General features: G+C 38.8%; 5 protein-coding genes and 1 long non-coding RNA gene across 6 annotated transcripts; 5 read left to right on the forward strand and 1 right to left on the reverse strand.

Annotated features, from left to right (window-relative positions):
* Positions 1–8,062: 8,062 nt before the first annotated feature.
* On the forward strand, positions 8,063–9,319 carry tlr9 (toll-like receptor 9). Its single transcript, XM_051903229.1, has one exon. The coding sequence runs from the start codon at positions 8,254–8,256 to the stop codon at positions 9,169–9,171; it is 918 nt and encodes a 305-aa protein (XP_051759189.1). The 5' UTR covers positions 8,063–8,253; the 3' UTR covers positions 9,172–9,319.
* A 4,587-nt stretch (positions 9,320–13,906) lies between these two features.
* Positions 13,907–49,532, forward strand: LOC127517489 (ERC protein 2). The gene is made up of 14 exons (XM_051903228.1): positions 13,907–14,381; positions 19,043–19,087; positions 20,964–21,119; positions 22,747–22,914; positions 24,130–24,297; positions 30,440–30,577; positions 30,956–31,042; positions 35,752–35,945; positions 38,418–38,496; positions 41,257–41,417; positions 42,470–42,617; positions 46,210–46,329; positions 46,605–46,660; positions 47,920–49,532. Exons 1-13 carry the CDS (start codon positions 14,268–14,270, stop codon positions 46,629–46,631), a joined length of 1,605 nt encoding a protein of 534 aa, XP_051759188.1. The 5' UTR covers positions 13,907–14,267; the 3' UTR covers positions 46,632–46,660; positions 47,920–49,532.
* A 22,611-nt stretch (positions 49,533–72,143) lies between these two features.
* Positions 72,144–82,293, forward strand: wnt5a (wingless-type MMTV integration site family, member 5a). The gene is made up of 5 exons (XM_051903653.1): positions 72,144–72,719; positions 73,795–73,913; positions 74,416–74,663; positions 78,691–78,983; positions 79,221–82,293. The coding sequence occupies exons 2-5, from the start codon at positions 73,801–73,803 to the stop codon at positions 79,677–79,679; spliced, it is 1,113 nt and encodes a 370-aa protein (XP_051759613.1). The 5' UTR covers positions 72,144–72,719; positions 73,795–73,800; the 3' UTR covers positions 79,680–82,293.
* A 140-nt stretch (positions 82,294–82,433) lies between these two features.
* cacna2d3a (calcium channel, voltage-dependent, alpha 2/delta subunit 3a) lies at positions 82,434–212,782 on the reverse strand. The gene is made up of 38 exons (XM_051903655.1): positions 212,020–212,782; positions 211,180–211,261; positions 186,412–186,528; positions 185,425–185,484; positions 165,558–165,720; positions 163,477–163,608; positions 159,924–159,984; positions 159,353–159,503; positions 158,091–158,165; positions 157,391–157,480; positions 156,273–156,386; positions 151,425–151,503; positions 150,802–150,935; positions 149,220–149,237; positions 144,339–144,410; positions 143,124–143,204; positions 141,750–141,824; positions 140,604–140,687; positions 140,091–140,162; positions 139,878–139,939; positions 136,153–136,220; positions 133,422–133,467; positions 133,225–133,319; positions 132,728–132,821; positions 131,578–131,673; positions 126,577–126,698; positions 120,920–120,997; positions 100,849–100,910; positions 98,580–98,624; positions 98,402–98,464; positions 97,990–98,060; positions 93,227–93,302; positions 88,594–88,646; positions 88,346–88,401; positions 87,829–87,943; positions 84,549–84,661; positions 83,919–84,001; positions 82,434–83,506 (listed from the first exon to the last, which is right to left on the reverse strand). The coding sequence occupies exons 1-38, from the start codon at positions 212,112–212,114 to the stop codon at positions 83,411–83,413; spliced, it is 3,249 nt and encodes a 1,082-aa protein (XP_051759615.1). The 5' UTR covers positions 212,115–212,782; the 3' UTR covers positions 82,434–83,410.
* On the forward strand, positions 106,554–120,913 carry LOC127517677 (leucine-rich repeat and transmembrane domain-containing protein 1). Its single transcript, XM_051903654.1, has 3 exons — positions 106,554–106,902; positions 113,530–114,123; positions 117,179–120,913. The coding sequence occupies exons 1-3, from the start codon at positions 106,896–106,898 to the stop codon at positions 117,655–117,657; spliced, it is 1,080 nt and encodes a 359-aa protein (XP_051759614.1). The 5' UTR covers positions 106,554–106,895; the 3' UTR covers positions 117,658–120,913.
* Positions 192,517–194,137, forward strand: LOC127517679 (uncharacterized). Its single transcript, XR_007931345.1, has 2 exons — positions 192,517–192,799; positions 192,876–194,137. It is a non-coding gene; the product is annotated as an uncharacterized LOC127517679 (long non-coding RNA).
* Positions 212,783–220,104: the final 7,322 nt, after the last annotated feature.

Below are 220,104 nucleotides of genomic sequence, written 5' to 3' on the forward strand. Positions count from 1 at the left end.
ATCTGCGTGTCCTGAACCGGTCACTTCACAGGCTGCCGTTCAAGATGCTTACGCAGAAGCGCATTTTCGAATGCGTCCGTCCCCAGGATTGGTTTGCAGCGATCGACCTGAAGGACGCGTACTTTCATGTCTCGATTCTGCCTCGTCACAGACCCTTCCTACGGTTTGCGTTCGAGGGTCGGGCATATCAGTACAAAGTCCTACCCTTCGGGCTGGCCCTGTCGCCCCGCGTCTTCACGAAGGTTGCGGAGGCGGGCATTGTTCCGCTCAAGGAACAGGGCGTTCGCATCCTCAACTACCTCGACGACTGGCTCATCCTGGCCAGCTCGCGGGAGCAGTTGCGTGAACACAGGGACATGGTGTTAGCTCACCTCAGTCGGTTGGGTCTTCGGGTCAACTGGGACAAGAGCAAACTCTCCCCCGGGCAGAGGATCTCTTATCTCGGTATGGAACTGGATTCGGTCGCCCGGACTGCGCGCCTCACCGAGGAGCGCGTCCAGTCAGTGTTGACCTGCCTGAGTACGCTCAAGCGCAGGACAGCGGCCCCACTGAAACTCTTTCAGAGGCTCCTGGGGCATATGGCATCCGCAGTCACGCCGCTCGGATTGCTTCATATGAGGCCGCTTCAACACTGGCTCCGCGGCCGGGTCCCGAGATGGGCGTGGCAGCGCGGTATGTTCCGTGTCCCCATGACACCGAACTGCCGTCGCACCCTCACCAAGTGGTCGGACCCTTCGTTCCTGCGGGCGGGAGTTCCCCTCGAACAAGTGTCCAGGCATGCTGTGGTCCACACAGATGCCTCCTCCACGGGGTGGGGAGCCAACGGGCATGCAGCCTCGGGTCTGTGGACGGGGCCCCAGCTGCACTGGCATATCAATTGCCTCGAGTTGCTAGCAGTACGTCTTGCACTGGGCTGCTTCCAGGAGCTGTTGACAGACAAGCACGTACTGGTCCGCTCGGACAGCACTGCGGCCGTTGCGTACATCAACCATCAGGGTGGTCTATGCTCCCGCCGTATGTCGCAACTCGCCCGCCATCTCTTGCTATGGAGTCAGAAGCATCTGAGGTCGCTTCGTGCCATTCACGTCCCAGGCGTGCTCAACCGTGCAGCCGATGAGCTCTCACGGCAGCCTCCGCTTCCGGGCGAATGGCGACTCCATCCCCAGGTGGTCCAGCTGATCTGGCAGCGCTTCGGAGAAGCACAGATAGATCTGTTCGCCTCCCCGGAGACTGCCCACTGCCAGTTGTTCTATTCCCTGACCGGCGGCACGCTCGGCACAGATGCCCTGGCAATCAGCTGGCCCCGGGGCCTACGCAAATATGCGTTTCCCCCAGTGAGCCTTCTCGCACAGCTCCTGTGCAAAGTCAGGGAGGATGAGGAGCAGGTCTTGTTAGTGGCTCCATACTGGCCCACTCGGACCTGGTTCTCGGACCTCACGCTCCTCGCAACAGCACCTCCCTGGCCCATTCCTCTGAGGAAGGACCTCCTGACTCAGAGACGGGGCACCCTCTGGCACCCGCGTCCCGACCTGTGGAAACTCCATGTGTGGTCCCTGGACGGGACGCGGAGGTTCTGAGTGATCTCCCGCAAGCGGTCGCAGACACTATCACTTCCGCTAGAGCTCCTTCTACGAGGAACCTCTATGCGCTGAAGTGGAACCTGTTCGTCGAATGGTGTTCCTCTCAACCAGAGCGAGAGGACCCCCGATCATGTTCGGTCAGAACCGTGCTTTCCTTTCTGCAAGAGGGCCTGGAGTGAAGGCTGTCTCAGTCCAACCTCAAGGTGTATGTTGCCGCTATCGCCGCACATCACTATGCAGTTGATGGTAAATCGCTAGGGAAGCACGATCTGATCATCAGGTTCTTGAGGGGGGCGAGGAGACTAAATCCTCCCCGGCCCCCCTCTGTACCCTCTTGGGATCTGACCCTGGTTCTTACATCTCTCCGGGGTCGTCCCTTCGAGCCTTTGCAATCAGTCGAGTTAAAAGTACTGTCCCTAAAGACCGTCCTCCTGGTTGCATTGGCCTCGCTCAAGAGGGTAGGGGACCTGCACACATTTTCGGTTGACGAATCGTGCCTGGAATTCGGGCCCGGTGACTCTCACGTTATCCTGAGACCCCGGCCTGGATTTGTGCCCAAGGTTCCTACCACTCCCTTTCGAGATCAGGTAGTGAACCTGCAAGCGCTGCCTTCGGAGGAGGCAGACCCAGCCCTAGCTTTGCTCTGTCCCGTCCGCGCTCTGCGCCTGTACGTGGACAGAACGCGAAGCTTCAGGACCTCAGATCAGCTCTTTGTCTGTTACGGAGGCCAGCAGAAGGGAAAGGCTGTCTCCAAGCAGAGGATGGCCCACTGGATAGTGGACACCATCGACCTGGCGTATGAGTCCCGGGGCGTGCCTTGCCCGCTCAGGTTGAGAGCCCACTCCACCAGAGGAGTGGCCTCTTCCTGGGCACTGGCGCACGGCGCCTCGCTGACAGATATCTGTAGAGCTGCGGGCTGGGCGACACCTAACACGTTCGCTAGATTCTATAGCCTTCGTGTAGAACCGGTATCTTCCCGTGTACTCGCTTCCACCAGCCAGTAGACGCGAAGAGCCCATTCTAGTGTCGGCTTGCAATGCCACTCCCGCCCCCTGGGCCGGATACGTGCATCCTTTTTACTCCAGTCGAGTTCCCCGCTTGGCGAACCCTGTCGAGTTCCTCCACCTCCCCCTTCGGCTCGGACATTGCAGAGTGTCTGATGCCAGGCCAAACCTCCGTCACCGACGTTGACGTTTGGCTGGGTTCCACATGTCGCGACCCCCTCCACGTGAGTGGTCCCATGTGTGTATTTGTCCACGGTCAACTCCCTAAGGCGAGCCCATGTCTTTCCCTAGCAGAGCCAGCTCTGCTGTCACCTGTCAGATGAGTCTCCCCCTACCCAGGTGGAGCCATCCCAGGGACTCCATATGCGTACTGCCCACGGCCAGTCCATATGTGTACTCTCCACGTAAATTCCTCCCCTACGGGTGGGTAGTGGTCTCCGCAGCGTCCCCTACGGGTTCACTTCCCCAGTGTAGTCTAGTTAATTAGTGGGTATATCGGAACAGCAGTAGACTCTCTCGGCGTAAGCTCGCCCCCTTCCCCGTCCCACTGGCGCGCCGGGTGGCTAGAGCTTGCGCTGGGCACTGGAAGGGGTTCATACTGTGGCGCTTTATTTGGGATCCCAATTCGTCGGTCACTACTGACGTACGTCGAACGTGACTGACTGAAAGGGAACGTCTCGGTTACGTATGTAACCCTCGTTCCCTGAAGGAGGGAACGGAGACGTACGTCCCGTCGCCACAGTTGCTGTACCCTCGCTGTAGTGCGGACTAGATTGTCTCCTCAGCGAAAAACAGAGTGCGATGGCATCTGCTCCCCTATTTATACCACCTGGCGGGGGCGGTGCGCATTATGCAAATATCGCACGCCAACTCCATTGGCCTGTTGTAGTTCACTCGAAGCTGATAGGGCTCTCTAGCGATATCCCAATTCGTCGGTCACTACTGACGTACGTCTCCGTTCCCTCCTTCAGGGAACGAGGGTTACATACGTAACCGAGACGTTTTTTATTTTTTAATTTATGCAAACAGCAACTATAAACTTACCAGTAACTTATGCGTGCAGCATCTTCATCTGATCGCATCTGATTGGTCAAATTGAATGTAGCTGCATTGAAAAAGACATCAAAAATACGACTGGCACAGAAAAGTAAAGTTAATTAAATACAAATCTTACCACACGCTGATTCATAACGCTCCGAAGCTTCCTGAAGCAGTGTTTTGAAATCGGCCATCAATATAAGTCGTTATTTGTTTTTTTTTGGCACACCAAAAATATTCTCGTGGCTTTATAATATTAATATTGAACCACTGTACTCACATGAACTGATTTAAATATGTTTTTAGTACATTAATGGATCTTGAGAGAGGAAATGTCATTGCTGGCTATGGAGGCCTACACATGGTTATTAATATATGTTTTCTGTAAATACACTAACTTCACTAAAAGTATACTTGTGTTTAGCATATTTTTTAAAAGTGCATCAAAGCATATATTTATTACCAATGTACTTCTAGTAAACTGTTTAGAAATGTATTAAAAGTATGCTTGTATTTAGCATATTCTTTAAAAATGTAACTAAATATATATTTATTACCAGAACACTTCTAGTATACTGTTTGGAAATATATTAAAAGTGTGCTTGTGTTTAGCATATTTCTTAAAAGTGTAACTAAGCATATATTTATTACCAAAGTACTTCTAGTTTACTTTTTAGAAATATATTGAAATGCAATTCAAAATATTTTTAATGCACTTCTAATAAGCATGTTGGGAATACAAATGTATTATTAACGACTTCCATTTCAAGTATATTTTTAATACATTTAATACTAGGCCTACGTCTTTTTCACCTGTAAATTTACTTGTAATTAATTCATTTTTACTGTTTTTTTTTCATGAAAATCTATTAAAATAGAACTTAGTGATAGTATACATAAAAACCCAGTAAAATTTTATGTAAAGCATTCATAGCACACTTTTAAGTAATGCACTTATAAAACACTGTATATTTGGTTTACTTTTTCTATATTTAAAATCATTTGAAGTGTTAGTGCTAATTAGTGCATTTATATTAAGGAAGTATAGTTAAGTACCACAGTTGGGAAAATGTACTTATAACTAGTACATTAGTAATCTATTTGTAAGAAAATCAATGTCATTTAAATTTAGGATTACTATGTAAAAGTCTACTAAGATTGAAACAATTTTTAAAGCATTTAAAGCAAACTTTTAACTAATACACTAATAAAACTCCTCTGTATATTTTTGTGGTAGTATACTTTATTTCATTGCACTAAAAATCAATTTAAGTAGTAGTGGTATTTAGTATACTTTTCCAAGTGCAGTGAAGTACTACTGAAGTACAAATATACTTTGAATTAGTATTTATAGTGTGTAACTTTGACACTTTTATTTAGCACCAAAATAAAGAATGTACTACAAATGTACTTGCTTGTATTTAAGTATTTTTTAATGCACTCAAGTATACTTTTTTATCACCTGGGTAGGATTAAGAATGTAGAATATGGACATGCAGAATAAGGCATTAATATGTACTTTATAAGTACTAATAAACAGCCAATATCTTAGTAATATGCATGCTAATAAGCAACTAGTTAATATTGGACCCTAAACTAGTGTTACCATATTATTTAGTTCTAAAATGTGGTATGTGTGCTCCATCAATATAATTATCACAATGAGTACTAGCTAGAGCTAGATAACAACTCAAATGCTATAATAATGCAATAAGAGAAAAAAAATGTATAGCCCTGACAGCCCAGTATCATCTACTCCCCGACTTAGCCTTTCATTTATTAGGAAATCCGTCTCTTATATTCAGTAACTATTTTTAAACCAAGAATAACGAATATTACTACTCCTCCTTCCATCACATGCCCCACCACTTCTGAACATCTGTTCCCAGACTCTGTGTGTGTGGTTGACTTTCAGTTACAGCAGACTTCTTTCACTTCCATGAAAAGGTGAACACTGTTAATATTATTACTTAGACCCAGCATTTTTGGTTACTTTGCTTCTCTGGGTGAATGTAAAAGATACACAGTGTTGTGGAACTGTAAGATTTGGATTGCAAACCTTCGGTAAGTGATTTTCTGTGTTTTCAAATGTTGGGGAAGGTAGCAAATAATTTATAGCATGACATATTCAATACTGTATAAAGGAAATCCTGCATAATACAATGAAAACATATTGTAAATTAGTTTATTTGCAATAAAATGCATGAATGTGCGTATGCTTTTATCTTTTTACTTCACATAGTAACTGTAACAAATAACAGCCCATGTACTGTACTTCGTAGTTCTAGTGAATAAAACATAGTAAAAAGTAAATGCACCTTAACCTGCATTGCAGTTTTTTCTAATGCTTTTGTTCTCGTGTGTCTAGGACATGTTTGGACACGTGTATCTGATTCTCATACTGAATCAGTTTCATCTTTTTGCTACTAAGCATCCTGAATTCTATCCATGTGAAAGTCGCACTTCCAAGGATGGACACATAAATATCGACTGCCAGCACAGACGTCTCTCTAAAATCCCCAAGTTCATATCCCTATCTGTTGTATCACTCAACCTAAATCAAAACCATATACACTACATTAAAGGTGATGCATTTTCTGGTTTACCCAATCTCAAGCATCTCAGCTTGATGTGGAACTGTGTACCAGATCCTCTTAAGGAGCAGAGATGGCCTTCATGCAACCTGAATGTTGATCCAGAAGCATTTGTCGGACTTAAAAACCTAACTTCCCTCCAGTTAGCAGGGAATAGCCTGAAGACCATTCCTCCTCTACCAAAGCAGCTTTTAGTCTTGGGACTGGAATTTAACAATATTTTTCATATTGTCAAACCACTCGGTACACCGCTACTAAAACAACTACTGCTAAACAAGAATTGTTTCTACGCCAACCCATGTTATCGGCCTTACTTTATCGACCCACGTGTGTTTCAAGAACTTCCTGAGCTTTTGAACCTTACCCTTAGTTACAACAATGTGACCAATGTTCCCTTACACCTTCCACCTTCACTAGAAAGTCTAGACTTGGGAGAGAACAAGATCACAGGTATTACTAAAGAGTCCTTTGCGAATCTTACACGTCTGCGACACCTTAACCTGGGGTGGAATTGCCAAAGATGCGATCATGCTTCTGAACCCTGTTTCCCATGCCCAAACAACCAATCTCTGCGTCTGCATCAGGATGCATTTTTGGATCAGAGAGACTCTCTAACTAGTCTAAGTTTACGAGGCAACTCTCTTCGTAAACTTCCTCAGTATCTCTTTATGCACCTGCACAATCTCAAAGAGCTAGATCTATCTGACAACTTTTTAGCCTACACCATACAAAATGGCACCTTTTATGAAGAGCTCCAGAATGTCGTGTCCCTCAGTCTGCTCTACAACTATGAACCCCTGAAGTCCTTTCCTGAATTGATTCTGTCACCTGCCATAGAGAAGATGACGGCTCTAAGAGAGTTGTACCTGAGCGGATTTTTCTTCAAAGAACTGTCGAACCACAGCCTCGCACCTCTGATCAAACTGCCAAGACTTGAGTCCCTAGAGCTACGCATGAACTTCATCTGCTTCATTAGCATTGATTCTATTAGCCAGCTGAGGACATTAAAGAGGGTGGGTCTTTCCCAAAACATGCTTGCTTTCAGTCCATGCTATTCAACCTGCAATTCTGAAGCCATACTGCAATACCAAACCCTTGAAAAACGTCATGACTATGAACAAATGCATGAAGTCCCCGCTCCAAACTCAAAGCTGAACAATATGCAGAGCTCTGAAGGAGATTACTGTCCGTTTTATTATTCTATGTGGCATTTCAAAAAGCAGATCTGCTCTAAAAGCCTGTTTTTTGACCTGTCTCAAAACAGCATCCCATGGCTGAATGCAAGTACTTTTAGAGGCATGGAAAACGTGGTGTGCATAGATCTGTCCTACAACTACATCAGTCAATCTTTAAATGGCCGGCAGTTTTCACATCTAAGCAAACTAGCTTTCCTTAATATGGCGCACAACCGCATTGACCTGTACTCTGAAAAGGCCTTCCATGAGGTTAGTGGAACCCTGAAAGCTCTTGACCTCAGCAACAACGAATTCCACTTTGTAATGAAGGGTATGGGACATCGCTTCACATTCCTTTCACACTTGACGTCTCTTAAAGTACTGAGTCTAGCAAACAATCACATTGGTCTTCGAATCTCTAACACTCTTAATAGTACTTCTCTGAAATATCTTGCGTTCTCTGGAAATCGCTTGGACATAATGTGGGACTCTAGGCGTAACCAATACATACATTTCTTTCAGGGTCTTACTAACCTTACACACTTAGACATTTCTGAAAACCAGCTCAAATCGTTTCCCCCAGAGGTAATAGTAAACTTGCCTCCAAGCCTCCAGGTGCTCAGAGTCGACTCCAACATGTTGAGTTATTTCCCCTGGGCCAACATCTCAGTTCTCAGACAGCTCTGCTACCTGAACCTTAGTTCAAACATGCTTTCATTTTTACCTAATATCCATTTTGAGCTCCACCTCGTAAGCCTGGACTTAAGTCACAATCGACTAGTTACAATCCCAAAGGCTTTCCTTAGTCAGGCAGTACACCTTAAAAACCTAATGCTTAACCACAACCAGCTGAAGATCCTTGATGTACAAGCTCTTCCCTTGTTATTCCATAAAGGTCATACTTTCTGTCCAGCTGGGCAGAATAAAAATAGGTCCTCCTGCAAACTTGTGCTGCATTCCAATCCTTTTATTTGCAGTTGCGTTATCTCAGGGGTTTGCTAAATTTCTCAGAGAAACTGAATTGGATATCCCACATCTCACCACACAGGTTCACTGTGCTTACCCAGAGTCATTGTCTGGTGTGAACGTTCTCTCGATTGACCTTCGCTCATGCCAGGAGATATTTGGGGGATTCGCTTTACTCTGTACTTTATTGTTGACATTGGCAGCAACCATCATTCCCCTCCTGAAGCATCTCTACGGTTGGGACCTGTGGTATTGCATCCAGATTCTGTGGACTGGACACAGAGGACACACTCCAGCTAATGGTAACATGACCGATGACCAGTATGATGCATTTGTGGTCTTTGATACAAGTAACAAGGCAGTCAGAGATTGGATCTACAAGGAAATGATTGTGAGATTGGAGAACAGGGGGAGATGGCGCTTTCGACTTTGTCTAGAGGAACGTGACTGGTTGCCTGGAGTATCGTGCATAGAGAATCTCCACAAGGCAGTTTACAGCAGCAGAAAGACGGTGTTCGTATTGACTAGCCCTAGTGGCTATTCTCAATCAAGTGGGGTGGTCCGACAAGCCTTCCTCCTGGTTCAGCAGCGGCTTCTTGATGAGAAAGTGGATGTTGCAGTTCTTGTTTTGCTAGACTTCCTATTCCCCAAGTTCAAATACCTTCAGATGAGGAAACGGCTCTGCAAAAAGTCAGTCTTATCCTGGCCCAAGAACCCACGAGTGCAGCCGCTCTTCTGGAATAACTTGCGTGTCGCTCTTGTCTCCGACAATGTCAAAGCCTACAACAAAAATGTCACAGAGAGCTTCTTCTAACAAGGCTAAAATGTAATGAGGATATGTTTTATGAAGTCCTATTGTTTTGTTTTTCACATTTTTGCCAAATGGGTTGTGGCTAAACAGAATGTAATTTTTCTAACACATTTTAAATGGTGAATAAAAAATGTAGTTTTGATTTCTAGTAGGCTATTGCATCCATATTTGCGTTTAGTCTAAATGTAGGCTACTGTAAGATTGGAAATGTATTTTACTGCCCCTGAAATACATTTTGAAATATATTTTGGTATATGAAGAAAATATATTTTTAATTTGAAAAACATATTTCATTGAGCTTCACTGTCTGCAACACATATTTAGCATATATTTAAAATATATTTTGGCCAAAAAAAACAAATACAACACGACCAAATACAGAAACACGCTGCAAATACTCACAACACAACCAAATACAAAAATGCGCCGCAAATACTCACAATGCAACCAAATACAGAAATGCATTGCAAACACTCACAATGCAACCAAATACAGAAACGTGGAGCAAATACTCACGACGCAACCAAATACAGAAACGCGCCGCAAATACTCACGATGCAACCAAATACAGAAACGCGCCGCAAACACCCACATCGCAACCAAATACAGAAACGCGCTGCAAATACTAACAACGCAACTGAATACAGAAACGCGCCGCAAATACTCACAATGCAGGCAAATACAGAAATGCATTGCAAACACTCACAACACAACCGAATACAGAAACGCGCCGCAAATACTCACAATGCAACCAAATACAGAAACACGGAGAAAATACTCACGACGCAACCAAATACAGAAACGCGCTGCAAATACTCACAATGCAACTGAATACAGAAACGTGCTGCAAATACTCACAATACAACTGAATACAGAAACACGCTGCAAATACTCACGACGCAACCAAACACAGAAACGCGCTGCAAATACTCACAATGCAACTGAATACAGAAACGTGCTGCAAATACTCACGACGCAACCAAATACAGAAACGCGCTGCAAACACTTGCATCATAGGCTTGCTACGGTAGTCGTGTTACCGGTGTTCAGTCACAACACCGGTTTCATCATTAGCCCACCGCGGCACCGAGGTTAATTTTTTTTCGCACTTTAACGCGGTAAAAATATTTGCATTTAATGCAATTAACGTAGTATCCGTTTTCTGCGTTATATGATCAAGCTCTTATTCATGCTAATGCTTTTAAACCATTCAAGCGCGACGAGGCAAAAGAGAACGCGCTGTCTTGTGAACGTTCTGCCTATGTGACACGCACACACACACACAACGCGCGCGCGCCAGTATCGAGTTCTCTTCTGCTCTTAACGAACCATAACGCACACAAATTATGCCAAAATGTCTGTTTTGTCGAGTGTTTTTCAGTAAGAGTAACCCACCATTCAAGAAATTGCTGTTAATTTGAAAGTGAAAGTCGGCCTTTTCGTAACAAAACATCGAAAGCTCAGCCGAACAGTTGATCATAGCTGTACAGGGCGGGTTTTTATTTTTCATGTCAAAAACATTCCTCGTCGCGGAGATTGCAGTTCATGCAAAGACTATAGTCTTAAAGGGACTTTGGTTCATGGTTGCATAGCAATGATAGGCGCCACGGGAGCGCAAGCGCTTTGGAAACAAGGAGAAAGCGGCGTGGCCGCACTTTCCACACGTTTTTAGACGCGACATGTGAACGGCCCCATAAAAAAAAAAAAAAAAAGAGGTAGAGGCCCCGCCCCCCCCCAGTGACACCAGTATTACCGGTGTTGTCACATGTCGATTAACAGGTGGGAAAATTTTCTCACCGTCACATCCCTACCGCATCGCAACTGAATACAGAAACGCGCTGCAAATACTCACGACGCAACCAAATACAGAAACACACTGCAAATACTCACAATGCAACTGAATACAGAAACGCGCCGCAAATACTCACAATGCAGGCAAATACAGAAATGCATTGCAAACACTCACAACACAACCAAATACAGAAATGCGCCGCAAATACTCACAATGCAGGCAAATACAGAAATGCATTGCAAACACTCACAACACAACCAAATACAGAAACGAGGAGCAAATACTCACGATGCAACGAAATACAGAAACGTGGCGCAAATACTAACCAAATACAGAAATGCATTGCAAACACTCACAACGCAACCAAATACAGAAACGCGCTGCAAATACAATGCAACCAAATACAGAAACGCGCAAATACATGAAACCAAATACAGAATGCACTGCAAATACTCACAACGCAACAAAATACAGAAAAGCGCTGCAAACTGCACAGACCACAACAGAAAGGATTCAAGGGGACCCCATCAAGTGATGAACCTGGCTGGGACATGCTTATTATTCAATGTTTACTCATCAGTGGTGTTGTCGATGACCTGAAAGGTGAGTTTTTTGTTTATTTTAACATCCTGATCATATGTGCGTTGTGAATATTTGCAGTGTGTTTCTGTATTTGTTTGCATTGTGAGTATTTGCAGCACACGTGTTGTCCAACTGATGAAGATGTTTTCTTAATTTGCTGGTGTTTTTTCTATTTGCATGTGTTTTCTTCATTTGCACCGTGTTGCTCTCTCGGTCACCATGTCGTGAGTCAATTTGACCCGCAATTTCATGATTTACCGCAGCTGCACAGACCTAAAAAAAAAAAAAAAAAAAAGATGTATTTTTTTGTGTTTCTCATCTACACTCTGAGGGTATTTAAATTTACATTAAAGCATTTGGCAGACACTTTCATCCAAAGAAATTTACACTGAGTTGAAGGCATATATTTTTTTCAGTTCAAGAATGTTAATTTCACTGGGAATCAAATGCATGATTTTGGCGTTGCTCTACTGTTTGAGCTTCAGGAAAACAAAAATATAACAAAAACAATTAAAAAAGTTACAATACTGTTTATAATATTCATATATTTTTTTAAACAAATTGTTAAATTGTTGTTAAATTACAAGTTTTAAAAATAATTTGTTCTGATGTTTATTTTTGTTGTATTAATATTAAAGGTTGACTGTTTTTACCTGATTTTTTTTTTCATGAATTGTATTGAATCCATTTAGGGTCAATTTGATCTGCAGCATAAAAAATGTACCCAGAATTCGAACATAATACAAGGGCTAAACAAGTACAGATTATTTTACAGAAACATATCACTCACAGAGATTAAGCTATTTATAATATGTTGTTTTCTGCAGACTGAATCAATTATGTAAGTAGTTTGGTCACTTATAGGTTATGTGCTATTGACTTTTCATTTTACATTTTCATTCATTCTAAACATTATAGTAATGGAAAATCAGAGACGTGTGAGGGGAATGGAAGTTGTAACTTTTTTCCTTATGAGGAACTGATGCACCTGTTGGACCACATAACAGACTTTATTCTGAATTTTAGGCATTTATACACTTTTCAGTTTCATGCAGTTTCATCAAAAATAGCTCTGCAGTTTCTAGAGCTTAGCAATTCATTACACTTAATGTTTTAATAAATTAAAACATATGGCTGTACGAGTCTTTGCATTTTCATTATATTGTATTGTCACAAGTTAAGCAATTAAAATAAAATGGAATGAAGTAATTTAAAAAGTGGCAGTGAAACAAGGTGCTCAAACTCAGCTGGAAGATCAAATTTAGTCTGAATTTAACATTAAGACCGAACACAAACTAGCACATTTTCATCTTCAGTGTGTTAAAATCTCCAGCTGTTGCACACGTCTGGAAATAAAAGTGAAAATAACCTTATGCTACAGTCTTGAGACTTATTGTTTGAAAAAGAGTTTTTATATTTCATAGCCTCTGCTGAATGATAATAATAATAATGTTTTATGTTTATTATACACACTAATAATATTTATTGATATAGCTCCTTTCTTGAATCCAATTACATATTTACTCCAAGTTTGACACTATTAGTGCAGTCATATTTGCACATTATAAAGGTTCGTTGTTGTTTAATATTGGATATATTATTAATAAAATTATTTTAGGGCAGTAGGAATGTCCATTCATAGACAGTACAGACACATTAAGGCAATAAATGAATAATTAGAAACAGAAAAATAGTGTGAAACTCTTGCAAAATACGTCATTTTGTCAAAAAAGGGAAGTGGTAATGACCATATTCTTTTTCTGAAGCAAAAAGAAAGAATAAGGTGCTTTCCTTCAATATTTAATAAGTCATGCATTAGAGGTGAGTCTTAATGCTTTTCTATTAGTTTGAACCCATAACATGCATTGTAATTTGGAACTTTTTCTTTTTCAAAAAAAAAAAAAAAAACTGCTAAGCTCAAACATACAGAAAAAATTAATTGCAGCATTTTTGATTCATAAATGTTACATATGCTGGAAGGCTAGACATCGGTGCAGTATATTCTTGAGTTATGGCTCTGCGTTGATTGCATCCATGTCAATGCTCTATGGTCTGTTTGAGGTATGAATTTCCATCCAGGCTGATAGTGATTGAGTGAGTCAACAGCCCATTTAATATCTTTTTCAAAGAGGTCTTTGTCTCAAAAACACAGACAATGAAACCTCTCAGTGAAGTTGAAATTGGATGTTTACTGAACTCTTCACTAGTAACCATTATCATTGAACATACTGATTTAGGTTACATTTATGTAACTAAGAACAGTAACACTTTAATTTGGACCACTTTAGACATTCTACTAACCATAAGTAACTTGGCAACTACATGTCAATGTGTTCTACTAACCCAAACCCTAACCTAACAGTCTACTAAGTTGACCTGTACTTGCAAAGTTACTTACAGGAAAACACTGCGCATGAATTATTGATAACGGCTGCCTGAGAGCGTTTACCAGCTGACTGTGCCATTGTGAGAGCCAGATCACATTTTAGAGGGAAGGAAGCCATAAAAGGAAAAGAAAATTCAATGAATAATAGATAGAGGCAGAAACCTGTAGTACAATTGCTCAGCGATGACATGCAAGGAAACCTAGGCAGAAAGAAACGAAGAACAAACACGTACATGCAGCTTAGCTATTAAAACATCACAAAAAGGAAACAAGTACTGTTATAAACACAAGAGGACGTCATCTTCAGGTCAGTGTAAGAAAGCCATAGAAAAACAGAGAATGACGAGCCGACATCCCTGTTTCTATCGAGTTCCTCCGCAGGAGTTACACGGGAGAAACCATCTAACGGAAGCCACCCAGACTAAAGTCCTGAACACCGTCATCAGCGTGAAGGTGAGATCTGTATCACCTACACTTGCCTATTCATACTGTATATAACATGCAAAATGCCCAGATCGGGGAACAAGGTAAGGTAAAGTAGCACAATAAAGACAGTTGAATTTTAATTAAAGAAATTAAAATTTGAATCTGAAGTCACTTTTGCTATTCACGCTTTAACCAATGATTGTAATGTATTTCTTTGTACACAATATGTCTAAACCTGTTAATTGTAATCCAAACTTAAATGGTTGTAATTCATTAATGCTTTGGAATACAGAACTGAGACCCTTTTTAAGACACCCAGCAGATTATTGCTGAACTGAAAGCAATTCAAAAAATGAAAATGTAAAACAGAAGTTTAAGTTTACTGTAAAGCAGTTGTACTGAACTAAACATTTATATTTTATTCAAAATATATATTTTATAAAATAATTTTGACTCTAAAAAAGCTCTATGTCTAACCAAGTTGTGTTCCAATTTTGAAGTTGATATCACAAAAATTGGGGTTTGTGTGAGATTTTGTTTTAGGCTCTGTACCAAAAACAGCCACCGGTTGACACACACTCCATCGATTGATTGATTGATTGATTTTACTGATTGATTGATTGATTGATTTATTTTTATGCTTTCTCCTGTCACAAATTAATACATTTCTGTCACAATATCAATTCTATCAGAAAGCAGACACCAAATATGAAACCTGAAGTCTTAAACCTTTCCAACCATATGTGTTTTCTCAAGTTTAGAAAAAGATTTGATTATAAAACAGTACAGTAAACGATTTTCACAGGATGAGTTTTGAGGGTTTAAGCTTTCGAGTGATATCTAATTTGTGATGATTCCTAAAATATGTGAGTAAAAAAAAATTGTAAAGAACTCATTGATCCATTTGGAAACTTTCCAGGAATTTATGCATGCCAAATCTTAAAAACACATACTCTCCGAACTACACTGAAAAATTCAACACTGATCCTATAGAAAGCTCACTAGGAAATAATAATAATAGCCGAGTCCAGTGGTGACCACCAGGGGGCGCCAAAAATACTGTGATGAGAAAGCTCCAGTAGTTCCCACCAGCCTCTCCTAACCAGGGCTGAGAGAGAATGATTAAAAATGAATCCCTTTGGATAACATGGAATTCGTCAACATCAAACTATGTCATTGATTGAAATTCCATGATCACTTATATAAACTGGAATTCATCCTGGGGGAGCCATTAATCGCTTTACACTCTAAATGATAACATACTGTATATTTAAAAAATATATAATGGCAAAGAACTTTGGACAATACATGCATCAAGACATTCCAGTCAAACATTGCCTACATCTGCAACCCTTCAAACACAGAACTAAATATGAAAACAAGACAAGGAGAACAAGCTGCCATTACACCAGTCCCTAAGAAGCCTGGTTGTGATGTTTCTGACTTGTCCAACTATAGGCTTATTTCAAACCTTCCATTTCCGGCTAAGGTCCTGGAGCGTGCTGTGGCTACTAAGTTGGTTGGCTGGGTCTCTCTGGGGCAGTATTCAATTGGTTTCATTCTTACTTAACCAATCGTGCCCAGTTTGTTAGCCTGGGAAATCACAAATCTGATACAGTGCCTGTTCAACAGGGAGTTCCTCAGGGTTCAGTGTTGGGCCCAACTTTATTTAGTATATATATGCTTCCACTTGGGCAGATTATCAGGAAGCATGGCCTTGAGTATCTCTGCTATGCCAATGATAATCAAATCTACATCACCTCTAGCCCTGATGTCCACAGTATGTTAACTATTTTGAATAAGTGTCTAGAAGAGATAAGAATCTGCAGAATTATTTCCTGAAACTGAACGGCTCAAAAACTGAGCTGATGTTTATTGGCATGATGGCGGCTACTCGTAAGGCCAATCATATTAACTTGGTTGTTGACTCTAAAATGGTACTTCTCACTTCACAGGTGCAGAATCTTGGTGTCATTTTTGATCCTCAGCTAACATTTGATGCACATATAAAACATCTTAAAAATCGTCTTCATCTAGGTTAGATTACTGTAATGCCTTGTTCTCTGGTCTCCCAGCTAAATCTTTAAGGAGGCTACAGTATATTCAAAATTCTGCTGCTTGTGTGCTAACTTATACCTCTCCTCAGGAACACCGGTGCTTTCACAGTTGCACTGGCTTCCTATCAATGCTAGAACTGATGTTAAAATTCTAATTTTAACATATAAAGCATTACATGGGACAGCAGTGTATCTTTGTGATTTTAGTCCATATACTTCTTCACGTTGTCTCCGTTCTGCCAACACTCTTTTACTTCATCAGCCTTCATGTAAACTTAAGACCATGGGGGAAGAGCTTTTTCATTTAAAGCCCCCAAGTTATAGAATGTGCTTCCCTTCAATATCAGAAATGCTTCAACTTTGGAACAAGTTGATTAAAACGCAGTTATTCAAGGTTGTTTTTAATTAATTTATTGTTTTGTTATTTACTTGTTGTTGTGTTCGTTTTATTTCACTGTAGCCCTTTTTGGTGTAAAAAAGAAAACAGCCTGTGACGTCAGCAAATCTTCAACCATACTGATCATCAACTTAAGGCAACTACTTACAGACTGACAGAACAATCAGCAAATGAGTGCATCAGCAGAGAAATGTGCCTGATTAATCCCCATTATGTTCTTTATTAACAATAATATTAAGAAATGATGAAGCAACATGGCCGCAGATGGGCGCTTTACGAAAGACATCAAGTCACTTTAATAGAGCAGCATGATTAATTCTGAGAGAAAACTCTATTGCAGGGATATTTAACTATATATTAAAAATGTACTTTTAACAGCATTAAAAATAATGTCAGTCCAGCTGTTGATGATAAATAACAGTGGTGACATTTTACAGCGCACCTACAGGTGCTGGTCATATAATTAGAATATCATCAAAAAGTTGATTTATTTCACTAATTCCATTCAAAAAGTGAAACTTGTATATTATATTCATTCATTACACAGAGACTGATATATTTCAAATGTTTATTTCTTTTAATTTTGATGATTATAACTGACAACTAAGGAAAATCCCAAATTCAGTATCTCAGAAAATTAGAATATTACTTAAGACCAATACAAATAAAGGATTTTTAGAAATCTTGGCCAACTGAAAAGTATGAACATGAAAAGTATGAGCATGTACAGCACTCAGTACTTAGTTGGGGCTCCTTTTGCCTGAATTACTGCAGCAATGCGGCGTGGCATGGAGTCGATCAGTCCGTGGCACTGCTCAGGTGTTATAAGAGCCCAGGTTGCTCTGATAGTGGGCCTTCAGCTCTTCTGCATTGTTGGGTCTGGCATATCGCATCTTCCTCTTCACAATACCCCATAGATTTTCTATGGGGTTAAGGTCAGGCGAGTTTGCTGGCCAATTAAGAACAGGGATACCATGGTCCTTAAACCAGGTACTGGTAGCTTTGGCACTGTGTGCAGGTGCCAAGTCCTGTTGGAAAATGAAATCTGCATCTCCGTAAAGTTGGTCAGCAGCAGGAAGCATGAAGTGCTCTAAAACTTCCTGGTATACGGCTGCTTTGACCTTGGACCTCAGAAAACACAGTGGACCAACACCAGCAGATGACATGGCACCCCAAACCATCACTGACTGTGGAAACTTTACACTGAACCTCAAGCAACGTGGATTGTGTGCCTCTCCTCTCTTCCTCCAGACTCTGGGACCCTGATTTCCAAAGGAAATGCAAAATTTACTTTCATCAGAGAACATAACTTTGGACCACTCAGCAGCAGTCCAGTCCTTTTTGTCTTTAGCCCAGGCGAGACGCTTCTGACGCTGTCTGTTGTTCAAGAGTGGCTTGACACAAGTAATGCGACAGCTGAAAGCCATGTCTTGCATACGTCTGTGCGTAGTGGTTCTTGAAGCACTGACTCCAGCTGCAGTCCACTCTTTGTGAATCTCCATTTTTGAATGGGTTTTGTTTCACAATCCTCTCCAGGGTGCGGTTATCCCTATTGCTTGTACACTTTTTTCTACCACATCTTTTCCTTCCCTTCGCCTCTCTATTAATGTGCTTGGACACAGAGCTCTGTGAACAGCCAGCCTCTTTTGCAATGACCTTTTGTGTCTTGCCCTCCTTGTGCAAGGTGTCAGTGGTCGTCTTTTGGACAACTGTCAAGTCAGCAGTCTTCCCCATGATTGTGTAGCCTACAGAACTAGACTGAGAGACCATTTAAAGGCCTTTGCAGGTGTTTTGAGTTAATTAGCTGATTAGAGTGTGGCACCAGGTGTCTTCAATATTGAACCTTTTCACAGAGTCAACAGTGTCCCAATGTGTAGCGAGTCAGTGTCCTTACAAGTATCTGAATTTGTGTACATGATATAGTGATTCATGGCCTAGGGAATGGATTGAGACGCTCCCTGTGAGAACACAAACATGCTCGCCACTGTCCAGTCCATTGGATGCACCGACTACTTTTCTGCACAGTTTGCTCCACTATGGATGTCCCATAACCAACGATTACAGGAATTTCTTCAAAGTCAAACAAGATACTGATTTAAGAATTTGTATTCATTCCATGGTAGTTTTAACTTTAGTTATTTATACTAATGTCATCTTTTTATGATTGTCCCTGTGTATGTTACTTCATATGCATTCTTATTAAAGTGTGCTGATATGTATGTCATGTGTTTCAGAGAACATCGCCAGCTTTGTGTTATGAGCCTGATTTCATATGGAAGGTACAGTACACACACGTCAGACTGAACATTTTCATCTTTCAAGATTATCGTCATGTACATCATATTCATCCACTTTGAAAAGTAATCCAACCTGAAATAAAAACAAACGATCTAGACAACTGTACAGCTCAAATAACACACATCCTGGACACGTGCTTAGAAAAAAATATGAGCTGCACGTATGCTTTACACATTCCTGTACATGTTGTCCTATTGTACTCATACCAAACCTCATTTTTTTATGATCTTTACAAACTGAGGGATGAGCTGAATATGTCGTCTGTGGTAATCAACATCATGTTGTGGATAGAGCTTAAAGGGTTAGTTCACCCAAAAATAAAAATTATCCCATTATTTACTCACCCTCAAGCCATCCTTGGTGTATATGACTTTCTTCTTTCAGTGAAACACAACCTGAGTTATATTAAAAAAATATCCTGGCTCTTCCAAGCTGTCACAGTTCCCCTCTGTTCCGGACTCCAACTCCCATCATCCTCCTTGTCTGTCACCTGCACGCACTTCCCAATCAGCACTCCATCACGGATTCCCCACATCTCTCCTTTATAATGCACTCACTCACTGCACTCCCTTGTCGGTTATATTGTTTATCTTATGTTGTGTTGTAACCTTTCTTCTATGATTAAAACCCCGTTGTTATGTTGAAGTCCGTGCCTCTCCATTACACACTACTGTGACACAAGCTTTATAATGGTAGTGAATGGAGATTTTGAAGCCCAAAAAAAGCACATCCATCCATCATAAAAGTAATCCATACGACTCCATGGGGTTAATAAAGGCCTTCTGAAGAGAAGCAATGCATTTTTGTAAGAAAAATATCCATATTTATAACTTAATAAACTATAATAAATAGCTTCCGGTAACAGCTGTACATAAGCCTAGTTCTGGCGGAAGAGTGACCTCTGACCCGACGCATGACGCAGGATGTAGGAGTATCGTAAGCTTAGACGCCTCTCACGGTTCAAACAAATATGGCTGTGCAACAAACTCAAGCTCCTCTTCTCTAATATCGAAATCCTCCGACATTTCTCTTTAAAAATTTTCGTTTTACTCTTCTAATTCGTGACCTGTGTTTTGTTTTGCTCTATCCGCTGAGCTTCCTCGTTCATCATTACGTCATGTGACGGGTCAGAGGTCACTCTTCAGCCGGAACTAGACTCACGTATGGCCGTTACCAAATGCTAGTGATTATAGTTTATAAAGTTTTAAATATGGATATTTTTCTTCTCATCAGAAGGCCTTTATTAACCCCCTGGAGTCGTATGGATTATATTTATGATGGATGGATGGATGTGCTTTTGGGCTTCAAAATCGTGAGTGCCATTCACTCCCATTATAAAGCTTGGAAGAGCCAGGATATTTTTTAATATACCCCCGGTTTCACAGACAAGGCTTAAGCTAGTCCTAGACTAAAATGCATGTTTGAGCTTTTTTTTTTTTTTTTTAACTGAAAGCAACTTGCTCTGACATATCTTAAAATATGTCAGAGCCATTGTTTTGTCTCAAGATGCACACCAGTAATGTTTTTTTCTAGGGTATGTTTGTAAAAGCTACTTAAATATCTTAATTGAACTAAGGCCAAATCCTGGCTTAGTCTAAGCCCTGTCTGTGAAACCGGGCCATATTGTGTTTGGCTGAGAGAAGAAAGTCATCTACACCTAGGATGGCTTGAGGGTGAGTAAATTATGGAATAATTATCATTTTTGGGTGAACTAAACCTTCAAGTTCATTGAACCTAGAACAGATACTAATAACAAAAACATAAAGTCTTCAAGTTGGAAGATTCAAGGCCTTACAGACCCAGATAGATGGATAACATCACATACTTGTGTTTTTGTGCATTACATCTCCCACACAGGACACCAAACTTGCATCACTGGAGCGCAATATTCGAGACCTGGAGGACGAGATCCAAACGATGAAGACAAATGGCCTTTTGCACACAGATGGCCGGGGTGAAGAATTCAAACAGATGGAAGTCTATAAGAACCACTCAAAGTTCATGAAGAACAAGGTTAGAATGGACTGATGGAGAGATTGGTACTTTCACTTAAAGGATTAGTTCACTTTTAAATAAACTTTTGCTGATAATTTACTCACCCCCCATGTCATCCAAGATGTCCATGTCTTTCTTTCTTCAGTCGAAAAGAAATTAAGGTTTTTGATGAAAACATTCCAGGATTATTCTCCATATAATGGACTTCAATGGACACCAAACGGTTCAAGGTCCAAATGAGTTTCAGTGCAGCTTCAAAGGGCTTTAAACGATAACAGACGAAGAATAAGGGTCTTATCTAGCGAAACGATCGGCCATTTTCGAAAAAAAATGTAAATGTATATGCTTTATATAAACAAATGTTCGCCTTCTAAGTGCTTCCGCCAAAACCGCATTTCCGTATTCTCCAAAAAGTTTACGCTGTATGTCCTACGCCTTCCCTATTCAACTTACGGAAAACATGTAACCGGCGCTGCGTTCGTTCCGTAAGTAGAATAGGGAAGGCGTAGGACATACAGCGTAAACTTTTTGGAGAATACGGAAATGCGGTTTTGGCGGAAGCACTTAGAAGGCGAACATTTGTTTATATAAAGCATATACATTTACATTTTTTTCGAAAATAACCGATCGTTTCGCTAGATAAGACCCTTATTCCTCGTCTGGTATCGTTTAAAGCCCTTTGAAGCTGCACTGAAACTGTAATTTTGACCTTCAACCATTTGGAGGCCATTGAAGTCCACTATAAGGAGAATAATCCTGGAATGTTTTCATCAAAAACCTTCATTTCTTTTCGACTGAAGAAAGAAAGACATGAACATCTTGGATGACATGGGGGTGAGTAAATTATCAGGAAAAGTTTATTTAAAAGTGGACTAATCCTTTAAGCTGCTTGGTTTTTCACTGAATAGTAGTGCTGGTGAATAACTAACACTACTGTAGTAGTTCCTCACATGGGGCACCATGTTGTGGTTCTCACAGGTGGCACCAAATTAATTTGGACATAATATTGATCACACATCACTTAAGGTGAGTGTAAGAATGTATGAAAAGGTCATTAGCGGACTACATCAACTACATCAAGGAGCTGTGAGCAAGTCACCCAGACAACATGTCCTCAAAAGAATGAGGAAATTATTGTTTACCTGGAAAACCAACTTTATTTATCATTTCTGTATGAGATTTTTTTAAAGGGGTCAAAACAATTCTGGAAATTCAGTGACATTACCAATGATCTTCTCCTCAATGTTTTCAATAAAATGGTCTATGATCGACCTGCATGTCTTCTCATTTAAAATAAAATCCAAGAAGTATTTGGCTACAGAGTACAGCCATTTTTGTTCCCTTTGTTGGTGATGGATGGATGCAGAAACAGAATGGGATTTAATTTATTTATATGGTGAAGTCATATACAAAAACTATGAGTCTGATATATTTTTAAACACTGCAGGACATGACAACAAGTATTTCATGACAATTACTCATTACAGATGTCTTCTTATTTTAATGGCTATGACAACAACCTGCAGAACACAATTCAGCATTTCATCTCTCTAGTTAATTAGTGATTTTTTTTCTCTCATTTGAAATGTTTTTTACTAATCATTGCGCTGTTTGCTGTATCTGTTTATCTGTCTCAATGTCTCAGATTGATCTGCTGAAACAGGAAGTAGTAAAGAAAGAGTCTGAGTCGATGACACTGCAAACGAAGCTTGACGCACTGACCAATCAAAACTCAGACTGCAAACAGCACATAGAGGTCCTGAAGGAGTCTCTCACAGCCAAAGAACACCGAGCTTCTGTCCTTCAGACAGAGGTCAGTTAAAATTCAACACGTTATGCATTTAAGTGTGATGTTACCTTGTTATTTTGATGTCAAAATCTTCAACTTGCCCTTTAGCTGCATGTCATCTTTACAGCTCATATGAAATATATTTATTCATTGGACACTAAATATGCTTTTTCTGGTGTGTTTTGTTTGTAGCAGCTATGTTCATAGAATCAAACTCTGTACCTCTCAGGTGAAGAGTAACCCAATCCTCAGTTCTCACATCTCACTGCATTTTTAATAGTCTGAAATGCTGTAACCTGCACACCCTGCCTACATATCAGACTTAAATATGTGTCTTTTATGATTACAAAATAACCAGTAAACATCTTAAAGTGCCCCTATTATGCTATTTTATGTTGTTGTTGCTCCTAATGTAGAATATATAATAAGAATGCTTATTGATTGCTGATTGGCTGCTGCTTTTGATAAGCCTAGTTACCAAGTTAAGTTTTAATATCTAATTTCTAAACATTGCATTTGTTTAATACTTATAAATATAATTTCTATTCATGTTTTTTTTTTTTTTTTTTGCTTTTTGGGAGACCAATGATGTTATGTCCCCATTCCAACTGTCTAGTCAAATCAAATTTGTTATTTGCATTCAATGACTTGCTTTTTTAATGATATAATAATAATAGTCATAAGAATCAACATTAAAATTCAGGGAAGACAATTTTATTTGACGTTTGGGGCGATAAGGGTTCTGGATAATGGATAGTGTTTCTGTTCTTATTTTACAAGCTTCACGAAACTGGGAACGAGAAAGTTAGATGCCTTTTTTTAATAACACATAAGTATACAGTAATAAAGTACTTACAAAACATTAACAAATTATTAGTTTATTGTTAATTCATAGTTAATATTTTGTAGTCTCTACATTGTTAATATATTAATACGCTATATACAAATAGTTAGTTCTTTATTCATTGTCACTGCAATTAACTCAATTATTATTGTTTAATTGTCTTGTAGTAAAGGAATTGTTATTTGCTTATTAGGACTAAATAGTTCTCACTTTAGATTAAGTCACGGAAAATGGGTTTGAATCTTAGTTTTGTGTTTCCACTCGCTTCCTCTTTCTCTCCCCATGATTTCCTGTTGACTTTTTTAAAATAGTGACAAATAAAGAAGCAGCAAAAAGCCCAATCATAAAAGCCAGCTTTGAGGATTACCATAGTTAGTTTTGAATTGTCTCTGAAGGTGGATGCTCTCCGTCTGCGTCTGGAGGAGAGAGAGTTGTTCCTAAACAAGAAAAGCAAACAGATCCAGGATCTCATAGAAGAGAAGGGAACACTGAACAGTGAGATATGTGACCTGAAGGACATGTTGGAGGTCAAGGAGAAGAAGATCAAGATCCTGCAGAAAAAGGTACACAAGACAGTCAGACGATGATAAGGACAAAAGATTTTTCCCCTACAAAAGCAGTTTTACATGGTTCATTCAAGACAGAAACCAAAGTGTGTAAACAGCCACACTCTATACAGCTGTTGGCAATATGTCTGACCTTCTAGTGCAGTGTTCCTCAAAAAGTTTAGCTCAAACCTTGATCAAACTTGTCTAACTCTGAAGACCTTGCTTAGCTTGTTCAGTTTGTTGGGGTTGGAGCAGTGGCCATGGTTTTTACAAATCATATATTTATCAAATCACTTACACTTGGACAGCATCAGCTGGGTTTATCTCTCAAACCGTCCTTTTCCCCTGCAGCATCACCTGACCATTTATGAATGTCTATCTGTGCACCCATGGCAGTATGTTTCACGCACTTTCTTCAGCACATCTGTCGCAGGTTTACATGCTCTGCAGCAGCAGGACCAATCCTACTAACCTGGCATAATCATTAACATGCTAAAAGTTTATCCCGGAGTTGTCATGACGTAAAGGGGACCTATTACGCTCCTTTTTACAACATGTAATATAAGTCTCTGGTGTCCCAGAATGTGTCTGTGAAGTTTCAGCTCAAAATACCCCACAGATCATTTATTATACCATGTTGTAAATGTCCATTTTTGAGTGGAAAATATGTAGTTTTCGTGCATGTATCTTTAAATGCAAATGAGCTGCTGCTCTCCGCCCCTCTTTTCAGAAGAGGGCAGAGCCTGTACCGCTCGTACTTCTGATACTCTGCCAAAAACTAAAACATCTGTTTGATTTTGATTATAATCGCTATCACGGTCACGCTCATGTCACATTGCATTTCTTAATCATCATGAAAGTTTATTATCTGCATGCATTTTAAGGCCATAACAGTTCAACTTTATGGTTTTCTGAGTGCACACATCTGAAGCACGCGCACAGAAAGCTGTCTATCAGACGGGACCTGTGAGTGTTATACTAAGCTCTCTTTCACGTCTTATTGAGCTTAAACTGTCAAATACACACAAGGTTATGTCAAAAACACACACAGTTCACATAAACACATTAGGTTATGTCTGTGAACATAAACAACAAGTAAAGAAATCGCATGTGTATATTAGATCTGTGTATTAAAGTGACAGCAGTGTAATATACAGTACCTACTGCTGTATCTGCTGTTAATATGAACCAAACAACAAAAGAAAAACAGAAAATCACTCACTGCTCTTGACTGAATAACTTTAGTAGCTTTAATAAGAATACATTTCTTACATGAATGCTGCTGTTAAATGATCTGGGATGAGATAAACATGGTGGTCAGTGTACAGCTCACTGAGGGGAGGGGCTAAGCTAATAGGGCAGATTTCGTAGCCAGTCATGGGCGGGGCTTCTGGAAACGCTTGTTTGGAGAGACTTTATGATTTATGGGGATTATAAAAAAGGAGTGGGTGGTTTTTTACCATTATAGGCTGGTTGTTTACACACGTCTGTGTTCAAACACCTATAAAAGTGAATTTTGCATAATAGGTCTCCTTTAAGTATGTTTATGAGAGACCTGATTTCTTTTGTATTCACTGAATGGTGTAACAGATATCAGGATGCCAAGATGGAAAGCTAGACGAGTTGACACATGCTTTTTGAGCTGTGTTGAGACTCGCTCCCTCACATGTGTTAACCCTACATGCAGGACTAACTATGTATCAGTGATATATCAGGCAGATAAATGGCATTGCAGCATATCTAATGCTATTGTTGATCTGCTGTCTTCAGAGTATATTAAAATGTGTACTTGTGTCCTTACAATATCCCAAATGTTTCCAACAATGTTTAAATACAGAGAAATTAGCATTTTTAACCAGTGTAATGGCCCGTGTCATTGGTTTGCCTGTCATTGATGTCATTTCTGTGTTACCCTTGATTTCCGGTTTAACTTCAGTAGAAACCATGGAAACACCACAGACGCTTTAATATTTTGTGTTTTATTAGACAGGTGAGCAACTGTTTGGATACTTTTATCGACAGAAATCTAATCATTGTTATATATCTCAACACAGTAAAGTCTTATTTTTTGAATCTCCTGTTTTCTTTATTTAATTCAGCACTTGCGGCTGTTTCATTAGAATGAAATAAAATAATGTGAATTTAATTGATCAAACGTAACCATAACAGTTCAGGGCAGAAGGAGGCGAATGTCAAACGTAACTTTAATCATAAAATATACATAAACAACAAAGCAAAAGGAGCGGCAGAGGCCGACTGCGGCATATAAGCATAATAAAAACAGCAGGTAAGATGTCCCAGGCTCTCGCCCTGGTTGCCAGAAATTGCCCGCTCTCATTGAAAATGAACGATATCCAGTTGCTGTGTACAAATCGCTGCCAATATGAACACGCCTTGAGACATTGAACTGATAAAGGCCAGTTTCTGTGTAGACCTGCAACAGCTGCATATCTGTGCCTGGTTTCTTATGTCTCCATCTCTCTTGTTCTTCCTTTACTTTGTCAGTGCTTTGGCAAGAAAAAAAAAAGAAAAAGGGAGTGTTGCTGATAATAGCGTCAGCAATCAGAGGGGAATTCCAGATAATGTGATAAAAACACATAAACATACAGCCTCAAACTGTTGGAGTAACAGATCGTCTTTAAAAAGGTTTAGAAAAACATTTTTCTATGTTGATTTTAAGATGAAACTGACTATAGTGAGGGCCATTTCTGTTCCAAAGTGACTGTGCACAAATTGAGATCTATAAAGATTAAATGGTTTACTGAGTCTTGTGTAGATGAAACTGACTGTCTGTCCTGCATAAATCCCAGACCTGAAACACTATTTGGGACATCTTTGAGATGAACTGTCCTCAATGCTGAACTTCACTTATGAAAGGACCCTCCAAAGAATGACCTGAACTGACAAACCTGTTAATAAGACAGAGGAGTCCACAAAATATTCACCTTATAGTGCACGTTGGTGACAATGTGGTTTGTCACAGATATGATGTTAAATATTTACACAATCATTTTTGGCAGACTAAATCTACATTGCCTTTTATTTGTAGAGTGATCTCAATAATGCTTCAAGCTTCTGAATGTGACTTTAAGAGGATGCGGTACAAATTGAGGCAGCTTAGACCGGTCATAATCTTGACTCCTTTGGCTGTTTCAGTGGTGTATCTGCATATGTAATTGGAGCCAAACAGTCTCAATTTAGAACACAAATGTTCTCAGTTTAGAGGCGTACAGAGAAAGTCTTGTTTAAACACACATATACGCAGCTACGCACTCCCAATCCAACAGACGTTCTCAATTACAACCAAATTCACATGTAAATCTGGACCATATCTTGCCCAGAGACAGTCTGCAATGGACACATGTAGATCAGAACTCGACGAACGTTTGATCTGAATACATGCTGTACATGCTGTACATCGTCTGAGCTGTAAACTTATCTGGGCATGATAAGAGAAATGCTTAGGAGCGCCTCTTTCACTCTTTATTTTCCAATCCACTGTAAAAAAAAAAAAAAAAAAAAAGAAAAAAAAAAAAAAAAACCCTCTCAACTCATTATATTTTCTTACTTTTTTGAGTTTTACTAACTCCCCAAAGTTTTTTCTTCCAAATTATCATTTGTTAATTGTAAATTAAGTTTAGTTTTCTCAAATCAAAATTCAAAAGATCCCACTCCTAATTGATATTAGATATGGTTTGGATTATTTTCTTCAATGTAAAAAAAAAAAAAAAAAGATCAAAAACCTTGGTCTGTTCACATCAAACAGTAATAGCACACCTCTCCTGCTGCAGCTTTCGGGAAGCCGAGGGTTTCTTCTGCGTTGAGCTCCAACCCTAATGAAACACACTTGCCTGTAATTTTCAAGTAATCCTGAAAACTTTGGTTCGATTTCTCAGGTGTGTTTGATTAGAGTTGGAGCTAAATTCTGCAGGAGAATGATCAGAGTGACAGAGTTGCCAACCAAAATGTAAAGTAAAATGAAAAGCATTAAATATGCTTAAAAATGATCCAAAATCAATTTTGAGTACATAACCAGCCAGTGTTCAAAACTATCTCCTTACCTTAGCCTGATTCACAACAGTAAACTTGTAATAATGTTTTCTAATAAGAGCGGTACTGGTGGGTTTACACAGGAAATTCAAGCATACAGCCGTTCGTCTTTGCGTCATTACGTCACATATGTTTACATGAAGAAGGAGTCCCAGCTAGTAGGTTAAATCATGTGAGGATGCTGCAGGTGATGGATCATTTATAGTCTTTTCTCACAGCAGCTGCAATAATTAAACTTATCATTCTGATGGTGGATTGTAATCCAGAAAGGTCCAAATGACAATCATCAGTGACAAATGGAGTTTCACTCGTAATCAAAAGCAAAAGACTTCGGACTGCGGAATGGCTACAGAAATTAAAATCTACAGGTATCACTGATACACACTAAATACACAGTCATGCAATGCTGATGTTGTTAACATTAACAATTTGAGAACAAAGTATAACAATAATAATAATTTGCACGGTTTGATGTGATCCAAGCTAAACGATCGTTAGATTTAATCACCATTGTCAGCGCGATTTATTGTAATGCTTTTTTTCTCAGTTGGTCAGAACAAAAGTGGCAGACATGTTACTTGTTCAGATGACATTTTCTGGTGAAAATTCTTATTTTGGTCATACTTCCAACAATCTGTGATTCAGAAGTACAGTATCCACACCGATGTGGTGACTGACAGCAAACATTAGATTCATCCGCTGAGGAGTCGTGCTGATGCACAACCCACGTAAAGATGATAATTTCACAAATAACTGCAATTGCAGGTTTCAAACAGAGATGGCGACAAAGAGGCAAAACTTACAGACTGCAGCTTTAATTAAAGCCAGCAATGTATTTCTTTCTTTCTATCTTTCTTTCTCCACTTCACTAAATTTAAAGCTTATAAAACCTACAAACTTTCCTACAAACTTTTCAACATCAGAGTTTGTCTACAAACTTTTCAATCTAGTTTCCATTGTAAATTTTCTGAAATGGAAAAATGGAAAAAATCAAAGCAAGCTGAAGAAGGCCACAAGCATATCTATCATGTTCAAAGCACATACCAAGGTTGTTCTAGGTCAAGAAAATTGTGTAAGTGCTTCAGTCTTTTCTCCTTATCAGAAACACAGGTGGTTTGGGGAGGCTAAGAGGGCTTGGCAGTCTGATGGTTGGGCCAGTGGACTGTATGATGACATCACACCCTCACAGGGAGTTAAACCTGCTCTACTAAATGACTTTTGTAGATTATTCCTAATGTGTTATGGGTTAATGACTGTAATGCAGGCTAGGGTAAAGTAAGAGAATGTGTTTTGTCTTTTGCAGTAGCATGTTCAAAATGAGATAGGCTGCATCCAAAATCGCATACTCTCTGACCAGGTACTTATTTTCAATAAGTACTTACTTTGCGACTACTAAAAAAGTACATTCTATGTATAAGAATGTGTGTAGTATGAATGTAATCTGGACGTACTACATCCTCCATGTTGTCATGATCATGTGACCTACCAGCCTCAGTTGCATCTCTTTGCTGGCATTCACAAATCCTCTCCCGTGGCCTCATGGGATAGTAAAGTGCACACTTCAGAATCTCGCTGGAAGTAGTAGGTCATCCAGGGACTTTTCGCCTACACTTTTATGAGTACTGTGAATTCAGACATACTTCTTTTGTCACATACTGTTTTTCACCCACTATATAGTAGGGAAGTATGCAATTTCGGACGCAGCCAAAGTCTTGTGTTTTATTGCAACAGTGCAATTATTCCATGTCTATCTGCTATGTTTCAATTGTTGTAATATAAATAAAACTAAATATTGTGCCAACTGTGTTGCAGTTTTTCAGCTTTTTGAACCTTTTCAGAGGGTCACATGGTTCTTTTAAATATATGAAGTGAGTAAAACATCAAGGAAGATGATGAACCATTAGTTGCAGAAACATACAAACTGCATCTGTGCTGAAGTTGTAACTAAAGTGATGTAAGCAAATCCTGGAAATGCATTATTATTAGTAGTAGTATACTTTTTTTTTTTTTTTTTTTTTAATTCAGCCCTGTAAGGTCCATGTTATGTATTTAGCCTCAGAATTGTGATGAATTGTTAACAGTGATTAAATCTCACTGTGTCTCTCAGGCTGAGAACCTGCAGGAACAGTTAAAGGACAGGGACAAACAGTTGGACAGTTTGGGGGACAGAATGACGTCTCTGCAGGCCGACTCCAGCAACACGGACACCGCTCTCATTACACTGGAAGAGGCTCTCTCTGAGAAGGTGCCGAATATATGTGAGAGTACAAGGAAAGAGCATTAGCATGCTCATGTATTTAATGTCAGTTGTAACCGTATACAATTAAACATCAGCTGCTCCCAGAGGGACACTTACCTGAAGAGTTTAGCTCCAACAAACCTGCCTGGAAGTTTCCAGAGATCCTGAAGGCCTTGATTAGCTGTTTCAGTTGTTTAATTATAAGGCTGGAGCTAAACCTTGTTGGAAGGTGTCCCTCCAGGAGAAGGATTGGACACCTGCAATTGCAATTTGTCCTTCAATGAAACGAAAGTGCACCATCTTTGTTCTTAACTATAAGTGAACCAAAAAACAAAACATCCACTGTATGCAAATGACTAACCATTACTTTATCTTTTGTGACAGATAGAAGAGGCAGAAATGCATAAGAATGAAAATAAGGAACTGAAAAGCAAACTTGCCTCCCTACAAGAGCGTCTCTCAGAAAAAGAGGTATGTGAGTAGAAATGTCAGAGAAAAACCTCCTCTGGTTCACAGCAGGTTTATTTGCAGCTTTCTGAATGTCATTGTTAGAATGTCTGTGTTTGACACAATCAGACACTCACAAACATAAGGTTTCAGGTCCTGGTTGTAATTATGTACGTGTTTGTCGTTTCATGTGACATGAAGAGACTAAAGAGTTGCATCATGTTTGCTCTCAGAATTTCAGTCCAAAAACCTGCATTGCATTGGCTAAGCACCTGCAAACCAGTTAAATCACACACAGTTTTTGGTCATGGAGGCAGAGAAGAACTGAAACACAGGGCTAGAAATACACAGAGAAAATGAGAAACTAAACAAGACACAGGTGAACATAATCAGAAACCATGTAAATGAAACCTAGTAACGTAAAAAAAAAAAGGGAAAAAAAGGAAAGGTTGATGGGAGCCATTCAAGCCATTCGCCTTATTAGAAGTCAGTGTACCATCAGAATGATTCTGAAACTGATATTTCAGGGTAAAAAAAAACTACATATGTGACCCGTGCTGGCTAATTTCGAGCTACAGGCAAAACAAGTGAAAAATGTCAATTTTGGTCGAAATTGAGGTTTTCACAAAAATGAGTTTATTAAGCCCTCGTCTAACGATCCCAATGCTCCAAATAGCAATTAAACATCTAAAAGCATCTTTATTTGTACGTTTCCAGAGAGGAGTACCTTTCCTTTGACCATGAAAAATGGGATTTTTCTCTGTTCGCTTCTGGACAACTGGCGCTTCCTCTCAGCACAAGTTTGGCATCGTTTTAAAGCGCAGAATTTCAACTTTGTGAATATTCATAGCGAATTCTCGATGGCATGAGTCTAAACCAATGAAATGTGACTTTCAAACTCATGCTGATGTAAACAAAACAATCTTACTCGAGCTGACTGACAGATCTGAAGCGCACACACAAAGACGCTTCAGACAGTGCACGATCCTGATATACACATATACACAGAATTACAGTATTTAAAAAAATCTGTCTTGGTGAGTATTCACGCAAACATTATCTGTTATGTCTTAAATGAACATTTGGTTAACTGTTGGGGAAAAACATCTGATGTGTAACATTATATTAGATCCGTGTGGTACAGTAGGTCTTAATATATAGGCTGTCTGTTTCATTAATGTTAATCAAACAATTGTGGAATCATAGAAAAAAAGTTATATATATATATATATATGCTAGATAATTTTGTTTTGGAACCCTCAGAAAAGATTTTTCTCAAAATTGACTTTGCTGACTCTATTGACTTCAAACAGGTGTAACTCAGACGTAATTTTAACGGATTCCAACAAATCATACATCATTTTGAAGGTTTTTTAATAGAGAATGTGTGACAGAAAATAACATTATCCCTCTACCGCATGGTGTTGCCATATGGCAACATACTCTTTGCGTTCATTTTCTTGCCACTGTCTCTTGAAGAGAACATTCTTGTTTTTTTTTGTTGGTAAGAGAAGACCTTAGTTTAGCCAATGATGTGCTTTGGTTAAGTCACATGACATGCAATTTTTTTCTGTGGCGCGATTTCTGACAGACTGCCGTCTCTTGTCGGTAGTTGCTGAAAGCAAACTAAAACGTCAGTAACAAACAAGGACCCGCCCATGTCACATTCACAAAAAAATTGGTAACATCATCTCAGGTAAGTTATGATGACATATTCACCACTCAAAAAAGTTTTTATGAAAATGGTTTTTGGTAAATCGATAAAATGTCTGTGTTGCCATATGGCAACACTGTGCAATAATGGAATGACATTATTGTAATAGATTAGCTAGCTAGCGAAGGTCAGCTGCAGTCTGTTAAGCTGTAACAATAACAGCATTAACGCTAGTGATATAATGTTGATTAGTCGTATGTTAAGGACTGCCATGGCATTTGTATTATGGATTAAATCAACATCGGAGACCAGCCTGCCCACTGCCACCACAGCCAGTACTACTGGCCCAGACCTTCCACTGGCCTACCATGGTGTCTCAAAAAGGCAGATGCAAGTGGCTGTAAGTGTATTGTTAGGGTGAAGTGCACCAAATGTGATGTGTACCTGTGCCTCACCTCTAAAAAAATGCTTTTTGAAGTTTTGTACAGAAAAAAAGGTGAGGTTTCAAGGATTATGGGGGGTTCATGTTCATAATCTTCCTCTCATAAGATTGCGTAATGTTGAATTTTCATGAACTGCAATGTTTTTGGTTTTATGTCAATGTTTTATGATACATGATGAACAGTATTATATTTGTTTTTAACTGTCTAAATTTGCTATTTAAGTAATGTTCATGAAAAACGTAATGAAATTCAAAGAATATAAAGCATTATCCAGCAAAAGAGAATGGAATAAATAAAAGCACAAGATGTTGGAAAATATGTATAAGGTGTTGTTTATAATTACTGCTAAAGCTTATAATAGCACCAATTGATTCAATACAAAAAACATTTCTGAGGAAAAATATTAACTATATACACTTACACTTATTCTAAGTTATTTCCACTATTGTACGTTGTTGCCATATGGCAACATATAATAAAGTACCTTAAAATAATATTTTTTTCCATTTTTTTTATTTATTTTTTTTACAGCACTTCAAGTTAAGCCATTATAAGAAAAGAAAAAGAGTCAAATATTTTTTTCTTTAGATTTATCATAATGCGTGCGGTAGAGGGTTAACTTGAAAATTGAAAATGTGCTCATTGCGACTCATTTTGCCAGCACGGGTCACATATAGTTGCTTTAACTTAGAACAGTCAACGATGACCCTTTCTGCTCACATATTCCATCTTTCAGTTCCTGGCAGGCCGTGGCTCATAAGTATTAATCATGTCATATGCGTTGATGAAATCTAAACAGCGGTGAAAAGTGAACACTAGCCAATGGGATTACCACATGCAGGCTAGTCTAAATATCCTGCCTTATATCCAAGATATTATCTGATATTAAGAGATTATTTTCACGTTTTTTGCCATAACTTTTCAGGCTTTTTTCTCCTTCTGCAAAAAGGTGGCCATGCAAAACTTTGGCCAAAGGTGGCCAAAGTTTAGGTGCATTCTAGATCCACACCCAATTTTTGGGCCTAATTTGCATAATTACTTTTGTGAATTGGGTTCTAAAACATGTATATGTACAATTAATTAATACTGTCCATGGGTGCAATTCATTCTTAGTGACCCCTCAGTATCACAGTCCCTTGGTGAACTTAATATTTCCTTCAGTAATAATTAGCGTTGCTTCAATACTGTATTCCAAAAGTCCTCATCTCCCATGTATCCCTTATTGTTTATCATGCTGAGGCAATCAAAGTTTATGAGAATGTTTCTTTTATATTCTCTTGAGTATACAGACATCAATCTAGGAAAATTATACCTTCTTGCTTTTTGACACTGTGCCACATGTAGTGGCAGTTTCACAAGAGGAGCAGTCATAAACATCCTGAGACTTTACAGCGCTAATAACAGTTTCAGCACACTTGAAGCACTGATCAACAAAAGCCAATGAAAATAATCACATATAGCCCACAGGCTTCTGTGCATATTTACTGTTCTCTACAGTGAAGGGATTTATTGCTTTGTCGCAGTTATGAGTAACATCATGTTCAAACTAAGAACAAAGAAAGTCACTATTGGCAAAAACAAAAGTCTTTGACACCTGTTAAATTTTGATTGGCGTCTGTGTTTGTTCTACAGCTAAAGCCTTTTTTTTTATAGATATTGGTAGCCAACCCACTCATAACTCATATTTTTTTATTATGTGAACCAACAACATTACAATTTAGCCTTTTGTACTTTATGATAGAATATCTAAACAAGCATACATTCATAACCGGAAACAGCATTGTTCAGAGATTGACATTAAGGAGTTTAGTCTGTATTGACTTCAATGAATCAGTTCTGTAATGTTATAATTTAAAAGTAAGTAATGACAACAAGGAGGCAGTTTAACAGACTCAACTTTAACTTTACTCTGTCCATAGTGCAATTGTCAGCATCTCTCATACATCAGCATCATATGCATAATGTATGTAGAGCAGTTTGAGTTTTCAGGCCCCCAAAATGCAGCCGTCGTGGAAATAAATGGGCAAAACGCATAAAAAAGTTTTCTATTTTTAGTTGAACACGATGTTGTGTAAACTGCCCCTCAGTTGAGTTTAATTGATCTAATTTTGTGATCTGCGACATTGTATGATGTTGAATATCAAGTTTTGTGTGTCTGTTAATGAGGGCTTTGTGGGCATTAATGTTTCTAGATTTGTGGAGTAAAAATTATAGTTTTTATAAGTGAAAAGATAAAATTAGACCTTTGGGGTAAGATGAACCACCCAGAATTGCCACAGATTGACCAGCGTGGCATGTTTTTACTAGTGATATTATTTTTTTATTTAATACTTACTGTAATTTCTGAGGTTATTATTCAATATTTTCATTAATTAGATCATCTTTGCTTTTTATTAAAAACCTAATTGAGTGAAATCTTTCAGTTTGAATTCATAGTGTTGCTATTGCGACTGTATCTTCAATTAAACTAATGGGCAATTAAATATGTCATAGAATAAATTTACATTTCAGATGAATCTCTTTTAATCTCTGACTGTGGTTTGTATGAATCAATAAAATATAATGGTTTTTAGAATATTTACCAGATGTAAGTATATAAAGTTTGCTGACGTTGTGTTTGTTTGTCTGGAGTGAAGGCGTGTGAAGCGGATCATGTGGCTCGCTGGAACCCTGAGCTGTCGGAGCGGCTGCAGGTTCTCCAGGCGGAAGCTGTCCGTCATAAAGAGGAAGAGGAGAAGTCTAATGCTGAAGTCCAGAGAGTGCTGGCTCTTTTGCGGGAGCTGCAGTCTGAACGTCTGGAGCAGGACAAGAGAATCATCGAGCTGGAGAGGTACATGCCAACCATATCTCTTTAAAGGGTTAGTTCACCCAAAAATGAAAATAATGTCATTTATTACTCACCCTCATGTCGTTCCACACCCGTAAGACCTTCATTCATCTTCGGAACACAAATTAAGATATTTTTGTTGAAATCCGATGGCTCAGTGAGGCCTGCATAGCCAGCAATGACATTTCCTCTCTCACGATCCATTAATGTACTAAAAACATATTTAAATCAGTTCATGTGAGTACAGTGGTTCAATATTAATATTATAAAGCGACGAGAATATTTTTTTGTTGCGGCAAAAAAACAAAACAAAATAACGAATTATTTAGTGATGGCCGATTTCAAAACACTGCTTCAGGAAGCTTCGGAGCGTAATGAATCAGCGTGTCGAATCATGATTCGGATCGCGTGTCAAACCGCCAAACTGCTGAAATCACGTGACTTTGGCGATCCGAACTGCTGATTCGGCACGATACAATTTTCTTTTTTAGTAAAGCACCAAAGCAGAGTGATTATTTCATCAAAGGTCAGTTAGCTTCCAAACCTTTCTCACTCCTAAGGAATTCACTACTGTCGCTATATCACTATACGGTGGAAAAAGCATCTTTGGCTCATTACAGATATTACCAGTGAAGATATTATTGTGAAGTCCACTGCTTTCAATGAGAAACCTTTGGCATCAATATACTAAAGCCAAAGTCCACCAATATTTTTTATGATCATAATGCTAGTTTTAAAGCTAAAAATTTGCATTATAAAATGTGCATTGATAGATTGACTATACATTTTAATCTACGTGCAATCAGCTGCTCCTGTATCTGGAAAAGTAGGAGTTATTATATTTCTATAATAGATATGTTTGAGCACCGAACCCTAAACCTTACACCTTCTTCACTGTATAAAACATGCAACCAGAAGATAAAGAAGAGTTAGACAGTTGACAAAGAGCAATATATATAGTCTTCTGTGGTCACACAATAGCTTTTTTAACCTACAAAATATGCCATGTATCTATGTACCTCATTAAAGTTCAAATATTGGCTTGTAGTTGTGAATTTCTTCCAGTTCAGACAAAATATTAAAAACAGAGCTGCAAGCAGCAATTTAGAGGCCAAGCACAAATAAGTTATCAGACTGCAAACAATGAGAAATTAAAGACATTTTAGGCAAAATGGCTGCACAATCAAATTCAACCACTAGTAATAGGATTTAATTGCTTAGCACTTTTAACCAATAGGTGGCGCTGTAACCAAACTGATGTTGTGTGGTCAGTGTGAGGAAACAATGGCACATACAAAGTTTGGTCAATATGCCAAAGCATTGCAGAGATACAGTCTCAGAAACTTTTTGCCATCATGGTCTCACAATAATCTGAGTCAATTTTGTTAAAAATCGTAAAATTCAAAATGGCGGATAGAAATTTTGACCGATTATGGCATAATTGGTATCATTGTTCTCGGAATCTAAGATCATTTTCATTAAAATATGCAATCAAAAGCTAGGTAGTAATATTTATATATATTAGCAAGTTTTTGAACTTTTTGGGTACCTTCAGGGCATGGTGCAGATGACACACACCAAGTTACATAACGATACACTAATGTTTTTGTAAAATACAGCATTTTACGACAAAATTCAAAATGTTTTTATGATTCAGTTTTATGATTTTTGGGCAAACCGTTCTGAAGTTACAAGCAAATATAACTATTTTTCATATCTCCTGTCCAGTAGGTGGCACTATGCTGAAACGCAGCAAGTAGCCTCAGGTCATGCTTGTGATGACATGTACCAAGACTTGTCTCAATACGCTGAAGCATTGCAGAGATATATCCTCACGCGTTGTTTGTGTGTTATTCAAGAACGGTTAGGTTTATCAAAAAGGTTATAATAACTTTTGGCTAGCACAGTCTGAAGATGATGTGAGCCATTTTTGGTGAAAATCGGACGAACCGTCTAGGACAAGTTCAAAAAAGTAGGTTTTTTGGAAAATTCAAAGTGCTGGAAAGATTTTCATGAATCGAATCGTCATGAGCCATGAAGGCATCAAGGGAAAAAAAAAATTGTTTCTAGTCAAAAGTTATTAGCATAAATGTAAGTACAACTTTGGGCAGTTGGCGGCGCTAGAGAGACTGAGTTTGAGAATCCAAAATTGCTGTAAGTAATCTTCAGGCTGTCCTCTATCTGTGAAGAAGAAGAAAACTAGAAAACTAATGGATACAGTAGGTGCGTACACACCTTCAGTGCTTCAGTGACTGACATGAATGGTCAGACCCACAAAACATCGGCTATAATCACTCCAAAGAGTATTGAGAGAGAGAAAAAAGATTCAGCTATAAAGCAAAAGACAACGGTGTCATTATTCAGCTCAGTTCAGTTCAAGTATTGTTCTCATCCGCAACAGTGGCAAGGAACCCAAACAATGTGATACAATCACCTTTCTATGGAATCACTGAAATATACTGTGTTGTGTTGCAGACAAGTGAAGGAGCAGAACCAAAAGCAGTCTGTGAACCCAGGCCAAGCAGGAGAAATGACTCCCAACACTCAAAGACAGGTAAGAATACACTGTGTAAATTCTCACAGATTATAACTTTGCTCAGAAATTGAACATGGTTTTATATTGCTGATGTTTTCACACCTAGTTTATTTTGGAATAGATAATGCAGCACATGTGAGCCCTAGATTAAGGACAAGAATAGAGTAGAATGATCTTTGCAGGATGCCACTTCCTACAAAGACTAGAAACAGTCCCGAATTTTATACGTTTGTAGACAGGCTATCTTAGTGTGGATTCCTGATCCAGGTCTTTAGCAGTGCTTTCGTGGCTTTTTCCAGGTTTGTGGATTTCTGTAATGCATTATTAAGGACCAAAGTATAGTTCACACTAGTGTTGTCACGATACTGGAATTTACAAATTCAATATGATACCTTGAAAAATATCGATATTCTATAACATTTTCGATACCGTGGGGAAAACTGCCATATATACCACCATACAGATAATTTGTTATCTCATAATTTTTTTTGATAATTTGGGTAATTTTGTTGCAATAGGTTACACTCAGCACAGGGAGGTTTTATTTGAATCGTTGAACTACATTTACAAAAAAAAAAAAAAAGTAAACAGTCAGTAATAAAATAAGAACAAATAATTTGCAAACTATAGCACAAATGAATACAATAGAGTAAAGAGACAAATGAAATAAGTTTTTCACGTTGGTCTAACAGTAGTATTCAGGTAAGAAATACTACGGAAATTAAAGCAATTAAATGTAAAAAAAACACTGGATACAATTAAAATATTAAAGCTGCAAGCAGCGATGAAAGGGCACCCGGGGCCACCTAGTGGCCTTAGGAAAACAGTGAACAGTGGGCGACATGCATGTAAGCGAGTAAATACAGGAGAAATATGGCAAAGTCATTTCAATGTGCCACACTTCCTGCTGCCAACAGGTGGCGCTTTGACTATAACTGAATATTGCCATGTAGATGTCTTCAGGTCAGGACTATTATCAAACATGTGAAGTTTGGAGCAAATCAGACATTATATGCCGGAGTTACTACAACTTCCTGTTTCGTGGTGTTAATCGCATACATTAGCACTTAGCCAAGTGTTGCATGATTTAACGTGTTTCTAGCATGTTTGGTACTTCATGGCATATACAAATGTGTTTCTGGGAGTGAATTACAGTGCAAAGCATGCTATTTCCTGTTGCCAACAGGTGGTGCTATGACTAACTGAATATTGGCAGGACTCTTCTCACACATGTGAAGTTTGGGGCAGATCAGACATTGTATGCTTGACTTACAACAGCTTCCTCTTTCATGGTAAAACATCGAATTTTGTCAGGCCGCCACGGACACGCCCTTCAGCAAAAACTCTAGATCTTCGCAATTTAACGTCTCAAAGGCCTTTAGATTAGACTGACTAAATATGATGTTGATCTGATTAAAGCTCTAGGAGGAGTTCGTTAAAGTACAACATCTGGACTTGTAAAAAAACTGTAAAAATTTTGCAGAGAAAATTCAAAATATCTGACTTCCTGTTGGGTTTACAGATTTTGCACCCATGGGCTTTTTTGTAGGTATTGGGCTGTTACATGTGTCTACCAAATTTCATACTTGTCCGTGAAACGTAGCGCTTAATTGAAATTTTGTAGGTGGCGCTATCGAGCCATTTTGCCACGCCTAATTCTGAAACCCATATCAGACATAAATTTTCACCACTTCCGATGTGTGTGCAAAGTTTCATGAGTTTTCGAGCATGTTTAGGCCCTCAAAAATGCAATTCATTTCGGAGAAGAAGAAGAATTGACTGAGCACCATCGGTCCTCGGGCCCTAAAAATTACACTGCTTTATACAATTAAAATTACACTGCTTTTACAATTAAAGTTACAAAAGTTATTCAGTCAAGAGCAGCCAGTGATTTTCTCTGTCTTTTGTTCTTTGATTAAGATGACAGACAGCAGCAGGTTTGTCAGGCTGCTGTCACTTTAAGAGTTTATGCACGGATCCAATATACTGTTACACAACATGTTTTCTCTCAACTATTTACGTTCCAAAACTGACTGTATTTACCTAAATACTCAGCAAGATTGGCATTTTGACATAATTTTGTATGTATTTAATCGTTTAAGCGCAATAAGCCACGAAAAACAAGTCAATTTGTTATTTGCGAGCTGTTTGAGGGGCGGCTTTATGTGTGCCACTTATATAGATCAGTGGTGCACGCGCTTTTGGTGTGAGCATGAAACCTGCAGGAATTACTAAAATTATGTGCAATACAAGCACTGTTCAACCGGAGCAAATGAGAGGAGTGAGTGAGAGGAGGCGGGTGTGTGTCAATTCGCCGTCGGAGAGAAGAGAGAGTGAGAACGCACAGCTGGTATCGGTGTATCGATACTGCTGAAAAGGAGTATTGGAACCATTTCGATATTTCATCATCGATACATGTCGAAATATGGATATTTTTGACAACACTAGTTCACACTGACCAGTGTTTTGTCAGAAGAACAGATTGGTCAGTAACTAGGCTTCATTTGCCTTTATTTAAAGGACAAAACACCAATCCCATCTCCTTAATTGACTCCAATAATCTTTTGGAGAAGTTATAGCAAAGAGCTTCACTTACTTTTTCCAGTCTACCCTGATCACTCAGTGTTTTCAATAAAAATTTGAAAAGGACAACTGCTTATGTGTTAGTTTTAGTCAGATTGTGTTTGTTTATAATTGTGAGGAATACAGATGATGGAAAGAATATACATGGATATTGTGTGATAAACAACTTTGTGTGTTTATATCTTACTCTCATAGATGGACGATTTGATGTCGGCTCTAGACAAAACCAGAAAAGAGTTGGATGTCACAAGGCTGCAGTTGTCGTCGACGCAGAATACTCTGACTGAACGTGACAATGAGCTGAGCAGGATACGAGCTGATCACAGTAAACAGCTAACAGAGATCCTGCAGTTAAAGTGAGTATGAACGGAAACTGACCTCATTGTTTTCGGCTGTCAATGTTCATGTTCTTCTTGTTCCTTTGCAACCTCATTCTCTTGATGCCTTCCCTTCCATAAGTCTGTGTTCGTGTGAGCAGTGCCTCATAGTACTGGTAAAAAGCCACAAAATCAACTTTAGTTTCACTGTTTCTAGATGGTGGAATGATCTCTGTGAATAGAGGTGTTTAAAGGTGCATTCACGGCATGTTGGAATTACTGTAATTACAAGATTCCTTCTTGTAAAAAACGATCGGTCATGAGCGTGTTTGGCGGCATTGCGAATGTCAAAACCTAAACCCAACAATCTCCATCGGATGGGGTTAAATAACATATTGATTGCAAGGTGTGTATAATTCAGACTACTTTTTTAAATAGCTGCCGACCAACTGGCATTGACAAGAGCTGCTGCATACATGTGCTGCTCACCTTCTCCTCACTTCTCCTCATTAAAGCTCCCGGTAATGGTTGCCAGATATCGCAAAAAGTAACCTGGTCTAATAAATAAAATGAACCCATTTGTGCTCTGGGTAAGAGATAGTGTTCTCTAAACAATGCCCCTGAATATGCACTGCAAAATGCAAACAAAATTAAGAGAAACAAATATTAACGGTAGCCTACAAAATTAAAAGGCAGGGAACCACTGTGATACACCTATAAGCTTTACTCCCTGCAGAATCACAGACAATAAAATGTTTTTTACAGTTGTTGCGGTTGTGTCAAACAATAGTTTGTGTGTGTGTAGGAGAGAGGGATTTGTTTCGAGAAGTATAATGATCAGGCAGATGTTGGTTAAGATTCCCTGCCTGACCTTTTGGGCAAAATTGTGCACCATACGGCCTAAATTCTTCTGATCACAGGAAGAGAGCAGGGGATTGTGAGTTATCACAGAAACACTCTTGATGGCTCAGTATGTCCTCCTGCTGTGTTCTTGATTGTGTGTGTGTGTGTGTTTACTGTATTTCGTGATTGTGTCTGTTTCTATTTAAGAAATGACTTACCGTAGGTCGTAACCCTTACCTTCCCACCAGACAACAGGCTCTGATGGCTGCCGTCAGTGAAAAAGATGGCTGCATCAGTCTACTAGAACTTTCTCCCGTCAGAAACATGTCGACCCCTGAAGACGTGATGACCTTGAGGAGAGAGAAGGAGAGGTTCATGAATCACCAAAAACAGCAGGTCAGTTCATTTTCCCCGTTTTATTCTTTCAATGTAGGTGAATAATATATATGAAGTTTCAAGTTCCAAATCATTCAGTCCTGTCAATCATCATTACGAGTGTATATAAGCAGCAGTCAATGCGCCGTCCTGTTCTTCCGGGAACCCTTCTCCTACTCTATTTCTCTCATTCTTCCTCTATGTAGTAACGTTACAGGGGAGAATTAGCTCTGAGCTCGAACCGAGCCTCCTTCGATGGCAGCAAGCCAAGTTCATTTCCCATTAGCCATCTGGACTGGATGGCAGACGATGGTTACACTGTGTCCTAATCAGGCGCAATATAACAAGATTCCAAACAGAATATGAAAATGCTCGACCACAGCCAATCAAATCAGTGTGTCAAAGACTGCTAGATTTTTGGCCACTCTCCTACACTCACAACACAATGCATAGATGAAATGCATAAAACTAATGGTGAACATGCCTTGTATTTTTATGACTTCCATGATGCTTCTTCAGATGGCGTTTGTTATTGTTTTCCCTGTGGGATTTGTCGCAGTCTCTGTTTCTGAACCTGCACAATCAATCTCTCCTCATTCATGTTTGATGTTTAATTCATAATGAGGAGCACAGTTTTGGTCAAATGACTTTTCAATCTGTGTGGGACAAACGTGGTTAGGACACCATGTTTGAGAGCACTTTCCATCTGGAATTCAGTGAATTTCATTCCAGTCATTATAGCATTGCCTCATATTAATCACAAAGGTTTAATAAAGCTTCTGTAGTAAACACTGCCGGTAACCAACATTAACGGTAACTAACATAATGTACTAAGCTATTAGAAACCAAGACTGTTTGTGAGTCAGTGTCTGAGTGAGTTTTGTGGGAATGTGTTTTGTGTCTCTAGGCCAAACAGATGACTTGTAAACAGTTGGGAACGAGAGAAGGAATTTCAGGGAAGTAGCCATTATCTGTTTAACACTCTGTGTGAGTCAATAGTCTTCAATGAGAAAAAGACACACAGATGGGAACTAGATTGACCACCTGGCTATTGATCTGTTGCAGGACAGTAGATGTAGTTTGCTTTTTAACATACCTCGAGTTTGTACAGAACTGGGGAAAACTGCTTTTTCATATTACGCACCCTGGGCATGGAATAATTTGCAAAAAGATCTAAAACTAGATACATTTCTGTCTATTGGTGAATTTTAATGCATTACAAAGAGAGTGGTATTGGAATTTTTGTGATTGTTTTGGTTGAGAGGATGTGTTTAAATATTGTTGTAATGTGTACCTGTTGTATTTTAAAATTGTCCTACTGTTCGGCTGTTACCTTGGTCAGGTCTCTCTTGTAAAACAGATTTTAAATCTCACTGAGACTTCCTGGTTAAATAAAGGTAAAATAAATGAAAATGTGATTTTGCAGGACAATGCGGGACACATGTGAGACAGATAAATTTACTACTTATGCTATGTAAAATATTGATTTACATTCGTTGGCAAACTTGGCATATGCAGCGATTAATGTTTCTGCCGGTGGGTGCCCACACTATAATGTTGCGCAACATTAAATCCTGGAGAGAAGACATTTCTAGATTCAAAAGTGCACATGCAGGGGGACAAAGTTTGAGCATGCACATGTAATATCTGAGCTAGAGAGAGAGAGAGAGCACACGTCCAGCTTTGTGCGAGAAGGGAATCCGTCTGTGAACGGAGAGATTCCTGCTCGTGCATTTGATGCGCTCTCGACATTTGTCATTATAATAACGCCATAGAAACAGCCTTAAATGAACTATTGATGTGAGAAGAAATTCATGTCTGAAATCAATTTCTTTATTGGTTAAAATGAATGTAGAATATCTCGTGTTTTTCCGTAGGTGCTCGATCATTTCCGTGGGTGGTGCTCGAGCATCCACGGGATCGGCGCATGTTCGTTGAAAATATTTGCCATCAAGATGGATGATTACATGCTTTAAATCATCAATTTGGGCAGCTTTGAGCAGCTCTTGAGGTTTTTATCCAGCAGCCTATGTGAGGAGAAATCCTTGCTGGTGTAGCTGAGTTTATCGACTTTGATGAGGCCCGCACTTATTCCTTTGCACTCGGTTGTCATCAGCGGGAAAACCTCTCTCTACAATTGCGTTGGTTGGTTATTTTCACAGCTAGAACATGACGGCTGCACAAGTAGATTTTTAAATGCCAGTCAGTATTATATTTCTTACTGTGGTATTGTAATTTCAGGGATGAAAAAAATAATAATACAAACATAACTCAAATGCGGGACACTACTTGCGTCTTGCGGGATGTGGAACAAAGCGCCTAATTTCGGAACTGTCCCGCAAAATGCAGGACGGGTTGTCACCCTAAAGGGAATTGGTGTGCCGACACACATAATTATGTATAAATGTCCGTGTACTGTCACAATCATTTACAGTCCATTTTTTGTGTGTATTTGGATAAAACCAGAAGTGGATGGGGCTTAAACCGGCCATTCGTCAAATTACACGAGAAGCTTGTTTTAAATGTAATTATTTTCCCTTCATAGATTTCATTTAACAAATATGCCTTGTATAACTATAAATTATAAGATTTCTTTAAATATTTTGTTAAAACAATACTAAATGTTAAATAAAAGGAAAATCTTTATTTTTATTTTCCAGAGGAACTTTATGTACCGAGGACAATCATTCACAACCTCGAGTAAGAGGAGTCTGACTCATGGATGTTGAAAGAAAATATTCAGTGGTTGAAAATGTCTAAATGCAATTCTGAACAAATTGCAAAGAATACATAAATAGAGAGAGTGAGACGGAGAAACATATTGGGAATCATACCATACAAGTGGCATCATCCATAGCACCCATAGCAATAATAATTTAATATTAAGTACACGTTTGAGGAGACTTTACTTCTTCTGATGGACCATCGCTGATTTTCTACAGATACCAACACAATAGTAAAATACTTCAATGTCATGTTCTGTTTAGTTTTCCCTGTCACCATTTGCCTGAGTTCTCGTTCATAGTTTGTTACCATGGTTTCTAATTAGTTCTCACCTGTTCTTTATTTCTGTTAATGATCATCTCTGTGTTCATAAGCCCTTAGTTTTCTCTGTTCAGTGTCATTAATGTTATATGTCACAGTAGTATTCTCAAGTTCTCTGTGTTTATTAAAGTTTCATGGTATTGTTCATTCTGTGTCACACATCTTGTCTTTATGGATTTAAACAACACACACTACCATGACGGTTTTATTGATATTTGGGTCCCACTTTATATTAGGTGTCTTTAACTTCTATGTTCTAACATTGAAATAAATCATTTGATCCAATGCACTTAATGTGTACATACATGTTTTTACGTTGTACTTATGTTTTTAAAATACCTGCATTCTGTAATTTCATCTATAATTACACTGTTAACCCACCCTTAAACCTACCCATACCACCAAACCTGTCCTAACCTTATCCATAAACACCTCAATGGCAGCACAAGTGTTTTACAATACAACATCAACACAATAAGTACATTGTTTTTTTTTTTTTTATGTAAGCACATAGTGGTTAAGGACACTTAAAATAAAGTGTGACCGTTATTTGTATCCTGTCCATCAGGCACATAGTAGGATGAAGCACATGGCAGAACATTATGAAGACGGACACATTCATCCACAGTATTCCCATCATTCTCATCACGGACAGCAGCGTGAACTGATCTCGCCCCCACCGGAGCAGGTCAGACACACTCTCACCCAAACCTACTCGTTGATATTGAGAAGTGGTTAGGTTTAGAGTAGGGATTGAGTGTGTTAGGCACTCCAAAATATCAATAAAATATAATATAATATCAGCTGATCAGGAACAGCTGATTAAATAAATAATATAATCTCTCTTTAGATGTAGATATATTGTGAACAAAAATTAAGCAAATACATACATTCATATAAATGTGCAAGCTTACAGAAGGCAACATGTGTGAATTGTGTGTGTGTATGCTGTGTTTGTTTTAGGATGATGAGGACGGCATATGGGCATGACAAACCAAAAATTGGTCATGTACTGAAGGGTAAGTTATGCAGATTTTTATGCTGTTTTTCCTCTAATAGTTTCAAATATCTCAGATCTCCATAGCTACAAGTGAACATCAACTACTGGATATTAACCAAATATAACATACCACTTATAAGCTCGGTATATACACAGCATGTAGTCAAGCACTGTGACCTAACAGCTAACTTTGTACTAGCAGACTGATAGGTCCTGCTTGCTATCACATCATTCTCTATAGGACACAGCTGATTGGCTACAGATACAGCAGGAACCAATGAGCTTGTGGCTCAATCTTCAAATACTTATTTAGCATTTGCTGTAGCAGTTTGCAGTGCGCTTTCAGAAACCTTCCACCTCCCCCAGCTACACCTACAGTATATAGATATGCTATGTGTAATTCATGTATTCCATATTGTACAGCAGCAGCATGTCTTACTTGCTCACAGCAGCCTGTCATGTATGTATTGGAAGTAGCAATAATATCAGCAACAATAACCACAGCAGCAGCAATAACAGCAGCAGCAGCAGCAGCAGCAATAACCACAGCAGCAGCAGCAATAACCACAGCAGCAGCAGCAATAACCAACAGCAGCAGCAGCAATAACAGCAGCAGCAATAACCACAGCAGCAGCAGCAATAACAGCAGCAGCAATAACCGCAGCAGCAGCAGCAATAACCAACAGCAGCAGCAGCAATAACAGCAGCAGCAGCAGCAATAACCACAGCAGCAGCAATAACAGCAGCAGTTTTGTGTGTTGCAGAAATGGGAATTTATCTAGACAGGCCTTAGAACATGTTTTCAAAAATGGAAAAGTGTTAAAAAAAATCTTGATTTTACTGCTTACAATTATTTTAGATTTCTCTTTCATGGTGCAAAAGAAAAGCCTTTTCTACTTCATTACCGCATTCACACAAGCTCTCTCACATGCTCTCTCTTTTCCTGCTCTCTCTCTCTCTCTCTCTCTCTCTCTCTCACTCTCACACTCACACACACACACACACACACACACACACACACACACACACACACACACTGCCATCTTACTCCAAATAATGTAGTAGTGCATAAGTAATAAGTAGTAATAAAGTAGTGCAAGCCGCTGTTGTTAGGAAGACTAGCAAGGAAGGCTTCAGCCGTACCAAAGCAAGACACATAATCTGCGGCAAAAGAAAGTAGTTCCTCTCACTCTTCTAATTGTCTCTTCTAATCCTAGCAATGCACCTGACTGAGACTGTGGTGGATTACAATAAACTAAAGCCTTTTTCTATTCCCAGTTAAAAACGGGGGTATCCCAGCTGGAGGATGTAGCAGAGACACTGGACCCAAGCTTAAGAGGGACTGACCAGTCAGAACACCATGTAGAGACTTAGTGCTAGCTGAGTACATCAACGCATATAAGGGATTTGGAAAAGTGTGGACTTTGTTTACTTTTCTCCAAACCAATCCTCCATTCTCACCATTGCATTGCGAGATGAGGTTCCTCACAATTGCACGTCTCATACAAGACTTTGGAAGTTATTTTGTGACTGACACGCTGATCCAGTAAAACAAAGAATATCCAAAGTCATTAGACCAAAGTCAATTGATCCAGATGAAGGATGGAGCAGAGACACTGGACCCAAGCTTAAGAGGGATTGACCTGCCAGAACACCAGATCTCATTGAGTGTCAACTGAGTGCATCAAAGCCTTCATAGTCATTATCTGGGGAAGGAAAGTGCTGCCTCCATCATCTGTGCCATCTAGTCTTGTGGTATATATGCAGTTAGGGACTGCCTGAACTGTCTCCATGCTGGACTGTCGAGTGCATTTGCGCACCATTCTCTGATTTGACTGAATGCTTTTGATCGGACTTGTAGTTTTTGACCCTCTCTTCTTCTGAAGTGACACTTGATGAGTGTAGACAGTGCAGTGCCTTGCACGGACCCCCACTTTAATAGAGTGTTTTGAAGTTTAAGAGCCAGATTTACTAACAGCTTGCAGCGCAAACCCTCTTTTTGCCTTAAAAACTACTGTCAGGATTTACTAAAGACAGTGAGAAATTAGAAATGAAAAGGCATGGACAGGGTTATTTTTATGGCTGACCTTATTGTATATGAATTTGTAGGAGTTTTTCTGTCAGACCGCAGTAGTTGCTGTAGGAGGAGGAGAGAACAGAGAGTGCGTGATAGAAGGGACAGAATTTCCTCCACTCGTGCTCATTTATTTGGAAGACGTTATCCAAACATATCGTTTCCTAAGCCAAATTGTTTGATTTGCTGTGACTGTGTTGTTAATAGATCGCACGCACCTGATCATCATCGGCTCTGCTTGACCCTACACTAATTTGCACTGCTCTTGGTCGATTACATTGGTCATCATGTAAATGAGCAGCTGCGCCTGTGGTCTTAAATTTGAGTATTGTCATTAGAACAGCTGCGGAACCGTCCACTCCCATCTACGCTTTTATGGAACTGCAGCCTGTTTAGTAAATCTGGCCTTAATTGTCCTTGCTTTTCACATGCTTATGTTTTTAATAAAGTTATAATCATTTTAACTTGCAAGCTAAGGGTGAGGAGTGTTGTGAGGTCAGGGGTGGTGTATGATAGAAGTTATATGTTTTGGTATACAGGAAGGCAGTGTTTCCCAACCCTTTTCCTGTAGGCACACCAGCACTACACACTTCCTAATTAAACAAACCCCATTCAACTCATCAGCTTGTTAGTAGAGACTTCAATACCAAATAAGAAAGATATCCAAAATGTGTTCTGTTGGTGTGCCTTCAGGAGCAATGTTGGGAAACACTGTGTTAAAGCATATCAAAACATATACACCTGAGGTGACCCCTTTATGGCTTCAATCTGCCTGTCTCTTGCAGTGCCTGTGTACAATAAAGTATTTATTGCTGTATTTGGTTGTGGTGGTGTGTTATACTGACATGAGTAAAAAGTGTTGGCAGCAACAATTTTCTAAAAGCAACTTTTATTAAAGTATCAACGGTTTCCTCTAAATCTTATGAGCTAGAAAATACTCTGTCTTGTGAAAAAGTGAAGATACAGAAAGTGTAATACAGCTGTACACAACATCCCACTGTGGTATTTGTGTATTGGTGGAATTTACTTTGAAATGTGTTGTGTGTGTGTGTGTGTGTGTGTGTTGGAATCAGAGCGAGGTGAACTAATGCTTTAACCTTGCACATCAGAAAAAAAAGAAACTCTGAAAAAGAAAGAAAAGAAGGCCCATCTAATCCCTCTCTTGCACTCTCTCTCTCTCTCTCTCTCTCTCTCTCTCTCTCTCTCTGGTGTTCTCTTCCTCCTCTTGTCATCTATTGACTAAAACACACACAGGTCACAACATGACTGAAGTGTATTTTCTAACAGGAGCCAAAGGCAGTAGTGCCTCCTCAAATAAATTCAGCAGTGAAAAATAATAATAGTACAAAATAAAACAAAATAATTATAAAATTTGTGACCAAATAGTGTGTGTGTCTCTCACACACACACACACACACACACACACACACACAAACAGGTAGCAAGAACAAAGGTGGTGTACACGTGTGTATTAATGGTGTAATTATAAATTTGATATATATAAAAAGTGTCTGATTCTTAAAATTAAATACATAGTAAAAAATACTATTAAACATACTATACTATAAAATACTATTAAACAGATTAATGGCTAAAGTGTCATTGCACTGTTCTCAACACAAACTGTGCTACAATATGTGAGCAGCATGTATGTACGTTTAATTTCATTTAAGAGTAGACACTTCAAGGTTTATATAGACATATTTTTCCTGTCTGTGAGGCAAGTGTACACTGAGTTTCGGTTCATTTTTGTGATGCGCTCCAGAAAGAAGTTCACAGAGACCGAGACGGCAGAAAGTGCATTCTGTTTGCTTTCTTTATTTTACAAAAATGCATTACTCTTATCTGTTTGACCAAAAACTGAGTATTTTAAGTTCTTTCTGCTGTTATGAGGAAAAAATCTAAGTGAACGTGCCGACACTTTCTTCAACCCCAGAGGATTAATTAATAATGTGTTTTGCTTTAGGTTGAATTGAGATGCATTAAATGTAGTTCTGTGTGTAGTTGTGCTGTGTTGAGTTTCATTGAGTGTTAATGGTGCCATTTAGTGTTTCCGGGGCTTGTGGAAAGGTTGTAATGCAATGGGTCTGTCTGCAGGATTAGGGAAATCTTGATCATTCCCAGAAGCTTTTCTGGAGACAGTCAGCATATGTGTGCAGATGGGTTGGTGTTTTCAATAGGCTTAAGCATAAAAACCCCAATTGTAATATGGCATTCAGATGACATTCAGGATTAGTGTCCATGTTCTGCTCTTCTCGTCTTACTAAGAAACTGCCAACTACAGATTTAACCCAACATCTCTCACACATACACTCTCACTTTTGCTGTCTAAATGCAAAGGCCTTTCGGCTCCTCTGACTTTCTCTAGCTCTTCAGCACCATCTGATCTGGTCAAGCCACCTTCAGTCCCCAAGTGCTAAGATGCCCTGGTTGGTAAAATAAATAGCCTACTGTATGTTTATACTTATTAATTTAGCAGATACTATAGAATTTCATATTGTGTACAGTAGCAAATCTGTTCCAATGCCAGGTGATGCATGAGATCATTATTCCAGTGTTTAAAGCTCCTTTTATCTAATTTGAACAAGTTGTCCAGCCAAAAGGGTTGCAAAAGCTATAAATCTTTTACTTGGTCTACTTCCCAGCTAACAAAAATATGTTCTAAGAATGTTTTGCAAACATTGCCTTTAAGTTATGGAAATGTTCTAAATGCTCTCTGAACTTTCAAAAGGTCAATTTTTTTCTCTCTTGGTTATGCAAACATTAAGGAAACTTTTTATTTTGCAAACATTATGGTAACATTACTTGTGAATGTTCTCTGAATGTTCTGAAACAAGTAAAAACATTTAAAATACGTTAGACCAACGTCCAACAAAAATGTTTCAGAACAAAAACCTTCCATGAATGATGTATAAATAATGCTTTTGAGAACATTATTAACTCTTTCCCTACCATTTACAGAATTTTCCGTCAATCCATGTTTTCACTGTAATACGGTAGGGGGCGTTCTGAAAGAGTACATAATCTCCGGATCAAAACACAGGCGAAGAAGAAGCAGAAACAAGCAATAGAAGCATCACTGATGCACATGTAATAAGCTGTATACTGAATTTAGTCTTTTAAAGATGACTTATAATGCCCCTTTTACAAGATGTAATCTTGTCTCTGGTGTCTCCTGAATGTGTCTGTGAAGTTTCAGCTCAAAATACCCCACAGATAATTTATTATAGCTTGTCAAATTTGCCCCTATTTGAGTGTGAGCAAAAACACGTCGTTTTTGTGTGTGTCCCTTTAAATGCAAATGAGCTGCCGCTTTCCAGAAGAGGGCGGAGCTTTAACAGCTTGCGCTTCGGTTGCTCAACAACAACAAAGCAGGAGAATCTCACGCAGCCAAAATGAGGATTGTCAGTAACGGTGTTCAGCCTTACATTGTTCAAACCGGAGTCGACACTGATGGAGAGACTCAGGAAGAAGTTACAACTTTTAGAATGAAACTGGACGTTTCTGAATGGTTAGTGGATAAATTTATGTAGTTGCTGTGGAGTTGATTCAACTCATCCACTAGCATGTGCCGTCATGTTCATCTTTCGTGCAAATCCAGCGTTGAATTGACTCTCATTTGTGAAACAGTCCAGCATAAAATGACGGCATGACAACAACACTCTACTACAACAACTCTTCCTCTTCTCTGAAGCAGCCCAACATGGCCTCACCCTCTTTGTTGCGTGTTCTCGGGGGCGGGGTTTATGTAAATCTTAGGGTTAGTGATGTCACCAACCCGGGAAGAAGCTCATTGTAGTCCCTACCAGCCATTTGTTGTAGTCCTTAAACAGCGATTTCTGTAAAGAAAATATCTCCCTTTGCATTGAACTTTGAGCGTCGTAATTTGGCAGATGTTGTTTATGCTCAAACAGAAACATTACACACTAACTAAAATTAAAAAAGTGAAATCATAATCAACCACCCCTTTAATATCAATGTCTTACCTGGTAAAAAAGACTGGCGGTCAATGGAGGAAAGCCTTTTTTGCCCTCCAGGTGGGCGTTTCTATAAGAGCGTGACGTCACGTGAAAAAAGTGCATCTAATCCACTTCATCTGTGATGGAGTACGCAAACACTGTGCTAGCGTCACTACGGGAAGTAGAAAGTATCCGCCTTCATGTCTCTGTTTTCAACTCCATAGCAAGCGGCAAATCTTTCATTTTTTTCCTGTTTGCCCCTTATGGCTTCTTTGTGTTTGCCTTTTTGTAAATAAAGACCCTAATTTTGCTTTGCATTTCAGTCCTCATTCAAGTCAAATCACCTTTATTTACAAACCCGATTCCAAAAAAGTTGGGACACTGTACTAATTGTGAATAAAAAAGGAATGCAATGATGTGGAAGTTTCAAATTTCAATATTTTATTCAGAATACAACATAGATGACATATCAAATGTTTAAACTGAGAAAATGTATCATTTTAAGGGAAAAATAAGTTGATTGTAAATTTCATGGCATCAACACATCTCAAAAAAGTTGGGACAAGGCCATGTTTACCACTGTGTGGCATCCCCTCTTCTTTTTATAACAGTCTGCAAACGTCTGGGGACTGAGGAGACAAGTTGCTCAAGTTTAGGAATAGGAATGTTGTCCCATTCTTGTCTAATACAGGCTTCCAGTTGCTCAACTGTCTTAGGTCTTCTTTGTCGCATCTTCCTCTTTATGATGCGCCAAATGTTTTCTATGGGTGAAAGATCTGGACTGCAGGCTGGCCATTTCAGTACCCGGATCCTTCTTCTACGCAGCCAAGATGTTGTAATTGATGCAGTATGTGGTCTGGCATTGTCATGTTGGAAAACGCAAGGTCTTCCCTAAAAGAGACGACATCTGGATGGGAGCATATGTTGTTCTAGAACTTGGATATACCTTTCAGCATTGATGGTGCCTTTCCAGATGTGTAAGCTGCCCATGCCACACGCACTCATGCAACCCCATACCATCAGAGATGCAGGCTTCTGAACTGAGCGCTGATAACAACTTGGGTTGTCCTTGTCCTCTTTAGTCCGGATGACATGGCGTCCCAGTTTTCCAAAAAGAACTTCAAATTTTGATTGACCACAGAACAGTTTTCCACTTTGCCACAGTCCATTTTAAATGAGTCTTGGCCCAGAGAAAATGCCTGCGCTTCTGGATCATATTTAGATGTGGCTTCTTTTTTGACCTATAGAGTTTTAGGTGGATTGTGTTCACCGACAATGTTTTCTGGAAGTATTCCTGAGCCCATGTTGTGATTTCCATTACAGTAGCATTCCTGTATGTGATGCAGTGCCGTCTAAGGGCCCGAAGATCACGGGCATCCAGTATGGTTTTCCGGCCTTGACCCTTACGCACAGAGATTGTTCCAGATTCTCTGAATCTTTGGATGATATTATGCACTGTAGATGATGATAACTTCAAACTCTTTGCAATTTTTCTCTGAGAAACTCCTTTCTGATATTGCTCCACTATTTTTCGCCGCAGCATTGGGGGAATTGGTGATCCTCTGCCCATTCTGCCACAGACACTGCCACTCTGAGAGGCTTATACCCACTCTTATACCCAATCATGTTGCCAATTGACCTAATAAGTTGCAAATTGGTCCTCCAGCTGTTCCTTATATGTACATTTATCTTTTCCGGCCTCTTATTGCTACCTGTCCCAACTTTTTTGGAATGTGTAGCTCTCATGAAATCCAAAATGAGCCAATATTTGGCATGACATTTCAAAATGTCTCACTTTCAACATTTGATATGTTATCTATATTCTATTGTGAATAAAATATAAGTTTATGAGATTTGTAAATTATTGCATTCCTTTTTTATTCACAACTTGTACAGTGTCCCAACTTTTTTGGAATCGGGTTTGTATATAGCACTTTTTACAATGCAGATTGTGTCAAAGCAGCTTTACAGTGATAACTGGAACATAATTTTGGCTGTACAGCAGCTCTAGAAGAAAATGGTGTCATTGTCCATCTTAAGTAAGTTCAGTATTGATTCATTTCGGTTGTAAAAATCATTAGTTATTTTAGTTTATTTATCTATACAGCAGCTCTGGAGAAAACAGTGATGTCATCGTCCAGCTCAGTTCAGTTCACATACAGTGGTGTCAATGCGGCAGATCAGTAATATTGTTGAATATTAAGTGTCCCCGACTAAGTATTCATGCTTAATTTCATGCTTGTGCTACATGCTTGAACACCTTCATCGTGTTTTCCTATCCTTTTTGTTTATTTTGGTCACAATTGAATGTGTTTCATATTATTGTTGTGAGTCATTGCAGATTATTTTTGAGCTGTGCTCAATGTGAATGGAAATGGCTTGAATGGCTGGATCTACAACCACATCCTTACAAATAACAAGACAGATTTAAAGCATTCAATTCTTTTTTAAGTTCTAAATGGATCAACGTACAGTATATCCGGTGAATTCTGCATTAGTGAATATGTGGGAGTGTTTACAGTAAAACCCTTCAAGTTAACATCGTGTTATTGAGCAGCAGACAAAGACATACTGCCAGTAGACCAAAAGAAGAGGTAATCGCATCACATTCAAAAGATCTGGGATCATCCCAGTTTTGTGCATATACGCATCTTTCCTTTTACAGTAATGCTTCTTTTGATGCTGGTTTGGAACGTTCCACCTCCAAAGGAAGTAGATGAGAATGTACACCTCAGCACTATAACATCTGAGATAGCACCACAAAACCACCTCCAGCTGGCCAATACTACTCAACTGCTGTACACAATAAACTGCCACACTGCAGGGCATTCAAACAATGAGGTCGCTGTTCATCTCACATCCAAACCAGATCAGAGCAATTCATAAACAAACCAAGCTTATAAATCCAGTAATCAAGGACAGGCATAAATACTTAGACACATAAAAATCTTGGGATGTTTACAGTGACTAGAACACAGGTAAAGCCTTGCAGCGCTGGTAGATTGACATGGAGTGTTGGTTCCAGTAATTCAACATGTGCTTGTGTTCGACGTAGACTGTGTGCATTGTTCTGATGGAAAGAATACAGTAATGATGTTTGACAAAATATTGTTGAGCTTCCCTGTTTTTTTTGGATTATAGAAGGGGTTTCACATTCTTTTAACACATCATCATCATCATCCCACAAAGTGATTGGCATAAGCTGCGTGCTCATTTCAAAATTATGATTAAAATCAGTCAGAGCTAGAAATGTATCTTGACGTGTCACACATTCAAGTCGGAAACATAACATGGAAGTTTAACAAACAAAACAAAATATTAAATTGTGAACAATGAAGTAACCCTAATAACTCTGAATTCAAGACGATGAAAAATTCATTTCTGCCATATATTTATATCATAACTAAATATGAAGCAAACCATGAAAGCTGAGTGATTAACACCATTCGCCACAGACTTTCTTTTTGCTCACTGATCTCTATATAGATTATACATATATATTATATGATATCTATAATATAGATGAGTGTTTCCACCATGTATCAAATCAACATGCCCCTTCCAATGCCACAGCTCGGTAACTCTGTATCATCTAGAATTCAGAGTTCCCGCTTATAAATACGACTTTGCTTGGTCATTCAAGTACTCAGAGCTCATAATTATGATATTTCCGACTTCACTTGAAGGGCTCAATAGTTATATTCCTACAGTAGTACTGGCATTTTAATATAATACATTTTGGTTGTTTTGGTAAACGTGTGTAGTATTGGGAGTTTTTCATGATGTTATGTACAGTAATTAACTCATTATTAACTACCCATGCACTAACATCAACTCATTCCTTGTTGATGTATTGTTGTGAAATAGCTGTACTTGCCATTTTGGGAATATGCGTATCACAGTAATTATACTCGTTAAGGTGTTTATACGGAATTTCACAGGTCATTTCAATTTTTAAAAAAAAAATTTTTTAATTTACTTTTTTATATATATTTATTGCTGCTGAGCCTTTAAGAGCTCTGAAAAACATGATATTTTTGCTGCAAAAATACTGGACTAACATTATACAGACATAACATTAGGACCATCTTCCTAATATTGTGTTGGTCCCCCTTTTGCTGCCAAAAGAGCCCTGACCCGTCGAGGCATGGACTCCACTAGATCCCTAAAGGTGTGCTGTGGTATCTGACACCAAGATGTTAGCAGCAGATCCTTTAAGTCCTGTAAGTTGTGAGGTGGAGCCTCCATGGATCGGACTTGTTTGTTCAGCACATCCCACAGATGCTCGATTGGATTGAGATCTGGGGAATTTGGAGGCCAAGTCAACACCTCAAACTCGTTGTTGTGCTCCTCAAACCATTTCTGAACCATATTTGCTTTGTGGCAGGAGCATTATCCTGCTGAAAGAGGCCACAGACACCAGGGAATACCGTTTCCATGAAAGGGTGTACATGGTCTGCAACAATGCCTAGGTAGGTGGTATGTGTCAAAGTAACATCCACATGGATGGCAGGACCCAAGGTTTCCCAGCAGAACATTGCCCAAAGCATCACACTGCCTCCGCCGACTTGCCTTCTTCCCATAGTGCATCCTGGTGCCATGTGTTCCCCAGGTAAGCGACGCACACGCACCCGGCCATCCACGTGATGTAAAAGAAAACGTGATTCATCAGACCAGGCCACCTTCTTCCATTGCTCCGTGGTCCAGTTCTGATGCTCACGTGTCCACTGTTGGCTCTTTCGGCGGTGGACAGGGGTCAGCATGGGCACCCTGACTGGTCTGTGTCTATGCAGCTCCATACGCAACAAACTGCGATGCACTGTGTATTCTGACACCTTTCTATCAGAACCAGCATTAACTTCTTGAGCAATCTGAGCTACAGCAGCTCGTCTGTTGGATCGGACCACACGGGCCAGCCTTCGCTCCCCACGTGCATCAATGAGTCTTGGCCGCCCATGACCCTGTCGCCGGTTCACCACTGTTCCTTCCTTGGAGCACTTTTGATAGATACTGACCACTGCAGACCGGGAACACCCCACAAGAGCTGCAGTTTTGGAGATGCTCTGACACAGTCGTCTAGCCATCACAATTTGGTCCTTGTCAAACTCGCTCAAATCCTTACGCTTGCCCATTTTTCCTGCTTCTAACACATCAACTTTGAGGACAAAATGTTCACTTGCTGCCTAATATATCCACCCACTAACAGGTGCCGTGATGAAGAGATGATCAGTGTTATTCACTTCACCTGTCAGTGCTCATAATGTTATGCCTGATTCGTGTATATGGACCTTGGGGACAATAAATTAAATGATTAAAAAAGTGTTTTTAATTTAAGGACACCATCATGTACACACCATCACTGTGGGGAAAAAAAAGTTAAATCAGATTTTATTAAGAAGATTTTTTGATTATTATTTTTGTTGTTTGTTTCATTTGTGAAGTAAACCCTTTAGACACTGCCCTTGATTTCCTGATTTCCTGTTTTCTGTTGTATTTACTCAATATGAAGAAGGGGAAAAGCAATAATTAGAGGCTGAGAATGGCAGACGAGAATGTTGGGAAAGAGACATAAGATACAAGTCCAGACAGATCCATACTGGAGCTCTATGAAGAAACGTCTTGTGTCACAGGTGTTAAGACTGCACCACGGCCTATCATTAACACAATGAGATCTCAGAGCAGAGCAAGTGTTAATTTCTCCACAGCTCAGTCATCTGTCCCTGAGCATGAACACAATGACCTCTGTGAGCACAAGCCTATAGTCAGATGTGTTTATGGAGAGAAACTGACTCTCCACTAAGCCTCCCAAATGGTTATTGACACTCACTCAGACAAGCTTTACAGAACATCCTATAGGAATAAGATTAGGTAGGTAATGCTGGGTATAATATTAAATACCAGAAGTACAACCCAAATTCCGGAAAAGTTGGGACGTTTTTTTACATTTGAATAAAATGAAAACTAAAAGACTTTCAAATCACATGAGCCAATATTGTATCCACAATAGAACATAGATAACATAACAAATGTTTAAACTGAGAAATTTTACAATTTTTTGCACAAAATGAGCTCATTTCAAATTTGATGCCTGTTACAGGTCTCAAAATAGTTTTGAGGATGGCGGCATGCCTACCATGGTGTAGCATCTCCTCTTCTTTTCAAAACAGTTTGAAGACGTCTGGGCATCGAGGTTATGAGTTTCTGGAGTTTTGATGTTGGAATTTGGTCCCATTCTTGCCTGATATAGGTTTCCAGCTGCTGAAGAGTTTGTGGTCGTCTTTTGACGTATTTTTCGTTTAATGATGCGCCAAAAGTTCTCTATAGGTGAAAGATCTTGACTGCAGGCAGGCCAATTCAGCACCCGGACTCTTCTACGACGAAGCCAAGCTGTTGTAATAGCTGCAGTATGTGGTTTTGCATTATCCTGCTGAAATACACAAGGCCTTCCCTGAAATAGACGTCATCTGGAAACCTTTATATACCTTTCAGCATTCATAGTGCCTTCCAAAACATGCAGGCTGCCCATACCGTATGCACTTATGCACCCCCATACCATCAGAGATGCTGGCTTTTGAACTGAACGCTGATAACACGCTGAAAAGACCATGTTCACATATGGCTTCCTTTTTGCATGATAGAGCTTTAGTTGGCATCTGCAGATGGCACGGCGGATTGTGTTCACCAACAGTGGTTTCTGGAAGTATTCCTGGGTCCATTTAGTAATGTCATTGACACAATCATGCCGATGAGTGACGCAGTGTCGTCTGAGGGCCCGAAGACCACAGGCATCCAATAAAGGTCTTCGGCCTTGTCCCTTACGCACAGAGATTTCTCCAGTTTCTCTGAATCTTTTGATGATGTTATGCACTTTAGATGATGAGATTTGCAAAGCCTTTGCAATTTGACATTGAGGAACATTGTTTATAAAGTATTCAACAATCTTTTTATGCACTTTCACAGATTGGAGAGCCTCTGCCCATCTTTACTTCTAAGAGACTCTGCCTCTCCAAGACATCCCTTTTATAGCTAATCATGTTACAGACCTGATATCAATTAACTTAATTAGTTGCTAGATGTTCTCCCAGCTGAATCTTTTCAAAATTTCTTGCTTTTTCAGCCATTTGTTGCCCCCGTGCCAACGTCTTTGTGACCTGTAGCAGGCATCAAATTTGAAATGAGCTCAAATGATCCCATAATTTATTTACCCTCAAGCCATCCTAGGTGTATAATACTTTCTTCTTTCAGCCAAACACAATCTGAGTTATATAAATATAGCTCTTCCCAGCTTTATTATGGTAGTGAATGGTACCCGACATTTTGAAGGCCAAAAAAGCATATCCATCCACATGATTATTCATGTATCCTTATTGTAAAGTGTTACCAAGTAATCCATACACCTCCATGGGGTTAATAAAGGCCTTCTGAAGCAAAGCGACACATTTTTATAAGAAAAAATATCCATATTTAAAACTTTATAAACTATAATCACTGGCCGCCAGCAACGGCTGTACGCAAGACTAGTTCCGGCGGAAGAGTGACCTCTGACCCCACTATCATTCCTAATTTCCTCAAAGGCATCAGACATCGGCGATATCTCTGACTATCGTTGATACACGATACTAGAGCTGCACGATTCTGGATAAAATGAGAATCACGATTTTTTGGTTTCAAATAGAGATCACGATTCTCCCACGATTCTGAATATATAACCAAACAAAATAACATGTAATTTACTAGAGGTTCTGACAAAATATAAATTGCTTACTCTAATTGCTGGAAAATGTTTGAATGAATTATTTAAAAAATGGTTTTGAATGAATTCAATGACTCATTAATAAATACTTGTTTCATTGTTGGATGAATCAGCGTTTTTGCACAAATCTTTTGAATAAACGATTCAATGACAAATACATTTTTTAACAGTCAGTTGTCACCACCTAGTGGAATTAGATGTAATTGATACAACCGTTATTTGACGTGCCAAGTTCGTTTCAAAAGGTAGTTTGCTCTATTTTGATTGCTATCATTGACATTGGTGTTTAAATACTAACTTAAAACTTATATCTCAGTACTTCTGTGATAATGTGAATATTTGTAACAGAAATAAATAATGTGTGATTCAAAACGGCTCTCTCTGGCTCTGGCAGCATGAACACAGATTTGAACGTTCCGGTATGATTTTGTCAAAGGTTTAATAGACGCAGGAGAATCGTTGTCGTTAATAAAGTAGGATCACGTGGGTGCTTGAATTGAGATCGCAATCTTTTAACGATTAATCGTGCAGCTCTACACGATACTATTGTCTTATCGGCACAACCCTACTATGGATACATAGGGGAGAGTGGGGTAAGATGAGCCACTTTTTACTTACGTGGTCCTCAAGATAAAGGAAAATGAGGCAGAAGTACAATGAAAGTATTTGAAGTAATTTCAGGATGTTTCCTATCATTTTAAATTATCATTATTACAAATATTCTTTGTAAAAGTATTTTACAAATATTTCTTTTTTTTTAAAGCTAACTTAAACAATATAAAACCAACCAAATGAAGTTGAAATTTCAGTATGCAGTGTTTGCATTTCTGAAACAATATGTTGAACATCAAAGTTGTAACCTTCCCATAAACAGACTAAACAGAGAGTTTGTTGAGTAAAATTAAATAAAAACTAAATAAGAATGAATAAATGTCACTGAAACTAATAAACATTTTAGTCAAAAAGTTCTTGACATGGTAGGTTTTCTGCAATGTCTACCATGTTATGCCATTAGAGACTACAGGTGGAAAGATATATGATTAAACATCATATGGTTTGTATCAGAGAAGGATTTGGTGTACTTGTACACTATTCCTATCAAATAAACTTGAAAATAACGATTAACTAAACCAGTTGCGTAATATTACACTGAAATGACACCAGTTTATACTTTAGATTTAACTTAAATTCATTGCCTTATGGTGGGCTAAGTTAAAATGCTGGCTCAATTCATCCCACAGCATTTGGCTCACTTTGCCCCATAGCTGCCATTTTAGGAAAAGCTAGCTAGCTTACCAATTCAGAATAATATTTAGCTAAATGACTTGCATGGTTTTATACGTTGCTAAATCACCAATATTCATTGTAAATATTTTTAGACCTGGACAAATTTGCTTTGATGAAACAGCCATTAAAATGTTAAAATTTTACTTTGACAAGCCAAAAACAGTTTTTAAAGTAAATAAGCGACTTCCACTCCTTCCATGTGCTTCTCCTTTTCACAGTCTGGCAGAAATGATGGGTGGTACTAAACTATATGGTCACATGACAATAAAATGGTACGGTTGCCAAGATACAGGGGGTGGGTCAACTTACCCACTGGCTCATCTTACCCCACTCTCCCCTAGTTTATCCACAGAAGGCTTTTCCACACTTAAGGCCCAGATTTGCTGTCTTTATAAAACTGCACAAAGCAAGAACACACAGGTTTCTACAGCTCGCACAGAAACAAAGATATATTTACAGGCTACTATAATGAGCACTTTTGAGGAAGAACTAATCACAGTGTTTGACAGGTTACAGGCATCAAATCTTTGAAAGATTCTCAGAGATTTGGCTTTGTACACACTATACAGAGATAACAATATTAAAAGTGCATCAAAACAATCTAGAAGGTTACATGTAGCTCTAGGTTTAGAACTATGTGATTGATGTAGTATTCTGTACACTCTACAAAGTTAAATGATTGAAAAGGATGGAACTGTATTAGTGTTTAGGTCATTGTGCATTGTGGTCATGGATCATTCACTAAACAAGTGACAAGTGATATGTCCATCATCAGTATTGCATGAATACTCTTTATCAATGATCTGTTTGCAAATAATAAAGTACAAACACTAAATAGAGAACTATTATATCTTCTATTAGTGCTCATATGTTCCTTAGATGAACATTGTTAAAAGTAAAACCTTCTCATATTTCACAATCAAATGTACTTTATTTATTTACTTAGAATTCAAAACCACTGCAGATATACCTATCAGTTTACTCTGTGCCATTATTTTTACCCATGCAGGTAGTTATGTGTACATCATATTGTTATGTTCAGCTCTCTCCTTAAAACATCCTTCCAAATCATAAGACGGCTCAGTTTTTACTGGTCCATAATGAAGTCTCTGAACATTAAAAGTCTCCCAGTGTAAAGTATGCTTTAAAGAGTTCATTAAAATCCTCCACAGATGTCTCAGCCTTGCACAGAATTTGTTTTATGATAATGAACAATCTCTGTTACTCTTGTTTTCTCCAACACAGGGAAAGGCTATGCAGATCCAAGTTCCTCGAAAACAACTGGAATTTTTCGCATTTACTTGTTAATCGTAAAACTAATAATACTTGTTATAAAACCGAAATTTCATGGTCACGCCAGACTCTCCAGTCACGCCCACACAGCGCTCGCTCTCTCCCGAGTCTAATCACCGTCACCTGTTCCTCATCACTGCAGCACTCAGCACCAGTACTAAAACACACACCTTTCAGGCCCTGTTTACACCTGGTACTAAGATGTGTTTTGGCAGCCTGGTCTCATTGTTAATACGTAGGTATTAAAGGAACACTCCACTTTTTTTGAAAATAGGCTCATTTTCCAACTCCCCTAGAGTTGAACAGTTGAGTTTTACCGTTTTCGAATCCATTCAGCTGATCTCCGGGTCTGGCGGTACCACTTTTAGCATTTGTCCTCTCTTTTGTCCTCTTTTAACCACTTCTGTTCTGATTTCTTTGGGTAAATGTACAGGTTTTTCAGATCTTTTGATCTAATGGACATAATAAGCTTGCACAATTTACATATGAATGCGCCTGGAGATGACAGAAAAACATACGGACAACATGAGCTTTTGTTTCTGCTCTGACAGCCACAAGACCGGCCTAATGCTGTGTGTTGGAAATCAGAAATGGTGAGAGAACATTGTGCTTGGTATGGTTTTCATCTTCAAACCAAACTTAGGTCTTCAGCCGACAACGTTTAAATCCCGTCTGGCTAGAGCGCTTCCCATAATGTTTACGCATTAGGTTAGTAGGTGGAGAGTAGGCAGTCTTTTGTGGCTGTTTGAACGAATGCATTTTGACAACCTCTGAAAGTGGTTGACAGTAGACAAGCTCAAAATGTTTCACACCCCATTTACACCTGTATTTAGCGTCGTCCACTTGTGATCCGATTGACTTAAACGCTTCTTAATACCAGGTGGAAAGAGGGCCTCAGTCACTGGTCGTCTGGCCTTGAATATGGAAACAAACCCTTTACTTGTTCTACTTACCTTGGGTGGTTCAGCTAATAAGCCTTATTTATCTCCTGTCACATCATCTTGCTACTGGGGTACCTCAGGGCTCAGTGCTTGGACCACTTCTCCATCTACATGTCATCACTAGGATCTGTCATTCAGGAACATGGTTTTTCCTATCACTGTTATGCTGATGACACACTGTACCTCTCATTCCAACCAGATGATCTGACGGTTGCTGCTTGCATCGCAGCCTGCCTGACGGCCATTTCTGCCTGGATGAAGGACCATCACCTTCAACTCAACCTTGCAAAAACGGAACTGCTTGTGGTCGGTGCCAACCCAACACTTCATCATAACCTCTCCATTCAACTTGGTTCATCAACCATAACTCCTTCCAGGACAGCCAGGAACCTCGGAGTGGTGATGGATGATTGTTTAAGTTTCACAGATCACATCGCTACAACGGCCCGGTCCTGCAGATTTGCTCTGTACAACATTAGGAAGATTAGACCCTTCCTATCGGAGCATTCCACACAAATTCTCGTCCAAGCTCTTGTTCTATCCAGACTGGACTATTGTAATGCTCTCTTGCCAGGCCTTCCAGCATGCACTGTCAAGCCTCTACAACTGATCCAGAATGCTGCAGCAAGACTGGTCTTTAACGAGCCGAAGAGAGCACATGTCACACCTCTCTTCATCAGTTTGCATTGGCTGCCAATAGCTGCTCGCATCAAATTCAAGGCTCTAATGTTTGCCTACAGAACATCCACTGGCTCTGCACCACTATACCTAAACCCACTACTTCAGACTTATGCGCCCTCCAGAAGCTTGTGTTCTGCAAGTGAACGGCGTCTTGTGATGCCATCTCAAAGGGGCACAAAATCACTCTCACGGACCTTCTCCTGGTATGTTCCTGGTTGGTGGAAAGACCTGCCATTTCAATGACCTAGCCATTTTCAAAAAAACTGCTAAAGACATATCTTTTTTTGTCAACACTTGACCGAGTAATATTATCACTTACTTTAAAAGTTCTATTTCTATTCTCTCTATTGAAAAAAAAAAAAAAAAAATCCTTGCTACTAGCACTTTGCTTGATAAACTGGGACTGGCACTTACATACTGTTGCACTCATGTTGATTTGATTGCTTCTTCTATTCTCATTTGTAAGTCGCTTTGGAGAAAAACGTCTGCTAAATGACTAAATGTAAATGTAATGTAAAATGCATTAATCCATCTGTTCAATAAACGACTGTTTGGATTGTTTATATCTGTCTTTGAGTCTGGTTTATCCTGACAAGATTTAATCAAGTAATTGGACAAGGATTCAGATTGTGTGTTATCAAGCACAGAAACACTAAGACACTGTTATATTAGAAAGCAACACAGCAGTGATTGTCTTTGGTAAATGTACCGATATGATTATCTTATGTCTTATTGTTTAATATCGCCAGTTTCATGCTGTATATGAGTTATTCAGTGTGATAATTAGGGGCCAATCCTTTGCAGTCACAATAACCCTGCTTACATAATCAAAACAAAATATGAGACTCATCGAAAATAAAGGAAGTTATCACGTAAACCAGTGGTTGTGTGGAGTATTTTACAAAGGTTTAGAGGATTTAAGTTATGTAGCACTAATTCATGTATGAAAAAAATCAACTAGTAACAATGAATGAATAAAATCAACCCATTATGCTGGGTTAAATAGCCTAACCCAATTTGCTGGGTACAATTAGCCCAATATGTGTTCTGTCCTATATTTACCCAGGCCTTGGACTAAAAACAACCCAAATTGGGTTGTTTTTAAAGGGGACCTATTATGCAAAATAAACTTTTATAAGGTGTTTGAACACAGATGTGTGTGAACAACCATCCTATAATGGTAAAAAATCCACTCTTTTCTTATAATGTCCATAAATCATAAACGGTCTCTCCAAACGAGAGGTTCCAGAAGCCCTGCCCACGACTAGCTTAGCCCCTCCCCTCAGTGAGCTGTACACAGTCCTGCCAATCTCCTCCCAGAGCATTTAACAGCAGCATTCAAGTAAGAAATGTATTCTTATTAAAGCTAATAAAGTTATTCAGTCAAGAGCAGTGAGTGATTTTCTGTTTTTCTTTTGTTGTTTGGTTCATATTAACACTGTATATTACACTGCTGTCACTTTAATACACAGATCTAATATACACATGTGATTTCTTTACTTGATGTTTACGTTCACTGACATAACCAAATGTGTTTGTGAACTTTGTGTGTTTTTGACATAAACTATCAAATACACACAATTAAGCACAATAAGATGTGAAAGAGAGCTTATTTTAATACTCACGGGATGTGCCGTCTGAGAGCCTGCTTTCTGTGCGCATGCTTCAGATGTGTGCGCTCAGAAAACCATATATCAGAAGTTGGTAACACTTTAGTATGGGGAACACATATTCACTATTAACTAATACTTCCCTCAATAAACTCCTAATTTACTGCTTATTAATAGTTATTGTTAAGTTTAGGTATTGGATAGGATTAAGAATGAAGAATAAGGTCATGCAGAATAAGGCATTAATATGTGCTTAATAAGTAATAAACAGCCAATATTCTAGTAATATGCAAGCTAATAAGCAACTAGTTAAAAGACCATAAAATAAAGTGTTACCCAGAAGTTTAAACTGTTATGGCTTTAAAACGCAACACAAAGAACTGCGATGTGACGTGAGTGTGACCGTGATAGAGATAGTTTTGATCGTTTTTGGCAGAGTATTGGAGGCACGAGTTGTACAGGCTCTGCCCTCTTCTGGAAAGCGGGGGTGGGGAGCAGCAGCTCATTTGCATTTAAAGACACATGCACAAAAACAGCATGTTTTTCCTTCCACTCAAAAATGGACATTTACAACATGGTATGATAAATTATCTGTGAGGTATTTTGAGCTGAAACTTCACAGACACATTCTGGGGACACCTGAGACTTATATTACATCTTGTAAAAAGGGGCATAATAGGACCCCTTTAACCCAGTGGTTTTTTTTTTAGATTTATGAGTTGTGTGCCAGATAGATCTAGGCATGTTTCAGTGTAGGGAATGTCTAGCATTACCATCCAAAGACTGTCTATACTGCAAAGTTGTGTTTATTTTGTCCTTAGAAACACTCTCATCTAAAGAGTTTCATTACTGATTTTAGCTCTCCACACTCATTTCAGGGGGTGGATTTGTGATTGAAAATTGTTCTCTCTCAAACAGTGGCTCACTGCTAGTTTCAGGTGACTCAAGACTGCATTTTCACCAACAACAGTATTTCTCTGCACTTTAAAAAGCTCTATAAATGCCAGGCCAGATGCCCAGTTCACACAAAAAAAGTTTAGTCAAGTCATGCAATTGTCAAGTATGTCAAACTAAGAATGTCGTATGAAAATAGCTAAAATTTAGCATAGCATGTTGGGCAGCATTTCCCAGAAGCATTGCAAGCCTAAATTGATTGTAGAGACCACTGGTGCAAATGGTCTCTATTATCTACCTATATTTACGATGCTTTTGGGAAATGCACCTCTGCTCTAAACAGTTGACAAAATGTGATCATTCAGCCAAGAGCAAGATTGGAAGTAGGTGCAGTTTAACAGCTTGGGCTTGAATATTGTCTCATTGTTGACTAAATATGAACTACCAATAACAACACCAGCACTTTTATTCTATTTGCAGAACAGTTTATTTTCCCTGTTGGTCTTTTCCTGTCTGCAGGCCAAAAACCTGCTTCTGCAATACTAATGTTTGAAAGAGTATGAAGAACTACCTTCTCTCAGCCAGTCAAACATCACTGTGTTTTTAAACAGCTATAACCAACATGAAGAAATACAGGCATACAAGCTTCTATTAAAACATTCCTTGGGGGTGGAGTTTGTTCTGAAGTTTGGGGAAGTGTTTGTGCTCATTTAAATTTCTGTGTTCTGGCTCTTTGCCACTGGGAAATTGCAAGCATGCCATAAAATGAAAAAAGCTTTCTTCCCTTCTTTCTTCAGTAGGGCTTGTGGTGTATTTTAGTTCATTTTGATTATCATTATCAAATATTAGAAACTAGATTTTTTCCAGCCAGGGGTGATATGATACTAAACAAAAGTGTCTTTCTGCTCTATCCCCTCAATTGTTTTTTTGGGAACATTTGGGCAGTAGCTACATGGGAACAGACTCACACATGCCGTCTGCTTTCTGTGCTTTATTCCCCTAAGCAGGGCCTCCATGCTGAGAAAGAACGGCACACGGCTGGCCTGATAATAAAAATCAGCCATGGGTACATGGAAAAAAAGGTAGATTGTATCATTATGGGGGTTGTTTAAGGTTTGGAAGTTGAGGGTTGAAAATTAAGGTACATTTCAATGAAGTTTTCTAGGTGCTTTTGATTCAGAATCGTGGGAAGCCTGCTTTTGAGGAAGTAACTTTCATTTAATTGATTTCATGAATCTTTTATTAACTTCAGTGGTGTTTTCAAGCATCATTATTACTGTGCTTATACACTTAAGGTTGGGTAAGTGTTCAACTTTGACACACCATCCAGCACTCCTGTCCCATGCCACAGATTATGATTTTACTTTTTATCTATATTTTTCGTTTCAAAGATGCTGACGTAGCCTACAGTTTTTTTTTTGTTTGTTTGTTTTTTTTAATCAAGGTTTTCAACATCTACAACATGTTGTTATAGCAGAACTAGCTGTGTTTGTGTGGGAAGAGACTGGCTTCAGAAAAGCATACTACTATACTACTTTTACTGTTTCTGCAGTATGCATACTTTGCACAGGAAATTTTCTATAGGCCTATGCACAAAATACCTCAAATTAAGAAAATGAATCAACATCCACAAAAAAGGAGCAACTTTTGCTTTAGTGTGCCAGTAGGAAAAACCGTGTTTACAAGACTTAATTAATAAATCAGGTTATGTCCCAGTAGTGACATCAAAACGTAATCATTTGTGTATCTGACTCCTAGTATTCCAGTTGTTATGTCGGTTGTGAAGCATTAAAAACCACCAAAAACTGAAGAGTGTCCCAACATTTTTTTTTTTCCAGAGTAAGGTGAAGCTATGCTAGGTAAAATCAGGGTAAAGGGCAAAAAATCTAGCTGTTGATCAGTTTATGTTCAAGCCATTTATGACCTTACTCTGATAAAGGAAAACAGGTTAACACGTTTACATTATGGCTTAAAGGCCACGATATATATATAATTTTGAACGAATCTTTAATATGACTTGGGAACAATGAGTTGTCTCAGAGAGTGATTCATTCATTTTGTGTTGACCACGCATGCGCAACATCCCATAGGTTCTGTACAGGAAACAGAAATGATTGGTTCACCTCCGAGTCTTCGGGTCTGAGTTGTTTGTTCTTTTGTTACTGTCTGTGGTGTTACTGTCTGTGGTGTTACTGTCTGTGATGTTAATGTGTGTGGTGTTACTGTGTGTGGTGTTACTGTGTGTGATGTTACTGTGTGTCGTGTTACTGTCTGTGATGTTACTGTCTGTGGTGTTACTGTGTGTGGTGTTACTGTCTGTGGTGTTACTGTGTGTGATGTTACTGTGTGCGGTGTTACTGTCTGTGATGTTAATGTGTGTGATGTTACTGTGTGTGGTGTTACTGTCTGTGATGTTACTGTCTGTGGTGTTACTCTGAGTGGTGTTACTGTCTGTGGTGTTACTGTCTGTGGTGTTACTCTGTGTGGTGTTACTGTCTGTGGTGTTACTGTCTGTGGTGTTACTGTGTGTGGTGTTACTGTCTGTGGTGTTACTGTGTGTGGTGTTACTCTGTGTGGTGTTACTGTCTGTGGTGTTACTGTCTGTGGTGTTACTGTGTGTGGTGTTACTGTGTGTGGTGTTACTCTGAGTGGTGTTACTGTCTGTGGTGTTACTGTGTGTGGTGTTACTGTCTGTGGTGTTACTGTGTGTGGTGTTACTGTCTGTGGTGTTACTGTCTGTGGTGTTACTGTGTGTGGTGTTACTGTCTGTGGTGTTACTGTGTGTGGTGTTACTGTCTGTGGTGTTACTGTCTGTGGTGTTACTCTGTGTGGTGTTACTGTCTGTGGTGTTACTGTGTGTGGTGTTACTGTCTGTGGTGTTACTGTGTGTGGTGTTACTGTCTGTGGTGTTACTCTGTGTGGTGTTACTGTGTGTGGTGTTACTGTCTGTGGTGTTACTGTCTGGTGTTACTGTCTGTGGTGTTACTGTCTGGTGTTACTGTCTGTGGTGTTACTGTGTGTGGTGTTACTGTCTGTGGTGTTACTGTCTGGTGTTACTGTCTGTGGTGTTACTGTCTGTGGTGTTACTGTCTGGTGTTACTGTCTGTGGTGTTACTGTGTGTGGTGTTACTGTCTGTGGTGTTACTGTCTGGTGTTACTGTGTGTGGTGTTACTGTCTGTGGTGTTACTGTCTGGTGTTACTGTCTGTGGTGTTACTGTGTGTGGTGTTACTGTCTGTGGTGTTACTGTCTGGTGTTACTGTCTGTGGTGTTACTGTGTGGTGTTACTGTGTGTGGTGTTACTGTGTGTGGTGTACTGTGTGTGGTGTTACTGTCTGTGATGTTAATGTGTGTGGTGTTACTGTCTGGTGTTACTGTCTGTGGTGTACTGTGTGTGGTGTTACTGTCTGTGGTGTTACTGTCTGTGATGTTAATGTGTGTGGTATTACTGTCTGTGGTGTTACTCTATGTGGTGTTACTGTCTGTGGTGTACTGTGTGTGATGTTACTGTGAGTGGTGTTACTGTGTATGGTGTTACTGTCTGTGGTGTTACTGTCTGGTGTTACTGTCTGTGGTGTTACTGTCTGTGATGTTACTGTGTGTGGTGTTACTGTCTGTGGTGTTACTGTCTGGTGTTACTGTCTGTGGTGTTACTGTGTGTGGTGTTACTGTGTGTGGTGTTACTGTCTGGTGTTACTGTCTGGTGTTACTGTCTGTGGTGTTACTGTGTGTGGTGTTACTGTCTGGTGTTACTGTCTGTGGTGTTACTGTGTGTGGTGTTACTGTCTGGTGTTACTGTCTGTGGTGTTACTGTCTGGTGTTACTGTCTGTGGTGTTGCTGTGTGTGGTGTTACCATCTGTGGTGTTACTGTCTGGTGTTACTGTCTGTGGTGTTACCGTCTGAGGTGTTACCGTCTGCAGGTGTTACTGTCTGTGAAAAAAATGGCTTTTAAATTGCTCTGAAAGAAAGGAATTTCAGATATATTTTGAAGATGTATTTTCACAGATGTAATAAAATACCATAGACATGCAACAAGGTCTACATCTCTATAAAGATGCTATAAAGATGCTGCTGTTCAGCAGCAGATAATTTTGCCATACCTGACAAGAGTGTTACTGTCTGTGATGTTACCATCTTTCGGGAGCTTCGGGAGCATAAAAGGAGGAGCGCCGGCAGTAAAGGACGAGAGAGGACCAGGCCTGGACTTTACGTTTTGTTTTGTTTATGTGTGTGTGGCAGTCGTCCGTGAGGGGCTGCCGCTTTTACTTTCATTTTGTGTTGGTTTATTCTATGATTATTAACGTTTTGTGAAACGTTCGCCAGTTCCAACCTCCTTCGAACAACTAACCTTGCTAAGACCTTAAAGTGATTTAAACCTTTTTGAACAAACACTATAAAGGTACAAAATATAATTTTTTTTTTAATTTCTTTTTTGTTTATTTGTTTGTTTATGACAAAAAAACAAACAAAAAACAAAACTATTCTCCCTTTTTGGAAATAAGAGCCAAGATGAAAAAATAAACTCTAAAAAAAAAAACTGTAATTTTAATAAAGCAGTTAAACTCAATTCATAAAGTTATTTATTTTTCTTAATTATTCCTTAAATTTGCATATTCCTACTCATTTTTATAACTAACCAGTAATTTACTTCAAATAATGGTAACACCACAGATATTAGTGGTTGTGGCGCCAGTATTTGTTTTAAATGTATATATATAGCCTTATCCTTAAGTCCTTATTTTACTGGATATAGCATATTAAACAAATTTTAAATACCGGTTCATAGCAATAAATGTAGTTATTTGAAAATAAAACATTTTTAAAACAATTTTTTAAACAAATGTTGTGCCTCGTTGCCAACACAGTTGAAGAATGGCCCAAGTATAATATGAGCAGTCATCATTGGCTGATGATAGGAATAGGACTCTGTTCCTCTAGTTTTGTGACTGGTAAAGATTTGTGGTCGAGTGTTTTGAGCGCGCGCATCACAGGCGGAGTTTAGTGTGAAAACGAAAAACTCCGCAGATCCTTGTGCAGCTGATCACAGCGGTGCGGGAGGACACTTCATCAGACTCTGTCTGAACACAGCACAGAAATGGACAGCTACTCTCAGCAACAATTAAAATGCTTTGACGTATTTTATCGTATACGCGAGATGGAGAATACATATTTTTAGGCTGCTCGAGGGCACTGAGAATGAATCGCGAAGAGTCTCCTGGAATAACACTGGAGAAATTACCTGTGTGATTTTTTTGTAGCATGCAGACATTTGGATTTTTTTTTTTTTTTTTTTTTTGGATTTCCAGTTTTTATGGATCTTGGGAAGAAAGGTAGAAATATCCAGACAACCAAGCAAGCAAAAGTCAACTTCAGCAGCACTGGGAGTATTTATTAAAAGTCTTTGAGAAACAATCCCTGGGATTGCATTAAAAAAAAAAAAAAAAAAAAAAAAAAAAAAAAAAACAATCTTCCCTTATGTTAATAATAATACAGAGCCCATAACGGATGTTTTCCTGAGACGGATAAAACGGGAAGCAAAACACGTTAATAAACTGAATTTCCATCTTGGACAGACAGAAACATTTTGTAAGTTTTATAAACTATCTAATTGTTTCTGCTAGTGTCATCTATCTATCTATCTATCTATCTGGAATGAATTTTGTCATCTACGACTAGTTATTTATGGCGCCATCTTACGGCTCCAGCGGTTTCAGTTTTACACGTTCATCATAAATTCATGTATTTATTTTTTATTTTATTTAACGAGATTTTGATTCTACATCCAATCTTCTATAGTCTCTTTGAAGGAATAACATTATATTATTTGCTTGTACAGCACTTCAAGCTTTTCAAGGACATCCAATGACTTGGCACATAGGCTTGTACTGTAAATGAAATGACTTCTACATATAAAATTATATTTAATATTTATATTTTACATTTGTATTGACATTGTATTGACATTTGTAACATTTACATTTAGATTTTACTTTTACATTAAGCTTTTCTTTTCTCTGACAAAAATAGGGGACAAATTGAGCACCATACTGATTCAATGAGGGTCGGATTGATTTATACAGGATATATAATATGTAATGGTGTTCACAAGATACAAGACATCATCATGGGCCATACCTGAAAATGTATAGGCTAGGGCTTATATCTTTTAAACAGAAATCAAAATCTTTTTAAACTTAACAGTAACCAATTTAAAGTTTATTATAAGATTAATGTATAATGTATAAGATTATGCACAACACAGTATGCACATCTATAACCAGTGGGTTTATTGCATGTATATTTATAGAAAATAAATAAATAAATTCAGTTCATTTGCAATTTAGATGTGTTTAAACCGCAGGTATCTTTTGTGGTTCATGTTTCTAAATTTCTCATCTAAATATGAGATATACAGACAGGTTTTCTAGATTATGCAAAAAGATGATATAGATTAGCTTCTCTCAGATTAGTGCTATTTTACATTTACACAGTTGGGTTTTTTGCATAACTGGGATCAAAATTACATGCAGTTATAATCTCTAACTCTCTTTTAGTTAGTAGTTTAGTTTAGTTAGTAACTCTAACTCAACACACATAAACATGTTCTTCAAGTAGCTGCTGAGCTTTGTGTGAGATGTAACTCTTCCTCTTGTTTCTTCAGGCCGGAATGATGGTCAAGCTGAAGCTGATGTGCTCAGTCTTGGACACACGACACGCTGTGCTCGCAATGACCTTCTGTGCCTTCTTTATGCATGTTATTGTGGAAGCTAACTCGTGGTGGTACGTGCTTCTTTTAACACCTATTTGAACCTACTCATAGTCATCATAATATGTTTGGTCATAGCCTGGATCAGGTCATACTTGGAAGGGATTACACAAGTGACCACAAACCTGGACATCCATGACAGTCACAAGGCATAATTCCAGTTCAAGATGACACCCAGATCCACCCAGCCCTATTGCCAAATGACCACAGCACCATTTACTCCCTGTGGCAGCGCACTGATGAAATTAACAGTAGAATGTGCCAAAACTACATTCAGTTACACAAAGACAAAACCATGGTCATAGCAACAAAGATGAAATTCTCAAGAACGCATTCCTTGACTCCAGTGGTCAAGAGGCAAAAGATCAAGTCAGGAATTTTGGTGTGATTTTGGAGTTGGGCCTTAATTTCAGCAGTCATGTCAAACTAAATCAACATATTATCATCTCAAAAATATTTCAAGATGAACATTCTGTTCATAGCCGAATGTGTTTTAATGCATGTGGATGTTTTCAGGTCTCTAGCAATGAACCCCCTCCTGATACCAGAAGCATATATCATAGGAGGTCAGCCGCTGTGCAGTCAACTGGAAGGACTGTCCAAAGGTCAGAGGAAGCTTTGCCAGCTGTACCAAGATCACATGCATTTCATTGGAGAGGGTGCCAAGACGGGCATCCAGGAGTGCCAATACCAGTTTCGCCAGCGCCGCTGGAACTGCAGCACAGTGGACAACTCCTCAGTGTTCGGCAGAGTCATGCAGATAGGTACGACTTCAGCTCTTTTCCTTTTAACGACGGTTCACAATGATCACACTAGTGATGTTACGCATGACAACGAAGCGTTGAGGCACGTATCGAGCGCACAGCACAATCTCCAGTGAAGCCCCATATCGTGGGCATGTATTGATTTCACAGAGTCACGTGATCGATGACAAACGAAGCCTTGCTTTCTGTCCAATCACTTTGCGTATCGGAATGTTCGAACCCCAGATTTTACTTTACGTGTTTTCATTTAAACTTAATTTTACAAGGTCACCTGCCCATTCAGTCTGAATGGTTAATGGTAAAACAAACTTGGCTTGCTGTCCTCGAAGGAGGCTCGAACCCAAGGCTCGGCTTGAGCTCAGAGTTAAACCCCCCTATAACAGTACTGCGTAGAGGGAGAATAAGAGAAATAGAGGAGGAGGAGAGATGCTGGAAGAATTGTCGCTGGGATGACGCAGTGACTGCTGCTTATATACGCTCATAATGATGATTGACGGGACTGAATGTTTAGGCTCCTCCCGAACCTACATTTGGAACTACATTACATTTTTAAATACCCAGTAATAAAAGTAATATGAAGAATATATATGACATTATTCCTCTATTACATCATATTGATATTCCTACTGGCACTTATTGCCACACTTTATTGGGTAAATGAATTTATCAGAGAGAGAAATTCAATGCACACACACACGCACACACGCACGCACACACACACACACACACACACATACACACACACACACACACGCGCGCGCGCGCGCACACACACACACACACACACACACACACACACACACACACACACACACATGTTAGGCTTTTATTTTTGCAAATAACATTAAAACTGTCTATGAAGTGTGTGGTGGCTGCTTCATCTGACGGAGCTTCTTTCACAGGCTTTTGGCTGCTGTATTTTTACTAGCCACCAGATGGCACTGTTTTCGACACTCTCAAAGCTTTTTCTGGAACAGTCAGGGGAAAGCCTTAGAGCTTTATGCGTCTTCTGTTCCCCATCCCTAGATCACATCAGTTAAGCTCCAAAAAGGACACCATAGAAGCACCTCCAAGAGAAGCTGGGCATCATCAAAAATGGGGTTGTTTTTTGTTTCTTAATAATTAACTCAAACAATTCCAATTTTCATTCATTTCCAATTCCAACAAGTCCCAATGTGCACAGTCTTCATCCTATATAGTATGTGAGATTAGAATAAGTTAGGTGTATTCGACTTGAAGCGGCGCTGCACAGATCGATCGGTGTATTATATCAAAGTACTGCGAGAGCGATTCAAAAGTATACAGTGCCGTCTGCTCTCTAACGCTCTTTGAGTTATTAATAATTTCTAACCTGATGAAAAATATATATTTAATGTTATCTGTATTATATTTCATCTACCACAACATTGTGAACTTTTGTAAAGATACGAATAGCACAATAGCAAAACAGATACATTTGGCCATTAATTATTAAATGCATAATTATGCAAAAAACAAGAGCAGAGCATGAAAGACCCATGACTGGCAGATCAACATGCAACTCTCCAACATGGTGGTAAGAATCATTCAGTCATTTTTTCTTTGAAAACCAATTAAACAAGTTGGTTTAAAGAGCCACCAATACAAACACCAACACATCCCTATGGATGGAGCTACCTGTGAGCATTCCCAGTCCCATTCCCATTCATCTTTATGGATGTCTGGTGCAAGACTTTGAGAAGTACGTGATTTGATTTGCTGTCATCTTTGATCATGGCCACTTAATTCCAGAAATATTTCTTTGTTATTAATATTTCTTAATATTTCTTTCAACTGAGCTATAACCAATTTGATTAACCACTCTGGAGCTGCAAAAAAAAAAAAAAAAGAAAAAAAAGAAGAAGAAAAAAGTGACTTTATTTTGTGTGACGTAGTTACATGTTACTACATGTACTTACTCTAGTAATAACAGTAAATTATGTATAATTACAGGTAACTAACCCTAAACCAAACCCTAAACTCTATAACCCTAATCTCTAAACTCTATAATAACTACATGTAGTTAATTATAGTTAATTAATGTTACTCAGTACTTTTAATATACGTGTGCCTTTAAATGCAAATAAGCTCGTGCTCCCCGCTCCAAGCTTGCCAAGTAGGGCTCGCTCGCCATTCCAATACACTGAGGCATACATAATACAGAAGCTCACACAGCAAATATAACTCGCAAAATGGATCATTACAAACTGTTCGTGATGCAGCATATCATATCATATCATACAGCATATCATGTAGGTATGGCACAGGGGTGTTTCCTCCAAAGAGGCAAGGGAGGCAGTGTCTCCTCAAAAAAAACTGGATGAGAAAATAATCGATATTACAAAAATAAAACAACACAAATGTTACAAACTTTAACATTAAAAAGTGTAAAAAAAAGTGTTTCTAAAGAAACACTGTCAAACAGCGACACCCGCAGGTAAAGTTACAGCGGGAGTCCGTGTCTCTGTGCCTCCCTTCAGCTCATAGAAACAAAGCAGATCCCCTAAGCGTGCGGTGGGTTTAGTGGGGGGTAATTGAGAATTAATGGGGGAAAATCACGTGAGAGGAGGCAATGCCTCAATTGCGCTATGATTGGATATGATCGGTTATGATTGGACATGATTGGTTCGTGCGATAAATCCCGCCTCTTGTTTTCGTGCGCGTTCTCGTCGAATAGATTTCACGTCTCGTAGATTTCACGTGCTCATAACTTCATGAAAAATGCACAGATTATAGAAAATTACACACCGTAATTATTTAAAGCAGATTCTCACAATTAAAATGAACCCAAAATCAACATAATATATTGCGTTGATCACAAGATATTACTCACGGAATGATGTAACATACTTGGCTAAAAACATGTCTCTCATCTTTCCAGGATGCAGTGTGTATCCAATATTCCCTGAACCATCCATGTTCGTTTTACAGCGTGGAATAACACAAAATAGATATCATTTTAAAGCTTAGAAACTCAGCTTTTTAATGCATCTAATCATTTTGAAAAACTCCTAATAACTGCTGAGAAGTGCCTCTAAACCAGAGTTTACCGCCCGTGGGCGCCATCTGGCTGCGAAAAAATAAATAACACTTTATTCAACTATACTTTATGCTATCGCCACAAAATTTGAACCAGATGCAGCTCACATGTAGGAGAGCATCACCAAAAAAAGAATTTTTCTCTGATCTTATTGCCTTCCTGAGTTATTCCATGTCAAATAAAAAAAATGAAAAATTATAAAAAAAAAAAATTATAGATATTTTTTGTCTTTTATTAGCGGTTTCTCAGCATGAAAATGTCCAAATGTAATGTAATTTATATTTTCTAAAAATTTAAAAAGTGTTCTATCAAATGATTGGAGTTATGAGTCTTTACTTTTGTGTGTGTCACTCAGAAAAAGAAAAAAAAAAACTCTAAAAAAGCCTTCAGGTCTTAAAGGGTTAATAGTATCCTGCTGAGCAGACTAAAAGTCATCATGTAACAGAAGTTATGGCCGACTAGACTGCTGTATTGTGACATATTTCTGAGTGAAACAGCTTTTCTATTGTGAAAAACTATAGAGCGGGACTGTATTCATCAATATAAATTCAACCGATAACCAGTTTACTTTGGTGAATGGGAACAGCGTATTGAGATCTGAAAAGACGAAAATAAACATTCCAAATAAATGAACACGAGTGGAGAAAATTCTCTCCCTTCTCTTACGTGCCATCTGTTATCTGCAGTTCCTCCTTCTAGCAGGGGTGCAAAACTCAGTTCCTGGAGGCCGCAGACCTGCAGAGTTTAGTTCTAACCCTGCTCCAACAGACTTACCTGCAGTTTTCAAATAAGCCTGAAGGACTTGAGCTGGATCGGGTGTGTTTAATTAGGGCTGAAGCTTAACTCTGCAGGCCTGTGGTAGCCCTTACATGCCTGTTCATTCCAGTGTTCATAAGATTTAGTTGTTACACTGTTTCTCATAAAAGCATAATAAAAGCAATTAAAGAAAGCTAAATGTGAATTTTCCAGGGAGCAGAGAGACAGCGTTCACATACGCTATCAGTGCTGCAGGTGTGGTGAATGCAGTGAGTCGAGCCTGCAGAGAGGGGGAGCTGTCGAGCTGCGGCTGCAGCAGGGCGGCGAGACCTAAAGATCTGCCGCGAGACTGGCTGTGGGGCGGCTGCGGTGACAACCTCAATTATGGATACCGCTTCAGCAAAGAGTTTGTGGATGCCCGCGAACGGGAAAAAACCTTCGCCAAAGGCTCTGTGGAAAGTGCCAGACTGCTGATGAACCTTCACAACAATGAGGCGGGACGGAGGGTAAGAACTCAAATACAAAAATTCACAATAGCGAGAAAAAAAAAAAAAACTTCCATGAGATTTTCTTCTTCACTTATGTCCATCCTTTAGTAAGATTCTTCTTACCAAATAAAAATGAACCCAGCGTGTGACTGTAGATACAAGCAGATACAAAACTCTTGATTCAGACTCTCACCATCCTTAGCATCTCACTTTATCATGATTCTTTCTATCTAATAAACACTTTCTCTGTCACAGATGGCATCAGATCTCGCCCATGTGTCCTGTAAGTGTCACGGCGTGTCTGGCTCCTGCAGCCTTAAAACATGCTGGTTGCAACTTGCGGATTTCCGTAAAGTGGGCGACGCTCTGAAAGAGAAATATGACAGCGCCGCTGCCATGAAGCTGAACAGCCGTGGAAAGCTCATTCAAGTTCACTCCAAATTTAACTCTCCTACTAGCCACGACCTGGTGTACATAGACCCCAGTCCGGATTACTGCATAGGGAACAAGACTACTGGCTCTTTAGGAACTCAAGGTCGCCTCTGTAACAAGACGTCTGAAGGCATGGACGGCTGTGCACTCATGTGTTGCGGTCGAGGTTACGATCAATACAAGGTGCAGATGGTCGAGCGCTGCCACTGCAAGTTCCACTGGTGCTGTTATGTCAAATGCAAGCGATGTTCGCGCACAGTCGACCAGTTTGTTTGCAAGTAGTAACGTGCAGCGAGTAATGAGAGCATGCGAAAGAGGATGAGAAGGAACAACTAAATAAATTATATTTATAGAGCTGAAACCATTATGACAAAGACTGTTTGCTTTCTTGCTATCAATTTCTAAGTACTATGTACAAGGCATATAAAGAAACTGCACATATCATTATATATTTATTTTCTCAGATGGTTCTTTTCTCATTTTTTTCCTCATCATAGGATTTTAACTGAAAAAAGCTCAAATACAGAGTCTGGGCATGATCCAGAGTTTATCCATTCATTTGGGGGCTTCACATGAGGAACCATGATGCAAAATAAAAAACTCTTTACCTTGTAAAAATAACTACCTTAACTCTTTGATTAATTGATTCTAGCTTCATGCATCCACTTTTATCAACACTTGAATATGAGTAAGATTCATAGTTTTCATGCAAAAAGCAGAGACAATCGCGTCTTTGTCAAAGACTTCGTCAAGATGGGATGATCAAAACACAGATGGAGTAGGTCGAGTCCATCAACACCCTCAAAGCTTCACAGTTGTTTCTTCTTCATGGGTTCAACATTTCATTCAGTAACATTAGGCAGTTTTGATTTATATGCTGTTTAATGTTTGATGATCGCGTTATTTTACATGTGCGTCAGCAATGCTTCTATCAATTGTTTCTGCTTCTTCTTCGCCTGTGTTTTGATATGGAGAATCTGTACACTTTCAAAAGATGCATAATAGCGCCTCCTACCTAATAACTGTGAAAAAATGGATTTCCGGAAAATTCAATCAGTGGCGGGGAAGATTTGAAGTATATTCCTATGTACACTACCAGTGGACTACACAAAAATTCACATACTCAGAACTACTAACATATCTGTTTTCTTTATAAATCAATACTTTTTGCCAATATATCAAAAGATTGTCAGGTGATCTCATTTTATTAGTTGTATGTTCTTTCACATCTATAGTGGAAGATCAAGTTGAAGTACCACACTGAAAAGGGAATATCTACGACGTATGCAGGTAAATATGAAAGTATCAACACTGACACTGCAGATGGCTGGTTTATTATTGTGTTCGGTCACCTGAATTGCCTGTGGCACTAAAAGGTGGAGAGATCTGCTCCAATTGTATGGGGAGCACCTGATGGCTGCTGACGCACTGTCCACACCATTTAAAGATGACCTATAATGCCCCTTTTACAAGATGTAATATAACTCTCTGGCGTCTCCAGAATGTGTCTGTGAAATTTCAGCTCAAAATACCCCACAGATCATTTATTATAGCTTGTCAAATTTGCCCCTATTTGGGTGTGAGCAAAAACACGTCGTTTTTGTGTGTGTCCCTTTAAATGCAAATGAGCTGCTGCTCCCTGCCCCCTTTCCAGAAGAGGGCGGAGCTTTAACAGCTCGCACTTCGGTTGCTCAACAACAACAAAGCTGGAGAATCTCACGCAGCCAAAATGAGGATTGTCAGTAACGGTGTTCAGCCTTACATTGTTCAAACCGGAGTCGACACTGATGGAGAGACTCAGGAAGAAGTTACAACTTTTAGAATGAAACTGGACGTTTCTGAATGGTTAGTGGATAAATTTATGTAGTTGCTGTGGAGTTGATTCAACTCATCCACTAGCATGTGCCGTCATGTTAATCTTTTGTGTTGAATTGACCCTCGTTTGTGAAGCAGTCCGGCGTAAAATGACGGCATGTCAACAACACTCTACTACAACAACTCTTCTCTAAAGCAGCCCAACATGGCCTCACCCCCTTTGTTGTGTGTTCTCAGGGGCGGGGTTTATGTAAATTTTAGGGTTAGTGATGTCACCAACCCGGGAAGAAGCTCGTTGTAGTCCTTAAACAGCGATTTCTGTAAAAGAAAATATCTCCCTTTGCATTGAATGTTGAGTGTCGTAACTTTGCAGATGTTGTTTATGATCAAACAGCAACATTACACACTAACTAAAGTTAAAAAAGTGAAATCGTAATCAACCACCCCTTTAAAGCTGCAGTCCGTAAGTTTTGCCTCTTTGTCTCCATCTCTGTTTGAAACCTGCAATTGCAGTTATTTGCAGAATTATCATTACGTGGGTTGTGCATCGACATGAATCTAATGTTTGCTGTCAGTCACCGCACCAGTGTGGCTGGTACTTCAGAGTCACAGATCACATGTCTGCCACTTTTGTTCTGACCAACTGAGAAAAAAGCATTACAATAAATCACGCTGCCAATGGTGATTAAATCTAAATCATGCTTAGCTCGGATCACGTCAAACCATGCAAATTATTATTATTGTTATACTTTGTTTTTAAATTGTTAATGTTAACAACATTAGCATTGCGTGACTATGTGTATTTAGTGTGTATTAACGGTTGTAAATCAGGCTAAGGTAAGGAGATATTTTTTGAACAGTGGCTGGTTATGTACTTGCTCAAAAATTTATTTTGGATCATTTTTAACCAAAAAAAGTTACAGACTGCAACTTTAAACAATCAGTGTTTATTTGTTTAGATGAATGGAACAAACTTTACAAACTTAAAAAGTTATAAATGAATGAACTTGCATTCATGAATGCGCTAATTAAAGCTATACGCAAGCTATTCAGCATCCATCTATCCATGCAGACACTCCACGATCTCTCTTTCTCCTGTCCTGAGCTCTGCAGACAGAACTGAGCTTTAAACTGACATGAGATATGCACACAGAATGGCAACACGCATACTAAATATGCACACAAACGTGTGTAAAAAATCATCAAACATCAACTCACTCCTTTGTCTCTGTATTTTTAAAAAGATTTATTTCAAAAGTACACAAACTGTAGTTGTATCTCTTATTGTAAGGCAATGTTCACATAGAACATCCACTCTTGTTAAACACGTACTATTGCATTGTCACAGTTGTATGGCTGAAAATCATAAATAGTATAACTTGTTACAGAACAAGAAATTTCAAATTTATGACAATTGTATTTGCTTGTAGATATTTATGAATTCTACTTAAATTCAATTAATTAGCACAGTTACCAGTCTCCTGTAGCCTTGTTTGTAAAATGTTTCCTATTAACTATGTGTACATAAAATATGTTAAGACTTTACAATAAGGTTTCATTTGTTAACATCAGTTAACTACATTAGTTAACATGAACTAACAATGAACAATACTTATATACAGCATTTATTAATTTTAGTTAATCTCAACATTTACTAATACGATATTAAATGTTGTATCTGTTTACATTAGTTGTGAACTAACATGAACAAAAAAATTTTGGTTGCACTTTGTTTTACAGTATGTGCACTTACATATACGTACAGTGTACGTACTTAAGAAAGTACTGGGTAATATAAGGTAACTACATGGGTTAAGGTTAGGTTTCGGGGTAAGTTCAGGCTTAGTGCCTAGTTATTACCCAGCTATTACAATTACTATAATAAGTACATAGTATGTACATGAGGAACATAACTAACATTAACAAAGATTAATAAATACTGTAACAAATGTATTGCTCATTGTTAGTTCATGTTAGTTGTGCATTAACTACTGTTAATAAATGAGACCTTTTTATAAAGCGTTACCTTAAAATATTAATATTACTAAAAAGATTATTATTTTTTTTTTTTGCTTTATGTAGCTGTCTATCAACAAGTGATTTTGATGAGTTAAGTTTTTCAGTGTAAATAAACACTTTTTGCATGCTGGACGGAGTCAAACTGGCCGAGGGGGGAAAGGGGGCGGAGCCTGTTTTCATCACCTGGGGAAGATGGTGACTATCAGAACTACAAGAACTGTAGCTGTTAGTGATGGAGTCAAGCTCACGGAACCGCCACACTCCATCGAGTTTTCCTGCAGAAGGATCGAACAAGGACAAAATGACTTAATATCAGAATTCTGGACTCTGTGGCTGTGTATGAAAGCTGAAAAATTCTGAATCCTATCTACTGAACTGCAGGAATAGAATGCGAAGAGTTTTCAGCTTATGATTGGAATTCTACCAAAAAAAAAAAAAAAATCAGCATTGTAGTAATCAGATAAGAGTTAACTATTACACTAAAGTTGCTGACAGTATACTGCCATGGAATTGCTATTACAAAAAATAAAATAAAATGAAATATTCAATACATTCAAATGCTAATAATGCATGTTACTATTTACACTGGTCTGCACAAAGCATCTACCTGCAATGAATGGTTATTTAAGTCATTTCTGAACCTCTGTCACAGCTAAAACTCTTTTCAGTTTTCATTTGTTTCCGTACCTCATGATGGAAGGGGTGGCACGTGTCTGGTCGCCTTCTGTCTTTCTGAAACTTCAACCTTTCACATTTCAGTGACTCGTTATGTGCAATGAAATTAAGGGAAAAAACATGACAAAGGACAATTGTGAAAACATCGAGGAAAACCGTGACTAAAGCAAATTGCCAGTTGCATAAACATAAAGCCATTATGTTAGGACTGTGACTTAATAACTAGTTTGATGAATTAGCAGTTAGACAAGAGGACCAATCTACTTTTTTATGTAACTGACCTTAAAAAGTTAGGACCAGTGTTGAAGAGAAAAAATGAGATGACTGACTTTTAAGACTAGTCTAAGCAGTTTATGCAACCAGCCACAGGAGACGTTACTACGTTCTACTAACTTTAAATAACTTTGCAAGTACATGTCAACTTATTCTACTAACCCAAACCCTAACCTAACAGTATACTAACACTCTAATGAGAGTTAATTGACATGCAGTGGCAAAGTTACTTATAGAATGTCTAAAGTAGACTATTGAAATAAAGTGTAATCATTGTCTCCACATGGGATATCAATGTGAGATATAAGGAAAAATCTCAGAAAAATAAAATCCATTACAGTGACAGCACCTCCTTTTTATTAAGGATATACATAATTTCGATGGGGTCCATGGTGACGGGTCCAAAGTCACTGCAGTCACATGCATTGTCAATGACCACCATGAAAAGATTACTGCTGGGAATCTGCTGAATGACAAATGATCTGGGAAGGACAAGACAGCAATTACATTCAAAGACTTTTTAAAATGCCTTTTTATCTGCTCCAAAGAAGAAAAGTGTGGATGAAAACATCTTCAGGAAGAGGCGTCAATGCTGTATGGGATCTGTATGTAGGCAGACAAGTGTTCATATAGGGGATAGCAGGGTAGAATGGGCAATTTTTTACTTATGTGGTCCAAGATAAGGGAAAATGAGGCACAATGAAAGTATCTAAAGTAATTTCAGGATGTGTCCTATCATTTTAATGATCAGAATACATCTATGACAAAGGGTTTGAAAAACATGACCTCTTATTAAAAAAGTGTTCCTGTGGCACAGTTTACCCCAGTTTGGGGTAAGTTGATCCGAGTCAGTCGGTAAGTTGCATCATCTGGGTGTAAACTGACCATCTAACTGAATCTGAATCAAACCCATGTGAAATTGTAAAGATAATTTACCTCTTTTAAAAACGAATTTAATAATCAAATTTCCTTTTACAAATAATCCTATTTCTTTTCTTAAACAACATAAAAAACAACCAAATGAAGTTGAAATTTCAATATCTTTAATTGTGTGCATTTCTGAAACAATATGTTGAATACCAAAGTTGTAACCTTCCCAAAAACAGACTAAACAGAGAGTTTATTGAGTAAAATTAAATAAAACCTAAACTAGAATGAATAAATAAATATCACTGAAACTAATAAACATTTTAGTTAGTCTGGCAGAAATGATGGGTGGTTCCAAAATATATGGTCACATGACAATAAAAGTGTACGGTTGCCAAGATACAGGGGATGGGTCAACTTACCCAATGGCTCATCTTACCCCACTCTCCCCTACTGAAACGAATAAGCTCTTCACCTGCACGTGTGTTTGCATGAATGTACACAGGTTAAAGGTTTAAGGCTAATGATTTATTTATTAATCATCATCTTCCCTCTTACCTTAGATAAAAGCTTGCAAAAGAAGTGACCGATGTAGACATTCAGTAACTTTAGATGGCATATCACACTCACAGCTGTCTGAGTGTCATGCTGAAAAACACTACATGCAAAAACTCTGTTTTGATTTGAGCTTATGCTGGAATTCATTCTTTTTGGAGAATCCACAGAAACGGTCTACTTTCTTGTCATTGACTGTACATTTATTGGAAAGTGTGACACTAATCTGATTTAAAACATTAACATAGAAAAGCAGAGGTATGTACAATACACATTAAATAAAACAATAATTGGTAACACTTTACAATGAGGTCTCGTTTGTTAACATTAGTTAATGCATTAGCTAACATGACCTAACAATAAACAACATATTATTTCAACTAATGTAGTTAAAGGGATAGTTCACCCAAAAATGAAAATTCTGTCATCATTTACTCACCCTCAAGTTGTTCCAAACCTGTATGAATTTCTTTGTTCTGTTGAACACAAAGGAAGATATTTTGAAGAATGTGGGAAACTGAACAGTTCTGGGGCACCATTGACTTCCACAGTATTTTTTTTCCTACTATGGAAGTCAATGGTGCCCCAAAGTGGCCTGGTTACAAACTTTCTTCAAAATATCTTCCTTTGTGTTCAACAGAACAAAGAAATTTATAAAGGTTTGCAACAACTTGAGGGTGAGTAAATGATGACAGACTAATGTTAACAAATGAAACCTTACTGTAAAGTGTTACACACTAATTTAAGACAACTAAATTGTAATTGTAGGTGGTTTATTAATTCATTTAACTAACCGCTGCATTGGAGAAGTGCATGTTTGCCGACAAAGTGGAGAGGATGCCAACATTATCTGTTAGAATATTTACAATGTTATAAAGTCAGGGACTGAAACTGCTTAACGTTCATTTTAATTTGGTGTTTTGAAGACGAAAAGTTATGATTTGTGTAGATTCAGTGAGTTTGTATTTTTTTAGGGGTTGAGGGAAGCGTGAGCACAGGATACTACATGCTTTCTGTTGGATCATTTTTGACTATAAAGTTTTCTCTTTTCTGTCAGCCCATTCTCACTCCCAATGCGTCAAAAACTGAAGCATGTTCAAGTGCCACTATTAAGACTCTAAAGGTTCCCCTAAGTGCCACTATATTGATGAACTAGGAACTAAGTTGCTTTCAATGAGAAATGGGAATTATGTATTGAGGAATCATTTTTATTTACATTAAACTATTTAGACATTTTTGAGCACCTAACCCAACCCCTACCTCTAACCATTTGTCAATATAAAACAGGATACAACCGACAGATACAACTACAGTCACAATTTATTCAAAAACTACAAATATTCCAAGTCTTCTGCGGCCAAACGGTTGCTTTGTGTAATCACCGTCTCCGTCCGCTGTAAAGCTCAGATCACAAACGCATTCAGAAAGTGTTACGTAAGCTTTGATTGTGAAATGCCATCGGCTCACGTGTGTCTCATCATGCTAAAAAGTTCAGATTTATCTTTGTAATGAGATATGACTGCGATCATTTTCAGCGATTAAAACCTCAAGTTCCACACTGTTCCTCACAAAGATATTGTATGGCTTTAGAAGACTTGAATGCAACATGAGTCGTTTGTTATGCTTTTATACTGTTCTTTGGTCAGTTTTTGCAATTAATACCTGTAACTGTACTTTTATTTGTCTGTTACATGTTTTATATTGTTTATTTAGGGTCAGTGTTTAGTTTTAGTGTTCAGGTCATTGTTTAGGGTCAGTATTTAGGTTTAGTGTTTAGTGTAAAATTGCATTTAAATGAACAGCTTTGAGTTGTTCGTCACTTGTTCTTTCTCTCCCTCTCTTGTCCATCATTCACACATTCACATAATACAAAACAAAAATATATCACTCTTATTATAATGAACAGAGCTATTGATAATGTAAATGCACAATGCAATATGTTCAATTGACCAATATCTTCATGCCAAGTACAGCATGTTGTGGAGCAAAACAAAGCTGTTTATTTGTGACAGAGAGTTTTGCAGTTTCTATGGCCAAACACTGGCTCTTTCATGAGAACCAGCACCATTTTGAAGGAAAAGGAGATTTAACTGTAAAGAATTATATGTGAGTGAACTGACCATATGAAGACTGTCTGATGTCTTTTCAGCTGACCCCAAGTGTCCTATATATATGTGCCTGTGCACATATTTATGTGATTGTATGTGTGTCTAAGTATTGAACATACTTAACACAGCTTTCACAGTCGATATTCCCAACAGTTTCCTTAATGGTGCGCTCAGACACGAATGCTGGATACTCTGTATCACAAGGGACCAACATAGTTTTGCCTCCTCTCTGAGCTAGAGAGAGAGAGAGAAACATTGTTCTTTGAATTGTTTCCTGTGGCAGGGCTTATCTGTAGGCTATCACTTGAGGGACTTACTGAAAAATACTGTACAAAATTAAGCACAGAGACATGAATGGCAAGCATGCAGTCCTGTTCAACCTGCTTTAACATACACATTTTATTTCTATTCTGAAATTTCACATCATGCAACTTGACATATGAACGTCTCATCACCTACTCAAATGATGAAAACAATTAGTGCACTGTGACGAGACTGACCTTGAGCACTAGTTAACTTATATCCATAAAGTCTTGCAACCTCCTGAAGTCTCTGCAGTTTTCTCAGTTACATTTAATGTGGAAATCAAAGTCACATCAAACACACAACCTCATAAACACATACTATCAAACATACCCTTAATGGTGAGGTCAGAGTACCACCAGCTGTACAGGTTGAACTCAACCAGAAATCTTCAAAAGCAAAGGAAAAGGGGCAATAATGAAAGGTACTCGAAAGAGAGAAATGAATCCAAAAAAAAGAAAAGAGAGAGAACAAAATAGAGTAAGAAGTACAGTAATATTATTTAGATTTTGCATATATACAAAAGTTTTCAGATTTGTAAAATTCAAAACATTAGAGAGTTCATATGTTCAGAGTCTTACATGACAAACTCAGTCAGTAGCCACCGGATAGCTGCGAACAGAGCAAAGTATGGCTGCAAGGAAAAGAACAATAACCAGTCAAACACTGAGAGGGACAAAGTAGTTATCATGGCAGCATTTTGGTTAAGAATGTGGCAGAGCCATTATACAGTACATACAATATAAAAACTTCTTGGTTACTATTGTAATCTCCATTCCCTGATGGAAAGAATGAGACATTGTGTCTATGCAGAAAAAAGAATGCTACGGAGACCACATCCAGCCCAAAGGGAGAATAACATGTGGAGAATACATTACACCAACACTTCTTTACCAACCAGGAAAGAAGTCTCTGTTGTAGGTCCTACATGAGGAGGGAGGAGTTTCTACAAACACAGTGACTGGTGGCCGAGCAGAGCTCAGGGGAAGACACAGGTTTACCGTCAGGAAAACCATACCGTGGAAAATGCATCATATGGGATCACAGTTCAGGAATCACTACATATGGAGCACCAAGCGTCAAGTACATGGGCTGACCTAAAAGGGAATGCTTCATGAGGCCTGGCATTGAATTCCTCCGCCAAATTCAACTGCCACAGAGTGCTGAAGGGTAAAACAAGTCCAGGGTTCGCCGGTCCGGGGAGCTCACGTGGACAAAAAAGCACACATTATCACGTCAAGGAGGGGAAAGGCGCTGTGTGCAAGTGGAACACCTGACCAGTTGCCTGCTGCTTACCTGTTTGTACCTAACATACAGGACGAAACTGGCTCAACCCGGAGATTGTATTGGCTGTCGCCCAGCCTGCTGCTCTGCAGATGTCTGTTAGAGAGGCTCTGTTTGCTAGAGCCCAAGAGGACACAACACTCCTCGTGGAGTGTGTTCGCACTCCTAAGAAGCACAGTACACCTTGGGCCTGGTATGCCAAGGCAAAGGCATCCACAATCCAGTGAGCCATCCTCTGTTTGGAGACAGCCTTCACCTTCTGCTGCCCCCCACAACAAAGAGCTGCTCAGAGTGCCTGAAGCTCTATGTGTGGTCCAAGTAAACACACAGGATGCATACCGGACACAACAACAACAAGGCTGTGCTTGGAAGTTCACCACTTGGTCCAGTGGGAATTTTTCCCGGCCAGGGCCGCACTGAACTCAAGTTATGTTTCGCTGACAGAGAATGCCTGCAGGTCCCTGGCCCTCTTGATGGAAGTGAGCACATTCAGGAGCTCTGTCTTCAAAGAGAGGGCACTTGGATTCGACTGCGATTAAGTTCGCCTGGGATCTGACTGGCCCACAGTGACTTCAGTTGTGGCTGACTCCAAAGGAGGAGATGGCGGGTGCATGACCATCTCAGGACTAGAGTCTGCAGCCAGTGTGGAAGCAGTCTCATATGCATCAACCTGAGCTGCATAACCACCTCTGAGGACGCCATATGTCCCAGGAGCCCCTGAAAATGTTTCAGTGGAACCATTGTTTTCCCCCTGAGCAACTTTGGGGACACATTTGTTCTTAAGACGTGCCATCATAGTGACTGAATCCAACTCCAAAAAGAGATGCTCTGCACTGGGGAGAGCTTACTTTTTTCCCAGTTGACCTGAAGCCCTAATTGGCTGAGGTGTCTGAGCACCAGGTCCCTGTGCGCAAACAACAAATCTCGAGAGTGAGCTAGAATGAGCCAGTCATCGAGATAGTTGAGAATGCGGATACCCAGTTCCCTTAACGGGGCAAGGGCGGCCTCTGCGACCTTCATAAAGACTCGAGGTGACAGGGATAGCCCGAAAGGGAGGACTGATATGCCTGACCCTCGAAAGCAATCCAAACAAGCAGTCTGCGTCAAGGTAGAATCAAAATATGAAAGTACATGTCCTTCAGGCCTATCGCCGCAAACCATTCTTGATGGCAAACACGTCAAAATGTGTTTCTGCGTTAACATCTTGAATAGGAGCTTGTGAAGCCCAATTCAAAACTTGCAGAATCTAAGATTGGTTGTAACCCACCACCTTTCTTTGGTACGATGAAGTAAGGGCTATAAAACCCTTTCTTCATCTCGGCTAGAGGTACAGGCTCTATTGCATCCTTTGTCAAGAGGACTGCAATCTCTGCCTGCAGGACAGGGGTGTTCTTCCCTGCCACCGAGGTAAAAAGAACACCGCTGAATCTGGGCGCGTGCCTGGCGAACTGAATCGCATAGCTAAGTCTGAATTGAGTCTTGATGAGCCAGCACGAGTGGCACCAGAGACTCCTTACGAGTGGCACCAGAGAAATATTTTTGACGTATCTGTGGTAGGGTTATACTTTCTTCTGATGGTCCCGTTTACACATACTGTTGACTATAAGTAACGTTGCACTTACAGGTGCTGGTCATATGATTAGAATATCATCAAAAAGTTGATTTATTTCACTAATTCCATTCAAAAAGTGAAACTTGTATATTATATTCATTCATTACACACAGACTGATATATTTCAAATGTTTATTTCTTTTAATTTTGATGATTATAACTGACATCTAAGGAAAATCCCAAATTCAGTATCTCAGAAAATTAGAATATTGTGAAAAGGTTCAATATTGAAGACACCTGGTGCCACACTCTAATCAGCTAATTAACTCAAAACACCTGCAAAGGCCTTTAAATGGTCTCTCAGTCTAGTTCTGTAGGCTACACAATCATGGGGAAGACTGCTGACTTGACAGTTGTCCAAAAGACGACCACTGACACCTTGCACAAGGAGGGCAAGACACAAAAGTTCATTGCAAAAGAGGCTGGCTGTTCACAGAGTTCTGTGTCCAAGCACATTAATAGAGAGGCGAAGGGAAGGAAAAGATGTGGTAGAAAAAAGTGTACAAGCAATAGGGATAACTGCACCCTGGAGAAGATTGTGAAACAAAACCCATTCAAAAATGTGGGGGAGATTCACAAAGAGTGGACTGCAGCTGGAGTCAGTGCTTCAAGAACCACTACGCACAGACGTATGCAAGACATGGGTTTCAGCTGTCGCATTCCTTGTGTCAAGCCACTCTTGAACAACAGACAGCGTCAGAAGCGTCTCGCCTGGGCTAAAGACAAAAAGGACTGGACTGCTGCTGAGTGGTCCAAAGTTATGTTCTCTGATGAAAGTAAATTTTGCATTTCCTTTGGAAATCAGGGTCCCAGAGTCTGGAGGAAGAGAGGAGAGGCACACAATCCACGTTGCTTGAGGTCCAGTGTAAAGTTTCCACAGTCAGTGATGGTTTGGGGTGCCATGTCATCTGCTGGTGTTGGTCCACTGTGTTTTCTGAGGTCCAAGGTCAACGCAGCCGTACACCAGGAAGTTTTAGAGCACTTTATGCTTCCTGCTGCTGACCAACTTTATGGAGATGCAGATTTCATTTTCCAACAGGACTTGGCACCTGCACACAGTGCCAAAGCTACCAGTACCTGGTATCCCTGTTCTTAATTGGCCAGCAAACTCGCCTGACCTTAACCCCATAGAAAATCTATGGGGTATTGTGAAGAGGAAGATGTGATATGCCAGACCCAACAATGCAGAAGAGCTGAAGGCCACTATCAGAGCAACCTGGGCTCTTATAACACCTGAGCAGTGCCACAGACTGATCGACTCCATGCCACGCCGCATTGCTGCAGTAATTCAGGCAAAAGGAGCCCCAACTATCGAGTGCTGTACATGCTCATACTTTTCATGTTCATACTTTTCAGTTGGCCAAAATTTCTAAAAAATCCTTTCTTTGTATTGGTCTTAAGTAATATTCTAATTTTCTGAGATACTGAATTTGGGATTTTCCTTAGTTGTCAGTTATAATCATCAAAATTAAAAGAAATAAACATTTGAAATATATCAGTCTGTGTGTAATGAATGAATATAATATACAAATTTCACTTTTTGAATGGAATTAGTGAAATAAATCAACTTTTTGGTGATATTCTAATTATATGACCAGCACCTGTACATGTCTACTAACTCCCATTAGAGTGTTAGTAGAGTATTAGTAGACTGGTAGGGTTAGGGTTAGAATAAGTTGACATGTACTTGCAAAGTTAGTCAGTAGAATGTCTGTTGGGGGACCATCAAAATAAAAAGTTAGCAGATATTAAGCAGACAGTCTACTAATATTCTAATGAGAGTTAGACGACACATGGCAAACCGCGCTAACACTTTTTTTTTTGACGGTCACCAAACAGACATTATACTGACTACAAATAACTGTTCAAGTACGTCAACTAATTCTACTAACCCAAACCCTAACCTAACAGTCTACTAATGCTCTAATAAGAGTTAGTTGAAATGTATTAGCAAATTAATTGCAAAGTTAAAAAGCTAAACATGTAGGTGCAAAGTTAGTTATAGTTAGTATAATGTCTAAAGCGGACTATTGAAATAGAGTGTAACCATAGATTCATTTCCATACATCCATGAAAGTATCCAAATATGATGACACTTTTTTGATGAGGGATTTGTCTGTGGAGAAGTGATGAGCAGCTGATATTATGAGCATGAGAGTACCACTTGAATGAGGGGGCAAAATAAGAAAAGATGTTTTATTGTCTTGCTTTTGTAAAAATATGAGAGAAATCATAGAAAGACACAGAATCAGAAAAACTGGAATTAAGAATACGTGCAACTTAACAGATGTACTGTAATGGCTTTGTGCAGTACTCACGTGTAAGAGTGTGTGTGCTGTATCACTGGTCTGTGCGTACACCCTACAGATGGCCCGATAGTCATAAAGATTCACCCTGAAAACAAATTTGCAGATTCTTCAGCTTCCTGCTGTTATTATTGTTAATTCATTTTATTCTGGATTGCTATAAAAATACATTACTAAAATGCAAATGTCAATGACAAACATGTGTGTGTGAGTTTGTGTATGAACTCACTGAACTAATGACATATAAAGAAAATGAACACATGAACTTGTGCAATAAACAATTACAATACACCACCATGTATACTTGTATACACAATGTATATATTTTTTCATTTCAGTAATGAGAATGAGTGTGTGTGCATGTGTGTGCATGTGTGTGAGTGTGAGAGTAAGGCCCTTTACATCACATTTAATTGTAAATCAGAGATAATTATAGTTATTGCTTGCAGCTCTTTCTGTACCTTAACCACTGATGTGTGCGAAAGTCATTTTACATCCATGTGTATGTGCGAGAGCTGTCTTTGCATTAATTTATGTCTATGCATTTGTGTGTGACCTTCTGTTGTCAGCATGGACAGTGTGCATATGGGGGGATATTTATTAGTAGCAAAGCAGTAATCTTTAATCTGTTGTCTCTTTTAGATTTCTTTTTTTTATATTATTCTGATTGAGTTTTGTGGTATAAAACTATATGTTGAAAACTTTAACCTTTTGAACCATGTGGACTAGAAAGGCAATTTTCCACCTTACTATCCAACATTGAAAACACTGTTCCATTTGTATATTGGCTTGGAACTCTGAACATATCATTGCCACCAAGCTTTATTAGAAAACTAGGCCTACCTACTGGTCATAAACTGTAAATCTATTATAACAAGAGTTGTTTTTGACTAAATAAATCTACTTAAACTCAGAATAAGAACAATTTGGCCCTGTTTGTTATCATTTATTAATTATAACAGGTAGGTTTATTAGCAGATACGGCAGGAACACAATGCATACACAGGTAAATGATGATATTGAGGATTGTTAGCATGTGACGCTGCATTGTTCGTTGCAGATAATAGTGGGAAGCACCCCAGACCCTCTTGCTCTCACGGAACCAGTGCCAGGAGTTCTGATGGCTGTGGCAAAAGGCGCAAAGAAAGTACCCTATTTCCTGGAACTTCCTCTCCATTTGCCCGTTTGTCTGAGGGTGGTATCCAGATGATAGGCTGATGGTCAAACCCAGGAGAGAAAAGAAGGCCTTCCAGACTCGGGAGATAAACTGTGTCCTCTATCCAAGACAATATCTTCTGGCAAGCCGAAGTCCCTGAAGACGTGGTTGAAGAGTAATTTAGCCATTTCAATGGCTGTGGGCAAGACCTTTTAAAGGGATCAAACAGCAGGCCTTGGAAAATCTTTAGACGATGACTAGAATGCAAGTGCAATCATTGGAGGCTTGCAGATCGGTCATACAATTCACTCCCAGATGTGACCATGGTCTTCATGGAACGGGCAACGGAAGGAGTTTTCTGGTTGGTAGGGTGGCAAGGTGTCTTTACCATGGTGCATTCTCTACAGCCTTGGATGAATCTTGTGATGTTGTTTCTCATCCTAGGCCACCAGAACCATTCCTGGACAAGTGAGAGGGTACGATTGGTCCCAGGGTGACCAGTGCCAAAAGAGGAATAGATTGATTTGATGAGAGGAATCCGTTGAGATGTTGGTATGTAAGTTTTTTTATAAGGGCAGCCTGGCGGAGCTGGTTCAGTGGCAGTGGCCTCTGAAATCCTATCATCCAGGGTCCACTGGATGGCACTGACTACCAGGATGGACTGCAGGATGGACTCTGGATGGTTAGAATCTACCTCAGGAGTATACAGGTGGGACAGAGCATTGGCCTTACAGTTCTTTTACCCTGGAAGATAGGTGATTGTGAAATTAAACTAAGTAAAGAAGAGGGCCCATCAAGCCTGGGATTTAATCGTTTGGCATCTCTGAGATACTTGAGGTTGCAATGATCTGTGAACACCAGGAATGGATGACATGCCCCTTCCAGCCAGTGCTGCCACTCCTTGAGAGCTATCTTGATGTCCAGGAGATCTCAGTTGCCAATGTCATAGTTCTGCTCTGCCAGGGTAAGTTTCTTGTAGAAGTATGCACATGGATGGAAATGGGCTGGATTCCCTTGCTGGAAGAGAGGACAGCACTTACTCCTGAGGTGAAGGCATCAACCTCAGCAGTGAAGGGTTTCTCTGGATCAGGATGACAAAGTAAGGGTGCTGATGTGAATACTTCCTTTGGGGTATTGAAAGCATGGGCTGCCTTGGGTGGACTTAGACTTACTCTTGAGAAGGGAGGTTAACAGAGCTGTGACTTGACTGTAGTTCTTAATGAAATGTCTATAGAAGTTTGTGAATCTAAGGAAGCGTTAGAGTTCTTTTTAATGGTGGATGGAACAGGCCAGGATTTAATGGCTTCCACCTTCCCCTCTTTCATCTTGATGCAATCTGCACTGATGTAACCGAGGAACTAGGCGGAGCTTTGGTGGAATGAACCCTTCTCAGCCTTGAGGTAGAGAATTCCCCCATCTTGGCGAGCAGAAGCAAAACGTGGTGGTGATGTTCAGCCTCATTCTGGGAGTACACCAGGATGTCATTGATGTAGATTAAGATGAAGCGGTGGAGGTACTTATGGAAGATCTTGTTCATAAATCCTTGGAACACGGTTGGGGCATTTACTAATCCATATGGCATTACCCAGTATTCATAGTGGCCTGTACTGTTAGGAAAGGTGGTCTTCCATTTGTCCCCACTCCATATCCGGATGAAGTTGTAAACAGCGCAGCACAGGTCAAGCTTGCTGAAAAGTGTTCCAGAGCTGCAGGGATGAGGGGAAGACAGTATCAAAACTTAACTGTGATCTTATTGAATGATCTGTAATCAATGCAGGGCCACAAGCCTCCGTTCTTCTTGGCCACAAAGAAAAAAACTGGAAGCGGCAAGGGAGGTAGATGGATGAATATAACCTTTTTTAGGGCCTCAGCCACATACTTCTCCATGGCTTTCTGTTCTAGGATAGAGAGTGGATACGTTTTTCCTCTGGGCACTGGTTCGCAGAGAATCAGGTCAATGGCACAGTCCCATGGTTGATGAGGATGTAACTGGGTGGCTTTTCTTGGGCAGAAGACATCCTGGAAGGGGGCATAATAGGCAGGAATATCCACCGACTGTTTGTTCAGAGAACTTTCAAAAGCTGTGGAACTTACCAGCAACACTGATGGATGTAGATGCTTGGATACAGGTAGGAACGAGAAAAATGGCAAGTGGTGGCCCACTTCAGGATCATTACTCCATGATATGACAGGGTTATGCTGGACGAGCAATGGGTGCCCTAGGATCACGTCAGTGGTGGAACGCTACAAAACCAAGAGTGTGATGTTTTCAATGTGTTGACTGCTGACTGAGTTGGTTGAAGTGGACCAACGAAGTGTTTGATGACACCTCTCCCTAATGGTTTACCAATTATTGACTGGATCAAGTACTCGGATGTGCAGGATTCCTTCTTGAGCTTGAGCTTTTGGCAGAGCATCCCTGAGATGAAGCTGCCAACTGATCCAGAGCCGAGGAGAGTGGTGACTGTGAATGATACATCAAAGGCAGTAAGTGTAACAGTAGTAGTCAGAGGTTTACTGTTAACAGAGGGCGAGGAAACAACACTCACCACTGGCAGTTGTGGACGAACAGGACACGTGGATTTAACGTGTCCCTCAGCTCCACAGTATGGGTCAGCCAGCGAAGTCTTGAGAGGAGAGGTGAAATGCATCCACTTCTATGGGTTCTGACTCTAGTTCTGGAGGAGCTGACGGAGCTGGCTGGTGGAGAGTTGGAGATGACTGCATGGCAGGTTGATTCTCCTGACAATTCATCATGCAATGAGTGACACGGATTGACAGTTGGATAAATTGTTCAAGACCCATGGTGTTGCCGTAAGCATTGAGTTGCAGCCACAGTGCTGGATTGAGCCCTTGACCATACGTCATAAGTGGTATCACCAGAAGGCTGTCCGAAAAGCTCACGGAAATGAGAAAGAAACAAATCCAGCTACTGCGTGATGGGGCTTCCATGGTTCCAAATGGATTCTGCCCATTGTACAGCTCTTCCTAACGACAAGGTGAAAAAGATTTTAGCTCTGTCTATAGTAAAGTGCTGCGGCTGCATTTCCAGAGCGAGCGAGCATTAGAGCATTATAGTGTCTGGTTTATGGGTGAACAGTATAGCTGATAATGTACTACTTGCTCGAAGTGGGAAAAAATAAGCACCGATATATTCCTCATGTTTGTACATTGATAATGTGTGTGACATTAAATATCTTATGATGCTAATGTTTGCAACATTTATTTCTGTAGTGAACATTTTTGAAACAATTATTCAAAAATTCAGATTTTCCTTTGGCGTCACTCACTGGAAATTTCACTTGTTACGCTGAGTTACAAAAGTATTATCATTTCGCAGAAATGTTGCCACAGGCAGGTATTTTCAATGAGCCTGGGTTTATGCCTAACTTTAATTGTTTCAAGTTATAATCCATAAATGCAATCCATTGGTTGAAATAATTTGGATCAAAACATGATCAGTATGGGATATATTACCATTTATTTCTGCATTTTCAAATTGCCCTTCCTTGATCAACTTATTTTAACCCATGAATTGACTCAAATCTTTTCTCCTCCTCACTGTTCATACTCAAAAGAAACAATCTAATGTCTTTTGTGTCTTTCAGCATTGACATACCTCTTAAAAGAACCCATTGAAACCAGTTTGCTCATCACAGCTCCCTCAGCCTCCCCAAAGAACACACCAGTCTGAAAGAGACAATCCCAGCATCAATATCACAAGCACACTGAGCTAATAGAATGGATTGTGCCTAAGCATTTTTTAAATTAATACTAAAAATCGAACAAAACTGATTCAGTGTTTAATTCATTGTCTTTTATTTCTGCTTCTGCTCATGTTTCAGAATGCATTCAGAAAGAATTTATATATAAATTAAATTATTCTTTACCACAGTGTCCAGAATTGCAGTGGGAATTATAATTGACTTGAATTCTGATATATGGACTAAACGGTTATTATTTAAGTACTTATGAATAGTCAAGTATACAGAAGAGCAAACTTGATGATACTTGAGATAAATGTCCCTCACCAAAGACAGATCCTCTGCCACAATAATGAATCCATTGTTGTCTATGAGGTAACAGCTGATATCCTACATAGGGTGGAGGAACAGAAAGGGGGTAGAAAAATAACAAAAACATGAAAACAGAGTTGTATACTGCAAATACTGTAGTGAAAGAGTAAAAAGAGTAAATATGGACACTCACATCATTGTCACAGCTGATGGAACACTTCCCGTCAAGTGCTGCACACTGAAGGATACAAGATAAAAACAATATTCTGACAGCAAGCAACATTATGAGAAATGCATATTATCCACATTTATAAAATTATTATAGAGAAATTATATACATGAGACCAAAGTCATGAAAGAAAGGCCAAAGATATATGCATTTAAAAATTGTTGCTGTATTTTTGGCACTGCCCCCAAACTTCTCACATAATTTCAGGCCATGGTACCGTTATACACACAAGTTTTGTAACACCAATGCACTTGTAAAATACACAATTTTTAAAGTTCAAAATGGTTCAAATCATTTATATAACGTTAAAGAAAAACCACACAAATATCATCGTTGGCCAGTTGGTAAGGGTTGGGAATGTGACTTTCCCCATTTATTTCTACTGGGTATAGTTGTAACTAAAGGCTATTGTAAAAATTAATGTAACAAAATACATAGGGTAACAAAAAAAATATGTTCGTGTGTGTACCTGCTTATACCATATTTTGGGGACATTTATACCTAAAAGTGAGCTACATCTGACCAAAAAAAATAAATAAAAAAAACATTTTGGGGATGTCCTCATTTGTAAAAATTGCATTAAATAAAGTAAACAGAGCACTGTTAAAATTGTAAAAATGGTTATAAAAAAGTTTTCTGTTAGGGTTATAGGGTGAATTCAGGTTGATTGGGACACTTTTCCCAAGTCATCTCAGTTCCTCCAGGATTTCGCGATGTTTTTTTGTGATTTTTGCGATCAAAATGATTGATTTTGTGAAAAATTTGCAATGTTTTTTAATTAGAATACCACATTTACCATGTATTATGTTAGATGCACAATAGACCCTTTTCACAGACTGTGATGACGCGTTTTAACGGTCATCAATATCGTAAATCCTGCAAAGTTTTTTATATTTTCATTTTTTAAAAAAAATAGGTACATTTATAACACTATACTTAGTATTATATTAACTTTGCAACAAATTACAAAAAACTAGTTAACGCTGCTGTGAGAGTGTTTCTAATACAGCAGCTATGGGAGTGATGGTAAAAATGACGAAAAAAATCTTTCTCTCTTCTGACTGCTGTTATCAATCGCGCTCTATTTTTTTCCTCTTTTAGAAAGTTGAGAAAACAGTATTGTGGAGTTTTTCTTTTGCTATTTAAGCAAATGGAAACACAAAACATATATTTAATGTACTGTCTCATTCACCACTATAGAATTTTACCCAACTATGACGACTTCCGCTTCTGAGAAACCCAGAAATGTGAAAAGGGTCTATAGTCATACATGGCAATAGAACAAACAAAATGCACAAATCTTGTTTATTGTGGTGTCTTGCCAAAAAAGGCTAGTCCAGTGGTGTACTAGACTATCTAGCTTTAATAACATGATCACTTACGGTGGGAAATGTGACCAAAATCTTACAGGTAAGCCACAGCAATAAGCAAATGCCTAATATTATAAGTAAAAAGTTCTCAAGTAATTAAGTAATCAAGTAAACAGTCAGCAATAAAATAAGAATAAACAAATTACAATAGGACAAATAAATACAACATAAAGATACAGACAGAAACAGTGCTTTAAGTTTAAGTACTGTTTGTTTTCCCCTGTTGTTGTTGTTGTTTGATTAATATTAACGACACCGACAGGAGCGGGTATATATTAGGGTCCTTTCACTTTAAGACCTACTGCAATGAGCGGATCCAACACTGACACACGTCAAAAACTTGTTCACTCAAGACATAACCGCCAAGATGGACATTTAGGCATAATTATGTGTGCATTTGACCGTTCAAGGGCAATAAGCCTAGAAATATAACACATTTCAGTATGCACGCGCGAGCGCTGACAGGCGGCAAACGCATGCACAGAATCCGCAGCCAGTCGGTCAGTGTGTCAGAGCCGAATTGAGTTTGTGTAGCCTATACTGCGCTTTTATCAACTCTTTTTTAGTGCTATCAGGCATATCATACTTTTTATTTGTCATTCATTCATGTCGCGTAATCGCTTCGCCCGCTCCTTGGCACGGATGCGAGACGACAGGTGAGAAAGATTTTCTTTCACTTCCACACAGACTATGCACAGACCACTGGAGGGATGACATCTCAATGGCAAAAAGTTTCCCAATCACCCTGAATTCACCCTAGTATTTATAACTAATGGTATAAAAACAATAGCAGTCTATGGAATGTTCCCATTTAAATATAAGTGTGTGTGTGTGTGTGTGTGTGTGTGTTTGTGTACTATTACCTGTCTGCTGGCAGTCCAGAACTTCCTCTGGAAGAACTCTAGTTTCATCTGAATACCCACAGCTGATGAAACATTAAAACAAACCATAGCAAGATGTCAGTGAACTTTCATGATTCTAATTCATTCAGAAGCAAAATTCAAATGATAAAACAGATTGTTCCGTTCATTGATTATGATTGGCTGAAACACATTTAAAGTTGTTGTAGAATTCTCTGTAAACACACAATTCATTAAAATTCAGTAAACACACAATTCATTAATAAATTAATGAATGTTTTCTGCTCTGTGTTTATTTTATGAAACCTTGCCAGCTATATGCAGTAACTGCTTTATAAAACCAATAAGCCGTTTAAAAAAAGAGCCGGGCTCAAGTGAACCCCTGGTGTTCAGACTTGTATGGCTTAATATAACATAAATGATGTCTCTTACTGAAATACATAGTAGAAAACCCATGAAAGATTTATGTTATTTAAAAAATCCATCACATATTTGGACAATGGGTGGCGCCATTTTGTTGATGTCGATGACGTCAAATGGTTGCACTCTGTCAGCTACTTACATTACTCTATGGCTATTTTTACCGCAACACAACACGGAATATAATATACGATGCCACATTGTGCAGCTTTTGGTTGTAATTTTCAGTCGATGAGCCACAAGAGAAGAGATGTAAGTCTTTACTACTTTACTATACTTCCTAAAGATCCGCGTCTCTGTTCTCTTCACTTTAGCCCTGATGACTTTGAGGCTTTTAGTAGACCACAGCTGAAAGAGCTTACATTTCCCGATGGATATAAGTATATGCTTTAACCAAATGCCGCACCTGTCGTGGAGACTGACGAAGGTGAGCCTATAACACATCTCGACTGAGACAGACTGCCTCGAAGCTCGTGTGCGCTGTGATGCACGAGATATCTGTGATCGCATAAACAGTAGCATCTTCTCAGCATGTTTAACTGTGTGTAAGGTGTTCAGGTGACATATCAGATGATTTTTTCATGTCAATCATACAACAGTACGAATAGCCACAGAGACATTGCACGTCTTCGATGTTTTCATCCTCACTAATTTTGCGCTCTGGCTCAAATTGAAAAGGCTGATCGGGTTTTAAAAGGAACCCCACGGATATTAAGATCTGTATGCGTTACTAGATTACTGTTGCCCCAAAGTATACAGATGAAAAGCCTCAAAGGCATCAGGGCTAAAGTGGAGAGAACATTACACCTGGTCACTTCATGCATTTTCTCTGATCGGATAGCTTTCTGATTTATAAAAACGATTGCATTTACACTTGGCCACATAAATGTGTCTCCGCAAAATATATCCGATCTTCAATTCCCGCGCTGTATGCAGATTTCATGGAGTTCACGTCACCGAAAGCAACAAATATGAGCTGCATTTTATTGATCATCAGCTAATTTCAAAATCAAGACCGCAATCGAAGAGAGCACGGCAACAGCACTGGTAAGATCATTTAGTCTCATTACTTTTAATGAAGATGATTGTGTTGTGAGCGCCTGCAACTTACTTTCAGTTTGATTTGCGGCAGTTTGCGTGTTGTCTTGCTGAATAGAAAATCAGCTGCTCCTCTGCGGCGATGCGTGCTGCAGTAGCGCTGTCATATCTGGCTATAACATTATTTAACCTATAACACGCTCTCACACGTTTATTTTTTAGTATTTTTGAGAGGAGTAAAATTTACATATGTGGTTTCAACAACCAGATGCATTTAGACCTGTTCAGTTTTGACTGAAATGTGTCCCAGACCACCTCCTGAAGTGGTTTAAGTGATCGGATTTATATCCGTCTCGTTTCAGGGGCCATTTAGACCTGGTGTTTTCACGATCAGACAGCTATCCGATCAGAGAAAACGCATGAAGTGACCAAGTTTAAACAGGCCCAAAGACGCGGATCTTTAGAAAGTTTTATTTATCCACATTCTGCACAACTTCCCATTCTTTTCTCCTCTTATTGCTAAAGTAGTAGAGACTTACATCACTTCTCTTGTGGCTCATCAACTGAAAATTACAACCAAAAGCAGCACAATGTGGCATCGTATATTATATTCTGAGTTGTGTTGCGTTAAAAATAGCAATAGGACAGTGTCAGAAGCTCAGTGAGTGCAACCTTTTGACGTCATCGACATAGAACGTAAACAAAATGGCGCACCCCATTGTCCAAATATGTCATGGATTTTTTAAATAAAGTAAATCTTTCATGGGTTTTCTACATATTTCAGTAAGAGACATAATTTATGTTATATTAAGCCATACAAGTCTGAACACCAGGGGTTCCCTTTAAAAACATGAAATGTTTTCATGATTTTTGCTGCTGCTGCTGAAATATCATGTGATTAGTCATTGACATTTACAAACCAGGTGACCAGCTTAACATTTATATACATTTATGCATTTGACAGATGCTTTTATCTAAAGTGACTTACAGTGCACTGAAGGTATACATTTTATCAGTTGACGCATTCCCTGGGAATCAAACCCATGACCTTGTTGTTGCTAGCACCATGCTCTACTGTTTAGGAATATTACATAAAAACAACTGTGTCTAGAACTGAGTGAGATCAGAAAATGATTTCTAATTGCACACTACCGGGGATCCTGTGCCAGGCGGGCCACTGCCATTGTGATGAATGGGAATGTCAATGGATATCTTTATCCAGACAACAGCTGAGCTTGGTGAACCGCTCAAACAAACAGAGCCATGTTTTGAAAGCAAGTGCCACAGAGTCACAGTGTTTACACTTATCGGGAAATCAAGATACCAATGGATAACTTATGCATATGATACTGGGATATGGGAAAAAAAAAGTTACATCTATCAGCTTTAACAAGAAGAGTGTTTATGTTTAAAGGGGTCATGAATTGGGAAATCAAATTTTCCCTGATCTTTTGACATATACAGTGTATTTAAAAAGTCTACGCACCCCTGTCGAAACAGCTGATTTTGTGATGTAAAAAAATAAACAAAAATAATACATATCAGAACTTTTCCATGTTTAATATGTATTGTGAAAAGCGCTATACAAATAAATGTGAATTGAATTTAATTCATGTAAAAATGACAACCTATGCAATGCCACTGAATACCAAAGTGACACATTTCAGGAATAAAAAAATAAAGTTGTGCATAAGTGTGCACATCTCCAAACTAATACTTGGTTAAATCACCCTTTGATTTTACCACAGCACTCTGTCTGTTTGGACAAGAGTTTATCAGCTTGGCACATCTTGACTTGGGAATATTTATCCACTCTTCCTGGCAAAAATGTTCCAGATCTGGTAAATTGCGAGGGCGTCTCCTGTGCACACAAACACACACACACACACACACACACACACACACACACACACACACACACACACACACACACACGCTCTCTCTCTGTCTCACACACACACACACACACACACACACACACACACACACACACACTCACACGTACAAACACACTCCCACACGCACACACAGACACACACACACACACACACACAAATTTCCACTTGCACAACGAATGCTAATGTCAATGTAACACTAATAGCACAAATGATCTCAGATCTGCTTACACAGTAATATCTAAAAATACATTAGAGCTCATATCAGACATATCAAGTGTAGTTTACTGTATGTTGCCAGAAACGTCTGTTGATTTTCCAAAGATGGGACAGGAAAGCAATGGAAAGGTCAGTTTGGGAAGGGATGAGAGAGTTTTACAAAGGAGGGAAACCAGAATAAAACTCATTAACAATCTGTAAATTACAGCAACTTACAGAACATTAAAGTTGTAAATCAATACGTGACTACAAAAAGCCTTGCTTTTAGCCTTAGAGAACATTTAAAAAGATAAGAAATTATAAAAAATAAAATAAATAAAATTAAAACAGCAATTACAGGACCATTATAGGGGCACTGGTCTTCTTAGGGGTCAGCTGGAGGAACCACTAACAGACCAAGTGACACAGGTGACACAACAATAACAGAACTGACCAAAAGGGGAGAAACTGTCCAGGGGTGCGTTTCCCGTACAACGACGTAACTCGCAGCTTCACTATCATAGTACGATGCATCGTTGAACAAATCAACTAGCTAGTCACTACTGTTTCCCGAAACCGTATTGTCACAAACCTGTCGTTCAACCACGTTGGTTAATGATGTCACGCAGCAGGTAATAACTTCTTTAAGTGAATCCATTTGAGATCGCATTAGTGCTAGATTTTTGCTATAAATTACGGACATGGCATCCGAGGACTAATTCTCATTTTTCTCAGTTATTTTGCTTTATATCCAGATTCAATCAAAGGTTCGTTCTTACGTACCAGAGCACGTACGCACATGCGCACACTTCAAAAACAGTGCTTTAAATCTCTTGACAAACTAAAATATGTAAATTACATTTGTATATATTTTAAATAAAAGATATACATTGTACTTAATGTCAGCTTACTTATTTTGCTCAAGATAATGATTTATTAAGTCCACCTGTCCACATGAGTTCAGTCTTTTCTGACATAAATAAAACACAGATTATTGGAATATGCTTTACAAGAAAATACTATTTCAGTCTTTCTACTTCAAAATTTGATGTTTTCTCCACCATTTACAAGATTTTCAATAATTTATGACACAACGCGGAATTTTCCAACAATCAGTTTTTTTTCACTGTTATATGGTAGGGGGCGCTATTACACATCTTCTAAACTACAGCATCTCTACAGCATCTACAGATCAAAAAATTAATAAAGAAGAAGATCTGTATAAACCAGAAGGAGAACCAGAAAATGTCGAACCCCTGAAGAGGAAACGACTGTGAAGCTTTGGGGGTGTGGATGGACTAGATCTACTCCATCTGTGTTTTGATCGTCGTTCATCCTTCTCTTTTTTTTTGCTTGTTTAAAAGCAGAAGCTCTGTTCTTTCTTTTGATATATTGCATGTTCAGATATTCATTCAACAACTTGTTCTGGGGGCCATGAAAGTTTTGCAAAAATGATCAAAAATGCTGATGCTGGCTGGGAACTTAGAAAACGCTGGTGGGGAAAGAGTTAAATTAATGTGTTACTTTTTGATATTTCTTATTTATTTATGAAATTTACTAGCAATTTCTGAGTGAAATTAGTTTCAAAGTAAATCCTACACCATCATTTGTAGTTCACCCGGCTGCTATGATGTTCTGTGCTGGTCCAAACTGATTAATGCTGGCCAGTGATGGTTTGATGTTAGTTTATTGGTGGACCAGCACGGTCTTTTTGTGACTTATTTTCAGGTTAACTTGAATTTGAATGTTTTGGACAAGTGGTAAATGAGCACAAAACACAAGCATGATGTGACCAGCATGATGAAACTATGCATTTGAGCTCTTTAGGCCCAGAGTGCAGAATTTGTGCCTGTTCTTCAGTTTAAACAGTGAGCGAAAAGGAAACACTGAAGGTTGTGATAGCTTCTTAAAGATAATGCACATAGCATAGCATTTGGAAATGCAAAGGAGGTCAGTGCTTTCTGAGGGCAGTGTGCATGTGAGCAACACCGCGTGAGCTGGTGAAGGAGCTTCAGGCATGTGCGTGTGTGTGTGTGTGTGTGTGTGTGTGTGTATGGGGAAACGAGAGAAATGCTAGGGCACGCTCTGCCAGTTCTCTGCCTGCGGACACTCAGTGATGTCAGAGCAGTTCAACAGAACACTGTGTGTGTGTGTGTGTGTGTGTGTGTGTGTGTGTCTGTGAGATAGACAGAGATAGAGATAGAGAGAGAGAGAGAGAGAGAGAGTCAAAGAGTGGCCCTTGACAATGAGAGTGTGTTTTTATTTGAGTGTGGTTGTGTATGAGGCAGTGGATGTGAAGATGATACCAAGCAAAACATGAAGGTTTTGGCATACATGCACATATACAGAGAACGAAAGAGAGATAGAAAGAGGCACAGAAGAAGAAAATGACTGTCATCCAGTAACGCAAGTTATTATTTCTGGGATTCTGAGCTTTAATCTCATCAGACATGCTGGACTAACCCTGGACACGCTGACAGGAGGAACGCTCTAGAAACCATGACAGGTGAGTTCACGCAACAGCCATAAAGTCAAAAATTAAACGGCTGGTAATCTTTGTGTTACGGGTCTAATTAGCAATTATTCAGCCATTTTTCAGTTCAATGATGATTCAGTTCAGTTCAATAACAGTGTCGATGTTACAAATGTTATGAAGCGAAGTCAATTCAGCTCAACAGAAGACAGTAATGTAATTATCCAGCTCAATTCAGTTCAAGTTTTGCATAGTGTCAGTGCAGTTGAATCAATAATACAGTATTACCGAATATTAAATACAATTCATTTGCTTTTGTTCATTTGAGCCCATCAATTTTGGTAAACATTTTCATGTGCTTTAAGAGGCTCCTAATCTGCTTTCAAATCTATACAAAAATAAACATTCAACATGGTTGAAAATATGGAGGGAGGACATCCCTGTTCTCATTAGTCTGGCGTTTGTGTTTTTAATTTAGCAACCCTTCGGGTCAGAGAACAAATCCACTGCTCAAGCGTTCTATCCGTGTAAGAAGGGCAGCAAAAAACAACATTTAAGTGCAAATACAAAGCAAACTGTCAGCTGCTTTCTTGCTATGGTGCTTGAAAAACATGGACTCAAATGTCTTACATACATCCTTGCTATTTTCTTCTGCAAAATTATGCACAATGTACAAAATCAACCACTGCTGCCAAAGTTTTGTTGGCAACAAAATCATTACAGAAACATTTAATCGTATATCCAGGATTAATAGGATTTTCCCAAGAAGGGTATGCTTGTTGCTCCTGGAATAACATACATTCTCATCAAACAGTCAGATTATATGACTAGGGTTGGGGCTTTACAAATATCTATCTAGCAAACTCCACACTTATGGATGTCACCATGTCCAAGTACTTATCTTCAGGTTGGCATATAGTAAGTGCCCAGCAAATTCCTTTATAAATGCATCAGCTAAAATACATATATTTATTTTATAACCCAATAACAATAGTCATTTTCCTTCACTGACTTCAGTCCAGCTCTCCATCAGTGTTTACACATACAAATGTCAAACAAAGTGACACATATTCCCTAGAAATATAAAATGTGAAGATTTTAATTTGTGACATTCTTATTTTAAGCTTATCTAGCATATATAGTATTAAATATGGGTTTAGTTTCTTTACAGAGACTGCAGTGACCTGTAGCTGTCAAATTTGTTGACACTCTATTTTGAAATCTCTGTAATTGATGTCTTTGAGGTGTTTTATATTGTATACAAATACAGATACTGGCTTCACACACTCAGAAGTATTACAACTCATACTTGAGACAACATTAAAAACATCAACGCATACATAATTTCAGTCACACACAACACTAAGCACCGCATCAGAGATGGGAACAAATCAGGCACGTGCAAAGATAGACCAAGTGGTGCTCAAGCACCTGCCCTTTTAGCGTCTGAATAGCCTTATTTTACTTTATATTTTAGTTTTTTATTTAAATTTGTCCCATTTAAGCATGTGCCTGTCATATTTAAGTTCTAATTCTAAGACCACACAAGCCCCTCCCCCTCTCCTAACATCCCTTGTCACTAGTTAACACTCACAAATCCCACAAAAGTTAGGGATTGCCCCTGTATGAGTTCTTGTTTTTATATGTAAACCAATATGTAGTTAAACAATATTACACAGGCAAGAATGATGTTTTCACAATTATTAGCACAATAAATGTGATATTAATTTTATACAACAGTTCAATAACCAATAAGTTAATATTAGCTGACAGATTCAAGACACAATACTGTACTGTTTTTGCTGTATTTCCCCCAACAAAAATAGTACCAAACAAAGCAGAACCTAGCAATAGAGAGTAGTGCTTTGTTCTTGAATGATTCAGCATTTTTGAACAAATCGGGTGAGTAAATGATTCAATGATACATGTGCTCTCTCTACACTGAGGAAGAAGAACCAATATTATTTAAAAACAAAAAACAAAAACAAACATTAATCTCATAATATTGTTTATGCAATTGTAATTGCAGTGTAAATGCATTAATTCCACCGTTGGGCTGCATTACAAAAATCTAAGAAAATACATCTAAATACCATTTCAGATGCAGCTTTCATACCAGCTCTGCAGTGTAACCATGCGTTCACACCGCCGCCGGCAAGAGCGTCAAAGTGACAGGAAGTCATTCATTTTCAATGTGAGCATGCGGTAAGCTCCGGTGAGCAGCGGCGCGTCTTGGACGGTGTGGGTGTTGAAGAGAGTTGAAGTCAGGTCAACTTTATTGTAATGAGCTATGACGTGGTTCGGCGGCAACCAATCAGAATGTAGAGGTCCTTCACTTGAGAGGATTCCAGAGAACGCAGTCGTGTAAACTTTGGTTCCGACCAAACATTAGTTCAAAAGCAAAACGGAGAAGAGGTGGATAATTGTTGTGGCGGGTTTCCAAATAATATACGGCGTGTCCCTGTTTGCGTACAGGTGCATAAATAAGAAAAATGATGCGTGGACCAAGGTGTCTGACATTGTTTGCATGCCATGTCTGAAATTGCATAGCTGTATGCCTATACATTTACTATATAAATATATATTATTAGGCTACTATATAAATATGTATGCACTATATATTTAAGCCTAATGACATTTATCATTATTTTCTCCCGCTAAGCAATTTGTTCTCTGCGTTCTCTGGAATCCTCCTTCTACATTCTGATTGGTTGACCGTTAGTTTGACGCTCCCGCCGGTGGTGTTCTGAATGCACAGTACAGCATTGGCGGCAGGGCGGCCAGAGCAAATTTTGACGCACTCGCCAGCGGCGTTGTGAGCGCATGGTAAAGATGATATTTGAGAAAATCTGTTTAGGAGGTTTAGACTAGACGGTTGCAAACTTTCTGTTTAAACATTTATGAAATTAGTTGTTGCACACATCCCTACTTTAGACCATGCCAAAGAGCTCCACTCTTTAGTGGAACATAGTTTGCCTTGAGGCCCTAGGAATCAAAGGCCTCCACAACTCAACAAGACTTTGTTTAAAAACATCCAGTCATTTTGAGCAGTCTCCATTACAAACAAATAGCTGGTTGGACCAATGCCATTTGTGTGTGGGATCTAGGCAAAAGGAGAGTCCAACCGGGAAGTGTGCTGGTTGAAATGGAACTAGCCTTATGACCAGCTGCTACTGCCCCAACATAGACTTTGAGCCTGGATATAGATAGATCTGTTTCTGAACACTCTTGATGAAACAGTAGGTCTGTGCATGCACCATTGTGGTGATTACAGAGGGACTCTCAATTGATTTGGTGGCTATGATTTGAAATATACGGCAGTAATGTGTTACAAGTATCTAATTTTGAAGAATATTACTGAATATAAAAATGCAGTAACCAGCAATATTAACTTCTCCATTGTTGTTCAGTCATTGCACAAGGAGGATGGTTGGTCAGTGTAGTATTTGTCCCGCCCTCCTCCACTGTGATTGGATGGCTGGGTAAAAAGTGACAGTGATGACATTGCATTTTGCAAGTTGAAGAGTTTAAAAAAAAAAAAAAGACAATCGAACTCGTGAAATATTATTATGGTAAATAGTGCATCAAAATGCAGTGTCATCAGTTTGCCTAAAAGAACACAGAACATTTGAATGCTTTACGCACCATTTACATGTGGTAGGGCGCAGGTGTTAATTTCTTTCATGCCAACTAACATTGTGAAAATACAAACATTTTTATGAATCCGAAAATTTATGTCAGACAGGCTTTATGAACGATTTACAAAAAAATTAATTCTGCTCATGTTTCATGAACGTGGACCATTGAGCTTCCACTTCTCCAGCTGTGGGTGCCAAATCATCCCACAAGCCTGCAAGAGCAGGTCCCACCTGACAAGAGATGCCTTCATTAGGGTTACCAAGTTCGGAAACCACAGCATTTTGGGCCACATCTGCGCAATCAACAACATTGATTCTTTGTTGCCCTCTGACGGTTGGGAATAGCAATATGGCCACTCGAACACTTCCGATGGCTTCACCGCCTACTGGGAGTCCTGCTGGGAATTCTATGAGCAATACAGTTATATATACAGAGAGATCAGCAAAAGGAACGCATACTTGTGCCCCTGCAGTCACCTGTGACTTACACTTCCAAGTTGAATTAGGATGAAGATGTAGCCTCCATTCCCGCGCACACAGCGCACCCCTCAATGATTCATGTCAGTATGTGAAATCCCCGCATGACTGAAAGAAAAGCCTTGAGATCCAAGGACACAGGCAAAAGTTCCAAGCAATTTATGTGCCATGAGGCTTATGCCCTACTCCAGGTTCCCAAATGGCTGTGTTTCCACTGTTGGGCCAAAAGCAAGTGTGCTAGTGCATGTCAGGGCCAGTTGCATTTTCACTGTCACTTCCGGGGCTTGATCGGGCCTCGTCGGGGCTTCCTCGGGGCCAACAGCCAGGGGTTTTTGTCCTGCCGAACACCTTGGTCCAAAGCGGACCAACTGGGGCTTGAGGAGTGGTCATGAACAGAGGCGGAGTTAGAGTCAGGAGACAGTCAACACCGCTGCTCATTTCCTATGTTATTATATCAGGCTACCAGCTAACTTCAACATTTAAGACACTTTAAACAAGCTCAAAACTCATTGTCAGACTACAGGGAATGTTTAAAATAACTTCCTTGTGATCCGATGGAGATTCTGATCACTGTATGAGGCAGAAATATACTTATATGTGATGCTAAATTATGCTAACCATTGTGATAAATACACTTACGTTTATGGAAAATACCAGAGACTGCTTGAAGAACATAGACAAATCATATATGATTATAATCGGGTATTTATTTGGTTTCGTGTTTTATCTTTCGTGTGTCTCTTCCCTGTGCCCTTGTTGACACCGGACTACATCCGCATATATGTCATAAAAAACATGCCCTCCTGTTAACTTGAATAACTCACAACTCCTGTTTTCTGCTCGTGAGCTCCCTCTGTTGCTCTGGCTGAAGGGATAACAGAAAAGTGAGGCTGGAGAGATCGCTCAAACCTCCTCAGATCTCATAATTTCATGGAAAATTAATAGAAATACTCTTATTAATATTTTGCTAAATGTGTAACCCATTGGACTTATAAAAGCCTTAATGGAGTTGATTTGTGCATTCTTGTGATCGTAAATAAATGGAAGCAGGTGCAAACTGTTCTCTTTTTATGTGAAATGGTAAATACCAGCTTGATTCAGCATGATTGATGTGTGCTACTGACACAAATTAATTAATTACTGTCACAGTAACATTTTTTTTTCTTGAGTCTTGAGTCTTTAATTAAAGACCAAACATTCACTTCAGTCATGCTCATTTTGTGATCTAGCTAGTTCTCAGTCAGCTGGTGTAATGGTGGGGCTGTGTGATGTTGTTCTATGGAGGCGTGTCAAGGGCGGGTTTTAGGGCAGCGCTACTGGCCCGACAGTGGAAATGCAATTTGATTTTGGCCTCTGTGCTTGAGGTCTGAGGCTTTTGGCCCCGGCCGGCACGTTGTTAGCCCTGGCACACTTTGGCCCGACAGTGGAAAAGCGGGTAATGACAGTCGCCGAGGGCCCCAAGCCTGTCAAAGAAGCATCTGTCATGTCAACTTTGCGCAGGAACACTTGAAGCAAGGCAACCTCCTCTTGGTAAAAACAGTTCCTGCCCTCAAACTCTGACCACAGCTAGACTGTGCCACATAAACGAGGGACCCTTGAATTCATGTGGGTCTTATGCAACAAGTAAAGGGGATAGCCGTAATCATCAACCCCTAGAGGCACTGAAAAAAGACAAAGCGACAACCTAAGGGTTGACTAAATAAACAGTGGCAAAAACTCCCAGACTATGCTCGCCTGAGAAGCGAAGCTGCCCAAATTAAGCATGGTTTTTGATCTGTGAGTTTTTGACCAAGGAGCTAAGGACAGATGAATGTGACGAGGAGGTGTTATAAGAAGCAATCTGAACATTGCATGCATCATTCAAGTCCACTGACACAAACCAGTCTCTCAATGTGTTATTTGAGTTGCGTTATTATTTCATTATTTGGTTATATTTTGCATTATGTCTGATGTGCAGCACTTTGGTCAGCACTCGTGTTGTTTTAAATGTGCTTTATAAATAAACCTTGATCTTAACCTTGACTTGCAATCACATATTATCCATGTCCATTGCAATGAAATAAATGCTTTTTTTTTAGTATATTGTATATAAAGCTGGATATATTTATATATGAAAATGTATATATAAAGCTGTGCAATAACATTGTTTACATTTTGCAATGATATAAACAATCACGAATCACGATACTGCTTTACGTGAGGGTGCTGTATGTATGCGGGTAAAGCTGGACGTACTATATATCCAACTTTAAATATATCAATGGGCGATAAAATAGATGACCAAATCCAGATTACTAGTGCCCTAAACCGAACTACATATTACAATGTAGGTTACTAGCTATATAAAGAACAACAGGTGGCAGACAGCATTGGGTCACTTTATGCATTTTTATTTGAAATGTTAGTGATTATTTTTGACTGGTTTATCTATGATGATTGTGTGATTGTAATTAATATACTGTTTGTGTGAGAACCACAAAAGTCTGAGAATCAAGGCCAAATGAATGCAATGATAACTTAGTCCATTTCTCTATCTCTTCACTAGGTGTTGTCTTTGCATTATCCAGCCTGTTATTACTCCAGACAGTCTCCTCTTGCCCCAAAGAGTGCTTGTGTGACACTCACACCAAAGTGGTGGACTGCCGGGGACGAGGACTGTATGATGTTCCACGTCAACTCCATCAAGACACCCTGGAGCTGTATCTCCAAAATAACCGTCTCCGAGGCCTGGGCTCCATGTCCTTTCGAGAGACACCACAACTTCAAATTCTGGACCTGGCCAACAATTCAATCACAATGCTTTCCCCCAGTGCCCTTCTGGGACTTAGAAGCTTAAAGGTCCTCAGCCTGGCCAATAACTCTATCCGGGAAGTGGACCGGCGCCTTCTGGTGTCAATAAGAAATCTTACTACATTGGACCTGTCCTTTAACACCATAGGTGGTCTACCTGGAGCTCTTGCTGACAGTTTCCACTATCTTACCCATCTGTCTCTCCATCACAATCGGCTAACTAAGCTGGACCGTATACACCTGGAGGCTCTCGGAAATCTGAAAGTTCTGCAACTGAAGGGCAATCCTTGGAGATGTGACTGTCACCTCATAGGACTCAAACTATGGTTGGAGACGTTTGTCTTCAAAGGTAACAAAACCCTCAAATCCACAATAGAGTTTTAATTTTAAAGAAACAAAACAAACACAATAAAACATAGCTAAATGTTCCTTCATTGAAGTTAATTCAGGTAAGAATCTTTCTAGATAATGACACGTAGTGCAAAATTTTTTACCCAATATTATTCCACCCTAAATTTCCCATCATTTATTATTGGCAAAAGCACAAAGTCAGAATAATTTCTCATTTTCTATCACAGAAAATAAAGCCAACGTCATGCTCTTTGTGAAGTTTAGCTTGAGTGCCCTGTCTTGCACTCAGCCAGTGCAATTCTTTTCTAGGTAGGTGTGGATGAGTTAATCACTTTGCGAACCTCACAATTGGATTGGCAGATCATCTGACATACAGACTTAATGCAGCTGGCTCTGGATTTGGGCTGCACCTGTTAGCGTTCCATGGATTTTCCCTCTAGTCAGCAGACCATGGAACAAGTTTTTGCATTATTCTTGCATCATGTCTGTTTAGAACTGCTATTGCTAGTTTGTTTAAGAAGTCAGAGAATGGGGTGACCTGCAGTTTATTTATTTATTTATTTATTTTGCGAAACTTGGTTTGTGTTCATTTAAGTTAGGCAGTAAGAAGAGGCCTATGTGTTTTTATTTGCATTAAGTGAGTTATGAGTTTTGTACTTTGGTCGGTTGTGCCCTTATTTATTGCGTCTGTATAAGGGTCAGAAATTAACTTAAAATTGCCAATATTTGCCCCTGGAACTGATTTCCAGGGATTTTTTATATATTTTTTTTTTACCTTTGTAATGGAAATTTTTATATTTGCTTTATTTACTCTTTCCCCACCATTTACTCATTCCCCACTAGCTTTCTGTGTTTTCACAGTTATATGGTAGGGGGAATCAAAACACAGGCGAAATAGGAGCAGAAACAAGCGATACAAGTATTTCTTACGCACACAGTAATTTTTCTGTGCAGCCCAGAAAACAGCATGCGGGTCTTTAAGCAGAGACCCTGATCTGTGAACTACAGACACATCATGGTTTAAAGTCATATTAAAATGCACACAAAGGAATCGATAAGAGGAATCAAATTTTAATTTTATAACAAGTATCTGATTCCTGACCTTCAGTTTCCAATTTTAGAAGTGGAATCAATTTTCGATTCCCAACCCTAACTGGCATTGATTCTACAAATAAACATTTTTACTACAACCTGAATTCCGGAAAAGTTAGGATGCTTTTTTTTTTATTTGAATAAAACGAAAACGACAAGACTTTCAAATCACATGAGCCAATATTTTATTCACAATAGAAATTTTACACTTTTATGCACTAAATGAGCTCATTTCAAATTTGATGCCTGCTACAGGTCTCAAAAAAATTGGCACGGGGGCAACAAATGGCTGAAAAAGCAAGAAATTTTGAAAAGATTCAGCTGGGAGAACATCTAGCAACTAATTAAGTTAATTGATATCAGGTCTGTAACATGATTAGCTATAAAAGGGATGTCTTAGAGAGGCAGAGTCTCTCAGAAGAAAAGATGGGCAGAGCTGTGAAAAAGTGCGTAAAAAGATTGTGGAAAACAATGTTCCTCAACATCAAATTGCAAAGGCTTTGCAAATCTCATCATCTACAGTGCATAACATCATCAAAAGATTCAGAGAAACTGGAGAAATCTCTGTGCGTAAGGGACAAGGCCGAAGACCTTTATTGGATGCCCGTGGTCTTCGGGCCCTCAGACGACACTGCATCACTCATCGGCATGATTGTGTCAATGACATTACTAAATGGGCCCAGGAATACTTCCAGAAACCACTGTCGGTAAACACAATCCGCCGTGCCATCTGCAGATGCCAACTAAAGCTCTATCATGCAGAAAGGAAGCCATATGTGAACATGGTCCAGAAGCGCCGTCGTGTCCTGTGGGCCAAGGCTCATTTAAATTGGACTGTTTCAAAGTGGAAAAGTGTTCTATGGTCAGACGAGTCCAAATTTGACATTCTTGTTGGAAATCACGGACACTGTGTCCTCCGGGCTAAAGAGGAGGGAGACCTTCCAGCGTGTTATCAGCGTTCAGTTCAAAAGCCAGCATCTCTGATGGTATGGGGGTGCATAAGTGCATACGGTATGGGCAGCTTGCATGTTTTAGAAGACACTATGAATGCTGAAAGGTATATAAAGGTTTCAGAGCAACACATGCTCCCCTCCAGACAACGTCTATTTCAGGGAAGGCCTTGTGTATTTCAGCAGGACAATGCAAAACCACATACTGCAGCTATTACAACAGCTTGGCTTCGTCGTAGAAGTGCTGAATTGGCCTGCCTGCAGTCCAGATCTTTCACCTATAGAGAACTTTTGGCGCATCATTAAACAAAAATACATCAAAAGATGACCACAAACTCTTCAGCAGCTGGAAACCTATTTCAGGCAAGAATGGGACCAAATTCCAACACCAAAACTCCAGAAACTCATAACCTCGATGCTCAGATGTCTTCAAACTGTTTTGAAAAGAAGAGGAGATGCTACACCATTGTAAACATGTCCCCGTCCCAACTATTTTGAGACCTGTAGCAGGCATCAAATTTGAAATTAGCTCATTTTGTGCATAAAATTGTAAAATTTCTCAGTTTAAACAATTGTTATGTTATCTATGTTCTATTGTGAATAAAATATTGGCTCATGTGATTTGAAAGCCTTTTAGTTTTCATTTTATTCAAATAAAAAAAAAAAAAACGTCCCAACTTTTCCGGAATTCGGGTTGTATAAAACAAGCATCACACATAATAAAATCATATCTGTATTTATTGGCTCATGACTGGGATGATGGAATTTAATTCGGTTACACTTTATTTTAAGGTGACATAGTTACATTGCACTTACTCAAATAAGTACTGAGTAATATTAATTAACGACATGTACTTACTATAGATTTATGGTTAGGGTTTGGTTGAGGGTTAGTTACTTGTGATTATGCATAATTTACTGTTATTACTATAGTAAGTACATGCAGTAATGTGTAACTACGTCACCTTAAAATAAAGTGACCTCCATCATCATTTTCTCTTTCTTTCTTAGGTGGAGTGGTCGACAGCATCACATGCGTCCAGCCTCATCTCATGCTGGAGCGAGACCTCCGGCACATTCCCTACGAGCTTTTCCACGCCTGCATGATCACCAGCTACAGCTACATGTTTGCCAACATCCACTACCTGGATGGCAAGCACCGCATGCTCAGCGGACAGCTCCATCCGAGCCCCAGAGCGCCGTCCGGGAGCGATTTCAGCCCCCCGGGAGAGGCGATACTCCCCGAGTGTGAGGCCAAGCAGAGACCCCGGCCTGCGAACTACAGACACGCCATAGCCACAGTGGTCATAACAGGAGTGATTTGTGGAATTGTGTGTTTGATGATGTTGGCAGCAGCTGTTTACGGATGTGCATATGCTGCAATTAACGCCAAGTATCAAAGAGAGCTGAAGCAGAAAGCAAAAGAGGCGGGTGCAGGAGAAGAGCGGAAAAACATTGAAAGAGAGGAGAAGAAGGAACCGCTGGAGTGATGCGAAGACAAATACACATCAAGGATACACTACACAGTATCCACATACAGTTGTGTACCTAAGTTCTTTTAAGGCAAGTCAGTGCACTTGGCAGCCATATTGCCGATGTCCCCGGGCAGCTATTTTCTAGTCATGCAAATACAGCTCCTACCTAAAGGGGAAAGATGGTTTATCAAGATAGCGTATGCTTCTTCTTTAGCCTCAATCAGGCTGGGAAAGCGATATTTTTCAGGCTGCTAAAGCAAATGCACATGCACGTCCTAGAGTAAAAACAACAGGCGATACTTATGGTAAAAAGGCATTGGCTCTTTGTCAGTCCAAGCAAACATTACAAGACTACATGTCCTGTTGTTTTAAAGGACAAGTTTGCAGATTTTCAACTTTTAGCTTTGTATTGTTACAGTGTCAGTAGTGTATGTGTTACCTGCAACCAGATATTCCCATTTATTTATCTTTTGACAGCTCCAAGGCAGATCATACTTCCGCCCAGTGCATTATGAGTTCTGAAGTTTCCCTAAGTTTTTGGTGAAAAAAAACACTGCAGCCCTTTTTCTCATTTTTTTTAAGTCGTGTAGAACCAGTTTAAAAAACTCCTTTCAACTGCATAGATAACCATGTTTCATTAAAAGCCCATCTTGCCAACAGTGAATTACCCTTTTAATTGTGCAACAAAATGCCACAATATTGTAAATTCAACCACAAATATTTCAAATATATTCAAATATTTGTAAAATCAACCACAAACGGGAAAGAGAATGGGGTCGGCAACCTTTTTGTCATGAAGTACCGTTTTCTTTAACAATTTGTTTATTGAGATGTGTGAAGTACCATTTTTAAGTTTCCTAGTTAATCACTGTGATTAATCCACCACACATAATCATATTTTAAAAGTTCGTAGCAGCTTATTTGAAAGATTAACACACTTTACTATGATAAAACACTACTTGATCAATCACAAACTTGCTTATTTGATTAGTCACAGAAATAGTGCAGAACTTTAAGTATTTCTGAAGCAATTTTCCATAATATTTGATTTAAATTAGTCAAAAGCCTACAAGTTAGTTTTTTTAAGGTTTAAATTAGACTTTGAATAACAGATTTCCAACGTGACCCTACTGAACCCCACTATGTGTGAACGGAGTTTGCACATCACCGTCATTGTGTTTAATAGGACTCTATATACTTAGTCTTGCACAGTTTAATAGTATTTCTCCAAACTTAGTAAACAAGCTGTGTTACTATGACGAATGATTACCTCAAAATGTAGAACGGTATGCAGGTGTGAGGTGCTTTACAATACATTCACCTCTCACACTTTTGCTCACGTGCCAGCGATTATATTGTCACGCGTACCATAGGTTGCCGACCCGTGGTGTAACTGAAACACCTAGTTTGTGATCAGTTCTTAAAACTGCCCACCAGCACACCTTTGATTGAGTTCAGGGTGACAAGCTTCCATGTTTCAGGTGTACCCTTGGATTAACAGTACAGCAGGACATCTGTTATTACAGCTGGCATATTGAGCGGTGTAATTATGCCCATTCAGTTTTCTATATGTGGTCTGTTTCTTTCCCCTTTTATGGTCTCTGATATCTATTGTAACTTTCAAAATGAAGAGATGTTCTGTCAGTATCAGTACCACTGCTGTTTACACTGTTGCAACTCTATGGATGAAGCAATATGTTAGTTCCTACAGAGCTTTAGTTAGGCCAAAGATTTATATGAACATATCAGTTTAATGTGTTTTAATCCTGTTTCACCTGTTATTTAAACAGTGCGGTTTAAATTAGATGTACAGTCATCTGTACATGCAGTTTTTATGTTAAATATAGGAGTCGACCTTGGGTTTTTTTAATGGCTGAGCTAATACAATTTTTGCAATTCTTCTTGTGACGCTAGTGGCAGAGAAATTACATACAGCTGGTAAAAAGAAACATTTACATACTCGCAAACTATACCAGTTTGAAGTGTTTCATTTACAGTCTTTTGCATAATTTATGAACTTATGAGTTATAAGTTAATAATTGCCTTATAAGTTAATAATTTGTTCATGTAGGCAGATCCTAATATCAATGTCTTAATATGTTATATAAATATTGTATAAGCAACACTGTAAATATTCAGGTACAAACCCAAAGAGATTCTGAGCTCTTGGGAAATGCTGGAATATACAAGATTATATAAGCTTGCATATGAAGGGTTGATATATATTATATAACATCAGAGCACACAGCCAAGCAATAATTGGTTAGTTGACATGATATATGTTTGGAAAGCTGATATGTCCTGTTTAAATAGAGAGTACATTGAATATTCATACTTTAAAAATCATCAGTCACACCATAGGACCATTTGAAATGAACTAGTGAAGGGAAAGTAGCACATTCGTACACCACACCCACAAACCAGCAGAATTTGAATTAATTTTAATTTAATGTCAAGCAATTGAAATCACCTTGAAGTTTTGATCATAGGTAGAAATCCTGTGAAGTGGCCTTTAAACACATCAAGGACACACACGCATACAAATGCCCCAGTTACACAAGAGCGTTCTGTCATCAGCATGTCAGGCTGCATTACTGTGTGCTGCAATGTGCATGTGAAACTGAGCTCACATCTGAAGCACTGAATGAACATTATTTGCCTGTTTGTTTTAATCATTATTCTGTTCAAATCAAATCAACCAAAACTCATTGAGCCAGAAAGTTCATTTTGTCAAATATCTGTGGTAAATATGTATGTTTGTGCTCATATGGAAAATGTTACAATATTTCTATGTTAAATATATATTTATTAGAGCTGAAGCATTAAAATAAAGTATAAGATTCATAGAATTTAAAATATATAAAATAAACTGCATGAAATACTATACAGAACTCGATTTTAGTCGTGTGTGTGTGTCCGATCCAGCAAAACACTGACTCATGCGCAGTAGAGGGTGAAAATCTGTCTGTTCTACTTCATTTCTCTGTCAGTTATAACATGAATCACTTGTGCATGAGCGTGTGTGTGTGTGTGTGTGTTTAGAGTGCTCCTCCAGGCTTATGTTCAAACAGAGATCTTTCTCTCTGCATTATTCTATTTCCCCTAATCCATTCCTACTGTTTGTCTAGTGTCTCTCTTTCTGCTCACATGTCTTTAACCCTACATCTCACAATCCCTCTCATACGTAAACACTTCCAGCGCATAGAAGCACTAACAACAGACAGTTTTTTAAAATAAGCAGTAATATTCATGCAAGGTTAGAGGGTGAGTGTTGTACCTGCAGCGATGGGCGACTCTCTCTCATCCAACAAATGAATGGCGCTGCTGGCCAAAACCACACTCTTGTTCTCAGAGGCTGAAACACACAGAGATAGAGATAAAACAAACAATACAGAAGAGACTGAGGGTATTTGTGACCCTCTTTTTGCTCTAATGTCTCACTGTGTGTTTTTTGTGTACTATTTATCTTAAGCTTTGATAGAATTTTCTCACATTAATCTGCTACAAATTAAAGTAATTTTGAAATGTACATATCATTAAACTGTTAATTAATTTCAAGTAAGAATGCTGTTGTTTACAACCTATCAACTACAATCAACTGCACTTTGATAAATTGTATTATAAAAGAGCCAACCAATTTGAATTTTTAAAGAAATACATGGGATAAAAATTATAAACATTTATTTTGGCCACTTTCACAGCTTTACAGTGCCAAATGTTGGCTTATACATTTTCCCATCTTTGTAGAAGTAAATGGGAAAAGTTAGGTTACATCCCTCCCCGTATTCTCCCCCATCTCTGTTCTCCCTGTTTGCTTCAATACAACAAAAGAGATTTTACGCTTTCAAAAAAGTGTGGAGAATCCATGTATTGTACCATAATCTCATCTCATGATCAAAAATATATATATAAAAAAAATGCCCCTTCATAATTAAAACAAATCTATTACAGCTGCTGTGATCAAAGTGAAATGTGAAAATGAATTAAAAGTGTCTATTGCTGTGTTACGAGTATCTGCTCACGTTGCTCATCAGATTTGTCTTATGCATTTTTTTTTTTTTTTTTTTTTTGCAGCATTGTGCATTATAACCAATCACACACATTTCTGTTGAGCTTATGAATGCATTGGCCAGTCAGGGGGGTTAAGTCATCATCAGTGATAAAGAAATCTACTAAAAATGCTGGAGTTTTGTTTAGTGCACGCGCTAAGTGACTGAATTTGCAATTCAGTACAAATATGATGTAGTGTAGACAATTTCAATGAATATAACGAGATTTTTTGCGAGAGTGCAGAACTCAGTGACCTCGCGCTAGACTCAAGTCGTGAACCGCTTGGGGAACCAGTGATGGGGAACGTTCTTTGCTCACTTTCTGTATGTAATTTATTCCCAGTCTGGTTTTCACGCTACTAAACTAATGTCACGGTGGGTTGCAGACAGGGAGACGAAGATGAAGAATGAGATTCAATACGAAGGTTTAATAATTATAAACAGACAGGAGAACATAGGCAGCAACACACACTTAACACTGACAATACCAGACAAAGAACTGAACACAAGCAGGAACTTAAATACACACAGGTAAATGACAAACAGCTGTGAGGGTGGTTGGTGTCCATGGTGACTGATGAGCGGTGGCAAGGTGGAGCAGGGAACACGAGACAGGAGTGACAACAAACTGAAAGTCCTTGAACAGAACATAATGGTGACAACTAACCAATGTGAAGTCTTGATTTTCTAATGCGTAAAAAGCAATAAACTAATTCAGTAATGGTTCTTGTTTTGTCTGTGCAGAATGTGTTGTGCCGTTTCCCCAAACACAATTTATGTGTTCAATTAATCGACTTTAATAATCATTGTTACAATATCAAGAGCAACGATCGTCAATATGATTTTTGTCATAATATTGCAGGCATACCCTGTAATAAGTTCCTGTATTTTTTCTTTGTAGTTACATTATGCAGTTGTTGTGTAAATAAATGTATATGCCACCTTTGAGCAGCATTAAACAGTCTGTGTAAATAAACATGCAGATGCAGCTTCTTTTCCACCATTGCAGTGTAAAGATGGCTTTTGCTGATGTTGATAAAATATTGGTAATATTCCATAGTATTTGATTGATTTAAGTAATTGGGGTAATTATTAAAATTGCCTTTACGACGGAAAAATCAATTCCAAGGGGCAAATATTCACTTCTAACTTATTGAGATTCTACAATACAATGCTGCCACATCACAGTCATTTCCTACTTCTGTTCACTGTAAAGAACTAGTGTCTACCTTTTTTCTATGCCCCATCATGCCTTGTGTGAATTATGGGGGGAGCATCCATTAAACTGTAAACAATCAGCTTGTTTAAATGTTTAATCTAAATAATAAGTATCTGAAAAAACTGGGTACAATGAGGTGACATTTTTCTTTTCACCCTTCAACCATCGAACATTAAAATGAAACATCTAGGTTACATATGCAAACCAGTTCCCTGAGAAGGGGAAAGAGATGCTATGGGGAACGGGCATGGCAATTCTCATGAAACCGGGTTACATACGTAACCTACACGTTCCCTTTCTGAGTGGAACTTCAATGCTGCATCTGATATTGACACTATCGGGAACCAATACCCAAAACACCATGCTGAGAGAATGCCTGCCTCACTTAAGCTGAGAATATGCACAAACATAATGGGCATATCATAAATTGACTCTACAGATTACTTAGCCAGTGTCAGAGCGTCAACCCCAAGGGCGCATCCAAAATGACTCATAGGCTGTATAGTGGCATCACTCCCTAAGCCAATATCTTCCAATAGTAGGACAAGATACCCAAACCTCTTTGCTCTATAGCAAGGGAAGTCTTTACAACCTTCCACCCTCCCTTGTGGGACAGACATCAGCCTTATAAGGCCCCAAGAGCACAGCGCTAAGAAAAAAAATGGCTCAGCTATGTCAGCTTTTTTTACCTTGACAAAGACCTTAGGGAGTAGCCGGCCAAAGGGAGAATGCTAAGAATATAACTAAGAATACACCTAAGACCTTTGATATTACCACTACTTTCAGGGAGCGAATGCAACCCTCAACTTCATCAGAAAGGATGCAAATATAAGAGCGACATAATATAATTGCCAAAGACTCTCACCATCAAACTCAAAACCTCTAGGGAGGCTGCATGAGAGCTTCAGCTCTACTTAAATACCATAGAACAATTAGGATTAGGGAAGAGCACTCACTTGAGCAAAGGTACTTCTCCAGGATCCAAAAAAGACTATATTCACTCATCTAAGTTACTCTAAATTAGATGAGTGAATATATTATTTTTGGATCCTTGAGAGGTACCTTTGCTCAAGTGAGTGCTCTTGCCTAATCCTAAATGCTTTAGTAACAAGGAGGGATGCTTCCCGGCAGACTACCTCTGCTTGTTAGGTTTTTTGAACATGGATCATATTAGAGAGATCTTATGCAGTACTCAACCGAAGGGGAGCCCAAGACACTACTTCAAGACCCAACAATAGTTGGGGAGGAAGGTAAACTAAAAAGGGGATACAAATTGCACACCATACTTCAGCTCACCCTACTCAACCCTAAGGGGTGTCCTCAAGAGCATCTAAGGTGCTAAAAACCTCAGTAATTAGCCCTCCAGGCTACAACCTCTGATGTTGCTGCTCCTCCAAGGGGGAGCCTACATCCTTGCTCTTACACATGAAAGGAAGGCAAAAAAGAGCAGGACATATATGCAGTTTGTCCAGTAATTCTCATCCCCCAGGCTCTAAAAACCCCAAGGGAACCGTACGGGGACTTAGGCTCTACTTAAAGACCCCAATTCAACTGGAGGAGAGCAGCTTAACCCTACCTTGAGTAAAGGCATTCTACTTAAGCCCTGCAATAACTAGTACTTCGTCTTTGCTTTTAGCACCAGACCATAGTATGTGACAGATAACAAGGAGAGACACCCGCAGGCTTACTTCACTTCTTGCTAGCATTGTCCAACCAGGGCCATAATAGTCCGCCCTTCCAAAGGGGAACTATATCTCTAAACTTAACCCTAATAGCCCTACGTAACTCGCATCAACCCTAAGGGGGTACCTACCATTCACAGGGGAGTGTAATTCTAAATTTAGACCCTATGATAGGGGAGAATATAACTCAACCCTGGAAAAAGATACTTCCAGGACATATGCCCATCCAACCGAAAACGCATAAGTAATAAGTAATCAAGTACTGCCTAGCACCCACTATGAAACAAGTGAGAGAAAGAGCAGTTTCCAATTCCTGTGTTTCTTTTAACCAAAAACCTGCTCCATTCCTGTGCCAATTAGGTAAATGTTACTTTGAAATCCTCCCTCAGGTGGGGTCCATGAATAATACTATAGGATCCATATATCATCTACATTCTATCAATCTGGCCCTGGACCAAAACTCCAGACAGGCATGCTGATTCAAAAGGTGGGACTGGAGCCCTTGCAACACCTGTTTGTCTCAACAACCTCTTCAGAGCAGCACTGCTGAAGAGAGATTGGGTGGATCCCATGGTGTGCAGGTCCGAGGTGAGACACCTGACTTTCATTATTTTTTTTTTTTCTTTTACAAGAAAAAAAGTCTAATGAGAGGGGAGCTCCCTCAATGCGGTTCATGACAGTGAGCACGTTCAGCTCCCTGAAGAGCTGAACACGCTCGCTTCATTGGCAATGTGGGAGCCTTCACAGAGGATACAACATCAGGGGGAGACAGCTCTTGAGCAGCCCTTAACTGGGGCATCCTTACATATCTTTACTTACACAGCCTCTCCATACGTGAATAGTTGGACTACATAGAAGAGACTAAATGAGCTGAATACAAATTCCTCCATTATCTTGACACCTTAATGCGGAAATCAAGCAAGGGTGGAGCTTCTCACAGCGAATGCATCACAATGAATGCATTCAGCTCCCTCAAGAGCCGAACATGCTACATGCTCCGGCATACATCAGATTCTTATATCGAGAGATAATCAAGCAATAACAGAACCTCCTACCGTGAATGCATCGCCATTCCCTTGAGAGCCAAACATGCTCTGTGCAAACACTATATTATAGCAGGCTTAACAGAGCTTACTGCGAATGCAACGCAATGAGAGCACCCTGAGCGCTGATGGCGTTCCCCATAGCGTCAATATCAGATGCAGCATTGAAGTTCCACTTCAAAAGGAAACTTACTAGCAATATTACTGATATGTCAAATATTCATGTAGTAATATCTATATTATGTACCATACTTTTATGTTGCATGAATTGAAAATGTTCTGTCATTATGTGGAACATTGTTGGATATTTCAAAGTGCCGACTGTCATTTTGACAGATAACAAATGATACTTCCCTGCATTAGAAACATTCCAGTAAACACTGATGGTAGGGATTAAAATTGAAAAAGGGGAGAAAATTATGTTTTAAAGCACCCATGTCAAATCAATGGGAAAGAGCCATGAATGAGGATTTGGGAAGAAAATGAGAGAGTCACTCTAATGCATTTCAGTCAGTTATTAATGGGATATGTCATTAAATAAGTGCAGTATCTGTTGTCTGTTGCATATTGTTACATTGAAAAGAAATACACAGTAAGAACACAGCAGACTGAAAAGAGCCGGTTAAACTAGTAACTGGTGTCCATGAATATACTGTTATATATGTAATAAAACTGTATCTGAAAAGGTCTGTCCATACAATATTATTTGTTTCAGAGAGCAAAATAAAAAATGTGATGCAACCATTTAGGCTAGTTACTGTATGTGGATAGCAGTTTACAGGTGTACATTCTGGAAGACAGCACATTTCAAGTACTGTGATTTTGAAATGTGATTCTGACTACAAATACTGCAATGAAGTAACTTTAGTAAATAAATGCATAGGTCTAGACTGATTTGATTAATGCTGTAATTAAACTGCCTGTTTTGTGTGTATAATCACCTGTGTTGAATGGAAGGGAGTAGACAAAGGTGCCAGGCACCTGTTCAGCAGCCCGTTTGTACCACAGAGGAAAATGATCAGCACTGAACACCACCTCCTTATCCTCTGCTGTCAGGATGTCTCTTACAACACACAACACACACATTACCTCATTATTACAGTGCAAAGAGAAATGCAAAGAGGGGAAGTCTAGATTTATTTTTTGGTAGCTTTCATTATAGTCTTGTGACAAAAATTACTCAAAAACAACAGTATGTTGCCAGTGTTGGGGAAGCTACTATGGCATGTAGTTTGCCAAGCTACAAAGTTATGAACAATAAATAACAAATAAATAAAGTTTGCAGACAAGCTACTTTTTTAAAAAAGTTCCCTTTTAAGTCAGTCACATCAATGCTTTACTACTTTCTGACGCTATGAGAACTCTTCCCAGGAGTAACACACACTGAAGCATATAACACAATGCCAATTTAAGCTATTTTTAGAGTTGAGGACCTTCTTTAGGACAATGAAAATGTTTCCATTTAAGATGATCACTCAGATACTCAAATACAGTAACTGACTTGAAAGGGTTATAAACATAACCTTGTTTCCACGATAGTAGGGAAGGAGAAGCTGTGTATAGTTGCCACACTACTGATAAGTCCCTGTTTAGAAACTGAAGTGGTTCCTCCCTTTAGCAGAAAATCCTGAGTAAGAAGACACTGCACTCCTGAGTCTGGTGATGCTCAGATAGGGGTTGGACTGTCAAACGTCATCTGAAATGTCACAATGTTTTACAGCTTCAGAGATCACTTGTGGGGGAATTTGACATAGTGTCAGATACTTATGCAGCATCTTGTTCTCTTCTTTCAAGGAACCAAGGTTATGTCCATAAACAAGATATTAGCTATACTGCAAATTACTAAGAAAAATATTTCTAATATTACATGAGGGTTAGGATAATTTAGGACGAAACTGATTCACTAGAATAAATTCTAACATTACATAAGAGAGGGAGGTCTTTGTTGGAAAACATCTCAGGTTACGAATTTAAGCAGGTTCCATGAGAAGGGAACAAGATGCTGCATCATGGTGTTGATGCTATGGGAATGCTTCCAGTGTGACCAGTGTCTGAAGCACATATGAATACATTCCAAATCTATTGGCTGACAGAGGTCAGGTGATGTAGTGTGGTGCATCACCTATCTCAGGGAACCGGGTTACATTTGTAACCTGAGACATTCCCTTTCGAGAGAACTTAAACACTGCATCATGGTGTTGATGCTATGGAAGCATTAATACCCACACCACCATACTGACCAAATGCCTGCCCAACCAAGCTGTGAATTAAGGTAAGCACAGATCTAGTGAGCAAAAATTATTAACCCAAAGGAAACTGAGCCTGGGATTAAAAACCATGCCCATACCATGGATTTTAAAACTGTGTGAAAAGGTGCATGCAGCTAAGTGGTCTAATGACCTCAGACAAAAGACCAGACCCTATAAGAAAGTCCCCCCTCAGGGGCAAAAACCATTCGCATCTGGATAACACCAAGCCCCGTGCTTCAAAGAAGATCTCTTCAGAGTAACAGATAATAGGTTCTTAACCATCTCTGGTCTTAAAAGAAAGCAGGGCCATAGGACTCCCAGTTTGTTTGCCTGCCCAACCAAGCTGTGACGGCAAAGAGACTTTTTGAGCAAAGTTATTAATCCAGAAGAAACTAACCTGGGCTTAACACCATGCCTTAGCATGACATGGGATTTTAAAAGTGTGTGGAAGTGACTAGCCCACCACAACACTAAATATTGATGGATAGAGCTCTAGCAATATGTGTGCTCTAATGACCTTAGTCAAAAAACCAGACCCCACATGGGCACTTAAGCTAGCGTGGCCTCAGCCCTCCTCTTGCATTGCCTGTAGCTCTTAAAACACCTGTCTGCCCAACCAAGCTGTGAAAGGCAATCACAGACTTAGTGGGCAAAGTTATTATCCCAGATGGACCTAAGCCTGGGGTTACCACCATGTCTAAGAATGGGATTTTAAATGTGTGCAGAAAAGTCTAGCCTGCCTCAACACCAAGTTACCAAAAGAGAGATCTCTACCAATCTGAGTAGTTTAATGACCTCAGTTTAAAAACCCAGATCCAATGAGATAGTACCCCCTTTTCTCATATCTTGCTGAAAAGTCCTTAGAGACAGAGTATTGGGGAAGCATGAACCCACAGGTGGCGCACCATTCCCGAGCCTCAGTCCCCGTTCATCTTAATAGCCTCAGTTGAGAAACTGGAATCTATGAGCTGGTACCCCGCAAGTGAAGTCTCCTTTATTTATAAAGCGCTTTATACAATACAGATTGTTGTAAAGCAGTTTTACAGTGATAACAGGAAAATTATTCAGTGATGCAAACAGAGTTCATTTCAGCTTTACAGCAGCTCTAAAAGAAAAGTGTCATTGTTCAGTTGAAGTCAGTTCAGCGTTGATTCAGTTCTGTTGTAAAGATCATCAATTATTAAATTAGTTAATTTAATCTATAAAGCAGTTCTGCAGAAAACAGTGATGTCATCTTCCAGCTCGGTTCAGTTCTCATACAATAGTGTCAGTGCAGTCAAATCAATAATACTGTTGAATATTAAGTGTCCCCAGTACCACTCAGGGGCCAGACCCAAAGTTTCCAAATCTCTGGCCGGGGGTAAACAATCAACCCCTACAATTGAGACAGAAGTTCTTTCTGAACAGGAAGCTCCCAAAGAGTGTTGTCCAGGTGAGACACCAGATCTGAGAACAAGACTCGGGCTGGCCAGAACGAAGCCACTAATAATAAGTGGTATTGGTCTTATCAAACACTCACTAGAACTCCCAGGAGTAGAGCTATCAGAGGAAAGGTGTATAGACAAAGCCTCGATCACATCTGTACCATAGCGTCCTAACCCTAACCCCAACGGAGCTGGAGGTGTAAGGGTGAACCAGAGGACACATTGGGTCAACTCCTCTGAGGTGAACAAATCCACTTCCACTCTGCCATACCTCTGCCATGTGGACTCCACTTCCTGCAAGTAGAGACTCCATTCCCTGTGCCTTACCCCTTGTCTCGTCAGGATGTCCACTCCCAAGTTGCATACCCTAGACTGTAAACTTCTCTCAGGGAAAATAGTCTGGTTTCTGCCCAGAGCAAAATCTGCTGCACCTGCCTAAAAGGGCGATCAATGCCATACATTGGCCAGCCTTTGAGAGCCGCACCCCTGTGAAAGAGGCGTCTATCGTGAGTGTCTTGCGAAAGCAACCTGGGCCACACACTCCCTCTGATCTGCCGGAGCCTTCAACAATTATGACGCGTCAGGGCATATAGCCTGCTAGCATCTCTTCAACCCAGGGCAATGCAGTATAGGCATACTCACCCAGCCCTGCCACATTCAAATAATTCAAAGCAGCAGAGGTGATGATGCGAGAGAAGTACAGGTTCCTCAATGATATTGACACTTTGAATTTGGAGATCAGGGAAAAATGGAAGGTGACTTGCAGGAGGCTGCGGGTGACCCGGGATGAAAGCGTTCTTCCAACTTATTACAAGGCACTTCCCTTTTTCTTGCTGGCCAATGTAATTTAAGCTTGGCCATGGCCAGAGTAACTACCTTGAGCAGCTCTACATAAGCTGGGGAGAGGGATAAAGCAGACTCAGAAACCCCTGCTTCTATTTTTTTTTAAACCAAATGCATATTCAAATTTAATTTCCTGAAAGTCAAATGCAGTCAGTAAATCAACCAGACAAGATATTACACGGCCTGGAGGATATACTGAGTTTCTCTCACTATATGTGGAAACACCACCATATTCCAACATATTGCACTCTTCAGGCACCGGCACAGAATGGAATAATTCACACGGTGCCTCAGCAAACACGTGACCCGAGTGCAGCAGCCTGACTTTCCTTCCCTCAAGAAAAAAGCCAAATGGGAATGGAGCTTAAACTAAAACCGGCCCCACTTTATATTAGGTGTCTTTAACTAATATGTACTAACATTTTAATGAATCATTTTATTTATTGTGTACATACATGTTTTTACATTGTACTTGTATTTTTAAAAATACCTGCATTTATCCTCAGCTTTATTTAATTTCTATAATTACACTGTATATACAATTACACTGTTGACCTTCCCTTACACCTTAACCCACTCTTAATCCTACCCATACCACCAAACCTGTCCTAACCTTACCAGTATTCTATCCCAATAGCAGCACAAATGTTCTGCAATTCAATATGAACACAGTAAGTACATATCTCGATGATCAAACTGCAAACGCCTCTGCAAACGTGAGACCCGAACCATGGGGTGCAGATGTCTGACTCTCATCTATCGAGAAGAGAGCCAGATGGGAGCAGAAATTCCTTATTATGAACACTCACAATGAACACAATAAACACAGTCAGACCCCTCGAGAACAGACTGACTCCACTCCCAAACAAACAACACAGAGATTGTGTGAGTTGTCATCCATAAGAAAGCAGGCATGGCAGCACACATCTCTTAGATTGCTTGCTTGCCATTGTTTAGTATTCCTATCTAAACAAAATCAGTCAAACAGTAAGTACAATTTAACAAACTATCACACTGAAACAGACATGGAGCTTCAAGAAGCTGGGGATTCCATGATGTAAGTGCATCACCTGACCTCTGTCAGACAACAGAATTGGCATGTTTTCACACATGCTTCAGACACCGGTCACACTGGAGGCATTCTTATAGCTTCAACACCATAACACAGCGTCAAAGTTCCCTCGAAGAGGGACTTAGCTTGTTACTGAAAAGGCTACACTGTTTTGAAAGTAGCAGAGCCATTGTCACACTACTGTAATAAATGTAGTTAAGTTAGCAGCATTGCTACTTTTCATTAGTTACTCCACCAACACTGGCATTTACAGTCTCTTGCAAAACATTTATTACACATTAGTTACTGTTTTACTATTGCTCAGTATAGAATTTACACTGTAATATAGACTCATGAGAAGTGTGATTTACTTACTGATTGGTTAGTTGGTCTGGCATCACAAAAAGGTTGATGCGTGATAGTCCGGTTCGAGTGCCGAGGTAAGCTATCTCCACCCCTTTATCAGAGTTCCTACCAGAACAAAGAGAACCACAGGAAAGACATAATGAATAATAAAGTGTATAAGGAACAATTTCTAGAATGAAGATTCGGTAACACTTTACTTAAAGCCTTTATATATAATGCATTACAAAAGTATTATGCTATGTAATGCACCTTATAATGCATTGTATGGTCTCAAGAATAATTGTAGTATAATAGATTATTATACTTATCTATTCATTGAACATACCTTAAAAAAGTATAATGCATTAAAACACACGACAAACATCCAATTTCAGATGTAACAAGAAATTTGTAAATATTATAATGTATTTTAACTTTGGTTACAATTATTTGTGAAATTATATGATCCATTACAATTAGTGTTGTCAAAAGTACTGACTTTGGTACCATGTTTGTACTGAAATTTTAAGAATGTGACGATACCTGACGCCTGCTTTCAAACGCTCCATGTGTATCTGTGTAAGTGATCTGTGAAGAGCGTCAAAGATGTCTATTTACAACATGTTTTTGAAGCGTTGATCATTGTAGCCAATCACAGAATTTGTTGAGCGCATGAACACAACGGCCAATCAGAGGTGTTTAAGAATCCGCTCAACAGTGCTAAAAATGCAAGGGGGAAATGCTGGTATCATCACATTTTAAAAATTTAAGTACCAACTTGGTACCGAGGTCAGTCCTTTTGACAACACTACTTACAATGTACATTATGAATACCTTTATGATGCATTATATAAAAATTCTGGTTAAAGTCAACATGAAATGTCATTCACAACCCATTTGACCTCTCTCCATATTACAATAGCCTAGAATAGGCTGCATTGCCTACAACAGTAGCCTAAAACATTACACAACATTTTTTTTTTTTTTTAAATTAAAGAACGATTTGGCTTTTGGTTAATAGTTATTTGTTTATTTGTTTATTAGCATTATTTGAAAAGGAAAATTGTTTCAGAGGCTGGAAAAGTTATTACATTGTAATGAAAGATTATAAAGATATTTTTGGAATAACGTGCACATTAAGTCCAGAATTTTGTATTAAGAAAGTTTGTGCTGTTCTTACTCTGATTTATTAAGAGCAAGGCTGGTCCAGTACGCTTCCAGTGGTGCTGTGACCACGGCATCAAACAGAACCTCCTGGATCAGATCCTTATCACCTATCAAAACAATCATAGGATACTAATCATATAACACTAATAAAATATATCTCCCCCACACATACATCTTGCTTTAATATCTCATTATGAGCATAATGAGCTTAAGGTAAGGCTTAAGGTAAGAAATGCTGCCTCCCTATGAAATTAAATCCAATGGTGTTGCTGTTCTGCTACTTTAGAAAAATTATTCAATATTTAGAAGTCGAATTTCTAAATAGAGCTTTTAATTTTAGAATTTAGTAGTTATTTTATTTTTGTAAATAGAATTTAGAATTTAGTAATTTTATTTTTGTACAATCATTCATTAGTAAAAAGATTAGCTCAAAGCAGGATACATTTATATTGAACAACACAAAAACAAAGTGGAGTCATCAATGTTAGTGTGCATATGCACTCAACTCACACTTCAGATGTGGTTCTCCATTAAAATAGAGCTTAATGGCATCGATCTGAGATAGGAAATGATGTTCTGGATGTTCCTCTGTGTTACAGTATGTCCTGAAATGTCAAACCGATCAGTCACACACATGCAAATATCATACACATACTGTTGACACTTCGATAAAGCACCAAATAAAACCTCTAAAGATACTACTGTACCATTCATCTGCTAACACAACATCTGGATGCTCCAAATCATGTAGTCCTGAAACAGAAGAAACACCCATCATGCTTAGTGCTGCTTCAGATTCATATGACATGATTTAGCCAAGCAGGACATAATCCTTAATCAGCAACATTTGTTGATGAGGGACATCAGCATTAAAGTTAAAGTTTGAAGCTCAGTCCTAGGACTCTGACATATAATCATATTAGCAATCATATTATATACTGCAGAATGCAAGCTGATTAACAGCTGCAGTATTTGCAGCCAATAAGCGTGAATAGAGTTCATCTGACATTCTGCATCTTAAGAAGATGAGTGAAAGATCCATTTCATTATCTCAAATTATAAAACATTGTTGTGTGGCCTGCATCAATATTTTCTTTAAATGAAGCAACCAAGCATATATGTATTAAATTCATGTTTGATGGGTAACAATTGCATCATATAATGCTAGTAGTGACAACGAATTGTGCTGTTTGTCATAAAAAAATGGAAACATGATTTCGTTGTCAGGTTAACTAGACAATGTTTATGGCTGGCAAATGGTCTCAGTCACCCACTATTCACAGGAGTGAGAAGTCATTTGGAAATCTAATTGTGCAGGTGGTTGCTGGGAGTTGTTTTCTCTTATCTCTATGAGCTTGCAACAAGACACACAGAAAGGCACACAGAAGTGCAAGCTCAGACACGCAGTCGGTTTAGGACATTAGTTAAAATCTTAAGGGTATTCCAGACACATTGCTAAGTCACTAGATAAACTCCTGGCATTACTGGCCCGGCTACACATTGGCCACGCAACAAGGTACACATACAAATGGTCCTCTAGCATTACACCTTTCGTCCATGCTGGCCTAGACAAACATAGCTAGTACATGCGTTTCACATGGATCTTTGGAACAGCAACAAAATACACTCACCGGCCACTTTATTAGGAACACCTTACTTGTAGTGTGTACCTTAATTCTTTGTGACATAGATTGAAACATTCCTCAATTGAAACATTGGTCCATATTGCCATGACAGCATCACACAGTTGCTGCAGATTTGTCAGCTGCACATCTGTGATGTGAATCTCCTGTTCCAGCAAATCCCAAAGCTGCTCTATTGGATTAAGATCTGGTGACTCTAGAGGCTATTTGAGTATAGTGAACTCATTATCATGTTCAAAATAGTTTTGATAGTTAAGATTTGAGAGAATAGTTGAGAAAATGCATATTTTATGACAGTTATTGGATCTGTGTATAAAATCTATCTGCTGTATTAAAATGACAGCAGTCTAATAAACCGGTTACTGTCTGTCAGGTTAAATCAAAGAACAAAAGACAGAGAAAATTACTCGCTGCACTTGACTGAATATCTTTTCTAACTTTAATTAAGCATTAATCTGTGTTTAATTCTTACAATGAAAATGATCCAGTGTTATTTTAAATTTTATTCATTTCGGTTTTACTTCTTACCTGAATACTAGGCTTCTGTTAGACCCACCTGAAAAACTTAAAACCGTGTTTATTTCATTTGTCTTTTTATTTTATTGCATTTATTTGTGCTATCATTTGCAATTTGTTTATTTGTTCTTATTTTAAAATTCAATTATTTATTTTTGTTATTTATTTGTTCTCTATTTCGCTTAAAAATAAAATATATTGTTCAATGGAAAAAAGTAGTTTTTTACCCAGACATAACACAAATAACACATTTTAGAGCTGCAAGTACAATATTGTGATACCGTGATATTTTTGCTTAAGGTTATCATACCGTCAAAATCTCAAACCGGCCCATACCTATTCTACACTGGACGCGACCGCTGATGCGTCGCATCATGTCGCAACAGCTAGAAGATGTCCACACTGGACACGACAAAGCAACCGTTGAAAATCCATTTGTCCTTTCGTATCATATAAAGCAAGCACTTTAAGTAGTTCAGAAATAGAAAGGGGCATCAGTTTATCAACATCACGTCACTTCGCGTTGCGCCATGCCGCATCCAGTGTAGACAGCATCACTGATTATAATGGGTTCTATCTGCTTTTGTTGCGTCGCATCGACCGCTTGCGTCTGGTATAGACACAGTTTAAGGAGCCCAAAGTGTGCCAAGAAAATATCCCCCACACCATTACACCACCAGCAGCCTGAACAGTTGATACAAGGCAGGATGGACCCATGCTTTCATGTTATTTATGCCAAATTCTGACCCTACCTTCTGAATGTCGCAGCAGAAATCGAGACTCATCAGACCAGGCAACGTTTTTTATTCTCTGTACACCCTAGAGATGGTTGTGCGTGAAAATGCCAGTAGATCAGCAGTTTCTGAAATTTTCCGACCAGCTAAACAACCATGCCACGTTCAAAATCACTTAATTCACCTTTCTTCTTTTGATGCAAAGTTTGAACTTCAGCAGACCATCTTGACCATGTCTACATGCCTAAATGCATTGAGTTGCTGTCATGTGATTGGGCTGATTAGATATTTGTGTTAACGAGCATTTGAACAGATGTAGCTATAATAAAGTGGCTGGTAAGTGTATATACACAAGAGATCACAGCTTAAGCTTGCACATTCACATATGGCAGCAGAAAACATGCAATCAGTTCCAATGAATTTTAACATACATGGGCCTTTAAACCACACACACACACACAAAGAAAAAAAAGCAGACAAGACACATTTATTATAATGAATTAAAGGAAATGTAGAGGACAGAGTCTCTTTAAACCTATAATTACCTTCTTCAACAGATATATTTCCTCTGAAGAAATATTTGCCATGACCTCTAGACAGGGCCACTCCTAAGCTGAAAACAGGGAGAAATAAATCATACACTCAAAAAAAAAAGAAGAAGAAGAAGAAGAAGGTTTTAGCTGTTTGTTCGGTTTACTTAATTAAAATGAGCTAAAGCAACACAGATCTTTAATTTTTTATTTAATTGCCATCTATACTCAATTTTATTTTGTCACATTAAATTAAATTTGTAAAATGTTAACTTAATCCATCTGTGTTGGGACTACATTAATCATTTTTGTTGCATTGACTGAAACTGGGCAGTGGATTTCTAGTTCCCAGCATGCTTTGCACAGGGCTGGATCAGGAGAATAAATGTTGAAATAAAAAGCTATTTAATTTTTTCATTTATTTGGTGGTTCTGAAACACCTGAACCAAAGTATGTCATCAGAATCATTTGGTTTAATTCCTTCCCAGAAGCATCTCACATGTGTCACCAGCTCCATTCACCATGCCTTTCTCCTCAGCACTACAATTCCCGTCATCCTCACTGGCTCACACCTGCTCATACTCCTTAATCACCTGCACCTGTAAGCTATTACCCTCATTATCTCACTCATTATATTAAGCAGTCACTTTCCTCACCACCGTGTCTGGTCTCATTGCTACTAGGACTGCTACCTTATGTTGTCACTAGAACTGTCTACCCTCGTTGTTGTACACACTGCAATTTACTCGGCTACCTACCTGTGCTACTTACCTGAGTCTGCAACTAGATTGTCTTCACCTGTCTTCAGTCTTCCCTCTTCAGTCATCTGTCTCGCTCATCCTGTGATTCTCATGATCATCTTAACCTGCAAGCACAAGACCGAGCAGTGACCATACAGCCAAGTCTCTTCAATTTATCAGACTGCTTTATATCTCACCTGCTATCCACATCAGCTGCCTGTATCCATTGCTGCAAATAAACTTACAGTTGTGTTTCACTTATACCTGTGTTGTTTTCTTCTGTCATGACAGAACAAAAGTACAACATCGGTGTGGTTTGGATGATCACCTTTATCAACAAATTCCATCGGCTGCAGCAACTTGTTCTTTAAAGAAATATATCAATTATGTTCTATGGTTGTGTGGATCATCTTATACTGTTGAGGAAGACACCAGTTCCACTCAGTTGCTTTCTGTCCAGTCCACTCCAGCCATTCTGGCATCAGAGATTTTGTCCATCAAGTCAACAAACACCACAGAACTCCTCCCAAGTCCTTCACCATCTTCACTCCTCATGCAAACACAAGTATCAAGAGTCCCATCCTGCCAAGAAGTCAGCGTCGAGGTTTCCTTTCCCCAGTCTGTTCCAGTGAGTCATCCTCTCAGTCTGTTCCAGTGAGTCATCCTCCCCAGTCTGTTCCAGTGAGTCATCCTCCATCTGAGTCAATAGTCCGGAGACTATTAGAACCTCAGTGCTTCTTTTCACCTCTGCCCAGAGGAGGCAGCAGATGAAGAAGAAATGGTCCTCTACCGGGCCAGCCCCTGACCACAGCCCAGTGTCTGTGATTCCAGCCCCTAACCACAGGCCAGTGTTGGCTCCAGCCCCTGACCATATTCTAGTGTTGGCTCCAGCCCCTGACCATAGTCTAGTGATGGCTCCAGCCCCTGACCTTTGTCTAGTGATGGCTCCAGCCCCTGAGCACAGTACAGAGATGGCTCCAGTCCCTAAGTTTAATCCCATCTCAGAGTTCAGTCACAAATCCGCTCTAACCTTAGAAATCAGTAATGAGTCCGTTCCAGTTTCAGAGTTTTGTATTGTATTGAGCTTCGGAGTCCACTCTATCCCCTGAATCTAAAGAGGAACCCACTCAAAATTTACCTCCATTCCTTGAGTCCGTACGAGAATTTCCCCCAGACCAAGAAACTGCTTCAGATCACAGTCCAGTGCAGGCTCCCCTGACCAGAGTCCAGTGCCCGCTCTCATTCCAGAGCTTAACCTATTGCCAGCAGAGATCCGCACAGAGAACCCTCTCCTACTGATTGCTCTCCCTGGTACGGCGCTGGCCATGTGTGTTTGGGCAGCACACTGCTCTTATGCTCTTATTTAAGTGGAGATTATTCCCAAGTCTTCTGTTTGTCTAGATGCAACCACGGAGGTCATTCCCAAGTTTCCTGTCTGCCCAGAGATGATGAGGGAGATAGTCCCAGAGTTTGGAGTCTTTTCAGGTGAGACCATGAAGGTCGTTTCCCAGTCTTCTGTCTGTCTAGATCAGGGGTAGGCAAGTTCGGTCCTAGAGAGCCACTGTCCTGCAGAGTTTAGCTCCAACCTTAATTAAACACACCTGAACAAGCTAATCAAGCTCTTCAGGATTACTAAGGCTATAGGCAGGGTTAAACTCGACCGAACTTGCCTACTCCTGGTCTAGATGCAACCACGGAGGTCGTTCCTATGTTTCCTGTTTGCCCAGAGACAATCAGGGATATCGTCCCCAAGCTTCCAGTCTGTTCAGATCCTCGTCCAGAAACCAATCATCTAACCATGAGCACTTGGGTGAGGGCGGTGGAACGTACTCAAGCCCAATGCTTGCGGCAGCCCAGGCAAGCACGGTTGCCAGCTCAGCGTCAGACTTAGACTGCGCTACAACACCCGAGGGTGGCAAGACAGCCGAGTCTTCAGGGTCAGAAGGCATAAACCCACCCTCCGTTACTAAGAGCGATAACTCGTCATCCCTCTGAGAAATTAAGCTCACCCGTAGGTGACCCACCTAACTCATCCAAAATCTCAACCAGGGGAACAGAGCATGCTCGGGAATGGAAGGTTCACAGGGATTTACCCAGCGAAAGCACTGCCATTTCGCCCCCTAGATCGCCCTCAGTGATTTCTGCCGAGGCCTCATACCTGGAGGTAGAAGGACCAGGACGGGAAGTGGCTGAGGAGGCTCTCAGTCTTTTAAAGACATAAGAGAGCTGCGATCACAACTTTCCAATGGTTATGCTCTCACAGTGAGAACATGAGCCACCCACAAACGCTGTTTCAGTGTGGGCATGGCCTAAGCACTGAACACAGCGTTCGTGCCCATTGGAGAGAGAAAGAAATCACGGCATCTTTAAAAAGACGCAAACAGCTGTGTAATGTTGTTTTAGATGAAATTCTTTTTTTATATATTTTTTAGACCACCAAAGCACCCAGGGTACCGTCTCGCACATATCCGTGCACACCGGAAAAGACTGATGAATCTTGTAAATCCAGAATCAACAGAGGTGACTGGTGACAGGTTTGCTTCTCGCAATGAGAATCACTGCTTAGGCTCCGAAGAACAAAGCTGAAGTGCACTTGCAAATTCTGCACGCCAATTTCATTGGCCTTTTCTGATACTCTCAGAGGTGATTGGGGCTCTCAAGAGCGAATCCCCATATGTCGTTATCGACACAGCGTCGAAGTGAAAGAAAGGGAACTGTTTTCATCTTCATGTAATGGAGATCACAGAGAAATGGACAGTGCACAATGATCTGATAATGAATTTCAACACTAATTTTGGACCTGGGCTGTATATGTTGTTTAAAATAATGTTTTTGGAGCCTTGCTGCAGTCAGTAGTAAGCAGAAAAGCTATTGTTTCACTGGGAAGCAGGTATGAGTGCAGCTTTCTGTCTTATTCTCCAGTGTTTCTGTTGTTCTACATGGTTTTATACACACTATAAGGGCAAAAAATAAGAAAATAAATGAATAAATAAATCTCACCTGAAGGGAGTTCCTTTGATGTCTGTGTAGTAGTAGTCATTGTGTAGAACAAGCACACGCTTCTGAGACACAGTCATAAACAAACACACAAACACTATAAGAAAATGAAAGGAAAGACCTTTCAAAAATATTTTTATTACTCATATACTGTATATATATATGTGTGTGTGTGTGTGTGTGTGTGTGTGTGTGTGTGTAGAGGGAGTTTCTTGCCCCTTTATCCACAGTTTTCTTCACTTTCATGGAGAAGCTTCCTGTCTGTCTGTTCACCATGGCATTACGCAACTGGACAAAAATAAAAAAATAAATATTTTAAAGCATTTCATTATATTTTTACCTCTGTACTGTACTTTCAGGGTTTGGTTGTGTATATACTTTTTATATATTTATTGTGTATATTGTATACATATTGTGTATATTGTGTATTGTTAACTGTAAAGTACACCTATCTATACTATGTATATTGAGTGTATCTAATTGTATATTGTGCATTGTCATCTGTATGTTGTCAGTAAATATGTAAATTGTATTCTGCACTGTCTGGAGTCGCTCTCAAGACTTTCACTCACCACGGCACGTGTTATGTTGGTGATGTGACAATAAAACTGATATGATATGATTTGATATATATCATTTTGTTATGATTAACAGGTTTTAATGTTTCACCAGGACTTTCATTTAAACTATATTTATAACTTTTTTTAATAAATACAAACACAAGCGTACCTCATCCTCCTTGTCTTCCCACTCCACCTCAGACAGATCCACACTGCTGTAGCTGGATTTTCTCCTCTTTTTCCCTTCTTCATACTAGAAACACATGACATGGAAACACCAATGATATTAATTAACATGGAAAAACATGATGTGTATTAGTGTGATGCTGTAGTATTCATTATATTATCATAATAAAATGTGAAAATTCTCACATCACTAGTCACTGACTTTCTTCTACAGATCATTAAAAAAAAAAATTACATTCTGTACATGTCAATCTGTAATGAATGTTTGTCCCACAGAGATCAGACTATTAAAGCTGTTAGTCCTCATGATAGGACAGGAGCTCTGCATCACAGCTTTATTCTGTCATTAGGCTTTTCTTTTAAGATAGGCGTTCTGTGGATCAGTGTGTGTGTGACAGGTATAGACTGCCCTCCAGTGGCAGAATGACACTAAAGGAAGAGTCAAAAGATGCTTATCTTTTTGAATAGGAGAGAATAAAGAAGCTGGCTTTTTCTGTTGCAATTTGTAGTTTGATACAGTGTGTTGATACAGAGACATCAGCTTTATCCTGGACACCAGCTACATAATTGTTTGGCTCTTAAAACGGCTTTTTTACGTTGCAAAATATAATTTCTTCACCATTTGATGGGATGAAATATAACCTAGATATTCTTACAGACCCTTATAAAAAAAAATCCTGCATTGCTGGTCACCTGCATTATACCAGCTCTAATCAGCATAAACCAGCCTGGACCAACATGGAATTCATGCTGGATTTTTCAGCAGGGAAGATTCATGCATAGGACCAAAAATATATAAAAACTTGTGATCGTCTTGACTGTTTTCAGTGACTTCTAGCTCAAATTTTGGTTCTGCTGATTACTTTCCCTCTTTGACTATTGCACAGCTTTGTTTATTGACAATTCACACAGCAGTGAGATCATGAAGGAGGTTTGATTCTTGAGCTGTTGATGTAAGTGGAGTGTGTTCCCATCTCATCATCTGTCAAACACTCATTACAGTCGATCAGAGGCCGTCCACAGCTGTCGGCTCACAGCACAATGACTCTAATGAGATGCATTCTCCCATCAGTCTCAGCATGTGCTGGAGGACTGCTCTTCGCTATCATCATCACAAGCGATGCATTACCAGAGGCTGCAGGTCTGGATGGGTGAGTATGTATCCGTTGTTGGTGATGGCAAAGGCATAACCATGGATTCCCAGCTGTGAACACACACACACACATACACACACACACACACACACACACACACACACACACACACACACATCAGAAGCAGCAATCAAATTCAGAGATACTGTCACATTTTTAAACTGTGGTAGTCCACAGCCTTTTTGAATTCGGTGGCTTTTAGTCCATGTCTGTTAGTGTCGCAGCCATCTATAATCTCAGATGAAGACTATGTAATCGACGACGTGATTAGGTGTTATATTGTATATATTTAATTGTGTCTGTATGGTAATTTTTGTTAGTGTAAAGCACTTTGGTCAACTTGCGTTGTTTTTTAAATGTGCTATAGATATAAATGTTAATTGATTGAACAGTAACATCAACTACTATATGAAATGTCTATTTTAATATTTAAAACCTTCCAAGACAGATGCATGATATGATGCTTCTCTGTCTTACTTGCTCCAGGAGCTGGCGAGCAGACATGATCCATTTGTCCTTTGTGTCAAAAGAAGTGCACATGGACTAAGTCAGGAATAGAACAGAGCCTCTCTTTACTGTCAGTGACTCATCGTGTTGTGCTGCGGGACTTTCAGTGTGTACAGTTTCACTGATTATAATGGGTCCTATTGGTTTTTTTAAGTTTCTGATCAATAAGAGTGATTTCTTAGGTTACACTTTATTTCAATAGTCCAATTTAGACATTCTACTAACTAGAAGTAACTTTGCAACTACATATCAACTAACTCTATTATTAGAGAGTTCCTCTGTTAGGTTAGGGTTAGTAGAATAAGTTGACCGTGTACTGCAAAGTTGCAGAGTAAAGTAGCATCAAAATAAAGTGTTAGCAGATATTAATCTGACAGTCTACTAATACTCTAATGACTGCTAGTTGACTACTTGCAAAGTTACTTATAATAGAATGTCCAAAGTGGACTATCAAAATAAAGTTACCGTTTTGTATTATAGCAATAGGGTTGATGAGGGAGAGCAATCCACAATTCTTCTGTAAAACTGTCACGTCTCCACCAAGCTCTCCCTCACCTTCCGCACAACCACCCAAACTCTACCTCAGTGTTCACACTGTGTATTCTCCCCAGACTATAATCACACACACACACCTATTCCTCATTTACAGTCCATCATGGAATGCATTAAGACTCAAACACAGCACACACACAGTTTGTCTGGTCTCGTTGATGTCTGCCACAAAGACTATTCAGACTCTGTTTCTCTTACCTGTGGACCTATTTTGTTCTTATCTGCTTCTTGTCCTTCTAATAAATGGAGAACTATAAGAATTATATAAGAATTATAGGTTGTTTGTGTACCTTGTATTTGGGGATAGCCTTCAGTATTTCAGACACTGGAACATCTGTGCCAACCACTCCAAGAAGAATTCCTTTATTTCTCTTAAAACAATGAACATGAGTGTGTTAGGGACATCTTTTTTCCTTTCTTACATTGGCATATTTCCTCTGTCTAGTACAAGGATGCCCAATCCTGTTCCTGGAGATCTATCTACCTGCAGAGATCAGATCCAACCCTGATCCAGCACATTTGTCTGTAATTATCAAGTGCTCCTGAAGATCTTAATAAGCTGCCTTAGTTGTGTTTTATCAGGGTTGGAGCCTGTGCTTAATTTGAGCCGGATCCTGCCAGATCCTGTTCTGGAAAATATCAGATTTTGGATGTTTGTGTTCCGGTATTTGTTTTTAAACGATCTGGCATTAACAAGTGCATTACATAGTGACAGTGCATACGCGCATGTGAGACAGAGCAAGACAGAGTGAGCGTGGATTTATGCATATGTATTTGGAGGTTATGTTTTGCTATTGGCCCTCAACATATATATTTTTGACCAATCAGCTTTCTTAAGTTCAAAATGACTCTCATTGGTTGGTGCTTACTGCCTATTGTTTTGTGCATAATGAGCAGTGGAAAGTTTGGAGAGAGTGTATATACCTGATGATTTATTTTAATAAAAATGTTAATATCTGTCAAAGCATATTTTCATTTCTCACATCTGCGAGTGAAGCTGATGGTGTTTCTGATCAAAAGAGATTCAGAGAAAATGAAAGCAGGAGACATGAGCTACAGGAGTTAGATCAGAAAATGATGTAATAAAAAAGGCGGTGAGAGAGAATATCACTGATCAACTGAATGATATTTGGTCTCAACCTAGCTATATATGTGACAGAATAATACACTAGGCTGTAGGTGGGGCCATGCAGAAACTTGTGAATGATGCTTTTATAGTTGTGCCATCACCGTTTAGGGATGTATCATTGTCATTGTATGTTCTGGGAAAACTGAAGTTGTATGGACACTTTCGGTCACAGCGCCTTTTAATTGTTGTTTTGGATCCGGCAATTATTCATTTACAAATTAAGCACTGGTTGGAGCTGAACTTTGCAGGAAGGTAGAGCTCCAGGAACAGGATTAGGCACCCTCGGTCTTGTATGATGAGCGTTATACAGAAACATTCATATTGACTGAATAACCACTGGTTAACATTACAGAAGTCAATGTTTAGCATCACTCACGGTCTCGTTCTTGGTGCTGAACACAGGCATGGCCACAGTAGTCATGAGCACAGGACCCTGAGAATCTTCCAACTGTACAAATACACAACAACACATAGTGAAGAGGTGGATGAATGCCATTTAAGTACTAAACATATTAAAGTTTTTACAAAATGTGAAATACACTGCTGCAGGTAAAAAAACAAAACAAAAAAAATTAATAATAATAATGATAATAATAATTCACTGCTGTCTCCAGATGAAACACATGACATTAAAAGTACTACAAAGCTTACTCCCACTATAAACAAATCACAAATCAAGATAAGACTTTCAGTAAATAATGACTTAAAATCTCTCTGTTCCTCACAAAGCTATCATATGGTTTTAGAAAACTTGGAATAAACAGTTCATTGTTAATATTAATGGTTTATCGTGTTGTCTTTCTAGTTGTTGGTGCTCATTAAAAGTATTGTTATTTCATTCATTCTGCATCATGCATCATCTTTTGGATAATACTACACACCTAACCCGTGACAGAACACGAGACCTAGATTGGATTATAACAGCAAAAGAATTTAAAACAATGGATCATCCACCTGTTCATCTTCTCCTGTTGGAGCAGGGGGATCGCTCCCTCGAGGATCATATGAGGGACTTTCTAGATCTGGCGGGTCTCACCCACTATTCGACTGCTCATTATGTGTTTTCTATAACACTGGCCTCAACAAGTGGTTGAAGCCATATCTGCCTCCTCGAAGGAGCTTTGCCAAGTATTTGCAGTAGGTGCTGATAAGAGCTCAGAGCCCAGCCAGCCTTCAGCTATGCCCGCCACGGAAGAAAAGCCAGAGCCCACAGCTGACTCGGAGCCTGAGCCCACCATGAAAACAGAGCCAGAGCAATTGCCAGAGGCCACGTTCATCCTGGAGCTTGAGCCCATCGCGCAGTCTGTTCAGGTGTGTGAGTCGGCATCAGAGTCTGTCATCAAGGGCATATTAGTGGAGTTCATTGGAATGGACTGGAGCCCCGCCCACACTCCTGTCACTGAGGTGTGTGAAATGAGCTGGGCTACTGAGGAATTATTTTATAAGCTAGATGAGGAAATATTTGCTGGTCTACAGTCTCCACTGTTTCTGTACAGTTCCAAGTCGTCTTCATCTCTGCTAGTTCAGCCCAGTTCCAAGTCGTCTTCGCTGATTAAGCCCAGTTCCAAGTCGTCTTTGTTGCCACTAGTTCCAAGTTGTCTTTGTCATCGCTGGTTCAACCCAGTTCCAAGTCTTCTTCGTTGCCACTGGTTAAGTCCAGTTCCAAGTTGTCTTCATTGCCACTGAGTCAAACCAGCACCAAGTCTCCTTCATTGCCATTAGCTATGCTTCGAGGATTATCTACCTTAGCCTCCCTCTCCCTCCTCCTCTGCCAAAGCTATTCAGTTCCTCTGCCTCGCCTCCACTGTCTCGCTTCAGCCCCCAGGCTTCTCCTTCAGTGGTTCCAACCAGCAGCTTGGATTAGGCCTCTGGTCATGCCAGCCTGGCTGATCCCTCTATCAGTTCTGCTGTAGGCTTTCATACTTTCTTAGCTCTGGGTCATCTCTGTCTCCTCCCGTCTCCACTCTGGCATCTTCCACCATCATCTCTTCTCTGGTTGCTCCCACCATCATCTCCTCCCTGGTTGCTCCTACAGTCATCTTCTTCTTGGTGTCTCCCTCTGCCTGCTCCTCATCCTCCTCCAGAGCACCCTAGCTCCTCATTTCGGACTCTAGTTTGCAGCGCAATGAAGTGCCTTCCAGGGGGCGGGGGCATAATGTCATGGTCATGTTTAGTTTCATTGTTTTGTTCGTTTAGTTTCTAGTCATGGTTTTCTTTGTCATCATTTTGCCTGTGTTCTAATTCATTCATTTGTTGTCATGACTTCTAATTAGTTCTCACCTGTTCTGTGAATGATCTTCCTCTGTGTATTTAAGCCCTCTGTCTTTCTAGTTGTCTTTCTAGTTATTGGTGTTCATTAAAAGTATTATTTTATTCATTCTGCATCACACATCTCGCCTGTTGGATATTACTACACAGCAACATGACAATCACACTATTTATCAAAATGACATTTATAACAACTTAACTTATCTAAACTAATGTTCATTTACTTGTTTTTATTTAATACAGTGTTCAAGCAAAAAAGTACGAGAGTTTATACTGTTCCTGTTTTGGTTGCTCTTTTGGTCTAGTTTGCTTTCTTTGGGTAAATTCCAATAGGAAGTGAGCATCCCTACTTACTCTAAAGGGCAAAATGCTTGGAGTGGGAACTCTGGATAAAGCAAGACAATTGTGTCAAACGTGAACAATAACTGGATGATCTACTACTTCTGCTGAGATACTGAAATGTGCATTCAGTTGACAGTTTACTGTCCCATTAAGCAACAGGAGCGTATTCATAAGCACGGGGAAGCAACACGACTGACATCATAGGTCACATGACCATGCCATTGCGGTGAATGTATATTATAGAAAATACTTTTTAAGGAAGTTCTTTAATCAAATGTAGTATCTAATCCAGGGCTATTCAATTCTGTTCCTGGAGGGTCACAACCTGGAGAGTTTAGTTCCTAATTAAAGACATCAGAGCCAGCTAATCAGTCTTCAAAATTATTTTTTCTCGTTTACTGAACATTTCTATTTTTTATCTAGATGTTTGACTTATTTCATGTAACCATTATTTGTTCATATTTTTTCATTGTAATAGCCACTTATTTTATTAGTTTTAGTCAGCTTATTTTTCATTTTATTTATTTATTTATTTTGCATTATTATAGCCTCAAACGTACTAGACTCTTAGTGCCTCTGTGTGGACATTTCACCTGGAAACAACCTAGGGCAGTGTATTTCAGGTTTTGTAAACACCATCTATGCAAGACCCTTTTGTTGCTAGACCCTTTTTTAACATCTCAGCTCAGCTGCCCTAAAACCGTGTGATGAACTTAGCATTGAACATTCTCAAAAGCTAGTGATTCACCCTTAACATTAGCTTAAAAGTACATGTGTAGTAAGATATCTGAGGTTTACTTCACCCCGAATTCACCTTTTTCCAAATGTTAAAAAAAGTAAATTTACATAAAATGCTATTTTGGATTATGTGATTCCTCTTAGACTGATCATGTGTTTTTAAATTAGACAGCTGTATAATATATAAGTTATAAGTAACTATAATAAAAAAGACCATTAACAGAAGGTAACACTGCACCAATAAATAGTGGACAATACACTAATCAATACACTGTGATATCGACACTAATACAATCTACACTACACTAATCACAATCAATACACTACGGTAACTTCAGATGAAAATCTGTGAAATTCTCTGAAATAAAATGGTAATGAATCCCTGAACGCAGAGACTCATGTGCACCATGTGATAATGTGAGCTCATGCTCAGGTGTGGATGGATGTGGCTCAGCTGCCAGGGACTCTGTGGTTGACTTGGAGAAGAGCTTCATCATCTGCATCTAAATCAGAAAATGTCACAGCCTACTTCTCCCTGATGGCAGCAACACACATGCATATGCACAATTCATGCACAATTGCACATTCACAAACACTCATTTGATTAATTCATGATCTGTAAAAACAAAAAAAACAACAACAAAAAAAACATACAAAAAAAGTCACAAACATACATTGTCACAAGAAGTCAGAAGTGGGGAAATGAACTACAGATCAGACAAATCAGCTTAAACTGTGCTATATATTTCCTTCCCTTGTTTGCTCTGCTCTCTCGATATCTCTGCAGAAGTAAATGGGCTGTAAAATGATGAATGATCACGCTGTGGTGAAAATTTGGAGGCACAACAATAGCTCAGACTCAGAGAACCCTACACACACTCAGAGCCTCATCCAAACACTCACGCTGAGAGTGATAGTGAATAAAACAGAGTCAGACTGAATTAGACACTAGTCATCAGATATGTCACTGAAGCCCTTCTGGATCGTATGGTTGGTCGATGATTAATATGTATTTAAAATGGAGCAGTTGCATGGTCTTTATCAGAGCTGACCACCCAGTGAAAAATAAGTGTGCATAGAGGGTTAGTTCACCCAATAAGGGTTAGTTCACCCTCATGTCGTTCCAAACCCGTAAAGAGCTTCGTTCATCTTCTTTTGATGAAATCTGTGAGCTGTCTGGCTCCTCCATAGACAGCAATTTAACCACCACTTTCAAGGTCAAGAAAGGTACTAAAGACATCGTTAAAATAGTCCATGTGACTGCAGTGGTTCAACCTTAATTTTATGAAGTCTGTTTGAAGGCACCATTATGGTGATTAGTGTTCCATTTGTTTGGGCACTTGACTATTGACTTTAGTTGAATTAATTCTCTTGAAAGTGCATGCCTTTACTATGTGCACTTTTTGGAATTAGTGGCTGACAGCTAGATTTTGACACATGTGAGTTCCTTTAAAAACAGCAAAGTCTTTTAAAACAGCAGCTTTCAATTTTGAACTTTCATTATCAAGTTGCTATTAACTGTATTGAAAGAGCTCTTCTCTATGCTTTTATTTGGCACTTTTCTTGGTTTTCATATATCTAAATGTTGTGTTTTGCAATGTACACACTCTTTTTAACAGATTTGCGTAAAGTAAAGAAACTTCCACACATATACAAAGACTGCACTAACTGGAATCCATACTACAGAGAAAGCAGATACTCCAAGTATACAGATGACTGTGAAATCGAGTATGGTAGCATGACGCACACTACACAATGCCTACACAATGCCACTTTCATAAAAAAAAAAAAGAAATCAAAAGAATGAAAACTTCCAAACGGCACTGCACAAAATATTGCATAAAGCAGATACACTCAATGGGTTAATGTGCTATGTAGAAACACCATTAAATCACAATTAAACCTTTACCTTTTGAGCCTGTGGACGCTACAAAGACAAAACACAAATTACACATATTACGACTCGTCATTACTTCTGAAAGCAGTGCCTGGATCTGGATCACTTATTGTTACAAATTTCATTGGGTTTGGTCTGGTCTGTAATGTACCGAACATGAGGTTCTGCAGATATTTTGTAAAACTTCAGTTTCTTTTTTCACAGCGTGGCTTGATTCTGATTAATAGGTTCCAAGTTTTAAATCCATGTTTAAAGCAAAAATAAGAAGTTTGTTATTTGTTGACTGCATTGCAGTTTGAAATCACTTCAATACATTCTTTCCAAACTGTTACAAAGTTTCGGTGGTTGGGCTGTTTCGAACTAAATACTTAGGGCTTTACTCAGGGCTTGACATTAACACCCGTGTAACGGCGTGTAATGCAGTCACTCCTACTAGCCACTTTGGTGGGTTGGGTTGGATTATATATATAATATATACATTTTTCAATTGTAGTCTTTTAAAAAGGCATCTGAAATAATAAACTAAGTTCAATGTAGTGTTGTTAAAAATATCGATTTTTCTATACATATCAATACTGAAATATCTGAAACGCTTCCAATACTCATTTCTGCAGGATATACGATACCAGCTGTGCTTTATCTCTCTCATCTCTCCAACAGCGAGTCAACACACAAACCCTCCTCCCCTCACTCACTCATTTCATTTGCTCCGGATGAATATTCTCTGTGTTACAGGGCTTGAATTTCGGCGTGGGTTTGCGTGTATTACCCGAAATGCGGCACATAAAGCCGCCTCTCAGTACTAAATTGAGTTCTTTTTCGCTGCTTATTGCTCTTAAACAGTCAAATACACACAAAATAATGTCAAAATGCCGGTATTGGAGAGTAAACACAGTCAGTTATGTTTTAAGTGAATATAAACAGTTGAGAAAGAGTATACAGTATAATGGATCCGTGCGTCAGGTCTTAAAGTGACAGAAGCCTAAAATACCTGCTACCAAATTATGAGATAATATTAAAAATATCTATATGACAGTTTTTCCCCATGGTATCAATGTCAAAATTGTGGCCAGTGAAAATGCTGGGTGGATAGTAACTTTGGAAAACAACTAGCCACAGTGGCTGAAGAGCAAAAAAGTTAATGTCAAGCTTTACTAAACAGGGCAAATTAAGACCGTAATCCCATAAAAACCTTGATGGGAGCAGAAAGTTCTGGTGCTAAATGACTACCGCAAATCTTAGTAAATCACCTTGCATGACAGTAGTTCTACAAATAAGAGCATCTTTTGAATGAAGACCTGAAAAAATCCCCACGATAAATATATGCACATCTGGAGTGAAACCTAAGTGGAATTACATTTTTAAGAGATTATTCAAGTGTTTGTGGTAGGGCGATGCTGGACAGTCCCAGGTCATATAGCATTCAGAATGATCAGCACTAAGCATTTAAACCAGTACAGTACAGACAGTGCGCGCAAATTTTAACAGGCACAATTTCAAATCTCATTTCTGTGTGCATGGGGTTCATAGGGCTAACAACGATTTATATGTTGATCCCACTCACATGTAAACATCAAAATGTCAAATCACTCACAGTGTTATCAACGTAGGCTTCTGTCCACACCATGTCATGCTCTCGATCAATGACCTTCGGCCGACTGAGCACATGCAGATACTCCATCACGTTCTCCTGAACATCTGCCAGTGTGGAGATCTGGGTAAAATAACCTGACAACACAGAAAACAATTAGAATAATTACAAATATTCATTGATATGTGTATGCATACAGTACATGTGCATGCTGTAACTTGAAATTAAAAATGATGTTTTATTTTCTGCTGTCATTAATGTGAGTAAAGGGTTTTGTTTAGATGCTAATTCTACGTTAACATATGAAAGCTTAAGGCAAATGTAGTGCGTGACCCTGTACATAACACACAGATAAACAGCTAACCTACAGAAAGAGCCAAGCAATGTTACACACATACAAACTACAACATAAGTAATCAAAGTATGATTATTCATAATGTATTAAAGTAATTCATACACAATCCATTACTTTAACTTGAATAAACACTGAATAGAGCAACTTTAGACAAATGTAGGTTCTGTTTTACTATACACACGTGTGGTGATCAGGTCAGTCTTTCAAAGTTCAACAATGAGCAGATAAAATTGTGTAGAGAGCTGCATGAGGAAGAACGAGCAAGCCTAACCTTTATTAGCGCAAGCCATCCATTTCAGATTATCAGCAAAGGCAGACTCCCGACCAATCAGGTACGGGAATACACGCACCTGCAGAGAGGAGAGCTTAGGTTAGCTGTCAATCAATCACTCAAGATAGAGCTAATGTACAATCCCTCAACAGCAGATAAGACAGCAGCGCCCTGACTGCATCTAATTAGTTTACTCTTTAATCTGTTAGCTTCGATAAATGTTAGCTAACCAAACAATTAAATTTATTTTGTACTAAGGATTTGAAAACTAACAAAAAAAAAAAAACTATGATGATTTGGTGGATGCAATCAGGTGTCAGATTTATAGTGCATTGCATTAGAAATGTCAGAACTAATTTACAGGGTTTCATAATCAGTAAAAAAATTAGTTGTTAGTCACATGGCTTCATTTTCTCCACACTGCATAATAACACACAATTTTAGTGGAGTATCTAAACCTCACCATGTTCCTCCTTTAACACAGACAACACCATAGCACCATACAACAACTCAGATCCTTATTATCCCTGCAGCCATCAGTCACACAACAAACATTACAGGTCCATTAACCATCAATCACACACACACACACACACACACACAGCGTATAAATGGACACATTGTTTAACTTCCTGTGCAGCTCAATGACTCACAAACAGGAAAACAGAGGCGAGGAGAAGTGCTGTATGATATACTGGAGGTCACACAAGAAGTGCAGCTGTTATACCTTAATACTGGAGAGCACAGGATCTACACCAGGTGCAGGCTTGCATTTGTAGGAACTGAGAGCGAATCAGACAGAGATGACTCGTTCAAACTGACCAAAAGAGCCGAATTGCAAATCAACACCCAGGACCATAAATCAGAAGATACTGTCACTTTGGGATCTGCCAGTCTAGAAGCTCCACAGCTAAGTATATAAGACAATGCATGCTTGTAGGAGATGGTCCCAACTAAAGGAAGAACGTTATCAACTGTTAGGCAGTTAATTCAAGACAAACGGTCGAAAAGACGACACTGTGTCCGAAATTGGGTACTGTAGAGTAGGTACTACATTTGAATTTAAATTTACTTCACGACCGTTGAAAAAGTATGTTCTATATAGTACGAATGCGTGTAGTATGAATGAATTCATACGTACTACATCTGCTATGTTTTTACCGTCACATGACCTACCAGCGTCAGTTACGTCTCTTCAACTCCATCCACAAATCCTCTCCCATGGCCTTACAGGATAGTAAAGTGTCCATCGTATGCGCACTTCAGAATCTCGCCGGAAGTAGTAAGTCATCCAGTACTTTTTGCCTACTGTTTTTCGAATACTATGAATTCGGACATACTACTCTGTTCGCATACTGTTTTTCACGTACTACATAGTAGAGTAGTATTCGATTTCAGACGCAGCGAAAGTGACCTCTTTCTGACCTCTCCCTTGAACAGCAGGACTAAAATCATCTCTAAAATCTACAGGAGACTGCCTTTACATATCAAAATACTTCAGATCATTCCAAAACAATGCTAGACGGACTTATAATCTTCTTTAAGCTATGTCAGTGAGAAACATGGCAGATACCACATTATTTATAGGAATTTAGCAGTGAAATATGAGCCCTGATGGATAATTATTCCTGGATTTAATAATCCCAACAGAAAATTTTCTCTTCACCTCATTTATTTCAAAATAATAGTTTTTGTTGTATAAGCACTCCTACTTTAGTGCAGAGGTCTTCAACCCTGCTCCTGGAGACCCACTGCGCAGCAAAGTTTAGATCAAACCTGCTTCAGCTTGTGATTTTCAAGCGATCGTGAAGGTCTTGATTAGCCGGATTGAGTGTTTGATTAGGGCTGGAGTTAAACTCTGCAGTACAGTGAGTCTCCAGGAGCAGGGTTGAAGACATCAAACACATGAAAATCAAAACTACAATGTTTTAAAAGACTTTTAATGGTTTGCCAATGTCAATATAAAGATGCATGGCAATTTGGATTAATGAAGGTATTCATTGGTTTAATGTAGACTACAAAGAACCACTAGCACTACAACCAATAAGTGTGAAACATTAACTCGAAGTAACTTGTCAGTAGATTCAGACCACCAAGGAAGACCATTAGACATGCTGAGCGAGGGATGCATTAACAGTGCTGCACATATAGAGAACAATAACAGCGTGATTGAGGGAGACGCACAAAAGAACACCATATTGGCTCACACTGGGATGCCTTTTTACTGTGTGTGTTTAAACTGTGCCTTGTGTGTCCTGCCATCAGCCCCAGCGAAACACTACTGTCTTTGTCTGGTAAAAGAGATACAGAATACTGACCTAAGAAACATTTATATGTCCCTCACAACATTTCAGCAACCATTTTCTGTTTTTTTGTTAAGCATCTGATGTGAAGTTCATCAATCTATGTCAGACAGGTTAACTGTCTCAATCAGTTTCTGAGATGTTTGGAGAAGTTTCTCTCCTCATAAAACAGCAATGCAATATTTTAGAACACAGAGAACAAAATGTGCATATAATGAAGTGAATACTTACTTACAACCTACTGAAACCAATGGTAAAATGTATCAAAGCACTAGGTCACTGATATTTTTCTGGACATTGGAATAACATGGTATATGAATATGGCAGTAATTCAAAATGTCCATGGTATCATTTAATTTCATCACTATACCGTAGTACTACCACAATAAGCTACAGTTTTGAATGGTAATTTTTTTTTAAACTTGTGCTGTGTCTCTTTTTGTGCCCCTCAGTAGGAAACACAACCCAAACAACCCTGTTGTTAGGATATGGCTGTAGTTTTAGAACATATGTTGGCCATAAACAAACCATTTTCTCCATTCCCATAGTCAGGGATCGTTTCATACCTGCTCAGCTGGATTCATCTTTTCACCTGTGCTCTTAGAAGGCTTCTAACCTCTTTTTCATTTCAAACTTTGAAAATGTATTTAGAGTTAGATTTTTTTTTTTTTTTTTTTTTTTAAATACCTAAAGGTTCACACAAACCTGTTCTCCATTCAGAGATGGATGAAGGAGTGTAATAGTCTTAACCCCTATTTCTAGTTACTCTCTTACTTATAAACCCAATTCCAAAAAAGTTGGGACACTGTACAAATTGTGAATAAAAAAGGAATGCAATAATTTACAAATCCCATAAACTTATATTTTATCCACAATAGAATATAGATAACATATCAAATGTTGAAAGTGAGACATTTTTGAAATGTCATGCCAAATATTGGCTCATTTTGGATTTCATGAGAGCTACACATTCCAAAAAAGTTGGGACAGGTAGCAATAAGAGGCCGGAAAAGTTAAATGTACATATAAGGAACAGCTGGAGGACCAATTGGCAACTTATTAGGTCAATTGGCAACATGATTGGGTATAAAAAGAGCCTCTCAGAATGGCAGTGTCTCTCAGAAGTCAAGATGGGCAGAGGATCACCAATTCCCCCAATGCTGTGGCGAAAAATAGTGGAGCAATATCAGAAAGGAGTTTCTCAGAGAAAAATTGCAAAGAGTTTGAAGTTATCATCATCTACAGTGCATAATATCATCCAAAGATTCAGAAAATCTGGAACAATCTCTGCGCGTAAGGGTCAAGGCCGGAAAACCATACTGGATGCCCGTGATCTTCGGGCCCTTAGACGGCACTGCATCACATACAGGAATGCTACTGTAATGGAAATCACAACATGGGCTCAGGAATACTTCCAGAAAACATTGTCGGTGAACACAATCCACCGTGCCATTCGCCGTTGCCGGCTAAAACTCTATAGGTCAGAAAAGAAGCCATATCTAAACATGATCCAGAAGTGCAGGCGTTTTCTCTGGGCCAAGGCTCATTTAAAATGGACTGTGGCAAAGTGGAAAACTGTTCTGTGGTCAGATGAATCAAAATTTGAAGTTCTTTTTGGAAAACTGGGACGCCATGTCATCCGGACTAAAGAGGACAAGGACAACCCAAGTTGTTATCAGCGCTCAGTTCAGAAGCCTGCATCTCTGATGGTATGGGGTTGCATGAGTGCGTGTGGCATGGGCAGCTTACACATCTGGAAAGGCACCATCAATGCTGAAAGGTATATCCAAGTTCTAGAACAACATATGCTCCCATCCAGATGTCGTCTCTTTCTGTTTTTCCAACATGACAATGCCAGACCACATACTGCATCAATTACAACATCATGGCTGCGTAGAAGAAGGATCCGGGTACTGAAATGGCCAGCCTGCAGTCCAGATCTTTCACCCATAGAAAACATTTGGCGCATCATAAAGAGGAAGATGCGACAAAGAAGACCTAAGACAGTTGAGCAACTAGAAGCCTGTATTAGACAAGAATGAGACAACATTCCTATTCCTAAACTTGAGCAACTTGTCTCCTCAGTCCCCAGACATTTGCAGACTGTTATAAAAAGAAGAGGGGATGCCACACAGTGGTAAACATGGCCTTGTCCCAACTTTTTTGAGATGTGTTGATGCCATGAAATTTACAATCAACTTATTTTTCCCTTAAAATTATACATTTTCTCAGTTTAAACATTTGATATGTCATCTATGTTGTATTCTGAATAAAACATTGAAATTTGAAACTTCCACATCATTGCATTCCTTTTTTATTCACAATTTGTACAGTGTCCAAACTTTTTTGGAATCGGGTTTGTATTTGAAAAATGCTTGGGAACAAGAAATAGGAACAGCAAACTCTTATAAAATCTGTCAGTCTGCAATTGAGAAAATACATAAAACTTCTGTGAGACGGATTGCTCCTACATAAAAGGCATTCCAGTCAATAAGATTATTCGCCAGGTGACCCTGCAAACTGGGCCTATAAAAACTCTTCTTACCTTTCTGTCAGGCCAGTTGTACATGGCAAAGACAGCGTCATACGTTTTCACGGCTCCATCCGTCACCAACATGATGGCCTGACTGCACACACTGCCTCGGCCTGTCTGATTAAACTGAACACACATACATATTACATAATAAGAGATTATAAGAAGTTAGGATTAATTACCAATAATAAATGCTAGCTGAGGAAGGTTTAAATACACAGGGTAGTGATGAACTAAACAAGACACAGGTGAAGAACCAAATCAGTAACTATAGTGACAAATGAGAACATACTTAGGCTGCGTCTGAAAACTTAGGCAGTTGCCTCGTTGCCTTATCAGGTGATAACTAAGCTAAATATTTAATTACTAAAATAGTAATTCATCACTAGAAATGACATCAGAAATGGAAAACGTTAGTCAAAAACGTACATTTACACACAAACTGAACACCAACAGCAACTTTCAGACGCCATGTTTAGTTTTTTAGCTCAACTGTCAGAATGGAAGGCATAGGAGTGTTCGATATCAAATCAGACGAAGGTATCTCAGGAGACTGGAAGTGAAGCTAACATTGGATTCGGACATGCCTTCCTACCTTGGAATGAGTCCTCCGAAGGCATATTTTTAAGCTTTCAGACACAGCCTTAGTAACTAAGGAAACACAGGAAATTGGAACTAATACTTCACAGATACATCAGAACGAAACGAATATCAAAATAAAAGTCCTTGAACAGAAATTAACACACAACACAAACTGCGTTCAAATTATAGCAGATGTCTAAAAAATATTGTTTTTCTCAATGGAAGTGTAACATTCACATTTTTTACACATCTACACTGTTGTGACACTGATTTGGAAATGGGTTTGTTTATGACAGGGGTGTAGTGAGAGAAAGTTTGTTCCCTGTGGTTGTTGCTGTAGTACATTAAACCACGTTTTATGCATTTATAATGTCCCAGATAGTCTGCCTTTTCTCATCTGCATATATGAATATGGTAATTATCCAGTAAACGCATCAATTTAACAAGATACTAAATTGTGTGGATTTAAATTGCTAATGGCATCTAGGTGTGTTGTATGTATGTGTGTGTGTGTGTGTGTGTGTGTGTGTGTGTGTGTGTGTGCTTACATTACTGAGAAGTTCGAAGGCCTCAGTCAGAGCCATGTCCAGCATGCCTATACCTTTAGCAAAGAGCTTATCAAGACGTTGACGGAAATGCTGTGGAGAAAAACACAAAACACAACAGTAAGAAACTCTGCAATCCCGATGTGGATTGTGCAAACCTTGTGTCAGCGACATAAAGTAATAATTGGTTAGAAAAGCATCTGGACAGACACTAAATTAGTTCATACTCTGGTTTTCATTTGACTCACCAAACTGATGTTATGGATCCTGCATCAATAGTTAAACAGTTAAAAGCCAATTTTATCCAGACAAGATTCAAAGTGCTGGTTAGTGGGTGCTCAAAGTCAATAATAAAAATGGACGTCAGTGGTTTGTCTTCCAGCCTCAAGCTGGTTCTTGTTTCTAGCCTGTCTGCCTCTGGCATCGAGCTTTGTGTTGCCCTCTGAACTCTGTCCATCAGTCTGCCTGCCCCTTCTGGTTTTGACCCTGAACTTTCTCTCTTGCTTCCTCTGTCCTTATCCGCCCGCTGTTGGAACCTGGACTGAGTTTATTATGCCTTTCCAGTCATGGGCTTCAGAACAGCTATTTTGAGTTTGTCCCGTTATTGAGTCCTCTTTTGCCAAACCTGACACTAACAAGTTGACAAGCAGACCAAAACAATTAGTTGTGGTTTATATACAGGTATAGCAGAAAATGCACTTACATTTTTGTTGGTAATGTCAGCCTGAACCAATGTTCCATTCAGACACGGCTCCACATAATGCAGCTCCTCATTGTACTGCCACACACAAAATTTATGCATTGCATGAGACCAGTATGTTTTGCATTACCAGATGATTCACAAACAAATATAAAGAGATTCACAAAAATTAAACAAATTCTCAAATAAAACAACAAGATATGTAAGGGATAATCCATGGCTAGCTGTGCATTAAACGATTTTAATGCACGATGTGGAGGAAAAGAATCACCCATCGTGAAGCGGATAATAGCTGTGTTGGCAATGTAGTCAAAAATATCAATTTGATTTTGTGATCTGAAACGCTTCCAATACTCATTTTCCACAGAATACATACACAATATCAGCTGTGCTTTCTCGTTCTCTCATCTTTCCGACAGCGAGATGACACACAAACCCTCCTCCCTTCACTTTCATTTGCTACGGATGAATATTGTTGGTATTAGAGGGCTTGAATTTCGGCGTGGGATTGCATGTATTGCGCATAGTTTCACTCATTATGTGCTCACACTCATAGTGTGCACTCATAAAGCCGCCTCACCCTACTAAACTGAGTTCTTTTTCATTGCTTATTGCACTTAAACAGTCAAATACACACAAAATAATGTCAAAATGCCGGTTTTGGCGAGTATTCACGTAAACACAGTCAGTTATGTTTTAAGTGAATGTAAACAGTTGAGAAAGAAAACGCATGTGTAACAGTATAATGGATCTGTGCGTCAGGTCTTAAAGTGACAGCAGCCTAATATACCTGCTGCCAAATTATGATATAATATAAAAAATATCTATATGGCAGTTTTGTCAAAATTGTGGCCAGTGAAAATGCTGAGTGGATAGTAACTTTGGAAAACCACTAGCCACAGTGGCTGGTGAGCAAAAAAAGTTAATGTCAAGCCCTTGCTGTGTCCTCTGAAGGTCACATTTGCTCCAGAAGGACTTGAGGAGTGACAACAGTGGAGGGTGAGAGAGCGAACCACAGATGTGTGGCGGTTCAGTTGCTGTTTCTTTTATACTCGTGTGCGGCAGTGGGCTGAAAAGTGGCTGCTGCCTGCTTGGATTTTTGTTTTGAATTTTCCCCACATTATGAATGGTGTTACGTTGGCCACAGTGACATTAAATGAAAAATGACAACATCCCCTAAAACCAAAGTAATGTATTTTTTAACTTAATACTGATATTGTGATAAAATGCAACTAATATGATATTTGATATTGATTGAAACTCACAGCAATAATGTTAAAAAAGTCATCATCCCCAAGTGTATCCAATATGGAGGAGACCGTCTGTCTAGCTATGGTCAGCCGTAGCCCCTTCATACTGCCACTCACATCCACCAAAATGACCACATCTTTAGGAGACGTAGCTGCCTGGATATACCTGTAAAGATAGAAATATTAAGAGAATTATGTTGACAATGAGTCTTTGTTGGGATCAGTTTATACCAAAATTTCATATCTAAGGGATTAAGGGATGAATTGACACTTTAACTGCTTTTCCACTGTCGGACCGAGTGGTTCTAGGAAACGGTAAGGAAGGGTTCCAGTTATATTTCCATTTTCCATTTAAGCCTGGTACGGCACGGCACAATTACAATGACATATCTGTATTACATTCCAGAGGGCTCCGTTATCAGCCCCACAGTGGAAAATTAAACCAAATGAAATGGTTTGGCCTGATGGTGGAAAAGCAGATTTTGTTACAATAAATTTAAATCCATACGACTGTTCATTGATAAGAGGTATACATTCTCAGCTTGATGTTAACAGGACTTTAAAGCTGAAGGGGAAAATCACTTACCATTTTCGATTTCGACAGTCAAATTCTAGAACCCCATGTTCATCAGGTGTCCACTTTATACCTGTGAAGGTAGAGGATAGTTTAAATTAACTTATTGCCCTACTGCTACATAAGATTACAAGGTATGCACTTTCTCTAAGCTTACCAACTGCATTTGCACAAATGAGCAATAAACAAGCAGAGTAGATGGAAAATTGTATCCCATAATACAAAGCTCTTGACTTGACCTTCCATGAGAAATGAACCGGAAGCAATAACCGGAAGCAAAAACCGGAAGAGATTTTGGTTGAGAGATAATCGTAATCTACTTCCTGGCTCATTATTTGACTGAAATGATGAAAGTCAACAAAATGAAAACTTAAAGGGGGGGGTATAATGCTATTTCATGCATTCTGACTTATTTACACTGTTAAAGAGTTGGATTCAATTCTCATGCTAAACATGGCCAAAGTTTCAAAACATGAGTTGGACGTATGACAGAGTATTTCTGTGCCAAAAATACTCTTCCAAATCCTCACAAAGTTCAGGGTTTTTTTTCGAGTATGGGCCTGAGTGACGTAAACGGGGGTGAAATTCCTTGTACGGGCACTTCTCCCAGAAGGGCGCATGCACACACGTCGACCAGAGAGAGCAAGAGCACGCCCATCAACGCGCGTTCGGCTTTACGGAAGTCGTCGGCAGCGCTGCACAGGTCACAGGACTTCACAAAATCAACAGTCACCAAAGAAGTGTGTTTTTGGTTGAGAGATTTGTTCTCACGCATTACATTGATGCACTCTCGATATTTGTTATTAAAATAACCATAGAAACTGATAGTTGCAATCACGTTTTTATTGGTTAAAATGAATGGAGAATATCTCGTGTTTTTCCATGGCTGTTCGAGCCCTCGGGATCGGCACTTATGTTTTCATAAACAAAGCCCAGTTCTACGCTGGATTTACAGATCGTTTGAAACTGAAAGATGGAGCGGTCACAGCGGTAATGATCCCAGTCATGAGTCGGAACCACAGGTGGTGAGGAAAACTCATAAATTCATTATTTATCATTCACTATCTTCTATATTCATTATAGTGATTCAAAAGTTATCCATGGATAATGCGATGGTGTATTGTGTGTGTTTAAATATATTTGTTTAGCTGACCATTGATAGCTTGCAGACGATCTCTACACAAAAGCTGCGCGTACTTGTGACAGCTCGTCACTCTATCTTCGCTCACAATGACACGCCTCCAGGCGCTCGGCTGTTTTCGGAAAGACTTTTCAGGGGTCTCGTTTCGGTGGTTTGGTGCTCACCAGGATGCGATGGCAGCTTTCACACTTATTCGAATGAACCGCACTAACAGAGCAATTGCACCAGGGTTCGTCCAATGATTATAAAGGGAGCATTCAATTATTATTGTGTTGCTTGCTGGAGTTTTGTTCTCATACTGCACATCACACGCCAAAACAATTCTACACCACAGACTTTTTCTTCATTGCACAATTTTATAACTGTCTGATGCCTTTTTCTACCCTCCAGGAGATAATCAGTGTTGATCATCAGCTGTTATTAAGCAATTAGCAATGTCTAATAGTGTAGATTATTACTTTTACTGGCAGATAATACTGATGTATGATACACCGGCGCATCGCTAATAAGGACCAATTATTTCCACAGACACAAGTGAGAAAAAAAAAGTGGAGTACATTTAGAATACGATTTAACCTTCAAAATTGTGGTAAATGTGATCAGGCCTTTATAGCTTTTGTGTTGTTGCTCCCCAACATAGCCATATTTTACACTTCTCTTCATGTCGGCTGTTACCAGGGGTGGAAATGGGGGGTAACGCGGGGGGACGGCGTCCGGGGAGTGAATTTCGAGGGGGGGCGGCGTTCCAGTTCAAATTGGTTTGATTTTTTTTTTTTTTGCGAAATGAATGGATTTTTGTATTTATTCACTCAATAGCCTACGAAAACGAAACGAATTCAGCACAAAAACATAGCGCAATAAAATTGCATGATTAATCAAAAAAAAAAAAAAAATCGCGATCCAGCACGCACCGGCCCAATTCTGTACCATAGCCTCGCTTTGTCTTGCGTACCGGCACTTCTCACATGTTACCAGTACTCTAACCACCACACCGAAACATAGAATCAGGCAATTAATTAATTGTATACATCGCTTTTGGAGCTTTTATAAGCATGAGTGACGCGCCGCTCGCGAATCACCGTAGCCGCGTTCACCAGCACGCTCCAAAAGTATAAGATTTGCACGAGCCTTTCCTATGATAAAATGTGAAACCCATTTGAATTCTATTGAGAATGTAGTAAAACACTATGGAGAAAGTCAAACATGATCTAAAAACAGCCACTAAAAAGAGAGGAAAACATGATGATGATCCTGCAAGCTTTTTAAACTTCTCATGACCACATTTACTAGAACTGATCACATTCTGTTGTATTTATTGTGTTACATTTTAACTAACTTGTTGAAGAATTTATAATATATAATCTATTTAAGGAATAGATTTAAAAAAAAGAAAGTTAACATTGCCCTAAGCATGCCATGAGGAGCCATCAGTGGTCTAGCTGTAAATATCCTTATTATAACAAATGCTATGGTTAAACAATTACAAGAACTACTATTTCATTGGCCAAATTAGAATCAAGAGCTTAAAAGTATGGACCTTCTTGAATTATTGACTAAATATTGGTTTTCCCCATGTGTAAAATGTGTTTGCTAATATGACAGATATGCCTATTAGGAAAAACCTGTCTGTATTCCAAGAATTAACATGTTCAGTATAAGAACATTTTAAATAAAGATAGTTTGACTTCCCATGGCACTTTGTAAACAAGTAATTGTTAACCATAGGCTGTTACTTTATTGCAGTTGTGTTATCAACCAACTTTGCATGTGTGGGCCATTTTGCAAAAATAAAGCAACAAACAAATAAATAAACCCAAACTTCTCGCAACCGAGGGAGACAACCAGTCGCCCCATCTCAAACGGAAGTGAACAAAATAGAGTAAAACACCTTTTGAAAGTAACTTGATACTTCAAGTCAAGTCAAGTCACCTTTATTTATATAGCGCTTGCACATTGTGTCAAAGCAGCTTTACAGTGATGACAGGTAAATAATTTTGGCTGCACAGCAGCTCTTAAAGAAAATGGTGTCATTGTCCAGCTTAAGTAAATTCAGTATTGATTCATTCCGTTGTAAAAATCAATAGTTATTAATGTAGTTTGCATACAATGGTGTCAATGCAGGCAGATCAAAAACATTGTTGAATATCAAGTGTCCCCAACTAAGCAAGCCAGAGGCGACAGCGGCAAGAAACCCAAACTCCAACAAGTGACATCCGGCGACAAACAGGTGACAAACAAAATCTTCCCATCTAGAGTCCCCCCAGTGAATCTCAGCCATTTCCAGCCCTGGCTGTCACTGAAACAGTGTCATGATCAATCCGGTCTCCACTGAACTGAACTAATGTATTAAGTGTACTTTTCCAAACTCTGTACGAACCCTCCCAACAAAAAAAAAAAAAGAAAACAAAAACTGTGAAAACTCACCTGGATACTGTCTGAAGAAACCTTTGGCGCTACCAAAGTACTGCCATATGAGAGAAGGGTCTCTATTAAAGTTGTCCACAAACACCTTATTTAGAGCCTCTGACCAGTACACCCCATTCACTATGGCTGCGTCTGCAATAGAAGACCGAATGAATTAGTCTGTACATTTTTGACAGTGAATCCAGTATTCTGAAATCACAATATACCATAGCATTTTAGTATGAAATCTGCTGTCCAGTCTTGAAGAACATTGTAAAAATTACAGCTGTTATGGAACAACGTTCATGTAATGACTTATGGAGTGTCCTGGACTGAACATGAGAATCCTCTAAAACAATTAGTTCTGGTCCTCAAATATGACATTTGACCAGTATTCGGACTTTTCACCATTTGTATCACTCCACTTGTCTCTGTGCGTTCTAGATCGGCTGTCAGTCTCTGTGTTTGTCACGTTACTTGTTTTTTGTTTGGACTTTTATGTTTAGTTTGATTTAAGTTTCCTGCTTCTGTTTTGTAGGATTTGCAGTTCTTTTGGTTCCTCTCGTTGCTCTCTGATTTGCACGTGTCTTGTCATCTTGTTATTCCTGTGTATATAAGCCACAAACTGCACAAGAAATTGCATACTTCCCTAATGGTAGACAAAAAAAAGTATGTGACACGAAGAGTAATATGTCTGAATTCACAGCACTCAAAAAAGAGTATGCAAAAAGTATCCAGATGACCTTGTCCTTCCGGCGAGATTCTGAAGTGTGCATACGGTGGACACTTTACTATCCCATGAGGCCACGGGAGAGGATTTGTGAAAGAAGGTGAAGCGACACAACTGAAGCTGGTAGGTCACACGATAATGACAGCATGACGAATTTAGTACAACCAGCTTACATTCATATACATACATTCATATTATATAGTACACACTTTTTTATCTGTACTTATTCAAAATAAGTACCTGCTCAAGAAAGTATGTGATTTCAGACGCAGCCCCAGTGCTTGCTGTGTTAGTTTGTCAGTTGTTTCTTGTTTTCTCATATTCCTGCCCTTTGTGTTTCCTGTTTTGTTTATTAAAACTCCTGCGCTTAGTTCCTCGTCTCTGACTGCCTTCCTTGCTCACATGTTACAGTGTTCATGTTGGGGACTTTTCAGCAACTTTAGTGCACTAAACATGGGAAATGCGTACAATAAACTTTTACTATGAAAAAAAGCATCTCTCTTGTTTTTGCATGTGTACATAATTTCTTTGTATGTCAGCCTGACCAAAAGTTGTCACACAATTTGTGTTTTATTGAATTATCACAAATAAAAATATTGACTCCATGAACAACTACACAATATGTTGACAAAATCTTTAATACATTTTAAATAATATTTGAATAAAAGGTAAAGATGTTACTTTTTTACTACTGTATATCTAATTTTATATAAATGACTAATTAGTAGTAACAGTAGTCAATTGTTTTTAGATTTCTACAAGTGAAATTATGAATGTTGATAACAGCATTACAGCTTCTAATCTGGCACTTCTCCACCTGTTCCTGGTACTTTGCACATTTACACATATTTGCCAAATAATTTGCATACAAAATGAATGGAAATGATCATGTCAGGAGTATGACTACAAGTTATAAATCCATTTCTGAGATCCATAATATTTTATATTGTTACTACTACAACTGTGTATTGTGGCACTAATGCTAGTGGGATACAAAGATCTTCAGCATCTTCAAATGTAATTCTTACTTAAATTAAGTTGCAGATATCTTGATTTGAATTATGACTAATAATGCTGTGTTATTAGAGCTATTGATTTGGGAAAGTCCAAACCCACCCCAATCTTTTGCATATATATATATATATATATATATATATATATAGTACAGTTTATATACAGTTTAACTCTGAGATCTTGTCATATTTTATATTTTTTAAACTATAGTGAATAAACTGTATTAATGAATGAAATGTTCAAGGTGTCTGAATAAATTCTGGTTTGACGGTATAAACCTTGAGCATCAAACACATTATTTTGTTGTATGTCATCTTAGAGTGAGTGACGCGTCCAGCGTATGCAATGCTGATCATACCTTTGTTGTACATGTTAGTGGGCACCTGGACGACACTGAGGCTGAGGTTTACAGACAGATTATTGAAATGTTCATTTGGCTGCAGGATGAATTCTCCACCCAGCTCCACACTCTTGCCCTCCTCATCCATCTCATTGATTAACACTGCATTAAAGTACTCGTACTGTAAGGAAAGAGAGAAAGATATGTCAATGGTGAAGTTATAACAAATTAAAACATTGTCTTGATCCAACTCAAAAGAACCTAAGAGAAAACTGTGGAAAGCAGTTGCAGAAATATCTCTTTTGTTGTGGCAGAGCGAACGTACATGTGCGCTGCGATACGTACTGTAGGAGCCATGATACACCCACAGGAATACAGTGTATGAATGTGGCCCATGTTACTGTCTGATCCTACTTTCCCCCAACAGTGTTTTAGTTGAGAACAACTGTGCCCTTAAAGATCATTTTTAGGTGGTTCAATTGTTTATTTACTATTTGTACACCTCCATGCACTGATAACTCTCTCACTTGTAAAGTGGAAGTACAGGCCTGCACTGGTTCTTCAGTCGAATCTGAACAAATATTCTGAGAAGCTCAGGTGCCACTGAATGAAATAAGGCAAGTCATCTGTTCATTTTGGCATGTTATTTTACCCCATTCAACAAAGAGAGAATATGCTTGGAAGACATTATCAGGAAAGATTAAGTTACTTTTCACTGTTATGCTGATGATCCTCAGCTTTACAGTAGTGCGGTGTAAACCTGAATAAGTTGGCAAAACTCAAAAAAATTTAGGTAATCAGTTACATCATTTTTTTTTAAAAGTTTTTAAGTAACCAGAACTGGCATATTTAAATTTTGTACTCATACATTTGAATTGCTCTTAACTTGAAATTTTAAGTAAGTTAATGGAAATTTAGCTAGTTATAACTACTAATTGGTAACACAATGCTTTGATAACATTAGCATAGCATATCAATTGCTGAAAGAGTACAGCAATATAAAACATTTAACATGTACCTGTTCTCAAACTGAGCTCATGCTCCACTCGTCACCATGATGGATATATATATAACGTATATATATATATCAGGGGCATTTCCTCTGAGGCAGTGCCTCCTTAAAAATTAGGATGAGAAAATAATCCATATTACAAAAATAAAACAACGCAAATATTACAAAATGTGACAATAAAAAGTGTATAAGTCAATCGTTTTTCTAAAGGAACACTGTCCAAAAGCGACACCTGCAGGTAAAGTTACAGCGTGAGTCCGCGTCTCTTGTGCCTCCCTTGAGCTCATAGAGAATCAACAGAGCCTCTAAAGCATGCGGTGGGTTTTGTGTATTTTACAATAATTATTAATGTATTTTATTGTATTTTAAATTGGTTACACATTAATTTAACATTGTTAATGTAAAAATACAAAATAGAATTGTGTTTGGTTTCATTTTTTTTCTTTTTTGAAGTAATGTAAAGTAATGTTCATTTAATGAGGAAAATGTGACAACGTTAAGAGTAACGGACATGAATTTACATTTGATTTAGAAAAAATAAATAAACTGTGAGGACATTGTTTGCCTCCTCATTTCAGAACACCACTGCATGCCACTTATATATAGGCCTACACACACACACACACACACACACATATACATATATATACATATATATATATATATATATATATATACACACACACACACACACATATACATTATACACACACACACACACACACACATTATATATATATATATATATATATATATATATATATATTAGGGCTGTCAACATTAACGCGTTAACGCATGCGATTAATTCAAAATCCTAAACGTGTTAAAATAATTTGAAAAAGTTACGGAAACGTGAAATTGTGTCATAACGTAATTTACGTCACGCAGTTAGATGATCTTAAAGGTGCAATATGTACGATTTTTGCAGTAAAATATCCAAAAACCAGTAGGCCAGTGTTATATATTTTGTTCACTTGAGTACTTACAATATCCCAAATGCTCCAACTATTTGTAAATTGTGAGAAATTTGCAATTTTAACCAAGGCTCCGGGACGTGTGAGGAGTCGCCTGTCAATTGCGTCGTACCCGCTTTACCCTCGGTTTCTGGTTTTATTTTGTAGAAACCATGGAAACACCAAAGACGCTTTAATATATTACACATTTTAATAGATAAGGGAACAACTTTTTTGATATATTTATAGACAGAAAACGAATTATTGTTATATAGCTCAACACGTTTAGTCTTATTATTTAAATCTAACGTTAATTTTCTTGATTTTTTGTGAGTACCATGCTTTACCATGCCTCAGAGAAAAACACTATTTTGTCAAGTAGCTAACATAGCATAATCAGATGCAGCTTTATTTTTAGTAACAGTAATACAGAATTTTCTCCATCATACGTTTTTTTTTAATTAATTTCATGCCATTTATCAACACAAGCCATCCAGCATTTAATATGATATTGTAAAATCGATCTATCTTACTGCAGTGTGTAACAGCGTCTCACAGCAGCCGCCGAGCGAACGCACAGAGTAACGTTATAACATCATTTTCAACACTCTCAAATGTATCTAATATGATAAACAGAGCTGTGTTACCTCATACTCATGACTGGAAAAGCGGAAGCGGCGCCGGCGACTGTGTCATAATAAAAGCCCTGCTGCTCGTGAGGCGTGTGTTGCACAATCGCTCCAGCGGCCTCGTTCAGCTCCCACAACACTCGCTCCTGCTCTGCTTCATACTACAGTAACGTTAATAATCGCATCCATGAACATGATTTCTTCCCAAGTCCTATCTCTATTCTTTTGCACTGTCCGTTGAGGTGAAGACCACATGTCCCAAGATTCCGCGCTCAAACTTGGCGTCATCAAGCTACGCCTTTGTTTTGAATAGACCTCTAGCGGACAGAAATCCTACATACTGCACCTTTAAAGTCCATGCTGATTATATTAGAGATGGCAGAGAGAATTATTCATTCCAGTGTCTGTTTCACTTTAAAACACAAACTCTCTGTCATATTGTGTCATTGTATCTGAAGAGTGCGAGCCCTCCCGCACTGCGCTGTTCCTGTCTGAACGGAACGTCGAAACATCCCACCGCTGTAAGGCCAGATGACATGAAAACTGCTCAGTTTCAAACTGAAACTCAGCAGGATAAAGCAAACCAGCTTCTTGCGATGAAAGTTTTGATGGATGAGGATTGCAATCAAAGTAAAGACAATTGCGGTGACGTACAGAAGCATGTGTGAGTCTGTTATATTGATGCGCAAACAAATCATGTATGAGCGCTCTCGACGCGCAATGATCGCACATTGTATTTACGCACAGACACATTTCAGTACATTCACGTTGTTTTCACACACCTTCAGGATAATGTTTGGATTTGTCCTGTGTATGTTGCTGTGTACTTTAGTATATATGCAGGTCAAGGTGGTTGGTTTAGGTTTTTTTGGCATCTCCATGTGGTCCTGTTCAATATCGCAACTTTACTTGTCTAAAATGTAAACAAGCTCTTTGCTGTTGCACATACTATACACTGTGAATTCTCAAAAGTTTTTTTGCTGTGAATTTTTTTTTATGGGTGCTTTGGTGTACATAAATGTATGAATTTTATGAAATCATATAATTTTGTTATTTGGCATCCTTTTTGGAAAGAATTTACCTTGAAAAAAGCTGAAAAATACAGTTTTGTGAAAATCACACTTCAATCTGATGGTTTACTTTGCTGGATATAGGCAATGGTGGCAAAATGGACGTGTTAAACAAGATAAATGGTGTATGCTTAATTTCACGATAAGTGTGCGATTAATCGCGATTAAGGGTGTGTGATTGAAAAAATATATATATATTGACAGCCCTAATACATATATATACACACACATTATATATACATATATAACACTTAAGTTTAGCATTTACTATCCCTTTCAAGTGTCATTGTAAAGCATGCTGGGAAATAGAAATCCTAAAACTCATCTTTCCAGTCAAGCTTACACCTAATTCATCACCTAAACACATGGTTATGCTGTTAGTGTAATGACTGAAACAACCAGGTATAAGTAGACAGACACCAATGACATACAGCTGAGTATAATGGGAATAATGAGTCCAAGACAAGAGATCATGGGAAATGAAGTCCAATAAGGAAAGGCAATAGTCCAGGATGGAGTGCCCTCTGGTGGCTAAGCAGGGCACTCCAGCTAGTGATCATGACAAAAAGTCCATGAAAACAAAACTAAACACACATTGTAACAGTTAGGTCAACCAGAACCATAAACACCTCTCACATAATATAAATCGTAATTGTTATGTAAATGCAATATATGCTAATATGAGTCTGTTAATTTGGTAATTTAAGCCAATGAAGCAATAGACTGATAAATCCAGCTGTGGCCCGGCCAGATGTCCCACAGTTACCGCTATGCACTACAAATGATGACTACCGTCTGTAGCTGCACAAACCAGATAGTGAAGGGAGTTCACACAATCATTTTATGCATCGCTCCAGGAATCTGTGATGGACTTTATTTAGGATGAATTGCTGCTCCAAACTGACAAAAAGACAAATACTTCTATGCCATCGACCACAACCCGATCCTAAGAGGGATTTTTCCACAAGACACTCCATCCACATGCACCTCAGCAGACAATATGATTAGCGGCTACATTGTAGTATAGCACTGTGGCATATGATTCCCATGTTTTTAGGAATTTGGAGCAATGAAATCAATGTTAATACTTCTCCCGTAACTTTGCAACTACATGTCAACTAACTCTCATTAGAGTATTAGTTAAGTAGTAGACTGTTAGTAAACTGTTAGGTTAGTATATTAAGTTTACATGTAGTTGCAATGTTGCTTACAGTCAGTAGAATGTCTGTTGGGGAGCATCAAAATAAAGTGTTAGCAGATATTACAGTTTTTTACAATCGCTAGGACACATTTCTCAATACTTAGGTCACTTTTTCAAAACTCTTCACAGAGTTCTCCTAACCAACCTTCATCTTGGCACAGAGGTTAACTTCACATTCAAAATGCACCAAATCTACCAAAACACTTCATACATGTCTCAAATCAACTCATTCTTCCAGAACACTAGCAAAGGTTTTCACTGAGCAAACACACTTTGTCACTCATAAAACATCGACCTAAAAACACTAACATCAGTTAGCATTATACAATGTTTTCTTTTTTTAAATTTCTTTACAAAACAAGAATGACACTCTCTACTGCTTATAATTCACTGCAGTTTATGTTACATGGTCCATGTTTACATTACAGAACAAAATTATTCCTAAGTTTCCCCTTTTGAATTGATGGTAATAAAATTGAAAGACTAATGCTTGTGTAGGTGTTCAGTTTCATCTAATTGTTTTGATAGTATTTGATTTTTTAGATTCAGAATATATTTCATAACTATATTACTGTAGAAATGTAGCAAATTTCTGTCTTATTCAGTTTTGTATTATGTTATTGTTTTGAACTTAAGTTTAACAGTTTTGAAAACAGTATGTAAGTATGTGCAAACTGGCCTGTACGTACAAAGAGTTTTGGCAGTTGTTGTGTCTGAGTGAGAAAAGAATTCATGAAATTTGAGAGATGTAGTCATTGAATGCATTTTGTGCCAAAGCAATGATAATTGATCCTCAGTTTAGCCCACATAGACTTCTGTTGTGCTCACTGTGTGAAGAGTTTTGCAAAAGTGACCTAAGTATTGAGAAATGTGTCCTAGCGTCTGTAAAAAAAACTGTAAGCATAATACACTAATGAGAGTTAGTTGACATGTAGTTGAAAAGTTACTTAGTAGAATGTCTAAAGTAGACCATCAAAATATAGTGTTACCATTGTAAAGGAAATAAATAAGGGACAGTCTCCTATTTAAGGGAACGGAAGTGCTTGTCCTGTTTGTTTGTGTCTTGAACCCATATAGCTGAAACTGTGACAGTTCTCTTTTTCCCTTAAAAACTGTTAACAAACTGAATTTAGCTAGCTGTGACGGCTTGCACACCAACAGTGCATGGCAAAAGATGTGTAATAAAGACAATTTTATGACATGGTAAAATCTCACTAAACATTTTACACTATACTCTCAAAAATAATCCATCACCAGCAAACTACATACTTTTATTTGAGTAGTAAAAGTATACAAGGTGGGACACATTTCAAGTAATCAGGGTAGGGCAGGAAAAAAGAACAATACACCAATGAACAAGATTTAAAAATGAAAGTAGAAAACACAACCCTGTGGCCTTGCGGGGATATCTAGAAATACACTACACCAAGTGAGAGATTTGGAAATAACTGCACTGAATCCTGAAATCTTCCCAAAAAGGCCTAACATTACAGATAAGGGATGCCAAGCATTTGGGGAATATGGGGACAGAATGTGCTCTCTCAGGTTACACAGATAGAAGAGCAGCGAAATTTGAGAAACGGCAGCGCTATCTGAACACCAGAGAACAGCAGCATGTGCAATGTCTTAAACAGCATTAGAGAAAATGCTTTAAAAACAGATAAAAATACAAACACACACACACATCGCCATGCACCTAAAATCAAGTTAAAATGCCACGTTATGATAAACATTGCTGATAATACATTTACAGATTTTAAACACAAATATGTACTTGCTCTGGCACACACAACCCTTTTGCCCTTCTCCTCTGTCACAGGGTTCATATTTTTAGCACTGCAGTGTACTGGAGGAGCTATTAATAAATCATTCAGCAGTATTATATTTACAGCACTGCTGTCATCTGCTCACTGTACTCTCTTTTCAGCACTGCTGTATTGTCACAAAAGACAAAAGAAATTTCCAATAAATGATCCTGTGTTATAAGATCCTTTACCAATAATTATGACTAGGAAAGCAGAATTTCGATCAGAAGAAGAACTTGAATTTTTTTTTGGCTTTGCCAACATGATCTTATTAGCCTTCGGAGGCTTTAGTACATTAAGTATGGTTAAGGTATTTAACCAAGTTGAATGGCCAATGGCACAGGCCATCTGCTTGGTTGTCTGAAAGGCTAAGTCTGTGGCTCGGCAGAGCTCTTTTATAGCCTCAAGCCCTAAACCCTCACTGTGGTACAAATCTTTAAACAGGACAGCCTGATACGCCTGCAGAACCACCATGGTGCACAAGAATGCACCAGCCTGACCTGCGTTTCTTCCACCCTCGGCATCGCATCAAGCATACAGACCACTGTAGAGAATGTCAATGATGCCTTCATGTGCAAACGAGCAGAGTACGGATTCCTCCACAATTTCAACACCTCAGTGTGGAGATCGGGAAAGAACGGGAAATGGCGGCAGGGACACGGCACTCTAGTTCTGGGTGCACGATCACTTACTTCTCATCTGGCTAATCTAGATTTAATTTGGCCACAGCACCGGTGGCAACTTCAAGCATCTCTACAAAAGTGACAGACTGAAGAAGCTGCTTTGCCGAAGCACCCACCAGCTTATTAGGGGTGTAAATCAGACGGTTCATCACGATACGATACGATATCGACTCTCATAGCCAGCGATACGATATTTGCCGGTACCTCAAAAAATTCTGCAATGCGATTACGATATGATTCGATTCAGGGGTATATCGATTGATATCTCGATATTATGATATTATGTGCCTATTTTGCACAACCAGTTACATTTTTATTACCTCATACCAAAATATATAACAAACAATTATTTTAAAAATTTCTCATCCTGCACCCTGATTGGGACATCCACAAATAAAAATATTCAAGTCACACAGAAGATCAGTAATCTGATGACAGCCTACGACATGACATCAACTATTTTAGGCTTTTGTGCTAAAATCATGCAGTGTCAAAAATCTATTTATGTACAAATAGATACTATAAAATTAAAAGACATTTCTTTTAAATGTATAGCGCAGCTTTTTAATGAGGCAACAACAAATGATAGATAGAACAGAACAAGACTATTTAATATTCTTCGATTGTGCAAAAGTATTATAGTAAAATAGGCTCCAATTCAGAGAGGTGCAAACTGCTTATGCGCATCCCGTGCACAGAATGATGCATTTGAAGCAACATGGAGTCACAGCACGCATGGCTGCACTTCTTGTTGGAAAGTTCAAAACACAAAGGGAAAAGATATTGATGCGTAGTGTATTAGATCTATGCAACAGTTTATTGAGCCTTTCCCTTTAACAGTTTTAAATTTTCAGTTACTGTGTGCGTGAAGAACAATAGTGCTCTCTACTCCAGTGTTTTGATCTGACAGAGACCAGGCAGAAAGTAACACGATTTAGAAATAGCAATAAACTCTAGCAAGATGAAGTCCTTTTATGCAAATCATAGACCTTTATCTATTGAAGCACAAAAATAAGTAAAAGAAGACTCAATTCAGCAGCCTATTTGTACGCTGTCTGCGAAGAGGCATTCTGTGTGTGTGCGCCTCTCTTTCCTGTTATTTCTGCAAGACTTTAAACACGAGCAACTGATAAACTTTTAGTGACGATTCAGCACCCGATCGGACAGATACAGCAATTGTCCCAACTCCCGAGCGTCTTTCACAAGCTCTAAAAGGTAGTTTAAACGAGAATGCACGCATTGGCAATAATGCATAAACTGACATGTGGAGAAAATGTGGAGAGTGTGGGAACAAAGGTCTCTGAGAGGAGGTCTCAGGCTGTAAGTATACATATGGGTGTACAAAGTGTCTGATGCTTGTAAAGTGACTGTGGCGCAGGGAAGAATATGCTGACAGGCTCAGGGAATTGAGTCAGCAGTCTGAGAGGGACCATTCAGCAGAAACTTCAGTTTAAATAGGTTAAAACTCCACTGGGCTGGTCCTCAGATGCCCAGTCCTCAGTGTTTTCATGCATCTGAGAGATGTTTCTGTAGTCCTGATGTCTTAACTTAGTTCACATTAACAGGGGTGTGAACATTCAATGAAAGGGAATCTTTCTGATGCTGTGGGCACCATGTGATTGTGTCACTTTTAAACCACTTGAGTTGTATGGATCAGTTTCTACTACCTTCATGTCCTATTTGGAATTCAAAATGTTGGACCCCATTGACTATTATTGTGTGAACAAAAACAAAGGAAAGATTCTTCAAATATCTTCTTGTGTGTTCCACGGAAAAAGAATATTATAATATAAAATCATATTTTGAACTGGCATGCGGGTGAGAACAAGATGACAGAACTTTTATTGTTGGGTGAACTATCACTTTAAGGCATTTTAGAAGTGCTTGAAGTAATTTAAGAGGGATTTATAATGTATCAAATACATCCATTACAGAAATGAGATTTTCTTAGGCAGCATAAATGTCATACGGCGAAAGAGATGCAGGCAGAGAGCAGATTATGTGCTGAATTTCCACTGGTGTGTTTAATCTGCGTTATTTTTTATGGCAGGTAGAGACTGTCGATGTACACACATTTTAACAACCTCAACTATATTTTGACACAACTGACATTTAATAGCACCTAAGGTTTTACTTAATAGGGCTTCCAACTTCAGAGGAGGAAATTAAAGGACATCTTTTTCTCCATTGCCATACCACATATTTCATTTCAGATTGAAGTAAGCCTTTGACAGCAGGTGACAACTTACCCTATTATTGTAAACAAAAACAAAATGCTACACACACAGTGTATGCCTGAAGCTATGTTATAAATTTATGAAACTTAGCCAAATCGATTTGCTCTGGAGCAAATAATAGATTAATAAGAACAAAGATTGCCTGTTTGATATACCCCAAATGAATTATACCTCATGTTTAAACACTACACTGTAAAAAATGAATGTGATTTTAACAGTAAAATATTGTAAAAACGTTACGGAAAAAAAATTGTAAATAGGTTAACAGCAAGTTCCAGTACTATATACAGGGAAAAACTGTAAAAGCTCTTACCAGACATTTTATGTAATTTTCACAGTAAAATGCTGTAAATTTTACAATTTTTAGAAGTAAAAAAGAACAAATCAATGTATAATTTACAGTCAAAAACTGTAAACTGATATTCCCACAATTCCCTGTGTGACACTCCATATTTGAAAGTATTTTGTTTAAAAAAATCATGTTTCTTTATAGTTTTTGTTATCAGTTATGTACATTAGGGTTTTATGTTATATCTTCTGTTGTTTAATGAATGTTTATTGCATTATGTAAGTGTTGTGGCTTACCATGATGGTGTTTTGCGTTTGCGTGAATGACTCTTTGCACCCTCTTTACATTAGTATATACTTCAGCCAGTGGAAAAGCTATTTGTGATGAACTCTGATTCTTCATGTGGCTTTCTCTTTTACCACCTGCATTATTATGGTGGTTGTCAGTATATGTTAAAGGTATAAAACAGATTTTAGTAGTAGTGTGCATTGTTGAATTTACTTGTTTACATTCAAATTTTCTTGTTTGTAAATGACAGTTTTATATTGTAAAATTGACAGTTTGTTCTGTAAATGTGTTTACAGTTTTTCTGTATTTTTTACAAAATTATTCTGGCAACCACAGCTGCCAAAATTATTTTGTAAAAACTACGGAATATTTTTTACAGTGTACATAAGAGCCAGCGGCAAATTACCAAAGAACTGGCCAAGATGAAGCTGTTCTCTGTGGGTACACGAGCACTGAACGGCCGTACTGGAGATCACATCTCCGAAAACATCTAACAAGTTGTTAAATAGGCGCTGTTAGAAGTTGCATATTTGAGGTCTAAATAACTACATTCTTGCCTAAAAAAAAAAACTCTTAAAACTACATTCTGTGACACAACAACAGTACGTCATGACACTCGCTGTGAGAAATGCTGCAAGCAGAGTGATACAAACGGTGAAACGGTTCTTGTGGTGATACTGGTAGAATATCTCATGGCTGGAAAAGCCAATCAGATTCGAGAACCAGAATGAACTGTTGTATATATATATATATATATATATATATATATATATATATATATATATATATGAATAGACTGTCTGCTTAATATCTGCTAACACTTTATTTTGATTCTCCCCAAAATTCTACTGAATAACCTGAACCCTAACAGTCTACTAATACTCAGATAATACTCTAAAGAGAGATAGCTGACATGTAGGTGCAATGTTACTTATAGTTTTATGGGCATGTTTGCATCTTAGCCTGATCTACATAATTCCTTTAGTGAATTGGGTGATGGGTGCTTAAATCAGCTCCTTCTAGTTAATCTGCCCTTTCCTCTGGCAGCCATGAGTAAAATCTTAGGCACTATTAAGTGTCAGTTGTGTCAATATTTTTGATGGTGTTACAAACATGTAGACGAATGCTGGTATATGCTGCTCATGGGTAGCTCAACACAGTCTCTGGTCTCCACCTGCCAACACAAGTAAGGCAGATTAAACACACCAGTGGGAATTCAGTACTTAAGCTGCTCTCTGCCGTCGTATGACATTTACTACGCCCATGAAAATCTCATTTCTGTAATTGTGCAGTATGGAGGCACAGAATTAAGCCCTGAGAAAATCCCCAGCAAGAGCAACGATTTACTCAGAAACCTTTCTAGCATAAATATGTACAGATGAGGAGAAAAAGGGAAGAGGGAACCAGATTTTTACATCTTCTGAGTGGCATTTGCCCATGCAAAACTTACCCCAATGCTTAGGAGTTGGTGTTTACTAGGGTGTTGCTGGGCAATTTCTAAGGATCTGCTATGGCATTTCTACATGGGTGTGATTGCTAGGGCGTTGTCTAGGTGGCTGTTAGTGCATTTATATGGTGTTCTGGTTGGTTACTACTGTAGGACATTGCTCATCACTCATTAAAGTAACAGCTCATCTCTCCTCAACAAACTGCATGATTTGAGGGTATCATTCATGTCCTTAACACAAATGGTGTAAAGTGACAAGTTAAAGTTTAGCAATAAATCAGTAACCCTTCTGACCACAAGATTCTCTGGTTAGCTGTATTACTCCATTGCTACAGGCTAAATGGCTTTGACGTTGGCCTTCAGGACTCCCAGCTAACAAAAATATGTTCTTAGAATCTTTTGCTAACAAGATTGTTGTTTTTAGAATTTCTAAAATGTTTAAAGAATGTTTTTTCTTGGTTTATGTGAACGTTAGAGGAACATTCCATTCTATCATTTTGAAAATGTTATGAAAACGTTATTTCGGAATGTTTTCTGAACATTCAAAACATCCAGCTTTTTAAATATTTTAAGAACGTTTTTTACTTGGTTATGCAAAAATCCTCCAAACATTCCCCTGGGAACATTGCTTCTACTCATCCATCCTTATCTATATATAAGCAGTGTGGAGATAAAACAGATAACATGTAAGCAGTTAATTTCTTACAGCCACAGGTATGGATTTCAAATTGACAACATTTTTAAGTACCAAAAACTGTGTTGAGACACATTTTTTCCAGGGTTTTTACATTTTTCCAGAATATAAAAGTGCATTAAATATTTGGATTACAAGATTGACATTTTACTGTAGTAGTACACTAAAGTGTGTAAGAGCCTCTGGGTAGTACACAGTACAAAATATGAAATCTTAAAGAGCAAAGCTTACATTTTCGTAACCAAAAACACAAGGGAAAAAAGAAAACAAGCACAAACATACAACTAGACAGCACACGTCAATTCTAACAAGACGTAGAAAAAAAACATTGTGTTCTGTATATATGAACTGTTTCATATGGAGTTTCAAACTGACATTTTACAGAATGCTTTGTGACACTTCAGGCTGGTTCTGTAAGTCCTGTAAAGAAGTCAGTGTATTATAGCTGCTTGCCTGTATATTTCATATACAACTTGCATTCATTGTTTGTTCCTTATGCATGAGTCTTGACTTCATGTTCTCTTCAATTCTCTTTAATGATCAAACAAGTAGTAACAATTAAAAAATGTTAGATGAACGTCCAACTAAAATATTAAAAAAATTACCTTCCATGAACGCTGTATAAATATTGTTTTTGTGCTAACGTTTTGAGAAAATTATTAATGCCCAGATAACTTTGAACAAACGTTCTATTAACGTTACTGGAAGAGCATTTGTTCATAACTTGAGAGAACCTTGTCAGAATGTTAGCCAAAGTTCTGAGAACGTTCCCTGTTAGCTGAGAATCTGCTAAATGCGACTATAAGGCATGAAGTTATAGTTTATATAGTTTAAAGTTATATAGTTTATATAGTTATTATAAACATTATAACATCATGATTTTCTGTAAAGCTGCTTAGAAACAATGTGTGTAAAGCGCTATACAAAAAGACCTGACTTTTATAAATAACACTCTGGACATTTAATTTAAAAAACATTTAGCAAATATTATTAACATCATAAAGAAGTTCCGATAATGTTGTTCTAAGACAGTTTTCTTTCGATGTTATGAGAATGTTGATCAAGTAAAAATAACATTGTAAGGACAACGTTGGCTTCTCAACATTACAAGAACGTATATTAATTATAAATAACATTCTAAGAACGTTTCATAAACATTATTTTAAGAACATTTTGTCCTAACGTTTACATAACTTTCCCTGTTAGCTGCCTAAATACAATTTTACAAGTCTATAGTTGTGTCCCAAATGATGCACTATACACTATGCACTCTATCGTTTAGTGTATGAACTTTATAAGGTTATTTTGTCATTCAACTGATTGACCGTCTCTATATGCTCCGTAATCAAAGCTGCGACTCTTGAGTGCATGAAGTATCCAACATTCCAAACAATTTTAAGTGCACCTTTCCTTTTTGTTGTTTTTTGTTGGCTTTATTCCCTGTCACACATTTTAGTAATCATCATAAATTATCATAAAGTATCATTCTAAAGCTTAAACACACAAAGTTCATCCTGTGAAAAAGCATTTTGAAATTGGTCATTGCGTTACCATGGAAGCGGTACTTTAAAAACTTCTACTGGCTACATTTTTGTGATTTCAAATTCAAACAAACTTGATTAGACATAATGCTTTGATTTGAATCTAGCAATTTTAGAGTCCAAATTATTTTGTTAAAATTATATGGTAACACTTTACAATAAGGTTCATTAGTTAAACATTAGTTAATGTATTAACTAACATGAACTAACCATGAGCGATACATTTGTTACTGTATTTACTAATCTTCGTTAACATTAGTTAATGAAAATACAGTTGTTCATTGTTTGTTCATGTTAGTTCACAGTGCATTAACTAATGTTAACAAGATTTTAATAATGTATTAGTAAATGCTGAAATTAACATTAACAAAGATTAATAAATTCTGTATAAGTGCATTATTAGTTCATGTTAACTAATGTAGTTAACTAACGTTAACTAATGAACCTTATTGTAAAGTATATATATATATATATAAAATAGTTCTATGTTAAAAAAGGGGGGTGATAGTTTAATATGATAGTTTCGTCCTTACATCTTCTATAATACAATATATTGACAGGTTAAATGATTTAAAGGAATAAAGAAAAATAATTGTAAAACAAAGAACATTTCTTGTAAAGTAATGCATTTTGCAACTATTTGCAAAAAAAAAGAAAAGAAAAAAGAAATGCACTCATTCACTCTTAATACCCCTAATGTGCCAAAATGTCTCTCTGTTTTTTGTCTCGTCACATTCAAAATTTTATTTTTAACAAACATTAAAGTGGATTAGTTCACAAATGATTCACTATGGTAAAAGTGTTTTGAGGTCATAATATAGTATTGTGCAAGGAACCACATTTATTAATCAGTAATCTGAGGCTCTTATGATAAATTGTTTGTGAAGTTCCTCATTTGTAAGTCACTTTGGATAAAAGAGCCTGTTAAATAAATAAATGTAAATGTAAATATGCTCAGAAATGATTTAGCAAATGAGAGACTGAAAAGAGTGACAGAACAAAAAGGGGAAAAAAAACAAGATGTGGCAGAAAATACTGCTCACCTCTAACCCTCACTGGATAACATATAGTTTCCATGCAGCTCTGTCTGTGAAATCACATGCGTATAATCAGCTCTCTGCTGTATGTCATTTTCCTGCATGGTTATTTCCACGAGGATTGGCGGCATCAGACAGCGAGAGCGCTGGAACAGATTATGAAGCTGAGGAAGTGCTCTGCTATGAGCAGATAAGAAAACACTCAGTGCCAGCCAGAAACCTGACAAACAGCCCAAACCAGGAGAGACCGTCTCTGACGAGGATTCACCCTTCAGCAGCCTTCAGTGTTTATTTATTTATTTCTTGCTTCTAATGTTTGACTTCACCATATCATCACTACAGGCTAAATCAGAGCAGGAAGGTTTCAATGTAAAGCGGCACCACCGGCTTCATATTCACGGTTAATAAAACCTCACCACAACTGCACGTCTGAAGTCAGTGAGTCCAGAGCAGAGCTAATTTAAGATATTGTGCCTATAAGACAGTTTGGAGACTTTGTCCTTTTAGGGTGTGTTCACACTGGGGAGGTTTGGTTGGATTAAAATGAACTCTGGTTAGATTGCTCTTTTAGCACGGTTCATTTGAATAAGTGTAAACGCTGCCATCTGAACCCTGGTGCCACCAAACAAGTCTTTTGTTTTGCCCCTCTGACCTCACACAGTTGTTTCTGTCAAAGAAAAAGTAACGTCTTCTGTCAGCGCATGTGCAATGCTGTCGATGATACCGCAGTAAACAACATCTGATTTCAGTGTCCGGCTTTAGACTACAGGAGTTTTATGGTGATTTATCATTGATTTACCCCTCTCGACAATCTGAGAAAAAAATATTGTCCAGGACCTTGGTTGGGTATGATGTTCAACCCAAATTATCTGGTAATGTGAGGCGTTTACAGATCTCCACAGACACATCAGGGCCACCCTGATATTATCAAACATGTCTGATATTTAGGATTTTAAATTGGGATGATTATGACCAGTGGCCTAACTTTGTTTTAAAAAGTGGGTGGGACAGGAATGTGTGTAGAAGGGAGGGGGTATTGTAATTGTATCTTTACAATAATAAATGCACAAAATTTATTGACACAGACCTCATGTTTAATATGATAGTTTCGTCCTTACATCTTCTATAATACTAAATATAATTCTATAATATAATCAGCCAATAAATACGTGGATCTGCATTTGATACCAGATTGTCTTGATAGACTAGTGGTGGGTTTTTTGTTTAGCGGACCAGAGGTTCTGGGTTCTAATCCGCCCTTATTTTATTTTTTTCTTATTAAAAACAAAGATGTTCATCAGTGATTGTAATTCAAGAGTAGGGACACATTTATGTGCATTTTGTTTTGTGATTTCACCGAAACAAATAGAGAGTCTCAGCAACAGCATTAAGTGACAGATTGAAGCGCTCGTCCGTGTGAAGACTGCACTGTACACGAGCGGCAGGAGAACACGGTTGCGCCACTGATAACAGCGGCAACGAGCACTCAACATGATTTCAAAAACAACACATCCCAGCGCCAGATCGCCTCTTATTTAACACAAACGAATCAACTAGAGATATTTCTTTTGTATTAGATATCCGTGCCGCGAGATGTTTCAAAAAGTGGTGGGGACAATATCGACCCTGGCAAAAAGTGGTGGGGACAAATTACGCCTATGATTATGACTATGATTACGTCAGTACTTTTACAATAGCCAATGAGAGACAAACCTAAAAGGAGACGGAGGTGAATGGGAGAACTTTTGAAACAGCGACCGTGAAACAAGCTGCCGTACAGTAGGGGTCTGTTGGACAGCGAAGATGGAGGAACAGCTTGTGGAAGTGTGGCAACAACACCACTGTCTGACAATGTCTATTTTGTATATATCTGCTTCCGAATGAGATCACATGAGGTGCTCCTTCTAGCATGATAATCTTACAGTATCATATAATATCTAACACAAACATGACGGTTCGGTACGTACCTTGGTATCGAAGTCACGGTTCGGTACGGGTTCGGTACGGGTTCGGTACAGTGGGGGGAGAAAACTAAACATAAAATTACTTATTTTTTCTTCTTTTTTATTAAACAGTTGAAAGTTGTTTAACAGTAATCATTAACAGTAATTAACAAATTCTTAAGGATAAAAAAATTTATCTCAGCTAATGCTGTAAACTATATATGGAGCACATTACTATAATATTAAAGGTTACAATTAACAACAGAGCCCAAACTATTAAATTCATTTGCTGTTTATTTTTAGATATAATATTTTTTAATAGAATTTATATATATATATATATATATATATATATATATATATATAGCACTCAAAAAAAAAAAAAAAAGTAAATTGCACATAAGGCAGGTTTTGCATTAAAGGGGTCATATAATGCCACTATTACAAGATGAAAAATAAGTCTCTGGTGTCCCCAGAGTGTGTCTGTGAAGTTTTAGCTCAAAATTTTAGCCCCTGCCCCTTTGATCGCAAAAGTGAAAGTGCCCTTTGCGTTCGCATCGCGGCATGTTATAAAACATCTCGGTGCCCCCGCATTCCCATTTCTGCCCCCAGGAACTCGATTTCTGTGCATACTGAGTGTCAGGATCCCAAAATTTACCAATTCTTCCTGCTGATGCTTCACGTCTTATTGCCTGCATCCACTTTTGTCTCCTTAAAGGCTGGCTTTTACGGTTCGGTAGCTTATAAAAAGCTAGCTTGTTTGCTGTACACTTGTCACACAGCAGCTTTAAGGCATTGTTCTGTTTTTTGTTATAAGTCAGAAATGACAAGGACCCAGGTGAAAAAACAGTACACTTCTATAATGTACTTAAAGTGCTCTATTTTCGCGCACTAATTTTGTACTTAATATACTAAAAATTGTTCTTTAGTACTTCTTAAGATAATCTTAAGAACATCTAAGTGTACTCAACTGTGTCTCTATTTTGAGACACCATGAAATATGAACTAAAATGTGCTTTTATCTCTGTATTTAAAAAATATATTTAGTTACAACTTGTAGTACACTATGGGTTCAAATGTACTATAAGTGGTAACTAAATACATTTTTTAAATACAGAGATAATATATTAAAAGCCCATTTTAGTTCATATTTCATGCTGTCTCAAAATAGCACAGTTGAATACATTTAGATGTTCTTAAGATTATCAAGAGTCCGAGCTACCACCACAACAGATAGAGAAATATATGTGACGCAGACAGGGCTTGACATTAACACCCACCAACCCGCCAAATGCGGGTAGATTTCAGCTGTGGCGGGTAAGACAGCCACTCCCACTAGCCACTTTGGCGGGTTGAATATAATTTCAGCCTACAGCCTAATCAAAGGTAGCCAAGCTCCTCTTAGCACAAAATTACAATTCAATCACAATTCATTATCGATTAACTTGCAGTTAGTGAAGGCGGGATCAGCGGAATCGCGTTGAATGACACACAACAGAAGCGCTCTCTCGCGCGCGCGATCAGATCTCCTTGCGTCTAAATATAGTCACATAAACGCACACTGATGTCAAAATGTCCATCGTGTTGAGTAGGCTATCGTGTGAATACAGTCGGTTATGGCTTAAGTGTACGTAAACAGGTTGGTAAAAACTGGATATGTGTCAGTATATTACATACATGCATTCAGCAGCCCAATTAAATACCTGTCTGTCTGTTAATCAAACAACAAAAGATGTTAAATAAATGTTAAATAAACCTACTGTATCTGAAAAAAAAAAAAAAAAAAAAAAAACGAATTTAGGCTATTTAATTTTGTATTTGTAATTTGCTAATTTGCTTCTTTGTTCTTTTTATATAGCCTAACAAAAATAACTTGTACAATTATAAAATGTATATTATGGTCATATTACACACCCCTTGCCCACCCGTACATACCCGCTGATATACCATGTAGGCCTAGTCTTGATTTTGGTGGACAATCTGCATTTGAAAGTTTTAAAGGGTTTTAAATCGAGCTAATCAAGTAAAATGACTACTAGCCACAGTGGCAGGTGAGCAAAAAAGTTAATGTCAAGCCCTGGACGCAGATATTATAAAACCATTCAAATACAACAAAAAAATCTTTATTTATTATATCAGTAGGTTAAAAGACTTGAGTCGTTTTTAAAACATTCACGACTCTTTTGTGTCGAGTCGAGTCAAGTCAGAAGTCATTTCAGGTCGAGTCCGAGTCTGAAGTCTGTTAAAATGCGACTCATCTCTGATAATTATTAAATGATAGAAGTTTGGAAAATCCAGGACTCTTCCTAGAGTTGACCACCAGCCAAACTGAGCAGAGAAGAGCCTTGGAAAGAGAGCTGACCAAGAAGCTGATGGTCACTCTGGTCGAGCTCTATAGAGATCATGTGTGGAGATGAGAGAAACTTAAAGAAGCACAACCATCACTGAGCGACCAGACAGAAGCCTCAGTGCAAGATACACAAGGTGTTTTTTTTTCATGCATGCTTTTATGGACTCTCAGATTCTCTGGTCTGATGAACCTCAATTTAGGTCCCTACGGTGACACGAGTCCCCATGAGTCTGTGTGCATTCAAGTCCCCACCGGGATAGAAAAACATGTACACACACACACACACACAGTGTTGCACAGAGCTCATGTGAAGTCTGAGACCACCTGAGGCTTTCACTTTGGAAAAAATAAATGGCTTTTTATGGTAGCTTAACCTTCAACCTTTACATGAGCAATGACAGAGAGTGTCTCAGTAATGGATGCCCTAGTGCAGTGCGTTCAGAGAATGATAAACAATTAAAGTTCCACATTTATGCTTCATTTAAATTGCTTTGCACAATCCATTTGATTATGAGATTTAGGCACAAACAAACATTACACAGTATATGTTTAACATTCATATGTGTGATTGAGGTAAGGTCATATAATTGATGGTAAGATCAACAGAAGTTTCAATACTACACAGTTACAGCTGAACATCACCCGTTAAGTGCCGCTGCCCTGATGAAGAGATGCAGTTACCATGGTAACTCCTGTTGTTTCTCACCTGTAGGTCAGGATCCTCCTCATGATTCAGGTGGGCTTCCTCTGCTGCTTCCACCAACCGCTGGAGGGCAAGACAGATGGATGTGACCTTTTTTAATGGGTTTTGTTTGTTTTCTCTCTAGCATTTATTTAGTGCTTCCTGTTCACACTCACAAACAACACATGCACATGTACTGCAGTCGATCCCTCTGTAAAATAATGGAGAAGACTAATCTATTTTCTCTTACAAATATCTTTGCATTACAAATGAAAAAAAACAAACAAAACAAAAACAACTTAATTCCAGGGCAGGGCGATATATTGGCTTATGGTGAAATATCAAAAATGATTTTGCAGATGATGCAGTGATTTTAATTTGGCCACTAAGTTTGTTATTATAGAGACGCTTTACAGTAAAATATTCTCATTTACACTTAAGGAGTTTGGGAAGTTCTCTTAAAAATAATGGTTCTTTATCTGCATCTTTGATTCTATAAAGAAACTTTAACATCCATGGAATCTTTACATTCCATGAAAGGTTCTTTTTAGTGGAAATTTTAGATTTATAAAATGTTCTTCACACTAAGAAAAAAAAAATTAAGAACTGTTCACTAAAAGGTTCTTTGGTTATATGGTGTGTATCAAATCATAAAATATATTTTTTTATTTAGTGAAAAACTGTGGTAAACAGCTTGATTTTTTTTTTTTTTTTTTTGATATTTACTGTATTTTATATCTGTATTCTAACTAGCAACAGTGTTGGAATAGTTGAAATGATTCTGCTCTTTTTGTCTGTACTACTGCCTGACAGTTCCTCCATTCATTGTCCACGTTTTTGCACACCAGTCTAATATTGTGGTTCCTGATCTGAATAACCTGCACCGAAGACCAAATGTTATGCTGATCAAGTATGATGAAGAGTGTATGTGAGAATAGCCCTATAATACAGACTCTCTCTCTCTCTCTCTCTCTCTCTCTCTCTCTCTCTCTCTCTCTCTCTCTCACTCACCTTTATGGCTTCAGCCTTCTTGTGGAACATCTGCTCCATTTTTTTAGCAAGTCTCTTCACCAGTTTGATTCCATCAATCTCCTCCACGCTGACCGACTGCTCAAACTCCTTGTACTTCTATAGAAACAAAGACATTTGACAATGACAATTATAAAACAAATAATTTCAGTCATTGTTGCTCATTGGCCATTCTATTCACAAAACAGCATGTTTTGCTGCAGGGCTGAATTCACATATGTGAATTGTGCTATATGAGGCTGCCAACTTTGACTCATACGCGTTTTCTATTCATTTATATTTGAGACTTTCTGGTTCTTCGGGTATTTGTTTAGTTTTTGGTTTGCGAAAGTGTCACACCACGTCCTAACCAGACGTGATGCTGGTGCACACAATAAATGCATCTTTTCCATATTAATCAGAGTTTTTGTCCTGGAATCCAGTCATTTCAAAAGGAATCCAAAAATCAACAATTTCATGTGAGAGCGAAAGATTTCCCCACACAGATTTCGCAACAGGTACAAGTTGAGCATTTTCATTCGCCGCGTTGGCCAACAGAAGGCTGCATAGTTTGAAATGACTTCTATGTGAACTGTGCTTCATACATTACTACACTATTGGCAATACACAAGAGACATTTTTGCCCACAAAATTTCAATGATATTTCAATGATCATTAATTGTCATTTGCACTGAAATGGCAATTGCACTTTTTTATAAAGATTTTAATAGCTTTTTGCACTTCTGGTTAGATCTGAATTTCACTCTGTACAATGCAGAACAATAACAAATATTGAATCTAACTAATCTAATGATTTTTTTTTTTATTATTTAAAATTGTATCTATTCTGTATCTGTTTAATCTGATGAGCAGTGTTTAGTTTGTTTGTTTACTGTAAGGACAGCGAAGGAAGGAGAAGTCAGAAGCTTATGTGGGGATGAAACTGAATCTAATCCTTTTCCTGGTCCCAAAACTTCACTCTGAAAGCCCTTCAATCCACTCCACTACACTCGAGGCCAAACATTATCTCAAAGGCTAGAGACGTGGCTCATCACTCAACTAGCCAAGCATCTCTGTCTCTGTCTGTGTGTGTGTGTGTGTGTGTGTGTGTGTGTGTGTGTGTGTGTGTGTGTGTGTGTGTGTGTGTGTGTGTGTGTGTGTCCTCCCAGCTAACAGGGAACATTCTCAGAACTTTGGCTAACATTTTCTCAGTTATGAACAAACATTGTTCTAGTACAGCAAGGAGAATGAGCTTTCCGCTTCTGCTTCTCATTCGTCACCCCTCTAGTCTATACTTGGAGGTGATAGTGTGGACCATGCTAACACGATTTCATCAAGCAATCCACTCTCTGTCGTTCGTTGGAACTACAGTTGTGCTCAGAATTATTGGCACCCTTGGTAAATATGAACAAAGAAGCTTGTAAAAAATAAATCTGCATTGTTAATCATTTTGATTGTTTATTAAAAAAAAAAAAAAAAAATCATAAAAAAACTAACCTTTCATTGAAGTAAAAGAACTGAAAATGTAGGGAAAATCTCTTTATGAAATAAATGTTTTTCTCCAAAACACGTTGGCCACAATTATTGGCCCCCTTTTATTCAATACTTTTTGCAACCTCCTTTTGCCAAGATAACAGCTCTGAGTCTTCACCTATAATGCCTGATGAGTTTGGAGAACACCTGACAAGAGATCAGAGATCATTCCTTCATGCAGAATCTCTCCAGATCCTTCAGATTCCAGCTCCATGTTGGTGCTTCTTCAGTTCACTCCACTCATTTTCTTTAGGCTTCAGGTCAGGGGACTGGGATGGTCATGGCAGAAACTTCATTTTGTGCTCAGTGACACATTTTTGTGTTGGTTTTGATGTTTGTTTTGGATCATTGTCCTGATGGAAGATCCAATCACGGCCCATTATAAGATTTCTAGCAGAAGCGGTCAGGTTTTGAGTTTTTATCTGTTGGTATTTGATAGAATCCATGATGCCATGTATCTGAACAAGATGTCCAGGACCTCCAGCAGAAAAATAGGCCCACAACATTAAAGATCCAGCAGTGTATTTAACTGTGGGCATGGGGTACTTTTTATCCATGTGTGCACCAAACCCATCTGGTGGGTTTGCTGCCAAAAAGCTCTTTATTAGTTTCATCTGACCATAGAAACCGGTACCGTTTGAAGTTCCAGTCCTGTCTGACAACTGAATATGCTGGAGATTGTTTCTGGATGAGAGCAGAGGATTTTTCTTGAAACCCTCCCGAACATCTTGTGGGGATGTAAGTGCTGTTTGATAATTTTTTTTTTTAGGCTTTCTGAGACTCAAGGCTCAACTAATCTCTGCAGTTCTCCAGCTGTGATCCTTGGAGAGTCTTTGACCACTCAAACTCTCCTCCTCACCGTGAATTAGGGCGATTTAGACACACGTCCTCTTCCAGGCAGATTTGTAACATCTTTAGTTGATTGAAACGTCTTAATTATTGTCCTGATGGTGGAAATGGGGATTTTCAATGCTTTAGCTATTTTCTTACAGCCACTTTCTATTTTGTGAAGCTCAACAATCTTTTGCTGCACATCAGAACTATATTCTTTGGTTTTACTCATTGTGATTAATGATTAGGGGAATTTGGTCTTTGTGTTTCCTCATGTTTATACTCCTGTAGAACAGGGAATCGTGGCTGGACAATTTCATGTTCATGATCACCCTGGTGTGCTAAAAAATGTAAATATGAATAGGAATATACTTCAGAGATATTTTACTCATAAATTCTAGGGGTGCTAATAATTGTGGCCAACATGTTTTGGAGAAAAACATTTATTTCCTAATGTGATTTTCCCCCCACTTTCAATTCTTTTCCTTCAATGAAATGTTAGATTTTTGCTAATTTTATGAATTAAAGATCAAAAAGAGAAACAATGCAGATTTATTTTTTCAGTCATCTTTGATCATATTTACCAAGGGTGTCAATAATTCTGAGCACAACTGTATAGGAATAAGCATTATTGGGTGAAGCACTTCCCTAAAGGGTTCAGTTTTTCGGCCCTCAGAAGAGGTCAGGCAGTTATGCCCTGTGATAAGGGGACAAGATTCCCTCTTGAGGCCACTTCCGGTCCTTAGGATGAGATGCTGAATACTCACTCCCTTGGAATAGGTTGCACACTTGGAGCTGATGGTTTAGGATCTGGGTAGCAGAGCACTAGTCTGCCCCTAATTATTGGTTGGCAGAACCAGAGAATCTGCAATCTACCTAGCCAATTCTGCCCCCGTTGCCTCAGGCTATTTAGTTCTTGGTCACTGGGTGCACTGTATGGCAATGTTTTGGCTACAGCTTAGCTTGCTGAGTAATTTCACAGGACACAGTGAACAGGCATTTGTTCAGTATGGCGTAGTCGGTATTTTGTTCCCATAGCATCAACTCCATGAAGCAGTGTTGAGTTCCACTTCGAAATGGAACTATTGACTTACTTCTCAGTAACATCATTGTTTTGGTCACTTTTACAGAAAGAATCAATTAATCATGGCATCATGCTTTTGCATGATACTGCATGTACAGTGCTAGTAAGATCGACTGATGCAACATAAACAAAAGAATACTGAGCTCAATTTTAATGTATACGCACAAATCAGTGACAGTATGAGAATGGATTTTGCTGTAGAAGGACGCTAGTTCAACTTTTTACTGTTTCCCCTCCAAAGGGGATGTTCCAGCAGAGATGAACAAATGGGAGTAGAAAAAAATTTGCATGAAAGAAGGCATGAAGGAGGCCCTGGAGAAATAGAGTTAATGGCCCATGAAGAGGGTGTGATGGAATCCATTTACCAACAAGCTGGTGTGTTGATGAGGCTTTGGAAACTGCACATAGTCAAACCGTTGACTTTTTAAAAAAAACGGCAATGCATGAGGTGAAAGGTGTTCTAACTGTTCTGGATGGTTCCCAGCTAACAAAAATATGTTCTAAGAATATTATGATAACATTCTCATTATGTTATGAACATTTAAAACAATTTGTTATACAAATGTTAAGGAAACATTCTATTTTATTATTCTGCAAACATTATTAGAATGTTATTTTTGAATGTTCTTTGAACATTCTGAAACAAGTAGTAACATTTCAAATCAAAGGGAGGGAGTTTGAGCCCATCACAATGTTGGAAGATATTGTACAAAAACTGAAACCTACTCTCTGTGCAAATGATGCGATGCCTAATTGTTGTAGCAGACTTTTGAATGTGTATCACTTAGTTTAACACATATGATTATCAAAAGAATGTTCCGAGGGTCATGTCCACAAGATTTTAAGCATGCAGTGGTGACACCTCTGCTGAAGCGATCAAACTTAGCCCTTGGTGATATGAAGAACTAAAGACCAATCTCTGCCATTTGTTTCCAAAATTCTACAAAAAGTTGCAACAATTACTCTCATTTTTAACACTTTACAATAAGGTTCATTAGTTAACATTAGTTAACATGAACTAATAATGAACTGCGCTTACACAGCATTTATTAATATTTGTTAATGTTAATTTCAGCATTTACTAATACATTATTAAAATCTTGTTAACATTAGTTAATGCACTGTGAACTAACATGAACAAACAGTGAACAGCTATTTACATTAACTAATGTTAATGAAGATTAGTACATACAGTAACAAATGTATCGCTCATGGTTAGTTCATGTAAGTTAATACATTAACTAATGTTTAACCAATGAACCTTATTGTAAAGTGTTACCAAAAATTCTATAGTAGAAACGTTTTAGTTGGGGTTATCTGAGTGCAGCCTTTGACATGATTGGTCATAACATCCTCATCTCCTGCCTTGAACATGTGGCAGGTCTAAAAGGTACTGTTTTGAAATAGTTTCAATCTTATCTAAGTGACAGATACTTTTCAGTTAACTATGGAAATTCGACCTTGGGAAAAATATTTCTTCCTTGGGGGGTTCCACAGGGGTCTCTTCTTTTTCCCACACCTTTTTCTTTAGATTTGCTCTCTTTGGGTGGCATTTTTAGAAAGCATGGTGTGTCATTCCACTGTTATGCCAACGACACTCAATTGTACTTACCACTCAGGTGCTCAACTAACTCATTGGATTCACTTTTAGTGTGTCTAAAAGATACAAAAAAATTTATAGATATCATTTTTTTAATGTTAAACAAGAACAAAACAGAGGTCATTGTCTTTGGCTTTTTAATTGATAATAACCTTAAAATGGATAAGCAAATTAACTCTGTGGTCTGGTGCTTGTTTTTATATTTTGCCAAAACCAAACCCTTTCTATCAAGTGCAGACTTTGAAAGAGTTATTGATACCTTCATTTTATCATGGCTAGATTTTGTAACTCTTTATTTTGGCATCTCCGCTGCATCTCTAGCTCGATTACAATCAGTGCAAAATGCTGCCACGAGGCTCCTAAAGAGGGTAAAGAAACACGAATCCATTACTCCAATATTAGCCTCTCTACACTGGCTCCCTGCTCATTTTAGAATTAAATTTAAAATTTTAATGTTTGTGTATAAATCTCTAAATAAGCAGGCTCCCTCGTGTCTTGCAAATCTACTGATCCCATACAACCCCTCCAGACATTGCATTCAGAAAATCGAAAACTCCTCGTAGTGCCCAGGACAAATCGTCTACAAAAAGATGATAGAGCAGTATTAGGGCCAAAAGTGGAATGAGCTGCCTTTATCCATTAGGTCTGCCAAATCTCTACCAGTGTTTAAGAACTCGCTGAAAGCACATTTAGAGTTGGCAGCTTATAACTTTTAATTTCCGTGTTGAATTTGTTGTGTTTGACTTGTCGAGTGTGTTTTACCCAGCTAATAGTGAACATTCCATGAACGATGTATAAATGTTTTTGTGCTTACGTTTTGAGAACATTAAAGACCAGATCACTTTAAAAAACAGAGAACGTTACTGGAAGAATGTCTGTTCATAACATTGAGAGAATCTTGCCACAACGTTAGCTAAAGTTCTGAGAATGTTCACTGTTAGCTGGGTTGCTAGGCTAGACATTTCTCGCTGGTTGCTAATAGGACTGGGTGGTATAATGATATAGAGTCCTGCAGGGATGATGTATTTTTGTAAGCCAAAATGCATAAACAAGTTAGCATTTTAGCAGTTTTCCATCATCCTAAAGTTGTAACAGACAAGACGTTACCTGTTTTATTATTGTATTTAGCTCCTTTATTATTCTTGTTTTCTTAGTGTGTAAATCACTTGTAGTACCACTAGGAGCAGCTTGAGGGCGCTAGTGCCGGGAGGTAACCGGGCATATAAGCTTGGCCACCATAGAATAAGTTAGCTTGTTTGGTAGAGGGAAGCCTTGTGGTTTGAACTCAAGCTATCTTCTTGCTCATTTAAAGTCCTTTGAGAACTCTATGTTTCTGCTCAACTGTAAGTATGGATTGAATTCCTGATGTTGTGTTTGTTAAATAAGATCACTAATGGTAGCTATTTGCTTTCTTTATAGAAAGGACTTTTTTTATGTCACGTGTATGATGAGATGTCTTAATGGTAATTGGAGACCTCGAAGTCCAGTTTAAGTCAAGCTGGTAGCGAGGCTACAGCACATGGCCTTAACTCACACGGTGGGCGACTCAACAAACGACGTTGAACGATTATCTCTCTCGTGGTGGATTATAGGACTTCAAACATTGCATTGCACTCAAATAACCTTGTGGATTTAAAGCTCATTTCATCTTCATCATTTCAACTCATCAAAAGACTGGACTAACGCTAAGTTTACTTCACCTCACTGACTCATTTAAAAGAGACAAAGCTGGCTCTCAAGTTTATTCATTGACTTTGTGACGCATGTAAATAAGCACTTCTGGGGATAATAAAATGGGTTTAAAAGATCATTTGTTTTGTGAAAAGGTTTTATTCAGTACATGTCAAAAATCTGTTGAACCCCTCGGAGTAACATCTAAAAAAAAAGAAAAAAACAAAGGAGGTGTTTTTTTTTTTTTTTTTTTTTTTTTTTTAAATGGGGTTTTTGGTTCAGTGCTTGAAATAAGGTCTGTGGTAGACACAATCTCAATATATTTTTACTTTTTATTCTACGATATAAAATATATCAGTAATACCCGCTTGTGTTTTTTTTTTTTTTTTTTTTTTTTTTTTTTTTTTTTAAATCTTGTAAAATGCAGTTGTTAACAATTGTCTAAATGGGACAACAGAGGTAAACTTATCTACTTACTAGTCACTTTCACAGTCTCTTTGAATTATCACACACGTGCAAACTATTATACCTTGAACTTTTATGGAAAATGTCTTTAAACAAAGACTGAAAGAGCTGTCAGAGACTTAGCGATGGTGACGCTTGAGTCATGTGACTGTAGTGTTGGTGCTGGTGACCGTTTAGATTTTGACTTCTTACGATTGTATTTACACTTCAAAATTCATAAAAGTTGCGTTCATTAGTGAAGATTATTATGATGAACAAAACATGTAAGAATCAAAAGCTTTTGTTAGTCACAGACCTTATTTTCTGCAATAATCCAAAAGCCAAAAAAAATTCTATTGGGTTTTTGTAGAGAGACCCAGGGTGATGCAAACTGATGGCCTGGTCATCCCTACACTACTCTATATATTGTGGTGACTGTATAAAATGTCTATCGTTATAGCAAAATCTCTGTCTTGTATATCGTGGTATGTAAATGTATACGTGTAGCACAGCATTATTGACACTGAAGTGCATGAATGAGACAATAAAGAGTGGTACGTGCTTGATGTTAAGTGTAATAAGTCGTGAAAAAGAACTCAATGCGGTGCTTGCGCTGACTGCGCACAGCTGAAGGTGCCTCAATCTGAAGGAGACTGCAAATTCAGTTCCCTTTCAAAAGCTACACTTAATTCTGCGCTTGATTAGCACTACGGGAACATCTTTTGGAGTGATCAGCTGTGAATATGTGTGCAACACGTCAATGAAATTGACCTAGAAATTTTATAGCCTCTGGCAGTGACATCATCAGCATGCGCCCACATCAGAGGCTATAATTAGATGTGCCACAGGTGCATCGTCTGGTCTCTTGTCTTCAGACCACTTTGTGAAGTGCGTGTGTGACTCTCAGCTCTGCTCAAGCTCTTTCTCTTTCTGTTAGGAGTTAGTATTTGCTAGGCAGAAACTTTCTCTTTCATAGTCTGTCACACAAGTAGAAAGACAAAGTAAAAGAAATGAGCGATCAACAAATCAGTGTGTGCCTCCATGTTCATGGCTCATGCCTGTATGCCACACACACCAGTTTGCTTTGCATGCCGCCCTTGTGTTTGAGCATGGTGATCGCGAGCATTGTAAATGTTCACAGTTAAAGTGCTTCGCGTTCGCTTTGCTTATTTCAAAGGGGTAGCACCCACAATGTGATTGTGGGGCTCGCATGGCAATCTGGCAGAGGAGCGAGAGATGGGGCCGTCCCTATCGCTTGCTCTCTCTCCAGATCACGACATGCTTTTGGGGCTACCGAAGCATGCCCAGGCACTTCTTCGGCTCGGGCGGAGGACACTGAAGTGTTTTTCCGTTTGAATTTGAATTTCGCCTGCCTCCGAGCGTTCCTCCCGTGATGATAAAGCGAAAGGGGAACTGCTCTGTGCAGTGGCCAGATTACACTGGTCACAGAAACAAGAGACCCCCAAACCACTTAAAGCCAGCCTCCTAGAAGAGTTAACTCATTTATAAAAATACATATCACGTGTCTTTGTGCCCTTGACATCGACCCATTGAACTATCGCAGGTGCGAAGGCACGTGTTTATACGATGCTGCCTCAGACCTGAGAGACACTTGCGTGCTATTTCTCCCCTGGGAGTGCATCATCAGAGGCGTGTCACAGCGAGTCAGGCTGGTACTGCGCTGCACACCATGGCTGTGTTACAGGCATACCAGGCTGATCTGATGAAAGATTTAAGCACAGCCTTTCATTTAGACCATGTTTACTTGTCTGGTAATTGGCTGCATTTAATTCTGAGGAATTAAATAAGTGAAATGGCCATCTATGATGAGATGCGATGGCGCATACATGGCAGAATGCGCCTGTATGCTTTTCCTCTGGTTTCTCTGCTCCCGGGGGTTCTAGCCAGAGTTCGGCAACAAGGGTCTTGCCTCTTACTGATAGCGCCGCGTTGGCCGAACGGAGTATGGTTCTCGGAGATAATATCTCTCAACGGCTCGCCCTGGGAGATACCAGAAAGGAGGAACCTTCTGTCTCAAGCGCAGGGGACAATATTTCATCCCCAGCTTGACCTGTGGAACCTTCATGTTTGGGTACCAACTGAGGGACACTGGGCTTTCACCTGAAGTTATTGACACCATTCTCAGTGCTAGGGCTCCTACCACTAGAAGAATTTATGCCAACAAATGGGGTGTCTTTGAAAGGTGGTGTACTGCACGTGAAGCAGATCCAGTCAACTGCCAGATTGCTTCAGTTCTGTACTCTCTGCAGGAAAAATTATCAGCAGACACATTCTTGTGAGCACACACTACACAACCGTAAGGGGTCCAGACACCTCCAGTGCGGCGGCATGGGTATTCTCGTTCCCATAGCACTAATCAAGCGCAGCATTAAGTGTAGCTTTTGAAAGGGAACATCTCGGGTTACTTGACTATAATCCTGTTCCCTGAAAAAGCGGGAACGAGATGCTGCGCTTCATTGCCGCACTGAGGATGTCCCAGGACTGCTCTTCAGACAAAATATACCTGACGATGCACCTGTGGCACATCTAATTATAGCCTCTGATGCGGGCGCATGCTGATGACATCACTGCCAGAGGCTATTAAAGTTCTAGGTCAATTTGATTGATGTGTTGCACACATATTCACAGCTGGTCACTCCAAAATATGTTCCAAAATATGTCCAAAGTACGTAGCGCTAATCACGTGCAGCATCTCGTTCCCGCTTTTTCAGGGAACAGGGTTACAGTCAAGTAACCAGAGACGTTCTCTTTCATGTCTTATTGCACTTGAATGGTAGAATACACACAATTAATGCCCTTTATGTGGAGTATTCATGTAAACACAGTTGGTTATGTCGCAAGAGAAAGTAAACAGTTGAGTGTATCAGATGTGTATCAATACAATACAATATTTATTTATAATAAACAACTAAAGTTGACCTAAGTGTTGTACAAAAATTAAACTTAATATTAGAATATTGAAGGCAAGAGAGAATAAGTATGTCTTCAGAGAAAAATAGAAGTGCAAATGCACTATCATTTTGTTTTTTGAGTTTCGATCTAGACACAGAAAGTAAGCCAAGATCACAAGATCTCAGAGTTCTGGAGGGAGTATACGGATTAAGCAAATTAGTCAAATACTGAGGGGCCCAATTGTTGAGGGCTTTGTAAACATACAGCAGAATTTTAAAATGGATTCTATATTTAACAGGAAGCCAGTGAAATGCAATTAAAACAGGTGTAACAGGCTCATACTTGCGAGTCCCCGTGAGAAGTCTGGCAGCTGCGTTTTGCACCAGGGGAGAAGGAAGACTGAGAGACACCATAATAATAATGCAAGTTAGAATAATCTAAACGAGATGTTACAAAAGCATGAATCACAGTTTGAAAGTTACTCTAGGATAAAAAGTGTTTTACTTTAGAGAGAAGGTGAAGGGTTACAACAGTTCTTCTTTATCATGTTTTAAGGGAAGATAGTTCTGAGTATCATCAGCGTATAATGAAAGGACACTCTGTACTTAATAAAAATGGAAGCCAGAGGGAGCATATACAGGCAAAACAACACCGGGCCTAGGATTGATCCCTGAGGGACTCCACAATTAAGAGGTATACTAGAGAAGGAGTGATGACCAATACAAACAGTGAACCACCTGTTAGACAAATAGGAATGGAACCACTGTAGTACTGTGCCACGAAGGCCCACTGATATCTCCAGATGGGTCAACAGGACCTCATGGTCGACCAAATCAAATGCAGCACTCAGATCTAAAGGACTAAAGTAATGGATTCCCCAGAGTTGGATTCAGAAAAGATATCTCTCTTAAAAGAGCAGATTAAGAGCTGTGTAAAAATTTCAAACCAGACAAATATTTCATAGATAGAATTTACAGTTAAATAAGATTGTAACTGAATCAGTACAATTTTCTCAAAAAATCTTTAAAATAAAAGGTAGATTATAAATAGGATGGAAATTAGACAGAGGGGAAGTATCTGTCACGTCCAGTTGCAGTAGAATGAAGTGAAAGTGCAGGATTTAATTACAGCAGTCTTCTCTTTATTAAACAGAACAAAATACTCAGAAAACTCTCAAAATCACAAGGAACAGAACAACCAAACATAATAAGATGGATAACGGACAACTGAACAAAGGAAACTGAGGACTTAAATACACAGAGGTAAACGAGGGAACTAAATCAACAACAGATGAACTTGATTAGGCTAACTGGCATACACAAGGTCAACTTGGACAAGCATGGAACAGAAACAGAACCGAACCAAACCAAAAACTCTAAGAAGGCGTGTCCACACACCGTAACAATAGTCCAACTGAGGAGGGAGGGTGGGGGAGGCAGAGCAGGGACATGGGGCGGGCAGGGTCAGGGCGAAGACGAAAGCGGGAGAAGCCAGGGAGGACTGAGAGTTATCTACTTCTGTTTGTCCAATCAGATTAGCATTTTATTTATTTATCTATTTATTTTTTGCCTCTGCAGGACTGCTTGACACAAACATAAGCACACATCCTTAGATGAAATTGTTACAATGGTATGTATTTGGCAAAGCACTGACCCTGCACTGTATCCCAGCTAACACATGCACAAAACACAGTACCTGCACTAGTAAATCATGCATCTTTTTGCAAATCAGTCTTTTAATGTGCAGTTGTGGCATTCTGCTTTCATGTCTCCAACATGCACGTTAACATCTGACTTAAGCACAGACAATTTGTAGTGAAATGATCTCGCTCAATCCAGTGCCTGCTGCTCCATAAAGCTTCCTATAACTGTTGATATAGGATCAGCTTCTCATAGCCAAATCCAAACCTGAACTATTAGTAAAACTTAAAAAGTTGATTGTAGATCAGTGGCGGTGGACAGCTTCTTCATTGCATGGCTTTCTGTGTGTATGTGCAGAGAAAACATATTCATTTATGAAATTATATATTTTTTAAACATTAACAAAGGAAATTTATGAATTTAAAAAAGTTATGGCAGCCTTAAGCCCTTTTTTGACAGGACTAGTTTTCCCGGAGGACACTACAGAAATCCGTGTTTAAGGGTGTACTTGATCCCGTCCAAATTTGCCATGGCTGTTTTTTTTTACACAATCTCAGTTAAAATTCCAGAGCAAACTACATGCTGTTTTTCAGCAAATTCAACGGTGCTCTGAGAAATCAAATCCCGTCTGAATGCAAATGTCTGTGATTGCTGATATTGAACTATCTTAACTCTTCTCCTTGTGTGTTTTTGACCTACCTCAGCTAGCATTTGCACACCAATTTTTTGCATACTTTCATTTCATTTCAATATGGATGGTATCCAACGAAAAATTTTATTAGAAAAATTAATAAATATTGTGGAAACTGCAAAGACTGCCCATTTTAATATTAGTATCAGGTAGATTTCTATGCCCACTTATGTGAGATTATTATAAACAGCCACTTCTATAAACTATTGTGCTATAATAGTTTCATTAAATAGTTTATATATATATATATATATATATCTATATATATATAAGACATATATATATATATATAAAAGACATGCATCATATGTGAAGCACGCAAGCACAGCACATGACCTTCTGTAATGCCCATGTCTAGAAAACACACACTCCAACCTCTATAATAAACACGCAGACGTTAGTCACATCCGAATTGGTACGTCCGGTGATAAGAATTGTAACTCAAATGTCATTTAGAAAACTAGTCCCATCCAAATAGGGCTTTAAAAACAAGTATGTGCAAATGTGTCTTTTTTTAATTACATCCATACTTACATTTAAATTGAATGCCTTCCACAGCACTATTCTTTCACCATAAATGATGTACCTTTGCTGCTTCCTTATATAAAGTGTTTTAAACCTTGTGTATCGTATGGAAAATGGTTGTAAACCCACTGTTTTACTAAGTCAGCAAGATCATACCCTATATATTTTAAAATGCTCTTATAAAACAACACACAGTGACTGAATATCAAGTAATTAACGCTTTAAAATGTTCCACTTCTAGTTCCTTTGCCATGCTGGTACTATTTTTATAGTCTTGGGGGTGTTTAGGTGCTGTTGCCTACACATCACATCTGCACTTCAACTAGAACTAATTTCAGAAGCACCCATTTGATTTTGCTCTGGAACCGAGCCTGTGTGTAGTGTATTGTGAAAAATCGCTTTACAGATAAATTTGAATAAAACTACATTAATGGACTGAGATCAGAAAATGTTAGTTTTTCATTTATTGTACGAAGATGTGTACAAGCATGTTAGAAGAATTATGGAAGTGAAAGGGACAAATGTAAAATGTTTAATAGCAAAGTCAAAAAAAAAAAAAGCCTGAAAGTCAAAAAGGCTTTCTGAGCTGTTCTGAGCCATTTAAGCTTTCAGGCCACGGAGAAACTGAAAAAGGTGGGCTCTTCCAACCATATTAATCTCAAAATCAAAGGTTTCAACTAGAGACCTGCACTCCTGCAGGACAGAGTGCGACGCAGGACAACATTTGATGGGCGTGTGCGGGCGCGGGTGGTAAGATGCTCATGTGCAGGTTGTGGGAGAATAAATTGATTTGCACCTGCACGAGAAGCAGGACACTTGTGCTCCTTCATACTTTGAATTTTTCAGTTCATAACAATTTCAAATGTAACAGGCACATTACAATTAATTTCATACTGTCATGGATTCAGCCCTGCCATCAGCACCAGACCCTACAACTCCACCCACTCATTCACTCTATAAATCTTCACTCAAATTTATTCCATCTTTAGTTTTAAAAGATGTGGTGCAGTCATTAGTTTTATCGCATCTAGAGCACTGCACTATGATATGGTCAAGCACATCTGAGAAATACCTAAAAAAAATAAATAAATCAGATGGTTCAGTATGGCCGAGTATGCACAAAACTCACTCCGTCAAGCTGCCACTGGTCTCACACCCTTTCAGTGCATACTTGGTTACCAACCACCCCTGTTTCCCTGGTCAGGTGAGCCTTTAGACCAGGTTCCAGCTGTGAACCACTGGTTGCGAGAGAGCAAGAGGGAATGGGACTAAGCTCACATCCACCTACAGAGGGCAGTAATGAGGCACAAGAGCCAGGCCGACACCCATAGAGCTACCACTCCTATTTACCATCCAGGACAGAAGGTCTGGCTCTCTAGCAGGGACATCCACCTCCGGCTGCCCTGTCGCAAGCTGAGTCCCTACTACATTGGCCCATTCACCAAATCAACGAAGTCACTTTCCGATTAAACATAACTTCTCAATACAGAATTGCACCTACCTTTCATGTTTCCCTCTTCAAACTTTACCATGATTCTATTGTTCCTCCATCCGCACGGTCTGGTGCAGCTGACATGACTCCTTCTCCAATGGAATCCAATGTGGGCCTCATCTGCACCATCCATACCATCCTGGACTCCAGGCCACGGGGCAAACGAATTGAATACCTGGTCGACTGGGAGGGTTACGGACCAGATGAAAGATCCTGGGTGCCATGAGAGGATATCCTGGATCCTGCTCTGCTAACGGACTTTCATACCAATCATCCAAACCAACCTACACCTAGAGGTAGAGGTAGAGGTCGCCGCTATCACCGGCCACCGCTGTCAACAGGAGCTGCCCGCGGACGGGGAGGGGTACCGTCACGGATTCAGCCATGCCATCAGCACCACACCGTACAACTCCACCCACTCGTTCATTCTCACCGGATTAAATAACCTGCAACACCTGTCACCACTCATTATGGACTCCTGTACTCACCTATGCCATCATCAGTTTGTCTGGTCTCGTCATTCACTACGTGTATGGACTTACCTGACCCTCTCTTCATCTGTGCCTACCTGCCTTCAGCACGCTACCCTCTCTTCAAGTCATTAAGCATCTGCAACACAAAGAACTATATTTAGTTAAGTATGCGTATTACCTTCCAGCTACTTACTCTGTTCAATAAACACCCATTACATTCCTGTTGTCTGTCCCTTTGTTCCGTGACACATACAGACATACATTTTATTTCCAAAGTATTTAGAAAAAGTTCAATCAAGTGACTTTGAAGGTTTTGATCATGCTATAAAACCAGAACAAAAACAAGGACATTTAACTCTTTCCTTGCCAGTTTTTTCTTAAAGTTGTCAGCCACTGCCAGCATTTTTGATCATTTTCATAAAACTTTCATGGCCCCCAGAACATTTTGTCGTATAAATATCTGAACATGCAATATATCAAAAGAAAGAACAGAGCTTCTGCTTTTAAACAAACAAAACAAACAAATGTTTTATTCTGGCTTCATGCATTCGTTTTTATCAACATTTGAATATGGGTAAATTTCATAAAAAGCAAACATATCAATCAAAGAGCTGAGAAAATCACGTTTTTGTCAAAGACTTCGTCCTCCTCCATCTGGATTCAGAATGATGATCAAAACACAGATGGAGCAGATTGAGTCCATCAACACCCCCAAAGCTTCACAGTCTTATAGCTCGTCCTGGGTCGATGTTTCTGTCACGATCACCAGCTGGAGTGCCCTTGATAGTCACCTGAGAAATCATGCATCTTTGGCAAAGAGATCGGCCTATCGAGGACTATATAAAGAACTTCATTAAATTGGCATATTTAATGGACAAGGTATGCCTTATGATATTTTTTCGTGGGGGGCTATCTGAGCCGCTTAGCTCATTCATGCCTTTGCATGCTCCTCACTAGACTCTGGAGTTTTACATAAATATTGCATTGCAACTGAGCTGCTCTGCTTTTACTGTGGGTGTCATGGAGGAGGAACATGACATTCCTGCATTACCAGCAACACCAGAGCCTTCAGTCAACATGGCCACCACGCCAGAACCTCCAGTTGTCATGGCCGCCAGGCCTGAGCCCTCAGCCAAGATGGCCGCCAGGCCTGAGCCCTCAGCCAAGATGGCCGCCACGCCTGAGCCCTCAGAGATTGCAGCGCTGGCCATAATGGCCACAGTCATTTGGTGTGTGTGGGCTATGCACACATCCGCTCCAGTCCATGAATCTGATCCAGAGATCGCTCCAGTCCATGAATCTGACCTAGAGACTGCTCCAGTCCATGAATCCGCTCCAGTCCATGAATCCGCTCCAGTCCATCAATCTGATCCAGAGACCGCTCCAGTCCATGAATCCGATCCAGAGCCCGTTTCAGCCCATGAGTCCACTTCAGAGTCTGCTCCAACCCATGAGTCCGCTCCAGGACCCACTCCTGCCCCAGAGTTTCTTGTCTGCCCTGATGCAACCATGGAGGTCGTCCCAGAGTTTCCTGCGTGCTCTAAACTTCTTGTCTGTCTTGATCCGACCATGGAAGTTGCCCCTGAGTTTCCTGTCTGCCCTGATGCGACCACAGAGGCCAACCTGGAGCATTCTGCTGGTTCCTCTATGACGGGCGAGGACGCCCTTGAGCTCCCTGCCTGTTCTGACATGGCCCCTGAGGCCAACCCTAACCTTTCTGTGCTCTGTGTTTCAGTTCCACCAGATCTATCCTGGAGGTCTTCAGCTCCGCCATCATGGTCACCAGCCCTGTCTGCTCAACTGTGGTGGCATTCTGCACCACCGTGGGGAGCTTCAGTCCTGTCTGCCTGGCTGTGGTGGTCCTCTGCTCCACCGTGGAGATCTTCTGTCCCATCTGCTCCACCGTGGGGGTCTTCAAGCCCATCTGCACTGCTGTGGTGGTCATCTGCTCTGCCATGGGGGTCTTCAAGTCCGTCTGCACTGCTGTGGTAGTCATCTGCTCTGCTGTGGTAGTCATCTGCTCTGCTGTGGGGGTCTTCAAGCCCGTCTGCGCTGCTGTGGTGGTCGTCTACTCCACCGTGGGGGTCTTCAAGCCCGTCTGTGCTGCTGTGGTGGCAGCCTGCTCAGCCTGATCTGCCCTGGCCGCCTGCTCTACCTCAGTCTCCAGGCCGTCTTCCACTCCATGGGCCTGGCCCTCCATCCCTCCCCCTGTTCCGCCTCCGCTCCACCTCCCTCCTGGAATTAAGTTTGTTGTTGTTTAGGAGTGTCTGGAAGCCTCTCCTTAAAGTGGGGGCTATGTCATGATCACCAGCTGGAATGCCCTTGATAGTCACCGGAGGGCATTCCACCCCAGACCATTGCCACTCAGTCATGGACTTCATCCCCCATAATCCTTTGCCTGGACTCATCAATGATCACATCCACCTGTGCATAATTACATTATTAACCCAGCCTATATAAGCTTGTGTCTTTCAATCAGTCTTTGTCAGTCGTTGTCTTTGTGAGGATGTAGTGTGTGTGTTGCCTTATGTTTCTGGATTTCTTGTTCATGTTTGGATTATCTCTTGTTTTATAAAATTTCTAACAGATTAATTTAGTTTTGTTACAGATTAATTTAGTAACGTTAGGCAGTTTTGATTTATATGCTGTTTAATGTTTGATGATCATGTTAATTTACATGTGCGTCAGTAATGCTTCTATCGCTTGTTTATGCTTGTTCTTCACCTTATGTGTTTTGACCCAGAGATTCTGTAGTTTTTCAGAAGATGCGTAAAAAAAAGCTCCTCCTACCATATAACAGTGAAAACATGGATTGCCGGAAAAAACTTGTCAATGGCGAGGAAAAAGTTCAAATGAATGGAAACCCAGTGTGTGTGTGTTCTTGTATATATGGATTATGAGGAAACAAATGTGTATAATGACATGGATATTACAACGTAAACATGGTTTATGAGGACACTTCCTGTGTCCTTATAAACCAAATGGCTTAAAAAAAAAAAATACTAAACTTTTTTTTTAAATTCAAAAAATACCAAAAGTTTTCTGTGATGGACAGGTTTCGAACAAACGTTCGGAAAGAAATGTTCCATGAACAATGTATAAATATTTTTGTGCTAATGTTTTAAGAGCATTATTAAAGACCAAAAAACTTTAAACGAATAGTCTATGAATGTTACTAGAAGAACACCTGTTCATAACTTTGAGAGAACCTTGCCAGAATGTTCTGAGAATGTTCCCTGTGAGCTGGAATCATATGTCTTCTGTTGTCTGGTTTGCATATCACAGCTGTCTGCTTACAAGGAACATTTCATCCTGGGCATCACATGTCTTCAAAAGCTCATCCCAGTGACACTTAAAATTAATACCCTTTAAAGACAAGCATGACAATGCAGAATACAGATTGCTATATAGGGTTTTGTTGTTAAAGTTGTGACTAAAGAAGTATTTCACCCAGTTCTGTAGTTTACATTCGCATTCATTTGCCTACTGCTAAATGTATTTATAATTAACCTCACTGATTGTAATGGGTAATATGTTAACCTCTGATAATGGATACCTGTGATATGTGAAGGAAGACATCTCAAACATTTTGTTCTTTGCACACAAGTTTTCCTCATATTTAAGTTCATAGACAGTTAACTTAAATACACTCAACTCACACACATGCACAGGACATGATGTTTAACTTGATTTACATCATTCCTTTTGATTTGTGTGAGTGGCAAGATTTAAAATATAGATGTGCAGCTAAACTACACCAACACTTGACCAGATCTGTTGACAAAAAAAGTCAAGGTGTGAACTGTAAATTAAATCTGATCTTGGTTGGAGTGCAAAGATAAGAGGCTGTTTTTTTTTATATTATTTTTAGATGGGCATAAATCCCCTTCTATCAATACAGATCAAAAATTTGATGACTCATTCTGCATTGGATGACTCATTCTTGAGCCTCATCAGATTTTCTGTCTAAATTTTATTTTTGATACAACTGTGGTGTAAACACAAAGCTATTGGCTATTTAAAAAAAAAATACACAGAAATAAGTCAACACATTAACTCTTTCCCCGCTGGTGTAAGCAATGCTTCTTTCGCTTGTTTCTGCTTCTTCGCTTGTGTTTTGATCCAGAGATTCTGTACTCTTCAGAAGATGTGTAATAGTGCCCCCTACCATCCAACAGTGAAAACATTACGGGGAAAGAGTTAAGAATAAATTAGCTCTTCAAGCCATTTAGCAAGGACTTGGCCCTAGACTACTAAACTGGGTTTACCCAAAAATGATAATTCTGTCATTATTCACTCATCTCCATGTCATTCCAAACCTGCATGCTGTTATATTTTTCCCGTGGACCACATACAGAAAATTCACTTACAGAGAAAATTATAGCATAAAATTGAGCTATGAGGGTGAGTAAACATGAGAGAATTAGTTTTAAACAATTTTTCAATTTAGGTTTTTCGAAGACACTTGAAGATATACACACATAATCGCATATATATATATATATATGACGTACATGTATGAGCATTTTCAGCTGAATATTTATATTGATCAGGGAAGGATATTGATCACTTCCTGTGACACACACACACACACACACACACACACTATAAGACTCCTTGCTCATCAGTTTCCCTTGATTTAACCTTGAAATGTGAGATACTTCCAATACAAGGATTATCTGAGCTTGAGCAGAGCAAGGTGTGATGACGATGATGATGCAGAATGAGACGGCACAGTTTGTACACATGCTTGATAATTATATTACATGATAAAAAACACACATTCATTCAATGTAAAGAATGCTTGAGATGGAAAAGAGAGGAGAGCTGAGAGACAGGGCGACGGGTAAAGACTGAACAACAGACACAGGAGATGAAAGACATATGCCAAAAAACACAGATAAACAAGGAAAGATCAAAGAGAAGCTAGATTTGCTTTTCCTTTGTCTCGCCCAAGAGGAAAAATTAGCTGCTGCCAGATCTCGATCACCAAAAAACACATTTATTATAATTACAATTTATGTTTTATTTATAATAGGCTGCTAATACTAATTATATTATACTTATTTTTAATTATTAATTTAAAAAGTACTTCTGGCATACATTTAAATTGACGCCATGGTGTTTCCTATTTGTCATGTCTGATTTAGATCTGTGTCCTAAACCGATGCGTTTAAAGGTGAAGTATGTCGTTTCTGTGACAATAGTGGCACCTTGCGGACTTTTCAAAAATACAGCATATTTTGCAAACGCACCTTTCCGCATGTCGCTCCTTCGTCGACCCAAACATCACAAAAGCTCTTACAGGTGCTTGTGAAGGCATGTCTCAACAGGTTATTCTCAATAAAAGGTCCAACATTAGAAATACTTTTCGCTGTGTTGCTATGTGTCATGAGTAAGCAACTGAGTAAACTAACACTGTCTTGAGAGAACGCAAGCGTCTCGCTTATTATCTATAAACCTGTTCAACGTAACCGCATCGGCCACAACCCACACCACCCAGCATACCCGTTTAAAAAAGTTGCATGAAGATCGATTTATTTATGTCATTCACAGTGCTTCATGGGAGAAAAATCTTGTTTGGAGTGCTTTACTTGTAGAGACTCTCTGATTGGTGTAATTTTCTGTACAGCATCATGGGTAATGTAGTTTTTCACCACAAATTCTGCTGTTCAACATGATTTTTTAAAAATAATGAAATAATACGGCTTCAACAGAAGCATAAACCATCGATTATCAACCTTGTAGCTTACAACAGGTCTGTCTTTAAAGGTTTTTTCATTCAAAATCAGTTTCCCTATGGAGAAAATGAAGTGAGTTTTTACTTCTGTAAACCGACTGTTGCATTCTATAAGGCTTCATGAGATTCACTCACTGATGTGTTATTTTACATTGATCTGGCGATCACTGGTTCAACAGTATCCCCTACTGTTTCCTGTGGCTGTTTTTAAGCAGGTTTTTGCTCCAGGCTTGATATTTTACATTGCTCCACAAGCGGCAACCCAACCCTCTGTGAACGATGTCTTGCTATCGCCTGTCCAGAGCCACTCCGAAGCACTTTTGGTCTGATGAGGTCTCACACACACACACACACACACAATAAGCAGTGTGTGAGCCGCAGGGCACACTTACACCAGTTCATTCTCATTACTCTATACATTCTCAGTCTCTTCTCTTTCTACATGCACATTTCTTCCTCTGGGGTTCCTGTCATATGTCTCTTTCCTTTCTTCTCTTCTGTTGCCCTCTACTCTGTTATTTTCTCCTCTCTGCTTTTCTGTCTGCTCACCAGGCATGTTCTCTTTCTTCTTTTTAACCCGTCACACAGATAATCTGCCCCTCGGGCTCCCATCCTCTTTGCTTTAGCAGCACACACACACACACACACACACACACACACACACACACACACAAAGGCACATATGCCACAAACATCTACTGTCACTGTCTTTTTCCTTAATATTGAAACAGTTTGAACTCAATGGTGACAAAAGAAAATCACACTAATCACTCATAAACATCCATCTGATCCATTACAGAAATGATGTGCTCAATTTTTTGTACACTTTTAAATCTTAAATCAATGACATATACCTTGAACTAAGTAAATGTAAGGGAAAAAATTTAAGTAGAGCTACATTTGGTACCATGACAAATAAAAACGTGTAGACCCAATGAGTGAAGTAACTCAAATATTTGAATAAGCCCATTTTTTAGTAATGTGAACTTATTTTATTTGAATCCACTAAAAATAGCAGCTAACTATTACCCAGCTAACAGGGAACGTTCTCAGAACGTTCTGGCAAGGTTCTGAACAAACATTAATATTCAACGCTATTATTGATCTGACTCTCTACTGAACAGAGCTGGACGATGACATCACTGTTTTCTGCAGAACTGCTTATAGATTAAATGAACTCATTTAATAATTGATGATCTTTACAACAGAACCTAATCAACACTGAACTGACTTGACTTGAATGGCATCGTTTTCCTGTTATCACTGTAAAGCTGCTTTGAAACAATCTCTATTGTATAAAGCGCTATAGAAATAAAGGTGACTCAATATTCTTCCAGTAACATTACAGTTTTTTTACAACTGCTAACAAGAGTTTACCTAAACTTGAAGTACATTTTCTAAACTCTTAACACAGCAACACGTCTGCATCACACAATTAGCCAAATAGTTCATCTTCTGCCCAAAACCATATTTTGTTAAATAAATATAAACTCTACTTTCCAAAATGCTAAAAACCTATTTCTACATATACAAACTCTATCAAAACACAGCAAACCTGATTGAAAATTGAATCATTTTGTCAAAACACTAGCACTAGTTTTCTATTCAACATATAATCAATCATAGCGCAATGACTGTCAAAATACTAATAGTTGATGGCTTTAAAATTGCTTAAAAGCTTGAAATTGAAATTTACGAAAACTGCATTACTTGTCATGTTTCTACCTGCAGACAATATGAAATACATTGTTTTTTTATAATTCAGTTCTACAGTTTTGGTAGTGTGTTGAATGTGTGCATTCTTGGTAACATACTATTTAAAAGTCAATGTACAGTAGAAAAAAAAGTTGGTGGCTGAAAACAGCAATATATTCTATTTACACCATGTAAAAGTATCAGTTCTTTGCAAAAAAAAAAAAAAAAAAAAAAAAAATGCTATCTATACTTTATATTGGCAGATATTATTTGCACCTCAGTATTTTTGTATTAACAGGATGCAATAATATCATAGAGTGAAAATGATTATATTTATTAAAATTATCAAATGGATGCTGCCTTATTAGGAGAATAAAAACCCTCCCTACACCTTCCTCTAACCCTATCCTATAAACTCTTTTAATATTATTAAACACTCGTTCGCAGTTTATTTCTACTTTTAGAACATTATTTTCATTTTTATTGAAAATAAATGTGAGCTCGGCAAAAGGCGGATTCAAACGCGCGTTGATCGTGTTAGGAGCCAGGTCTGCAAGCCTGACTTGCTACTGTTGTGACACTAAAGACACTGGATTCTGCGCGTCTTTTTTAAAACTTGAATGGCCCAACCAGACATCGATGGGCGGAGCTAGTGTTTTTGCTAACAAGGGACGCTATTTAGTGTAAATCGACACTCCATAAAAGGCATAGGTAGTAACAGAATTTGCTCGGGGCTGCCATTGGTCAAATGGGCCCACTATGCAGAACTTCAATTGCCCCCTTGGTTGAAATTGCTTTCTGGGGGTGTGATTGTGGTGTTGATGTGCCTCCTTGGTATTTGGTGCCCTACACAGATTGCTTATTCTGCGTATACGCAACGGCGGTACTGGAATCGCTGTAGTAAAAGCTTTATTAAGAACATGAAATTGATGCCAGTGATCAACAAAAAAATCCAACAAACATGGCCAATTGTTTACTGTGGAAGCTTGTTTCTGCCATGGAATAAAAAAGTAAAAAAGAGTAAAGAATCTTTTTATCTCACAATTCTGACTTTTTTTCTCACAAATGCACAAATGCATTCATGGAGCATTTTTTTTGGACATTCGTCTAACGATTTTTAAATGTTACTACTTGTTTCAGAAATTTCAGAGAATATTCAAAAGTAACGTTCCCATAATATTTGTAAAATGGAATGTTTCCTTAATGTTCGTATAACCAAGTTTCAGGTGAGTTTTCATCAAGGTCTAAAGTACCGTGAAGATTAAGTCCAGCGACGTAGGACTGCGCGTGACTTTCCAGTTCCCGCTGGATTTCGTCCTCCGCATATAAGCTTAATAAAGCCTGAACTTCATCGTCAGTCCATCGGTCCTATTTTTTAAACTCCGTTGTTGATTCGAATAGCAAATAACTCTTACTGTACACACCGCAACAGACTTTTGTTGAAATAAAATGCTGGGTGAACTCATGTTAAGTGCCCAAGTCCCACCCCTGAAAGTTTCTGAACTTTGAAAAATTACTACCTCGTGAGCAGGGACTTTCTGAGGGGAGAATTTTTACCCGGAACTTCCTGCGGTCGAAACACACCGAGTACCACCCCAAAGTCCCTAGCTCCTGCGCTGGAAACGGGGCTATAATTTTGAATTTTTAGATATTTGTACTGAAAAACAAAAATCCTTATGTGCAGCGTAATTTTGTCCAACTTGCTCAATTTCTTAAAAATATATAATAGTATTGATTTGAAATAAGTAATAAGTTCTTGAAACTGACCAGCATAATTTCTCCATTCTCAAATATTTTGATTGAAATGTAAAATTTTTCATTTAATTTGTGAAAAATTATAGATGTAAATTTTACACAAAATTAACTGTTGGATTTTAAGGCATTTATTTTGTCATGTCCAACTCAAACAACCACTTGATATTGAGAAATGTTATTTATTATTGTCATATTTACAAATCCACAGAATTATTTTCCACTAGGCTATATATTTCCCATAATCACAGGCCTCGAGTGCTGACCTCACTGTGAAGGAAGATCAGCAGAGCGCTAGCAATGGAAGAGGAACACAAAACCAAACCGAACCGGGGTTGCTGCTCGTGGGTGGTTTAATTAGCGTAGATTGTGTGCGCGTGTGTATGTGAGGATGAGTGTGAGCGTGTGTGTATGTGATAACAGAGAGCTGCAGGAACAGAAGCACACACTCACTTTTCACCACAGGAAGAGATAAAACCTAATATTGATAGTCTAAAATAGCATGTGTGCCCCTTAAAAAGAAGTATATGGCACAGTGTAGGTATCAGATGGTAATACTTGGTTATACTGAATGATTACCAAACTCATATACCATGACAATGACAGGGTATACTTCATGGTACGATGTAGAAGAAAACCTTAGTGTTAGTTATAGTTAACTGCACAGCTCAGCACAGCTCGGTTTACCTTTTGCAGCAGCTGAGAGCCAGAATACTTGGCCGCAATGGATTTAATCTCTCCACCAAACGCTGAAGCCCAAAGTTTGACACTAGAATGAAGGGAACAAAAATATGAGAAAATTAATTTGACAAAACTGCAACAAATTGGAGTAGGAAAGATAAGCGCAACATAGTTGACAAGACATGCCAAGCCATGAATTTCAACTCAAACCGCATTTTCAAATCTTGTATAATTATTATACATGGAATGTGTATTTGATAAATAAAGATTCAAAAATGGGTTTTTGCAGTGAATTAATTCCATTTCTGGTTCCCCAAAGAATCTTTCAGTGATCAGTTCTTAAAAGAACCATTTTTCTCAGTGCGAAGGACATTTTAATAATTTAAAGAACCTTTTTCCACTTTAACAAACCTTTTGTGGAATGGAAAAGTTCTTGAACATTCTTTATGGAACCAAATGAGAATAAAGAACTTGTATTTAAGCAAATATGTCTCCTTTAAAATATATTTGTCTCATCACAAGACTATCTGAAGTTAACTTTAAAATCAAAAGAAAAGTTTAAAAAACATTTGGAGGTAGAACTATTGAAAAGGTACTAAACATATACTGTAACCTAAATAATAATGCTGATTCAAGAAAATTCATGTCCATTTTGTAGGATCATTTGCACAATTAGGTCTTATAGCAAATAACACATTTGTGACTAAATTTTAAACATTTTAATATGCCTTTCTGTTAGCAATAGTTGTACAAAATCAATATTGCACACAGTATAAATCATATCATGTTTAAGTCACATTATTAGCACCTACTAATACAATAAATGAGAAATATAAGTGTACTCACACTGACAGGGGAATACCTTGATGAGACGCACATATGCTGCTGTTGTGTGTAATCCACAGATGGAGGAAAAATACACAATACAAAACACACTTCATGATGTCCAGACCTCCTGAAGAGATGAAGAATTATCCGTCCACAAACTCAACTGCAGATTAACACTGTGTGTGGATATGTCGCGTGCGCTCTAGTCAGAGATGTGACGAGGGAAGCGCGTGAATGTATTTGTGAAGTAAAGCCGCCGCTCATGACGCTTTATATACTCCAATCGGTGCTACTGCAGTTTTACTCAGATGAAGTGCGCTGAAAGAGAGAGGTGAGAGCAGAGCGGACGTGTCATGTCTTCCCTTTCATCCTATTTCTCTTCTCGTGGGAATGAGAAGCTGCTGCTGATGCCGTTATTGTTCACCACAGGAGGATCCGCTATCAAATGATGCCATACGATGATGAAATAGATGATGAACACGACGCGACAGAGTGAGTTAAAGAGACTAAACCACAACTGTGACTATAAAGATGCGTCCTCCACCAGAGACCTGTAAACTCATCAGCAGTTACTCGGACAAGAAAAAAATGTTCGAAGAACGTTTTTCTAACGTTCGCGACGTTATTTCTGAACGTTCAAAACGTTCTATGAATAATGTATAAATAACGTTTTTGTGCTAACGTTTTGAGCTCATTATTAAAGGCCTACAATATGCAACTTTTTTTTATTTTTGTTCGAAATTCATCTTTTTTTTTAATATACAACAAACATTCATTCAATATTATTTATAGGTCATAAAGGTTCATAAACATTCATGTTATTAATGGGGATTTAACTAGGGACACTTTGCTTGAAATGTGTGATATATATATATATATATATATATATATATATATATATATATATATATTATATACAGTATATCACATGTCCTGGAATAAAGATGGGACTATGGCCTTGAAGTTTTGCTTTTGATTATGTTGGTATAATGTGTCATGGAGTGGATATTTGAGATTGTGGAGATGGTAATGACATTTTGTTTTTATTTTTGTAGAAGACGGACTCAAAAGATGGCCTTGGGCTCACCAATAAACGTTAACTAACAGTCTCTGAATATATAAAGAATGACACATAAATAGCTATTCTCAGATAACAACAGAAAAAGTATGTATGTATTTGCACACTTGACCACAATTGAAAACGCATAAATGCATTTGCATTAAATACCATTCAAAAGTCATGAATATAATTCTTTTAAATAAATTGATCAAAAAGATATTTATAATGTTATAATAGATTTCTATTTCAAATAAATGCTGTTCTTCAAACTTTCTGTTCATCTGTGAATTCTGAAAACAGACACATGTATCATGGTTTCCACATTCATTAAGCCACACAACTGTTTTCAACATTGATAATGATCTGAAATGTTTCTTGAGCAGCAAATCAGTATATCAGAATGATTTCTGAAGGATCATGTGACACTGAAGACTGGAGTAATGATGCTGAAAATTCAGCTTTGATCACAGGAGTAAATTACACTTTATTATATATTCACATAGAAAACAGCTATTTTCAATTGTTATAATATTTCACAATATTACTGTTGTTCATTATTTGTATCAAATAAATGCAGCCTTATTGAACATAAACATAAAGAATCTTATTAATCCCACACTTTTGAACAGCAGTGTGTATATATGTCAAATATATAATGTATACAATATATGAAAATGAACATGAATTTAAAAACAATCGTACCAGAATAGATTAAAAATATTAGGCAGGTTTATTTTAGTTGTTACAGGCAGTGTTGTATTCAATAAGCATGTGAGTGTGTCACAGTCGTGCTGTTATATATCCATATTTCACTCCTGCTTGTGTGACATTGCCAACTTATTTAAAGTGTAAAATATGTATGTTATGATTGTATTTTGTATAGCTACTGTCTCTTATTGGTTTAAAATCAAATTCAAAGGTAAAACATCTGGATCCAAAACAAAACTACCAAAAAGACAATGATAATATCATGGTATTCTTTAACATACTATGGCAGGGACTACAATAATCATTCTGTACAATATCAAGTAATATGTAATATTATAATGTTCTTTGAAGTAACTTGCCTTGTGAATACTTATCAATTGTGATATCGTAGTACCAAGGCATATTACTACCTCATACAGTGACTGTATCATCACACAACCACAGTACTTTTTGTAAAGTCTGTGGGACAGTTTAAGAAAATTATCATAATTAACATAATTCAATTTTAATCACTAACATACAGGATTTATCCTCTGGCTTTTGATCATAGACATATGTAAAGCTCAAATATGGACTGCAGATACCTAGAGAAGTGCATGTTTAGCAAATCCAAAACCAGGAATTAATTATTCATTGCCTGGATCAGAGAACTTCAAAAATGCATGAACAGTGCGGGAGAATTATGAGGAAAGACCAGCTTTTCTGGACAGTGTATGCACTGGTTATTATTGCTGTAATGTCATTTTGGCAACCCTACTTTAATTGTCACTTCAGCCTCTGCAGCTGTTTTAAGACCGCCTCATGCACTTGACTCTGCATTAACAACTGTCTGCTGCATTTATTAGTTCAAAATTAGGCTATTATTGTCGGCGGGTCCTGTTATTATACAGTATTTGAATACTTAAGCCACATTAGAAATTTAAATCAAGCATTATAAAAAATTACCATACCAAATACATTTTTAGTAAAGTAGGATAAAAAAAGCAACATATTTCATTTCACATTGTGACATTTTGTGGTAGTAAAACATCCACTGTTGAAAAAAATGAAATTACTGTAAAAATCCAGTAGCTGTGGTTGCCAGTGGTTTAAAACATTGTAGCACCATTAAGTTTTATGAACCTAAATGTATACTAAAAAACATATATAGTTATATAACTCACATAATGTTAATATACTAAAATCATCGCAGGTTACGCGTGTAACCCGGTTCCCTGAGAAGAAAATTAGACGCTGTGTCATGGCATTGATGCTATGGGAATGCTTCTGCGTGGCTGGTGTCTAAAGCACATGTGAAAACACACCAATCTTGATTGGCTGACGTGAGGTCAGTTGACATAGCGTAGCATGTCAGCAAGACCATAAAAGGGCACCTACATCACGAAATCCCCAAATTCTAATTGCCCGAAGGACGCCGTACAGGCGTGCCTGAAGCGTGGCAACGTGAGGCAGCGTCTCGTTCCCTATGAATACGTAACCTGAGAAGCTCCAAAACAGACCAACAGTTGAGAAGACTTGAGCGGTGGATGTAAATCATAATAGGTGAAGCCTTTCTTCCAAATCCAAAACAGGATCCTCAGAGTTGATGAATATCGCAAGAGAAAAGGGAACATACATCTCAAGATCCTCTGCCAACTCCACCATGATCTAAGTCGGCTCGCTGCCTCAGAACCACGGGGCGTAGAATCCTGGCTCCCATCCCTCAAGAAGAGAGACAGGTGGGAGCAGTTAGCCTTATGGAGAAACGCTCACATTGAACACAGTCAGCCCCCTCGAGGACTGACCAAGCATGTTTTTGAATGTAATCCGGTCTAATCCAAGCAGGAGAAGGCTACTGAAAAGGCCTGCAGGTCTCCTGCTCTTCTAAATGAAGTCAGTGCTAATAGAAGAGCCACTTAAAGTGTCCATAACTATTCTGAGGCTGACTCTAAGGGATTAAATGGAGCCTCTGATGAACCTTCCCAGAACACAGAAGGGTCCCAAGAAAGAATTCGCTGCCTGCAGATAGGCCTCAGTTGCCCGGCGCCATGCAAAAATTGAGACACCAAAGAGTGACTCCCCATAGAAGCTCTACCCTGCTGAGAGGCACTCTTGGAGGAACTCCTGCACTTTACCAACCTGGCAGTGCACTGGGTTCAAGTGGTGTTGTTGACACCACAACTCAAAGAGCCGCCATTTTAGGACATACAATTTCCTTGTGGAGGGAGCTCTGGAACTCAGATTCATCTCAACAACCTCAGTTGAGAGACCCAAATCTATGAGATGGTGCCCCTCTGAGGCCAGACCCAAAGTTTCCAGATCTTCGGCCGGGGGTGATAGATTGACCACTGCGCTTGAAACAGGAAGTCTCTCTGGCTGGGAATCTCCCAAGGAATACTGTCCAGGAGAGACACTAGATCCTAAAACCAGACTCGGGCTGGCCAGAATGGATCCACTAATAATAGGTGGACTCGGGCTTGGCAAACCAGAGGGGACAGTGGGTCAACTCCTCTGAAGCAAACTAGACCACTCCCGTATCTTTGCCATATAGACTCCACCACCTGTATGCTCCAACCAGAGCTGTTATTACTGTTTTGTGATGGCAATGCTCCCCAAGCGTGGGACCCTTGGTCAATAACCGTGGTCTTCCACTTAGAAAGGGTACAAATGCATTGAGTGTAACCTTTATGACTCTCAGAGCTTTTGAAACTGTTTTAATGCCTGATGTTGCCCATAACGACAAGGACTGACTCCACACATGCAGGAGATAAACATAAACAAAACTATATGCTGATATCCCAAAACACAAACTGACAGCAAAAAATCTGAATGCCATTTCATTCAGGGGTGATGCTCTGTTCAGTGCCCTGAAACAGCTTGCTGGCAGGAAACAACTGACTCCGCTTAGAAAATGGACAAAATTCATTCTCAAAATCAGAAACAATGCAGAACACACATAGACAGAAATGTGGCACACTTTATAACATCCACAATACAAAATGATCATGCTCACACACACACACACACACAGAATCCATGTGCTTTATTTGCTCATTTGTTATTGCTGTTCAGTTCATTGCATTTTGATGTTCATGTCGTGTATTTGTACTCAATATGTAATATAACTGTTCATTTCTTTTAATTTTTGTTCTGTTTATTTTGTGACTGAAGTGTAGATTAAATTTGTAGAATTTTATGAAAAACAGATGTTTGAAATAAATAATAAACTCTAAAGACTCCAACTTTTCTCTTTGTAACATCTTGTTCATGTTTGATTCTAATCATAATAATGTAACATTATTGAAAAACTGATTTTTTTTAGTACAAAAAATGCTAAACTTTGACAAAAAGTTATTTTTATTGTTATAATTGTGATTTCATAATATGTAGATATGAATCCAACTGCAAAAAAACTTGTGAAAATATGTCTTTCAGTTAGTCAAATAGCAAATAGTGGAGCTCTGCAGCCATCTACTGGATAAATAATTTTTTTTACTTTTAAAACTGCATTTTCCAAAAGATGGGCAAAAATCTTACACTAAACCATGTCAAATTATCCATGCTATCCCCATGAATTAAGTTAGAAATGTGGGTCTTTTATAAAGTGAATTTTACATAAAAAGCTGTTTTTGTATAAAAACCTATTTTAAAAAATTATTTAATTTATTTATATAATTTTTTTTTTTTTTTTACATATCTAATTCCTTCAAGCAAGATGCATTTTTAACATTTTACTCCACAGAGTCAAATGCAGTCCAGACAAGTTGTTACACAGTCTGGTTAGAATAAACAACTCAGGATCAGTTGCACGCAGCTGAAGAGAGAGAAAGGGGAACACCTGTCTGCTCTCGCCTCAAACTGCAAGCATAATCCACACGCCGCCTCAGCAAACATAGGATCCGACCCGCGAGGTTGCTTTTAGAGTCGGTAGAGAGGACAAGAGATAGGGGAACTCGCATCTGCTCAAGGTGGAGTCTGCCACCTCAGCAGATGCGGCACCCGAATCATGAGGAGCAAATGCCTGACTCTGATCGCTCAAGAAGAGAGCCAGGCAGAAGTTTCCTCATCATTAAATGCTCTCAGTCTGTCTTTTCGAGGGCTGACTGACTGTGCTCTGCTCCCAAACACATAATACACAGACCATGCGTGTCTTCCCCAGTAATAAAGTGGGAGCACAGCAGCACACAACATCTAACTTAGCATTTCTGCTGGTCATACTGTCTAAAACACAGAGTGAGACAAACAATATGACGAACAATATCACACAAATGCAAACAGACAAACGGCTTCCTGAAGACAAAAGAAGCTGGGGATTCCGTGACATAGATGCCCTTTTATGGTCTTGCTGATGCATTACGCTACGTCACCTGACCTCACATCAGCCAATCAAGATTGCCGTGTTTTCACACTTGCTTCAGACACCGGTCACGCAGAAGCATTCAACTTCCATTCGAAAGGGAACTGTTTTACACATTTATAATATACTGGCATGCTAACACAAACACTCTTTGATAAAATAAGGGAATTTACAGGTTTTTACCGTAGCATTTTTACAGTCTTTTACTGTTAAAATTGCAATCATCTTTTTACAGTGCAGGTACTTGAAAAGTATACTTATGTACAGTAATGAAGTAAAACATATTTAGCTACTATCCACCACTGGAAAGCCCCATGCACTCCAAGCAAAAACTGAGTCTGTAAGAGATGCAAGTAAAGTGAGAGCAAGGAGGTGAACACTAAACGAGAAAGCTCTCGCACCAAATCACAAATATTCACAAAGTATGCACTTTGTCACCGCACAACAAGGAGAAAATGTTGTATCCCGCTGATCCTTTACAGGGATGTGAGTCAAGTTTGCACAGTAACAAGATGTAATTTTGACTATGAAGACAGAAAATCTGATAAAAATGGTGCAGAGCCCCAGTTTCATGCATACTGAGGTATGCACCTGAAAGGGCAGAGATTAAGAGACGATTAAACGCCGGCCATCAATAAATTAGTGTGCTTTTACTCAGGCTCCAGAGGTTGTTATTCCTGGGCAGAGTTCCCATAGCTTCAGCTACTGACACAGCATAAAAGTGACTGCATATGTCGTGGTTATTAGTGGTCAACCAATATAGATTTTTTTTTGATGGCAGATGCCGATATCTCAGAAAGCAGGGTGGCCGATGGCCAATATAAACCTAATAGACATGATATCAGACTATTTCATTTAAAGATGCATAACAATTGCTGAAATTAAATGTAAATTTATTTTACATAATATTTACTAAATTATAAATAATTTTAAAAAGAATATGAAAAAAAAATATAAATTGAACTTTAGATTGGAACTTATTTATTCTGTAATCCTATTATAGTCAGTGTTGGGGGTCACGCATTACAAGTAACTTGAGTTACGTAATCAGATTACTTTTTCAAGTAACTAGTAAAGTAACATACTTTTTCAATTTACTACAAAATATCTAAGTTTCTTTTTCAAATAAGTAACACAAGTTACTTCTTCACATTTTTTGACTGACAGCTCTTCTGTCCCCATGCTGAGAGAAATAACTATACTTTGAGAGTAATAAATATACTTTATTCTCCTTTGATCCAGAATGGCAGCACAGCTGAGAGGTTTGTTTGAGCTGCGCCCTCTACTGTACAGGAGTAAATGTGCATTTCCTTCAGCCTGAGGCTTATTCATTTCACTTTTGGTGTGGAAGGTTCTTAACATTTGCCAAAATAGAACTTTTTTTGTTGTTATTAAAAAACAAACAAGCAAGCCCAGCCCAGGTGAGAAAAAAAACCCCGCAAAAGTAATGTAACCCATTACTTTTCATAAAAACTAAGTAACGCAATTAGTTACTCTTTTAGTGAGTAACGCAATATTGTAATGCATTACTTTTAAAAGTAACTTTCCCCAACACTGATTATAGTATTTTTCTAAAATGCTTTAAAAAAATAAATAAATAAATAATAATAATAAAAAAAGGTAGTAAACACTGTAACCAGTGGGAGCTCAGACACTCAAGCGCTGGCTTTCTCAGCGCTTTCAAAATAAAAGTCCAACCCATCATCCAAACAGAAAAACTGCTAATTAAAAAAATGGCAAATGTTGGCCACTAGTGGTCATACACTGATGATTAATTACCTCACAAACTGCCTCCCAGCTCTGCAGTTCTTCAGTTACACCACAGACACCAGTGAAATATACAAAGTTGATTACAATAGAACAAACAACAAAGCAACACACTGTCACAGACACACCAGGCTCCAACACCGTCCAATCACAGCGCACTCCCTCACCAGAGTACTGATCACACGCACCTGCACTCAATCAGCACTCCAATCACGCACCAGTTAAAAGACAC

The sequence above is a fragment of the Ctenopharyngodon idella genome, chromosome 8 (genome assembly GCF_019924925.1).
Source record: "Ctenopharyngodon idella isolate HZGC_01 chromosome 8, HZGC01, whole genome shotgun sequence".
Classification (NCBI taxonomy): domain Eukaryota; kingdom Metazoa; phylum Chordata; class Actinopteri; order Cypriniformes; family Xenocyprididae; genus Ctenopharyngodon; species Ctenopharyngodon idella.

Bases quoted from the DNA above. Each gene is read 5' to 3' on its own strand.
- LOC127517677 (XM_051903654.1), top strand. The intron at 114,124-117,178 runs GTAACAAAACCC...TTTCTTTCTTAG, and splicing joins GGAGACGTTTGTCTTCAAAG to GTGGAGTGGTCGACAGCATC.
- cacna2d3a (XM_051903655.1), bottom strand. From the start codon at position 212,114: ATGAAGTGTGTTTTGTATTGTGTATTTTTCCTCCATCTGTGGATTACA. The intron at 165,721-185,424 runs GTGAGAAACAAC...CTTTCCTTACAG, and splicing joins AGGAGGATCCTGACCTACAG to TACGAGTACTTTAATGCAGT. The intron at 140,163-140,603 runs GTACGCTTGTGT...ATTTTTGTCCAG, and splicing joins GGGAAGACAAGGAGGATGAG to TTGCGTAATGCCATGGTGAA.
- wnt5a (XM_051903653.1), top strand. From the start codon at position 73,801: ATGATGGTCAAGCTGAAGCTGATGTGCTCAGTCTTGGACACACGACAC. The intron at 73,914-74,415 runs GTACGTGCTTCT...GGATGTTTTCAG, and splicing joins GTGGAAGCTAACTCGTGGTG to GTCTCTAGCAATGAACCCCC. The intron at 74,664-78,690 runs GTACGACTTCAG...TGAATTTTCCAG, and splicing joins CGGCAGAGTCATGCAGATAG to GGAGCAGAGAGACAGCGTTC.
- tlr9 (XM_051903229.1), top strand. From the start codon at position 8,254: ATGTACAAGCTCTTCCCTTGTTATTCCATAAAGGTCATACTTTCTGTC.
- LOC127517489 (XM_051903228.1), top strand. From the start codon at position 14,268: ATGACGAGCCGACATCCCTGTTTCTATCGAGTTCCTCCGCAGGAGTTA. The intron at 22,915-24,129 runs GTCAGTTAAAAT...TTGTCTCTGAAG, and splicing joins CTTCTGTCCTTCAGACAGAG to GTGGATGCTCTCCGTCTGCG. The intron at 42,618-46,209 runs GTCAGTTCATTT...CCTGTCCATCAG, and splicing joins TGAATCACCAAAAACAGCAG to GCACATAGTAGGATGAAGCA.